The sequence below is a fragment of the Macrosteles quadrilineatus genome, unplaced genomic scaffold, assembly GCF_028750875.1.
Source record: "Macrosteles quadrilineatus isolate MER2022 unplaced genomic scaffold, UCM_ALF_1.0 Scaffold_9__3_contigs__length_116548681, whole genome shotgun sequence".
Classification (NCBI taxonomy): domain Eukaryota; kingdom Metazoa; phylum Arthropoda; class Insecta; order Hemiptera; family Cicadellidae; genus Macrosteles; species Macrosteles quadrilineatus.
In genome coordinates this window covers 96,460,177-96,748,534 of record NW_026542602.1, presented here as the reverse complement: position 1 = coordinate 96,748,534, position 288,358 = coordinate 96,460,177, and the positions used below count along the sequence as shown (strand labels likewise).

Here is a 288,358-nt window from a genome sequence, read left to right as displayed (position 1 = left end):
TATAAGTGAAAAATGTAAGCTGGTAATAAAGAAAGATGTTTTATAAATAATATGAATGTACTGGTGATCTGTATATTCATCTTTTTCTTGTCCTTAACTATAAATTAAAAGTCCACTCAGCAGTCGCATCGTACGATGTAGTTCTTTCCATGCGTTGCGAAATGCTAAATTTGCCGTCCTCTTCAACCCAAGTTATCTACTGAACCACTGATTGTAAAAAATTCAAAGAAATATATTTTACGCATCACACTTTTGGCTACAACTTTGCCACAGACAAAACCTCTCTAACCCAAAACAAACAAAAATCTCGCATGCTAACTTTTTCATGTTAGAAATCACGATTTAAAACTATTTCACCATACATATCAATTTTTATTAATTAGATCGGTAAATAGTTTAAAGTTCCAACAAAATAGTCATTGAGTAGGACTAACCAAGAAGCTCTGTGCTAATTTTCAAAATCTTAGCACAACTTTAAGTACACCAAAACACGAAATTATTGAAGTCATGCGTCGAGAGGACTATCGTTGTTTTTAACAGATTATACTTTTGACCTTCCGGCACTGTTGACTCAGCGAAACTGAACTTATATTTTATCTTATTTCGTTTTATTAAAACTGCTGTTGCATTAGGTCAAATTCCCAATAAGTCAATTGCTTTAACATAGACTATGTTTTTAGCCCGGACTGTACTATTTGACTTACTGGGATTTTTGATCTACAGACACTGCAAACATTGTAGTTTTTGACCTAGTGGCACAGGTATAAATTATTTGACCTTCCGGGACTGTTGACTTTCTGCAACGCGTCCAAAATTACCATGTTATTCTTATGGAGAATAAATAAACTGTTGTAGTTTGCTTGTATTTTTTTATATTTTTATCAAATTTGGCAATTGTGTTTATTTCATACTGAGCTATCGATATTTTGATAAAAACACCCCTCAATATCTTCCCCGTAGCAGCAAACCTAAGTACTTACTAAAATTAATATTATTTAAATAAGAAATAAATCTGACAATTTGTATGGAATATTTTAGTAAAAATCAAGCCGGGTAAATGGAAATTCGCTAAGTCTACAGGTTTGCTGTGGTGGGGGTATTTTATAATATATTGTGACCATGCAGAAATTGAACATTTCATGCAGTCGGTGTTCATGAAAATGCAATGTCATGTAAATAGACTTGATTGCCACTACAGGTCCAACAGGTCTGAAAAATACATTATTTATTCGTCAGTGTATACTTTACCGAGTGATGGACTTATGAGCAAATTCAAATACAATTTATGTTTTGAAAACTTTCTACTGTATCTCCAATTAGATTCATATGCATTACGTAATGTGGAGTGTTTGTATTTTTAACAGGTTAATTTACTGTGAATTTAATCGTTGGAAAAGATTCATAATCGAATTTATGGCACTACTTTTCATCTTCCTCTTTGATTAGGATATGTAGGATATGTTAGATATGTTATATACAATGGTTTTTCCTTTCTCATTGTCTTTATCTTAACAATCGTCATCTACTTCGTCTTAGTCGTCTTTAGGGTTTTAATCATGATGAACAAGAACAGACTGGAAATAATACAAATTGAACCCTGTTCCCAACAACGCGAGATATTGGTGTGTGACCAAATTTAAACTAAAATGGTATCAGCAAACTAACTTAATGCTTTCTCCCATTAGCTCGTCAACAACCTTTATGGGTAAGTGTGGGAGTAACTATGATATTTTATAGGTAGAATGTTTAAAAAATTGCAATAACTTTCAAACTGTAATTTTAACAGTATTAGGAGCTCTAGCATTTCTTTAGAGTTAAAAGGTCCATAACATACTATATTTTAAACATAGTCGTTTGAGCCGTTGAGCCAAAAGACCTGAAGGTACCCATGTAAAACATGTAGATATGGATTAATACCCACATGCCAATTTCATAAAAAAAACAATTGGAGCATAGGTGTGGTCTGTAGCTCTGTACACATCCATACACACACAGACATCACTTAGAAAACCACTGGTTTTGGGTTCAAGAGTGGACCCAAAACGTACATTTACACCCAAAACTTAAACTGGAAAATTTTTGCAATAACAATACTTTCTCCATATCCTATACACAGGGGGAGAAATTAACAATTGTATTGCCAATTATCAATAAACTAACAACTTAAGTTTAGATTCGCGAGGCTAAAAATTATTACATTTTGTGAAGTTTATGGCGCATCATTATTGTCAAATATTTTGAGAGTCACTCATCAAGTGTTGTCAAATCTTCACTCATATAAAACAGACACACTTGAAGTGCTTTTCAGAAGTCGTTTATGAAAAGTCAGGACATTTATGAAGAGACATTTCCATTCCTATGTTCACTTCACAAACTCAAATGACGAGATTTGAAACTTTTAACTCCCGCTGAAACATGTTTAGTCAAAAGTTTTCGCATCAACAATCTAATATGTGATGCGAAAACACTCCAACATGTGGTTTTATATACAATTTGAATATTTACTTCACTTGGATGGGACACGATGGGGCTTATAGATTATTTTCCCTGCCTAAAGTTAAATGACTTTTAAAATCCGAGTTGTAAATAATCTTTTATTAATAACTTAGGCACTCTACTAGTACGTTTGAAAATAATATTATGATTTTAAAGATGGTGATGTTCGTGAACACATATTGCAATTTTCTTGCAAATTTATTATCTATTGCAACGTTTTGCTTATTTACCAAATTATAATTTCACATTTTCTGTGCACGAACACGATTAAATTTGTTTCATGCCATGTTTCTTGGTAGTTTAATACTATATGTATATTGAATAATACAGAGTGTCCAGGAACTCTCTACCAAAATTTAGATCATTGTTCCTGAGTAAGAAACGTATCTAAATACCATATTTAAATCGTCCGGAAGTCCTCATTTACTCACACAGCCACCATTATGTTTGTTTTTTTTACATGTGCATTTTTTCTAAAGAATGGTTAAACATGAAATTGAAACTTTGCACAAACGTTTATGACAACTGGACAAAGCTACTAAAAAAATATGACAATTTTTCAAATTCATAAAACAAAATGGCGGCCATTTAAAATTATGTTTCTTAAATAACTCAAAAACCGTTGATTTTACAACACTTTTACATGGATAACTTTTTTAAGGTGAATTTATTACAAATCGATTGATATCTTATTTTTAAGATTGGAAAAATATTAACTGAAATATGACAGCTTTAGTGATATGTGACAGCTGGAGGTTTATAATAGTATATTTCGTACCTAGGGCCGAAAATGAGGTTTTGCCGGCTCGAGATAGTTTTTAAGTTCGAGACGAAGTCGAGAACTTAAATCGATCGAGAGCTGCAAAACCATTTCGGTCCGTGGTACGAACTATTTTTCACCACACTTTACCCTATTAACACTATTCACCACTATACTAATGGACACTGATAGTCATCACAACTACAACTTTAAGGTTATGTGAAGAAATAATTTGAGGAATCAGCAAAAATAAAAATAAATAGTTGCTAGGCAACGGTGACAATAACACAATTCTATTGCAATGCTATGGATTTTGATTGTGTATTTAAAATGCATTCATGTTTTAAGTAAGTTAGTGGACAGCTGATTTTGCGGCCCCGGCCTGTAAAAACCTGCTCGGTCCCCAAATTACGATGACAGCTGGCATGGCCAGCAAAACGTAACTTTCAGCCACCAATTAACGTATGTAATACAGCCAAAAACATCGAAAAAAACTGTTGACTTGACTTGTGTTTTGAACTCATGTTCACAAAGATTCTTCCTCCTTCAATATTGTTCACACGTTGTTTGAGCTTGTTTTTATTAAACTGGAGCCATACGAGTTCATTATAATTCATACACTTTTTAAAATGAGGTTATTAATGTTATTTCTACCATACAGCAAATAAATAGGCTTATATGAAAGTATTTTTATTTTATAATTTCGAAAAAAACAAGTACAATATATTTGAAATAAGAAGTAGACGCCTTTAAGAAGAGCTCAATGACGGTAGCCAATACTACAGGGTGTATTATATATATATCCATAAGTTTTAATGTACTGGCAAAATGAAGTCAATGTTATCAGGCTATTGTTTAAGCAAAACAAACAAAAATGTTTTATTTGACTATAAAAAGTTAAAGTATCGTAATTCAAAACAATGAGCTCTATGTCTTTGTTTTGAAAGAAGGCTAAAGTTGGTAAAGGTAGTTAAGAACTTATCCGGGTAAAACGAGCATTACAGTTTAAACAAATAATATTAAACCATTAAGAAGGTTTGTCTGGTTAATAATTAAACTATTATACGATTCGTTTATAGTATTAAAGCACAATATTAATATAGGCCGCATTTTATTAAAATGTGACAATGATTTAGTCCATTTAATATAACTATATTGTACGTTGCAATAGTTTAATGATCTTAATTACAGAGAAATTAAATATTAACCTCGCAAATGGAGTATCTATACCTGAACAAGTATATAGCCTACCTTGTAATATTCCATACTGTCAAAAACTTGATACCATTTACACAATATTACTATATTGTTTACTGTTCCTTTTTTTTCATTTACAGTATTGTTTATAGACATGACGCATTTACTAATGATTAAATGACCCCAGAACCTATTATATATGTCTTAATCACCGCTAATGTATTTGCTTCACCTACTAACCAGGTTTATAACTATTAACAGACTGTAAATATTTGTTCATTAAAGGGATAGTTTTCTGTTAAATTGGTTTGGTTAGCTAATTAATTAAACTCACCTTTTGTTTTAATGCTACAGTTGTTGATTGAAAGTCAGCATTATTAATATAGCTAGAAAGTTAAACACAAAACTGACAATTTTGGACAATGGGAATGGCGTTAATGGGTTTTTTGTAAAAATTTGGTTTTCTAATTTACTACCCACAAAACATAGAATTTCCCAAAATCTTCTCAACCCGTATTTAGAGATTACGAGGTGTTAGCCCGTCCTAAGTACGGGAATTCAGTAGTCAGTTAAAACTGTGTACAATTCAGATCAGCTAATTTACACAAATAAAGGCAAAGTTTCTTACAGTTTTAATGTGAAAAATCATCTTGTAAACAAATGTTGTGTGACCAAATATGTTTTTATTCCATCATAGGCCTATACGATATGCATTTTAAATCCGATAATTTTACAATAAAACAGCAATTCTGCAATTTTTACGATGTGAAAAGCGTTGAAGTGAGATTTGCAGCCGATTCGCACACACGCACACTGATTATAAGTATGGTAGAGAGAGTAATAGTCAATTGAGAAGTGTATAGACCTTGTCAACGATACCACCTTCCATAGCATACCTGCCTCTTCCATAATTATTATCACCAAAATACAGCTACTATACACAATTTCCAGTAGGTCTGAATAGAAACGACCTAAAATAAAACGATAATATCCAATAAAATCCACAGTACACATAATTTAACTTTGATGTCCTAACATTAAAACTAATCGTCACACCTATCCTTTATATAAATTTCACTGCATTAATTGCCAAATAAATAAGTGTAAACAAAGAAAAGTAAAAACAATAATAGTTTGTTTTGAAACAGCTGTTTGGTTCAAATAACATTCATTTGAAAAAAAAGAACTGGCCACATGTAGCAGGAATATAAAAAGTAAACACGCTAGTAAAGCTAATGACGTAATTGTCAATGTTTATTATCCATACCGTTATCAGTTCTATCCTTGATAATTACCCACCCTCATTGAATAAACGTACATCGTAATTTCCCATATTAGTTAATTTAAACTACAATATATTCATAGTTGAAATAAAAGTTATATTTTCACGTTTGGGGGCGCTGATATAGGCGCCCCTAAAACGTAACCACAACTGAACACGATTTCATAAAAGGATGGGTTGTATAATTGCAGTATCCTAGGTCAATGTTGACGTTGTGTTCAATCTATGTCATCCATCTGTTTATCTTTGTAAAAAACCCGGCTGAGGTTGTGGCGGTAATTTAAAATCGTGATTCCTGATTATTCTTGATCAACTTTTTATGACATAAATATTTCCGGGCCTAATCCAAACAAAGTTAAAGCAGACAAACATTAATTGTAAACAAAAAGCTACCATGAAGAATTAAAACATGTAAACATTGTTATTTTTCTAATCTTTCCTTGAAAAGTGGAGCAGTAAAATAATTTGCATTTATCCTTTTTTATTAAGACTCGTGTACAGAGCCTCGATTTGTACTGTGGTTTAATTAACTTTGGTCTAAACTATTTTAAACTGTGGTCTAATTATCTCTACTAATCTTACTTATTTCCTATAATCAATGACAAAATAAGAGTAAATAAAATAACTTCATAGTTCCATAGTTTATATTTAACCAGCTGTTAGTTAAAACAAATTATATTGCTCTAAAACAAATCGAAGATTACAAAGATTCTTAAAAAAATAATTTGAACATCCTAGTATTTTACTATGTATAATTTAATTAATCTGTCATCCTCTTACAGAAGAATTGAACGTATCAATGATTTGCATTACACATAGTATAAATAAGTCAACCCTAAGTATGTCTTTACATTTTTATCCAAATGCTGAATTTGTGACACAAAAGCTGAATGTTTACAGCTGTTATGTTAAGCAAATTATTTTATGCAAAAAGCTAGTTTAGAATCTTAGCGTCGGCTGCTAGACTTTTTAAAAATTAAAACTTAATTTCTAAAAAACTGGGACCCTAAACTAAAATTATGGCTTCGACATTCCCTAGTTTTCAAAATTATCTTTCTTTCAACACAAAAATCATGAAAATCCGTCGAGTGGTTGATTCAGAATCGTGAAATAAAAAAACACTGTTTCGTTTTAATATTATAGATAAAAAAATTATTTACTATTTTTATTTGTTTACGGAAAATTTAAATATTGAACATTTAAAATTAACATCTTTTTCTTATAGATAACTAGAAGAGTACCCGTCCTTCGTACGGGGTTGGCAAATAAGTATAAAATAAGTATACTCCATCTTTGCGTTTGCAATGTGATCTAGAAGACAGGGTTTGAGAAAATTTGATTCCTCAAATTTACGGTATGATATAGTATTACACATCTACCATAGCCATAATGTTCTACCACTGTGAAGTACACAATAGAGAAAGGGAGATTGTTAAAAAAATCTTAAAATATCGCAAATTATTCATGAAACTAAAAACATAAACATAACTGTAAACAATCCTACTTTGACAGTTCTCATTGCGTATCGCAGTTTTTTGTTGATGCTTAGTTCAAATTAGCTGTTTTCATAAATAATGAAAAAATAATAGTGCTGCGCCTAAATGTGAATTGCCTAAAATAATTCCATTGTTGGTAAATCTGATAAATTTTTAATGCTTTTGCATATCATAGAACCAACTCTTTTAGTTGATACAGCTTGCTAAATTCTTTAACTCCCTTTAAATATGAATAGTCATAAGGTTAACATGGTGATCTGCAGAGCCACTGGGGCGGAGCCCGAATGGATTTTTGAAATAAGAATATGCCTATATTTTAATCGGGAATTTGAGCTATCATCATGCCAAATTTCAGCCCAATCCGACCAGTATTTTTCGCGTTTACTTGTCACAAACGTACATACATACATACATCCAAACTTTCTCATTTATAATATTAGTAGGATTAATGTGAAAGTTTGATATGTTAAGCTAACTTAGAATTTAGAGGATCGTGATTTATTCTTTGTTTGATTTTGCGTATATTATATAATATTTCTGTTTTATTGCAACTGTAGATTGTTTTCAAATATATTTGAATTCGTTAAAAACGACCTCTACAGTGCACCAGACAGAACTAACAATAAAATTGTCTGTCAGCTGGTCCATAAGTATGAGACATCTAGTAAGAGAGTGCGTTTTATCCATGATAATTCTTAGTTTTCAGGCCAATTATATTTTTAAAATTTCTAAAAATACTTTTATATGCCTACATAACATAATGTTCATAAGCATAAAATCGTCGATTCAATGTCAAAAATAATTCTATTGAAACACACACAGCTAGTTTATACATAAGCAAAATTTAAATCACATGGGAAATCTCACAAGGGAATGGAAGTTTCAAGGTAACGTTTATGTTTTATTTTTCATTTAAATTTTTTGTGTGAAAATAACAGGGAGTACAGAGCGTCAGAGATTAGATTACTGCACCAAAAGAAATTGGATGCAACATTCATGCAAGAACAATCATGCAAAACGTTGCCGACGTCCGACGCTTGAATGATTAATAGGACTCCCTGCAATATGATGATGATAAACTAACCCACAACACAATGGTAATGTTCCTCACTGATAAAAATGGCTTAAATTTTATTATAGACCTGCAACTATTTTAATTAGTTTCATCTTTCAGAAACTATACAAGGAAATCTTATGAAGCATTTAAGTCCCCAGTCTAATATTTCGGTGATGATTAACAATTCAACAAAGTCAAAAAGGGTGAATAAACATAACAACCAACAACATTTTTGACACTACTACAATCAAGGGTGAACATAGACCATATTTAAATGTAATTCACTGCCAATCCACACATATTCTTTAAAATATCTGACGTCCCAAAAAAGTACAACATCACTACGATTATTTAAATATAACATACACTGCTTTAAAATATAGCCTATCTCTGGTAAAAGGTTCCTAAATTGACCCTTTATGTCACAAAGCGCTGCGTAGGGGTTCTAATCTATCTCCGGTAAATCTTATTTGTTATAAAGCAGTAAATAGGAAGCTGAAAAAGAGGGCAATTTTCAAACCTTTTTATGTTTTGATAGCTATCATCAAATGGAATTTCAGTTGCCTTTAAATAAAAACCTTTAAGAATACAACTTCATGGGAACATGCCATATAAGTATGAAAAATGTACCAGATGATAAAGTGTTTAACTCCTTACCTCTCATTTTGGATACTGTAAACAGAATTCTCGCCCTATTTAAAAATGTTGTTACAAATTTATGAGTCTGCTAATTACGTTTAAACGTACTGATATCAACGAAGTAATTCTTATCATATTCTACGGTAGATTTTTCAACAGCTCCCTTTATTACTTTGTTATAAAACAACAAATCAATCAGCGATATAAAAATATAATAGTTTTATGTTATAATATAAATCAATCCATTTTAAACGTAAAAAATCTTAACAATATTGAACTGTATTCTTAAAAAGCTTTCAAATTCTCCAAATCCGGCAGATGTATATGTGCAAGTTTTACACACCTGTACCCATACGTATTTAAACATATTTACCTAATTTACTGCAATGCCTAAACATATGGTTTTCTCAAAACGTAATTGAAATATATGACTAATATTATATGCAGGCATCCCTCCTGGTCGGGAAATAGGTTGGGGACCACTGCCTTGTGGTTGGAGGGGGAACTCCAAAGGCTATGGGAGAAAACCCAAACAGAAAAACCCGCAGTCCAAAGCGGTTAGGAGGCAGCCCTATAATACAGTGTTATGCCCCAACCGAGGTGGCTGACGACCAAAGTAAGGACAATTTTTAAGGACAGTTGAGTGCTACAATTAAAAAGATCAAAAAGAGAGACATAGTTTTCTTGATGGGAGACTTCAACGCAAAGTTAGGAAGTGAAAATGCCGGAAGAGAGTTAGTCATGGGTAGGCATGGAGTTGGAGTCATGAATGTAAATGGAGAGCGTTTTGCAGAGCTATGTACAGACTTTGATTTGATAATAGGAGGGACTTGTTTCCCGCATAAAACGTGTCACAAGGTTTCATGGGTTTCTCCTGACCATCATACGGAGAACCAAATTGATCACTTTGCCATAAGCCGAAAATGGAGACGTTCACTTATGGATGTGAGAAACAAGCGTGGAGCTGATGTGGGGAGCGATCACCTTTTCACGATTGCGACTATTTGTCTCAAGATCTCTGCAATAAAAGTGGGAAAGCTGAGTGGTAGAAGTAGGCGTTATAACACAAACAAATTGAAGAATCTCGAAGGTAAGGAAAGTTTTTCTGTGGAATTGAGGAATAGATTCCAGGAGCTGCAAATACCAGAAGAAGAAGCATACCAGAAGCATTAAAGCAGCTGTTGAAGAAACTTGTGAGGGATTCCTAGGATACCAGGATTTTGGGCGGAAGGAATGGATAACAGAGGAGTCTTGGTCCCTTATAAAGGAAAGGAGGCTGTGTAAAACTGTTGTTAACAATAGCCGCACGAGAGGTCAAAAAGCTGAAGCCTTGGAACGCTACAATGAGGTCAATCAAAGAGTGAAAAGAAGACTGAGGCGTGACAAGAGGGATTTTATCAACAGATTGGCAACAGAAGCTCAAACTGCGGCCGACTGTGGTAATTCCAGAGAGCTATACAGAATCACAAAACAACTAGCAGGCAAACATTTTAGACGTGACAAGCCAATCAAAGATAAAAAGGGAAACATCCTGACCTCAGAACAAGAACAATTCAGGCGATGGTGTGAACATTTCCAGGAAGTGTTGAATGTGACAGGGAATTTAGAGGTAAATAGAAATGAGGGAGCTGAACACCACTTACACAATGAAAGACCCGATCCCAGAATATCAGAAGCACCACCAGGCTTGGATGAAATTGAGGAAGTGGTAGGAGAATTGAAATCCGGTAAGGCTCCTGGCATTGATAATATTCCTGCAGAAGCCTTGAAAGCTGATCCAGGCCTAACAGCTCGTATTCTACATCCTCTTTTAGTAACTATTTGGAAAACAGAAAGGATTCCAGAGGAGTGGAGTAAAGGAGTACTGGTAAAACTACCAAAGAAGGGTGATCTCTCCAACTGTAACAATTGGAGGGGCATAACTTTGCTTCCTGTTTGTAGCAAAATTCTTGCTAGAATTATCTTAAATAGAATTAAAATTCCTGTCAATGAAAAAATCAGGAAAGAACAAGTGGGATTCCGGCAAAATAAATCGACCATCGACCACATAAATACCCTGCGGATAATACTCGAGCAGTTTGCCGAACACCAAGCAGCATTGTATTTAGTATTCGTCGATTTTGAGAAAGCCTTCGACTCAATTAACAGACAAAGCATTTGGAAGGCAATGAAATCTTTTGGTATACCTCCAAAGATTATTAGACTGGTAAAAGCCATGTATGAAGAGTTTTCATGCCAGGTAGTGCACAATAAGTCTTTGTCGGATCCAATAAAAACCAATTCAGGAGTCAAGCAGGGATGCCTATTATCACCTATCCTCTTTCTTATGGTCCTTGATCTCGTTATGAGGGAAGCGATGAATCGAAACAGAGGAATCCAGTGGGGAATTAATTCAAGGCTGGAAGATCTGGATTGCAGACGATCTATGCATCATGGCCCAAAGTTTCAGAGATATTGAAACTAAGCTGAACGATTTAAAAGTGGAAGCGCAACAGGTGGGCTTAAAGATAAATGCAAGGAAAACCACGGAAATGAGGTTGAATAACCGGAATAACACCCCCCTTAGAACTGGAGAGGAAGAGGTAGAAAGAACCAATGAGTTCTGCTATCTGGGTAGCTTGGTGGCCAGGGACGGAGGAGCTGACCAGGACATAACAAACAGGCTCAACAAAGCAAAGGCGGCATTCGCCCAGCTGAGACCAGTTTGGAGGAGCTCCGAGATTAGAAGGAAAACAAAGCTCCGAATCTTCAACTCGAATGTCAAATCTGTCCTTCTCTATGGTTGTGAGACGTGGAAAATAACAGCTGTTGCCACAAGGAAACTCCAAACCTTCCTCAACAAATGCCTTAGAACCATACTAAATATATGGTGGCCCGATGTAATTTCCAATGAAGATTTGTGGACTAGAACCCAGCAAGAGCCTATTATAAGGCAGCTGAAAAGAAGAAAGTGGAGGTGGATCGGGCATATCCTACGACAATCTCAGGATACAGTGGCGAGACAGGCCTTGGACTGGAACCCCCAAGGAAGCAGAAGACGAGGGAGACCAAGAACCACTTGGAGACGGACGGTGGAGAGAGAGTTGGAGGTAGTGATGTGCGATACGTATCGTATCGTATCGGAATATCGCGATACGCGAGGGACGATACGATATTTCGATACGATATTTGACAAACGATACGTATCGTATCGCCTAAAACGATATTTGTATTTATATCGGCACATAGAGCGATACGATTCATGTCAAAACGATATTTTTAAGCTTTTTTTGCACAGGCCAAACAAACTGCAAAATATGTACTCTGTGGATGTGTAGTTTGAAATAGGAGTTTTTGACGTCTGTATTTTTGGTTTTTACTTTATAATGTACCAGTCCCATCCCAATCCAGTCCATTTCCACTAGCGTTCTATCTAGCACTAGAAGTGCAGAGTGTAGGAACTGTCTGTGGCAATTACATTAATGTATCTGCAATCCTAAAATGCTATGGGAACGATAGGAAAACAGGTCCAAGACGTAGGGACATAGACTAAGCAACACAAGGGGAGTGTTGATTTAACTAAGGGAGTATGATTTATCTATGGTAGGGAGTTGTGAAGGAAGTAGTAAAGGCGAGCAGTGTGGAGTAAGGGAATGGATTAATGTATCTGCAATACTAAGACTGTTTTCAGAGTAAACTAATGATTTTCCCCCCAGGTACTTATATAAATTTGCCGTTTCTATGTTAGGTAGGGGAGGGGGAAAACGATACGATACGTATCGTTTTTCGATATTTTTGACGATACGATTCGCGTATCGCGATACAGACGCCCGATTCAATACGGCGATACGATATTTTTTTCCGATACGTATCGTATCGCTGTATCGCGATACGCGTCCGTATCGCCCATCACTAGTTGGAGGGACAAGGCACGACATGGGCTAGAGCAAAGGAACTGGCAAACCATAGAGACCGCTGGAGAGTGTTCGTCGAGGCCCTATGCTCCCCCTAGGAGCTCAAGGAAATAAGTCAAGTAAGTCAAGTTATGTTTTGATAGCTATCATCAAATGGAATTTCAGTTGCCTTTAAATAAAAACCTTTAAGAATACAACTTCATAGGAACATGCCATATAAGTATGAAAAATGTACCAAGATGATAAAGTGTGTAACTGCATACCTCTCATTTTGGATACTGTAAACAGAATTCTCGCCCTATTTAAAAATGTTGTTACAAATTTATGAGTCTGCTAATTACGTTTAAACGTACTGATATCAACGAAGTAATTCTTATCATATTCTACGGTAGATTTTTCAAAAGCTCCCTTTATTACTTTGTTATAAAACAACAAATCAATCAGCGATATAAAAATATAATAGTTTTATGTTATAATATAAATCAATCCATTTTAAACGTAAAAAATCTTAACAATATTGAACTGTATACTTAAAAAGCTTTCAAATTCTCCAAATCCGGCAGATGGATGTGCAAGTTCTTTACACCTGTACCCATACGTACGTAAACATATTCACCTAATTTACTGCAACTAGGGGAAACCCGTCGAAATCGACGGTTACTTTCAAGGCTTACGTTAATTCATCTAACTGCGATGAATTGGGTGAAATATACATATTTTGAGCATTTAACATTGTTTAAAAAGTATTAAGTGTAAAAATGATAACAATATTGCGTTAGTTGCCAAATTTGGTTGTTCATTCAATGATTAAAATATTTCCTATCCTGTACGTCATCGGAGTTATTATTAGTATGTTATATGGTATCTCTTCCTTTGGTAGAACCTTTAAATAGTATTTAAATCGTATTGGTGGATCTTGTGGTTTAACACTTCCGCGACTTCATCAGTGTTTGAGAAAAAATATCTGTTTGTTGAGAAGACTGGTTCTAACTTCAAAGGGAGGTATATCCGTTACAGTGTAAGTTTGGTTTTCCTTCGTCACGTAGCGTAAGTTCATATCGTACTTCTGTGCCAATGAATGCACCCTCTAGCATGGTTTTGAGAAATTGACTGTGGGGTTACTGATAAAGCTGGAATTCCTTGACATGGGGGATGTCAGTTAGTTGTCTCGGCCTTATCAATAACATAAAGTTGTCAAAATAATCTCTCTACGGAAAGTTAGGTGTAGTGGAATACATGAAGTAAAGTTGGCTTTTATTCTTGAACTGTTAGGGGCCTCCTAGTTCATATGGTCTTGGCGGCTTCATTGGCAATAAATAATGCAAATGACATAGCAATGGAACATTTCCAAAAAGCAAAAATACTGTAAAATGGCTGTTAAAATACTTTAATCCCTTAATACGTTTTTTTTATGGCGACCGTTCATAGTAGGTATTTTAAGCCAAGTATGAATGGAGATGAGTGTAGGATGAGTGGCACGATCTTGTAGTCTTGTTAGTGACTAAGGCCGACATTCCTTAGATACAGCTGTTAATTAATAGCCCTTATAGTTAAATTGGAACCAATTTTTTTTGTATTGGTATTTATGAATTGGTATAATTATCAGGATAGCACTGCGGGTAGTCGTAGTACTCACTCGTGTGGACGTTAATCCACACCAGGGAGTATCGCATCCACAGTGCATTCCTATAAATATCCATAATTCGTGACCTCCTAGTAGCTGGATTACAGGACGACGCCACCCGTCCCAGTCAAAGGATGATGTGATCTAGTTTAAAAGGAATATGACCTTTCTGTCATGACAGTAGCTGCTTAAATAGTATTTTTCTCTTTGTACCATATTTTACAGCCAAAATGTCGTGTTATTTTCAATAATGTTACTAATTCAGTGTGCCAAAGTCCGTAATATAGGCAGGTGCAAATAATTTGTCAAGATAGGTACCATTTTAGGCAATGTTTCTAAGTTTGGATTTTATTAGACACAATAAGAGTAGATATTTCTACATAAATATTTGATATTATGTAGAATAATATGATAAAATGTAGGCAAAAGTTGCGAAAAATAAACACACCAACCCGTACAATAGATATAAGATAGTTCAATAAGAAATAATTTAAGAATTGCTGTGATAAAAGGATTTTCCACTGATTTCGTAATGGAACGTTATATTGCAAAACATGGCATGATAAAGAAGAAAATCAATTTTAAAATCAGAAAATAACATTGCAAATACAGTACTTATTTAGTAGAATTCAACTCCCAATAAAAAGTGTTGTTTGAAATACAATTTAAAAATGAACAGCTGTTTCATTAAAATTATTATTCTCATGGCCAAAATGTAAACAACTTTGTGGAGGGATCTTTAAAGGCTTCTGGGGCAGAGTCCTAAGGGATTTTGCTTAGTTTTTCTTTTGATAACTCATCTACAGACCAAGACCTTTCTTTGGACACCTCTACCAAGTTTCTACGCCCAACCGTTCTCTCAAATTAGTGGGGACAAAGTTCCCAATCAAATATTTCGATTCCCCCATGTTAATCTTATGGGAGAAACTCCAACTTTGATGGCCTGTGGGGCAAAGCCTGAGGATTTTTACTACATGAATTGGTGAAAGGGGGCGTCTGCACAAAAAAATACTTTATTTTGACACGTCGTTTGTAAAAATCCGTCCATTATTAACGGAGGAGTAGTGTTTTCTAGAAATCCCCTTCACGTATTATATATAAGGATGCCTAAACATATGGTTTTCTCAAAACGTAATTGAAATATATGACATATATGCAAATCTCAAATACTTCACATAATTCGTATAAGCTATTAAAAATATGTAATATGGTGTATCGTGATGTCCTAAAATGACATAATGCATCAATAGTTAAAAAAGTCCTTAACAAAAAAGATATTACAACATACATTATACTTAACATCATTCTTCATGATCACAGAGTTAAGCCAACATTATTGATAGTGCGAAACAACAAACAGGTCCATAACTTACTGTATTGTCCGGCATTAGGTCTAAACTGTAGTTACTTTGTGTCAAAACAACCATTGTCCTTAAATGTATGTCCTTAATTTTATGTATGACATGTGAGTGATGTAACTTCAACAAACTGTTACATAAAATAAGATGGGTTCGGTAACACTCTATCAACTATATTATTCAATTATAGATGATAATTTACTTACGTATGTTTGCAACTATGCCAGAAGGTGTAATTTTCATGCTGTACCTACATGTTTCGAGCCGTCACAGCTCACCTTCAGCAACATTTGTAATGTTTATTTATGTGTGTAGTTATAGTATTTCTAGGGGACCATAGCAGCAATTGCTGCTTTTAGTTATGTATACAATTGAAATTAAATACACACTTTTACACATTTTTGTCGTGGTATTTCCCTAACATGATACATATCAACACTGCGTTACCATTCTAACCAAAAAACAGAACACTAAAATCAATAAACATACAAATACGCAATGTTTACATCAGCTGGTATATTTAAAACAGCTTAGAAACACGGTATGTATCTGAGTAGGCACTGACATAGATCAAACATACGGAGTATGTTTTACATACGGAGTATGTATGTACTCCGTATGTTTTATCTATGGTACTGAATACTTACTTTAAAACTTGGCTCTTTCATGAGTTAAAATGTTCGTCCTAAAACCGGTGGTAGAACCAAGGCTGAAAATTGTGGGATATTTATCCTTGCTGTTGAGATAAAGCTCTGCTGCTCTGCACCAATTCGCCCTGATTTATTTCACGTGTTTATAGCAAGGTTTGTTATAAGAGCAGGTTTTGTATAATAAAACAGTTTAAGTACTACCTAGGCAAAAAATTAATGTTACATAGTGAACTGTGTGATGAAAAACAGGCAAATAAAAATATAATGAGAATTTTACAATAAATCACAATTTGAGTAAAACGGTTGTCTCAGTAATTTTTTTAAGATGGAATAATCTAACCATGGCAAGACATACACCCGGGACCAATTCACTTTTTCATTTTCTTGTCTACCGAGGCCTAAAATAAATAAGCTAGTTTTAGTCTACCTCGAAGGTTCCCAGTACCAACGTGCTTTCCCCTATCCGCCACCTGGGGAGACGCAGACGCCCGATGGGTAACTCCAGCTTAAATCTTTGACTATGAATACAACCTTAAATCGAACGAAGACTACTTTATTGTTTTATGATTTATTTTTCTTGATTCAAACTTTGTAATCCAAATGCAAACTGAACTCGTGCTATAATAGATCCAGAGTGCAAGGAATTCATAAGTAATAAGTATTAACTTCTTTAGAGTGACTTAAGTATACAGTTGCCATTGTTCTAGACTGTTCTATTTATTTTCACCGTGTACTTGAAAATTTATTTTTACAGTATTAGCTTTTTGTTGGTTACAAAGAAATTTACAATATAATGTTTCAAGATTTTTAAATTGTTAATATTTTTACTTTGTTTATAGTCTAAATTTGTATTCAAGGTTTGATTTTTAATGGGATTTATTCTATTATATTATTATATTATATTATGGGAGTTTATAGTTTTTTATAGTAATTATAGAATGTACAAATATTAGTGTTCCTTTTAGCGAATTTCCCATATAGGGAATAAGCTATTACTGTAGTACTCATGGTAAGACCTGGACGCGGGACCGATTTTTTTTTTATTTTGAGGTCCCTAGAGGCCAAAAACACCATCCGTTCGAATTCATATATATATATATATTTATATATATATATTTCTATATATATATATATATATATATATGTGTGTGTGTGTCCGTTAGCGCGATAACTCGAGCAAAAATGATCCGATTTTGATGAAATTTGGTACAAACGTGTAAACCTACGTTTATTCGAACGCGTTCGCGATCCAGCATAATCGGACCATGGGAACAGGGGTTTATGGTTTTATGGGGTAAAAATGTGTTTTCCCATTTTTTACCCTAAAAACAAAAAATGTTGCAATTTATTTCTAAACCATTTTGTAGAGCTTAAAAAAAGAAATAATTTAGTATATTGAAGCGCTGTTGTATGCCTAACGGTCACGGAGAAAATTCAAAAATAGTTTAATTTTAAATTCCCATGTTATTCTTATGGAGAAAATAAAAATGTTTGTAGTTTACTTGTTTATGGATATATATTGATAAAATTTGGCAAATTTATTTATTTCATCCCATACTATTCACGTATGGTCAAAAACACTTTTTACCTCCCCCGTAGCAGCAAACCTAAGCACTTGTTAAATTTAATGTTATTTAAATAGGGAATAAATATGTCTTATTTATTGAAATATTTGAGTAAAAATGTAATCAGACAAGTTGAAATTCGCTTAGTCTGCAGGTTTGCTGCGGCGGGGGTATTACTTTCTCCCCCTATACATATTATATGGGGACAGTATTGGTTTCGTCAAAGTTTTCAAGTTTGAGTTTTGGGTAGATTTTATCCGTTTTGGATCCCCCAGAACCCAAAAAGTTGTTTTCGAAGTGATGTTTGTAAGAGTGTGTGTGAATATGTACAGAGTTATACAGACCACACCTGCGGTCCGATTTTGATGAAATTTGGAATGTGGCTAATAATCCATGGTATCTAAAGAGGTTTTTGTCTTTTTTATTTTGATTTATATTGGTGATTTTCTCATTAAACAACGGAAAATTGCTCTAACAATTTAATTATGGTATGTTATGTGTGTGTTTGTTATGTTATGTTAATTTAGTTATGTTATGTTATCTGATGTATTATGTTATCACTCTTTTAATCCTAAACAAACAAAATTGTATAACCTCCATTGCTGTAAAAGTTACGATTAAAATGTTTTTCAACTTGTGTGATTTTCCTCGTAAAATATTACAGTTACTTCCATCGCTTACCCTTGACAAGATGTGAGAAATTATATGTTGAAAATATTAAATTTTAAATAATATGTGCTATAATATGTATTCATTTTGTGTTATGGTTATTATCAGTTAAATTTTAATTACTTTTACTTACAAGGTTGTGTTGTCAGTTAAATTTAATAACTTTCTACTACGAACTAAGCATAACTGATGTGTCCTGATGTCCTAATCATGAGAGCCAAACCCAACTGTCATATTTCAGTAGATAGTGATTAATTATATTGCATGGCCGAACTATACTTTGGTTGTTTACAGGAAACAAAATAAGTGACTTATGTGGGCTGTTATAACAATTCCGGTTAGGTTAATCTATTTACAGAAATAAGCCCATGAAACTAATGAATGTTGTTTACATCATTAGTACCCAAGCAATAATTTATGATTATGCAATTTCCTGTTATGCTGTTATTTATTCCATTATTCTGAAAATTATTTGATTCCACCATTAATACATTATATCATAGACTAAGCAACACAAGTATGTTTTATCTATACAGCCTTAACATAAATAAAGCTATAATTTAGCTATAATTTATTTAGTAGCAAATGCACCATGGTTAAAAAATTGTGTTAAAAAAATATATATTTTTAAGATCATATTTCCCATTTGGTCTTCCAAGTTAACAAGAAGCAACAAATTAATGTTAATGTTAATGAATAGGTTTATTAACCTAGGATTAACTGTCTCAAACAAATATAATCTTAGAAAAGTAAATGGTATTGCAGTATTCGGTTTTCTCGGAATCAAACCCTATACAAAGTGCATAGATTCCCTCGTTAATTTTATGTCGTTAGAGATCACTATCTCTATTATCAAAAGAATTTGTGCAGCAAATTGACCCTTTTATTTTTCCTACAGTTACCTAACAATGTACATGTTCTCTTACTGATTTGAGAAAGCAAAGTGGCCAATTCGCTCATCAGTGAGACAATGTTAACATTGTCTCACTCTAATTACTTTGTCTCACTCCAGATTTGCAGCATGAAGGCACAAAATAGTGAGCGCGTAACATGCAGGCAACGTCGTATGCGCGCGAAATACGTTGGCAGCACTGGCTGTAAATCAGCTGGTCAGCTGTTGTACTGTTGTATTTGTCACTTCACATTAAATTTTATATATTAAAAGTTCACTTCTGTGTAAAAATAGGTTATGTTTCTTGTTTCTTCACCAATTTATTTGTTTTATGGTAACTGTAGGAAAAGTATAATGTGCAACTCAACTTCAAAGTACAATTGCCTCACTCGAGAAACCATTCCTCACTCGCCTACGGCTCGTGAGTAAGGATTTCTCTCGAGTGAGTCAATTGCTCACTTTTCTCACTAGTTGCACAAATAACTATTTATATGCATATCTAAATATATAAAAGGCAAAGCCCTCACTGACTCACTCACTCATCACTAATTCTCCCAATTCCCATTTACCTAGGAGGCTGAAATTTGGTACACCGATTCTTTGGGCATTAAATAGGAAAACTAAGTAGTTTTTATTCTGATCGGGCTTTCGGGCTCCTCCCCAGTGGCTCTGGCGTTTCCCATGTTAACCTTATATTATGATTCTTCATATTTAAAAGCAATTAATCTATCTATCTTCTATAATATTAAAACGAAACAGTGTTTTTTTTATTTTACGATTCTGAATCAACCACTCGACGGATTTTCATGATTTTTGTGTTGAAGGAAAGATAATTTTGAAAACTAGGGAATGTCGAAGCCATAATTTTAGTTTTGGGTCCCAGTTTTTTAGAAATTGAGTTTAAATTTTTTTTAAAGTCTAGCAGCCGACGCTAAGATTCTAAACTAGCTTTTGGCATAATATAATTTGTTTAACATAACAGCTGTAAACATTCAGCTTTTGTGTCACAAATTCAGAATTTGGATAAACATGTAAAGACATACTTAGGGTTGACTTATTTATACTATGTGTAATGCTAATCATTGATACGTTCAATTCTTCTGTAGGAGTATGACAGATTAATTAAATATACATAGTAAGATACTAGGGTGTTTAAATTATTTTTTAAAGCAATCTTTGTAATCTTCGATTTGTTTAAGAGCAATATAATTTGTTTTAACCAACAGCTGGTTAGTTATAAAAACGCCCTATAGAACTATGAGGTTATTTACTCTGATTTTGTCATTGATTATAGGAAATAAGTAAGATTAGTAGACCACCGAGATAAGTATCACCATCGATGTGTACAAGTCGAGGCTCTGTACACGAGTTAAATAAAAAAGATATGCAAATTATTTTACTGCTCAACTTTTTTGGAAAGGGTAGGAAAATCACAATTTTTACATGTTTTAATTAATCTTGGCAGCTTTTTGTTTACAATCAATGTTTTTGAATGCTTGAACTTTGTTTGGATTAGGCCCGGAAATATTGATGTCATAAAGATGGAGATCAAGAATCCTCAGGAATACGATTTTAATTTACCACCACAACCTCAGACGGGTGTTATCCAAAGATATACAGATGAATGACACAGATTGAACACAACGCCATCATTGACCTAGGATACTGCAATTAGACTAACCATCCTTTTATGAAATCTAAAAAAGTTGTTTGGCGTGTGTTTAGTTGTGGTTACGTTTGGAGGCGCTGAATATTTTATAGTTTAAATAAATGAATATGGGGAATTACGATGTACATTGATTCAATGAGGGTGGTTTAATTATCAAGGATATTGGAACTGATAACGGAATGGATAATAAACATAGACAATCAATTACGTCACTAGCTCTACTAGCGTTTTTACTTTTTAAATTCCTTCAACATGTGACCAGTTCTTTTGTTCAAATGAATATTATTTTTGACTCAGCTGTTTACAAAACAAACTAATATGTTGTTGTGTTTACTTTTATTTGTTTGCACTTATTTATTTAGCAATTTTTATTTTTTTTATCAGTATTTATTTTTCAATTTGTTCAAATATGAGAACAATAAGTAAAACACATATCAAAACAATGTCAGGAAGCAAGCACCTGTTCATCAACAAGTCTTGCCAAAAATTGGATCAATAATTTAAATATTTACAGAAATCTGTAGCTTAGGTCCAGCACATGCACAACACTTTTTAACCTGGTAATGCACTGACTATTGTCCAGCAGATTAACAGCAAGACTGTTCGGATGATATTCTAATTTTTCTTGATAACTTTTGCTAAGGTCTGTAATTTCTTCTTTCACTGATTTAATTTTGAAGTCATTCCTACGGTAATTGTTGTGTTGGATACGAACCAGGGTGCGCCAATAATTCTTCTCAGTGCCTTAGCCTGAAATCGTTCAAGAATTTCGATGTTGGATTTGCTCGAGGTCCCCCAAAGTTGAATTCCGTATGTCCAAATTGGTTTGATCATAACTTTGTACAGTAAAATTTTGTTAGCCAATGATAATTTTGAATTCGTACCTAGTAGCCAGTTGAGTTTACGAAGTTTTAATTCCATTTGCTGTCTCTTGCACCAGATATGAGATTTCCAATTTAATTTTTTGTCAAGAGTTAGACCTAAATATTTTACACTGTCTGCCTCCGTTAAGGCTACATTATTAATGGCTACTGGAGGATTGTACCCTGTTCTCAGAGTAAAAACAATATTTTTGGACTTGTTTTCGTTGACTTTTATCCTCCACTTTTTAAGCCAATATTGGAGCTCAGTCAAGGCAGCTTGTAGATTTATGTAAGCGACTTGAGGGTCCACATGACTCGACAACAGTGCGGTGTCATCAGCAAACGTAGCAACTGTGACGTTGGGGACAGAGTAAAAACAATATTTTTGGACTTGTTTTCGTTGACTTTTATCCTCCACTTTTTAAGCCAATATTGGAGCTCAGTCAAGGCAGCTTGTAGATTTATGTAAGCGACTTGAGGGTCCACATGACTCGACAACAGTGCGGTGTCATCAGCAAACGTAGCAACTGTGACGTTGGGGACCATAGGGATGTCTGCTGTATATATCAAATAGAGCAAGGGACCAAGAACACTCCTTTATAAGTATTGTAACAATAAACACATAATTTTAAACGTAAATTGTTTCGAAATAAGGCGAAGAAAAGTTTTATTTGGGTGTGGGTTCAATTAACAATGGTGATAGTTCTCAGCAATTGCAGTTCCCTGACACATTTCGTGAAATGTTAAATGACATAGGATAAGTCTTAAACTTGTTGCCTACATCATGCTAATTCTAAGTTAAAATCGACGAAACTCGTCAGTAAATTATTGGACTGTATAACATTAGCCTTCAGTAAAAAATATAAAAATATAATTAGGATTGAGTCAAGACACAAGTAATAAAGAAAACTGGCAAGGAAAATCATTTACAACGATAACGTTAAAACTTTCAAAGCCATCGTTCCTCCATGGACAAAGCTTTTTAGGTGCGATAGTGCAAGGATTTTCATAGGCTAACAGATAATTATAAACAGTAAAAATGTAATCATCACAACCAATGCAATTTTCAAAACAAAATTTATTTTGTTATACTTATTTATTTTACAGGATTCCATTGAAAGTCAGTGACTCTAGATGCAATTAGACTTCTAACAATTTTATGATTTTTGTGCATTTTAAACATTTACAAAACAGTATTGTGTCATTTATATCATTTTAGTTTAACCGAACCAAGTAATTTCAACAACACAGTCATAGCAAAATGTGGTGGTTCAACTTTAAATATAGGTTGTTTATTTTCATCCAAATAATCAGTGTATTTCAATTCGTGAATGACCTCAAATCCCAAAGATTTTAAAAGCTTTGTAGAATAAATTCCTGTGGTATCCCCTTTCAAAATTCTGAAACCATTCTTCTTTGCCATGTCTTCTGAAATACGAATCAACTGTTTGCCTAAGCCCATTTTGCGATAGTTGGAGTCCGTAGACAAGACATTAACATCTAATATTTTGTCAACATCGTATTTTTCAAATAGATGCAAAGGCTCGTTAACTTTATAAAACAGAGTGGCAAGACGTTTAAACTTATCACAGGATACTGTATCGATAAATCTCTTCTTTTCTTCAACCGCGTCTGGTAAGAAGAGACAATTCAGACAGACAGCCGCTATAGTATTTGATGCTTTGTGTACCGCCATCGGTGATAGGTTGTCTTTCAGAACAGAGGAAATCATCGTGTCCAAGTCTTTGTGAGGTTCGCCTTTCTTGAATATGTTTAGACATTTGTTAAGAGGTTCGTCAACATAGAAGTTATTTCTCAGATGAACAATGACATCTTGGTATCGTTCTTCAGGTATTGGAGAAACAAAAGAAAACTCTTTATTGTGAGCGGACATTAGTCTGACCAAAAATGGTTTGAATAAATTGATTTTAGTTTGGAACATAGCTTGAAACTAAATGCCAAATAATATTGAATATTTACAAACATCATATGGGACGAGGTTGTCGAACTGTGATCAGATGTTGATTTAAATAAAGACTTAAAAAAGCCTATTCACTTACCGGTTTAGGAAATTATCAATAACATGTCTCATGGACGAGTAATATATCTTTTTATAATACACCCCACAAAGAATCCACGGCTTCTGGTTGTGCTTAGACTATTAGGCATACTGTACTAAGAAAGATATAGTATTATCTGCAGTAGTCTCTCGAACTAGTGCACAGCTGTACATTGTCCCTTGGAGAGATATCTTCGACCACCTAGCCTCGGTGTAGGTGACTATATGTCTACAGTAGTCTCTCAAACTAGTGTACAGCTGTACATTGTGGCACGTCCCTTGGAGAGTTATCTTCGACCACCTAGTGAATCTTAACAGCTGTTTCAATTAAACAAGTTGGTTCTGTTCTATGATGTTTAATAGCATTAAAGTTACAAGGATTACCAACAGGGTGGAGCACTACTATTTTTACTTTCTCCCCCTATACCATAGTATATGAAGAAAGTATTGTTTTCGTCAAAATTTTCGAGTTTGAGTTTTGAGTGGATATATTCGTTTTGGGTCCCCCTGGACCCAAAAAAGTGGTTTTCGAAGTGATGTCTGTGTGTGTGTGTGTGTGTGTGTGTGTGTGTGGGTGTGTGTGTGTCTGTGAGTTTGTATGGGTGCATGAACGAGGTCCTGATGCCAGCCATACAAGCACGAACGAGGTCTCACCACACAAACGAGGTCTCGCACTCGGGACCTCGGTTGTATCTGGCATGATTTTCGTTAAATATGGACCTAAAATATGTATATTTCGATGTTTTTTTCCAAATCGGGAAGGGACCTCAATAGTGACAATTTGACTACAGAGTGTGTCGGAGTGCTTGTGGTAGTTCAGAGTGCGCCGTCCAGATCGCTCTGAAACTCGCGCAAGCACTCATTTTACAGCTACGCTAATGAATGTCATTACCGAGGTCCTGCGACCGTGCACGGCGAGACTAGCGACTCTGCTGCGATAGAGGCATATCCGTCCGTCATATAAGTTATTATTCCTATGTTAACTGGTTTATCTTCTTTTTTATGAATATAATGCGGCTTCATTGGCGACGAATATTGCAAATGACAAAGCAATGCTGCATTTCCAAAAAGCAAATACAGTAAATTGTTAGGCTACGTAATCCGTTAATAGTGACATTTACATGCATTGTTGTTAATCAACGTATCTTAGGGGGAATGAGGATATCTAGTTCAAATGGAACACGAACTTCATAACACCTTTATGGCACGTTATGAAGTACTTTTTGGGCATAACCGCCACTTGGTGTACATCCCCAAAATGGTGGATTTCGGGGGAAACTCAAAAATTTTAAATTATAAGCCCCATCGAGTGACCCCTAATTTTGAAGGTCCTGGTAAAAGAAAACTAACAACGCAAAGTAGAGGTTTCTATCTCAATACAGGAATCAGAAAAAACTTAAATAAAACATACTGAAATAACTGAAATAACAATTTTATATTCAATTGGCTGCCATATTTTACTGTGTTTAGATAGAGACCTCTAATTTGCGTTTTTAGTTTTATTTTATTATGACCTTCAAAATGGTCACTCGATGTGGCTTAACATTTAAAAATTTTGAGTTTCCCCTAAAATCCCCCATTTTGGGTTTGGGAACCAAGTGGCTATTAGGCTTAAAAAGTACTTCATAACATGCCAAAAAGTTGTGTAGAGTTTAGTTTTCCCATTGTGAGCCGTTACAAACTTTACAGGGGGTCTCCAGACTTGGAAAGCTGTAAGTTAAATTTAATTTTTTGATAATTTGAATTGGCTGTAATTTTTTACTGGATTAAATAGAGACATTTAATTTGCGTTGTTCGTTTTCTTTTACCAGGACCTTCAAAATGAGGGGTCACTCGATGGGTCTTTGTATTTGAATTTTTTTAGTTTCCCCCTCAATCCCCCATTTTGGGGATGTACACCAAGTGGTGGTTGTGCCCAAAAAGTACTTCATAACATGCCATAAAGGTGTGCCGAGTTTAGTTTTTCTAGTATGGGCCGTTAAAAAAAATAACAGGGGGTCTCCACACTTTTTACTAACCCTGTTATATAGGGTCTATTGCATTCACTCCAAGATCATTCACTCCAAAAATTATTTTTACAATTTATTTTCCTGTTCGTTCACTCCAATGTTCATTCGATCCAAAGGGTACAGTCAGTTCCAGAAGTAGACGGGCCTGTGCAAAATACAAATTTTAAAGTGTACTGTACATTGGATCGAATGCACATTGGAGTGAACGAGCAGTATTATTGAAATATGCAATCATAGTAAACTGTTGCATTCACTCCAAGATCGTTCGCTCCAAAAGTGATGGATGTTGCGTTCCCCAATCTGCAGGCTCGCGGCGCATTTACTGTCTGATAGTGGAATCAGACTGACGTATATAAAAATGAAACGAATCTTGACCGAAGAAAAAATCATCAGCGGTACGTTCAAAGGATATATAATCTTAATCCAATCCAAAGAATACCGATGATTTAATCTGAACCACCCTTGGAATTTAAGTGACTACAATTTCCTTTGGTTCTTGTTTTTTAAATTACGATTAATAAGGCACAATGGCATCTCTGAGTATCACAGGTTTAATTTTAGGAAATGTATGATTTTCACACAAAGTACAAATAATAACACATTTAATTATTGTCAATTGGTATCCCTATTGTTGTTATTTATCATAGTAAAAAGATTATCATTTAAATTACTGTAATAGTAGTTAAGTGCAGCAACGCGCGCTGGGTAACTGCTACTACAGTTTTAATATTAACAACTATTTTAGAATAAGATAGTGTAACATAACCATATACTCATAATGTAAACAACTCTTTTCTTTACACTATTAAGGCCTCTGGGGCATTAGCTCATTTCTCTTTTGTTGGCTCATCTACAAACCAACCTTTCTTTGGAGATACAAAAACCAAGTTACTACACCCAACCGTTCTCTCAAATTAGTTGAGACAAGGAAAACTAGTTTCCAATTAGATTAGGAAAATACATATGATATTGTATGATGGCAATATCTATATTCTTGGAAATATAGATGCTATATATTTGCATTACAAAACTACGCAATTATTTATGGTAAGTAATGCACAATGTGCTACTGGAAAATAGGTCGACAATGAATGGTGCACTTATCTTTACTAGCACTAATTTTGAGATTATGGCCTTAGTTTGTAAATGCACAATGTTAAAATAGGCTCAAAATAAAGTTATAAAAAGTTCTCATAACTGAAGAATTGATCAATATTTTCAAAAACGGATTGCAACATCGTATTAAGGGTAGGTAAGGATGTTGTTTGGAACGGTGGGTCACAACCCTACCTTTTCATTTGATAAAATAACTTTGTATCCAATATGGCGGATCCGAGATGGCGACCAAAAATTTTAACCCAGTCAAAATGAAGTACTTACTACTCTACAATGATCTGACGTGGTCCGGAGTTGATATCTTTAGAAATGTAGAAAAAGTTGGGGGGAACTCATTTAAAACTCGCCCTGTATAAAACCAGGGATAACGCTACCTATAATAATTAAGACTTTTGTTACGTTATAGAATGTGGATTATTTTACTGTGAAACTTTTCAAATTTGTGTATTTTTAACGTTTAACATGAAATAACCACAGTGACTAAAGGCCTAATTAACGATTGAAGATTAAATGGAAAACTTCTGCTTTGTTTTTAATTCAAAACATATGTTCTAGATTTATTCATCACTTTCTTTATTTTAAATTTAAGACTAGGTGAACCCGTGCGAATTCGCACGAATAATAAATTAGGATATTATAGCAACGTCGTTAGAAGTTGCGTCGTTGTATCGGCGTTGGTCTTGAGCTCGATCGTAGGCTATATGCAATATGCATGCTAAGGTCTTTTTGCTTAGGAGTATTTTGCAGGACGGAGCTCATCATGCTGAAAACTTGTGCGTATGGATTAATATTAACCAAATTTTGAGTCAAAATGTGCATGAGTTCAGTGCTGAAAGAGCCATTAGCTTTGTTTAGCATTCTTTCTTGAACAGTGGTTTCGACGTCCGTAGATATAAACTTGGGCATATGTGGGATGCTCCCCTTCTGACAGTTGAAAGGTGCCAATTGATTGATAAATTGAATAGGTTCGTACAGGAAATTGTTAATTAAGTAAGTACTATAACAAGTTCCAATTGGAGGAAAATAATATTTTTTGGAGATTTAAACAGGTACTGTCTGTTGCTCGCAAAAAATTAAGAATCAGCCGATGATTAAGCCAAATTTGATAGAATTTCAATCGCACCTTTAACAGGAATACCACCACATAAACTTACACTAGTTATAATTTTTTTTTATGTTGATCAGAAAAAATTTAGGGTTAAGCTTGGTCAATAGGATGCTTTTTTACTCTGCCCTAATGTGTTTAAGCCTTAACAAAAGGAGTATACACTTAAATATTAACTGGGTAGGGATACACACCTTTATTTGCCTTTTCATATTTGACGAAGACAATTTCCAAAATTCCAGTCAGGGAAGTCTTTTTTATCACCATTAACAACAAGACCAAAGCTACCTAAATAAACCAGCATATTAATTCACAAACAATCATATGTTTGCTGCCTTTAGTAGAGTTAAAACGGTTAAACCTAAGTAGTGATTCGATTGATTTAATGAAAAAAAAAAAAAACATCAACAAAGGCAAACAAAGACAAACAACTCTTTTTTACACAAAAGATATGGCGTACATCGATATCTATTATGACACATAGATAATATATTTCTTAGTTTGTTTAAATATTAGAATAATTTTTTCATATTATTATCTTTTTAGGGACTTATGTCCCTATACAAGCCACTAGTTAATATTATATTACACAACGCGTGCCGGGTAACTACTAGTCTTATATATGTATAATAGGAGGGTCTTTATCTTTTTACGATGTTTACAACTGATCAGCTTTACAAGTACCTAAAGCTGACGATGGTGTTTTAACGCCGACTTTTGTCCAAATTTGACACAGTTTAAAAACGTTAGATTAAAGACGTGGCCTGGGTGTAAACTTGAACTTGGTTTTTGTTCTAGAGCTCAGAAGTCAACATTTTGAACATAGATGTAATATGATCTTAACCCATATTTTTTATTCAATTATTTTCTCTTTGATTTTAGTTCGATTATTAAAAGTCTTGACATATGTAATATTCGAAATCACAACGATCATGCTCTTATTTTATACACCATAGCCTTGGACATAGTTGACGTTGAACCTAGTGTTATTGTTTGGAGGAAATTATCAGAGGTGCAGATAAGAAACAGACAGAACGCATCTGTTGGTTAACAGATCAGAGGATTCACGTCCTTATGCCACGAACTGAGTAGAAGCTGTAAATGTTGTTAGAAAGAAATACAGATGGTTCGTACAGGCAATACATATTATTTGGAGATTATAACCAGGTAGGCGTACCTACTGCCTGTTGCTCCAAGGAAAAAAAGGCTGAAATAATATGTAGCCTTATATGCGTAGTAAAGGGAGAATCTATAACAGTAAACCCTAGAGGTAGCTTCCGTTTCTTTACGATTCACTTACCAAAAATATGTACCTATACCAATGCTGATGAAAAGTTTTTTTTTTCGTGATTGGTTTCGTTAACACGATAATGGAACCCTAACCAGTGGCAACAGAGTCCTACGTAGTGTCGGCCCGTCCTACGTACGGGAATCGAGTAGTCCATTAAAAATGTATGTAGTTACATATATCAATATTTCTATTCCTAATTCAAGCATAGTTTAAGCAGCTCAAAATGTATTTTAAAGAAAAAGCTGATAAGATAAATTAAAACATCTGATCATTGTATTTTCCCAACCTTTCCTAAAAAACTTTAGTAGCAAAAGAAATTTTCATAAGCTTTTTTTAAAGCTCGTGAGCATCGATTCGTATAGCAATGGTTATAGAATCTTACTTATTTCCTATAATCAATGACAAAACCACAATGACATTCCTTACTTATCAAAATTATATTTATTTAAACACAAAAATCGTGAAATTCCGTCAAGTAATTCATTCAGAATCACCCTGTCACGTTTTAATATATGACGAGGTGTTAGCCCGTCTTACTTACGGTAATCGAGTAGTCATTTAAAACTGCGTATAATTCAGAACAGCTAGTTTACACGTAATGACTAGATGATGATGATTTCATTTAAATGTAATTTAATATTTTTATTTAACAACCTATACGATGAAGAAAACGTCCAATAATTTGAAGATTCCCACAAAAAATTAACAATGATATGAGCCGAAGTGCGACTATTTTTGTAGGAAACATGGACTTAACTTTGTGATGACTGCAAAGAATGTTATTGCATGTTATAAAATGTTATTGCATATTATAGAAAAATTACTTTCGCCTATTGGGTCTGATGATGATTGGAGTGTCCAATCGAAATCTATCACCGCTTACCATCCTTTTTGTATATTAACCTTCTTGTGAGTAACAGTATTTAAGCGTAAATATATGAGTTAAGTGTTTTAAGACGTTTCTTTTATTTACTTCCCGTAAATTTAATAACACGAACAATGCTGATCAAGAAGTTATTTCTACTATATTCAATAGCATTAACAAGTTATAAGGTTTACCAACAGTAAATCTAAAGTATTACTTCAGTAAAGAATTACTTCACTAATTCTTTTTGCACTAATAACAACAGCTTATTTGAACCAAGCACCAACACAAAGCTGTGTTAACTTTACCTTTTCTATGTTTGGGTGCAGTGGTAGAATATTATGTTAGATGTGCTATACTATATTAAAAGAACCAAATTTACTTAAACCGTATCCTCTCCCATTGCTAACGCAAAGCCTGAGTATAACTGCAATTACTATTTTATACGCCAACTCCGTACGAAGACGGGTACTCGGGTGGTACCAAATATTTTTCATCATTTTAGTGATTTTATAACGTTAACTAATATTTCCGTCATATCGTAGTTGGAAAACGGCGATTGCTGGAAAGCTTCGCACGTAAACTAGCCAGACCTAGTAGTAGTGGGCATGAAGACGATTATTGGACAAACTAAAAAAAAAGAATCTAAAAACTCTAAAAATGTATCTAAAAAACGTGAAACATCTCGGTTATACACTAAGTGAAACCCGTCGAAATCGACGGTTACTGTCAAGGCTTACGGTACGTCCAGAGTGCGCGCCGATTCAGATTCAGATTCAGATTACGATTTTCGGCGGCAACAATAGCACATGCATTTAAATGGATGTGTCCATCCATAGTGGCCGCCGGTTTCCGAGCCGCTGCGCAGGCACCTGCTTACCGGAATGAATTCTTCATTCGGGTTTCAGATTCAGATTCAGATTCTCTTACGCATACTATTTAGTTATATAAATTATACTATTTAGTTAAAGAAATTATGTTTTATAGTAAAATATTTATTTTTTTCATTCTTACTTTTAGGGTTATCACTAAACGGTCTTCAGGATTTTTTTTATGTAGGTTATGCCAGTTTCTTACAAAACTATGTCTAATTTTAATAATACGTTTCAGTGGTTCCCACTCAACGCAATATAGAAAGAAGCTATATAATTTCTAGCTATAGGAAAAGAGATACAGGGTGGCTGAAAAGTAACTTGCACCCCCACTTAACTTTTCAAGCATTTGAGATATTTGAAATCTGTTTGCGGCGACCTTCTTAGATATGAAGGGCTACAATAATTATGGTAAATTTACTAGTATTTAGTATAAGTAGCGGGGGTAGGGGGTAGCTCAAAATTTTCAAATGGCAAGTATAGTCGAGTTTGGTATCATTTTACAGGTCTTGACGAAACATAAACATTGACATAAAGAAAACCAAAATCGGCTCCCTAATAACAAAGTGGCGCCCTAAAACGTTTTAAATCCAAATAACCATGAGGGTGGCAAAAAATTAACTTGCACCCTCTTTAACTTTGTTACTATTTATTTGAGATATTTGAAATCGGTTTGCGGCAACTTGTTTGGATATGAAGGGCTACAATAATCATGGTCAGTGTTGAAAATTTTGCCCATAGGGGTAGTGGGGGTAGGGGGTAGCTCAAAATTTTCAAATAGCAAGTATAGTCGAGTTTGGTATCAATTTACAGGTCTTGACGAAACATAACAAATAACATAAAGAAAATTGAAATCGGACAATTAATAACAAAATGGTAGCTAAAAATGATTGAGACGATGGTTATTTAAAGTAATTTTGAACTGCCATTTTGTTAATAATTGTCCGATTCTGATTTTCTTTATGTTAATTGTTATGTTTTGTCAAGACCTACAAAATGATACCAAAGTCGACGATACTTGCTATTTGAAAATTTTGATTTTGAAAATTTTTGTACAGGAAAGTAACAGCTACGTCTCCTTCAAAACTAATCCCCTGTGTCTATTGTAATCAATTCTACACTAGGAAAATCTTATTTAGGCACAAGAAAATATGTGAAGGAAGAAATAAAACAAATGCTCCTGTTGGAAGGGTGATAAATACGGCACAGTATATGTTACCTACATCCTCAGTAGCCGACTACAGAATACTATTAAGAAGATCAATTATTGCAGGCATGAGAGATGGGCCGGAAAAACATGAAATAGAGAATGATGACACTATAATGCAGTTCGGAGCGGAAATGTTTGAAAAGCTCGTTAGTATGCCTGGCAAGGAAAACCACATCCGCAACAAACTTAGAGAGCTAGGAAGATTTATGGTTTGCGTAAAAAAAAGGAAACCCTTGATAAAGAACTTATCTGAACTCTTGAAGCCAGAAGAATTTAACACAGTTGTTGATGCCACAATGGAGTTGGCTGGCTTTGATTGTAGCACTAACCAATTCCAAATTCCAACATTGGCTAAAAAAATTGGTGAGTCAATTCAAAAATGCGTCGCGATAGAGAGAAAGATCGCCATAATTAGCAGAAATGAAATTAGAAGGAAGGACATCGATGATTTCATGTCAGTATTCGACGTAGATTGGGGAACGAGAATCACGTCTAAAGCTTTAAATACGCTATATACAGCCAAATTCAACAATTCAGATCCACTACCTGATGCTGAAGACACTAAAAAGTTATCGAGTTTTATTATTTCTGAGAAGAAACGTTGTTTGGATGCTATAGAGAGAGATGTCAACTCCGATACTTACACGCAACTGTTAAAAATTACTTTGGCCTGTGTTATAGTATTCAACAAAAAACGAGTAGGTGATGCGCACAACCTAGGAGTGACCGCGTATATAACAGGAACGAGAAGTTGCGAAACCAACGATAATATAGTACAACATCTAAAAGATTCTGAAAAACATTTGATTGGTAAGTTAACCAGGATTGAGACCAGAGGAAAGCGAGGGAAGAAGGTGGCGATTTTGCTAACGCCAGAACTGAAGAAAATGATGGATATTTTATTGCACGAAAGAACGCGTGTTGGGGTAATCGCAGACAACAAACATTTCTTCGCAATACCAGGAACGTACAACTCACATTATAGAGGATCTGACATTATAAGAGATGTAAGGACAAAGGCTAAACTGAAGTATCCCCTCAGGATAACAGGAACGAATTTAAGAAAAGAGGCTGCTACAATAGCAGCTGCAAGCGGTCTCAGCGAAGCTGAAGTGGACATTCTGGCAACATTCTTAGGTCACGACAAGTCTACTCATAGAAAATATTACAGGCTACCGGAAGAAACTCTTCAAAAGGCTAAAGTTGGACACTTTCTTCTAAATATCATGGAAAATCCCGAAAACAATGTGGGGAGACCTTTAATTAATCGTGAGCAAACAAGTGAAGTAGAAAACGCTCAAAATTCGTCCGAAAACAGTATGGCCCTTGATGACCCCGTGACTGGGACCCATGGTTATGAACCAACAGACATTGACGAACCCATCCCACCGACATACATAAAACCGAAAAAATGTCCAAAACCAAGGCAACTATGGACGGAAAGTCAAAAAGAATTATTAAAAAAAGCCATGCAAAAGCATTTCTTATTGGGAACTTTACCCGGAAAGATTGAATGTGAACAGTTCTTAAAAAAGAATAAAACTCTTTCAGAAAGGAATTGGAGGGACATAAAGTATTTTGTAAAAAATCATTTAAAACGGTAGTTAATTGTTAGCAACTTATTTTGAAATAGTAAAGCTACTTTGGTTTATATTGTCATGTAGTATACCACATTATTGTAATGTGGCTTTAATTGTCCGTGATTTTTATTATACTATTTTAAATGTCTTTTTTAAACTCGAGGACTTAAAGTTCGAAGTTGTGTATCTTCGAAGTTGAACAAAGTTATGTTGAGTATTCAAGATGGATACTTATTGTTTGACAGTAAGACCACTTTGTTCTAAATCGAAGATATTTCATTATACTTAAACATTATATATACATATGCATTGTCTTAACTTTATATTGTTCTTTTCGCTCAATTTTTTTATTATAAATTTCATCGTGGTCATTATCACTAAACATTAAACCAAATTTTGATGTGTTGCATAGTTTTCTTATTGCTCAGTGTGTTGCAGTATTAGGTACAGTATAGGCCTAATATACCCCGCCACTTTACGTTTAATCTGTACGAGGATGTCGTTATTATACAAATGTAAATTGGTGGATTGACATTAAAACACGATATAAATATATTTAATAAATAAAAAAATACAGTATTAACAGATTATTTAACTTGATATTATTATGGTTAATACCTGCTAAACGCCATGCAAAGCTACTGAAAATTGATGCAGTTTGATGTTAATTGGGTTTCTGTAGTAAGTTAACGTTTATTTAACACATAATTTAATATACTGCACTACTTGTTCGTTTTATAATTACTATGTATGAGAATATTTGTGTGGTAAAAAAATACAAATTTGATTTTACAAACTAAATTTATTTACTTATCCATCAATCCTACCAATTCCAAATGCACTGTTTCTGTTCATAAATACTGTACTAAATTTAAAAGTTTTAGTTTTTGAATAGTGTTTATGTCTAGAAATACTTTTCATTATACAGTAACATGACAGTACTAATAAATAAACACTAGTTATGTAATTTCATAAAAACAAACCCATATGAATAACATAAATGTTTATGTAGTTGCCTTTAGGCCTATACTCTGTTTGACAATCTGCTTAAAGATGAGTGGAGCTTGTATTATTTTAGGATGTTTCGGTCTTCATTCAATGAACTTTTATAAATCGTTTAGGATTGGAATCGAAAATGTTCGGACTTTGTGTTCAAAAATCATATCAAATGACGTAATTCAGGCCAGATCCGATTAAGAGACAAAATACAGACGAGGCAGTTTTGTTGCCAAGTATGAAGACTAGTTTTCTACCGTAAATATAAAATAAAATTTTCATTAGACTTTAATTAACCATAGTGTGGTGATATCACATTTGATAAAAAAAAAATAGTATTACTAATAATGTATGGCAATTTATCATTTGGGTAAGAAGCTTGCGTGATAGTTTCAATTCTCACAAACTGCTTGGTAAATAGTTTTTAGTGGTGAAGGTCCTTACTTACGCTTTTATTGGCTATTACATTATGTCCGTAAAATTCGTCCATAAACATTACAAAATTTCTAAGTCAAAATAAGTAAAGAAGCAACCGTATGGTGTGTCCAAAAATGCATACTAACCTAAATATACAACATTTGGTATATTTTACAACATAATCTCCATTTCAAAAATTACTATACTGTTGTAGTTCAAACTTGGCATGAGCTTTCACTGAGTTTAGGCATTTTGTATAAGAAAAATCATCTAAAAACAATATTAAAATGAGGTGATTACTGTCCAGGCGGTTGTTACAACAAATATCCAAACCGATATAACACAAATCAAGCAGAAATATAATCCATGTATCTAGGAACGTCATGGGCATATTCCATTCACTTCCCTGGGTTCCACTACGCTTGAGCGCCATGGAGTTCAAAGATCTGAGGTGAGATTTTGAAAATTTAATACTGTATTGATTGGTCTCCATGGCATATGAGAAAAATCCAAATGTTTATGTTTGCATTAACATTAAATGAAATCAAAGAGAACTGTTGAATACTTACTTTAAAATGTTATAGAGCTGATCTATAACAATTAAAATATAATATTGTACACAACTATGTGGAAGGGTTGGCTTCATTTTTCAATTTTTTTTATTGGCTATAGAAATAAGTAAGATTCAATAGTTGTTGCTGTATATACCTAGACTAAGTCTCAAAATATATTAACTAATTTAAATTTCACTCTATTATTTATTAATAAGTACCTGGGGACCAAGCTTTGCTCAGGGAACTTGATTAGTATACTCTGAGAGTGTTCTTTGTTCAATATAATCTGACCTGAAAATATTGTTTTGCAGTCTATTTAACTTCTGTTAAAATAATATCGTTGACTGAAATAATAGGAAAAAGTTTTTTTTTTATTTGTTTGAAGCCCATAAACTGCTAAACTATAGAAAATGTCCAGTAAGGGTTATGTTATGATTTTACACCTCGGTCACTCACCCTTGTCAGCGGACGTCGCTCGGGTCCCGTCAGCTGCGCTCGAGACTACAGGAGTTGGTGATGGAGCTCGCTCAGGTCGAGTCGACTATGTTCGGCAAAGCTCGGTAGGGTTGAATTAGCACAGGGTGAAGGCATTTTCACGTTGTCCTAAAGAGGGTGGATTTACAAGCGATAAACTGGCACTTTCTCCACGTCTATGGTATATGTGTCAAATTTCAGCTCGAAAACTCTCTGACGTCTATGAATCTTCCATATTAGAATAACTCTATTCCACTTTTCGCGTAATTAAATGACGGAGGACCACAAACTGTACTCACTGCGAATGTACACAGACGCATTGAATGAAATTAATGGAACCAGTTGTGAAATGAACTTGGGTTGTCAGAGCTGAATTATAACGCTACACATAGAGAAAAACACTTGTTGCGAGTGTGTTAATCCAACATTGTAGAATAATAAATTATAATACCACTAATACTTTTAATTTAACTAGGAATTTATTAATGCGATGAATAAATTATTGCTGAATCGAAACTGACTATGTGACCTAAAACTAACTAAAGAAATAGAAGGGGTCTGCCTCACACGTCCTATTAAGAGAATGCTATGCTAAAAACTAGTGTTACTCGACCAACACGACAATGAGTACTGATCTATCCCCCAGACTGGGTCCTAGATAACGACTCTAAAGGCAGTTGGAAAGGGTTAGTTTATGTGACCGTATTTGTTCCTTACGCAGAAGGACGGTCTCACTGTTTTTTATAAGCCCGTAGCAGAACGAATGGGTGGTTGATGCGATCGTAAACAACTCTAAATGCTTGACAATATTTGAAATTTGGATAACGTATCTATCTTTTAACAGCATAAATATAAATATACACAATAGATTAAATACATGCAATTACTCTCTCCAACAACACTGTTTATTGAATTACTAGTGGATTATAGGGAGATAAGTCCCTAAAAAGCTCAAATATAAAACAACTTATTGCAACATATTGAACAGAGTACTTTATTGAAGACTTGTTAATCCACCGATCGATTGATTTTCACGATACAGTGTAAGCATATCATGGAGGTATCTAATAATTAAGAGTAATATATAACTAGAGGTCGTCCAGTAGTCGAAAACTCAATAAAAATATGTAATGGACATACTTCTCTATTTTCCCCCATGCTGTAAATAAAACATGTGATTGTAAAATCTTTCATTTGCTGTTTACGTTTCGTTGTTATTTCGTCACCAGCATGGCAGCACATTGGGCCCATGTTTATTTTTAGCGAATTTCCCTATAGGGAAGTAGCTATTAACGTAGGTGGCACGGTAAGAACTAGACCCGGGACCGATTTACTTTTTCATTTTGATGTCCCCAGAGGCCAAAAACACTATTCGTTCAAATTTTTATATATGTATATATATATATATATATATATATATATATAGACTTATATATATATATATATATATATATATATACGTCCGTGAACGCGATAACTTGAGTAATTTTTGTCCGATTTTGATGAAATTTGGTTTAAAGGTGTAAAGCGGGATAAACTTGAATGAGTTCGCGAACCAGCACGATCGGACCATGGGAACGGGGCTTTACGGGGGGTTTTATGGGGTAAAAATTGGTTTTTCTCACTTTTGACCCTCAAAACACAAAATTTCCCAATTTCTCTTTAGACCTTTTTAAAGAGCTTAAAAAAACAAATAATTTAGTATATAAAAGTATTTTTGTTCGATTATTAGTAACGGAGAAAATTAAAAAAATTGTAAATTTAAAATTCCCATGTTATTCTTATGGAGAATATTGTCAAATGTTGTAGTTTGCTTGTTTATGAATATATTTTGATCAAACTTGGCAAATTTATTTATTTTGTACTAAGCTATCAATATTTTACTCAAAAACACACTTTATTAGTTTCCTTGTAGCAGCAAACCTAGGTACTCGTTAAACCTAATGTTATTAAAATATATTTAACTGAAAATCAATTCAGACAAATGGAAATTCGCTTAGTCGGCAGGTTTGCTGCGGCGGGGGTATTTATTTTTTAATTAATTTTAATGCTTATTTTTGGCTTGTTTTAATTTATAAAAGTATCCTGTAAAATATCTTTCATAACATCTTTCTTTTTCGTCTACAGGAAAATATTTTTCAAACAGTATGCATAGATTTTCCCTGTGATGCACAATTTTTTTAAAAGAAACATGCTTGCCTATATACACAGTGGATTAAAAGTAACTTGCACCCACCCCCTTAACTTTTGAACCTTTTGAGATATTTGAAATCTGTTTAAGGCAACCTTCTTAGAAATGAGAGGCTACAATAATAGTGGTTGATTATGAAAATTTTGCCCTTATGGGCAACGGGGGTAGCTCAAAATTTTCAAAAAAACAAGTATAGTCGAGTTTGGTATCATTTTACAGGTCTTAAAAAAAACAATTGACATAAAGAAAACCAAAATTGGCCCACTAATAACAAAATGGTACCCTTAGACAATCGAAATCATAAGGGTGGCTGACAATTAACTTGCACCCCTCTTATTTTTTTAACTATTTGAGAAATTTGAAATTGGTTTGCGGCAACCTGTTTGGATATAAAAGACTACAATAATGATGGTTAATTTAAAACATTTTCCCTTAGGAGTAGTGGGGGTTGGGGGTAGCAAGAAAATAGAACTCGGACCATGAATAACGAAATGGCAGCTAAAAATGATTAAGACAATGGTTATTAAAGGTAATTTTTAACTGCAATTTTGTTTTTAGTGGTCCGATTTCTATTTCGTTTATTTTAATTGATTAGTTTTGTCAAGACCGGTAAATTGATATCAAACTCGACCATACTCATACTCATACCCATACTCGATCATACTTCATATTTGAACATTTTTACTTACACCCTACCCCCACTACCCCTAAGGGCAAAATATTAAAATTTACCATTATTACTGTAGCCCCTCATATCTAAACAGGTTCTTGCAAACCGATTTCAAATATCTCAAATAGTTGAAAAGTTAAAAAGTGGTCAAGTTAATTTTAAACCACCCTCATGGTTATTTGGATTTGAACAGCTTTAGGGCACCATTAGTGGGCCGATTTTGGTTTTCTTTATGTCAATTATTTGGTTCATCAAGACCTATAAAATGATACCAAACTCAACTATACTTGCCATTTGAAAATTTTAAGCTACCCATTATCCCCGCTACCTCTAAAGGCAAAAATTTCAAAATTGACCATAATTATTGTAGCCCTTTATATCTAGGAAGGTTGCCGCAAATCGATTTCAAATATCTCAAATGGTTGAAGAGTTAAGGGGGAGGGGGTGCAAGTTACTTTTCAGCCACCCTGTGTAGAATAGCAACCTGCGTCACTTCGTGACTTCAAATTCCGTGATATATTTTATACATAGCGGATAAGGATTATGTCTCATCATATCCCTATTATTTGCATTGTGAGCCCTATTATTTTCATTTCGTGCACGATCCCTTCGAGACATCTTAGAAAAGTTTGAAATACTAACAAAAATAAAAAATGCTATGAAAACACAACATATAACGTAAGTACGTTGTACGTTGTAAGTACGTAAGTATGTTGTGTTTTCATAGCATTTTTTATTTTTATTTTATTTTTTTTATTTTTTTATTTTTTTTATTTTTTTATTTTTTTAATTCAATTTATTTTTATTATTTTTTTATTTTATTCTTTACATTTTATGCAACCAACATTACGACATTTACAATTTATACAAATGACATTACAACATTTCACTTGACTTCACTTAAACATCGCCAACTACAGATAACCCCATTTTCGTATGGATGTAAAAAAATTGTATCATGGCTATCTGTGTTGATTGAAAAAGTTCAGATGATTGAAAACAGAATTAAGCAGAAACTATGCACTTTTAAAAGCCTTTAAAACGATGGGATTAGGCGGGATATCATCCAAACCCACAAAAGGTACATCTAGAGGATAAGAGCTTTAAATTGATTCCTAATATGTCTATAAAAAATATTAAGGGGTCGATTTGCTGCACACAAAAATCCAACAAATTATTTTAATAATATAGATACGAAGGGTACATTAGAAACTGGAGATTACTTCATATTTGGGTACAAAAATATACTAACATAGTTTTAAGCTCTGGTATGGTCAAAAGGTTTTATTTCAAAAATGTTGTGGGATATTGGATGTGTTGAAATCTAGATGTGTGTTTAAGACCTCGCTACGAAGGAAAATTATGCGGGACCTCGAAAGTGATGTTAGTTTTAATTTGTGTTTAGGACCTCGTTGGTTAGGGAAATAATGCGGGACCTCGAAAGTGTTGATATGATGTTTTGTGCTTAGGACCTCGATTTTGAGGAAAATAGTGCGGGACCTCGGAGGTGTTGTTACTTTTAATTTGTGTTTAAGACCTCGTTGGTTAGGGAAATAATGCGGGACCTCGAATGTGTTGATATGATGTTTTGTGCTTAGGACCTCGTTTTTGAGGGAAATGATGCGGGACCTCGGAGGTGTTATTACTTTTAATTTGTGTTTAGGACCTCGTTGGTGAGGGAAATAATGCGGGACCTCGGATATGTTGATATCTTGATTTGTGCATAGGACCTCGTTTTTTAGGGAAATGATGCGGGACCTCGGAGGTGTTGTTACTTTTAATTTGTGTTTAGGGCCTCGTTGGTGAGGGAAATAATGCGGTACCTCGGAGGTGTTGTTACTTTTAATTTGTGCTTAGGACCTCGTTTTTGAGGGAAATAATGCGGGACCTCGGAGGTGTTATTACTTTTAATTTGTGTTTAGGGCCTCGTTGGTGAGGGAAATAATGCGGGACCTCGGAGGTGTTGTTAGTTAAAATTTGTGTTAAACACCTCGTTACGAAGGAAAACTGTGCGGGACCTTGGATATGTTGATATCTTAATTTGTGCTTAGGACCTCATCTTGGAGGGAAATAATGTGGGACCTAGGAATTTTGGACATCTTCGTTTGTGCTTAGGATGTTTTGGGGGGAAATAACGAGATACCTTGGAGTTGTTGGCAAACGATGAATTTCCGGTCATAGGTTCATTTTAATATTTTGCTTGTGTTAGCTGCTGAGTTATATCTAAAAGTATTGAAGATTATGTAGGAAACACCAGATACACAGTTTACAGTATAAATAATGTAAGGTAAAAGAGTCGGTGCACAATAATAGTACGGATGACAATAATAATTATGAATAAATAATACATATAATAGCAATAAACAGTTTTATATGTAATAAAAGCAAAACGACACACTCATATTTGTCACATATCCTTCGACACACTGTTGTTGTCGAAGGAACCGAAGCTCCCCAACGAATACCCGGTAGGTACCTAATCGCTCATACCCGGGTCCCATGGCATAGGCCGGAGCTTATGCACCAACCCTGAACACACCATGGGGTGGATGACTTCAAGCTCACCATCAAGCCCCCGTTACCTCCCCTTTCGGGGCTAGACTTCCCCGTTTTTCACCTCCCAGGAAGTGGCTACTTCCAGAGCCGAGGATATGCCTTACAAAATATCAGTCGGACACATCAGGCAGGGCAAAGAACCACAAGAACCAAAGAACCACAGCCACAGGCAGATGATAGACCGAAGTCAACCTGGATGGAGGAATATCACTGGGGACTCTCTCTTTGGGTACAACCCAAAGATGCTGGCTTGCCCAGTCGTCCATAACTGTGGCCAACCTGAAATGCCGGTTCTGACACCGGACACTGGGGGGGACACACTCATATAACAGAAATCCTAAACTTAATTCAGAAGTCCTCGTTTATGCTAACTGGGCCCAAAGTGGTTAGGTCCTCGATTATGCTTATTAGGGCCAAAGTGTTTAGGACCTCGTTTTCGTGCATTGGACTGACATTTTTAAAGTCATCGATAAAATTTAAAAAAATGCATAAACGTACTATATTATGCATCTTAAGTTATACTAAAGCGTTTACAAAAAATTAAATATATTATTTTTAATGTAATAAGGATTTTTGTTAGAAGTCCCCCATCATGATGATTGGGCTCGAGTACCTCGGTTGTGATGGTTCCGCCGCACTTAGTACAATCGAGGTCCTCTTACAAACATGTGTGTGTCTGGATGTGTACAGAGCTAGGGACTACACCTGTGGTCCAATTTCAATGAAATTTGGTATGTAGGTTCTAATATATGGTATCTCCAGGCGTTTTTTTCATTTTTTTTAAATTTTGATTTTTAATGGGGATTTTCCCATAAAAACCCATAAAAAACTGGAAAAATCGGATTTTCTCAGAAATGGCCCGAACGATTTTGATAAAAATTTAGTATGTTGTAGCCCTTCAAATTCTGAACAAAATGGTACAAATCCCATTTCTGTAAAAATTACGGTTCAAAAGTTATAGTAAATTATGTTATTTTCCCATAAAACCCCCATAAAATAACAACAAATAGGATTTTAGACAAAAATCCGGTTTTGATTTAACAGAGTATGTTATGATCCTTACATTTTGATAGTTTTTGTAATTTTTTAGAAAATTATTTTTTTAATGGGGATTTTCCCATAAAACCCCATAAAAAACTGGAAAAATAGGATTTTCTCAAAAATGGGCCGAACGATTTTGATAAAAATTTAGTATGTTATAGTCCTACTAATATTATAAATGAGAAAGTTTGGATGGATGGATGTATGGATGTATGGATGTATGTTTGTGACAAGTGAACGCGAAAAATACTGGTCGGATTGGGCTGAAATTTGGCATGATGATAGCTCACATTCCCGATTAACATATAGGCATATTCTTATTTCAAAAATCCTTTTGGGCTCCGCCCCAGTGGCTCTGGAGTTTCCCATGTTAACCTTATGAGAAATGGAATTATTGAATCTTAACAGCTGTTTCAATTAAACAAGTTGGTTCTGTTCTATGATGTTCAATAGCATTAAAGTTACAAGGATTACCAACAGGGTGCAGCACTATTATTTCTTTTACATTTATGACAACAGCTAATTTGCATCCAAAAGGTGAGTGAGCGTAGCGAACGAACTTCAACCTGGAGGCGAGTTACGGGGCATTTGCACTTCTGCTAGTGCTAATCGCCACTCGCCACACGCCGGTGATCAGTTTGTTGTTGTTGTGTGTGTTGTTACATTGTGGCCAGTTTGTGTATTGTAAAGAAGGAAATGAATCTCTGTTGCCAAATACCTCAGAGTTATTTGAAGTTTAGTTTTTGGCGTTATAGCCTCTCTCATAACAGTAAAATTTTTCTTAATCAGTGGAGTGATTAGTTCCAACAGTTCTTCAAACTTTAAAGCATTCATTCTCAAAAACTTAAAGTACTCTGTAGGGTCTTCCAATGCCAGTTCTCTTAAAAGAGTATTGGACGCACCAAGATGTTCTCGCCTCCTAATCCACTTTCGAACCCACACAGATCGTCCCTTTTTATTGAGCGGAGCGAAGCGAAGCGAGCGAAGCTCTTATACTACACTCCTGCTTTTGTTTTACAAATACTCCTCCTGAACGGCTGAAGCGATCTGCACCAAATTTAGAACAATCATAGTATTCAACCATGGGAAGGTATAAATCTGAAATGGTAGAAATCGGACCACAGAGGGTTTCTCTACATTAATTTAAACTTTTGGAAATTTAACATGGGCCTTATGGGTTAATTGGTGTCCATGACATTATTTGCGAGATAACAATAAAAAGGTAAACAAGAGTCGCAACATGTGTTAGTCAAGGAATCATCTAAATAGCACATTAGAAATATTGTACAGAGAAAAGGGAATATCAACCGGATTAATATCATTGAGCATAATTTACTACAAAATGAATAACCAATAATATTATGGTCGCCGGAATAAAGCCGATGCACCATTGATTTAAATACGGTAATCCACATAGCCATTCTATTTATATGAACCAAATATAGGCCTACAATTGAGTTTGGATACTGCAAACTGCAAGTAGACATTCCATTGTTGTGATCCAGACGTACCATTGACTTTGGATCCTGCAAATAAGCCATCGATCTCTATAGGCACTCCTTACGTGAACCAAATGTACTACCATAGACTAACCAACACAAGGGAGTATGTTTTATCTATGGTACTACTGAGTTTAGATACTGCAAGTAAACAATTCATTTACGTTAACCAAATGAGCCATTGAGTTTCTTTACTGCAAGTACACAATTCGTTTACGTGAACCCAAGTATCATTGAGTTTGAATACATTCCATTTAAGTTAACCAGAACCAGAAGTAAGGCGACCATTGACTTTGGATACTGCTAATAGGAATCTTATTTATGTGGACCAAATGGACCATTGACTTTGGATACTGCAAGAAGATTTCTCATTTATATGAATCAAATGAACCATTGCTTTGGATCCTGCAAGTAGATAATTCATTTATGTGAACCAAATGTACCATTGAGTTTGGATACTGCAAGTAAATTATTCGTTTACGAGAACCCGACGTATCATTGACTTTGGATACTGAAAGTAGATTTCTCATTTATGTGAGTCAAATGAAGCATTGCTTTGGATCCTGCAAATAGACATTCCATTTAAGTGAACCAGGCGTACCATTGGCAAATAGGCATTTTATTTAAGCGAACCAAATGTATCATTGATATTGGATACTGCAAGTAGACATTTAAGAGAACCAGATGAAACATTGACTTTGGTTCCTGCAAGTATACAATTCATTTACTTGAAACAGACTTAAAATTGACTTTGAATACTTCAAATAGACATTCCGTTTTTGTGAAGCAGATATAACATTGACATTGGATACTGCAAGTATTTAATTTCATTTACGAGGAACAGATGTAGTATTGACTTTAGAAAAGTATTGGATTAACACGCTAGCTCCGCTCAATATTGCAAGCAGACAACTGCATTGTACACCTAGTTAAGTTCATGTTCACACAATTCTTGTACACCAATTCTTAAAATTTGTCTCAAAACATTTCGATTTAAGGGAACAGAAGACATTTTGTGCTAAACTGAAATGACTATTGCGACCAATGAACACTTCACTTCTACATGACTAGCGCTAATAATAAGCGCTAGTAACTAGCCACGTGTAGATGGGAATTTTCGCGCTAGTGTGCCCAGCTAGTGCTAGCAGCGAATACTAGCTGCTAGTAAACTAGCTACGTGTACACGGGGCTTTAGCGTAGCGAACGAGCTAACCTGAAGGCAAGTGAGCGCAGCGAACGAGCTCCAACCTAAAGGTGAGTGAGCGTAGCGAACGAGCTCCAACCTAAAGGTGAGTGAGCGTAGCGAACGAGCTCCAACCTAAAGGTGAGTGAGCGTAGCGAACAAACTTCAACCAGGACGTGATTGAGCCATGCGAACGAGATAATCTTTAAAATTAAGAAGTTAAACGGGGCAAAGCCCGCGGGTTACAGCTAGTACTTTATATTCTAAACAAAATTGTACAAATCCCATTTCTGTAAAAATTACGGTTTAAAAGTTATAGTGAATTATGTTTTTTTCCCATAAAAATCCCCATAAAATAACGAAAAATCGGATTTTCCCAAAATTGGCTAGAACGATTTTGATAACAATTTAGTATGTTATAGTCCTTTAAATTCTGAAGAAAATTGTACAAATCCGATTTCCGTATATTTACTCTCACCGATTACTCATGAGAAAGGTTGTTGACAATCTTATGGGAGAAAGTATGTGTCAGAATGCTGATACCGTTTATTTTATATTTATGACAACAGCTAATTTGAAACCAAAAGGTGAGTGAGCGTAGCGGACGAACTTCAACCAGGATCTTGAAAATGAACAAGCATTTGACATAAAAACACATTAGGACAGGACGACGTCTGTCGGTCCAGCTAGTTGGGTATAAATTTAAAGCTCTTATCCTCTAGATGTGCATTTTGCTGATTTGGATGATATCTTGTGAAAACCCTTCGTTAGGCTTTTAAAATTTCAGAGGTTATTGTGCTAAATTCTGTTGTCAATCATCTTAGCTTTTTCAAGTTTACATTTTGTTTACATCAAAACGGATGGGCATGAGACAATATTTTGTTTACATTCATACGAAAATGGGATTATCTGTAGTTGGTGATGTTTTAGTGAATTCAAGTAAAATTTTGTAATGATAGTTTATTTGTATAGAATGTAAAGAAGGAAATTTACATTAGACTCTTTGTTATCATAGTGTTACGTTAGTATTTGTAATTTTTCTAAGATGCCTCGAAGAGATCGTACACGCAATGAAAAATAATAAGGCACACAATGCAAATAATTGGGATATGATGAGAAATAATAGTTTTCACCCTCATCAACTACATATCTTACTAATATTATAAATTTGAAAGTTTGTGAGTTTGTGTGTATGTTTGTGTGTGTGTTTGTGTGTGTGTTGCTCAATCACGCATAAACTACTGGACGGATTGGGCTGAAATTTGGCATGATCATAGCTCACATTCCCGATTAACATTAAAGCATATTCTTATCTCAAAAATCCTTTCGGGCTCCGCCCCAGTGGCTCTGTAGTTCCCCATGTTAACCTTATGATTTTTCATATTTAAAAGGAATTAATGAATCTTAACAGCTGTTTCAATTAAACAAGTTGGTTCTGTTCTATGATGTTCAATAGCATTAAAGCATGATTAAAGTTACAAGGATTACCAACAGGGTGCAGCACAATCATTTTTTTTTAATTTATGACAACAGCTAATTTCCAACCAAAAGGTGAGTGAGCGTAGCGAACGAACTTCAACCTGGAGGCGAGTTAGCGTAGCGAACGAGCTAACCTGAAGGCAAGTGAGCGCAGCGAACGAGCTCCAACCTAAAGGTGAGTGAGCGTAGTGAACGAACTTAAACCAGGACGTGAATGAGCCATGCGAATACTTGTGAAGTTTAATGGGGCAAAGCCCGCGGGTACAGCTAGTATAAAATATATTACTGATTTTGAAGTCACAAAATGACGCTGACTGCTAGTATATAGATAGCTACAGAGTTTTGAATCTCAGTCATATTTTAGTTCAGTGTTTTAATTTCTTTTCAAACCCATTAAGTAATATAAAGAGGCTCTAATGGATCTTTTGTGAGAGCAATTTCGGAGTCCAAGTGTTTAAGTCATTAACATATTGAATAACAATGCCAAAGAAAATCGTTTAAGGAATTTTATTACAGCTCTGTGAAAACAGTCGTTATGGATGTTAATAATAATGATAATCAAATTTTCAAACGCTGTTTCATATACTTGGAATTGTGGAATTGTTACGTTTCTCGTTTAAATTTTAACCACGATTACTACAAGGGGACCCTTGCGCAAATTCTGCAGTTGAAAAGGGTCCAAAAGTTGTTTCCGAGGCAAAACTAATCCAGCATAATACTTATTTACCTTTTCAAGATTGTTTGTTTGGAACAGTTATTAGGTGACTAGAGCTACTAATTTACAATATTTTTTTTCTTTTGATCTACACTTTAATGAGTGATTTACCTACCTCAATCAGGCCACAGTTGTAAAAAAAATAACCTTAAGATAGATTTTTATAAACTGTTTAGTCTCTTGTTAACAATCTGACTGTGGTTAGACATTCAACTGAAGGAACATCAGTTAAATTTCAATAATTCACATTTGATCCGTTATAAAGAAAGTTGGTCAGCATAACTGGATTTTGTAGCGGGCTCTAGAAATAAATTAAACGTGAGGGGCCAAAATACTATTCGCAGGTTCTCTGAAAGCTATAATAAAGCTTATATTATAAAAGCACATAAGCTTTAAAAAGGCACTATAACCGTAAAAATCGGTTAAGTAGGACGGCTGAAAAAGGAAAGTTACAGGGAAACCCCATAGATATATAGATTTTTTATAAAAAAAATATTACTGATTCCCAATTGTATATTATAAAACATTTGTTGTTTATTGCATTTGTTCCAGGTTTTGTGCACATTTAAACTACTGTACTTATTTTAAAATTAGAATTGCCATGTCATTTAAACAACTCCATATCATTGTGAAAGATTTAATTACGTACAGCAATAATAAAAGTGGGATTCTTTTAGTTAATCCCATACTTGTAGTTGTTTTCTTTTTATTGGTCAGTGTGGTTAGGTTTGATTTGATTATCTTAAAAGGCTACATATTGTTAAATTTTGGTTTTCGGGAGAAGACTACACAGTTAACTTCACTAAAGGACTGGCCGTTATCTCGGATTCATTTTAGTACTCAATCTTTGGGGTATTGGGGTAAACCAAAGGACCCAGGATTCAACAGCTTCTTTAAGCTTCTAGTTCTAGACCGTGTTTATGTTCACTTAACTACATCCTACACAACAATTTACAGACATGTCTACTCAAAAAATCATTCTGTGAGTCTTAAAAAAAGAATTTAGGAAATTAAAAGATCCAACAATTTCAGATGTCACGGCTGATTTATTCAGTCAGACTCCTCGGAAGAGTGAGTGTAGGTGTGAGTGTTAGTCACAGTGGGTTTATCAGAGCCTCCGTGAGTGGAAGTGGTAGTGGTAACCTTCTTGCCACTCCCATCATGTACTGTGGCGGAGTGGACGTGTGAGTGGGAGTGGGATTGTTGAGAGTAGGATGTCTTCTGTCCAACAGTGGGAGCGTAGGGAGCAGCGTCCTCTTCCGAAGAGGAGGAGGAGGAGGAGGAGGAGTCAGAACCAGCCTTGAAGGATTGCTTCATCCCCTTGAAGGGTTTGTGGGGTTTGTGGGCCACAGCCACGGTAGCTAGAGCAACGAGCAGGCACAGCTGTAAAATAGAGAACGTTTATCTGGTGAAACTGTCAAAGGCGTTGAATTTCAATGTTTTCATGTAATTTTCAGTATTTTTATTTAAATTCTGTATACAACATTCACTAACTGTTTTGATGTATCATTTCTGGTCACTGAAGGGCAAACAACAATTCAAAGGCCCAAAGGGCCAAAGGAGGGGAGGGACTATACTCTGGTAACAAAATTTAAGCTGTTGTAGGGGAAGCAATTCCATCCCCTACCCTCAAAACAACAGCTGGACAGCTGTTAATAAGTTCAAACCGTCAATCAGCTGTAACATACTTTATGAAAAAAGTGGTGGGGAACCCAGAAAAACATCCCCTCAAACGCCTAAATTTCGTCAACAAACTATAGCATAAACATTCTAGACCGACACACCATACTGAATCAAGTTACTTTTTTGCACAAAAAAATTAAAATAAGTGCACTTTTATACAGACCAAAAGCTATGAATTGTATCAAAAAATAATAAAAAGTTGTTTCATATCCATTTTTCTTAAATGATACTACTTTCTACATTCCAGATGTTGAATAAGCATGCTTAAGATATTTTACCCGTATTGATTGGTTTTTATTCTTTTACCTAACCCGCCATGTTAAACTTCCCTATCCCAAGCGTGATGTATATAACTTTGTTACTTCTCGAGTGATGTAAAGTTGAAAAAAACTCACTCGGTGATGTAATGAAACCCATTTAAATAACATTGAGTGCTTAACTTAAAAAAAATACCTCTATGGAGCCAACGACGTTCAACGCTAGAAATCAGCTGTGCGCTTGAATTTTATTATGTTTTGAAGAATTTTCCTAACCTAGCTTTTGTTTGTAAATGAACGTTACTATTAGAAGATGAGTGAAATGGATAATGAAAAATATTGTTCGTAACCTCCTGTATATTGTCGGGTCAGGTAAAATCTTGTACGTTACACGTTACGCAAGAGCGTGTTTACATCACTTCGGTAAATTATGCAACTCGCTTCCGCTCGTTGCACAACATTCACCTGCGTGATGTAAAAACGCTCTTACTACACTTGTAAGGTAAATAGCTATTACTATTGCAATACCAGACTTCTTAGGCGTTTTGGCTAAGACTAAAAGTTATTCAAAATCTTGAAACCTTGAAATAGAACCAAACTGGTAGATTTTTAGAGGTAACTTGATAACTTGTTTATTTTACCTGTGAAGGTTTGCAAAGGTCCACTCCACCAAGAGAGAGAGAGATATATATAAATCAATGTCTATAATGTATTTACACATATTACATAGGCTACCTAAACCTACTTATAAAACTTTTTTTTCTTTTAAAGGTTTATATAAGTGAACTCTACCATAGACTACTCTACATATAAAAAAACACTTACAGAACATATGATTGAAAGCTAAGTATACTGGTAAGCAGAACTGTCTAGAGATTGTGGAATTTCTTTCTTTATCAAACTATTTGCAGAAAATTACTTTTTGTCTTCTTTAATCATAATATAGCAAAAAAAAATAGAATAAGATGGGAACCTCCATGTTACTAAACAACACACAATAGCCAGTGAAGTTTGTCACAGTAATTGAATCTAACCCTAGGTAGGTAGCTAACTTACCACTTACAGCTAATGACAAAATTATACTTACACAGATGAAGTGTTTCATTTTGAAAGTTGGAGTGGATATCTTGGGCTCTCATTAGGTTTATATACCTTGGTAGGCGCAGGTGGTTGTGTTGGTAGACCTGTCGTCTACTTGACATTAGTGTTTGTTAAGTTGGCAATGTCTTGACACTAAGTCAACATTTCAACCAGCTGATTCCCAGAATCAATCATTCATGTCCATGAGATGTCATTGGGGTTTGTATGAGTATTTAGCAATGGAAGAATATAGCACTAACTGAATGTCATTGGTGTCATAGGTTTACACTTTAAAGTAATTTTCACTTTTAGATTATTATGGTAAAATTAATTTGCTCTAGACTAAAAAGAGTACAAATTTGTTTATATTAATTAAATTCATGGTTAAATTTTAAAACTTTATGTGAAGGAAGGCAGTAATATTTCAAATCTTATTGGTTACTCTGTGGTGTGCAATATGAAACTCCTCTTTAAAAAATTGATGGAATAGTATCTTCTGAATAAACAAAAAAAATAATAAATTATCAAAGCCCTGTAAACTGTGCATCAAAACTTAATTGTTTTTGTTAGCACTTCCTAAACAGCTGTATGACATTTTTACTAACTGGGGACCATTTCATAATAAAGTACAAACTAATATTATTAGTAAATCAGCTGATCGCCCAATGCAAATCTTATGGAAATTACAAGTTACAAGTTGTAACTTGTAACTTGTAGTTTATTATGAAATGGGCCCCAGCTGTCAAGGTTTAGTGAGATTTGTGTCAATGGAATCCAGATTGATGAGGGTTATTAGATATTGAATGAATTTCCGAATTTAATTGTCAGCCATATTAATAATAATAATAACTATTGGTACAAAAAGTAGATTATACCAGTCAAAATGTTACTATTAGAGTTATTAGTTGAGATGGGTACTCCACCTAGGTGCAGTATTTTAACCCAAATAATGAGTGTAGAATGTAATGAGATGATCTGTGTAGCTTTGTTACTGGCTAGGATCAGCTGTTTCATTAGAATTCATTGTCCTACTTCTGGATATTGCTTTATATTAATTAAATTATTTTGTTACCTTACAATATCCTGTTTAGTGTTGGTAGACAAACTACATGTTTCGTGGCGACTGCCTCATCCTCAGGTTTATCCTCTTCTCAATTATGTTATTTAATTTATTCCAACTTTGTATATTATGTTGTTATACCTTGATATTATGTTGTACTTATTTATTTGCATTCACTCTTACTGTAATATTGTGAATTAAATTATGGCCTTCCGTCGTCAAGGCCACATTATGACGTTTGACGACAGACATGTTTCATTAGCCAGGATCATTAATTGTGAGTTATATTTTGCAAAAAAGAAATAATTTCTATATATGATGATTACCATAGCAGTAACCTACAAGAGAGTTTGTGACAGCAGGTAAATCAATGTGATTCCATATTCAAGAAATAATTCCTATCAAGGCTTAACTTGTCGTTAAGCCAAACACTTGTCCAACATTTTTTTTATGAATGACTTTTTAAATTTTTGTCCTTGGTTTTACAATATACAATACAACTATTTTGTGAAAAAATATACTATTTGAACTGGCAATCACACCAAATGCTTACAATTATTATAAAGCATAGGTATTATAATTTTGAATCCACACAGAGAAGGGATAAACTACTGAGCATTTCAAAAAAAGGTATGTACTTAAATACAACAATAGTATTTTTTTTTTGCAAATCTGAAAAGAAAATTTATCTACTACTGTAGACATTTTCATGTACTGCTCAAATGAAATTATAAATTATAAAAAAATTAATAAACAAATTAACCAGGGATTAAACTCACAGTAAAATCATCCTTATCTGCCAAAGCTTTGAACAGTGGCATGCATGCTATGATAAAGGATTTTCATCCATTTGTGCGTTATCATGTCAAAAGCTGGAAATAGCCTTTGTGCTCAAAACTGTTGACAGAACCAGCGTTGTATGAAATAAGGTAAAATAAACATTGACAGGACGTGTTATCTCATCAGCCCAACGTTTGTTAACAAAGGATTTGTGTAGTAGCTGGTACAAGGTAGATTAATTATTTCCCATCAAATTTTCGATAGTAAATTTGAATTTGCTGTACATCACATCACTTCCCTGTATTATCTTATATATGAAGAAGATACTAGGGCAGTGCAGGCTCATTTATGATAAAATAAAGGTTTGTGCTTTTTAAGACAATAACACCCCTATAGGTTTATAGGCTAGCCTATATTATAAATAAATAAATATGTCTTTATTAGGCATTTCTCTGGTACACCAGCTTTTCGTGATACACAACTTTCGTCACTATACTAGACCTTATTCTAATATTTGGCCATTAGACTTAGACACTAAGACAATAATTAACATTTTTTTTAACACATCTTATAGGGTTTTTCTTTAAATGTTTTGATAGATGCAACAACCTTCAGGCCATCGGGTAGCCCATTGTACAATGGAAGGTCCAAATATGAGAAGCTCTTCCACTCAAGCTCAAGAGAAACTCTTGGGAGGTGAAGCCTCCCACCATGACATGTCCTGCGCTGGGAAACCTCATTGGATCGTGAAGAGAAAGCCTCTCGTGTATTGAAATTATGGTTTTTAGAGAAAAATTGGGAAATTTTATGTTTTGGGCTGAAAAAGAGAAAAAACAAATTCCCCCGATCCCCCCATACATCCCCGTTCCCATGGTCCAATCATATGCTGGTTTGCGAACTCGTTGGAATAAAAGTAGGTTTACACGTTTGTACCAAATTTGATCGAAATCAGATTTACGTATATAAAACGTATATAAACGTATTCACCCCTTGCTTTGCTGGATACGTTCCACGCACCGCCTATGTGGATGGGCAAATGCAAGGTTAAAAGAGAAGAGGCCACCAACCTCTTAAAAAAAAAACACCCGCCCAGGCATATACCGAGGCAGGAAACTCCAAACTACCTTCAACCAACCACAATCAAAATAGTTGTCTATATGCTATGCCTCAACTGTTAAACGGCCTCAACTCGCTCACGGCCACCTCGAGTGACAACGTGTGTCAAGTAGGGTGTTGTAACAGCTGTTTTGTTTGGAGGCAGCTAATGGTATTTGTGTGTTTTTTTTTTAAGAGCATGAAAGTTTGGTGACTGGGCTATTGATTGACTCCACTTTAAATGTACAGAAATATATTTTAAATGTATTTTGTTTTAGATTTCTATTCTATATGTTTAATTTTCAATCTTTTAATAAATTTATGATCATAAATTTAATTTTAAATTATTAGTACTCGAATTAATGAGCTGGTGTCCGTTTGCCATGTTATCTTTATGGGACGTCTGGCGCTAAATAACACTTGCGACGTTGCCAATTCTAGCAGGCCGCGGCCTGGAGTTAAAGGTGGCTGTGCCGGACTCCGCTGTGTTTCCATCACGTCGCGTTGTCCGATCGATCCAACCACGATAATGGCAACCGTTTGCTTAAAAAATGTATTGTAAATATAGACTATAGTGTTTTAGTGATAATAAGATGACTTAATTAAGAAGACCCCTGAAGATGCCAAATAAGGTGGAGAAATTCATCAGCTACGGTAACACAGACATCTTACCTACTCAAAAACTATAGGCTACAACAGCCAACAGCAAAGTTAATCATTCAAGTTCATCAAACTGAAATGGAAAATGAATATTACAACGCACCACGAAACACTTTGCAGCATTCCTAGTCTCTAAAAAAAATGTTTTGTAATTTAACCACGGCCATATTTAATTCCAGGCCACCCTGGACTGGAGTTAAAGGTGGCCAGGCATGAACTCTCACACCGGCTCTTACTCCCACGTCGTACACTGTCCGCCAATCGAATGTGAATAAAAAGTGTAATTTCGCGTAAACAATATAACAACAGTGCAAATATAAGAAGTATTTTTCTAGTACTGTAATCGTGATAAGAATTATGAACTGATGGCACACAAGTGATGCACATCGAGCTTTGTACGTTTCATTATAAAAGATATTACAGTAGCATAGCATGCATCGCCTTTCATCCATAGTCCGTAGAAAATATATTGGAAAGAAGAAGAAAATGATAATAAAGTGTTGTTTTGTATTCTGTGTACTGACTGTTTGACTGTGTATTGTCAATTGTCATTGTCATGTCAAATACTGGAAAACAACATAATGTATAACCTATAAACTTTTCTATTTCTTATTAGACCTATTTTAAAATGATTAAACAAAATGACTTGTATTATGTATCAAACTATTAACTAACTAAGATAGTGTAGTCGATCCCTGGAGGATTAAAAAATATACCTCGTCGAAATCCACGAAAATGTTTAAATTTGGGTTTGCTTCAGAATGTCACGATGCACAACAAAGTCTTGATTTAAAAAAAGGTAAAGTCCCTACTTGCTATTTCATATTTGTTATACTTTATATTTGATTTATAGATATCCTCAAACTATCAGTGGTATTTACGTTAGGACTATGTGCTTAAATCAATATAACTTGTTAACTTAGGCTCAGGCCTATATTATAAATTGTAACTTAAAACTAAGTTCATTAACCTCCACCAGAATCGTAATAGCCTACTGCTAACTTCATCACAAGAAAGCCTAGTAGTAGTTCTCGAGGTTTTAAAAGTACTCCCGATCAAGGTTAACCTAACCTAACTAACCAAACGATATATCAAATGAAACAATCGATATTTTCATTCGAATGAGCGTAGGACCTAAAGTAAAGTGCAGGCGTTTCTCCTCTTACCTCCGTTTAAATGCCCAGAGCAACTGAAATCAGACCACTGTTGTACAATTCTAAACAGATTTTATTCTAGATTACCTTTAGAGCCTGCTAAATGATATTCTGGTTCCCACAAGACCGTTCAGCAGTAAAATCTCCTGATTGTTGGGTGTGGCCAAAAAAAAGGTAGTACTGTACCCACAAAAGTGTGCTCTTTTCCTGCAACCCATTCAAATTGTTCAGTACGATCCACCAGTGACCTACTAACCTAAAGTTTGAGACACGCCTCAGCCTAACCTATTTGAAACAAAATTAAATGAAATGATATTTATTTGTCTGTAGACATTATATAACTGCATGAGACACAGTCAAATTATATAAATACATGCTGGTAGAAGCACAAGTCAAGTTCAGTCAACTAATAGTAAACAATTAGTGTACCGGTACAAGGTTTTAGGACACCTAAACTTACACATCATGCAAATTTGATATCATTAGGGAACTGCACATAAGTTTACCACCATCTGAAGGCAGAACCATAAGCATTTAGGTTATGCCTTCACAACCAATGAGGTCTACCAGCCCTTACTAGTGATGTGCGTATCGATTTAAATATGGATACAAGGACTGGAAAATATCGATACACGGAAGCGTATCGATACACCTAAGAACCAATATCGTATTGTTTATTAATATAACTCTAATTTTTAAGGTAAGTTACTATCCTCCCAAATGTAGTATAGTGGAAATTTGATATTTTACCCTACCATCCTCAAAAACACTGATAGGCCTAAAACATGTATTTTCAGCTGTTTTGCAAATAACCTCAAAACTAGAGCCATCATTAGGCCTAATGGAAGTGGCACTCTCATTGTGCATATTTTTACTATTAAATGTGTCAGTCGGCCTACCCACCACCATTATAGTACGTTTTCTATATTAAGTATCCATGTGCAAAAACTAGGGGAAAAAATAACAAAATCTGTTTTCAGATTTTGAGGGCTTACCGGAAGTTAGAGGTTATGTAAGTAACGTAGTATTTTGTCTCCCAGCTTGTACATTCGAGATATTTGCATTTATTTCTAAAAATTTGAAATAACAAATACGATACGATATTTGATCCAATACGGGTAAACATGGATACATGAAGATACGATACGATAAACGTATCGATACATCCCGCTCCGATACGATACATTTGTCGATACACATCCCGTTCCGATACATATTGATACGCCGTATCGATTCATTGACCTGTATCGAACATCACTAGCCCTTACAGCCTGAGCAAACTGTTAAAAAGTAAAATACAGTAGCCCTGATCTTACTATCCTACCAGTCTTCAATTACGGTACAGTAGCCTATAAATCATACATAGGCCTATCAGTTTTGAAACCAAACCACCAATATTAATGTTTCTATTTCACTTCCTCTTCCCATTGCAAAGCACGGGTAGAACAGCTAATTAAAATATTAAAATCAAGAAACTAACAGCGTACGGTACCACTTGGGTAAAGGTTCTCGGGTAAGGTCGTACTAGACCTAGGGTGCGGCCTCGGTCTACTAGGCATACTGGCCTTCAAGTTGGGTGCGGAGTCAGTTGTATTTCAGGATTATGTAAGTGAAATTTTCTTGCCTTCTAGCAGTAGGTAACCTTTTTTTGGCTTTGTAAAATTTTAAAATTGAGATGCCACAAAGATAGGTAGGCTACTTTTTAACTTTTCAACCCCGTTACAGCAGTAGTGCGCCATACTAACATGTGAGCGCTAAAATACAAGTCCCGTGCTACCTTCCCATGCAATATTTTTGTGGGGAACGCCTAGTCATACCCCTGCCCCGCTCATTGCCAGTACGGTAGGCCTAATTACTGTACTGTCACCAAGATTACAGTAACTGTGTTTGTATAAAGTTCTTTTACTATATGCTTAGTCACTGATCGTATTTTTAATACCATTGTCAATGGAATGCAGAATTAATTTTAGTGTATGGTGATGTTTTTCCTGAGTTTCCAGGTACCTATCCAAATTTCAGCATAGTACTAAATTCGAAACTACGATTCGGTTAATCAAATTTAAAAACTGTTGTTCTAGAGGAAAGCAGTGAAATCAGTTTAGACTGGGTTCCAGCGAATGAAGTTTTTTTGAAAAATGCTATTTCCATCGACATCCTCCAACCAAATGACGTTGAGAAAGTTAAGATTGGCTCAGAAGTATTGTCATGCATTAAGGGAACTACAGTCTCCTCTGTAATAAATAGTACAAAGTTTGATGTGGAAGAAAATATTTGTCTTGCTGAAAGAAATCATTCTGATCTGATTCCATCAAAGTATGAAGGTAGTCTACTCGATCGGTTTAGTAGGTTGAATTCTTGAGTGTTTATAGAATAATCCATTGTGGCTAATAATTATTCATGATTTTATATATATTTTTTAATAGGCTACCTCAAAACAGGGAATAAATTATGATTATTGATGTTTATTCTGTGGAAACAGACCACATTCCTCCATCGAATGGAGTCTCCAGTGCTCACCAGTAAATGGGTTATCAATTATTGCCTGATTGCCAAAGTAATCCATGGTCGGTTTAAATGATTTAGTTAACGACTACCATTTTCAAACCATATCAGGCAATGGAGCTTAGTACATAGAACTTCACAAAGAATCAGTGTATGTAAGACTAACATTTTCAAACCATATCAGGCGAGTAGCATGGTACGGTACGTACAACTTCACAAAGAATCAGTTTATTTGTAAGACTAAAATTTTCAAACCATATCAGGTGAGTAGCTTAGTACGTAGGCCTACAACTTCACAAAGAATCAGTGTATTTTTACACAGTTTTTATTTCTTTTGTTTTTCAGATGTTTGTTTCTGAGATATGCATTTTAGTCAGAGATAAGTTATTAAGGTTAAAAATTTTGTTGATAACTGATTCTGTATGCTTCATAACAATAATCGCTCTTCTTTCATTTGTCAGTTGTAATACGACTTAACTCATCAAAACTATACTTTTTTTAATACACATTTTTTCTTCTCAAGGTGGTCTAAAGCTGTGGGAATGTACTCATGATGTAGCTGGACTATTACATCAGTCAGAAGTCTCGGGTAAGGTCGTACTAGACCTAGGGTGCGGCCTCGGTCTACTAGGCATACTGGCCCTCAAGCTGGGTGCGAAGTCAGTTGTATTTCAGGATTATGTAAGTGAAGTTAATTTTTCTTGCCTTCTAGCAGTAACCTTGTTTTGCCTTTGTGATATTTGAAATTGAGATGCCACAAAGATAGGTAGGCTACTTTTTAACTTTTCAACTCTTGTTACAGGCGAAGCTTTCCATTTTTCAAAACAAAAAAGGTAACATTGAAACATTTTCTTGGCTCAGTAATTTTCACTTCCATTTGGGATGCGTAACACACTATATTTAAACTTTACATCAGATAAATTGGTGTAAATAACGGCATTTAAGTGTCTAGGACGTTTGCTGTAGGGCAACTAAACTAGTTTAGGAGATAGTAAAGAAAATACTGCTGCTGATGGGCGTGACTAAACTTAAGATGAGAGTTTGAGTCTAGACATAACTTCGGTCCAATCATGTTGTGTCCTGCCTATCAGCAGTATTAAGCTATGTTATTTGTTATGTTCTCGTTTATTGTCACCAAAATGTTTTTTTTTTTAACTACTGTTTAAAAGTATCATAATATATATTACAAAACTGAACAGAGCCCACAATACGACCTAAATTTCATAAGTTTTTCTAGAATGCAGATGTTCTCCGGTGTGTAACAATCGCCAATGTCCTACTGAATGCAGACGACTCACAGCAGTCTCGGTGTAGTTTCTTTTCCGGTGATTGGGCTTCGTTTGCAGACCTGTCACCTGTTTGCAACCTAATCGTCACCTCAGAGACTATCTACAATCCTGCCAACTACACAAAACTGCATGAAACCATCAAACGGTTACTGAAACCAGACGGAATGGCGTATCCTTTGTTTTATCGATTTTGCTAAGCAATGTTTTATTATTATTATTTAAAGAGCAACGTAGAATTTATTGGAAACTTTATCCACAGAAAAGTCAGGTACAGAGGAAATATTCAATGGTACACCTAAGTGGTGTCTAGCATTAGTCGTTGGTGTTTAGGACAAAATCCAACATTGTCCCCCCTCACTCTCAGATACTACAACGCTCATGGTGAAGGAAGACCATGTGCCCTGTCTGATAGGAATTATCGCACAGTGATCGCCACTTGGGCTCTTACTTGCTTGTCACAACATACTAGAGCTGAAATTGCACACGTGTTCGTCCCATAAGCAAGTTGTCTCTGTACCTTACTCCTCTATGGTTTAAGTGGAAGGACTTTTATTCTTCCTCCATTTAGTTGAACAGTACTTAAAAAAGTTACTAGAAACACACCACATTGTCACTAAAACAACTAGGAAAGTAAAATAACCAGTACTACAAGCCAGCGTCACATTGTGACTTCAAAATCTGTGATATATTTCAATTAGTTTACAATTTTCTGTTGTTCTGAGTTAAGTTGAAAATCGTCTATTTAATAATGAACTTATCACTGATCTCTTCAAAGCATCTTAGAAAAATTATAATCAATAAACTAATGAAACATACTGTGAAACACAAATTCCTATAAAAACACAAAATCTAACGTAAGCCATTTTCTTATTTACATTTATACAAATAACATTACAATATTTTACTTGAATTCACTAAAACATCACCAACTGATAACCCCATTTTTGTATGGATTTAAAAATAGTTGTATCATGTTCATCTGTTTTTATGTAAATAAATGTAAACTTGAAAAAGTTCAGATGATTGACAACAGAATTCAGCACAAACTGAAATTTTAAAAGCCTATAGGACGAAGGCTTTCACGGGATATCCAAACCCAAAAAAGGCGCATCTAGAGGATAAGAGCTTTAAATTGGTACCCAATATGCCTATACCTATAAAAATAAATATTTACGGGTTAATTGCCAGATACAATAATCCAACAAATTTAATAATATCTTTCATAATATAGATAATTCCAAATTCACCAAAAAATTTGGCAAAATAAAATACTTTCCTTAACTGTGTAGTTTGATTGGGGCCAAATCATACTACTTCGGAGTTGGTGGAAGTATAAAGCAATTTGAGAAACTAGTTAAAGAGAAGAACGTCTTTGAAGTTGAAACTGTTTGGAAGTGCTCACAAGGTTTGTCTTTGTTTACAGAAAGCCAAGACATCAACATAACAATATGCAAAATCAAAGTTAACTCTTGAGGTTTAGGGATTATTCTTTTAATTAACTTTGCCAATTTTTATTATGTTTTCCCTTAAGAACAACAAATTTTAGTTCTTAAGAAGCATGTTTTTAATTAAAAAAAAACTAGTGGCAAAATGCTTTGACATGAGATGCAACTCACAATGAATACACCCAACCTTCCATCCAAGCCGTTTATTTTAGCTGGGCTTCTCCCATTAAACTCTGACACAGAAGTGTTAACTCCTCAGAGTTATACACCAGACCTGACCGAGACGATTGATTAGATTAATTAGTCTGTCACACTAAAAATCACGTAAATCATACCCAAGCCTAGTTCTAAGGCTTGAATCCCAGGTTTCAGTAAGTCAGATAAAGATTTCAGATTTTTGTTAAGATGCTTGTATGTATTTTTAGGCCTAGTTAGAACGTTTGGTTATTTTCTTTCTAATTAAAAGTTGAACTTTTATTGAGATGACTTGAGAAATTGTCAATTTTTCTGATGCATTATTTTGTTGCAGGAGTCCAAAGGGAGATACTGAAACTAACATTTAAAAATGGGAAGTCGTAGTCTTCGAAAAAATAACTTGAAAAAGAGACTCAGTTTTGCTAATGGACCTGAAAACTGCAAGTGCTGTAATTTTTAGAGTGCAAGTTCTTACTAAAAATGTTAATTATAGCATCCCACCAATGCAAACTAATCGGGACCTTGAATAACCAATCTGTTCATTTTAGCTGGAAATTTAAGAAAAATCATAGCATAACTAAGACTATATTTAAACGACTGTAAGTTGAAATAATATTTCAATATATTCAGTGGCGTAGGGACAGTGAAGTGAGTGAAGCAGTTGCTCCAGGGCGGCAAACACTAGGTGGCGGGAGAGGCGACAGGCTAGGATTTTTTTTTTTACTATGTTGTTGTCAAGCGTGGTAGGGGCGGAAGGAAGGTGAATGGTAGTTTTAACTATTGCCACAACGAGCGCTGTGTGCTGTGATCTGTCAACATAATTATTACAAGATCACTGATTAGTCAAATAAGTGTATACTGTAGTGATTCGTGAGGTTAAGTTTATTGTGCCCCGCGAGCCGGTATTCGAGTTGTTGGCTTATACCACTGTTGTTTAGTGCTAATAATGAACTATGGATTCGGTTAAAAATATGTCTACAAAGTTTGCGGGTGGTGAGGAGGTAAGTTTTGAACAGAGTTGAGTTAAAGCTGCTAGGCCGGCCAAACCCCGATTTAGTTTGTACTGTTCAATTATGCCTTGGATAATGCCCGAACGGGCATTAGCTTCTAACCAAGTGCTTAGACGTCACCAACATCAAAATGTCATTTGTAAATTTGCGTCCTTTGCTCAGTTCCTTCTGTTTACGTGCGTGTTTACACGCGTGTTTACGTGGTAAAGTTACCCTTTCTTGGGGAGATTTCTAAGTAAGGATAAGTTCCTTCCAATGAACTTTATTTAAATTCATGCTTTTGTTTTCAAATACCCTAATCAAATAGGTTAAATATAATAAACGCAATAAAAATATTAATCTATGTTTTAAAAATTATTATGTTCAATTGTATAAAAACGCTAGTTTACAGTTATTATTTTTTAATCCCCCCCCCCCCCCCCATGGCGGGTATACCATAAATCCCAGATCCCCCAGTACAGGGGGACGGTTTGGGCCATCCTAGCTCCAGGGCGCTCCAAACCTGGATACGCCACTGAATATATTATATTGCTCCTACGATCAAGACAACACCGTGATTATTTCTCGCTATCATGCTCTTACTACATGATGGCCTGAATAGAGAACCTATGGGACTCTATTAACAAATGGTAATCAGTCTATTGGGGATTATTCAAATTTCCCATAAAAATCCTTTGTTTTTAAATACTTCTTAGTTTGTTTTGTTTCTTAAATTGTTAAGGCTATGTAATTCAGATTCAACTCTTCTTGGTTTAGGGGGCACAAAAACATATCATACATGTTTAAGCCATCAGTTTTAAGTTGTGTGGCCATTTTCTGGTGTTCCTAGAAATTTAATTTGCTCTAGTAAGCCAGCCTAACTAGTAAGTCAATAGAATTTTCCAAAAAATACATCAGTTTGTAATATTTGATGTAAATAATTATTTAGTTTTATAAAAATTGTATAGGACTTAATAAAAGTTTGTTTTATTGCCATTACTGTACAACAGTTCAATCCAGCCCTAAAATATTTCTTCTTTTGTGTTATAATTTTTATACCAGCACTGAAAAATTATTTTGAACTCATGGCCATGGTTGATTTGCTCTAGAGGCATGTGCGCATGGGCAATTGCTGACACGTCTTCTGAGACAATAAAATCGGCAAACAGCGTGGCAGTCTCAGTTTGACAAAGTTAATGAAGCACTTTTTCTGTGGTTCTCCCAAGAAAGGGAAAGGGGAACCCCTTTGAGTGGACCTATTGTTCAAGAAAAGGTAATACAGTTGAACACCCTGTTCCTTCACGGACAGTACCAGTTGGTTTGACCGGTGGAAAAAACGCCACAATATTCGGCAACTTACTGTCACCGGTGAACAACTTACCTCAGATTAGGCTGCGGTGCAGTAATACCTTGCTTTATTTCATAATTTAATAAGTGAAGGAAATTATTCCCCCTAAGATATTTCTTAAGTAAGGCCTAAATTTGAGACCTTTTCCTCTGAATCAGAAAGTCGTGCTAATGGGTTTAAGATGTGTAAGGGCCAAGTAACCATAATGGCTTGTTCCAATGCTGCTGGTAATCATAAGCTTCCTTTCATGATGATAGGCAAAGCTGCTATGCCTCAAGCCTTCAAACATATTAACATGAAGTCATTTACAGTGTATTATAGGAACCAGAAGAGAGGCTGGATGGACGGGAAACTGTTTAAAGAATGGCTCCATGACCAATTCGTACCATTTGTTTAACGATTTAGCCAAGAAAATGACATCCCCCCATGTGCCATTCTTTTGATAGATAATGCGCCGTCCCACCCAGTTGTCGACAAACTTGCATGTGGCGAAATAAAGGCTGCCTTTTTACCACCAAATGTGACGTCTTTACTGCAACCAATGGACCAGGGAGTTTTGCAGGCACTGAAGCTAAAGTAATTGCAAACATTTTTTAAAGTCCTTAATTGAAGATGATGCATTTCCCTTGGTTTAAAAATTAAACAGACAAACGTAAAGGATGTTGTGTATTGGGCCGCTGAATCTTGGGAAAATGTGACAGCTGGAGCTAAAAGAAAATCGTGAAAAAAGTTATGGACATCTTAAGATTTAGAAGAAACCCCTACCGAAAATGACTCAGTTAACTTGTTACCAATGATTGAAAACATTCCTGGTTGTGAAAATACGTTCCAAGAGGACGTGGATGAATAGATGGCGGCGGACGGCAATAGTGCAGAGAATCTGACTAACAATGACATAATAGCAGCACTGACGCAAGATCATGTTCAGGGTGTTGAGGGGGAGGGTAGTGATTACGAGCCAGTGGGCAGGGGAGGAGAGGAGAAAGTGACACACAATGACCTGCAGTGCTTGACCTTGAACAACAGTCTACTGCTAGGCCTGCAGATGTGATGTTCATGAGAAAATGGCAGAACTACGGGGCGAAAAACAGACTGACAAAACTACAACAAATGACGATGCAGGATTTCATGTCTAATAACAAGTAGGCCTAACCTAAGTTCATTTTTCAGTACAGTGTGCAATATTTCTTACAAAATATTTCTTTGTTTTATAGGTTTTTTTATTGTTTTGTAAATTTAATCTTTGCTAATAAACAAACCTCCCATTGCCTTTTGTATAGTGCAAATTTATTGAAAAATAATTTCGGGAACGTTTTCGGATTAAGCGGACGTTTGGATTAACCGTGTTAGGATTACCGGGACTAGAGTGTATGTGTCAGATTGCTGATATTGTTTATTTATTTTTATTTTTAGGCTTTTGATAGTAACATGCTGTATACAATCAGAGTAAATTATAATTTTTGTGCTTTCACTGTGACCACAGTAAGCTTTTTTTACATTTACAGGTATAAAAATAATTTCACCAGGTTAAATAAATGTAGTTTTAAAAAAATCAAAGGAAATTAGTAGATACATACAATTACAAAACATGCTTTCTATATTAAATTGTATGACAAAAACAATATTTGTGTATGTGACATAATTTTACGACATCTTAAGCCATAAACTGTTCCAACTTATAAGGGAAACTTGTGTTGGAAGACCTGAGTTTATGGAAGACTAGATGACTCTAAAATTGCATGATTCAAGGAGCGAGCCGTTCATAGACCCAACCGTTCTCCCCTACATGTGTCAACCGACCGTCTGCTTTCTCTCCCGATTTACAACGTCGAAACCGAATACGATCGTGAATCCGGTTGCTCTGCCCTTGCCAAAACTCTATTGTTTCTGGCTCCAATATGTATCCACCCCTGCAACAGAGATACAAGTCTCTAGTTTATTCCAAGCACTATCTTCACTTCAAAATGTTAAGACTGACGACTATGTAGAAATTAAGTGCTACATTTAACTAAGAATATACACAACGATGAAGATTTCCCATCCCCATTTTAAACTTGCAGGTACAGCAGAGTATCGATTATCCCAAGCCCAATCATATAACTCATCAGTTAACCAAGAAGTGGCTGATCAGATCATGGCTCAAAAACGACCATTACTAAATGGCTGGAGCAAGTCAATCTAATGGGTCAAAGCTGACAAAACATACCAATGAGGTGGTCGAGGAACCTCCTTATTCGCGTACAGTTGCTCTAACTCTGCCTCCTTCTCGGTGAGTGTTGCTCGACTCTCTATCACTGAGCTCTGGTTGCTACAGGCAGTGCCAATCTGACTAGCCCGAGGCCTGGAGTGGAAGTATTGGTCAGAATCTGCCTCTGGCACCCTTCGCACTTTGCCTTCAATCCTCACCTTTTAACAAAGAAGATAAGATCTTTTTTGACGTAGACAGTAAAATTGAAGTGAATCGGAATATTTGTAATGGATTGGATGATGGACCTAAAAAGATTAAACAAAAATTTAAGGTAAACACCAATGAAGATGTGAAAATATATGGTAGTCAAACAAAATACAAACAGGATAGGAAGAAGTTGTTTGATTTTGAGATCAAATACCTTATGGCATATATTGCCTTAAGTGGCGTTTTGAACAAAAATATTTTTTAAGTAATTTTTCATCCAATCTACATGTTGATGGTACAACATTTTAAAATGAGCTTCGTAACAGTGGACACACTAATTACAACAACCCGAGGTTTTAAAGTCAATGGTAAAATAAATAAAATCTATAATAGTTAAAATAATGTTTTGTCTGCAAAATATAACTGTAAACGTCTGTGACAGAGACTATGGACAGGCAACAAAAAAAGTAAGTAATAGAATGTAGCCTACTTCTTCTCAGTAATATCGTCAGTATCAATATATTAGGTTATGAACTGATATCCTTACCGATCTATGGAGGGGCTCCCAGTAAAATGTTATTGCTGCATTAGGGTTCTCCTCCTGGAATTATAAAGTTGACTCAATATGAAACTCCAACAAAATAAGTTAATATATTGAGTTTAAATACTATGAATGGTGGCAAAATAAATGTAAGTAACACAACCATGATCAATTGTTTGTGTAGCGAAGTGGTTACGGTCCTATTGTTGGCAGACCCCGATGCCATTTTAATCATTGGGTTATCGATTAATGATGATATCCAACAAAAATATAGGACACGTTAACAAGTACAACACATACAATAACATCATTAAGGTTTGGAACATTCCCTTACAGAAAACGTGGATAAACACCAAAAACCAACTCATTTATTTGACTCATTCAAGTATTTCACCCTAAAATTACTAAATGAAAAGATATCAAGTAGCATAATAATTCAAACATAAAAATTATTAGCCTAATGTTTGTTAAAACTTAAAAGACAGTAATCCAAGGGAGTTTATAAGCAACAGACAATAGTTTGGACACTCCAACCATCATCATTCCCAATAGGCAAACGACAATGGGCAGCCACTTTTCCAGACGCATCCCATAACCTAACATCTAAATATTTGGTTTTGAAATAACATGTTGCTTTGAAATGCTTTTCAATGTTACTAAGTATACAAGGGAAAAAAATATCCTAGCCTACTAAGTAAGAGAATTAAACATGATAGGCAAAATTGGATTGGATTTTTTCTAAGCCTATTTGCAAAATAGAAGGAATAGAAAAATTATTACAGTCCTTACCAAATCATGGGCTTTCCTGCTGTTATAATTTGTATAAAACTTGAACCCTTCCGTTCCAAAGCCCTTCAGCAACAAGAAGCGAGCAGATGGTTTACCATCCCTAAAACAACAGAAGGTAGGTAAACCTAAAAACAGCAATACAGGGTGTTTGCAAAAGAATGCCGGGATTTTGAATGGTAAATACTTGGGAACTATTTAGTTTTGTTTCCCGTGTAGCAAGGCAGGAAACTTTGACCTTGGATGCACAAAACAGGTGCGCAGTGGTAGGCCGCTATTATGACAACACGCTTGACACCAGTCGCCAGTACGACATTTACGGCACAACAGAAGGCACAGAGTGTAATCTGTGGTTCTCAGAGTTTATATCGATTGCTAAATTAAACTAAATGTAAATCTACTAAAGAAATATGATGCTGGTTTAATGAGTTTCGTGGCAGAGACGTAGGAATTAGCTAACTCAGGAACTCGCTAACTCGGTCGTGTGTTGGAACTGGCTAACTCTGGAACTGGTTAACCGTCTCAGTCAGGAATTGGCTAACTCCGGAACCCGCTAACTCGATTTTGTCTCGCGGCGAAATTCGCTAACTCTGGAAGTCGCTAACCCGGCAGCGCCCACTGCACGGAGCGTTGCCAACATTGTACGACGAAATAATCGTACACTGCCGTATTTCAAAATTTCAGTATCAATGAAGATACAGTAAATGTTATTTTTTTTGCTATACATTCTACTTTTAACAGCTAACTAGCCCAAAGTAATTAAAATGTAATTTTAAAAAAATCATGAAAAGGTGTTTTTATTTAACTGTACAACGGCCAATTAAATGAAATGAAATGTCTTTATTGCCTTTAACATGATATAACATGCATTGCAATCGTCAAAATAACTTAAATAATAATATAACTTTGTGATTTTGATCTTAATGCCATAAGTATTATAAGAAAATAATATGAAAACATTGAACATTCAGTTTAGTTGGTACCTACTAAACAATTAAACCTCTACGAAATTAAGCCAAAATACACGGAAGTTCTGAAACACCGATTAGAAAGATAAGAAGAAAATAAATTAATTTCTTTGCCTTTAATACCAATTTTTTTAAATTTACCAATGAGGATGTCGTGATCAACGCAATCAAACGCCCGGGACAGGTCACAGAGAACACCAGCTGCTCTCTGAGATCCATCCAGAGCCCGTGTGATGCAGTTAACCATTCTTGCCATTGATGTTTGACAACTGTGCCCTTTTCGGAAACCAAATTGAGTATTGTTTAAGATGTTATTACTTTCTAAAAAAGATCTTAATTGAATATCAATAGCTTTTTCAAATATTTTGGAAAAACATGGAAGTAATGCGATAGGACGATAATTGTCTAGGTTGTTTTTGTCGTTTTTCTTAAATAATGGTCTAATTTCAGAATATTTTAATTTATCAGGAAAAATTCCCTGCTCCAGAGACTGGTTTATGAGCTTGCACAAAGGTTCTTGGATAACGTCTATTACATGTTTAATAACAAATAACGGAATTTCATCCCACCCTGAAGCCTTGGATGGTTTCAAAGAAAACACTATCTTTCTTACATCAGATATGCTTAATTTATTAAATGTAAACATATTATTTTGCTCACTGACCATGAAACTCATTGCCTTTTTTCCATCTGGATTAGATTGATACGACGGCGCTGAAGGGCCACCAACTATAAAAAAAAATATTTTTCTTAATCTCTGAGAAAAAACTTAGAATTCTGAGTTTAAAGTCAGAATATAACAAGTGGGCGTTCCACTCTGAGATTAAAGTCAGAATTCAACTAGTGGGCGTTCCCCTCTGAGATTAAAGTCAGAATTTAACAAGTGGGCGTTCCTCTCGGTGAAAGGAGTTATAATTCTGAGATTAAAGTCAGAATTGAATTGTGGGCGTTCATCTCTGAGATTAACGTAAGAATGCGGCCACCAATGCGGCCGTGCTACTATACTCTACTATACTCTTCTCACGGCCACCTTTAACTCCAGGGGCCCATTTCATAATAAACTACAAGTTACAAGTTACAACTTGTAACTTGTAATTTCCATTAGATTTGCATTGGGCGATCAGCTGATTTACTAATAATATTAGTTTGTACTTTATTATGTAATGGTCCCCAGGCCGCGGCCTGGTAGAATTGGCAACGTTGCAAGTAGAAGAACACAGTAGAATAGACAACAGAAATGATATTTATATTATTTCTTTTGTCTAAGATAGTAGGGATGATAGCATCGATATGCTGATAATATCGTTGCAATAAGAGAGGAACGCCAACAGTTCAATTCTGACTTAAGAGTTGAATGCCCACTAGTTATATTCTGAATTTTTTCCCAGAGAGGAACGCCCACAATTCAATTCTGACTTTAATCTCAGAATTCTAACTCCTTTCACAGAGAGGAATGCCCACTTGTTAAATTCTGACTTTAATCTCAGAGGGAAACGCCCACTAGTTGAATTCTGACTTTAATCTCAGAGTGGAACGCCCACATGTTATATTCTGACTTTAAACTCAGAATTCTAAGTTTTTTCTCAGAGATTAAGAAAAATATTTTTTTATAGTTGGTGGCCCTTCAGCGCCGTCGTAGATTGAACCTTATTTTTTACATTCAGAAAATTCTCATTAAAACTATTAGCCAATTCTTTTTTTATTTTGTAACTATTCTGTTGGGATGTATTCTCAATTTGATATGGAATTTCATTTTCCTTTTTATTTACGCCCATCTCCTTGTTTAGTACAGCCCAAGTGGCTTTAGTTATATTCGATGATTTTTTAATATAATTTTCATTTGACAGTTTTTTAGAAAGGGTAGTGACTTTTTTGAAAATTTTTTTATATGTCTTAAAATAGTTGATAAAGTCTTGGTTTTTGTTCCACTTTGATTCTTCGTGCAACAAACATTTATTCCCTGCCGAAATTTTTATTCCATTTGTAACCTAATTTTTGCGTTCACTTTTTTTATTTGTGGATTTAAATAGTTTTAAAGGGAATGCATTATTGAAATTCAACAAAACATTTGAAAGAAAACTATTGTAGTTAATGTTAACGTCAAGAGAGGGGTCAAATTGCCATAATGATGATTGTAAATTGTTCCCGAAATTTTCCATGTTATCACATGAAAAAAATCTTCTGAAAATGGATTTAGACTTAGTTAAATTTTTTGTGTTGATTTCACCCAGGCATAATAATAACAACACACCATTCACCTAGCCATTCACCTGTTGTGTTCAGTAGGCATTCACCTGGCCGGCTAAAAACAAGCGATGACATAGAAAAAAAAGAGAATCTGGCAATTCTGCATCAGAAGCCCAAAAAAACCATTGTCCGGCGAAGTCTTAAGTTGAATATACCGTACCTAAATCGACACTTCATGATCTTATCTTTAAAAGATAGTCTTTGTGCCTATAAAGATTCAGTTAAGACATCAGATAAACCCACCGATCGCTAAGCGTTACAGACTTTGCCAGTTTTACACTCAATCTGAGTTTTACTAAATTATTCTGAATTGTATCCAAGTATTAGAAAACATTTTTTTCTTTTCCCTTCAATTTGATGTTTAAATCGTTAAATTTATCTTCAATAGTCCCCAAGCAACGACCGTTTAAAATTCCGGCATTCTTTTATAAACACCCTGTGTTTCTAGTAAAAGAACAAATCCTTATTTAGGCCTATAGCATTTATTGTTTTTATCCAGATTAGAAATTACTACCATGGATTACAGAAGTATTACCTATTTTAAATAAAAATATCTTAAAGTTTAGTTTGCGCATAACATATAGAACATAGGACTAAAAGAGTTGAATTTTCCACTCTTGAATTAGACTCTCTTGAGTTGAATTACACTAACTTTGATGCAGTCGCTAGGCACATAGAGTTAGCCTCTGCAATCCCAGGAGTTTTGGCAGCTTCGTCGAACCAGATTTTGAACTGCTTTATAGGATCGATAGACTGTAGATCAGTTTCAAGGAATGTATTTTCTTTACCATGATACTTTGTACGCATGCCTGCAACAAAATTAAAAATTGTTATGAAAGTTATTTCTTAAGGGGAGTCGCTACTGAAACTAGTGATTTTTAATAAAATACTTTTAAAAATTATCATATATACTTTTTTAAGTTCATTTAGTCTTAGAAAAAGATTTACTGCCGTTAAAGTAAAAAAAAAAAAATTTACATACTTTTTGGAGTTTTTTAAGTTTTTTGGCGGGAAAAAATGGGGTTTTTTAAATCTCTTATAACTATTTAACTACTGAACCAATTTTATTGTTCGATATCTTATTTTAAAGAGCAAGGAAAGCACATACTTTCTGTGCATACTCATGTTATTTTCTCAATTAGTTTATAAGTTATGGCTTCAAAAATAAGTTTTTGAAAAATTTATAGGTTATAAATTTTTATAAATTTTTTTTCATGTACTTTTATTTACCCAATTACAATATCCATGCACAGAAAGTTGATTTATAGTACAAACAATGTGTGGTAAAAATTTCATTCATATAGCTGCAATAGTTAAAAAGTTATAAGAACTTATATATAAAAAAAAACAAAATTTTAAAGTCGCGGAAAACAGCGGTTGAAGTTTATACGTTGGTTTATACTAGGCCTAGTTGAAGCCCCAAAAGAGGTGTGCGCGCTTCACTTCAAATATTTTTTTCACAGTGAAAAAAATATATATTATACCAAATGTTATGTTTTTCTGAAACCTTACAATCCATAGAACAAGATAAAAAAATAATAAAAAAAATCAAGTTTTTTACAAAATTGGTAGTTTTTCAGTAGCGACTCCCCTTAAGTACAATTAAGTTATTATTCATAATGCTATATGAGTTGGCTTTTAAGAGTCCTTGGAGGCTAGCGGCCATCTTGGATAATTTCAAATAGCTGATGACAAGTTATTTACTGTCCAAAAATATTTTTCAAACACCAACGTGATTATAATTAAAATATTAGTATAGTGTGAGATTAATGTTCTTTGTAGTTTTGAACTGTTCTCCAAGGGAGTCCATGGAAGCAAACGGCCATCTTGGATTTGCCCCCATAAGAGCAATGTTAATTTTCTTAATTTCAAACAGCGTCGAAGAGTTATTTACCATCTCATAATATTTTTCAAACACCAGAGTGTTAGTAATTTAAATATCTAGTATACTGTAAGATTAGACATTTTCTTTGTAGTTCTTTAAATGTTTTACTCTTAAGTTCAGAGTTAACTTAAGTTAGTATATATCAGTCATGAATTCCCAACTTAAATTTGACAATGAATCAATTATTTGAGGTGGTTGGATATTTTAATTTTCAAGAATAAATTATTACAGATACGCATCCGGTAACCGGACGTGGATTAGGCGTCCGGCAGTGACGTCAACGGGTTGTGGGGGCCCGGAACGCCATTACCACAACGATACGATGTACAACCATCGGTGTTCGTTGTGTGGTGTGGTGGATAGCCTGATGTGAAAGAAGTCCCTGGTTTGAATCCCATCGGTAACTTTATCTTTTTGTCAAAGATTTTGCTTTGAATGTACTGTAATTTCTTCTTACTACATCTTTTGTTAGAATTTTTGGCATTTATAATTGTATTTTATGAACAGAATTTAACCTTCATTCGATTTTTTAATTATCAGCTAAGTTAAGTAGTTTGGTTGGTTAGGTTAGGTTATGACAGTAACTGCCGGACGTGTATCCTCTGCGTAAATTAGGCTATAACACAAGATGTTTATGTACCTAACTTAAATTTTAAACCTACAAATGTCTGCAACAGAATGTGAAAGTTTCAATAATCAAAGACAATGTTTAAGCAGGCCTACCTAAACCAGTTCCTCACTAGCATGATTTTTGATTGAAAGCCCAATGACAAAAATGAGCCAATGACAAAAATGGCATCTGGGTCCAGGATCGATCTCGCTTGGAATCAAACCAGCAACTATCAGGTTCGAGGGGGAGTATTAATAAGTTAATTCTAACCACTCGGGTCCACAGACAAATTCTTTGACAAGTGTAGCCTAAATACAAATTATGGTCCATAACGTACTAGGATTAGTCCAATGACTTATTTAAGGATAGAAGTTGAAGGCATAACTTGGAAATAAATTAAGTTGAATCAAAAGACATGATTTAGCCCCCCGAGCTGAATTGATAGTAAATTAAGTTGGTTAATCAAATATACCCCTACCACCTACCTTGAATATTAATTTCATTTTCACTGCCCATATTGATAGACGATAAAAATCGACTAAATTGAAAATTTGTTTGGCAAAAATTTGAGCTGATATGTCTGAATACAAGTCTACTCATTCGGTTGTATAGGCCTACTACAGTAACTCTTCTTAGGGTACAGTTCATGAGACTTAACTTAGATAAGCACTTCAATATAAGGATTGTTAAGTTGATTGCATAACTGTTAATGGCCTTAGTAGTCTAAAGCCTGTATTTAATACCTATACTTAGTTGTTTATAACAGTAACACAATTTACTATTGATGGGTTAGTTTTTGCCAAGCAGATTTCATAAGTAGAAGGAAAATGCGATGCAACTCTCTCTAATTAAGTTAATTCAACTTAATTCTTCATTCACTAACTAATTTCGACTAAGATTACGAATAAGAATAATTTTATTCAAAATACCATCAGGCCAATCACTTAAGATAAATAATGTAAACAAACAAACACACTAACCAAACAAAAACAAAATTTACAAAATGTGAATGTGACACTACCACTGCAGCAAAAAAACCAGGCTGAAGATAGCTGACGTTCCATCTGACGGCCTGTTTTTTTGCCCATTTGATTTATGACAGGCCGAGTGGTAACTGGATGGAATTCAAAATATAGTAGACCTCCCTCCATGTGGATACCTTTGGAAATGTAGCTTGCTATTTTATATTTTGATTAAAATAAACATTATTAATTTCATCGGTTAGACCACGTTGTATGTATGTATCTGTAAAACTGATGTACGTTTTCGTGTTAAATATGTACCGGTAAATTGTTTAGGACTACTTCACTTCTACATAATAATTCAGATATTATTATTTATATTAGAAACTTATGGGAGAAAGTATGTGTCAGAATGCTGATACCGTTTATTATTTATATTAGAAATGATGAAATACATTTGGTATTCAAAAGAATCCAGGTCCCAGGTAGAGTAGGGAGTAGAAATTGCAATTCGCCCTAAGCCTAAGTGGAATGTAAAGATTCAAAACATCCAACTCGAGATGCATACCACTTAGGTGAACGCTGAACTCCCAAAACATATGAGTAAGAATTTACCTGGAAAGGTGGATGGCCTTATTGAAATTCACCCAGAACTGAAAATTAGCTTGAACTTAAATTATAAACGTACACCTCCCAACTAACTAAAATATTATTTAGCATTCTTAATTTTGGTATTTTAAGTCGATACGGGTATTGTTTTTGGCTACCAGTAAATAAGTAAAAAAAAAATGTATTACAATTATTATTGTATGTAAATTACATTATGATTATTATTACATTATGTGTGTCATTATTATTATATGTAAAAAAATGTATGTATTAAATAACAAACAATGGTACCAATATGTGACTATCACAATATTATAGATATCAGTGTTTACTACTGATATATATTATCAAAACTCTTGACACTTTCCAGAAAGTTGATTTATCAAGCGTTGAAAATTAGGTTTTGACTCGTGATCCGACATGTGCGGGTCTCGGGATCTGCGAGTTAAAAAGTTGTCATATTCGATTAGTTATTACGCAAGAACAAACAATGGTACCAATATGTGACTATCACACAATTATAGATATCAGTGTTTACTACTGATACATATTATCAAAACTCTTGACACTTTTCAGAAAGTTGATTTATGAAGCGATGAAAATTAGGTTTTGGCTCGTGATCCGACGTGTGCGGGTCTCGGGATCTGCGAGTTAAAGTTGTCATTTTCGATTTGTTATTACGTAAGAACAAACAATGGTACCAATATGTGACTATCACACAATTATAGACATCAGTGTTTAATACTGTTATATGTAATCAAAACTCTTGACACTTTCCAGGAAGTTGATTTATCAAGCGTTGAAAATAGGTTTTAGCCGGCGATACGGCATGTGCGGGTTTTGGGATCTGCGAGTTAAAAAGTTGTCATTTTCGATTTGTTATTACGTAAGAACAAACAATGGTACCAATATGTGACTATCACACAATTGTAGATATCAGTGTTTAATACTGTTATATATAATCAAAACTCTTGACACTTTCCAGAAAGTTGATTTATCAAGCGTTGAAAATAGGTTTTAGCCGGCGATACGGCATGTGCGGGTTTTGGGATCTGCGAGTTAAAAAGTTGTCATTTCCGATTTGTTATTACGTAAGAACAAACAATGGTACCAATATGTGACTATCACACAATTGTAGATATCAGTGTTTAATACTGTTATATATAATCAAAACTCTTGACACTTTCCAGAAAGTTGATTTATCAAGCGTTGAAAATAGGTTTTAGCCGGCGATACTGCATGTGCGGGTTTTGGGATCTGCGAGTTAAAAAGTTCTCATTTTCGATTTGTTATTACGTAAGAACAAACAATGGTACCAATATGTGACTATCACACAATTGTAGATATCAGTGTTTACTACTGATATATATAATCAAAACTCTTGACACTTTCCAGAAAGTTGATTTTTCAAGCGTTGAAAATTAGGTTTTGACTCGTGATCCGACATGTGCGGGTCTCGGGATCTGCGAGTTAAAAAGTTGTCATTTCCGATTTGTTATTACGTAAGAACAAACAATGGTACCAATATGTGACTATCACACAATTGGAGATATCAGTATTTACTACTGATATATATTATCAAAACTCTTGACACTTTCCAGAAAATTGATTTGTCAAGCGTCGAAAATTAGGTTTTGGCTCGTGATCCGACATGTGCGGGTTTTGGGATCTGCGAGTTAAAAAGTTGTCATTTTCGATTTGTTATTACGTAAGAACAAACAATGGTACCAATATGTGACTATCACACAATTGTAGATATCAGTGTTTACTACTGATATATATTATCAAAACTCTTGACACTTTCCAGAAAATTGATTTGTCAAGCGTCGAAAATTAGGTTTTGGCTCGTGATCCGACATGTGCGGGTCTCGGGATCTGCGAGTTAAAAAGTTGTCATTTTCGATTTGTTATTACGTAAGAACAAACAATGGTACCAATATGTGACTATCACACAATTGTAGATATCAGTGTTTACTACTGATATATATTATCAGAACTCTTGACACTTTCCAGAAAATTGATTTGTCAAGCGTTGAAAAGCGTTGACTTGTAGTATCCAAACCCAATGGTACATGTAAATGAATAGTCTACTTGCAGTGTCCTCAATAAATCAATGGTCCATTTATTTTGTTCACATAAATAAAATGCCTAATTGCAGTATCCGAAGTCAATGGTAGGCTTAGGCCTACTTCTGCTTCACTTAGCCTATATGGGATGTCTATGAGCAGTATTCAAAGTCAATGATACTGTTAAAGATGTAATTTATTCATATTATAATGTCCATAATAGTTATGTTAGAAAAGAACATATGATGTTTCCTTGGCAACAGAGTTTTTTTGTTTGTTATATTTTGATGAAGTAAGATGTATACACAAATCTAAGTTTTTCATTCTATCAGTTTTACTATTAAATTAACTTAATTTTTGATCCACAAGACGACTTGTTATTTTAGACGATATTTCCAACATGGTAGCAGAGCGTGGTTGGTTAAATTAATTGAGAAGAAGTTAATAGAATAGTGAATGATGAGTAATGAAAAACAGATTGAAAAATTAAGAGGGACTGAGAATTTCACAACATGGAAAATAGTCATGAAGGTAATCTTAGAATGTGAAGGAGTTTATGGAATTGTTAGTGGAGAATTCGGAAAACCAACAGCAGGTACACCAAATTATGACAAAAAATTGGTAAATTGGTCAAAAAATGATGCAAAAGCCAGAAAATATATTGTTTTATCCCTTGAGACGAATCCTCTACTTAGAGTAAGCAATTGCTCTACAGGAAAAGAGATGTGGGAGAAACTTGTCCACATTTATGATGTCAAGTCAACTGAAAATATTGACATATTGAGAAATAAGTTCCATAACATTTCTTGGGAACCTACCCTTGGAATGAATGGTCATCTGGAAAAGTTTGACAAAATTCAAAACCAATTAACAATATACGGTAAGCCTATTAATGAAGACGATTTGTGTGCTCGACTCCTTCAAACTCTACCAAAGGAATATGATCACATATATGTGACTTGGCACGACTCACCAAGGGAGGTGAAGACATGGGACATTCTACAGAAGAAATGTCTCAACTTTGAATTACGTCTAAAGGACAGAGACGAGATGGATGTAGCAGTAGCCATGGTTTCCAAAATAAAAGTAAGTTCTAAACAGCCAAAATATATGGGAGCCAAAAATGCCAAAAAGGGAGACTTGCAAAAATTAGGAGCGATAAAATGTTTTTCATGTGGCAAAAATGGTCATCTATCTAAAAACTGTAGAACAGGTGTAATTTGTTTTAAGTGTCACACAAAAGGACATAAATCAAATGAATGTACCCCCCGTGAGATACAAAATGCTGCAATGATGACTCGATCAAATCTAGAGGTAGGCCTAATTGATAAGTCATTTTTCAGTGAATGTGACAACTGGCTTGTTGACAGTGGTGCTTCTCACCATGTGACAAACCGCAGGGACTGGTTCGCCACTTACAAACCATTTGATACTCCTAAAAAGATGGACAGTGCTCGCCAAGGTGTTCATATTCAGGCCTTGGGGTCAGGAAAAATAGACGTTATGGTTTTTGATGGTAAACAGTGGACTTACAGGTATTTCGATGATGTTTGGTACTGTCCTGATGTTGCTTGTAACTTATTCTCAGTGAGGAAAGCAGGTGAAAAAGGCATTCACCAGACTGTGAAAAACAATGGTAAGTCATGGGTGTTTTCTCAAAATGGAACAATCATTGCTTTGGCTATATTTAATACAGCTAATCAATTGTATAATATGGTTGTTAAGGTCATTCCACCAAAAGAATCATGTTTTATTTTGAAGAAAATAAACAATAACGATGATAAACACTACTTTAACATTGAAGAGAGTAGCAATGATATCGAGCATGATCCCCTTGACAGTAGGCAATCAATTCTAAATGATGAGACCAGAAATCAGCTTGTTGACAGTAATCAGGACAATATATTCCATGAAGATGAGCAAGATATTGTGTATCCAGGAACCAATGATACTGATGAGCAAGACATGTTGTGTCCTAGTGATGATAACGCTATTCCAGGTGATATATTACAAGAGGAGACTTATAACCTGAGAAAACGTGATGGAATAAAAATACCTATGAGATATAGAGATTATTCTGTCATGTGTGTCAGTGACAGAGATAAAAATGAGCTTTTAGCTTCTGCAATACTTACAAACGAAGTACCGGAAAATTATGATGAAGCAATTAGATCTGAGCATGTTGTCGATTGGAAATCCGCTATGGATGAAGAAATAGATTCATTAATAAAAAATAAAACTTATGATTTGGTTGATCAACCAAAAGGAAGAAAAGTCATCGATAATCGCTGGGTATTTGCACTGAAAACAAATTCTGAGAACGAGATCATTCGTTACAAGGCGCGTTTGGTCGCAAAAGGATTTACTCAGCGTCCTGGTATTGTTTATGGTGACACTTTCAGCCCTGTAGCTCGGTTTAAGACGATGCGAACTATGTTAGGCTATTCAGTTCAGTACAGTCTTGCTATCAAACAGTTTGATGTTAAAACAGCATTTTTGAATGGCAATCTTGATGAGACTATTTGGAAGAGTAAGCTTCAACGGTGTGTTTCCCAATCTTCAATGGAAGCAAAATATGTTGCCGCTAGCGAGACCTGTAAATCCCTTCGTCTTGTGAAAGAGATTGGCGCAATTGAAGAAAAGTCTATTCCTATACTACATGTGGACAATCAAAGTGTGATTAAACTTATGAACAATCCAATGTTCCACGATCGCTCTAAACATATTGAGACGAGATACCATTATGTTCGACAGTTGGTCTCTGGGAAACAGATCACTGTCAGATACATTCCAACAGAAGAACAAACCGCTGATATTTTAACAAAGGGCTTATCATCATTGAAACATGTTAAAATGAAAACTTTCATTGGGATGGTGGCCTCTTAACTAAAACTTATTTTTCTAAAATGTATTATGGACATTACGGGGGTGTGTTAAAGATGTAATTTATTCATATTATAATGTCCATAATAGTTATGTTAGAAAAGAACATATGATGTTTCCTTGGCAACAGAGTTTTTTTGTTTGTTATATTTTGATGAAGTAAGATGTATACACAAATCTAAGTTTTTCATTCTATCAGTTTTACTATTAAATTAACTTAATTTTTGATCCACAAGACGACTTGTTATTTTAGACGATATTTCCAACAGATACGTCGGGTTCAAGTCAACGAATTGTGTTATATTTGGTTCACATTAGTGGAATTCCTATTTGTAGACTGCAAATAGGAATTGAACATATTCCAATCAGATAGATATTCAAAGTCTACATTAATTGCACGTCTTGCTCACATAAAATGCTGTAAGTTATTTACAGATTCCAAACGCAATATGGTGCATCAGCCTAATTCCGGCAACCCTTATTATTGGTTTAAGTCCTGTGGTCCGAATATTACCATTTCAGATTTATACCTTCCCATATGGTTGGTTACATGACTGTGCCAAATTTCGTGCAGATCGCTTAAGCCTGTCAGGTGGAGCCTGACCTGTATTTGTAAAACAAAGGCAGTGAGTGTAGTATAAGAGCTTCGCTTCACTCCGCTCAATAATTTCGATACTGCAAATGAATCATGGTAGGCCTAAGCAAAACCTGTATTATTAAAAGGCAATAACGATTATCATTATATCTATATAATTAATACGCTACATGAAACTTTGTCGGTTGAACTCCTCCGCCATTTCTTAACCGATTTTATCCATTGACGTCTCATTGGAAAGAGCGTCTCGCGTAGATTTGCAAACTGGTCTTACATTTTTGAAAAAGTCCCTTGGGTTCTGCCCCAGTGGCTTTGAAAGTTCCCATGTTATCCTTATGAAGAACATAGTTGTTTACATTTTGATCAGCTGTATAATTTAATTGCTGTTATTTATTTTTCAATTCAATGAAACGCATTTAGTACATTTGTTTACTATTTGAGTTTGTGTAAACATAACCCCCAAGACGGATTGTGTTAGTATGGTTTTATCTTAAATTTGTGTATTTATGGTTGTTTTGTGACTCTATGACGGATCGTGTTAGCACGATTCTAATTTATATTTGTGCATTTATCGTTGTTTTGTGTACCTATAATTTGTTTATTTGTTGTTTTTTTTTTCTTTTAAACGCCTCCGACGCGGCGAAAACGAAACATAGACAGGAGGCGTAATTGTGATAACGACCGCAGCTACAAATCAGTGGCGCGTATTAGGCTTAACTCCAGCACCTGACCCCGGACAATCTCAACTATTAGGTTACAAATGCGCCCTAACACTACCCCAAAACGACTTTCCGTTCTCAATTAGCCCTCTATCAATGACCTGTGTTGCCTGTATAGCGAGGCATTTAGAGAAGGAGAAACCCGGCCGGAATGCTTTAGGTTTATCAATAATGAAGATAAAAATTGTCTGAGTTACACACCGGTAATCTTTGAGTTGACTCTTTTAAACTCATTGTAAATATGACTGTTATTCGTTTTGAAATAACTCCTGTAACACATTGCAATTGCTCGAATTCGAGCAACATGTACGCTAGTTATTATTACCTCATGTATGTAGAATTTGCTTTTCTTTATTTTATTTCAATGTCTTCTTTCTTCATTATTAAAAAAAGAATAATTTATTTGTACAGAAGACTTATTTGCATTTAACATTCATAAAACTCACCAATTCAATTACCTCAATAACTGTTTACCAGTATTATTGTTGTGAAGGATTGGGGTTAGCCTCACTTAGTATAGGCCTATAATTTAGGTCTAGTTTTATTTTAGCAGTTAAAAGTAAGAAATTGTCGTCAACCACTTTCAAAATTTCCCTATTGTGCAATAAAATTTATCAATACGACTATTTTATTGTCTAAGTTACACCATTTAGTCTTAAACCTTACCTGTAAACCACGTGGTTGTGATTTCATTTCGTAAAACGATTTTGTATTTTTAGCTACAAGTACATTTTTTACAAAGTTTCTTGCAAATCAAGGGCGGTGTGATTTTTGTTGGTATAATTATGTTGTAGTGTTTTTTTAATGACCTCGTTTTATCTTCTCCTTCTCCAAGCAACATAAACTTAGGCCTAATTAGTTAACTATTCATTGTTGTTAAAAAGAACAGAACCATTTTACAATTAAATATAAACGGCATGGAGTTTAATCACTCAATATAGAACTGATTGTTAATCATTTCGTATTACATACAATATACTATAATTTGCTCTTTAGTATTATCCGATTTTTTCTTTTGTACTGTATTTATCATGTGGTAGATTTGTTGACTAATGTTGAGGCTCTTGTTTACTTTGTTTACTCGCAAATAATGTCATGGCGACCAATTAACCCATAAGGCCCATGTTAAATTTCCAAAAGTTTGCATCCATGTAGGGAAAAGTCCTATGGTCCGATTTGTACCATTTCAGATTTATACCTTCCCATGGTTGGTCACTATGACTGTGTTAAATTTCATGCAGATCGCTTCAGCCGTTCAGGAGGAGTATTTGTAATAAAAAAGCAGGAGTGTAGTATAAGAGCTTCGCTCGCTTCGCTCGCTTCGCTCGCTCCGCTCAAATATATATCTGTAGTAAACACTGATATCTACAATTGTGTGATAGTCACATATTGGTACCATTGTTTGTTCTTACGTAATAACAAATCGGAAATGACAACTTTTTAACTCGCAGATCCCGAGACCCGCACATGTCGGATCACGAGCCAAAACCTAATTTTCAACGCTTGACAAATCAATTTTCTGGAAAGTGTCAAGAGTTCTGATAATATATATCAGTAGTAAACACTGATATCTACAATTGTGTGATTGTCACATATTGGTACCATTGTTTGTTCTTACGTAATAACAAATCGAAAATGACAACTTTTTAACTCGCAGATCCCGAGACCCGCACATGTCGGATCACGAGCCAAAACCTAATTTTCGACGCTTGACAAATCAATTTTCTGGAAAGTGTCAAGAGTTTTGATAATATATATTAGTAGTAAACACTGATACGGTATATCTAATTGTGTGATAGTCACATATCAACAAATCGAAATTGATAGATTTAAAAGTGTAAAATGGTAAAGTGAAAGCAGCTAGTCCAGTTGATCTGGCATTAGAATGTTTCACGAAACTCCGAAGTCTTGTACATTAAAATTAAGTGTTTGTCTATGACTTATGTACTGAATAGGCTAGTTATTAATAACTTTTCCAATAAGTCTGTTTAAGTTATTGTAAGACTAACATTTTTCGGGTCAATATTATCACCAGTCTACTCACACTAAGACTGAACCATGGACAGAACCAGGACCAAGCACTGGTCTGTTGTAAGTTGAAGCGAGTGTTCCTATTGTTCCCTCCTGACAGTTTTATGACCTAGCATTCGTCAGATGCTCGACAGCTAACTTCAGCCTGGTAGCAAAAAAATACTTTAAGGGAAGCAGACGACTGCAGAAAACGTTTTAATAATTCCAGAGTTACCAACATAAACATTTGTAATACTACCACGATTCGGGGTTATGTGAAATAGCACAGACCAGAAATAGGCTACATTTTATTTGCAACACTATTGTTACCATGTCAGATGTCACGTTTAAATAATTCCTTACAAATAGTGATTAGGACGCTATAGGGCGTAATTTAGCCCAAGGATGAATGTAGAATGGAGTGAGAAGTCTAAGGAGCTTCGTTTTATGTATACATTTAAAGCTAGTTATACAATAATAGTTGAGTGGATGACAATGAATCAGTTGTTCTAATCAATCAATCTTATCATTGAGTTAAAGAACCAGCTGATTTTAGTCATTGTCAAAGCTGTCAACTCATCGTTCACTCGTCTTCTTAAAAAAGATGGTGATACACTTGCTAGTGTTGCCACTTTTAGGATAATTACTTAATACTTCTTTTTTAGGGTAATTTACTTGTCTAAAGGTAAAGTTTAGGGTGATGGCAAATTTAGGGTAATTTTATGGTAAAATCACAAGCTATCAAAACAGTGAAAATTCAACAAACAACTTATTTCCATATTGATTGAACTTCTAGTTGCGAATTATGCTGGGTTATTGATTTTATTCGATTCTACAACAGGTTATGGAACAACCTCTTGTTATACTATTGTTTACTTCTTGCTATTTTTAGCGAATGTCTTTATAGGGAAGTAGTTATTACCGTAGGTCTCATGGTAAGACCTAGGCCCGGGACCGATTTACTTTTTTTCATTTTGATGTCCTTGGAGGTCAAAAACACTACTGTACGAGTTAAAATTTGTATGTATATGTGTATATATATATACATACATTACATTATATTATGTTTCTATATTGGACTGACACACGGCCACCTTTAACTACTGGCCGCGGCCTGGTAGAATTGGCAACGTTGCAAGTGGTGTTGTTTAGTTTAATGACAGTGACAGACGTCCTATAAGATAACATGGCAGACAGGTGACATTGGCTCATTAATTCGCACTTTATTGATTTAAATTTAAATTTATGAATATAAATTTGTTAAAATTTTGAAAATAAAACTTACATACAGAATTGAAAACCGAAACAATATGAATTTAAAATCTATATCTGTACATTTTAAGCGGAGTCAATATTGCCATAGTCCAGTAATCGATCTTTCTTAAATACACACCATTAGCTGCTTCGGCTGCTTCCAAACAAAACAGCTGTTACAGCACCACTTACGACGTTGCCACTTCGAAGGCCGCGGCCTGGAGTTAAAGGCGGCCGTTTGGCTGGCAGACCTATCAGCTGACAGATGTTTTAAATAATTTTATTTACTTTGGTTACTAAGAAGAGATAAATAAACAATAAGAATAAGATAAGGCTTCCCAAGAAATACCCCCGCCGCAGCAATCCTGCAGACTAAGCAAATTTCCATTTGCCTGATTGGATTTATACTAAAATATCTCCTTAAAAATATCACTTTCCTTATTTAAATAGAATCAGTTTAACACATACTTAGGTTTGCTGCAACAGGGAGGGTAAAAGTGTTTTTTTATGTAAAATGTTAATAGTTAGTAAGAAATAAAAACATTTTCCAAATTTGGGCAAAATATCTTAATAAACAAGCAAACTACAACAGTTTACTTATTCTCCATAAGAATAACATAGGAATTTTAAATTTACAATTTTTTGGAATTTTCTCCGTAACCATTAGGTGCATTATAACGCTTCAATATATACTAAATTATTTGTTTTTTTAAGCTCTACAAAATAGTTTGAAAAGAAATTGCGAAATTGTATGTATTTTGAGTCAAAAATGGGAAAAATGGGGCTCGCGAACTCGTTCAAATAAACGTAGGTTTACACGTTTGTACCAAATTTCATCAAAATCGGATTGTTTTTGCTCGAGTTATCGCGCTAACGGACACATATAAATATATATACATACAGGGTTAGTAAAAAGTGTGGAGACCCCCTGTTATTTTTTTAACGGCCCATACTAGAAAAACTAAACTTGGCACACCTTTATGACACGTTATGAAGTACTTTTTGGGTATAACCGTCACTTGGTGTACATCCCCAAAATGGGGGATTTTGGGAGAAACTCGAAAATTTCAAACACAATGACCCATCGAGTGACCCCTCATTTTGAAGGTCCTGGTAAAAGAAAACCAAATACGCAAATTAGAGGTCTCTATCTCAGTTCAGTAAAAAAAGGCAGCCAATATATATATACAGGGTGAATTTTAAATGAGTTCCCCCCCTACTTTTTTCTACATTTCTCAAGATATCAACTTCGGACCACGTCAGATCATTGTAGTGTAGTAAGTACTTCATTTTGACTGGGTAAACATTTTTGGCCGCCATCTTGGATCCGCCATATTGGATACAAAATTTTTTTTCAAATGTAAAGGTAGGGTTGTGACCCATTGTTTCAAATTAGAATTTTACGCTGATTACAATGCCGCAATTAGTTAAAAAAAATCTTGATTCGTTCTTAAGTTATGAGGACTTTTTATAACTGTATTTTTAGCCCATTTTAACATTGTGCATTTAAAAACTAAGACCATAATCTCAAAATTGTGCTAGATAAAGATAAGTATACACCACCATTCATTGTTGACCTATTATCACTTGATTATGACGGATGTATTTTTTTCGGCCGCCATCTTGGATTTGCCATTTTGAAATGTGACAAATTAATTTAAATATGAAGGTGGTGTTGTGACCCATCATTTTAGACTACTTTTTTATGCTGAATTCAATGCCGCAATCCGTTTTGCATTTTCATATTTGTTTTTTGAAATATTGGAAATTTAAGTAAGATAATTTTAATATTTCATCAAGAAAGCCTTAGAGACAAAAACGGATTGCGGCATTGAGTTCAGCATAAAAAAGTAGTTCAAAATGATGGGTCACAGCACCACCTTCATATTTAAATTAATTTGTCACATTTCAAAATGGCAGATCCAAGATGGCGGCCGAAAAAAATACATCCGTCATAATCAAGTGATAATAGGTCAACAATGAATGGTGGTGTATACTTATCTTTATCTAGCACTATTTTGAGATTATGGTCTTAGTTTTTAAATGCACAATGTAAAATGGGCTAAAAATACAGTTATAAAAAAGTCCTCATAACTTAAGAACGAATCAAGATTTTTTTAAACTAATTGCGGCATTGTAATCAGCGTAAAATTCTAATTTGAAACAATGGGTCACAACCCTACCTTTACATTTGAAAAAAAAATTTTGTATCCAATATGGCGGATCCAAGATGGCGGCCAAAAATGTTTACCCTGTCAAAATGAAGTACTTACTACACTACAATGATCTGACGTGGTCCGAAGTTGATATCTTAAGAAATGTAGAAAAAAGTAGGGGAGGAACTCATTTAAAATTCACCCTGTATATGAATTTGAACGGATGGTGTTTTTGGCCTCTAGGGACCTCAAAACAAAAAAAAATCGGTCCCGGGTCCAGGTCTTACCATGAGTACTACGGTAATAGCTTATTCCCTATATTGGAAATTCGCTAAAAGTGGTTCAATTTAATTGCACCGAACGATTGATTGTTATTTACCTTTAAAAAGTATGTTAAATTAAAAACAATCATACTTAGTGGAAATCTTTAGACCTTATTTCAGGTATTCCTCCTGATATAAATTAAGTCTCTTAATTAATTATACGAGGTTCTTTTCACTAAAAATTGGTGACCCCGACGTGATTTGATTTCGAAAGATTATTCAATCGTTAATCACTATTGTTATTCAATTAAGTAAATCAAAAACATATCATATGGAACTCGACGAAGAAGTATTGACAAGACTAAAACTGTTGGAAATCCTAAAAATATATCTTATTGTTTATTTATCTCTTCTTAGTAACCAAATTAAATAAAACTAGTGCCTGTTGCTCAAAATCGAGCAATTGTCAAGTACCGGTATTTTACAGAAGTTATTCTAAAACTACAGTAATAACAGTCATAATTTTCGATGAGTTTAAAAGACCCGACTATAAATGCTTATGTAACTAATTGAAATACTCACGCTATTAATAGCGCTTTGAAATAATAAACGCTTCTTGTAAAAATAGTTTAGCATTTTTTGGACCGGGCCTTATTTCTTTCATGTATTTATTTCATATGACTTTAGGTAGGTTTACTTTACCACTGTGACAACATGATGTGTATATTCTTCATGTTTTTTTTTACTTCCAAAATAAGTTGCTTAGCATAACTGGCAAAAATAATTACTCATCTCTCCAAGTGATTGTGTACGTGGATTCCTTACTGTGAGACCAGGCCTCTCCTCTGCTCTTCTCATGCGTATAAGATTTCCTATTAATTGTCTCCTCCTACTGTTTTCAATATTTTTCCTTTAAACTCAAGAAATTGTCTGTTCTTCCAACAAAACTGATTGACTATTTAGATTTGTCTTTATAACCTCCTAAATATTACAAACATCAATATTTACTCCCAAAAAGCTGATGGTGAGTTTCTTTTTATATACAGCTGCTTTTGTTTTTTTGTTTTTAAATTGACCTTTGTTAAGAGTAAGAGTTTTTAAATTCTAAAACCTGTATGCAAAACTACGAATTGAGAAGAATTATTTGACACCTCAAACGTTAAAATCGGTCCAGAAATAGCGGAGGGGTTTTGTTCACAAAAACAGCCCTCACGTATTAATATAAGAGACTAGCTGTAACCCGCGGGCTTTGCCCCGTTTAACTTCTTAATTTTTATTTTCCGATACAGAGTGTGCCAAAAACTGAGGGTCACTAGTTCGAATCTCGGAATTTTCATATGTCATGTTATACATCATTTTAAAGGTATTTAATATACAAACATTTTAGCGAAAATATAAATGAATTATCTTTTTTCGTTTCAAAATGGCAGAAGTTTATTTGGAAAAAAATCAATATGTTTTTAATACTCTGTGTTTCCTATACCAATGCATTTAGCCCTTCTCTGGTTGAATTTTCTTACTCGTTATGAAATTAGCTTTACTGTGATTTGTTACAATAACGGGTTTTTAAAATAATAAAAATTCCAAAAAGAATTGATTTTAGAAAATTTGCCATTTTGAAACGAAAAAAGATACTGTAATTCATTTCTGTGTTTTCACCAAAATGTTTGTATACTAAATACCTTTAAAATGATGTATAACATGACATATGTTTACTTTTGAAAATTCCCGAGATTCGAATTAGTGACCCTCAGTTTTTGGCACATCCTGTATCGGAAAAAGTTGAAAATATTTTTACGTTATTCATTGGGGTCGATTTAGCGGGAAATAATTTCATTTTATAATCAAATTATTCCATAATCAATTTGAGACAGCTTCCATGGGACACTCATCCGTATATGTGTGTCCATGACGACGATAACTTGAGTAATTTTTATCCGATTTTGATAAAATTTTGTTTGAAAGTGTAAGGCGGGATTAACTTGAATGAATTCGGGAACCAGCATGATCGGACCATGGGAACGGGGTTTAACGGGGTTTTATGGGGTAAAAATGGGGTTTTCTTGTTTTTTACCATTAAAACAAAAGAATTATCAGTTTTTCTCCAGACCTTTTTAAAGAGTTTAAAAAACAAATAGATTAGCATATCAAAGTGTTTTTACACGGTTATTGGTTACGGAGAAAATTAAAAAATTGTTCTTTTAAAAATCCCATGTTATTCTTATGGAGAATATTGAAAAATGTTGTAGTTGGCTTGTTTATGGATATATTTTGATCAAACTTGGAACTTTGGCAGATTTATTTATTTTATACTAAGCTATTAATATTTTAATAAAAAACACACTTTATTAGTTTCCCTGTAGCAGCAAACCTAGGTACTCGTTAAACATAAATGTTCATTATCAATCAATCAATCAATCAATTTAATCTATTAATTTAAAACCAATCCAGGCAAATGTAAATTCGCTCAGTCGGCAGGTTTGCTACAGTGGGAGTATTTTTATCATGATGTTGGGGTGAATAATTACACTTAGGATTATTTTACTGATTGTGTAAATAAGATTGTGTACTGTCCAAAAAAGAGTAGTCACAATAAACCGATACAAATGATAAAAATGATGATAGTTTCGGTTGGTTCGATATTTTTCATATTATACAATGGTTGAATATAGATCAACGATCAATGTTTTGCTCTTATTTTGGGTTGTCTTCTATTCATTTTTACAAGTTATAGCTTAGTCTAGGGCTACAACCTACAACCAAAGGATTACCCTGTACTTGAAAGATTATTTTCAAACAGAGTCTAAATAACTTGAATTTAATACTATTGCAGCATGCAGACCTGATCCTGAACAGTGGATTTATTTGCTCTCAAATTTGTTTGTTGCCAGTGTTAAGTGTTAAAACATTTTCGAGGCACTATAGCGAATGTACAAAATTTGGCCATGCGCTTTTAAGATTGAGTAATAATTAACGTATATTAAATTGATATTGAAACATTATTTAGTGTTTACCCTCTTATGTAATTTTCATATTATATTGTTGTTTAGCAAAAAACATAAATATTAACATTTAGGGTAACTCAAACTAGATTTAGGGTAATTTTAGCCCGCCATTAGGGTAAAATTGCAACAACATGGTGGCAACAATGTGACACACACCCTGCCTGGGGTGTTGGCCATAAAATCCAACCTAGGATAGGATGGTAAATAAATCCATGCTTAGTATATTTAATTTACTTAAATATAATGATAAACTTGTTGCTGGATGTAATCAATTGTATTGTGCTTTTGGGTCATTCCAAAAACAAAAGAAACATCATCTTCCAATCTTCTAAAGAAGTTCGTGGAAATGGGAAAAGCCTTTCCACCATGACGTTTCATATTGTGGGTAATCTCATTTTTTTTTGGGAGGGTTGGGAAAATTCATTTACAACCATAGGTGGCGGGCCTGTAGTGTAGGACTCCCAACAGGTTTGAGACCCAAAGAGTACCCACGAAAAACCTCCTCTACTCTTAGGACAGTAGCCTGTGCCTGGAAACACTTGTCGCATTTCATCAGAACTGGTCGAGTTTGCCTACGCCCGAAGGGCTTACTCCGTGTCTAGCCGTTCATTTCTTACACAATCTAGACTGCGATCCAATCTAGATTGTCCTTTTTAACTTGAAGGATATTCCGGACAAAATGCAACCAGCAGTCCCAGTTTTCCTCATCCTCCAGCAAGGTCTCACAAATAAATTCAACTAACAGCACCCCAAGATGTTGAATGGCCTCCTGGCAGCACATATTTCATCGTAGACAGCGGAAGAAAGTATGTTCCACGTCGTCGGGAATCCTCAGGCAGTAAATACAGTCAGGTGAATTGGTTTTGGCCATTAAGTACAGGTATGACTGAAAATAGCCATGACCTGACAAGAACTGCGTGAGATAGTAGTCGATCTCACCGTGCCGTTGTTCCATTTATGGTTGGACCTGTCTGATGAGTCTGTGCGGGAGCGCTCTTCCGTTCTTGCAGTGACCTTGCTGATGTAGCCTTGTCTATGGTAGCTTGCCTTCCTATCCACTGCCAACAGTTTGACAGGGGTAACTCCAGTAATCGCCAAAACAGGCGGTTTGGACAACACTCGGTACGCGGAAGCGACCCTGAGTGCCACCTGACGCTGCACTGGTGCGAGCCTCAACTTAATTGTACGCTTCCTTGTTGAACACCTCTGCCCACACCTCAAAGCCGTAGAGTAGCACAGACTGGACTGCAAACATTATGGTTGGACCGACGACGCCCGACATTGGCCATTAGCTTACTAAAAACGGCAACATTTCTAGCAGCCTTGTCTGCTGTATGAAAGATCTGGTTCCTCCAGCTCATCTTGTTGTCCACCATGACACCAAGGTACTGGACAGTTCGAACAGTAGTGGCAGTTCGCGTGGTTTGGACAACTAAATTCCCCACTCGTAGCAGGACGATGGCTTCAATCGTTTACTTGAACCTCAATAACAAGACCCGCGATAACAAGACACCCTTGATTATGTGGGTCATTTTCAAATCTCCTTGAAATTATTTTACCCCTAATCACATGTTATTGCAAACATCGATAAGAAGTCAATCTTAATAACAAGCCTTCTTTTATAATCCCTATGAGAGTCTTGTTATCAAGGTCCTACTATGGAATGGTAAACTTTCATGAAATCGCAGCAACGTGCAACAGGTATGCTAGTAATGATTATAAAAACATCCGTTTTAAAGAACAACTATGGACAGCAAAAGCATTTCTAAATGTATCATATATTTTGCACTTATTTTGAAATTATTTATTGTATCACAATGCTTTTAAAAGGAATACAATGAGTGACATATCACTTGTTATTAAAGTTACTATTGTATTATCAATCAACAAACAAGTTAAGCAACCAGTACTATTTTTAAATAATTCCAGGTCGAAATACACACCAGTTCCCTTATTAATTGTAAATATAAATTCTTACCTTCAATATTTACTTCCAATTGATCACCCATTACTACAGCTAAATAATGAAGTAACAGGCCTGCCCAAACTGACATAAATACAAACTGCTATCAACAAAGTCTAACTTTATCACTGCCACAATCTTAAGTTGTATTAGGTTTATTTATGTGAGGTTGGTGGATAACATATTATCATTGTTTGTAAACATCTGACTTAATGACTAATGAAGTGTAAACAGTAAGATCCCATTACGTATTATTATTATGACACTTAAAAACTGCTTCTTGCTAGCATTGTAATATTATTCAATTTTCTCTGGTTAAACCACTTGTTGATTCTTTTTTATTTAAACAGCAGCATTCTCTTTAAAAAGTGAAACCTATTATGGACTTAACAGCCAATGGCTGGACTATAATATGCTCTGGGCCACAGATACTAGAAAAGACCTGGTATGGATCATAAACATAAACTAATGACGTTTTTGGCCCTAAAAAAAACATCATTTAATATTGCTCAAATAGAACTGCCAAAACATGTTAATGCTATTAGTATAGGATTTGGGCCAACAAAGTAATTTATTTATGTTTATGATCCATACAGGTATTTTTCTAGTATTCGTGCTCTGGGCTAATGCATCCATCAGTTTGGTAAACAGCTTAATTATATTAACATTTCGTTTTCAAGTTTAATTTAAAGTGAAATATTAATAGTTAAAAGTTATAAACCAAAAATGGCACTTAAAGTTGTCTAGTCTGATTTAGGATCCCACAAATATTCTGTGATCCTTCAAAATAACTTTTTTAACACCATCCTAACTAAGCTCTCAATAAAACAATTAGAGGGTTGGGGTACTAAAATACACATTTATTTCTCGTAGACAAACTTAATACATCAAAAAAATATTCTAAATAACAGATAAGTGAAACATTTCCTTAAAAATTGCTGTTCAGTTACAAAATGCCAAACAGAATAGGAGACGAAATAACATTTTTTATAACAAATAGCAAAATGTAAAGTATTTTACCCCTAAAATAACAGTAGACTAAAACTATTCCATATAATGTTCTATTTATTTTTATATTTTTTTTTAGTAACAGAAATTGACAGATTATTTGACTCCATTTAACACTATTCTCTCTTTAAGGGCTAAAAATATTTGTTTATCATCATAAATAAAACAATGACTTTGTTATTTTACATAAGTATGTTTTTTGGGTTGGTACCAATCTTTAATTTCTGGAGTTACGGAACCAAACAAGAATCTTATACAATTTGTATACTCATCCAATTCTGAAACATGATGTTGAAATATGATATATATTCTTACAAATCTGTTTTTTTTTTAATCTCAAGTTTAAATTCCTGTTTTCACATCACAATATTTGTATGTTTCTTAGCTCGCAAGTAATATTTTTACAGCCATCACTCTATTTAACAATTTTTCTGTGTTACCAGAAGACTGATAACTTTTGCCTTTCTTCTTTTTGATTTCTTTAAGTGGTGTGGGTGAAACCTCTTCCAAGCCATTTTCAGCCTAAATGTAGTCAGCAAGAGCATCATCATAAGTATTTGCTGAAAGTGTTGTCTTGTGTTTCTTTTTGTGTTTTCTATTTTCTGAACTTTCATTAAGTTCACCATAAGTCTCTCCTGATTTCTTTGCACTGGTTCTATCATTACAAACCTCAATCAAATCATTGCAAATTTCAATCATGCCACAATCGCCATTTATATCAAGTAATTTCTTTTTCTTATGTTTCTTTCCACGTTTCCTTTTTTCTGCACTTTCCTCATTTTCAATACTAACACCTTCTGTGCTTTCCTGTCTTGTTTCAGCTCTAAAATTGTCTTCAACAATGTGACTAACTTGACTTAAATCACTATTTTCTTTGGTGTATTTTTTCTTGTGTTTCTTTTTGGGTCTCCTTTCTTCAACATTTTCATTACTTTCAACACACTTTTCATCCCTAATTTTTTTATTGGGTTCAACTATGCAAACATCGTATGAACTAACTTTACCATCAACATTTTCTAAGGAATGTTTTTCTTTGCGTTTCTTTTTTGAAAATTCTATTTCATTGTTTTCGTCAATAGCAGATGAGATGTCTACAATTTTTTTGCAACCTGCTTGAAAAGAGGGTTTATCAGAAATCCCACAAAAAGTTTTTTCATCTTCATAATTTAATGATTGTGTCTTTTTACTTTTTTCTTTGTGAGACTGTGTATCTTGACTTTTCTGAATTTCAGGAGTTACAACATCAATAACAGCTTTTGAATGTTTCTGTCTTTTGCTTGATGTACTATCTTTTTCAAAACCACCTTTAACGTTGTTAACATAAAGATCAGCAAGGTTAAGTTTATTGTCACTACTTCTATGACCACTTATTTCTGGGGTTTCTTTTTTTACTTTTTCTTTTGTATTTTTTTGAGACGCTGTGTTCTCAGTCATTTCATTTTTATTTTTATTCATATCATTCTTTTCCGTGACCTTAGTTTTATCTACTTCACCAAGTTTATTTAATCCTTTAGTTCTTGACAATATGCTCAAATCTTTGTCATCACTACAATTTTCTCCAGATTTACTTTTCATTTTCATCAGCTTCGCTCGCTTATGCCTTAGTTTGGCTTTAGATACTTTAATGGTTGATTTGCTGTCACAATGTGAGTTACTATTGGCACTATTTTGTATTGAATTTATTTTATTTGTGTTCTCCTTACTGCTAGATTTATCGTTCTTTGATTTAATGGTAGTCTGTTTATTCTTCGGTTTGATGACTTTTTTCTTTATCTTTAACATTTTCTTTCTAGCACGTTTCTTTTCTGAAACACTCATCTTTTTAACTTTGAGTTTAGCCTCTTCTGAATTGCCAGTGTTTAGAATAGCTTTATCTCCTTCATTTATTTTTTCTTGACTATGTTCAACTTTTGATTTTTTAGGAGATGGTGCATTGATACTATCATACTTATAACCTGACTTTTCTTCAAAACCTTTTCTTTTCTCTCCTCTAAATGTATTTTCTACTTTATCGCTTCTAAATGTATTGACATCAACATGGTTTTTCCTTCGTTCAAACACTGTAATAAAAAACCCATTTGTTTGGTCAACTTCAGGCTGACAATATATACATTTATCCCCAAACTGAAATTCTTTTGATCCAAAGTTTTTCCATCCAGGAAGTTGTTTTCGTGCTGATACAACTTCAAAATTGTCATTGCAGCTTTGCAAAACTTCTTGAACAACGTTTTCATTTTCTTCAACGTTAAGAGAACACGTTGAGTAGACAACTCGTTTAGCTGCAGGAAACCTGAAATGCAAAGCTGTAGTCAATATCAGAAATTCGCGATTGAAGGTATTATATAAAAAAGCTTTAAAACTAATGTAATTTTGTTAATTGGTGTTAACATATAGATTGGAGAATACGATGCTCCAAATCTTACAAGTATTTAGAGTTTTGTATAACATGCCAGTACGTATTTCCCAAGGATGTACAATATATTATATATAAAAAACTCAAGACAAAATAGGGTTTCATTTTTGGTACACTTCTTACATATAATAAATTAATGTTTCTGCTATTAACCACTCTAATGCAATAGGAAATTTTAGGAAATTATCTCATTATTGAGCACCTAGCTATCGAGGTTTTAGTAATGGTAAAGTTAAAAACACTGTAATAGTCTACCACGATTGCAGAAATATCCTTGATTACATAATGCGGTTACGTTCTTCTTCCAACATCACAACCTTGAAAAAAGAGAACTAATCGAACACTGTTAATGAATGGGTGCTCCTGCTCAGCTATAGGCTATTGCTGATTATACAACATTTCCCAGTTCCATACACAATTCACATACTTCGCCTGGTAATCAAATTTCAAGTACCCTTCCTGATTTTCCAGTTGGCTGGATCCCTAGGTTAGTATTTCAGAACACATAGCTTTGTTTTAAATTTTAAAACAGTGCCTTTTTCCATACAGAACACATGTGGTTCAGATCAGCAGGACTATGGTGTATTTATTGTAGAACATTTTTATTTGCATGCAAAATAATACACAAAGCATTTCTCAACAAGTATAGCTACATAAATTTGTAATGGTTGTATTGTAATGTATTGCTAAGTAGCTTTACACTACAATAAATGCCATAGATAGAGATCTGACTTTTTTCCTAAGTCAAGTTCAATTGCATGGGTTGATGAATAATAAGTGGGACAAACATTTTTAGGTAATGCTGAACCTAAAATTTACCTGTTGAAAAACAGTTTTTTGCCAACAGATTTATTTGTATTCATCACCTGGTTAAAGCAAATCGTAGCAATGTAATTTGAAATCCAGCCAGTTTCTCCAGTCTAGTCTTCTCGTCAAGTCGTGCTTTTAGGTTTGTTGAGGGCTGTCTCAATCTAACTCCTATGAATAAACAAAAACTATTTAGACACATATTTAGCTGTTTCAAAACCCTGCAGACTAAGCAAATTTTCTTTGCCTGAAAAAAGTTGTGGGAAGTTTGTGTGGGGCCCCAGCAACACAACACTATCCCTGCACTACTCACCCATGCCTCAAGCTGATACGAGACACATTCCTCAAACTATGGCTGTCAGGTTAGTAGTCTTATAAAAAAAAAAGTTTTAGAGTAAACTACATTTTAAAATCTAGATTTGAAATACCCCAGCCACAGCAAACCTGATGACAAAGTGAATCATATGCTTGATTTGGTTTTCACTCAAGTAATTCTCAATGGACAGAATTTCATGGACTTTCGAATAATATATATTTCAGTGAATCATGTTTTAAGACTGCGACTATTGTAGTAGCTCTGCCACTTCACAAACACGTAATAATTTATTGATTTGTTTTTGTTGTTGTGAGATCATATGTTATTATATTGAAATGTTTTTTACACCATATGATAGGAAATTTCTTCCTTATTGCAGTGGTACTAACGGGACGGTTTGTTTTTTTTTAGACAAAAAATATCCCTTGTTATGATTTTTTTAAAACATACCGTGTTTGGTAGTTTTGTGACGCGTATATGGTAAAACTGACTGATCGAAATTTTTGTTCACTTCAGTGCTCAATTAAAGTGATCCCTTTGTGGGTTAAAGTTCACTTATGTAACAAAGTGCAAGTTTAGAATCTTATCTTTCTAACAGTATAAACATTCTTCCCTTTTACAATAGTTTTAAATTATTTATTTGAAGTTAACCTGAACTCCAAAACCCTCCTTCCTTGCAAAACGCGACTTATAGTCGCTGCCAATACAGAAACCACCTACCGCGACTATTATAGTCACGCTGGCATTTGGAGAGTTAAGCATAGACAACTTAACTTCCAAAGCTGACAGCGAACCATAACCTCTAAACTTTAACAGCGATTATCATTTAGTAGCTACAGCCTCAATTATACATACCCGAGCCAGTGCATGATGGGTCCACCAAAATGTACTCCACATGTTTGTACTTATCAACGTCCAGTTGTGTTACATCTTTTAGAATAGTTGTGACATTGTCAGCCCCGCTGTGTTCAATCATCTTTTCCAAGGAATAGTATCGTTTTTCATCTCTCTCCACTGCATAGACCTTCCTGAAAATTAGTCGAAAGTTTAGATGACAGAATAGACTAACAGTTTTAAGATCCTGAGTAAAAACTGAGATATTTTTTTGTTAACAATTTGATTTACATTTTCAACCCTGTCTTTGTTTAAAATATAATATAATGGAATTGAAGTCGTTTCTGTCTATAAGTATGTTTATCTGTTTGTTCAGTGTTAATACAATTGGACCAATTGGACTGAAATATTACACGAATATAGATCATAAAAATTGTCAATCATATGCTTCAAATCCTCTCTGCCTAAGCTTTGTGAACATCTAAAGTTGATTAGGAGCCTTTTGAAGGAACACCAGCGCTGTTTACATCCTCCATTTGCCAATTTTTTTTTAAAAGTAACTATACTACCACACGGCTGAACATTACATAGAATTGTATAATAGCCTCCTCAAATACAAGTCCGTAGCATGGGTGTGTGGAAACATTGCACTGGTCAGTCTGTTGCCATGGTAATAGCAATAAGACAAGTGTGCAATATTATAAGCGTCTAGGCAGCCAGTGCAACTCACAGGATCGTGCATCAGATCGGAAAACCCCCCACCACCGCTCCATGCCAATGGCGTGACGTCAACCATTACCGCAACGATACGTAGCAGAGGTATGAGCTTTGGTGGTGATAATGGATAGCGTGTCGGGCTGATAAACAGAAGGTACCGGGTTCGAATCCAACTGGCAGCACTAACTTTTTGTCAACAATTTTTTCATATCAGCAAGTTTGGTTGGTTTGGTTAGGCACAGTTTAATTTTATAATTAAAAAATTATAAAATTGAATTTCAGACATTTATAATTTTATTTTTAGGACAGAACTATTTTTTCGATTAGTAAACCTTCATTCGAGTTTTTCATTATCAGCAAGTTTGGTTAGTTTGGTTAGGTTATGACAGTTTAATTGTATTTAATTTAAATTTAACCTACAAACGATACGTTTTGACAGCGATAGTGATAGAGATAACAATTTTCCGCGAAAAGTTAGGCTATGCTGATGCGCCGGTATAATTCGGAAGCGTACGACATGGTGCGATGGTGGGGGGTGTTCTGATCCACAATCCTCGGAGTTGCACTGACTGCCTAGACGCTTGTTGCAATATTTTAAATATTGAACAGATGCTCCATTATAAATTAGGTTTTGTCACTTTTGTCTCACTGCGGCCTTGTATTAGAAGAGGTCAAGGTTTTATTACATCGAGTTCTGTTTCTATGACCAAAGATGGGTGTGTTTGGGAGATTTAAAGATTTTTATTATTCATTTTTGCTTCCCCAAATCACAACAAAAGCCTGGGTAAAGAAACTATAGGTCGGCCGGTTAGAAAGCGTCGTCCTCGTAGCATTGGTGCGAGAGAGATACCGACCTGTGGGAGTGAGACAGACTATGGCTCTTCCCCCACTCCGCTGCCGCCCCACCCCCAACCTTTTATAAATATTAACAGCAATTAAGTTATACAGCTGATCAAAATGTAAACAATTACGTTCCTCATAACTTGAGAAAAATAGGTCCTGCAAAAATACTGTATAGCCGAAATCGCATCAATATTTGAGCATCATGAAATGTTATTATATCATTGTGTAAGCAGTTCCATTTGATAACACAGGATTCCAACTCCCACGACACCGGGGCGGCGCTGTGTCGGTGTCGTATCGTGCATAGTGAAAACGGCCATTGGCGGAGAGGGGAACATACCCTCCCTCGCCGTTACCTCCCCTACATGCGCTAAAAATTTCGCGCAAGTCGTTTTCTAACCGGCCGACCTATAGTAGACCATAAAGAAATTATTTAGATAAATATAAGTCAGCTGGTGTTAGCAAGTACATTCTAATAGGCGTATTTCACTGCTCTGAACTAAACATTGTTGTGAACATAAAGAACATAATTTTCGCAAGGTTATTGTAGATATTACCTGAATTATTTTTGTCACATTTTACTACTAAGTCATTAACTTGCAAATAAATAACAACATACAGTAGAAGTGTATTTTCTAGTATAACTAATGTTGAATACAGAAAGTATACCAGCCTACCCAGAGGAAGAGTAGGAAGCCAGCTGAATAGTCTTGAGTCCCGGAGCTGCACACATGTCCAAAACATGGCTGTCCCTCTGCGGTGACAACAGCAACGGTGCCAGACAACTTGCCTGGGGACATAAATTGATGAGAAAAAGATGAACGAGATACTACTTTTAGAACAGCAAAACTGATTTGCAGCTGCTTAGCCAAAGAAAAGTATAACAGCAACTTAGAATGTTTTGTACAGCAGATCCGAAACATTTTAAAGCCATTATCCTTACCACTCGGTTGGGGTGGGATACGGCTAGTGGTACTAGTGATTAGTGAAAAACATGTGTTTTGTTTGAATCAAAATGTTTTTCAATGTCCACGTAGTGGTGATACTTGTGTTAAACTTTGTAACTAAAACAAATCCGAGCAGATGGGAAGAAGTTGCCTTGACTGTTATTGAGTCTTTACGCAGAGAAACAACATTTGCAGCAACACAAAAAACGTATTAATGAACAAAATTACTATCAATATAGACCAGCTGTGGAAATTTTTTTTATTTAAGAGTCTTCCGTAGTGGAAGCCATGTTGGATTTCTTCCCCATAAGAACAATGTTAAACATTACATCATTTGTGGACACGTAACGGCGTTATTTGTTAAGATATAGCTTTGAAATTTATAATTTGTATTTTTAACATAATAGACTCGTGACTGAGGTTTTTGAATTTCGAAAATCCATTTTCATTTCCTTTCAATAATTAGCTTAATTTTAAGCTAATTAATAATCAATTATTCATTATAAAAATTAAAAATTGTGAAATAAAAAACGTCAATCTCTAGAGGATTGCAATTCCTTAAATTTAACTCCTTATCCATAATTATATGACAATTTGCTGATGAGATATTTGGACCCAAAGTTAACATTGTTCTTATGGGGAAGAAATCCAACATGGCTTCCACTACGGAAGACTCTTAACATCATTGTCAAGTCACTCACAGAGTAAAATACTTACTGACAAAATTCAATTTTCTTTTCTAAGGTTTGATACTGAGAATTAAATGAATATTCAATTCAATTCTGTAAAACAGTAACACACACTTCGGTACATATTTTAAGCTAAATCAATGAAGGGCAAGAAGTATCGAATGATGTAAAATATTCAGTGTTGCCTTGTTACTGAGTAAGACCAGCTGTTTCTTAGGCAGGATCATTTAATAAAGACCAATGATCAGGAGGACAGCTGGGTCCAGTTTTCAACCAATATGAGTCCTTGGAGCCTTTACATTATAACTCGTAAAACAATTACACAGGTAGAAAGAAAATTTCTAATCCCATAGTGCACTAGATATTATTTAAGTTACAATCAAAACAAATGTAAGAAATCCCAATCACATGTTTTATTTACAGTGTGGGGTGAAAAATAGAGAAGTCTGTACATAATTGGATTTTTTTGCTAGAAGCGGTAAGGTCTGGTGGAATATGTTTGAAGATAAACCTTTTTAGTGTGATAATGTGTTCATACGTGTCAAACTTGATTTAACGTGAGGTTAAATCAAAACAAACAATAATAATATATTCGTAATATATATCGTAATATATATGGCGTAATATATTCTTTTAATTGACAATAGTTAAGTATACTTACTTTAATAAAATCACTTGGTCATTAGAGAATTTTACTGTGAAATATGAAATGAAATGAAAATCCATCTTTATTGAGGCGAACTTAGGACCTCATGGTCCTTTCTTGCAGTTAACCTCTACACAGTTAAATAGAGATGTGATTCCTAATTCCAAATCAGCTAATGAATTAATTGTTATGTAATTATTGTCTTCAAATTAAGTGATGGTTGCTTTAAATATAATTAATTTAACGTGAGCAAATATTAAAATATTGAATCTTCTTGCAAAGTTAATGTCGATCATTATATTAATAGAAATAATGCAGTTGCTGTGACTGGGATGCACACGATAAACTGATGGAGCATAATGATGATTTACGTTTAGTTTGGAAATATCATAAGATCCAGACCCACCTTTTAAGGGTTTTATAGTTAGGGATCAGAATTATATACTGTCGAGATGACGAGATAAACCTTTATAGACTAATATTTAGAGTTTTGACCCATTTAAATTATAATTAACAGCTAAATTCTATTGCTAATAATTCACTTATGCAATCTGATAAATTTACCAGGTATCAAACAGGAAAACGTTATACGATAGCCCAAGTTAACAAGACTCGAGTTTGGTTTATAAAATGCAGTAGGTAGCCTAAATACTGAATGTTTTCTTATAAATCAGACGATGACATCTACTAAATTAATTAATTTAATGTTAAACGAACATTCTTCCTCGTAAGTAATACAACATTGTCCCTAATTGACAACTTGCCAGTTTGTTTGTTTTGATTTAACCTCAAAATTTGATATGTGAACATTTTTGCACATGATCACACTCACTACAGCCAAAAGGTTCATCCATCCTTAAAGATATTCCAACATAACTTAACCGCTTCTAGCTAAAAAAATCCAACTGCAGGCCTACATATTTTTGGTTGAATTTTCGACCACTGGACGACCTCTAGTTGTATGAATGGAATGGATCGTTTTATTTTAGACAAACTAGGTTTAAATAAATTAAATAAAAAGAATTGTTTTCAGCCTAAGGATGACAAATCTACTAAAAGAGTGTAGGCCTATGTTTAATCTATGGTATCACGTACTGTTATGGAGTTCATGTTTTGGGGCCTGAAATTGGAATCAATGGACACGTTTTTTTGCAGGAATGCTCTGTGGGTTGGATTGTTTTGTTTCAGTCCCACAAGCATGAGCATTTGCTAAAAGCATAAAATTGCCAAAGTGTTTAAGACGGCATTTTGTTAAGGCTAACCAAGACAATTCTTAAAAAAAACTTGCATTGATAACATTCCTAGTGGAGTGGTGTTCAAGCAATTAACTAACATAGGCCTACAGGCATGATATAGTTTTTAATAAAGGTTTGTAGGAAAGAAACTGTGACCAGAATAGGGGGCGGAAAAATTATTTGGGCCTAGGGGCGCCAAAATGCTAAATCCGGCCCTAAGCAAAGTTTTGCTGCACATCTGCACATGAGAGAAATGTTTACTCGAGTGCAGCAAACAGGCAGTTTGCACTCGTGTTACACATTATATATTTTCCTACAGTTACTATAAATCATATAAATAATTAGTCTTTCAAGCAATGTACAACTTTTTTTTAGGTTATATTAAATCCAAACATTGAACGGAAACTTAACTTTTACATAGGAATGGAATGTCTATAGTTCTATCTATAGTCAAAGATATCACCTTACCTTATCCATGAGGATAATTGAGCCATTGCAGTACAGTTCGTAGTCCTGGAACTCTGTTCCGGGAGGAAAAGCCAGAACTTCAGGTAGATGAAAGTCTTGTATAAACCCTGCACTATTGGGCTCCAAAGATCTCAGCTGATCTAAGTAATCCTCATAACTGTTAGCCGGCTTCAGTTTCTCCCAACCATCTTCTTGGAATTTCTCAATCACAGAGTTTACATTGTCCTTGATTAAATTTATCTTGACAAACCTCACTAAAATAATACAAAATTCTTGAATTTTTTATTTCACAGTTAGGTTTTTCAGATTGATAATATATTTTAAGTTCAACTTCAAAATAATTACAGATAGCCTACACAAAAAGATCAAATGGATTTATCTTTAGACTAACATACATCAGTTGGTCAATCAAGCTCAGAAACTTCTTGAATTGAATATTGTTTCATTAAATTTATATCCTTCAATTTGTTAACCATCAGAATAACAAGGAAAATAAAATTTAAAAATGCCCATCACAATTTGGTATCTATATATTTATACGCAAGCAGTTTTCTTTTCACAGTCATAACTCGATAACGGCTTGACGGATTTTAACGTTTGAGGTGTCAAATTAAAGGTATTTTCACGTAGATGTGCAAATACGTCAGAATATAAAAAATGGCATCAATTAAGTACAGTTAAGGGATAAAGTTTCGGAACGGTGGCGCTATCTGTTGACATTAGATCAAATTCAATTCCCTATGTTTACAACTACCGGTACCATAGACTAACCAACACAAGGTTTTAAATGACTTTAATAACTGGAAACAAATTGTAAACAAAACACGACCTCTACATAAACCGTACAGAACTAACAATAAAATTGTCTTCAGCTGTTGCATAAGGATGAGAAATCTACTTGGGGGAGTATGTTTTATCATAGACAAAAATAATTAAATATAGACCGTCAGCTGTGCTGCGGTTACCATAGGTTCTGGCGCACACCGCTGGGATCGCCACGGTAGTTACAGCAAGACAGCTGGTTCTGACAGAGTGAACCAAGTGCCTGTCCAGATGGTGTCTTCAAGCGAGAATTAAGTCCGTGATGATGAGATTGATGATGAATTACTTAGTATTTCTGATTTGTTTTCGGAATCTGGCAGTGAATATGCTCCTTCTTTGCTGTTTACAGTGAAGTCTAAGTTATATTGTCAATTATCGTTTATTTTATAACAGTAAAAAGATGTAACTTAGTTCACTCGTTTTCTAATCAAGGTAACCTGCTATCAGCCAAAGTGAACCAAGTTACTTTAAATTTGTTTTCAGTTTTATTTAGGGTTACAACAATATTGAGTATTCACAATTTTTATTTACACTATCTAAGGCATATTAGGTCCTAATATAAGCAACCAGCGTCACTCCCACTAATTGGGGCCGAGTTATTCATATTGCCTTATGAACTCTATACCTTCCAAGTGAACAAAGTCAATCAACCAGAGTGAACAAAGTAGCTAAAATAAATAAAATGGTTCAACCACAATGAACTAAGTGTTTGCATTGTTAAAATTATATCTATTACAAAAGTTATTAAAAGAGGGAATTTTATGTTAATGAGCTCTAATACCAAGAAAAGTTCACATATTTTTAAAACGTTTTTATCAGCTCGCTTTCTTGTCCGGTACAAATTTTGAAATCAATTTTATATTAACTTCCCGACGAGCTAGAGACTTGAAACATAGCTCCGAAGGATGACAATGCAATATTATATCATTTAATTTTCATATTTGCCTTGGACTACGCCCCATGGGCTTGTTTTTATTAGCTCGCTTTCCTACAAATTTTGATATCAATTTTAAACGAAGTTCCCGATGAGCTAGAGACTTGAAACTTGAAACATAGCTCACAAATGGATGACAATGCAATATCGTATAATTTAATTTTCATATTTCCCTTGGGCTACGCCCGTTTGGCTTCCGAATTTTCCATGTTTACATTTTAATAGAATGTAAACATATAAATTAATTTAAGTCAGCTGTAAATACTTAAATTTGACAGTTAGAAGAGCAGAGGTTAAGAGGTACAGGTTCTGCTCCCGAGATATTGTAAAAATATAAAACAATCATTTCAAAGTAAAGGTAAAACATCTGATTACAGATAATAAGGTTTTGGGTTTTGGTTATGTATTAAGAGGCTATATAAAATAGATTTAACATATTTACACATTAAAGACTAAAACTAGATAATAATTTATAAATAAAAATACTTTTTAAAAATGCCACGTTTTTAAACGCATTAAAAAGTATAAAATAATTTATAAAATGTTGAGAGAATAAATACTTGTAAGATTTAAAACGAAAAACGTGGGGCGCATGCTGATTTACAATTAACTTCACCTATTGAACTATTATGATCAATTGCAAGCGCCCCACGTTTTTCGTTTGCAATCTTACAAGTATTTATTCTCTCAACATTTTATAAATTATTTTTTACTTTTTAATGCGTTTAAAAACGTGGCATTTTTAAAAAGTATTTTTATTTATAAATTTTATGTGGTATGGTTTAAATGAACTAAAGTTGAATTTTTTTTTAATCCAAACTTTAACCTCATTTTCTCAAAACATTGAAAATGTCACTTATTTCACTATGGTTTCACATGGACCATTTAAAGTTAGTAGATAAAAAGGAATCCAACTTCATACTATTGTGTGACAAAAAAACCAATTTTACTTAATATTGATGTGACATAAAATTGAGGCTATTTGCCCAAATTCATTGGTTTGGGCATGTTTGCCTGCAGCTCATTACACAATTTGACAGAAAACAATAAGATAAATTAAATATCCACAAGACTTTTACTAACTTTGATTAATGGAACATAAAGGATTTATCTCGAGTGAGGCAATTCATTAGTTGCACAAATAACTATAAAACAGATGGTTCTAACTATTAATCAGTCCCTTTCATAAAATTTATAGGTTTACTGGGTTCCCCCACTACCTTTTTACTTTTTTTGTAGTATATGTCAGCTGATCAGCTGGCATCTGTTATTTCAATGTTTGGGTGACATAGAGGGGATGAAATCGCTTCCCCTCAAACTGCCTATTAAGGTTTTTGAACTGTTGTTTTTTAACTATTTCTATTTGCAGTGTTTACCTTATTTTCTTTATTCTTTTATTTAGCATAAAACAATATTTAATAGAGAAATGTTATTTATTTTCTTATTTACATGGGCCAAAATGTATTTATATTTTGATTACTAATAATCACTATACTCACAACTTCTAAGAGAGGTTATATTTTCGTATATAGCCTCTCATTGCCACTAACAGTGGTACAACGACTCATTGTACCAATCACTAATAGTCCAGCATCTATAAGGGGTTGAGTATGCACTGAAAGTGTAACTCTTTTTGACTTTTGATTGTTGTTGGGGGCATCTTGGAGATGACAAAAACCGATGTTGTCGCCCTCCCAGCAGGTGCACAACTTGGGGGGGGAGGGGGGAAGGTGCTCTGAGACGCGTTCTATAAAATCGCTTATATCTCGTGAACTAGACACGATAGAAACAAGCTCTAAACGGCATTGTATTACCAACTTCATCTGCTTTAAAAATGTATCTTGGAAAAGTCCCGTATCTATAATATTAGTTGAGTTATTTAACAATTTATTTAAAAATTTGAATAAAAACCCCTAAATAACGTTAAACTATCCATTAAAACCCCTTTAAAACAACAAACAGTAAAGTTTTTCATCGTGCATAATACGTTGAACACGCTAAAGTTACTTTATATGGTAATTATATCGAAATATTACAAGGTTATGCGAGGTTTCCGATGAAGCGGCACGGTGACGCCGCTGCACGGCAGAATTCAACGTGTAGTACAGACTTGTAAAAATTGGGTATGTACAGAAAGTGTAATGCATTTTGACTTTTGATTGTTGTTGGGGGCATCTTGGAGATGACAAAACCCGATGTTGTCGCCATTCCAGCAGGTGCATAACTTGGGGGGGGAGTGGGGGGAAGTAGCGCTGAGGCGCGTTTTAGAACATCGCTCATACCTCGTGAACTAGACACAATAGAAACATGTTTTAAACGGCATTGTATTACAAACCGCATCCGCTTTAAATATTCTACAATGAAAAATCCCATATCAATGATACTAATTGTATTATTAACAATTTAATAAAAATTACAAATTTAAAGTCAAAATACCGTTTATCTACCTATATAACTCTCATAAAACAATGAATAGTACTGTGTTTGGAGTGCATTCTATGTTCAACACACGAATTACAAAAAATTAAGTTTACTGTACTTTCCTTAAAATAATATGTACGGAGTTCTCGAGTTAGCGAGAAAATAATAAGCGTATAATAAGCTGTTTTAACACTAGGCTATTTTAAATATAAAAATTTAAACAAAAATCTAGGTACAACTACCAAAGAAAATGCTTCAGTTTAAAATGTATACGGTTTTTAGCGAATTTCCCATATAGGGAATAAGCTATTACCGTAGTACTCATGGTAAGACCTGGACCCGGGACCGATTTATTTTTTCGTTTTGAGGTCCCTAGAGGCCAAAAACACCATCCGTTCAAATTCATATATATATATATTTATATATATATATATATATGTGGCCGTCAGCACGATAATTCGAGCAAAAACGATCCGATTTTGATGAAATTTGGTTCAAACGTGTAAACCTACATTTATTCGATCGAGTTCGCGAACCAGCATGATCGGACTATGGGAACGGGGGTTTATGGGGGGTTTTATGGGGTAAAAATAGGTTTTTCCCATTTTTGACCCTAAAATCACAAAAATTTACAATTTATTTCCAAACCATTTTGTAGAGCTTAAAAAAACAAATAATTTAGTATATTGAAGCGTTATTGTGCGTGTTGTATTAAGTCTGTTCTTTTAGTCATATGATTTATTTGTGTTTAAATATCTTTTGTTGACAGATGATTTTTGGTAAACATGTTTTTGTAAACATTGGTTTAGTTTGAAATAGAGTTTGTTGAAACAAGATGTGTGTTTAATATTCTTGGATTAGAAATAGAACATGGTGGCAGCTTAGTGGATTTTTATCGAACTGAAAGTCTAAAACCACGCATAATGTCAAGTAAGGGCAGAAAAAAACGAAATACTCGGAGGCAAAGGTATGAGGACAACAGTGAGGACGACGCCCAAAGTGAACTCAACTACGTTTCAGAAAGGGACTCTTGAAAGACTAAAGATGAGTCACCAGGATTTGCATTGGGACATACAAACCGAGAAAATAATGCAGTTATGTGTACTACTACTCCGATGATCAATATCACGTTACCAACTCCGGAAACGTTCTCTTTTACTCCGAATGAGTGGCATTCCTGGAGGAATCGCTTTCAAAGGTACAGACGGGGTTGCGGTCTGGATAGCACTTCTGACGCTCGGCAAATCGATGTACTTTTGTTTACAATGGGTAGTAGAAGTGAAGATATTTTCGATTCGTTTTCACCAAAACCTAATACTTATGACGAGGCTCTTCGGGCCTTTGATGAATACTTTGTGCCAAGACGGAATTTAATTTATGAGAGATCAAAATTTTTGAGACACAAGCAAGGGAGTGATCCATCTGAAAAATTTATAACAGATTTGCATGGCCTTGCGAAAACGTGTGCATGGGGTGAGCTAAACGATGAGATGATGCTTCTCGTCCTCATTATTGGTATGAAAGATGAAGCTCTAAGTGATAGACTCCAGCTGGACTCTCAATTGACTCTGGAGAAAGCATTTAATACCTTGCGCCAACATGAGGAGCTAGAACGCCAAAAACGTGAACTCGCCTAAGATACTAATGTTTTTTTGGTAAATAAAACGTCAGTTCAAGTCAGTAAACCGAATCGGACTGAAGGAGTTTGTGACCAGAAATACATCGAGGATGCAGAAACTACAAAGAAGTGCAGGAAATGTGGTTATAATTGGCACGGATCACTGTCCGAATGTCCTGCTAGGAAAGCCAAATGTGACAAATGTTCCGAGGTTGGAAATTTTTTTCGATGCTGTCCCTTCCGTGAAAAGTGGATGAGAAAAAACAAAAACGTCGTTAAAGAAATCGAACAGCAAGTTTCAGACTGTGGAGATCTACAGGTTCCTGAGATTTTCATTGGGAATATAGAAAACAATGACAGAGCCTGGGCCCAGGAGGTAAAAGCAAGCTGTGGAAACCAAGTGTTAGGGCTTATAAAATTTAAACTTGACACAGCTGCTGATGTAACCATGATTCCAGTAGGAGTTCTTGGTGATTTTATTAAGACTCTGCCTCTAGGAAAGTGCAAATCCCCTGTGTTCAGTGCAAAGAAGAAAGAACGAATCAATATTTTGGGAACTTTAAGGCTGAAGCTTGAACATAAGGGTGTATCGGTTTATGATCATGCGTATATTTCCGAGGAGATCACTGTTCCACTTCTTAGCAGACGTTCCTGTGAAGAGCTGAACCTGGTGAAGAGGATCTTTTCTGTAGATTCATCAGATATTGACTGGGTTACTAAGTACCCTAATTTATTTCAAGGATTAGGAAGTATGAAAGGAGAGTACAAGATAGAAATGAAGGAGAATGCAGTTCCTTATGCTATATCTACCCCCAGGGTTGTACCAATACCTTTAAAAAGCAAGGTGAAAGAGCAGTTAGACGATATGCTTGAGAAAGGAGTGATTGTCCCAGTTGAACACGCGACTGATTGGTGCGCACCAATGGTAGTTTGCGCAAAAAAGAGAGGTGGTGTTACGATCTGCGTGGACCTATCCAAACTCAACAGCAGTGTGAAACGTCGGTTTTATCCTATTCCAAAGATTGAACTTTCATTGTCCGAGATCGCGGGAGCCAAGTACTTCAGCAAGATCGATGCGAATTCCGGTTTCTGGCAACTGAACCTTGCAGATGAGTCACAAGATTACACAACATTTATCACCCCTTTCGGGAGGTATAAATTCTGTAAGTTACCTTTTGGAATTACATCCGTCCATGAAGAGTTTCAGCGCCGTATGTCAAAAGCTTTAGAAAGGGCAAAGAACTGTTTAGTGCACATTGATGGCTGTTTGATATGGGGAACAACGAAAGAGGAACACGACGAGTGTCTTAGAGCCGTACTAGAGAGAGTGCAAGCTAATGGAATCACTTTGAATAAGCAGAAGTCTGAGTTCTGCAAGAAGACTGTGACATTTTTGGGGATTGTGCTGTCTAAGGAAGGAATCAAGCCTGATCCAAGCAAGGTAAAAGCAGTTGTGGACTTATCAGCCCCAAATAATGCTAATGAAGTCCAGAGATTCATGGACATGATCACTTTTCTGGCTAAATTTATTCCGAACTGCAGTGAGATTTTAGAGCCAATTACGAGCTTGTTAAAGACTAAAAACGATTTCTTTTGGGGACCAACTCAGGAAAAAGCTTTTGTCACAGTTAAACAGATTTTATCATCAGAGCCATGTTTGACTGTTTACGATCCGGAAAAGCCCTCGATTCTTTCTTGTGATGCTTCAAAAAAAGGTCTTGGAGCGGTTTTATTACAAGTTGAAGGAGAAAACAAGAAACCTGTGGCATATATATCTCGGACTCTAACGCCTGCTGAAGAAAACTACAGTAACATTGAGAGAGAAGCGCTTGCGTGCACATGGGCAAGTGACCGTTTAAAATGTTTCCTGATGGGTAAAATGTACACAATTGAGAGCGACCACAAACCGCTTGTCTCAATTTTCAAAAGACAAAATTTGGACGAGCTCTCACCGAGGCTACAGCGATTCCGAATGCGTATGATGAGATATGATTATCGCATGACCTGGGCCCCAGGAAAAGACCTTGCCATAGCAGATCTGCTATCGAGAAGTCCTATTCCAGCTAATGAAGATGGCGAATTGACAGAAGAAGTGGAAGCTTTCGTCCATGAAATCAGTCTGATTAGTATAAACACTACAGACGAAAATGTGACGAAAGTACTTCACTCACAAATGAGGGATCCAATATGTGCACAACTTAAGTTAAAGATTTTGGACGAATGGCATGGAAAATCAAGTTTACCTAATGAGATTCAAGAATACTTTAACGTGAAAGACGAGTTAAGTTGTATTGATGGGTTATTGCTTCGAGGAACTCGGATGATAATACCTCAAGAACTACGAGCGGAAATGCTCGAGAGGCTTCACAGTGGACACTTGGGAATCACAAAAACAAGGAAACGTGCTTTGGGAACCATGTGGTGGCCTGGAATCTCTCAAGAAATAGAAAGAAAAATCAAATCGTGTCCAGTGTGTATTCAGAACTCAACTAAACACAGTGAACCATTGATTCCAGAACTTATGTTTGGAAGGAAAATAAGAGACAATCTTCCATCTACTTTGGTTGGAAATCCTGTGGAAAATAAAGACTTTTTTCAGAGGGAGAATAAGTACCAGTCGAAGTATAAAATGCAATTTGATAAAAAAAATGGAGCGAGTGGTTTAAGTGAATTAGAAGCTGGAAGCATGGTATGGATCACAGATTTACGTAGACATGGTAAAATAGTCAAGAAATTGAACGAACCACGTTCCTACCTTGTGGACACTGACAAGAGAACCATTCGGCGAAACCGGAAGTTCTTAGTTCCTGCACCATACTACGGAGAAGATTGTATTCTTTCAAACTGTCCATCTACGGTCCTTAATTGTCCACCTAACTCACGTGATCGTCCAGGCGCTGGCACAGTTACCCGTTACGGAAGGTCCATCAAGATACCGAGGCGGTACTGAGCTTCATGAAGATGTAGACATCTTGAGGCGGGATGTTGTATTAAGTCTGTTCTTTTAGTCATATGATTTATTTGTGTTTAAATATCTTTTGTTGACAGATGATTTTTGGTAAACATGTTTTTGTAAACATTGGTTTAGTTTGAAATAGAGTTTGTTGAAACAAGATGTGTGTTTAATATTCTTGGATTAGAAATAGAACAGTGCGCCTAATGGTTACAGAGAAAATTCCAAAAAATTTTAAATTTAAAATCCCCATGTTATTCTTATGGAGAATAAGTCAACTGTTGTAGTTTACTTGTTTATGAACATATTTTGATCGAATTTGGAAAATACATTTATTTCTTACTAAACTATTAACATTAAAAAAACACCTTTTTACCCTCCCTGTTGCAGCAAACCTAAGTACTCGTTAAACTAATTCTATTTAAATAGGGAATAAATATGATATTTTTAAGGAGGCATTTTAATGTGAAATCCTATAAGGCTAATGGAAATTCGCTTAGTCTGCAGGTTTGCTGCGGCGGGGGTATTATTAAAAGAATATTAAAATAGACTTGGAAATGCTGTACTGTACAGCATTCCCAAGTCTATTTTAATATTCTTTTAATAAAAACCGTATACATTTCAAACTGAAGCATTTTCTTTGGTAATGCACTCCAAACACAGTACTATTCATTGTTTTATGAGAGTTATATAGGTAGATAAACGGCATTTTTACTTTAAATTTGTAATTTCTAATAAAATGTTAAATAACTCAATTATTATCATTGGTATGGGATTTTTCATTGTAAAATAATTAAAGCGGATGAGGTTTGTAATACAAAGCCGTTTAAAACATGTTTCTATCGTGTCTAGTTCACGAGATATGAGCGATGTTCTAGAACGCGCCTCAGCGCTAATCCCCCCCCCCCCCCTAAGTTGTGCACCTGCTGGAATGGCGACAACATCGGTTTTTACACTTTCGGTACATACCCAATTTTTACAAGTCTGTACTACACGTTGATTTCTGCCGTGCAGTGGCGTCATCCGCGTCACCATGCCGCTTCATCGGAAACCTCGCATAACCTTGATATATTTCGATATAATTACCATATAAAGTCACTTTAGCGTGTTAAACATATTATGCACGATGAAAAACTGTACTGTTTGTCGTTTTAAAGGGGTTTTAATGGATAGTTTAACGTTATTTAGGGGTTTTTATTCAAATTTTTAAATAAATTGTTAAATAACTCAACTAATATTATAGATACGGGACTTTTCCAAGATACATTTTTAAAGCAGATGAAGTTGGTAATACAATGCCGTTTAGAGCTTGTTTCTATCGTGTCTAGTTCACGAGATATAAGCGATTTTATAGAACGCGTCTCAGAGCACCTTCCCCCCTCCCCCCCCCCAAGTTGTGCACCTGCTGGGAGGGCGACAACATCGGTTTTTGTCATCTCCAAGATGCCCCCAACAACAATCAAAAGTCAAAAAGAGTTACACTTTCAGTGCATACTCAACCCCTTATAGATGCTGGACTATTAGTGATTGGTACAATGAGTCGTTGTACCACTGTTAGTGGCAATGAGAGGCTATATACGAAAATATAACCTCTCTTAGAAGTTGTGAGTATAGTGATTATTAGTAATCAAAATATAAATACATTTTGGCCCATGTAAATAAGAAAATAAATAACATTTCTCTATTAAATATTGTTTTATGCTAAATAAAAGAATAAAGAAAATAAGGTAAACACTGCAAATAGAAATAGTTAAAAAACAACAGTTCAAAAAACTTAATAGGCAGTTTGAGGGGAAGCGATTTCATCCCCTCTATGTCACCCAAACATTGAAATAACAGATGCCAGCTGATCAGCTGACATATACTACAAAAAAAGTAAAAAGGTAGTGGGGGAACCCAGTAAACCTATAAATTTAATTCTGCTGGGAGGGCGACAACATCGGTTTTTGTCATCTCCAAGATGCCCCCAACAACAATCAAAAGTCAAAAAGAGTTACACTTTCAGTGCATACTCAACCCCCTATAGATTCTGGACTATAATTGCACCAATCGTTAACGATTAAATTGGTAAATATCTGATTAGTTGATGTTCGAAGCATTACAATTTTACTTCTTCTCTCTCAATTCTTGAACCTCATTGGTCCGTTACCCATGTTGTTAAGTAAAACTATGCTGTTATGTAAGAAAACAATGCTGTTATTTGAAACTTTTCAATTTTAATAAACGGGCTGAAACGGCTACTTTAAAAAACGGTCGTAGGTAAAATAATTAAAGATAATGTAGTTTAACTTAATTTAGTGTTGGTATAAAAATTAAGTGCCAATCGAACAGAATGTTATTTTATTGTTCTTAAAGTGTAATTTTAACTGAACGGTGAATGTATAGAGTGTTTTTGTAAGTACAGTAAAGCACTTTTTCATTCATTCATTCTTTCATAGTACGTTAAAAAATTTAATACAATGTATAGCTTTTTAAAATAAAAATATCTATAATCAGATAATGTCTCACTATTCTGCCTTGTGTACAGCCATTATACTGTCTCTGACAATTGTATCAATAAGATTAAAAACCAGTGCTTGCCAGAACATTAAAAATGAAAGAAATATATTTCATAAATTACAAAAGTGGGCGAAACATCTGGGTTTTGCACATACAGTAGAACCTCTTTAATCCGAACCCCTGTAATCCGAACGTCCACTAATCCGAACGCCTCATTGCTGTACTCTACACAGAACAGTAGACTACTGTAGTAGATTTTTATTGTAGGCCTATACTGTATTTATTGATATATATGCACCGTAATTATTTCAATTGTAATGTACAGTACTGTTTATTCCCTATGTTTACTACTGTATTAAATAGACACTGTATTTTGCTTTATAAAGCATTTTCACGTTTCCCTAGCTATTGTTATGTAAAAACAACAATATGTTCTGTAACCCGAACTATTCAATAGTCCGAACTACCCCCGGTCTTAATTAGTTTGGATTAAAGAGGTTCTACTGTATTGTAAATATTGATTTGACGAATCTCTCACCGGAAGATTGTGAATTTAGTGACATTATGGCTTCTTAAGCCTACGAATGAAGTTAGTAGGCCTAATATTTAAATCAATTTAGTTTGTAGTTAATAATTCCCTAAATCACACTCATATAAGATGTGTTGCAGTAAACCCTCATTAATCTAGATCATTTTGGGTTTCAAGACGCCCGGATTAATCAAAAAGACATTTGATTATGAACAAAGGCATACATATTCCAGGACCGTTTGTCAGCTCTTGTACATAATGAAACACCTTTTGCAGAAAAGTTTAAGTTGCATAATGTTTTGCAAAAAGCTTAATAATGCACCCGATTGTAAAAATACCAACAGCAGTTGTGTAAAAAATATTTTAAATTATAACAGAGTACTGTAGTTTACTACGGAATGGAACATTTCTAACTTAGCTGTATGAAATGTTTATAAACCGCTGACAATTGGGTGTTCTGATTTTAACAGTCTCTATTAACAGGGTCTACGTTTAAGAGGTGGTTTACTGAAGTGAAATTACTTATTCTTATTAAGATATAAAAGTAAAGAGGTAAAAAAAAATTGTTTATACAACAATAGAGCTTTTATTTGTTTTAATACTGTTATTTTTTACCATCTCTAAATGTTTTTATGATCAACAAAAAGTGAAAATGATTATCACCATCTCCATCTGTCTCCACACCTTTGAACTAGTCCCGGCTAATATTTAGAAATCCAAGTTCACTAGATAATGTAGGTAATATTTTATTCACTATCACTATATAAATGGTTGATTTGATTATTTACAAAGTCCCAAGTTATTCTTGTTTGAGGTTAAGATCGCTCCGTTTCATCCTTGGTGGTACAGGAGGGGGTTGATCCGGTTGATCCTCTTCTGACTCATGGTAAGCTTTATAAGCGTACATTCCGATAATGAGATTGACTGCTAGAACACTGGCAATCACTGACCACACAATGTTAGTAAACCCTTCCACATTGAAATAGTCTCTCAGAATGTAATACGTCCCGAAGTACGATAGGAAAGGGAATGAAAACATTGCCATACTGTACAAAAAGAAGTACAAGATAACGTTCGATTGAGTCATTATCGTTGCAGCTATCACAGTCTTTGGAATGATGTAAAATGAGTGGCAAACGAGTAAAATAAAATCACTTATGTGATTAAAAAATTATCTGATGTTCGTTGTTATAAATTAACGTTTCGCTCAGAAGCAGTCTCGATATTCATCCATCCAAAGGTGTGACAGTCTGCAACAAACGAGATCACTTAGTCAGAAACTTTAAAAAGTATAACGTACCTTTAGCATGACTTATTTCATCACTGTTGTTTCCAAGAGATGCGTTAGCTTGCTTTTTTGATAGTATTTGCTTTAAACGCTCTTCATTTTGAATTACAGTTTGTATTGTGTTATTATCAGAGTTTAGAAGAGACGTTTCACCAAATAGGAGCTCTGATATGGCTATTCTGACTCGCCATATGTCGAGGCGATGATGTTCTACCAAAATATTTGATTCCTTTATTAGACTTTCTATAACATCCCAGTTTTGAAGAGCTTTGATAACTATGGCATATAATTTCTTAATGTTCTGAAATTATAAATGAAGAATGGTAATGTAAAAAATTATAAACAAGTAGGGTTGTAGTATCATTAAAACATTAATTAAGGCCCATTTTGCTTGGAGCGACTGTAGCGATAGTCGCTCAGCTAATATCGTTGTTGCGGCGGCCGTTTTGCTTAGAGCGATTGGTTTTCAACCCCCGCATGATTTTTCATAGTTGAATACCAGCACTCACAATAGTGAAGTCATGAGTGCTTGATGCAACCTTTTAAAGTAAAGTAACTGTATAACCAAAACAGTACAATCGTAACAGTACATGAATAAAAAAATTATGTGAACAAACAAAACAGTAAATTATGGTTATTTTAAACCCATAAACGAATATTGTTAATGTGCTTACTGAGTGAACTGCACTGTTTTGAGGTTCTGCGCATGTGTCGGTGTGCATCAGTCGCGGCACGATTATCGCAAGACTGGTACCCAGGGCAGTAGTCCACGACTATAGCAGGCGACACTTGCGACAGTCGCTCTAAGCAAAACAGGACAACGCAAACTCTGTCAGAGCAGTGCCCAGCTACTATCGCGGAGCGATTATCTCTAGGCTACGCGACTATTGCTGTAAGCGCTCCAAGCAAAATAGGTCTTTAACTAACAACACTGGGTAAAATTTGAAAAGAGGAAAAGTAACTCACAGACTAAAACCCTTAATCTCTGGCAGTTTCCAAGATCCCTCAGCCATTGATTACACCTTTGATAACAGTGTGTCACACTGATTACTAACTCGTAAGTCCAACATTTAGAAGTATGTTTAAATTTGTTCCTTCAACTTCATTTTTATTTTTGTTTACAACATTTATACAGTAACTTCTTGTTTTTAACATTTCAGACATTTTTAAAATCTTATAATTGCCTAGTATTTTTGTGTTCCAGTTTCCTCACCATGGGGCAAGTGGAGGTCCCCTCATACCTGAATTATAATATATTGCATTGAGAAGAGTGAAAGGCAAAAGTGGGTAAATAGAGAAATTGTCTGTAATTCTGAGACGTTTTCAATTATAAAAATATCTTTATCTGTTTTTAAGTTACAAACTTTTTTGTAGACCTTTGCGGAAAAATTCGTAAAATGTAAAGAAACGTAAAATTGCAAAATCTTAGTTACCGGTAATTCAATTCAATTCAATTTATTTACACGGTAACACCATTTTACCAATATAATACTTATACAATAATTTTTACAATAATAGGAAATTATGACAAAAAATAGTAGGTACTATTGTGTGTGGTTGTAGTATAACTCTCTGGGCACATGATTCACTTGAAAAAAATAGTTTTTTAATATACCTGTACCGATACTATCATTTTTTTAATCCAGCACGTATTGTTATGGTCAGTTAGCGAAAAAACCCGTCTTCTCAGCTTCTAGAACTGTTACTAGTATTCCACTTGCCCCCCCGGCAAAGTTTTTGGGGCAAGTGTAACCACGGTTGGAAAATCTAAGTCGTAATAAATTTGAAGTATACTCTGAATATATTTGCAAACAATAGTTAGTACACAAAATATTGTTGAATTTACTTTAAAAATGTAAATATAAAAAATTTTCAAAATTTGACCATTGAATTTAGGCTAGGCCTACATCAAAATGTTGTACCGTATGTAGCCTAACTTTTTTTTATCAAAAAAGTACATTTTTTCATATGCTATTTACCTTTTAAAGGTTAAAACCTTAAAACAAGGTCCAGAAAACACAACATGATGGCAATTACCTGTGTAGGCCTACTATATGTATTATATGTATCCAATCTGAAAGAGAAAAAAAAAAAGCAGAAACTTTTATTATTAGTAGATTGATAAGCTGCGGTTACACTTTCCCCCTGGTTCAACTTCACGATGTGGTTGAAGGCCACTTCACCCTTGTCTTTTTTTAAGTTACCTATTGTTTTTAAAAAGATGATTTGTACAGTCCAACCTCGGTATAAAGAATGTGAAGGGACCGAACTGAATATTCGTTATTGCAAGGATTTCGTTAAAACGAGGTTCGTTCTGGATGGGTTTGCAGGAATTTCGCTCAGTCAAACTTCAGAAACAAGATCTCGATCATCAGTTCTCGGTGAATGAAATCAGTTGTAACGTGCACAGCAGAAATATGTGGGGATGTGAAAAACTGTGCAGACGATTGTTGCGCAAGCGTTGACGTCATCTTAGGCTACCATTTTATATTCATCAAGAAACTGTGATTTTTCAAAAACAATAATGTGGGGGAGTTTGTTTTATCGAGGGAAAGACCCAGACAATTTGTTAAGTAGGTTAAATTCCCTATGTAGAGGTTCTGACAATGATAAATTCGTTATACTGAGGTGTCTTATTTTAGCCGAGATCATCAAAAATTTGTTTAATCAAGGTTGTTGATAGGGCCTATAGTTTGTTCGTTATGTAGAGGTAAAATATACATTGAGTCTTATGGAGTGTTCTAGGGGATAAAAAAAATGTTAGCATAGGCTATATCAAGTAAATTGTTACATGAAGGTTCGTTATATCAAGGCTAGACTGTAGTTATGGTACAAAAGATTTTAAAATTACAAGTAGCCTGCTAATATTAGGCTACCTGAGAAATGTAAGCTCTAAATTGAACTAATGCTAAAACCTGGTTCCACTTCGCCCTAATGTTTTTCTCTAAGTTAGGCCTATCTACTCCCAAACCCAGACTTTTTTATTTCTTACATTATCTCCTAATTTCTCGCAAAGTTGCTAGAAATACGCAAGACACACGTCTTGAAGTCTCTCGCCTAGTTCCTTCAGACAAAATGTTTTACAGCACAAATAACTTATTACTTACGGTAGGTTACCACAAAAAATGGCTGCACTTTACTTTACGTCCTACACTCATTCGAATGAAAATATCGATCGCTATATCGATAAGTTATATCGTTTGGTTAGTTAGGTAACCTAACCTAACTAACCAAACGATATATCAAAAGACACAATCGAATAATCAATATTTTCATTCGAACGAGTGTAAGACGTAAAGTGCAGCTCAAAAAAGAATTACTAGCCTCAACATCTCGCCATGTGTGAACTCAGTTTATACTTAACTAGCGAGTGGTAGCCTACCTGCGACTAATGGTAGCCGTGACTAAGTCGCAGCGAGTTAGTCGCCATGTATGAACTGTGAACTAGCCTTATAGGCCTACAGTAGTGTAGTGGGATCTACTGGGCTAGGTACTACTGTACAGTACTAGAGATCTATACAAAAACAGTCCAATAACTTTATGTTAAACAAGACGTACACATGGTGGATGGGGTTGTATATACTTACACTGAACTGGAATTTTTTGTCGTTATACAGTAGGTCTTTAACACTTCTATCTTCCTCTGAGACCTGTCTTAGAATAGAAGCTGCGTCTTTCAATAATCTAGGAAATTGAAGAAGCATTTTCAAAACTGAACACACATTTTAAAACAGACACCAGGTTAATAATAGGTTTGATTTTCTCTGAAGCTAAACTGTAGAATAAAATAATTCTACACAAAGTATGTTTTTATACAGAGAGGTTAGGATTGCTTGCTAGCAGTAGCACGATAGCGATGCGATAGGTTTGGGTTGGGTCTGGTCGATAGCGATGCGAACATGCGATAGGTTTGGGTTGGGTCTGGTCCTAAATCTAATGGGTATTTACTCAGGGGAGGTATAGAGGAGCCTACGATGACAGCTGTGGGCTTCTTATTAGCTGAGGGAACACCATTTACCGTAACAATACGAAGTCAGACCCAATATAATGTACTCCTACTTAGGTCCGGTGGGGCACACGGGAGGGACTAAGGACTAAGGCTAACATATCTTGTAGTTTCAGCGTTCGCCGCTAGGCGCTAGAACTGCTAAGTTGAAAAAATTTAAATTAATTTTTTTTTAATTTTTAGTTATAAAATATTGTTTTAAAATTATAAAATAAATTTGTATTTTTAAAATTAAACTGTCATAACATAACCTAACTAACCAGACTTGCTGATAATATAAAAACTATATAAGATAAAATTCTAATTAATGATTACTTATAATTTTTTATTAATTATAAAATTAATTTTAAAATTTAGTATTATAAAATTAAACTGTCATAACCTAACCTAACCAACCAAACTTGCTGATATGAAAAATTGTTTGACAAAAATTTAGAGCTGCCAGCGGGATTCGAACCCGGGACCTTTTGAACACCGACCCGAAACGCTACCAACTATGCCAAGAACGCCGTTGAAATCACATTGTTTCGTTACGGTAATCGTGTCGCCTCAAGAGAAGACATTAGCCACTAGAGATATGACGTCACTACACCTTTAGCCTTAGTCCCTCCCGTGTGCCCATTCCTACTTAGGTCTAGGTCTGACCTCACTCAATTTGTGCACTCAATCCTTGCTCAGTGCTCAGTCTCGGTCTCCTCTGCTTCTGCTTATGTGTTCTTGTGTTGTGAAATGTGAATCTATTCTGATTCTTTCTTGGTTATTTTTTAGCAGGCTCAACAACAACAAGTCAAGTAAAAACTTCAAGACATGTAGCTGGTATCTGCATGGGAGCTCCCGAGCTCCCATGCAGATATTTATTTGGTATTATATATAAATATATACTGTTATTATTTATATATATATATTTGGTTACAGTCAATATACATTGCTATATGAAAAAGCCTGAACATAAAAAAAATAGTCTACATTAAAATTTATCCATCCAGTTATGTTTCATTTTCACTTTTCTGCCTACTTCTCTGCTTCCGAGTGCTTCCTATCTCATCTCATCCTGTCCTGATTCCCTGATTCTCATTCCCTAATCCTTATTCCCTAGTCGCATCGGTCCTTTCGGTCGTTTCGTCCGTCGGTCGAATGAATCGTCCCGACTCCCGATCGTCCGTCGGTCTCGGTCCGTCCATTCCATGGTCCATCATTTTATTTTTGTTATTGATTGCGTGAGCGTGAGTTGAGCAGTGGGTGGGAAATGCAGCTGTAGTTTGGGGGTTAAATGTAAAGTTAATTTTAACAGTTGAATTTAATTAATTGGCTCAAAATCACTTGCATTTTATTAAATATCTAAAGAATATACTCTAAGGAAAACTATGATAGCAATCTCTACGCTCGGAGGTAAAATAAGCTCAAACATATTTGTGACAGATAGCCTATAATTTGATTTGTGAAACTCAGTGGCCTAGTTTTGTTTGTTAGTTATCCAGACCATAGTTACACCTTCTTTTATATGGGTCAGTTTATTTTTAACTGAACTCTCCAGTCTAAAAAAATATCTAAATACGAATGGACTTGGAAATACAAATCTATGCCAAGTCTAAAGTGTTTTGCTTAGGCTATTAGGCCTCAGAGTAGTTTATCATGTCCTTAACACTTAATGATTTTGAAGTATGGTAACTTTAACTTTTTAAGTAAGTCAAAGGAACTTTTTAAAGTTTAACTAAAGTTTAACTATTAAACTTAATAAGTCAAACAATGAATAAACTTTGAATGAAACAATTGAATAATAAATATTTTTGTTCGGTTGTTTTTGACAACAGATACGGAAGTGTACCCATCATATCCCCATGTCACCAGTTTTTATGTCAACATTTTCGTAGGTTGATGTGAGCCACCGACATATTGCACTAATCTAAATAAGGGCCTAAGTTAGTCTAGACCTACTTATTTCTGTCGAATGCACACACTTTTTACCAAGTTAAACTGTCTTAAGTTACCGGTATAGCCTAGCAACTAGGCCTAAGTTAACTGTTGACTCCATCAACTTGGTCAGCAACAATAAATAAGTTTAAGGTAGAGAATAGGCTATCATTTTTAATTCTAGCACATTCTTTAACTGGCTCGCACAGTAAATTATGTTCTTTCAAAAAATTGATGTAAGCTGGTCCATATAAATGGGATGTCTACTTCAGTATCCAATAGTCAATTAATTAAGCTTAAACCACATAGTTATTGCTTTGCCTCTGTGGGTCAAAGTTCATACGATACCGGTTAAGACTATGGAAGGAAAAAGTGGATCTTTTAAGTTCAGCTAACAAGAAAAAATATTTATCTATCTGCGTAGAATAAGAGTTAAGTTCCTAGGAAATTAAAACTAAGTGCACCTCCTAAAGTAAATGCTCAATAAGTTAATGGATCCACCTGTCCTCTATCATTCATCGGCTGCACTTTAGTTTAAACGTCCTACATTTAAGTACTCACATAGGCATACTTTATGTTTTGTTAAGGTTAGTTTAAGATATGTCTGATCTTTTTTTACAGAGGGCCAAGCTTATAATTTTATTTGGAAAATCACAAAATATTACAACATTTATAAATAGCCTAACTTGCTGCAAAAGCCAGGAAAATTTGGCTTGTCTGCAGCTCATAGAAAAAAACTGGTTCTTGATAACAATCTACTTTGTCCCTTGGTCAGTACACCTTTAAACCAAATTTCATCAAAATCGGACCAAAATTACCCAAGTTATCGCGTTTACGGACATATATAAATATATATATATATATACGTCTAGGCCTATAACATATATAAATTATAGGCCTAATGGTAATGGTTTTATAAATTATACATATATAAAAATTTGAAAGAATTGTGTTTTTGGCTTCTGGGGACGTCAAAATGAAAAAGTAAATTGGGTCCCGGGCCTAGGTCTTACCGTGCTACCTACGGTAATTTTTTACGGTAGCTATTTAGCTACTTCCCTATAGGGAAATTCGCTAAAAAGATATAAGATAAAAATCTAATAAAGGATTACTTACTAACTGAAAAAATAGTTCTGTTCATAAATTAAAATTATAAATGCCTCAAATTCTAACAAAAGGTGTATAGTTTAGAAGTAATCACATTCTAAGCAAAATCTTTGACAAAAAGTTAGTGTCACCGGTGAGATTTGATCTGGTTACCTCATGGACATCAGCCGAGTACTCTATCCACTACACCTCAAACACCAATGGCTGCACTTTGTATCGTTGCGATAATGGTGTCCCCTAAAGAGAAGAGAGTGACGTCACGCCCCCCACTCCTTCGCAAAAGAGGTTCTCATTGGTTTTTGACCAGGACCCCGAGACACTAGTACATATTCACACCCTTCTCTATTTCCCCCCTACGCTATAAATAAAACATGTGATTGTAATTTCTTCCATTTGTTTTGATACTCTGTTTATATTTTGTTGTTATTTCGTCACTAGCATGACAACCCATAAGGCCCATGTTATTTTTTTTATTTCAGTTTAATTTTTGTGTTTATTTTTGAGCCTATAAGGGATTCTGCACATCTACAGGAAAATATATTTCCAACAGTATGATGCGTAGTTTATCCCTGCGATGCACACAAGCTGAGAAAAGAAGTTTTAAAGAAACACGCTTGCCTAATAATATATAGCCTAGATTACCTACAATACCTTCACCTATTTTTACTTGTCTTAAATTTTGCACTATGCTATATCCATTTTGATTTTAAAACAATTAAAATTTCAGACACAGTCACATGTTACATTAACTTCAGTGAATTCAATTATGTCCAAAAATGCAAAACATTCATAAAAATAAACCAAAAACTAATCCCAATTTGTTATTATTGGCCTAATGTTAAGATGCAAAATTTCTATACCCGACTCATAGGCTATTGTCCTTCAAAATATGAGTTTTTAAATGCTTGTTAATTCAAAAAAACGTGTGCTCTATGTTTTTCACTATCAAAAATTCCCATATTATTTATAGGCCTAAATCAGGTTTAAGAACTAATATGTGTGAAGTACAACCAATTTTTACTTTATTTTACTTAATTGAGTCATTACTTCTATAACTAAAACAGAAAACTTAACTTGTTTCACTCTTTCTCACTCTAACTGCTCCATATTTATACCAGATAAACTTGTATCCTAGTTGTTTTCACTTCTTCTTTGCCGCAGTAAGTTTCTGTAGCAAGGTGATACATTCTCACTTGCATAATAAAATATTATAAATGTGAAAGTTTGTGTGTTTGTTTGAAGTTCAATCACGCATTAACTACTGGACGGATTGGGCTGAAATTTGGCATGATGATAGCTCACATTCTCGATTAACATATAGGCATATTCTTATCTCAAAAATCCTTTCGGGCTCCGCCCCAGTGGCTCTGTAGTTCCCCATGTTAACCTTAAGAGTATTCATCATATTTAAAGGGATTTAAAGAATTTAGTCAGCTGTTTCAACTAAAAAAAGTTGGTCCTATGATATGAAAAGGATTAAAAAGTTATAATATTTACCAACAGGGTGCAGCACTATAATTTTTTTGCATTTATGAAAAAAGCTAATTTGAACTAAGCAGCAACAACAACTTTTATACACAATGAGAACTGTCATAGTAGTCTTGTTTACAGTTGTTTATGTTTTTACTGTAAATTTAAAGAATCAAATTTTATCAAACTGTGTTCTACCTCATTGCAAACGCAAAGCTTGAGTATAACTGTAATAAGCATTTTATACTTATATGCCAACCCCGTACGAAGGACGGGTACTCTGCTAGTGTATATATATATTTAAAACGCAAGTGACAGTGGGATTGCATCGCAGCTGGAACAGTGTATTGTGTACCCTCATTTACAGGTCCTCATTCTCTGTCAAATCCTAGGTCCTTTGTGAACCATGAGATGATTTTGACTATGGTGACCCTGTTCTTCCCTTTGATCTCCAGTCGATAGGCCAAGGGATCTCATGTGCAGACCTTGTAGGGCTGGGCAAATAAATATCACGTGGAAGGTTGGCTCCTCAGTCCTCCTCCTCTCCACATTTCCTAGATAAGAGGCTTTCAACTTAAATTCCCATCTTGCGTAGATGTCCGCGGAATACCCAATGGCTGATGAAGCAAACCACCTTCCGCATGATCTTCCTATTCAGCCCAAGAGCATCTGCCACTATCGCATCTGTGTCTGATCTTGGTCGGTTACAAAGCTATTAAATCTAACATTGCCTTCTCGACTTGTCTAGGCCTACCCTTTATTAATTAAACTTAGGCTTAAACTACACACCCAAAAGAGTTGGCATCATGTAGGATAAAAAATGAGTTGAAAATTGATAAGAACAAGATTTTTATCATATTTTGAGGTTTTGATTTTTTGTTTATCGAGTTATTAATACAGTATTGAAATGCTGTTTTATTTTCTAGATCCCTGCGGGATGATCCCTGTAATTGAGAGGATTTACCCCAAAGCCTCGGAGTTGTCTGAGATTCTCAATTACAACCCTTGTCCCGAATGTGGAGAAGTGTTTCACAATCCCCCCAATCTAGAAATGCATCTGTCAAAGTATCATGGACGAGAGAGCGCACGGCCCCCGCCACCCCCCTGCCCAGTCATCCGCCAGTACTACTGTCCAGTGGTGGGCTGCAAGTACAGTGGACACTTCAACCAAGAACTGGGCATCAAGTACTTCACACAGCACAAGTATTTGAAACAGGTCAGTTTACAATCTTACTAGGCCTATTAAGGCATAAGTTAACATATAGGTTAGGTTTGTATTAAGTTGTAATGTAGATAGGCTACTGTATTATTTGCATTAGGCATAGCTTTAAGTTTTAGTTAAGCTCCATTTCTTGGTTGTAAAAGTTTTTTAAACCTCCGATGCTCTAAATATCACCTTGGCACATCAGTTAATTTTTGATACACCTGGGCCCTTCTAATCCGATCCTCATTAATGCAAACTTTGGCTAACCCTAAACTCCTGTTTTGTTAAATAAATTAAAATCAAAACTAGGCCTTTGGTTCTGAAATAATCAATGTGACCGCCCAACTGGGAATTGTAGGCAAATGTTGATAACTGGCAAAATATCTGTTAATTGTACAAGAATTTTTTTTGGAACCTAAAAATGTTGAACAATCACCAGTTAGTTATGCTGGGGGCGTCCTTTTATTATTGATATTATATTGTTTTTCTTAAGATTGTTGTGAAATAAGAAGTTTGTGATTGCAGGAGATATTGATGCATATGTTACTGGGATAGCAATAGATGATCTTGCGGATCACTCCGTTGATTGGTGAAGACGATCACAGTGTCATTGAGATTGTGTAAAATGCCGTTAATAAGTAACTTAGTGATCGCTGGACCAATTAAGACTCACTAAGGCCGTTTTCAGCCATAAAAATAAGACAACATAATATCATTGACTATTAGATATTGAAGTTGTATTAATAGTCAAAGATAACATCAATTTTAGAATTGTGTGGTGTTCCCAGTTTCAAGAACAATTGATTAATTATGTAGTTTACCTTTTGTTTGCCAGGTTCTTGAAGAATGTTAGTACCGGTAGTATGTTTTAATGTTTATGTAAATACAAACTCTGCTCCTGATGATGCCATACATGTGATGAAATGTACATTGGGCGTCACATCAACATTCTTCAAGTACCTGGCAAACATAATGTAAACCTACATAAATGATTTTAAGATTAACGGAACAACAGGCCTAGTGTAGTACAGTAGACCCTCTCTAATCCGGCACTGCACCACTCCGGCACTCCAGTAATCCGGCGTCTTTTGACGGGAGGTCTTCCGCGATCGCGGCAAAATTCTGATTATCTCCCGCGGCCATGTAGACATCATAATTCTCTCACGTGGTCATGAATACGTCATCGTCGTCTTGCGCGATCGCGGCAAATTCATGAACATCGCCAGCAGACGTATAAACGTTATCATCGCCTCCCGCGGTCACGGAAACGTCATCGTCGTCAAGCACGATCGCGGCAAAATCACGAACATCGCCAGCGGACGTATAGACGTTGTAATGACTCAAAATTCAATGTTTATAATTATAGTCCTTATTTTATTTTCAAACTCAATCTTGTTATATTTTCAATATTTATCCATGTCCATTTTTAATATTATTAAAACCATATTGTCTCAACATATATATAATTTACTATCAAAATTTATTCATTGGCTTATCCAAAATTATTATTCAAAAACAAATCCTCCAATCAGAACACCATCCATCTGGGTTCAAGATTATTAATAAAATTCAACCATGTTTTTATTTATGTGAACCCCATAACTTGATATGATTTACAACAATGAAAAGGAGAGTGCAGTTTAGCTATTCAAGAAGAGCACATAGAAACTATATTAGTTGTGAAATAAATTATGAAAATATAAAGTAAAGTATTGGCAAAATATCCAAATTAAGTTAACCGAAGAAAGAAGAATTTAAGCCTTTAAACTAAGAAGAAAATTATTATTACAGAAGATTGGTGAGAACATTCCATTTATTAACTCAGACTAACTTATAGACTCCTCAAGCATCCATTTGGACCCTATTTACCTCCATTAATTAAAATCAAAATCCTTCCTATTTAATTTATTGTTTTTGAAAGATTATTAAATTTATAATTTACCATACTCATTGAAAATTTAAATTGGAAATCTTTTGATTCGGCCAGCACGAATCCCCACCCCTGAACAATTTTTTTGTAACCCTATATTAATCATTTAACTTATGTACCATTAAACCTCATGCTTTAAAACCTCTGTCCTCAAATTATTATTGTTTAAGATAAGATTAGAATACAAACCATATTAAGGGTTTATTTCAATGGCGCCCAACGTAATAGGCTTGAATCAAAAGATTTCATAATCGTATGTTGAGACAATCTAAAATAGGCTAATAAATACCAATAGGCTAATAGGCTACTTACGTATGTTAGGCCTACTCTTAAGAAGTTAGGTAGGATTAAGAATCCCGATTTCCCACAACTTATGTCCCACCAATATTAGGTACTAACTAAACGACTTGTAATTCTAAAAATAAATAGGCTACTATAAGGTAAAACAGATTTATTTCATGTCGTAAAGCTTAGGCCTAGCTCATTATTGTTATAACGATACCCAACTTGTCCTATAATATCCCTGTTCCCTTACATTGTCGTAAACAAAATGGCTAACAACGATAACGATAATCACTATAATTTGAGACAACCAAGACGTTATCCTGCATTATTATTTCAACAACACGAATCAGACGAATCGTCAAATCTGTCAACAGAAGAAATGGAAAACCTAACCTATGTAGAAGGCCAAGATGAATCTAACACCGGTTCGGGTTCGGAACGTTTCAATCCTAGTGGACCCAGTGTCGAAGATTTGAACCGGAACGAGAGCGACCAATCAGAATCAACGGACCGGGCCGAGATTATTGAAGTACACCAAAGACCCGCAGCCAATCAAAGCACACATTCACAGTCAGCTGATATTAGAACCACATCGACACACGGAATCATCCGAGGGTTAACGAAGACGCCCGAAGCAAGTTTCCAGCTGTTAGAGACCGAGTCTCCGACCATTGAAAACCGTCCCAATGACGTAATACCAACGTTCACACACGCAACTTCTCAACCACCTGAAGTTAAAGCTACGCAAACTACTGAACAACCGGATTTGAACAAAATATTTAATTTTCTAGAACAGTTTAACACTAAACTTGATCAAACCAACACACAACTAAACCAAAAATTAGATCAGACCCGAATAGAGCTAAACCGTGAGATAAAATCATGTCAAAAAATTCTAACAGAACAAATAAATGACATTAGAACAACACAAAGTGAATTTCGCCAGGAATTAAATGTCCTAAAAGCTAACCAACAGTCCCAAAATCAAGAAAACAAAGAATTTCAATTTCAAATCACAAATCAAATTGACGAATCAAAAATAAATATCCAGACATTTGTAACTAATAACTTGGAACAACAAGAACAAAAGTTAGAACAAAATATGAAAGCATTAGTGCTACAAACAAAAACCGACAGTGAAAATATTGCTAAATATTATGCACAATCCATCCACAATGAAATTGTTCCTAAATTACACATACAAAATAATCTTATCCAAGAACAACAAAACGAAATTAAAACTATTACTGAAACTCTAAACAAAGTGAAGTACAGTCACTAAAACTGAAACATCATTCACCAATCCGGAACGACAATCCTATTCAAATCATATGTTCGGGATCTGACCCAATGGAAAGACAAATCCCTAAATTCAATGGAAGAACTATAAATCCAAATGAATATCTACAAAAACTTAAACGGTTCTACGCTAAAAGGATAGAAAGAAATCCTAATAACGACCCTGTTGAAATTCTGAAAGATCTGCTCGACGTCAGTTTTGAAGGACCAGCGTCCAGATGGCTTCAACTGGTTAAGGCAGACATTAACAGTTGGGAAAGATTCTCCGAAGAATTCACCATGAAATACTGGAGCCGTGAAGTACAAAGAGGAGTACGTAGCAAGATTGAAGCCGAACATTACAAACCTAATGGAACGCTCAACAGAACTGAATATTTTACTGAGAGAGTCCTATTGCTACAGTCTATTACACCACAAATGACTGAAGAGGAAATAGTGATCCTGTTAAGCGAACGATTTGATCAACTCATCCAAGATAGCATTCAAGTACAGAACGTGACAACAATTCGAGCATTCGAAAGACTTCTGCAAAAAGAAGATATCCGAGATGGACCCAAAAGGAGCAAACCTGCGAACTACCATAATATGGATCACCGACCAAATAGTCCTACACATCGTAACAAGACTCCACCATATAGCTCTGATATTAACCATCGAGCCTATCAACCAAAAACATCATCTTATGCTATACGGACACCACACCAAGAACATCAAGAACCTAGAGAACACCAATATCAGCCATACAACCGTTTCAGACATGATCCTCGCAAAAACTACAATCAAAACCACAGACAGCATCCTTATACCAATACGCTCACTGATCAAAACCGATACCACCAAAGGCCTAATCAATACTATTACAATAACAGCAAACCATATCCTACAAATGAGCAAAAACAAGTATGTGCCATGATAAGTCAAGACAGTCCACATGACACAGCAACACAACAAAGATCTCCAACAAATTTCAACCCCTCATACACCAGCCAGGGAAACGACCCGTCGCTGTAGATGTAAGCCGAGGACCATCAACTACCAACATCATAACAACTACAGCGATATCAACAGCAAATATCCTCGAAAATAATTCTTTAAATAACCCTAACAATTTTTCGATAAATAATATAATGTGTGATCAAGATTTTTTATTAAATGAACCCACTGAAAATAATAAATTTCCTGTATCCAAACCAGTTAAATGCCCTGAAATAGATATTAGAATCAATAATCTCCCAACAAAAGCATTAATCGATACTGGTTCTACAATAACATGTATTTCCGAACAATGTTTCAAAGAGAATCAAAAAATAATTCAACCATTTGAAGAACTTCCTTTGTCTAATACGACAATAACTACAGCTACTGGTGAAAAATCAAAACGTGTTGCAAGAATCATTTATGCCCCTGTAACCATTGAACATCAGACCATCTGGCTTCAATTTCTTATCATACCTAATTTAATTAAACCTGTGATATTTGGTATGGACACATTAACAGAACTCCAACTAAAGATAGATTCTAATGAAAATAAATTAAGCTTAACAATTAATGATACTGATATTAATCTAAAATGTGATATGAGTATTAAAATGGGACAAGTATGTCAAATAGATATAGGCAATTGCCAAAGGCCATATGATGACTATTATAACAATGGAGAAGACCATTTTACAGTGTATGAAGAATATCGCTTACCCAGGAAAGAACACAACGAGGACACCGATCTGACAGATGAAATGATTAATAAGTCATTGATGGAGAATGACTATACCAATGGGGAACAAAAGAGAAAATTAAGCAATTTATTGCTTAAATATAAACAAGTGTTTTCAGAAAGACCAGGTTGTTGTACAAAATATACTCATGAATTGAAAGTTAATAATCCACATAATTTTAAATCAACTGTTTATCCAGTACCTCAACAGTATCAAACTGCCGTAGAACAGGAAATAAATCGGATGGAGCAAATTAAAGTAATAGAACGAAGTAAGAGTACATTCATTAACCCAATCATCCCAGTAATAAAGAAAACAGGGGAAATAAGATTGTGTCTGGACGCACGTAAAGCAAACAACATAATCGTACCGGATTACGAGTGTAACCGCAGTGTAAATGAAATATTAAGTAAATGCCGTAATGCTAAATTTATCAGTAGTATTGACCTTACTGCATCTTACTGGCAGATACCTTTATCGCTTGAATCTCGTCAGTATACCGCTTTCCAATTCCGTGGTAAAACATACCAGTATACTGTTACACCATTTGGAATTTCAACATCACAAGCAGCCTTAGTAAGGGCATTAGACCAAGTTTTCGATGCAGCCGTAGAAGACTTCACTGCAATCTACATAGATGATATATGTATCATTTCATCAGATTTTGAAACACACCTTATACATTTAGAATACATTTTTGAGAAGTTACAATCAGCTAACATGACCATTAACTTCAACAAATCTCAGTTTTGCAGAGAATCAGTACCATTCCTCGGGTACACACTGACAAAAGAAGGACTTGTAATGGATCAAAGCAAGGTAGACCCCATCTTAAAATTCCCTACACCAAAGAACAGAACACAACTTAAATCATTCCTTGGTTGTATTAATTATTACAATAAATTTCTCGATAAATTCTCCTCTACAATTCAACCTTTATTGCGACTAACTTCCAAAAAGAATAAGTTTATCTGGACACCTGCAGATGACATTACCTTTAATGAAATCAAACGACTTTTCCTGCAAACCAGTGTATTAAATCATCCTGACCCAGCCAAAGAATTCTACTTACAGACTGATGCCTCAGACATCGCCATCGGAGGTCACCTGTATCAAATCAAAGAGAACGGAGATAAAGCTGCCATCATGTTTATGTCCAGAACGCTACAGCCTGCAGAGCAACGGTTTACTACCACAGAAAAAGAATTATTGGCTATAATTCATTGTCTACAGAAATCTCGATACATTATATTAGGTACCAAATTGAAAGTCATAACTGATAATCATGCCCTTACTTTCTTAAAAACTTGTAAACTCCTCAACAACCGCCTTGCTAGATGGATTCTAGCTATCCAAGAATATAATTTCACAATAATCCACTGCAAGGGCACGGAAAATATAACGGCCGATACTCTTAGCCGGATTCCACCAAACCAACAAACTGATTCATGTAATATAACAAATGAATTAACTATCCACTACATAGAAAGAACTACGGACCCACAACTTCGTGAAGACCTTCAAAATCTACCCCAGCTACAGCAAGAAGATCTCCAATTACAGACAATCATTGAAACAATTCATGATAATCCAGATACCACAACAGCACAAAAGCTACAGAGAAATTTTAAAATTCATAATGACATTCTTTATCAACGCTTGGGCAATAAATGGTTAATCAGAGTACCTACAATCATGATACCACACCTTATATGGGAATGTCATTTACATTACCTACATTGTGGAGCCAAAAAATGTCTTCAGCTACTACAGGAAACTTTTGTTTTCAAGAATATGAACAGAACCATTCGGAAGTATTTATCAACATGCGATACTTGTCAAAGATGTAAAATCAGCAACAAACACATGACTGCGATCGCCAAAGGGATCACATGTCGCAGTAAGAATGATCAACTTGCTATCGATATCATCGGCCCTTTTCCTACAAGTGTTGGAAATGTAAAATACCTACTCATAATCATTGATATATTCACAAAATTCATTAAACTTTACCCAATGCAGAGAGCCACTACTAAAATCATACTCAACAAACTATTTAATATACATATTCCTGAACATGGAAAGCCCCGCTGTATACAAACTGATAATGGCACACAATTCAAAAGTCATGAATGGACCTCAAGATTAGAGAAAGAGAACATCACACCTATATACAACCCTGTCTATTACCCCTGTTTCAATTTAGCAGAAAGACCAATAAGAGAAATCAAAAGATGTCTAAGGACATACTGTTCTAAACAACAACAAAAATGGGTAAAATATATACCAGAGATAAACCAATGTTTAAATGAAATTCACCATGAATCCACTGGATTTACTCCCAATGAGTTGCAGTATGGTATTAAGGACATTAGATTTTGGGAAGAATACCTACATCACCCAATCAACAATGACATGCCTTATGAACAAAAATTATTGATGGCAGAAAGAAAACTAAGTGAAACCCGAAGAAAACGTTCCAACCGATTAAACAAAAATAGACAACCACAGTCTCTAAACATCAACAACAAAGTACTCATAAAATCTCATCCCTTATCCAGAGCTATTTATGGTGAGACAGCCAAATTGTTTGAAGTGTACCAAGGCCCTTTTGTCATCAGAGAAATACTTGGACCATCAACATACCACATAAGTGATCTCTACAATGATAAATTATATGGACCCTATCATATATCCTCCATGAAGAAATACATGGAACCGATCTACACACCACAACCGAAGATAGAAGATAAACTGTAATGTGTGCTTAACCCTATAAACATTGCTGTTAAAGGGAAGAATTTTAAATCATACCCACACAAGCAGTGAGTGAACAAGCCAATTTCTCCAGTTACCTCTGTCCCAATAGTTAAACTATAGTCATAATCACAAATTTAATGTATTTAGTTATAAGAGGTTATCATCAAGCAATCACAAACAACTATTCATTTAATGTACTCCATGGTACCTATAAGAATCATACATCTCTTATATGTCTCATGTTCATTTCATATTTCAACATTTGTTCATCACTCCATTCATTTATTATGTAAAAAATAAAAAAAAATTGTTTTAACCACTTAAATTAATGTTATGTTTTTTAATGTTTGTAGAAGATAGGAGGGGATAGTAATCATTTTGCTATTTTAGAATTATTTTATTGTTATGTTCATTCCCACTGAAATTTGTTCTAGTTAAACCTTAATGTTAAGTTTGTTAGATTTTTGTTTCAACTCAATTTCATCTCAATATTTGTTATTTGCTGTATAATGTTAAATATATTTTTCGTCATTTAGCGAAAATATGTCATTAAAAATTTAATTACATATTTTCTGAGGGGATATTGTAATGACTCAAAATTCAATGTTTATAATTATAGTCCTTATTTTATTTTCAAACTCAATCTTGTTATATTTTCAATATTTATCCATGTCCATTTTTAATATTATTAAAACCATATTGTCTCAACATATATATAATTTACTATCAAAATTTATTCATTGGCTTATCCAAAATTATTATTCAAAAACAAATCCTCCAATCAGAACACCATCCATCTGGGTTCAAGATTATTAATAAAATTCAACCATGTTTTTATTTATGTGAACCCCATAACTTGATATGATTTACAACAATGAAAAGGAGAGTGCAGTTTAGCTATTCAAGAAGAGCACATAGAAACTATATTAGTTGTGAAATAAATTATGAAAATATAAAGTAAAGTATTGGCAAAATATCCAAATTAAGTTAACCGAAGAAAGAAGAATTTAAGCCTTTAAACTAAGAAGAAAATTATTATTACAGAAGATTGGTGAGAACATTCCATTTATTAACTCAGACTAACTTATAGACTCCTCAAGCATCCATTTGGACCCTATTTACCTCCATTAATTAAAATCAAAATCCTTCCTATTTAATTTATTGTTTTTGAAAGATTATTAAATTTATAATTTACCATACTCATTGAAAATTTAAATTGGAAATCTTTTGATTCGGCCAGCACGAATCCCCACCCCTGAACAATTTTTTTGTAACCCTATATTAATCATTTAACTTATGTACCATTAAACCTCATGCTTTAAAACCTCTGTCCTCAAATTATTATTGTTTAAGATAAGATTAGAATACAAACCATATTAAGGGTTTATTTCAACGTTATCATCGCCTCCCGTGGTCACGGAAACATCACCGTCGTCAAGCACAATCGCGGCAAAATCATGAACATCTCCCGCGGTCATGTAGACATTATTGTTGCTATAATATTCTATCACTACAGAGTTAAAAGAACCGCACATAGAAATATGACACGACTAACCTGTAGATAACGTAGAACTGAGGCCGGTTCAGAGACATCAGCTGTGATCACACTCGCCACAACTAAAAATTGGTGATTCTTCACTTGACCAGATAAAAATTAAAAACCTGGTAGGCCAAACTCAACAGTACTTTAAATAAAACTTGGCCTAACAATTATTGGCAACTCAAAAATCAATAACTTCATAAAAAATAACTAAAAATTCTTCTGCGCCTTATTTCTGCTAAGGCCTACAAATCAAGCCGCGCAGGCTTCCTCACAGTCCTGTCAGAACGTCTTAGTTGTGGCGGACTGCACTGCACAACGGGAGGCTGAAGTTCTGCCACTGGTGGTTCATCTGACGTGGACTTCTTCTGCGGCGATTGTTTCTCCGGAGAGGCTGGTTTTTCATTTACATTCCTCTTATTGGGTGTTGCTGGTGTGAAGCAACTCCGGATGGGTGGAACAGTAGGCTCCTCTTCTTGAAGGGAATATTCCCGGGCTCGTAGATGGTCAGCATGACAAACCCGTGTGCGACCCAGCGATGAAACAATGTAAGTTACTGGACTACGCTTTTGTAAAATCTTCCCTGGCACCCAAGATACCTTTTCATTCCTTACTGTTCGAACCAATACCAATTCTCCTTCCTCAAAACTTCGGAACTTTCCTCTACTCCTATCCGCATACTTCTTCTGTCGATGTATCGTCTCTTGCAAGTTAGGCTTGAGTAAGGTTAACTTCGTCCTAGGCTTCCAATTCAGGAACATTTCAGCTGGTGTGAGCCCCGTTACAGAGCAAGGGGTGTTACGATACGAAATCAAGAAATTGTCCAACTTGTGCTGTAAAGTAATGGAACCTGTGGCACTCTCTCCCAAAACTTGTCGAAGTAGATTTTTCTTGACAATTTGAACACTGCGCTCAGCAGAACCATTGGAAGCAGGATGGTAGGGTGGTGTTAACGTAAATTTAACTCCATTCTTAGCCAAAAACTCTCTAAATTCTGAACTAGTAAAGGTAGCTTGGTTATCAGAAACTAGCTCTTCAGGTAACCCATAAGAAGCAAACAGGGTTCGAAGACGGGAAACTGTACTGGAAGTGGTAGTAGAATTCATCAAAAATACCTCGATCCACCGAGAATAAGTATCTACTAGTACAAGCATTTGTTGTCTAGAAGTAGGCTCCTCAGCAAAGTCAATATGTACACGCTGCCACCTCCTTGTGGACTTAGGCCACTGCTGCAATGGAACCTTCACAGACGAGTTCCGAGAACTCTGACAGATATGACATGATCTAACCATACTCTCAATCGCTGGTTCAAGACCAGGCCACCAAACGTAGCTTCTTGCGAGCATTTTCATTCTTACAATTCCAGGATGTTGGTCATGTAACAACCGAAGCACATTGTCTCTAAGTTTATCAGGAATTACAACTCGAGAACCCCATAATACACAATTAGCCTCAATGGACAACTCATCCTTCCTCTTTAAATAAGGAGTCAACTTAGGGTCTTTTACATCTCTCCAGCCATGCCACAAAAAATCACGGACTCTAGATAAAAGTGGATCTCTGCAAGTAAATCTCGCTACATCTACAGAAGTAAGTGGATTTTCACTCACCAATTGGCAGTTGAATACCTCCAAACATTCCTCCACATGGGCGACACGGTTAGCTTCCAATTCCAGGGATTCATCCATGGGTAGGGGTAATCTTGACAATGCATCCGCATGTGATACCTCAGATCCTTTTCGATATCGAACTTCAAAGTTGTAGGTTGATAATATCAATGCCCATCGTTGCAACCGTGCTGCGGCAAGAATAGGTATTCCTTTCTTAGAACCAAATATGGCTGTTAATGGTTGATGGTCTGTCTGCAAAATAACATTCATCCTGCCATAAATATATTTGTGGAACTTTTTTGCACCAAAAACCAATGCAAGAGCTTCTCGGTGTAATTGAGAATAATTTTTCTCACTAGAACTCAAAGACTTGGAGGCAAAGGCAATAGGCCTTTCCTCACCATCGATAATATGAGACAAAACAGCCCCAACTCCTCTAGGGCTTGCGTCACAAGTTAGCACTAACGGCTTATTAACATCATAGTGAACCAGTATGTGCGAATCACATACCCAAGTTTTACTCAACTGAAAAACATCAGAACATTGTTTAGTCCATTTCCAGGACACATCTTTCTTAATCAAATCATAAAAGCAACTCAACTTGGCAGACAGATTAGGTATGAAACGGCCATAATAATTTATTAGGCCTATGTAGGCACGCAGCTCATCTTTGTTAGTAGGCTCCGGTGCATTCCGGATGGCATCAAGAATACCCACTTGCGGGCTAATTCCTTCCGCTGACAGGCGGTAACCCAAATACTCCACCTGGGACTGTAAAAAATTACATTTGGATTCATTAACTTTGACCTCATAGTCACTTAGACGCTGTAGTACCAGTTCCAGACGAGAGTACGCTTCTTGGCGTGAAGAACCTCCTACGATGACATCATCCAGGTATGCTACCGTACGGCTCAAACCTGACAAAATCTTGTCCATGGCAGCCTGAAACAAAGCGGGGGCCGAAGACAGTCCAAATGGCAAACGCCGGAGTCGAAACAACCCTTTGTGAGTTGTTAGCGTCAATAACTCTTGAGACGATTCCGCAACAGGCATCTGTAGGTACGCAGACTGCAAGTCCAACACTGAAAAGAACTGACATCCCGACAGTGCCGCAAATATATCATCAGGTTGAGGCAAAGGGTAATGCTCATGTTGAATTACCTGATTCAAGGTAACCTTGAAATCACCACATAACCTAACTCCCTGCTGTTTAGGTATGACTACCAATGGTGTGCCCCACTCCGAACTAGTCACAGGTTAGGCTACACTGTCATCCACCATCTTCTGTAACTCTTCTTCAACCTTATGGCGTAACGAAAAAGGCACTGGCCTAAATTTACAAAATTTCGGAGTCGACCCCTCTCTCAATACTATGTGAGCTTTCACATTTTTAATTTCACCTATTTTACCTTTAAATACAGACAAATATTTATTTTTCAAGAGATCAACATCTTTAGGCACTTGGACCTTGGTTAGGCTAGGTTCTGCCAAAACATCATGGTCTCGAGAACTAGGCCTAGACTGTGTACAGAGCTTATGAGTCTGGACTGCATTAGGCTTACTTGAAAAAATAGAGTTCCAGTTCAAAACTATTTTTTGCAACCAATTTCTACCTAAAAGCAACGGTGCATTGGCTTTATCTACATCCACTACTGTCATAGGCAACATGTAGCTTGTCTGTTCATAAACCACATTAACATCTACTTGGCCTACTACCTTAACTTCATCACCAGAATAGGCACGTAATTTTACATTACTACGAGTCAATTGTAATTGAGAAAAATGTTTTTCATACACTTCAAATGGACATACTGTGATAGCAGATCCTGTATCAATCTCCATGTCTAAGTCTACATTTTCTATGGCTACTCTTACCTTGTAACAAGAGTTAGGGTCAGTTAGGCCTAGCCCAATATTGTACAAATTTAGCTCTTCACATTCCTCACTAGGGCTTTCATCAGACATCTGATGCACTTTATATTTACCTCCAGTAGTTTTACTACCTCTATCCTTAGCCTTGCATGCCTTTCCTAGGTGACCCACTTTTGAACATATATGACATTTATATTTATCATATGGGCAATAGTTAGCCTTATGGTCGGTCTTCAAGCACCTGTAACACTTAAAAAATTTCGTAGCACCTTCACTTTCTTTCATTTTACTACCCCTAGGCCACGTGGTTTTCCTAACATGAAACTTGTTCACATCCTGAAAAGTTTCCTGTTTGCTGAGAAACATGTTTGTAAAGTGTGCTTGTCTGCCTGTTCAAACGTGAGCGCCAACGCCAAAGTTTTATCAAAATCTTTTTCCTCCGACAATAACTTTTGCCGAATTTGTTCATTGGAAATTCCCGAGATTAGCCTATCTCTTAAAGCGTCCTTTAGGAATGTTCCAAATTGACAAGAAACCAAAAGATGTTTTATCGCAACCACAAAATCTGAGATGCTTTCACCCGACCTCTGCGAGCGGGAATTGAACAAATAACGCTCTACCACTATTAAACGTTTGGGTGAAAAATGTTGTTCCAGTACTTTAACGAGTTTATCAAAATCTAATTCGTCCACTTTTTCAGGGGAAACTACATCCCGTAACACTGCGAGCACTTTAGGACCTAACACGGTGATTAGAACAGAAACCTTGCTCGTGGCCTTGACATCATTCGCAATAAAATAACGTTTCAAACGCAACAAATATGACGAAATATCTTCTTCACTGGGATTAAACTCTCCCATTCGTCCCACTCTCGACATTTTCACCGACTACGACTGCGACAGTATAATATTCTATCACTACAGAGTTAAAAGAACCGCACATAGAAATATGACACGACTAACCTGTAGATAACGTAGAACTGAGGCCGGTTCAGAGACATCAGCTGTGACGTCATTGTGTTGGCAGTGCAGCCACACACACAAACTAAATAGCACTACTTTCTGCTAGTGCATATAACTTTAAAATATATCACAGTTGCCTTCCACGGCCACAGCAAATATGTTATCATCTCCCACGGCCGTGTAAACATCATTATGTCTACTCCCGCGGTCACGGAAACGTCATCGTCGACTTGCGCGATCGCGGCAAAATCATGAACATCTCCCGCGGTCACGAAAACGTCATTGTCGTCATGCGCGATGGCGGCAATTTTACGATTATCTCCCGCGGACGTGTAGACGTTATCATCGCCTCCCGCGAATACGTAATTGTCATGCCCGATCGCGGCAATAGCGGTTTCCGATCACGTGAACTTCGGAGACGTGTTTTAATTGCATTTTAAGTGTTTTTAATGATAACATTCCAGTAATCCGGCAGTATGGTGGTCCTATATCTGCCGGATTACTGAGAGTCTACTGTACTAGGAGCCCTATCCACCTACTGCTCTACAATAATTTGAAAGTTTATTGAATCTATTCTAGGAAGAAAACCATAATATATTATACCGTTTTGAGTGGCAAATTTTTCTAGCCTGTTGATTTTTATCTGCCCTAACTAGTTTAAAATAAAATACCCCTGCCGCAGCAAACCTGCACACTAAGTGAATTTCCATTTGCCTGATTAAATTTACACTAAAATGTCTCCTTAAAAATATCACATTTATTCCCTATTTAAATATAATTAGTTTAACGAGTACTTAGGTAGGTCTAATTCAAAAAAAGGGATAAATCAAACTCAGTTTACTAACATATTTTTGTATAATTTTTTTACATTTAACTTGTCACTTCAATAAGGTGACAAATTCGATGACAAATCTATGGAAAATATTTTACAGTTGGCTTTGTTCTATGAACCTTCACTTGCAGGGCTGGACTGGGACCTCTAAAAGGGGCCCTTCACTTAAAGGTTAATCGGGTGGTGCCAGCTCCCTGTGGGGTTTGGGAGGTACCCCCAAGGTCTGGAGGCTCTCCCCTGTAAAATGTTTTTGAGCTATCTTTCACCAGGAAATTGTATGATTTACTTGTGTGCTGAATTTTTAGCCTATAGGTTTTGTTAGTTCCATTACAAATTGTTCAAACCAAACAGAGGAGAGTGATTTTACCATTCTTTGCTATATCCTCACCCCACTACTCTCGGCACTCGGTGAGATGGAAGGGTATTCAGTGTTTGTGACCTTGAGTGGTGGTGCAGAGAAATGTTATACACCTGTTACAGTGTTATTCCAATCACTTACGACATTATCTTGTGTTGTAGTTGAATATCTTATATAAAGTACGCATTTATATTAAACATTTACTAGTTAGGCCTTTTACACAATTTAGAAAAAAAATCTAAATTGTTAGGTTTTTAATTTACTGAAATACTTTTTAGAAAATATGTACCTGAGCCCTACATGCGCACCCGGCGAGCCAGTCCGGGCCTGCTCACTTGTAACTTAACTTGATATAACACCATTATGCAACTTAACAATCAGTCATAAAATTCAACTGTAGGGTATCTTCTTTTGCAGCATTATATAAAAGTTCACATGGAGAAAAAATTTGTGTGCGACCAGTGCGGTAAGGGGTTTGCTACGCTGCAGCTGAGACGACGACACCTGGAAGAGTGTGGGGTTAAGTTTGTGTGCTCGTGCGGGGCCGAATACAACACTATTGCTGCGCTACTCACCCACGCCTCGCGCAAACGACATACGTTCATCAAATCATGGTCGGCTGTCAGGTTGGTACCCTTAATTTACTAGTTTTTATGGAAAAGTATTTTAGGGTTATCTATTGATTTATGTTCTAAAATCGAAAATACCCCAGCCGCAGCAAACTTGCAGACTAAGTGAATCACCATGTACCTGATCATGGTATTACCACTAAAATATTTCCTTGGGAGCGACATGGTCTAGTGGTTAGACCGCGGGACTTCAGTCCCTGGTTCAAATTCCTCCAAATCACCAATGGATTTTATCTAAGTGATAATGCCGCAACCCCTAGGTCTAGCCTGAAGTATTCTAAAAAAAAGTAATCAAAAAATATAATGATAGCTTCATATAAATTATATACATTTGCCAAGTTTCATCCAAAAATATTCATAAACAAGCAAATTGCAAAAGCCTTATTCTCACAGAATATGCAATGACATGATTACAGACCAAGTAAGCTTGCATAACAAAGAAAAAAAAACTAATGCAAACAACGACGCTTGTTGTTTAGTCAATTGAAAGATAAAATATCCCTAAAATATTTTATCTTATAAAATAAGACTGTAGATTAGTTACAAGTATGAAACCATTTTAAAACTGTTTTACGGCAGTAGGCAATGGCCTACAATTAAATGTACCTACACAAAAATACTAATATAAAAATGGTTTATTTTACCTTTTTGCGTCGAACGATCCGTGTGTAGTTAGTACAACTACAGCTGTTTCATACCACTTGAATACATCATCAGGTTGTTGGTAGAACGTTAGATAAAACAGCATTCATTCATAGATGAACTTGTCGAAATAATTATGTCTATATACACATAATACACGAAAAACATTTAAATGACACGAATTTACGAACTTGGCCAAGTAACGAACACACGAGACAGGCGCCGATGTTGCGTCATGACTGCTGTCGTGTGTCCAAGCATCAGCTGTTACCCCTCCCCCCCAACTCCTTTAACAGGACCAGTTTTGTTTTGGTTTAAATGAATGGCAGTATTGTAGATGATTAGATCTGAATGAAATTTGTTCGTTCAATATATGGTCAGGGTGTTTTTTGGATGCCTTGTATAACAAAGAAAAAAAAACTACAAGGCATCCAAAGAACACCCTGACCATATATTGAACGAACAAATTTCATATACACTATATACACATAATACACGAAAAACATTTAAATGACACGAATTTACGAACTTGGCCAAGTAACGAACACACGAGACAGGCGCCGATGTTGCGTCATGACTGCTGTCGTGTGTCCAAGCATCAGCTGTTACCCCTCCCCCCCAACTCCTTTATCAGGACCAGTTTTGTTTTGGTTTAAATGAATGGCAGTATTGTAGATGATATTAGATCTGAATGAAATTTGTTCGTTCAATATATGGTCAGGGTGTTCTTTGGATGCCTTGTATAACAAAGAAAAAAAAACTACAATGCATCCAAAGAACACCCTGACCATATATTGAACAAACAAATTTCATTCAGATCTAATATTATCTACAATACTGCGATTCATTTAAACCAAAACAAAACTGGTCCTGATAAAGGAGTCGGGGGGGAGGGGTAACAGCTGATGCTTGGACACACGACAGCAGTCATGACGCAACATCGGCGCCTGTCTCGTGTGTTCGTTACTTGGCCAAGTTCGTAAATTCGTGTCATTTAAATGTTTTTCGTGTATTATGTGTATATAGACATATTTATTTCGACAAGTTCATCTATGAATGAATGCTGTTTTATCTAACGTTCTACCAACAACCTGATGATGTACCCTAGTGGTATGAAACAGCTGTAGTTGTACTAACTACACACGGATCGTTCGACGCATAAAGGTAAAATAAACCATTTTTATATTGCAATTTACGATCCAGAGGCTAACCCATCATGAAAAAAAAAACAAAAATACTGACTGAGTTAGAGGTGAAATTTAACAGCCATTATAAAACTATTATTTTCATGATAAATTAGGTTTGGAATCTCAAAATAATTATTACGCTAGTAATAAATTAAAACTTAAAAATAAGCTAAAATACTGACTCAACGAGTTCTTGACTTGACTTGAGTACAACAATTAGTTGTTCTTACTAATGACACATTTTTCTGACAGGACTCGCAAGACCGAAAAAAATGATAATCTAGGACCTGTAGCAGCGGCTAAGCCTAGCGCGATACTGCCAAAGTGCGACTCAATGGTGGCCACGGCAGCAGTAGCCCTTGGTGGGGTCGTCCTTTCGAGTCACAAAAGTGTCGACATTGCAGTGCAGACGGAGCCTACCTCCCAACGGAGACGGAGGAACACCTCTCGGCAAACACAGGTCAGTCTGTCATCTGCCGCTTGAATATTGATAGTTTATAGGGTCACTGTTTGTTATAGCTATCATTATACAAAATTTGATGGTTTTATGTTTGTGGTAACATTAGTAGTATTTTTTTTTTTTTTTTTTTTTTTGAAAATTGTAATGTAAAAATGCACGGTGTGGGTTTGTGTTTGGAATAGGACCAATATTTTATTCCTTGTGTGTTGTTACTTATCAATCTTTTACTAGCCTTGTGTTATTAAGATTTTTTTTTTTCGTTTTGAGGTCCCTAGAGGCCAAAAACACCATCCGTTCAAATTCATATAGGTACTTCAGTATTAAACGGAGGCCACATTTTGTCAGCGCGCTGCGGCGGTTATGTTAGGTTGGATTATCGTAAATATTATGTGTGTAGGACTTTCCTCGCTTCGTTATGAATCGAACGATACTTTCTATTATGATAACCCAACCTAACATAACCGCCGCAGCGCGCTGACAAAATGTGGCCTCCGTTTAATACTGAAGTACCTTCATATATATATATATATATATATATATAGGTATTTATATATTTAATTTTTATATTTATATATATGTGTCCGTTAGCACCATAACTAGAGCAAAAATGATTTTGATGAAATTTGGTATAAACGTGTAAACCTACATTTATTCGAACGAGTTCGCGAACCAGCATGATCGGACTATGGGAACGGGGGTTTACGGGGGGTTTTATGGGGTAAAAATAGGTTTTTCCCATTTTTTACCCAAAAAAACATAACATTTTGCAATTTCTTTCCAAACCATTTTGTAGAGCTTAAAAAAAGAGTATATTGAAGCGTTATTATGCGCCTAATATGGTTACGGAGAAAATGAAAAAAAAAATGTAAATTTAAAATTGCCATGTTATTCTTATGGAGAACAAGTAAACTGTGTTGTAGTTTGCTTGTTTATGAACATATTTTGATCACATGTGGAAAATGTTTTTATTTGTTACCTACTAACTATTAACATTTTACAAAAAAAAACCGTTTTACCCTCCCTGTTGCAGCAAACCTAAGTACTTGTTAAACTAATTCTATTTAAATAGGAAATAAATGTTATATTTTTAAGTAGATATTTTAGTGTAGATCCAATCAGGCAAATTGAAATTCGCTTAGTCTGCAGGTTTGCTGCGGCGGGGGTATTTTATACTGTTATGGTACAATAAGAAATACATTATATTAACTGACATAATATTTTCACAGACGGGTGAAAAAAGAACAAGAATATCATCGCAAACGCAGACAGTGGGAGATGTGAAGAAGAACATGAATCGCCGAAGGAAGAAAAGTATGGAAACTCAAACTAAGGTATCAGAGCCCACCTCTACTGTGACGAGCGAGGAGTCATTTGCTGTCAAAGACATCGGCCTGTGGCTCTGTTCAGGAACACAGACCTCTGCCATGTTTGATAGCTCAGAACCCCTGCCTACCCTGAGCGGTAATCTGTTTGACGAGACTGAGAACATCACCAACACAGACAAGTCCAGCTACTTCGACATAGACACCAATTCCACCGACAGGCTGTTCTCGTCAATTATCAAAAATGAAGACGACAGCAAATCCTGCAGTATCGAAACACAAACGGAGTTTTCTATAGAGTCTCTGTTTGAAAATTTCACTGATATTTCAAACATTGAAACGCAAACTCACGAGTTGTGGGATACCTGTACACAAACTTGCGACGACATTCTACTCGGGTTCTCGGATATTGAGACGCAGACCGATGTGTACGGTGATCGCCACTAGTTATTAGACTTAGTTACCACCAAGTTACCATTCACTTGTCTAGTTGTAGTTTCGTGATCTGCACAACATTCTTTGTTAGTTTTAATCGATAACTTGTTGTATTTAACAGTTCTCAAACATATAATCCTGGGTGGATGATGTAATCACTATAAGTAAATCAAGTAACAGGATTCATGGTTTTTACTATACAGGCCTGTCTGAAAATAACTTGTCCCTACCATGCAAGCTTTATGCATTGATTAATTTTTAATAGATGTTCAATGTTTTGTTATTAATTATTGTTAACGCCTAGTCAGTTAATTCTTCGTTGGAAGTTAGTTTTTGGTGAAGGTAAGTTTAAGTGATATAAGAGATTATTGCAGAAAATTTTTAACACGATTAATATAAAAAGTAGTCAAGTTTACAAGTGTTGGCGCTTATTATTCCTGTTTCGGGTTTTCGCTGTGGTGGAATAATATAGTTGATGTAGCAAACTGTTAATTTTCTAGGCAATCTAAACTTATTTTTGATCTTGGTGCTATAAGTAGTTACATAATTGTTAGATGTGTATTTGTAGAAGTATTCTACTGGTAGTTCTTGTCAGTAAGTAGTTGTTAGTGTTGCATGTAGTAACTCCTTTGTTTGAAATTTATTGTTGGTGATGGTGAGTTAATGTTGTTCAAAGGTTTATTGTGGACATTTACCATCACGATGGTAAACAAACAATACAAAACGTTTCGAGATCTGGAATCTGATCCCGTCCTCAGGTGAAAAAACCTATCTTACACATTACAACTTACAATTAACAATACACAAACGCCCAACTTAAGTTGGAATACACTAGAGAGAGTAGCAGTAAAAAAATATGCACTGTATAGCAGTCAAGTGATGATAATCTAGATAGTCTCTGTAGTGTATTCCAACTTTGGTTGGGCGTTTGTGTATTTTAGTTGTAATGTGTTACTTAGTAAAGTTTTTTCACCTGTGGACGGGATCAGATTCCAGATCCCGAAATGTTGTGTATTGTTTTTTACCATCGTGATGGAAAATGTCCACAATAAACCTTTGTACAACATGTAGTAACTATTATTTTACATGGACTGAATAGGCTATTCGTACAAGATAAAATGTAATTGATTCATATGTAATTAACACCGAGTTGCATCATTATATTGTGCTGTATCATGTAAAGGATTTTTAGAATTCTGTATAGTAACTAACTTATTTGTCGCTCTACTAAGGTATTTTCAAAGAAGTATTACAATGTTATTTAGTCTACTTTAAAATTTCCTCCTAAGAAGCTTAGTGATAAACACATTTAATAAACCTATTCTATTATAGATGAAATACACAGTTAACAAAATTTACTTCACTTGTTGGTTGCAGCTAGTATTCACATTGCGATAGAAATTCATCTATTTGTGACGGAAAATGGATTGGAGAAGTATCTGTAAGTAGGCCTAATTGAAATTAATATTCCAATTGTTCATTTTTATGGAAATAGTTATTTGTGTAACTAGTGTGCGAAGAGACACTTTGCTGCACATGAGAGAAATGTGTGGAAAGTTTCTCGAGTGCAGCAAAGGCACTTTGCCCGCGGTTACACATTATATTTTTCCTACAGTTCCTATAAAGCATATGAATAATTAGTCTTTCAAATACTAAACAACACGTTTTAGGATAGATAAAATCCAAGCGTTAGAACGAAATGGGAAACAATGCACCAGCTGATCGTAGTCTTAATATCTTTAAGTGTTGTCGACTTATTTTCAAGCGTACACATAATGCGTGCCTAACAAAAGCACACTGTTTTGCGTTGTTTGGTTGGAACACTGGAGTGCCGAAAAAGAAATGAGTGCGGCCAAAGTAAGTAAATGCAGCGATTAGCTACTTCGCGTACTATAATCAGTGCAAGGAAGCCTGCTTTATCTGGTAACTGTGGGAAAATAAAGTTTATTTTGTTTTTTTCATCACCTTATTTGATTTAATTTAATTTCTTACTACAATAAAAATGTTAGTTTTAATATGATTTACATTTCCTCGGTCCTTCTTAGAAGAGGCAAACTTGTGCTTCAAGTGTTTCAACTGATATATAGTGTCATAGCTACATAATCTATTTTCAGTGAATTTCCCTATATGGAAGTAGCTATTACCGTAGGTCTCCTGGTAATTTTTTTTATCTCAGTTAAACCGTACACAAAATAGTAAAAATACTCTCGTAGTTTGAACTACTCCTTGCCTCTGCCAGTATTTTTATTTTGTTACTTTGAATTTTGATGCATAATGTGTTTTTATATATTTATTTTGTTTATTAAAATTATGAAATTTACTGAAATAGAACAAACCTCTCTGGTGAAAGTTTACAAATAATGAAGCAAAATACTTTTTTAAGGCAAAAAAATAGCATTCTAGCGGCTTGGTGATATAGGAATATATATTATTACAATTCAATTTTGCCAAGATCGCATAATTTTACAGTTGTAGATAGTAAATTATTACTGTAATGTTGTAAATATTTCAGATAAAAATTGTATACATAAAATCTTCTATAGCCATTTCTCAAATAATTTACTTCAGTGAAAGTAATAAAATAAGCTAAGCTTAATTTAAAATGTTATTTTTTACATTAATCTTTTACTTCTCGGCCAGTTCTAGTCCTCGCCACCCTAACTTTTGAGGCAGCCCAAGGACGCACACCGTATATCTAGTGCGGCCTTGGGCTGCCTCAAGTTAGGGTGGCGAGGACTACCCCATTTGCTTATACTTTTCACAGCTTAAAATATTATGTGCCTAATATAAGTTTGTACTTACTTTGTAAGATCATTTACAATATTCAATTCTGGATCTCATAATATTTAAGATGAATCTACTATTTTTATAGTTTATATTTATTTATTTTGTAAGTTATTTAGTGTCTATTAGTTTATATATATACAGTATATAATACTTTTTTCTGCTGGTGTTTTGTCTAAGAAAACTCAAGGTCTAATGTAGATTTAGTGTTAAAAACCATCAGTTTATCTGTGGTAAATATTAATAAAAAAATAATGTTTTTTTTATGTTATGTCAGATCACACATTATTATTTACAGTTTAGCAATTTTAGAAATGAATTAATGAGAAAAAAATGTATTAAGAACATTTTTGAGGTTTTGCTAACTTAGGCTATCTGAAGAAAAATATCTTAAAAATATAGCCTAACCAAAGGATTAATTAAGTACAACCATAAATAAAACATACTCCCTTAGTAGATTTCTCATCCTAATGGAACAGATGAAGACAATTTTATTGTTAGTTCTGTACGGTTTATGTTAGAGGTCGTGTTTTGTTTACAATTTGTTTCCCGTTAATACAGTCATCTAAAACCTCGTTTAACCAAATAATACGATCTAATCATAAACAATAAATTGTCCCCTAGTTATTTAACCAAACAGTAAAGCACAAATCAAGAAATTAACCCTAAAATAATATAAACAAAATTTCGTCGACACTAGCGCCCAGTGTGGCGTACATGAACTAGACATGAAAAACGAGCTTCAAAATTTACAATGGGATGAGAAGTCTACTTGTGTTGGTTAGTCTATGGTACAACTAACCATGAAGTGTGTTTGGTCCAAATCACACATTAGATAAACTGATTGTTTTATTGTTCTAAGTTGTTGTGTTCATATTTATAAATACAAATAGTTATATAGTTTAATTTTAGCAAATTTCCCATATAGGGAATATGGTATTACCGTAGGGCTATTGGTAAGACCTAGAGCCGGGACCGATTGAATTTTTTTGTTGTGAGGTCTACAGAGGCCAAAAACACCCTCTGTTCAAATTCACACACACACACATATATATGTGTGTCCATTAACGTGATAACTCAAGCAAAATTGTTTATATTTTGATGAAATTTGGTACAAACATGTATCATTTGTTTACATACAAACATTTGTTTGAACGAGTCCGTGAACCAGCATGATCAATCATGCAATGGCTAACAGGGACTAACACTATACGGGGTTTTATGAGGTAAAAATTGTTTTTCCCATTTTTAACCCTCAAAACTTAAGATTTTGCAATTTCTTTCTAAGCCATTTACTAGAGCTTAAAAAAGAAATAACTTAGTATATTACAGCGTTGTAGTTTTCCTACAGAGATAATTCAAAAAATCTATATCTATAAAAGAGGAACTATGTATGTATAAGCATTATAACTATGTATGTACCTTATTTATGGACTCCGAAACCACTTGACAGATTGTTATGAAACTTTCAGGCATTATTATGCATTATTCTAGGATGGTTTGTGTGAATTTTGGGGCATATCCGTCAAAAGGGCTCCGCCCCAGAGGGTTTTAATTGGGCCAATGTCAAATTGTAAATTAAAAATGTCCATGTTATTCTTATGGAGGATAAATGAAATGTTGTAGTTTGCTTGTTTATGGATATATTGTTGTCAAATTTAGCAATTTTGTTTATTTCCTACTAAGCTATCAACATTTCAATAAGAAAACACACTTCATTATCTTCCCTGTAGCAGCAAACCTAAGTACTCATTAAAATTAATGTTATTTAAATAGGAAATAAATCTGACAATTTTAAAAGAATATTTTAGTAGAAATCCGGTAGGTAAATGGAAGGTTTGCTGCGGCAGGGGTATTTGTTATAACTGCAGCCGAAAGTGGGAAAATACTACTGCAGGTTTTTGAGATTTGACTTCAGTGTATATTTTTGGGGATTTTCAACTGAATGTGCCATTCAAGCAGACATTATAATGTTACTTATTTTTTTGTAAGTTTCCCTCTACTCAGACTTTGAGATACCGAGTGTATAAAAATTTGTAATGTATGGTAAAACTAAAACTTCAAGAAATGCTCTACAAACAGCTTTTATTTTAAATCATCGGATGTTTGAATTACCAAGAGTAGACTGTACCCTTAAAAAAACAAAATGCGATTTTAAAAGCTGTACCATTGTGGAACAAAACATAATTATTAATTCTTCATGAATTTAAATACTACCTATCAATTTACTAGATAGCATTGTACAGTATAACTGAACTATCAATATAAATACAACTTATCTATCTACATTTACCATTGACTATTGGGTACTGAAGTAGTTGTATTAATAGTAAAAGATTGTACTTAAAATATTTTTCTTCTTTCCTTTCTAACACGATAACTACTCTTCTAATCACATAAAAATTAGATTAACGTGAATTCATTGTACTTAGACGTATAGACATATTTTATGTTGTATTCTCGTTAATACACCAAAGTTCTGCTAATTTGAACGTCCGGACAATCCAAACCACCTGTTGGGGAGAAAAGATTTCTGTATTTCAATTAAAACAAACTAATGTGTTCTGAAATATGAACCAGGATCTTCACCCAACTGGAGAACTGGAGACTGAGAAAACCAGGAATTGTTGTGTTGAATTTTGTTTGGACTTTGTTTTAACGATCGCCAACACATGGTAGCATCAATGTGTCCGTTCATCAATGACATTCTGTTTGGTCTCGTTTAAAGCTGCCATGTTCTAAGAAGAATATTATAAGAAGTGATCAGTGATCATAGGTCCATGATTGCGGGAAACGATCACAATGTTTTCTTGACGCAGGAGACGATCACGATGTTGTAATCCCAGGAGCAATATAAGAGCATTTAACAAAAGAGTGCTACATAAAAATACATAGTTTTGAGTTGTTGTGTAATTTTACAGCTAATGCAAATAGGGTCCCGTCCCAGTTTGTTCAGATTAGCTGGACTCTGCTGTATTTAACACGTCAAAGGTGTTTAATGTATATTGTATTGTATAATTATTGGTAATTGTTGATACATATTTTTTCTTCAGATCATTGTCATATCAGCTGATTTGATTTCCATTTCTGTGCCAACTTTACCGCTCATAAACTCCGTCCTATCCAGCTGTTCCTGATTCAATAAATGGATAACAATATTTTCAAATTGTAGTTATTTATGCCATAATATATCCTATTTAAATTCTTCAGGTTATCAATGACTTATTTAACTGGTTTTATATTTGTAACTTATCCAGACAAGTAAATAAGGTTTCGTAATTGATTTTCGAGATTTGGGTTTTAGCGAATTTCCCTATAGGGAATAAGCTATTTAAGTTTTGGATTATAGGTTCAACATTTTTGCTTTCAACCACCACCAACCTACTGCATTGAAAATACTTGACAATGTATGCAACAAAATAGCTCATTGACTTGTCTGGGTATGTAGCTAGGCCCATGCCTCGACTACAATGCTCCTGGTTCGATTCAAGGCGATATTGATTCTTGACTCTAATACCACTTATTCAGGCCAGTTAGTTTCTCAGCCAGCTAAAAACATGCAACAGTAGATATTATTTATGAAAAATGAGTTTTGTTTTATAGAGAAGCCCATTTGTCAATTTGAGAGTATCATTTATTTTTGTTAACTTCAAAAATAAAATAACTTTAGATAAATCATAAAACGCTGAATTTTACAGTATAAATAACCCCTTACACCCATTTAAGACGTATGTTCAATTGATTTTAGTTTCCAACTGAATGTTTATTTAAATGCATAGCATCCATTGGTGGCAAGGGGGTGGGATTAGAGCGTCTTTTAGCCTTCCCAGATTTTCTAGGTGTATAATAATATTATTTTATACCCAACTAGCTAAGTCAAAGTCAAAGATTTTTATTGTCTTTAAAAACATGTGTGCAATTGACAAAGTCACAAGCATATAATGTATGTAAATAGCCTATTCTAAGTAAACGGTACATTGAAAAATAGAAAATTTATAGATAAAAACAATAACAAAATATAAAAACACCAGGGAATGACATACCAAACGATTAATATAAAATCTGAACAATACCCCCGCCGCAGCAAACCTGCAGACTAAGCGAATTTCCGTTTGCCTGATTTGATTTTCAAATAAATCTATTCAAATAACATTAGGTTTAACGAGCACCTAGGTTTGCTGCCTACAGGGTAATAAAGTGTGTTTTTTAGTAAAATATTAATAGCTTAGTAGTATAAAATAAATAGATTGGGCAAGTTGATACAAATATATGCATAAACAAGCAAATTACAACAGTTTACTTATTCTCCATAAGAATAACATGGGAATTTTTAATTTACAATTTTCTCCGTAACCAATAACCATACAAAAACACTTCAATATGCTGAATTATTTGTTTTTTTAAGCTCTTCAAAATGGTTTTAAAGGAAATTTGGGAAATTTTATGTTTTGAGGGTCAAAAATGTGAAAAACCAATTTTTACCCCATAAAACCCCGTTCCCATGGTCCGATCATGCTGGTTCGCGAACTCGTTCGAATAAACGTAGGTTTACACGTTTGTACCAAATTTCATCGAAATCGGATAATTTTTGCTCGAGTTATCGTGCTGACGGACACACATCTAATATATAAAATTCTCGTGTCACAGTGTTTGTCTGCAAACTCCTCCGGAACGACTTCACCGATCGTTATGAAATTTGGTGTGTAAATTCTGTAGGTATGCGAATCGGACGTAAACTATTTCCCGTTTCGAAATTCTTAAAAGGGCTCCGCCCCAGTGGCTCTGGAGTTTCCCATGTTAACCTTATGAGAAATGGAATTAATGAATCTTAACAGCTGTTTCAATTAAACAAGTTGGCTCTGTTCTATGATGTTCAATAGCATTAAAGTTACAAGGATTACCAACAGGGTGCAGCACTATTATTTCTTTTACATTTATGACAACAGCTAATTTGCAACCAAAAGGTGAGTGAGCGTAGCGAACGAACTTCAACCTGGAGGCGAGTTAGCGTAGCGAACGAGCTAACCTGAAGGCAAGTGAGCGCAGCGAACGAGTTCCAACCTAAAGGTGAGTGAGCGTAGCGAACGAGCTCCAACCCAAAGGTGAGTGAGCGTAGCGAACGAACTTCAACCTGGAGGCGAGTTAGCGTAGCGAACGAGCTAACCTGAAGGCAAGTGAGCGCAGCGAACGAGCTCCAACCTAAAGGTGAGTGAGCGTAGCGAACGAGCTCCAACCCAAAGGTGAGTGAGCGTAGCGAACGAACTTCAACCTGGAGGCGAGTTAGCGTAGTGAACGAGCTAACCTGAAGGCAAGTGAGCGCAGCGAACGAGCTCCAACCTAAAGGTGAGTGAGCGTAGCGAACGAGCTCCAACCCAAAGTTGAGTGAGCGTAGCGAACGAACTTCAACCAGGACGTGATTGAGCGATGCGAACGAGATCATCTTGAAAATGAAACGTAACGGTACTTTCTTTCCATCATGTGTCTTAGGGGAAACCTATAACTTAGGCGATACGAAGTTCGCCGGGTCAGCTAGTATATATATATGAATTTGAACGGATGGTGTTTTTGGCTTCTAGGGACATCAAAATGGAAAAGTAAATCGGTCCCGGGACTAAGTCTTACCATGAGACCTTCGGTAATAGCTTATTCCCTATAGGGAAATTCGCTAAAAAGTGCTAATGTCACAAGCTAAAAATTCATCAACAGTATAAAAAATATGTTCTCTTAACCATATTTTTATCTTATTTTCAAACTGTTTTGAAGTTATATTCCACATGTTTTCTGGCAGTTTATTAAATAATTTAATTTTCATATAAACATGACTGTTTCTTGTTTTTTCCAACCGTACAGAGATTAAGTTAAGAAGATAGTTTTTCCTCGTTTGATAGTAATGTATTTCTTTTCTAACAGACAATTTACAAATAGAATTCTTAACATCCATCAGGCAGCAGTAAATGTACAAATTTGGAAGAGTCATTATTTTAAGCTCTTTGAATAAAGGAACACATGACTCCCTATCTGAAACATTTGACTCTTACAGCTCTTTTTTGCCACTTAAAAGCCTCTAATGCATTACACGAGTTGCCCCATAAAGTTATGCCATACTTTAAGTGAGAATGAAAAATAGCATAATAGGCAGTTATCAGCATGTTTTTGGTTACACAATTTTTCAACTTTCTAAGAAGGTGAATTACTAGACAGTTTTCTACACAACTGCTCGACATGAGTTTCCCAACTTAACCTACTATCAAGATAAATACCTAACAACTTAACAGGTTTCACATCTTTATAAATAGAAAAGTCCAAAGAAAAGATCATTTTTTCAGTCTTTTTCCCATTAACAATTAAAAGATTAGAATGAAACCATTCCATTGCTACTTCTAAGGCTTGGTTCTCAGTTCTTATTAGATCATCTAGGTGTTTTTTACTGTTAAGAAGTGTGGTATCATCTGCATATAACACTGTGGTACAAGGAATATTTTAAGCAAAATCGTTCACAGCAATAATAAACAAAAGAGGTCCAAGGACTGATCCCTGAGGCAAGCCCATTAATATCGTTCTAAAGCCAGACTTATCACTGCCCTGTACCACCATTTGTTCTCTACGACTCAAGTATGATTTAAATAAATTAAGTTCTTTACCTCTGAAAAAACGTTCTTTAATACAGGATTCAAAAACTTGATATTGGTCGGTAACTAGATGGGCTCAACTTTTCATCCTTTTTATAGACTGGTATCACTTTTGTTACTTTTAGCACTTGCGGATATATACCCTGATCCAAGATCATATTAAACAGTAAAGTCAACGGTGTCACTATCACCTGACATATTTCCTTTAGAACTCTATTTTATAAACCATAGTAATCTCCACTACATGATGAACTTAAGCTAGTAACAACTTTAGTCACATCTTTACCTTCAATCGTTCGCCAAACTAGATATTTATTCAAATCTCTTTTCCTTTCAAGGACAAAATTATTCACTAATTCTACTGCCTTGTCATGGGATTTATTCTTATCACTAACAACATTTATACTACTTAAAATATTAACAAAATAGTCATTAAAAGTATCTGAATCAATTAATAAATTTTCTTGCTTAGTGACCTTACAATTTGACTCAGTTTTTATTAAAGCCCATGCAGCTTTACATTTATTTGAGGAATTAAAAATGTACTTTTCATTTGTAACTTTTTTGCAATAGTTAACTTTGTGTTTGTACCTTTTTTTTACATCTATATTCTTGTTTGAAGATATTTTTATTTTCTGTGCCCAAGCTATTTTTATATCTATCATAAAAAGCATTTACATACACTTTAAAGCTCTTCAATTCTGGTGTTTACCATTTTAAGTCAGGCTTTTTTCTAGTTTTCACTTTAACTTCCTTAACTCTACAGCATTCATTATATGAATTTACTACATACTACATAACTGCGTCCAGTCAATTTGTGACAATTTACTTTTTAAATTGAAAAGTGCTTCAGGTGTCAGTTCTCTGACTTTCTTAGTCAAAACATTGTTAGGCATCAAACTTTCCACAGACATTTCTTTAAATTAAGCATATACCCCGGCATGATCCGATAAATGAGGTTCTATTACACAACAAATTGTTTTCTTTCTATCAAAATTACTTACAATATTATCTATGCATTCCCCCCCCCCCCCCCCTAGTCGGTTCCTAATTCAACCAATACATGTCAAAGGATCGCAATTAATTCAAAAATGATTCTCTTTCATGTGATTTTGACAAAATGTTTATATTAAAATCAGCTGAAATAATATGCTTCGACCCAGAAATTTTTCCACATAAGTGTAACAAAAACGATTCAAATAGATTAAAAAACATACTAATATTAGAATCAGGAGTTCTATACAAAGTGGAAACAACTACATTATAATTTGGTAACAAAATGGCAGTAACTTCAAAAATGCTCTCACAATAGAATTTTTTCACATCTATAGCTTGAACCTCAATCCCATGCTTTACAAAAATAACACTTCCACCCCCTCTATTCAGTGAGTTATCCCTAGCACAAAAATTACCCAAGTTGTACCCAGCAGGCATATACAAACGGGATTCTTCTTCAAACAACCAGTGCTCATTTATCGTTAAAATATCACATCTTAAACTACTTAAAAAAATATCTATTAAATTTAACTTATTTCTCATTGACCGGACATTACAGTGATATATACTAAAGTTTGTTGGTGAGAGTTCTATGGTTGACGGTCTAGTGTTGGTGGTGAGTCGTTTCCCAACAAAGACTCGGTGCCAGGTGGGAGAGGTTGTTCTTCATTTGGACTCGCTGGATGATTTTCCGTCTTCCTTGCCGTCACAGCCTCAGATATCTTTTCAGAGAGCCATTTTTTCCTGGTTATTTCTGGTTAAGGTGAAGACCCTGACGTGTGTGCGAATGTCTTCCAGCATTGCTCGCTTCCACCAAGATGACATTGCTGTATTTTTCACTAAGTTCTTTTAATCGCTGGTTAGTTTTTCTTACTTCTTTGTTAACACAAGACCAGTGCGGTAAGTCATACCTGTTAGGCAAATCCAGTAACAATACTCTTGTCTGTTTAACTGTGTCCAGTGTCGAAGTAATGCCATCAATAACTTCATCTGCTTCGTTACTCGCAACATCATTAGTGCCACAGAGTAATACTAAGGCATCATCTTTGTTGAGACTAGCTTCCTCAATATTCCTCTTATCTAGTACCTGTTTTGTTCTTCCACCTGGTTTAACATAGCCTATTGCTTCATACTCATGTTGTGATTTGTTGATGTTCCAAGCTAAATCTCTGCCATGGCTATCAGCACAGATCAGCATTTTCTTAATTTTTGTTTCACACTTATCAGTTTGTACATTATGTATTGCAGCAATTGTGACGTCAGGCGTTTCCTCCTCATCAATACTTAAAACTTCAAAACGGTTTTGTATAAAACTGGGTTTCATGTTTTTAGTCTGTTTATCAGAATTTACCCTAGACAAGTTATTTCCCTTAACAGCCATAGCAAAGGATTTGTTTTTATTTTTTTCAGAACTCCATCTACTGTTTGTTTTATCCCCAGAAACAGGGGTGCAGTATGTAAGAGGGCGGCTATGTTGCAGATCCACTGCATTGGATCTCAAAGCTCGCAGTCTGTTAGAGTCGTTTTTAGTTTCAACACTTAATAGTTCTATCTTTCTTTCTAGCATTATTATAGTTTCCTCTTTTTTTATTAACATAGTTTCAAGCTGAAAGTTATGGCTCTTTAGCTGTTTTGCTATTATGTTAGCCTCGCTTAAATCCTCATTTAGTGTTTTAATGATCGCATTCTGTGTTTCAAGTTCCTGTGTTAAATCTTTATTAATGTCTGTAACTTCCCTTTCGAGTCCCAGTGTAACATCAAGAGAGACACATTTTTCACAGATCCATTTTTTATTTGATTTAGCCAGATTTTGAAAATCTTCCTCAGAAAGTGAAGTGCACTTTAAATGGTACCACTGTGAACATAATCCCCGACATAACACTGCTTTACTGGACTTACCGACATTTTTCATACATTCTTTACATGGATACTTAGTAGCTTTAGTTCTGATTTTTATTTTTAAACCTGATGAATATTTTCAATACTGTTAGTTGTATTTTATTGCTGCAGTAAATCTAGAGTAAAATGCAAATCTTAAAGTAATCAGTTGTCAGAAACCAAATTAATTAACAATTTAAACTAAATTTACCAAATATCAGTGTCCCAAATATCAATTCCAGTCTAGGAAGTAAAGATTGTTGGTAAACAAACTGATAATCATTTATAGTGGTCCCAAGGACCACCAGCTTGTTATCTATAGTCCAGAGGTCAGGACTCCTTATCTCTGTCCAGTTAATTATGATACAGGAAATATACCTGTAGTTCAAGGTAATAGTTATTTGTGCAACTAGTGAGAAAAGTGAGCAATTGACTCACTCGAGAGAAATCCTTACTCACGAGCCGTAGGCGAGTGAGGAATGGTTTCTCGAGTGAGGCAATTGTACTTTGAACTCGAGTTGCACATTATACTTTTCCTACAGTTACCAGAAAATAAATAAATTTTTTAATAAACATAACCTATTTTTACACAGAAGTGAACTTTTAATATAACATTTAACGTGAAGTGACAAATACAACTGTTGTACATACTGTTGTACAACAGTACAACAGCTGACCAGCTGATTTACAGCCAGTGCTGCCAACGTATTTCGCGCGCATACGACGTTGCCTGCATGTTACGCGCTCACTATTTAGTGCCTTCACGTTGCAAATCTGGAGTGAGACAAAGTAATTAGAGTGAGACAATGTTAACATTGTCTCACTGATGAGCGAATTGGCCACTTTGCTTTCTCAAATCAGTGAGAGAACATGTACATGGTTAGGTAACTGTAGGAAAAATATTTTGTAAAACCCTTATTATCTCTTTGAATTTTTTGATATAGTAATGTCTACTCACATACTTTTACACCTGATAGAAAACTTAACACTTTGGTATAAATCACAACTCAAACAAGCTGAAAAACACCACTATTTTTATGCAAAAATAAGAGAGCACACTTTTTAGCTGTTCAGTCACTCAGTCCTCCCCCACCAACCAATTAAAACTTATGACAAGATTATATAGTTTTCATTAATAATCATTGATATTAGTTATTAGTCCCTTGATAATTTGAGCTGGCTGATTCTCTCCATCAAAAAAATCATGGTCTTAAATATTAGTATAATTTAGTTTCATATTAAAGAACAGTATAACATAGAACTATTCTATATCGTACTGAACAAATATAAATAATTAGTACTGTTCCTATTATACGATTATTGCACCAAACGCCCCTTATTACCAGAAGACTGGCAAGTGATGACAAAAACGCAGAACTCAAATAAACACATCTTGCCAAACTTTCCCGACAAAGCGTCTGGCTGTCTACAAATAACTAAAGTTCACTCTACTCTAGCTTTACTTATGGTACTTTATGGTCTCTCGACAGTCCGACCTTTTGATAAATCAGGGCAACCAGCTGCCCGTTTAAGCTGGGATTTCAAGGAACCATATTGACTATTGGATACTGAAGTTGTATTAATAGTCAAAGGCGATACCAAGTTATAAACAGACAAAATTACCACAGAGAAAAAAAACTGTTGATTTTAAATATGTATTTGTTTTCACCAGCTTCTACTAATAAGGCATCAATTTTGAAAATGAGAGGCATAATTTGTCAGATATTCTTTATTAAAAATAGTTTTTATTCTTGTGCTGTGTATGGAACAGTATTAGCTTCTATAACTGTTTAAAATTTAACTAAACTTACTAATTTAATTGCAATTTGTAAATCACTCCTGCATTAAAAAATTAAATTAAAGGAAAGATTTTTACTCATGCCTTTTACACTATACAGCTAAAATGTGGAAAATATTTAACACTGAAATAGCGTTTTATATAGTAATAAATATGAACCAAGGTAGTGCTCACCAACTCTTTAGGATTTCAACAATAAAATTATTTTTTATCAAACCCATAGCAAAAGATTCAGAGTGATTTCTGATATCAATTAAGTTGCTTGCATTTTTATAATCAAAACTTTTCAACAGTTTTTTCATTCAATTTGATCTTCGGGGTGGTTTTCGAGTTCGTCTGGTGAGTAAAAGTTTTTAATACATTTTATCTACAGTTCAAGTTTGCCCCCTTCATTTAAAGTATCAACTACATTATTACTGTCTTGTCCTTGGCGTGTTACACTTGCTTGTATTTTCCTTGACCATGGGAGTGTTTCCTAAGGTTTGGTAAGGTTATTTTATGATCAAATACTTTAATTTGAGCAAGGTTTGCTTGCTGGCTTGTGTATATATATTTGAATATTCTTGTTTGAGTGAATAGAGTGTGATTAAGTAGTAAATATATTGGTTTGTCTACTTAAGAATGTAGTTGTAAGTAGGTACCTTTTTTCTTAAAATTAACAATTCAGAAACTTTCATTACCAAACAAATAAAATCACATACAAACAAAAAGACAAATCATAGCCATTTAATATACATCACATTAGCTACACTCCCTGTACATTAGGGTTCTGTTTTCTTTTCTGGATGGTGAGATATGTAGTTAACGTAATTTATGTTGCTGTCAATAGAAACTATCTCTTGTTGATCCTTAATTTACTTGGTTTAGAATTAAGTTACTGTGTCATATTAAAAAGCAGTTATAATTAACAGTTGCTTTATGTCTCAGTGCTGCCTTTTCCAAGCCTTGTGATTACTCTGGGATTAATTTGCTTAGTTGCATGATGCAATATTTGATTTTGTCTTTTCTCCGGTGCTCCACCTTCTTTATTTTTTCTACTTACCACAGCCAGCTAACCTTAGTGGACGGTACTTATAGTAATATTCTGGACGTTTGTGATCAAATTATTTAGAAAATTCACCGTCCCAGGGTGTTTGTTGTTAATGTAACACCATTACTATTTCCCATTTTCTTCCATATATTTACTATACACTAGCTGTGCGACTGCAACATCTTCGAGGGACATTCCTAAAAACACAATAAATATAAACATTTGACTAAAAAAAACTGGCAGTACGATGTAAGGTATTGATGTGTTAACAACAGACATTAAAACGATTTAAAATGTCTCTTAAGGCTGAATGGATACACAACTAATATACTCGGGAAAAAGAGTTTCAGGCAGTTGACAGCATACAAAAAAAGTGTGAAACATTATTAAGTTTATTTGAGCCTACAATGGAGGTTCTTCAGTATGAAGCTATACGAGAACCATTAAAAAACTGATGTTTGAACTGTCATAAACAGTCTTGCCAACATCACTTAGTAATTAATTATAGTGCTATACTTCATTCACAATATTTAGGCGGTTTCAGGGGAAGTTCCCCCACCACTTTTGTTGTATTTATTATATGTTGCATAATTAGCTGTTGAGCTATTATTTTAAAGGTAAGGGTCAAGTGGAGGGGATAGGTTTCCTCCCCTAAAACCGCCTGAATATTGAGAACGAAGTATAAAAATATTAAAACTGGCCTATATACATAAATTAAATAAACATGCACACACAACAGTCTTAATTTTAATGCATAGATTGAGTCTAACTAAAACAGAGACGCATTTCCTCTTGACTTTTTTTAATTTATTCTGAAATGGTGACCATACGAATGTAGGTATTTTAAACCAAGTATGAATGAGGATGAGTGGCACAAACTTGCTGTAGTCTTGTTAATGACAAAGACCGACATATTCCTTAGTCACAGCTGTTAATTAATAGCCTAAGCAGCCAATGGCAACTAAGGGACCTACAGTTTATAGTGGAATCCAAACCACATTTTACCCTTGTAATTAACAAATTGGTTTAATTATCACGGATAGTACCACAGATAGTTGTACTACACAGTAGTGCGAACGTGCATACTGGAGTAATCCACACCAGGGAGTAACGCATCCACAGTACATGCCTGTAAATATCCATAATTCTCACAAGTAAAAAGTCCAAAGAGCACATTATGCAAAAATAAATAACTAAAACTGTAGCCTACAACATGCGGAGGAGAAAATGTAAAATTTTACCAAACAGGCAAAAAAAAAGCAAAACTTAAAAACCACACACATAATAGGTTATACCTCAAAGGTTAGGCGGTGTCCAAGAGTGAGTAAACAAATATCAAACTAATTCACATGTAAGAAAAGAGCTATTCCGTTGAATAAGTCAAACACATACCCATAGAATGGAAAACTGTAAAACGTGTATCCGGAAGGGAAGTGACATTGCGGATCACTTCTCCGACCTCACATTGCAGTTTGACTCCACTAGACGTGAGCTCTCTCAGTTCATGCAAGGCTCCAGGCATATTGTCTACAACCACAGCCGAGAGGTTGTAGACATCCCTGGATACTTCGCAGTGATGGTTCACTCCAAAACCTACAGCTGTAACAGGCCAAGATTTGTGTTAGGTAACCATTGAGTATAAATGTACTAGAGACTAGAATACATACCACATTAGTAACTTTGACTTTAGACAGGCTATACTACCATTATTATCATTATCAATTGAGATGGGGACGCCACATAGGTGTGTATTGTTACCCAAATATGAGTGAAAGTGGAGTGAGATGGTATGTGTAAATTACAGACTAAGATGAGCTGTTTTGTTTCCCAGTACCATTTTGAAGCCCAATGATCAAGGACAGCTGGGTCCAGTTTCGAACCATCAAAAAAGCTACACACTTTCCTCAGGATCAAACCAGCGACCTTTTGATTACTAGGCGAGCACTACTGTAAAGTAACATTCCATTAGCCAGTTTTACAGCATAAAAGATCCGTATCAAATACTTCCAACGTCAACAAATGTAAATCTGGATAACATTGTACAATCTGACAAAAAGATTTTTGTCAAGAGAATAAAATGCCTTTACAAGTGAAGTACTACAGGCAAGATTTTGTGTACAAGTGTGTAAATTGTCTGGTGGAACCAAACTGGAAATTGTTGAATGTGTATACAGCATTGAGCAATACTACATCACAGCCGGTATATAGTAAAGTTGGTACAAAATTCCTCACCATTGATGTGAGCGCCGATTTGTAGATCACCTTCATGGATGATTGGCTCCTTAGCGTAAGTGGCTGTAACAATCACATCAGCTCCTCGGACGCAATCCTCGTTGCTCTTGTAAGGCTTGGCCCACGGACCGAGCTCGTTACAAAGTTTCTCGGCTCTCTCATAAGTTCTGTTCCACACCCTAACCTGTAAACAGAACATTGCAATCTACTGTGATCCGATCCTGGGAAAAGCACAGGAAAAACAACCAGTTTATATGATTAATCTAAAAAAATTAAATACAATTAATTCCAAACCGTACAATAATTGAAATGATTACAAATGGATACAATAACTGCTATCTATGTAAAAAAAATAAAGGATATGTCTTTGTTATTACCTCTGAGAATTTGAAATAATGCTGCATAGCTAGTGCATGGATCCTGCCTTGGACCCCTGCTCCGAGAATGGCTAAAACATTTTTCTGTCCTCGGTGGAGATGTTTGGTAGAGACCACGGACGCTGCTGCCGTCCGCCAACCGGTAATCTCGCCTCCTTCCATAATCTAATGCAGGAAAATCATTAGCTTTTGTTTCAAATTAAGAATTCCTGTTTTTATCAGCCATGATGTTAACACAGAAAATATTGCACTACCCTACAACCCAAAACCTCTTACTCAACTTAATATGTGAGGGTGTACGTGTAAATGTCGTGGGAGGGTAACAGTGGACTGTTTACACCAGTTGATGGTTTATTTAAGATAAAACTGATACATTATAGTGAGTGAGACCATGGTGAAAGTAAATAAGGTGTGCTATTCAGCCGGACGAGTTTGAGACCGTTCTGCGCATCGCGATGTGACGTCACCTTGGGGGCAAACCGCTTCGCGCGCGTATATAGCTCAGCGTGACACTGCTCTATAAACATCAACATTTTGAACTGTTAGAATTGAGGAAAAATTATGAAACTTGACATGGACATCAACTATAAGTGGACGATGTGTGTTGTGAAAAAATAGTTTGTAATTGTTAAAAACTTTAAGCGTGAAATCACTCTTTATACTTGGCCTTTCTTAAAACTAAACATGTAAAAGTTAGTCGGCTACCAAATCACGTACTATTTGGTTAGAAGCATTTGACCAGCGGGAAAGTTTTAGATAAAGATCCAAATTTAACTTTCCTTCAAACTATGTACCGTTAGAGGCGTTATTTCCTGAGATATGCTAAGTTATATGAGCGCGTGATTGGAGCGCGTGCTGCGAGTCGAGTCAGTTGCCAAGTATTAATCACACATTGCCATCCAACAAGTAATGTAGTTTCATGAATGAATATAGTATTAGTGATATTTTTATTCCTGTATTTATATTTTTATGTGAAAGATTGTTGTTCTGTTGACTTCAGTGTGTTTTTCCCCGTTTGAATATGGGTTATTTCGTAATAGTTCACAGAGAATATATAATATTGTCTTCTCTGTGAATATGGTTAACGATGCCTAATTGCATTTAAAGCATTGCAAATCGTTATTGATTAGCTAAAACCAAAGTTTGCAAATAGTGGTTTAAATAATAAATTATCTTTAACGCAAAGGAATGTATTTAACATAGTATATAAAATAAAATGTACTCTGTTAAAAAATAAGTTGGTGATTAAACATTGTATTTATAATCAGGTTAAAATATAAAATTAAAATTGATATTCCAGTTTAACCCTTAGAGTGCCAGGCGAGAAATAAAAGTAACGCTCAAAAAATGCCGATGATTTTTCCCGAAGGTCGCGCTAAAAATGCCGAGCGCGATCTGGCGATTTTTAGGTTAAAATTTCGTAAAAATCGAATTTTCGATATTTCGACCAACGAAAATCGATGTATCGCATCTAGTAACTTTCGACTCAATGTTAATATATGGGTTAAAAGAATCCGAGTATCCATTCGGTTGTTATGACAACTGTTCGATCATTACGAAACGTCCGGTCAGCCGGACGTTGGCACTTTTAGCTCGTTCTAAAAACGTCCGGTCGGCCGGACGTCGGCACTTTTGGCTCGTTTTAAAAACGTCCGGTTCCCCGGACGTTGGCACTCAAAGGGTTAACTCGACTGCTAGGATCCTATATCACTGGGGTTGTTATCTATGTCACAACTTTGGCTCGGATGCGGGGGTGTGTGCGGGGGTGTGTGCGGGGGTGTGTGCGGGGGATGATCACGTGTTGTTTTTTTTGTTTTCGTTTCTGTGTTCACCGCGAGTTGCAGTAGATGTCAGTTTTCCATAGGGCACGCATCTTTCTACAAAAATGCCCCATTGTGCAGTGTATCAAAATCAAACAAATCAACAGGAGGCTAAGATAATGCAATTTTGCTAGTGGCGAAAAAAGAAAATTTCTAAAGAAACTTAAAAAAGTTTAGAAAAATCTAGAGGTGATGAAATGTTTAATTTTTTACATGTTTACTTTCAGGTCGTAAATATTTTTATAAGATTGCAAAATGTATTAAACTATGTTTTTGGTTAAGGAAATGTTATTCATTTTCGATCCTACAAATTTTATGGCAACTGTTATCAAAGAGAGTTAATTTGTACAAAAACAAAGATGTTGCAACGCATTTTAATGTAAAACTTATTATATCTGTCACATGTTAATATTACATATTTCATTGAAAATGTAGAATACAAAGTATATCCTTATAACATGTAGCTACAGTGTTTTGGATAATAAATGCGTGGCCTTATTTTCCAATAAACGGTAGCATCAGCTGAGCACGCGCTCCGTTGCCGCTTGATATAATTCTTCGTAGCTAAAAAAGTAATTATTTTATCGAAATCCAACCAATACTACAGTTAGATTAGAACCTTTTCCTAAAACTTTCCCGCAGGTCTGATAAACCTGACCAAATAATACGTGATTTGGTAGCCGACTAACTTTTTTTGTGTTAGTAGGCCTATGAAAAAGTTTGAAGTTTGATCGGTGGTTGAATGGTTTTTATTTTAAATAAATTAATAAAATTTAAATCATAAGCATCCTATGTTAATAGTCCAAGACTATGCAAAGTTTCAGGAATTTTTATCGGTTCTTACTATTAAAAATTACAATTTTATTAGAGCAGCGTCACTGCTCGATATGGTCGCGAGGCTGTTTGCCCCCAAGGTGACGTCACGATACCCCTCCCCGCACCGCCAGCAGCCGGCTACGATGCGCAGTAGCACACCTTATTTACTTCCACCATGAGTGAGACAACAATTTGAAAGAAGGTAAACTAATGTGAAGAAAAAAATACAGAATATAAAGCTTACCATCTTAACTTTACCAGTCTCAGCATCTAAAAGCAGCACAGTTCCAAATATTGATGGGAGGCCTTTTTCTGCATTTTTTCTAAATGAAGACACAACTTTACACCCCAGTGTGTTCAATTTCCCACTGAAAGACGGCATACACAATAGTGCCCTGTAAAAAGTAACGTAGTATATGCTAACTTAAGTACTGTGTAGGTAAAACAAGACTATGGTTTATGAAATAATATTCAACTGATTCAAATAGAGCTGTTTCATTGTCAGTAGTAGTTTAAAAAATTAACACTCTCATCACACACTCAGCGATATTTTTAAAACTAAATGAGAGGTTAAAAAGTTATGGCAGTCTGGGTTAGTGGAGGGGGAAACTTGAATGGGATGCCAAACTATATAGGCTATGCAATGAAAAATATTTCGTTCTCCTGCACCATGCAGAATTTGGAGGACATATACCCTGTGCTTGATTTGTAAAAAATGATGTGCCGGAACTGTAACCTATTTAATGTGATTAAGTTAGTTCCTATTTATGCCAATATTTTTTATCTTTCCCAAAGAGAGTACCAGAAAGCTGCTCCGTTCCGCTGCATTCAAACTCTGTCAAAGAGCGCACTTAGTGTTGTGATTTTGTTTGGGTAGGGAAACAGTGCAAATCAAGCACTGCATATACCATTACACTTAACAAACTATACCATTTACCTAGCCTAGCCTATGTATTTTCACATATTTCTATAAGTGGGCCAAGAATAAGAAAGAGCAGTTTGTGAGGGAGGGGGGGGGGCTCAGTTAAAACTTATTATGCCACTGGAGCAACCTTAAAAACTCATTTCCTTACCCCTCTCTTGGTGGTATAGGCATTATAAGACGAGCTGGCTGAATGGTTTCAGTTTCATCTTTGTGTGAAATATCACTGAGAACATTTTCAATAGTTGGAATTAGGTCATCCCAGGAGAGGTATTTTAACACATTGGATTCATTGAGATACACAGGTTGATCTGTATCGCCCATTTCTTGAACAATGTTGAACAGGTGAACTATTAATTATCAATTATTTACGACACACGCACGCACACTAAAATAACTAGGTTATGTTTGTATTGACTTTCTTTGTTGTGACAGATGGAGTTGACAAGTAGTATAATGTTGGTGAATCAAATCAACAGGTGGTTGACTGTTTGACAGGACAGACAACAGTGGTATCAGCTGACTTGGACTTCACTTATTTCCCATAATCCCATAACTGAATCCACTATATTCTTTCACGTTTCACTTTGGCAATCGCAATGGAAAATGGAAGTTTGGCTCTGATTGGAACTACTGAAATTGAATTGAACCAAAAACCAAACAAATTTAATCTACGTTTCTTCCGTATTCTGTATTGTTGTCTTCGTGTGTCTCTCTCCACTCCACTCCAGTACTACTACACTGAGCTATAAGAATTAATATTAACTTAACTACTAACTTACACTGTGTGTGTACTGTAGTACTGTAGTTGTCATCATGATGTTAAATGTTAGAAGCAGTGAAATGAAGACAAGTTGAGGAAATAGCGTTTTATAAATTTTAACTATTGTGTACTTTTATAGGGGTTTAGCATTTAAAAGTGTATACCTTCTGCGAATGTTTAATTTAATTTTACTGTATTTAGGGTTAAGAGTTAAGAAGCGAGCGTTTAAGTGCATAACCTCAAAGTGAAATATAAAATTCTGCCTAGCAGTCTATAAACTTTGTCAAAATTGAATGGGTGGTATCTAAGTTCTGAATTACCTAGTTTTAAGAATTATTGGATGATTCTTTATTGTTCATCAGTTCACTGAAATAAATAAGTTAAACTTACATCATGGCTGAAGGAAAAAACAGTGGGCTAGAAAGTGGTGCTATTGTTGTAAAAGCTAAACCAGAAAGAAAAGTCTTTAGACCCATTAAAACTGTAACAAAAATTCCCGAGGAAATCTTAAAATACGCTGAACTCAATGCAGCTATAAAGCTATTACCCTCAAACTACAACTTTGAAATTCAAAAAACAATTTGGAGGATCAAACAGAACAAATGCAAACGAGTCGCACTTCAGATGCCAGAGGGCTTATTAATGTTTGCAATTACAATCAGTGATATAATTGAAAAGTTTACCGCTGCAGATACTGTTATCATGGGAGATGTAACTTACGGTGCCTGCTGTGTTGACGACTTTACAGCCAAAGCTCTTGGTGCTGATTTACTTGTTCATTATGGTCATAGCTGTTTGATCCCAGTTGACCGAACCACAGGGATTACCTTTCTATACATATTTGTTGATATAAAAATCGATTCTCTCCATTTTATTGAGACAATCAAAGCCAACTTTTCTAATGACACAAAACTAGGCTTTGTTAGCACAATACAGTTTGTAGCTACTCTACAAGCTACTGCAAATGATTTAAGGAAAGACGGCTATTCAATTACAATTCCCCAGAGTAGGCCTTTGTCTCCTGGTGAAATCCTGGGCTGCACGGCTCCTACGCTTGTGGATGTGGATTGCTTAGTATATTTGGGTGATGGAAGATTCCACTTAGAAGCTGCTATGATAGCCAATCCAGACATCAAATTTTTCAGGTAGGCCTACCCTAAAGTACTAAAACTAGGCCTAAGTTTACCTAATAGAATATTTACAGAATGTTCAGGAATTATTTTGAAGAGGCATAGACTACAGCTTGGTCAACATTTATTTTTGGTTGAATAGCTATCAACCAATTAATGAGTTGGTTCATTATAACCTAAACTTTAACTTCCTAATCTAACCTAACTTTAAAACCCTTAATACAGTCACGATTTCTGCATCTCCAAATTGACCCAATCCCCAATTAATTTGGATAATCAAAGTTCTGTATTAAAACACTATTACTGTAGGCTATTCTGTCTGACTGACTCTAGTAAAAAGTGTGTATAATTCTGTGTCCAAAATCTATGTCCCCTTCATTCTCTAAATGGATATATACCAGTTTTATAAAATCTGTTCAGTAAAGTTTGACAATCTGATTTAAATCGCCTTCATACGGAATCGTGACTTTACATCTTCAACTAGTGGTTAGCGTCTCGAACTTCAGTGTGGGAGGAACAGGTTAGATTTTCGGCACATCCACAAAACTTTAAAAATGGGTTTGGATCATTTTCCCTTTAAAAGTGTTTACATCATACTACACAAAAACAGGTACTTTTCTTCCATCCGTATTGATAGGCTGTAGGCCTAAAGTTGCCTTAACACGGTACTTTTACCGTGCACTTAGTCACTGATGAAATACAGCTAACTGCAACGGCCCATTTTATATTCTGTAATATGAAAATATTATAATTTATGTTATGTTTAAATAAATTGTGTTATGCATTTAAAATGTATTAATTATTCTGTGTATTATGATGTAAAGTATTGTATGTTACTCGCCCAGTAAGCTTTAATGTACTCGCACGAAAATCCCACGGTAAAACATTCTTACCAGGCTAGTAATGTAATATTGACTTAATTCAAAATGCCACTGTCGTAGATACAAGCAAAAAAATAAAATAAAAATTATAGATGAGTTTAGATTAGATGTAGGGCTTAAGGTGAAAGCTATGCTAGTTTTAGGATTTTCTGGAAGTAGGCCTACAAATAAAATGTTGATTTAACTCAATTAATTTCTATCACAGTAATACGATCACCTCAAACTTAGGAGGCTCACACAGTGTGTCCAGCAAGATAAATGCACATTTAAATTATTTGTAGGCTATATGTTTTATTAATCTTTACGTATATACCTAATTAGGACTACATCAATTTATAGTAAAGATGTAATTGAAAATGTTATTAAATACTTGATACTTGAATCCTGCATCTTTGACAGATCTAGTCTGATAGATTGTGTCACAATTTATCAATGAAATCAAATCACTTAATTTCGCTAAAATTGTGTTGTTCCAGATATGATCCCTATGAGAAAGTGTTGACAATAGAGTCTTACGATCACGAGGCAATGAGGAATAATAGAGAGTCGGCAATACAAAGAGCAAGTGCTGAAGGCTGTTTTGGTTTGATTCTGGGAACCTTGGGGCGGCAAGGAAGTACAAAGGTTTTAACAACTCTCAAGGTAGGTCGGAATATCAGCTCATTTATACAGTAGAACCTCTCTTTACCGAAATAAAGCGGGGGAGGTATTTTCGGATTTAACCAACATTTTGGTTAAACAGAAAGGATATTTTAAACTTTAGTTTTAAATGTGATGAGAATAAAACATTAACTACCGGTATGCTACAACCTTCACATGCATGTTTCCAATTTTGGAATATATTTTGTCTCATTACCAAGAGAAACCTTTCTTTTCTTTCTTAACCCTTAAGCACGCGCACTAATTTTTTTCTTCTTTTTTTTCTCTTGGACCCCCAAATAAAAATGGTTATTTGGTTATTGGTTATATACAAAAAAACATTTTGATATTTACCTCTTTAAACTTAAGACGTAATGGTAATATCTATATTCATTTTCTCATATTGTTACGTAAATTTTAAAATCCTACCATATCCTTTAATTAATTTGAAAATAATAGTTTGAACCCTTAACTTGTTTCATGATGAAACATAATCGTGTTGTTAAAGAGGGGGAAATCGTAGTTAACCAAGTTTTTATTGCAAACCAATATTATTTTTATTTTACAAAAGTGTAATATTTGTAAAAAACCATGGAACCAGTAAATATTTCATGAATTTTCATTTCCCAGTTTGTAGAAAATATTGAACAAAATATAAAAAAATTAAATTTTTCTTTGATAATGTGTTTTTCCTTATAACTCCTCATCCATTGGTTGGTTTAGAAGTCCTTTTAAACAAACTTCACAAATATTTTGTTCACTGGCACATTGGTTTTTTTAAGGTTTTACATTTAATTTCGTCTTGACATATTTTTGTCCAAGGCAGACAGTGCACCCCGCCTTTGCACTGCGAGGTTAGATCAGTGGACTCCATGGTTGGACATTTTCATCCAATTGGTTTACAGATAGACTACAACGTTTTTTGACAAAATTTCAATACTATCAAAAGTATAAATAAAAGTTTATAAAGTTATTAATACTAATTATGATAATAAAACTGAGACACTACTTACGACGCGGACGGGGGTATACTAGACCCCCCAATAGAAAATGTATTATACATTTTTTTTAATTATTAACTAAGTACGGGTCATACACATTCTTTTTCAGAGACTTAGTTGTCCGCAGAATTTTTTGGGTCACTGGAATTTTATCCCCCTGGAATTTTACCCCCTGGGCAAAGCTGACATCACTATGACGTAGTAACCTGAGCGCTCTCAAGTTTTTTCGCGGGCGGAATTTTGCCCCCACAGATTTGGGAATCTAATGAAAATAGACAGAGCGTTATAAATTAGATTAGCAATGAAAACCGGAATTTTACATCCTGTCCATGTAACTAGCGTTTAGGCAACTGTAGATGTGCGGCCCGGATTTTTATCCGCCGGAATTTTACTCACTAAGCAGATACAGAAATTAGTGAGAATAATTAATTTTCTTATTTCAGTTTTGATTGAATAGTAAACATCTTACTTTTAGGTAGCCTATCTTAATTAATTTGTAACCTCAACTAAATAAACAGGTTTCGCTTTTTAATTGTGAGTAGGCCTATGATAAATCGTTAGAGAAATATTTGAAACAATTAATCATCATTTATATGGGCTACTAAGTTTGTTTGGATACATAATAACCAACAGTTGGCCCCAAAAACCGAACTCCAAACTAGAATCTCAAAATTAAAACGCAAAACCTGTTTTATTAGTTAAAGTTACTAATAATAAGATAGGCTACTTAATAATAAAATATTTACTATCAAATTAAAACTGAAAGAATAAAATTAATTATTCTCACTATTTTCTATATCAAGCTAGGAAGTAAAATTCCGGGGGTAAAAATCCAGGCTGTAGCCTATATTTTTAGCTGACCTCATGAAGGGGATAAAATTCCGGCCCGTACATTCTAGGTGTTATAATTTGACGTGTTCTGATTAAATTCATAAGCGTGAAATATTTGTTTAATTCAACCTTTAATTTATTGAACTGATGTGCAGCTCAAAAGTTCGCGGCCAGAGTTTTACCCCCTAGGTTGTGACGTCAATTTTGCTCGGGGTAAAATTCCGCTACCCCCATTTTTTTACCACTAGACTATTAACACTTTTGTCTTTCCCGTACTTATTTTGTATCATGTGAATCATTTTATTGTCCTTATTGATGTGAAAACACACTTGTGATTTCAGGACAGACTTGAAACAGCCTCAAAGAAATCTGTGATAATCCTTCTCTCTGAGATATTCCCGAGTAAACTAGAGCTGTTCGGAGACGTGGGAGCATTCATACAAGTGGCTTGTCCACGGTTGTCTATAGACTGGGGCACAGCGTTCCCCAAACCTCTACTCACACCATACGAGGCAGCAGTGGCCTTAGGTAACATACAGTGGAACACCAAATACCCCATGGACTTCTACGCTTCCAACAGCCTTGGACCTTGGACTCCGAACCATAAGCCAGAGGGTTGTTGTGGCAAAGGCTGTAGTAAGGATAAATAAAGCATTTGTAAATTTGTATTCCCAGGAAAATTTTGATGATTCTTTCATTTAATTTACACCAAGATCTCTTGGTCGGAGTAATCGCATGAGTACCTTGGATAATTGAAAGCCAAGGATAGGAAAATCACGAATCAGGAAAACAATAAATACTGATCAAACAGGTAACATACTCATACATAACAATTTATGGAATTGCAGTCAAACGGACAATTGCTGAATCAGTGAACAAATTTATGAACAGAAACATAAAGGATGGACAGTATTAACAGGTTTGGTTGTTTGTGTTATTGTCTAATATTCTCAGCCTATTTTCTACCTGCCTACACAACACGGAATACCCAATAGGCAAGCAGGTTGTCATCATAACTTACCATTTTGAATTGAAACTACAGCACTAAATGTAATCTTTCAAAAGCGGAGGAATTAAACAAAACAAAAATGTGTATATAGATTTTATATTCAATAAAACAAATTTTAAATACATAAAAAATGGGAATAACAATATTGCTCTACTTACTAACCTACATAACAACGGTAATATTGAGCATAAAATATCTTTTTATGGGGGATTTATACGATACTTCTCTTAAGGTGAATCAATGTTCCAATACAACCTTGTTGATAATAAATATTTTATGACGGACTATACATTGGTTATAAAAAAAAGGAGACTAGGCCTACAAGAAAAAAAACTATTAGTTTTTGTTTCTAATTCATTCACAAATTTAAATCCCCCATAAAAACAAACAAGATATAACTGGATTGTATGATAGAATTACTGATGAAAGATTGTTGAATGTTACATTTCCAAAGAGCCTTTAGATTTTAAATTATTCATTTAGACAGTTTTTTTTTGTTTTGTTTGTCAAGCAGGTTCCTCTTATGAACAAGATATCAAATTATTACTTCATGATTTAAAAGCCCCCAAATATAATAATATATCTAATCTGCTACTCATAACCATACCGTAAACAATGTATTTAAAATGTAAATAAAATATAATTAATTAATTCTGCTTTAGAGGAAGTTACTTGTCCAAAAGTACAACACACACCAAAGTACAGGGTGTTTCAAAAAGGACTAAAGGACTTTACAACTTTCATAGCTTGTAGAGGAAACCATACAAACTCTGTCCAGTTTTGGTGCCAAAATTAACTGTAATAATTCAAGCTCTTTACCCCAAGACCAACAAGGCTCAAAAAGTATTAATTGTATTTCAAACAACCCATCATCACAATTCAGAACCAATATATATCAATATCTCTTAACTTAATGATTCGATAGTCACATTAGTAACTACAAAAAAGGCAACTAGAATTGGGTAACAATATTGTACGCATTTTGAATACTAAACCTATTTAGGTATAAGTTTGGAGACTATGTACAAATAAACAATATAAATATAAAAGTGAATACACAATACAATAAAATTGTCTTACATTTGCCAAACATTTCTGGTTTAGATCAGTCAAAAGATTATTGAGGACCATTTCCATGCTAAAATAATGGACATAGTAGAATCACCACTGACAGCAGGAGTTGATCGCCCGCTGGTGTAAATTAATGATTTTTGTCGAATACACCAACTTTTTAACCAAGTGAAACTTATTGTAAAACATAACATTGTAAGTTATAGCACATTAAGGTCACATCTAATACCTCAGAAACAAAAAAATAAGGAGAAAATAATATTTTACATGATAGCACCCTGTGTGAGTTGATTATTCAATTATATTTTTTAATTAAAAAACCCGTGCAATTGTGATTGATAGTTTAGTGGACAGGGTTGATTCATTTGAAATATTTTGTGTCTTTTGCTGGCTTTTTTAATCTATACTTATTTAATACGCAAGCAGGATTTTTGTGACAATTACTCCTCCGAAACTACTGAACCGATTGTCATGTTTTTGGTGCAATTGGAAAGAGCGTAGCGTGAAATTGTGCAGGAAACTTTCTCTTTAGGGAAATAATGAGAGATTGAGGCCCTGGAGCCCTTTCAAGTCTCGTATTTCTCACAGACCGGGGGTTTCGGTTAACATCAGCCTATGTGGGGTTTCGGTATTAGTGTTAAATAACCTAAACTTTTATCAACAACTTACAGAAGAGTTTCTGATTTGGCATGAAAATAATTTAAAAGAGCTAAGAAGTAGATTAGGCCTCTAGATGGTTTTATAACCATGCTCAATTTTCATTCAGTAAAAAAAATTAATTATCAGTAAACACTTGAAAAATTATCTTTATCTTACAGTAGAGCTGTTTTCACAATCAGTTTACAGGTTAAAACAGTTGCTGCATGTCTAATATGAAATAAAAGAGAGGAGATTCTACTTTAAAAGATAAATTCAATATGAGACTCACAATGCTTAAAAGCTATCAACAGTTCAATTCATCAAAGAATGTAGTCCAATTACTGGTATTATACTCCTAGATGATTCCTTTCTATTTTTTTAAAAATACTATTTCAATATATTTAACTGCAACAATTTTTTTTAGAATACCAACTTTGGTTATATTTTTCAAAAATTATAATTGGAATCATTAGTATTCATGATAAGTACTTTGGTAGACTTATAATTAATCTCTCAACGGTAATACAACAAATAAAACCCCAACTAACATACCTAGTCCTTTAAACTGAACACACTTAGTTTCTGCATAACAATCTCTGAAAAATCCATCAAAAGATTGATTTTCATTTTCTTTAACGAGGATAAATCTACCTAACAATACTTTATTTACACAGTATATTTTTGTAGTATTGAAAAGAAAATAGTCGATTTTATAGTACTGTAATATCACAGGTAAAAACCATACACATGCAATAATATCCCATCACTAGTATCCAAAGTGATTCTTGTCAACACCAGCTCAAGTCCAACAGTCGTTGCAAAAGAATTAGGAATTAGTGAGGATTTAAAAGACTTTGGTCCATGTAATGAACGATATTTTTTTGTCATACTGCACCAGTTTTTGAGGCAAACTAACTCTCAAAATGGGTGTTTTGCTATAATAAAGTTATAGCTGATAGCATTTCACAGAAAGTTAAATGCAAAAGGTAGGCTACTCCTCTAATGAAATGTAAAATTGTAGTAAACTCGAATCAATTTTAATAATAATACAATAGTAATAGTATACTTATTAAAATTGGAACTATTTTTTTTTAATCAGCGGACCAGTTTATAAGGCCAAAAAATGTACAGCTGAAGCCCTCGAATCTCGATTCTTTTTTGCCTTAAATATAAAAGAGATATAACTTAAGCCCGCAATGCATGTATTAAAAGAACTTTTTTTCTCTGCAGCATGACAAAAACTATATTTTTCACTTAAAATCTAAAAAATATAAGGATCATTCAGTACTTTATGTATAATTGATAAAAATTATTCCAGATAAATAATATATAGCCTACATACTAACCTACATTAAAAAATAAAATATGTTTCGTTTTGTGATTAATCAGATATTTTTGTTGTTGTAAAGCCTATAAGAAATCAGATCCTTAAGTCTAAAATACTACGATTAGTACCACAACTGTAATAGACATTTACAACAATTTGGTCGAGCTGTTCTACTTAAGCCATATACCTCTCTCTAGAAAAGTGATATTATGGTTCTTCTCTTTACTGATCAATATCTGAAAAAGCAAAGAGAGTAAGTATTTATATATATTGATAATATATTGACAATATATTGATTCAACAACAAAATTTTGACATCAAAATAGAATAGAAGAATGAAATAGAACAGAAAGGAAACACTTGGGAGCAGTCTCAGTACTTCGCTTTTGACTCTGGAATGATTTAAATCAATGAGGGGTTTTATGTAGAAGAGACTGTCTTATATAAGACAGATACAAAAAGTTTCTGCATGCAAGTACTGATATCATAGCCGTAGACTTTTCTACTATATTTAGACACATTGTTATCAACCCTAGTCTTTAAGTTGCAATCCTCCAATTATATTTCATAATTACTAATTTTATTAAAAATAAATTTTCTACACTTTAAGATTAGATTTGTAACATTTTAATTATATATTTTTATAACAACACCAGGCAACAAAACCACATACATTTGAATTATATTGGTAATGGCCAGACTACATCACTCAGCAAGTAAAATATTTAATAAACTGCCAGAAGACATATTAAGACATGAAGACAAGAAGACATATGAAGGAATGCATTTCACGGCGTCCAAAATAGTTTTTGAGCTGTTTCTCGACGTCCAAATCTCACTGTGTCCAAAAGTACAGTAACTGTAATAAACTTAGTGTTTCTATAAGCTCTGGATGTCATGAGATTGGTCGTCGTGAAACAGCGCACATTAAACTCTTAAAAAAGTAGCAATTGCACCACATCCAATAGGGCAGAGCTGTCCCACGACGTCCAGAGCGCCTGCACACTGTGAATTCTGTTTTACCGTCTGTAGATTTAGTAACTAAACCTAACCGAACCTATTTAACGTTGCTCTATATGCAGCAGCTCTGGACGTTGTGCAACTGGCCGCAGTTTTGAACATGGTGCTACTCTAAGTTATGAAGAGTGTAAAATGCGCTGTTGCACGACGACCAATCCCATGACGTCCAAAGCTTGTAGAAAGACTATGTTTTTTGCAGTTACTGTACTTTTGGACATGATGAAATTTGGACCTCGTGCAACAGTCGAATAGTTGTATTGGACTTTGTGAGACAGCTCAAAAACTATATTTTGGACGTTGTGGCACTGACTTATATCTTTGACTATTAATACAACAATTCCAATAGTCAATGCTTATATCTTTGGACGTCGTGAGTGCTCCCATAGGAAGCTGCCAAGATAAAAACATTTTCAAGAAAAGGCTCAAGAACTACTGAATAGAAAAGGCCTACTACAAATTAGAAGAATAAGAAAAACTAGGCCGTATAACTGAATAAGATCTTTAACAACCACGGCTGGAAAGCTACTAGTGGCATCATCACAAGTATACAAGTAAGTAAATTTATTAAATAAAAAACCATTCCATTATCATGATGTCATGGGGCTACAAACCAAATAGTTTGAATTTAATAATAATAATAGTGAAAAAGCTAGTCACCTTTTTATAGATTGAACCGGCAACCTTCTGATGTTCTGAATGTTCACTCAAGCTATTTGGTACTTTGGTATTATCCGGAGGCCAACTCTTATACAGTGCGCTGCGGCGGTTATCTAGGACTTTCTTCGTTTCGTTATGAATCAAACGATACTATATGAGTCATCACTCAGGAAACTGACCCATAGAAGCGCCGTGACAGGTATTGCACACGCTCTGGTCAACGACCTGACTTGGCCTAATTGGAGAGGATTTGGTGGGCGAAAGTAAGACTCATCTGGGATCCTTTGATTCATAACGAAACCAGGAAAGTCCTACAGACATATTTATGACAACCAACCTGACATAACCGCCGCAGCACGCTGTATACCTACTTGGCGAAGTACATGTGACAGCTAGCGGCGGCGACGCATTCAACTCGATCCTCACCGACATCGCTGCATTCTGGGAGGCAGAACTCAAAGGCCGCTAATCGTAATCATATCAATTAAAGTATATGTTCTATTCGATTATGTTGTTACTTTTGGTTTCCAGTAAAAAGATCCCTGTGAAATAAGTGGCCTCGGGATAGTACCAAAATTTAATGTAATTTTTAATGAATATTGTTTTATCAAATTATTGTAAAATAATTTATTTGATTGATAACATTTAAATCGCTAAGACTACTAATATTTACCTCAAGACGATCTATAAATACTCCATCTAGTATTCTTACGCGTAAGTCGAGCACACACTGAAATAAAAACAAAAAATTGTTAAGACTCAAGATCACCTGAAGAATGCAGAAATGTTATGTTCTATATTGTTTGATGTAAACTAAGCTACAATTTAAATTTATTGAAATATGTGTAGTTATTAAACAAAAATCATGTCAAAAAAGAGATTATTTTAAAGAAACCATCAAAAAATAAACTAATTTGTTTCAAAACTACTTCAAAATGTCTTTAATGTGGGTACTACTGGTTAGTGGAAACGTAACAGGCAAGCCTGTAAACAAGGCAATTCAGAAAAGAAAAACATTTACAGAGTAAAAGCAAGGCTTACAAGTGACTGGAGAATGTCCAAAGGGTCAAATATTTGATCATCCAGTAATTGATTAAATTGTTATTTTAACAGATAACAGAATTCCAAACATCAGTGTAAAAATAGCTGATATACCAAACATTGCTTCAGAATTCAAATATTGTAATTTTTTAGTAGCCTACAAACAATTGTTAAGAATACAGTAATCTTTAAACAGGTAATTTTTATTTTTAAGGCTCTCATACTGTAGTGTATAATACATACTGTAGAGGCTGGAGTTTAATTGAAAAACTAAATCAACATTATTTAATAATGGTTATTGACTTATTAAGTTTTGTTCAAGGAAAGGCTCTAGGCCAGGATCTTGAATTGTAGAATAAGGAGTAATAAGGAGAATAGCAACTGGCTTACCTTTAAGAACTGTAGGTAGGCTATGAACATACAGAATAGACACTGAAAAATCCCCCAGGGGAGGAAATATTATGTGTCCATCCAGTGTTTCTTCTGAATGTTCTATGGCCTACCTACACTTAAGCTAGCTGATATCCTCCTTATTGACTTATTAACTTAGTCCAACTTGAAATAAATTTCCATCTATGAAGGGGAGTTCACTTTCTTTTTTGAGAAAAGGTTACCAGCCTCTTTTAACCTTGCATTCGGCCATCCACGTTGGTTTCAGGAACCTATCAAGAAAATCAAAGGGGTGAGCCGGGCTTAGTAAAATAATGGATGATCCAATAAATATTAGGGGCGGTACCAGATTACTGACCAAAGACATCGCTATCTAGGTTTCTCAGTTTTTCGTGCTACAGACTGAGCTAAACTCATCTTTCAGTAACAGTCTGTCAAGCTACCCATTGAGCCACCAACTCATCCTTTATTTGCAATTAATTTGAATGGATGAAAGGGAGGAAAGATTTATCATTTTCAATTCTAAGCATCTCTACAGTTTAGAGAACCATCCCGGTTATTCATAAACATAACAGCCTGTTTCTTAATTTTGAATTTCCATCTTTGTTATCTTTGCTTTTAAGGTCACACCACATATTTAGTAATTTAAGTTGAATTTGGGAGAAGAATGAATGTAGAGAAGTAGTGAAAAATTATTTGTATAGCTTTAATTACTAAGACCAGCTATTTCATTTTCTAGGATTCATTTATCAAAAACCCAATAATCAAGGATAGCTAGGCTCAATTTTGAACCATAAAAACTGGCTTTCCTTAGAACCAACCGGCAACCTTTAGATTTTAAAGTGAGCACTATAACAACTTACATACTAATTTGTATGGATTATCACTACCTACGTATGGGATATCAGATCTAAGGTTTTTAGGTATTGCGCAACAGGTAGGCCAACTCACAGGTTTTGTCGTGTACGCTGAGGGGCCGAGCTGTGACACTCTCTATTGCGCTAATCCACGAGTCGCGGTCCGGCGCAGTGTTGGCCGACAGGTTATACCAGCGCTCGGGCGTGCGCAGCGTGAACGAGAATCCTTGGTCTCGCGCACCCGGCTGTACACCCACCCGCACACTGTAGCCGTCTAGCATGTGACCCAGGAATATCTCACCTTTGGGATGTGCGTCCTGAAATATGTGATGATTATAGTCAAGCAGTATACAATGGAACCTTAATAATAAGTCACAATTGATAGTAGGTGTGGAGTTCATAAAGGGTCAACCGTTTTAATTCATACTTGGTGAGATCGGCGATTTTTCCTGCTATTTTTAACAGTTGCTACGAAAATATCGTAGGTCACATAAAAAAAATGAGAAGAAAAGTAGTGGGAATTCCAAGAATATTACACTAGTGTTGCATATAAATGAGCTTGCTTCATCTTGAAAAGACCCTAAGTATAATAATGTAATGTCTCAGGCTACTTAGATAAAACCGGACATCGGTAATGTGGTTAAATATTACTGTACTCTAAATAGTTTTTTGCACTAAAAAAAGGTACGAGATCTGGAATTTCTTTAACCCTTTGAAAATTCTCTACTTTGAAATGTACTTAAATGTGGGCAAAATTCTTAAGAGATATAAGTTATAAATACAAATTTTGTCTTTTGCTTTAAATAGGAAAACAAACCGTGTCATATCTAAAAATAGTCAAACGAAGACCCCTGTTTCTTTTAAAAATAATTAAATAAATTTAGGTATAAAATTTACTTGAATTCTACTGTGATATTCAGGCATTTTTAGAACAATACGTTTTGCCTACTGTACCAGACATGATATCTAAACTAAATTTGTTATCTTACTAATATTATAAATGTGAAAGTTTGTGTGTTTGTTTGTTTGTTTGTGTGTTTGAAGTTCAATCACGCATTAATTACTGGATGGATTGGGCTCAAATTTGGCATGATGATAGCTCACATTCCTGAATAAAATATAGGAATATTTTTATCTCAAAAATCCTTTCGGGCTCCGCCCCAGTGGCTCTAGCGAGTTTCCCATGTTAACCTTATGAGTACTCATATTTAAATGGAATTAAAGAATTTAGTCAGCTGTTTCAACTAAAAAGGTTGGTTCTATGATATGCAAAGGCATTAAAAGTTATAAGATTTACCAACAGGATGCAGCACTATTATTTTTTTTCATTTATGAAAACAGCTAATTTGAACTAAGCAGCAACAAAAAACTGTGATACACAATGAGAACTGTCTGTTTACAGTTATGTTTATGTTTTTAATTTCACGAATAATTTGTGATATTTTGTGAATCTTTAATAATTTAGTTTTTTCTATTGTTTGGGTGAAGTGGTAGAACATATGGTAGATGTGTAATAATATAGTATACCGTAAATTTAAAGAAGCGATTTTATCATACTTTGTCCTCCCTCATTGCTTAGCTAAGCTTGAGTATAACTGTACTAAGCATTTTATACTTATATGCCACTCTCGTACGAAGGACGGGTACTCTGCTAGTAAATTGTATAAATACAACATTAAAACAAGTCCCTTTTAACTGACTAATGGCAAATAAAGCCAAAGATAAATATTGCCTTTGTTTCTGTATTAACTTACTATTAATCAATATATTGACACATGCCTTTATCTGTTATTGCTATGCAGACCAATCTTTAACTTATTTCAGTGTATTAAGTCAATTCTGAACAATTGTAGGCCTACTTAATCAAAGAAATCTGAATGATCCGCAAAAATAAAATGTCCAGTGGATGGCAAAAGGGAAATGGAAAGCAAAAGCCAAGTCGCTGTTTTATGGTTTAAAATAGCTAGAGTAACCTGAAAAAATTCCAGATAAAATTTACAGTCCAAAAGCTTTTAAATGAATAATAAAATGTCATGTTACAAAACACTGATAATTTGTACTCGTATAGGACTAGTTTAAAGAGTCAATCAGAAGATAGAAAAAGTGTTTTTAAGTAGTTCACTATCAACACCAACAACATTTTGCTATTCGCAATTAAGTAAGATTACTTCTAAAACGCATCATGTCAGACAATCCTCAACATGTACTGCAATGTAAGGGAATTGGATGTTGTGCGGTACCCGGTAGTGTCAAATTTTATTTGCTACACATATTTTGGCCGTTCTTTAACTCCACCATCGTCAGGCTTGTAAAAGGATCTACGAGGGTTGTTTTTTTTTTTTCAACCTCCGATAGGCTTTGAACAAAAGACAAGTTCATATAAAACATTAAATTTATTACCAAAAGTTTGGTCCATTTATGGTTACTTTTTGACATAATCACCAAAGAGATTGAGACATTTGCTATATCTGTGCACCAGCTTTTTAATACCCTCTTCAAGAAAAGTGGCCGCCAGTACATTCAAAAAACAAATTTCTAGGAATTCAGTAAACAAAGCAATAATGGTGAATCTGTGGTTTATTTAACCATCCTGTCAAACTGTTGAACCAAGTCATCTGAAACGACAGTAATGAGCTGGTTCAACAAGTTGGCAGAATGGTTAAATAAACCACAGATTCACCATTATTGATTTATTTACTGAATTTCTAGAAATTTTAAAGTCCTTTTTTATTTTTTCTTGATTTTTTAGTTTTTGTGACATTTTTTTGTTTTTTGAATTTTTTTTGTTTTTTGAATGTACTGGCGGCCACTTTTTTTGAAGAGGGTATTAAGAAGCTGGTGCACAGATATAGCAAATGTCTCAATCTCTTTGGTGATTACGTCAAAAAGTAACCATAAATGGACCAAACTTTTGGTAATAAATTAAATGTTTTATATGAACTTGTCTTTTGTTCATAGCATATCGGAGGTTGAAAAAAAACAACCCTCGTACTTCTGGAGGTGTCATCAGAATACGTTACAAACATTTAACACAAAAAGATTACAGATAGGCCTATCAATTCACGTGTGTACATTGCCACAGGCAGGACTGGAGATGAACTGAATCAGGTGGCAGGTTATGACGGACCGACGTGATCTCTGGATTGTCGCCTATAGTTTCTATAAGTGAATTTTTTGTTTTTTCATTAAGCCTAGGCGCAGGCCCCATATTTTAGATCCCATTCCAATTAGTATTTTCGTTCGTTTTCGCATTTTAGTTAGAATCGACTAGTTCTTTGTCAGTGCGTCGCTGATACCGTGTTGTCGTGCGACATAGTGGTGATCAGTATTCGGTGTGTCAACACCAGACGTACACCAGGTTGTACTCGTGTCGTGTGTTGTAGATCAACGCAATAGTATCTCCCGAATGCTGAAAAGTAGTAGTGAGCGACAGCGACAGTTTGGCGTGAGAACCCTTGACGTCTCAAGCTGTCCTAGCAAACGGAGGTAAGTTTGGGCTAGGTTACTCTAACCGGAACTAAACACCTCACAATGTACTTAAAAGATCTCACTAAGCTGGCTTTTAATTTATTGGATTGATTGTTTTGTTGACTGTACAAGGTCAATGTAAATGAATTAATCTTAGGCCTACTTGATGACTCAAATCTATTCGAGTGAAGAAAAGACAAATAAACCAAATTAAAAATCAGATAAACATTTGGTTTTTGGATCTAAGTGATTCATACCCATTTGCTGGCTTGGGTGAATCTAAATCAACAACTTAGTAAATCTTCGATATAACCAGTGACTTGACTTAAGATAATCAAATTAGACTCAACATGAAATCAAGAGAATGTTGACGTTTGTTTGACATTTGTTGACAGTGGTTTAGATAAATATTGAGTAGGAACACTGACTCAGAGACTTTATTTTATGATGTCACATAGACTAACACTGAAAGCAAAGCCACATATTTCATCTCATAACTTGGACTTACAATACAAGTAATGAAGAATAAGAACAATGTCAAAAATATTTTATCATGCGTGAAACATGTATTTTATTTGTGTTTGTGTTTCGGTGCTAAGGGCATTCGTTAAAGATTTGAAAGGAAACAGTCCAAACCCTGGTCTTGTTACTATTGAATATATATATAAAAAAATACTCCTTTACAAACTAATTGAGCCTTAAGATCAACTATAAGAAAATTTTAAGGAGGGATGGATTACACACACAGAGTGGATTACGAAAAACACTTCACAATTCGTGGCATTTTCAATTAACACAGACATTTTAAACTGTCACAGTAACTCAACGGAGTACAGCAGAAACCTCTTACTAGCACATCTAGATGCCGACTGAGCTGCATAATGAACTAACACCAAGATGGTCGCGCTAGCCCCGCCCCTAGCGGATACAGACAAAAACGTAATCTACTTTCTGGATAGCCCTCGTATTATTATTTTTGTATTTAACCAGTCTGTCATAAATCAATAGGTATTTAAAAATGTTAAAAAATCAGGTTAAAATGTGGCACGTGCATTTCTCGTTATGTATGAGAAGGGAAATCCTGTCACGATCTCGTCTCAAAATTTTATGGGAAATAAAGAATCAAACTAAAAATCCAATCTCGTCCAACCCTAATTTTAAGAAATGTTATGTTAGGTATTTTTGAGGACAAATTTTATTTATTTATCAGACCAGTTTAAATAATGCTGTCTTTGCTATCTTTTTATGTCATTGTTTCATTTTTTCATTGGCCATTATGAATTGAAATTCCCTAGAGCTATTAGAATTAAATATGCATTGGGGCTATGAGACCTTTCCTACTTAACTCACCAATTTGTCTTCATGATACATGAGTTTCCGGCCGTCGAGTGTGAACCACCGTTTCCTGTAGGAATCTGTTATCCTCGGTCCAGTCTTCCATAACCACCCTTCCTTGATGAAGTCTTGTGTCAGCAACCCTACAAGCTGAAACATGACGTAATGCAATGGAAGATATACTAGACGAGCTATGTTAAAGACCTGTGGTCAGATTGTTTTATTACTGGGAGGTTTTCATTTAAACACTGAGCGGTCTTGCACCCAGTAGACCACCTGAGGTAGAGAAAGGGGTCAGTCAGCTGAGCAGGGTGCCCAAAGGTCAAGTGAGTACTGGTCTAAAGGTTAGGCCCTTTCCGTAGAAATGTTTGAGATAAAGTTTTGGTTAAAAGGGGTATACAGTCAAAGAGTTTATTTGGTTCTCGATTTTTTTAGTTAGAGCTCATTGTTTAGGTTTTCAATAATAAAGAAGCTGTGTAGCAATGTAACTCGTTTGGGGATATTTGAATTTTAGCGTGAGCTAACTGCAGGACGCTACCAGTACTACTAGTCTTATTCAAATTGTATTTTGTGTATTACATGCATTGTATGTCTGTTATATTGTGCAATCTGTCATTCAGATGACTAGACACAGGCCAAAATCCACTCAAATCTTCATGAAGGTGTGATTCTCCTAGACTCAAAATTAATTAATATTGGTGCTCAGATAGTATGGCTACATAGAGTAATGAGAAATTATTTGCTCATACATCATCTTCATGTGCTCCAGGAAAGGCTACTTGTAACTGCTGCAGTTTGAAGTAGCGAATTGCCTGATACCAGTGTATGATGGTTTGCAGGTCGTCGTGGTAGATGAAGATATGCCGTGTCGTACCATCGCGCAGATATGTCAGCTGTAGCCCAGTGCGCAGCAAAATCAGCTGTAGACCATTGCGCTCTGACCATCTGTCCGAGATAAACGACACGTTTAGATCACCCAGTCGGATCACTACCTTTGGCTCCTTGTTCTGAAACAACGATTAACAATTAAAACATCGAAGAAGTATATTCTCTGTGATGCAGCATGTGCTGGTCAGTGTCTTACCAGATCACAAATTAGATTATAGCATAACCTAAATATACTCTCTTTTAGATTTGCCATTCTTATAGACCTGATGTAATACAATTTTTAGGTTAGTTCTGTTCAGTTAATGTTTAGTGTATTTTGTTATTTACTACTGTATTTGCTTTGAAATTGTTTAACTAAATCAAAGATTCTATTTAGAAAAAAAAAAATTGCTTGTCCTCTAGTATCCTCTCCAAACAGCAAAGAGAAATCACAAAAAAATTTTAAGTCAACATCAACACAATCTAAGCATCAACAACATTAAACCAATGTGTTCCAGATTTTACAAATAGAAAATAAATTGAGAAGCCTACAAGGACTATTCAATACTTATTTTTCATAGGTGTTAAATTAAACTAAAAATTGACTGTAGTAACTTAAATAGACTACTCCTACATTGGTAAACTTGCTGCTTCTACCACTTTTACAATACGTTGTAGTGTGTAGGTCTAATAAATATATTTTGGAACCAAGATTATCAAAGTATGAATAAACATCTTAATATTAATCGTTTTAAATAAATGAGCTACAGATACAAAAAGAAAAATTTTCACTGCTATAACTTAAGATTTTATGTAGGCCTATTACAGGCACACCTATAGCAAATAGTGAGCTTGTCTCAAGTTAAAAGCTGCTGTGTGGGGAAAAGTGGCTGATTCACACCCAAAACACTTGGAAATACTATGAAAGTTTCTTTGAGTTGGAAATAGAGTGCTCGATTTGCGGCGGAACGGCGCTCCAGTAGCCTACTTCTCAATTATTTGATGAGGGTGCATCGGTGGGAGGGGGGGGGTCATAATTCCTGGTAGGTTAAAGTTCCAGCGCCCATTTTTTACAAATCGAGCACTGTGTAAATACAAATTAACTATAAAAATAGTTACTTCCCTATACGGAAATACGCTAAAAACGAACGACCAAAGGAACAGTGGAATTAACAGATTGTTACCTCTTTTACATAGTACCTCAGGGTGTCATCTTCCAGCACAAACTTGCGAGGCCGACATGCATCGTCCTCTTTTCCCTTCTTCATCAGATAACCCTCCAGATTGCCACACATGTAGCTCGGCCGTTGATCGTTGCTCATGAACTCTCCTCTTTGGTATTTGGCACAAATCCAGTCTTCCAGCAGTGGCCTGGGTAGTTTCCAAATAACATTTAATGCAATTTAGCAGATAAGTCTCATGTGTTTGGTTTAAAAGTTTGTACCTCAGGATATTAAACCTCAGGATGTACCTCAGGACCTGTGATAAGTCTGTAACTTTGCATCTAAATCTGTAAATTATTTCTATATAGTCTATTTTTATTTTCTTCAGGACTAAGCAAGAGACAGACCCTCGTCACCCATTACACGGCCACCAACCTGCAGAGCGACGGCTTCGGTCCAGAAAGAACTCTCAAGCAATCGGGTGGCAAGGTGGGAGGCCATGTTGAGTAACCCTCACATACCAGCCAGGGAGGAACTGGCTCCTGGTGGAGGCCTTCATTACACGGTGTGGAAGACCCTAAATCGAATCAGGATCGAGGTACCAAAATGCAAGACAAACATGAAGAAATGGGGTCTCTTACCAGACGAAGAGAACATCTTGTGCGCGTATGGTGCTGTTCAGGATCCTGGCCATCTGCTGATATGTTAACGCCTAGACCAGTCTTGCACATTAGATGATCTTTTACAAGCGAATGACAAAGCCATTTCGGTAGTTAATTTTTGGAACAGCGAAGTCTGATTTCCGGACACGGAAAGTAAGTAAGTGTTTTCTTCAACTTTGTTAATTGAATTATTCATTTGTTAATTGTTTATAGTATATTGTGATTGTTAACCATGTAGTTAAAAGGAATTTGTACAACAGACTGATACTCAAGTTACCTATGATTATTTAGACAATGAAGATTGAAATTTGATGTTCTGATCCACTGACAATGTCAATGCATGTAAATGTCCATGATAATAAATGATTTGATTTGATTTGAGTTGATTGTTCCACTCAAGCTGAATTTAAATTTATAATAACAAATTAGTACCTGGGAGTTGAGGAACCTACGTTTGTGGTAAAACCAAATATTAAGTTAAGAAATTATTCCGGCCTTAAAAAAGAATTTAGGTTAGAGTTAAGTGTAATGGTTTGATAAATGACAAATCTGCCATTGTATGTTTTATTATCCTACTCCAGGAACACAAAAAAAGTTTTAAAAATCTGTCTCCATTGTTTTGGATTCTAATAACGCCAATCACCAAAAACTTAAGCCATGTGACAGTGATTCACCGATCTAGTCCTAGCCTGAATTATTTGTAAAATGGTTCCGGACTATGGCGAGGACATTAAAAACTGCCCTTGGTCAAAAACATAAAACTGTATATTTTGTGACTAATAGACTTACTGAGGATCTCCATCAAAAGGCCGTCTGTACCAAGCCGGTACTCTAGATTCATACTTCATTTTGGCAACATTGTTTCCAACCTCTCGCATTCGTTCTATCTCACTATCTTCCCATATTTCCAGCTTAACATGTTTTACTTTGGAAATGTGAGCTCCCAGACCTTGATGAATTCTTGAGCAGCGTTTACAAATAAATATTCCTACATTGTACGATGCCCACTCTGGTTCTGGAACAGAAAATATTTTGCAATCGCATGTCATTCAACTGAATAAACCCTAACGTACTTTAATTTGAGAACTACAGAGATTTTGTATATTAAAAACAATATAATATCAATACCTTAAGGATATAGGCCTGCCTAGAGTCTGACATCTTACTTTCCTCTTCATTGCCACTGTTCTTAACACTGGTGTTAAGGGGTCAAAGATGCCGACCAGGTTAGGTTAGGTCTAAATTAGGGTGGGTTAGGGTTAGACCGTAAGTTAGACCAAGTAGGCCTTTTTTTTTTTGTTAAGTTATTAAATGGATGGTCAGTAAAAAAATGTTAGAGATGATTTAGTCTAGAATGTGTTTTTTTAACTAATTAAGTTTTGTTTTTATTGATGATGGGAGATAATTATAAGAGGCGTTATCAAAGAATAATTATGGGAGATAATGCATAAAATTGTTCAATAAGTTGAATGAATCGGCAAGGACCAGCTCACTTAAACACTTCATGTTAAAACAAGGTAACTGCTTGGCTTTTAGACAATCCCTTATACAATGTATTTTTCCTTGGTCCTCTGCACCTTGGTTATTTAGTCATAGAAAACTAGGGGATTGTCATCTTAATTTTTCATTGTAGTGTGCTCTTTGAAGAACTCATCTAATTTGTAGTAGCCTACTAACTAGATAAAACCCGTCGAAATCGACGGTTACTTTCAAGGCTTGAGCTAATTTATCTAACTGTAATAAATAGAGTAAAATTTTACAGATTTTGAGCATTTTGCATTGTTTAATGAGTAAACTAGGTGGCGTTCGCAGAGGCATCCACAAAATTGAGCGGAGTCATCAAGGGTTTATATTATATTGTTTTGGTCATACTGCAGTAATACCAGTCGTTTTTAATGCATGCGTTGCGGGTCTAAAGTAGCACTTTTACTCTTTAGGAAGTAAAAATGGTTTTTATCCTCTATGGAGTAAAAATCACCAGTTGTCAGCTCGTAAACAATTGCATGTATCGAAATATGTATCGATTCGTGCTTCGTAATTATTTTAACCTACAGTCTACAGTCTCTTCCCATAGCGTTTTAGCATTGCAGATACATCCATTCCCACACTCAACACGCTCACCTTTACTACTTCCTTCACCACCCCCTACGTCGTGGACCTATTTCCCTCTCTTCCCATAGCATTTTAGGATTGCAGATACATTAATGTAATTGCCAAAGACAGTTCCCACACTCTGCATTGCAAGTCTTACTACTTCCTTCACCATTTCCTACGTCATAGACTTGTTTCCTTCCCTTCTCATAGCATTTTTGGATCAAAGATACATAAATCTAACTGCCACAGACGGTTTTCACACTATGCTCATACTTTACTACTTTCTAAGCCATTTCCTACATCGTGGACCTGTTTTCATCACTTTCCATAGCAAGTTAGTATTTTAGATACCGGTACGTTAATATAATTTCCACAAACATTCCCCACACTCCGCACTGCTAGCCTTTACTACTTCTTTTACCATTTTCTATGTCGTGGGGATGCTTCCATCCCTTCTCATAGCATTTCAGCATTGCAGATACATTAATCTAACTGCTACAAACGGTTTCCAGTTCCCACACTCCACACTGCTCACCTTACTACTGACTTCACCACTTCATACGTCGATGACCTGATTCCCTCTCTTCCCATAGAATTTTAAGATTGTAGATACCTTAATCTAATCGTCATAAACAGACCCCACACTCCGGACAGCTCGCCTTTACTACTTCCTTCACCACTTCCTACGTCACGGAACCATTTCCCTCCCTTCCTATAGCATTTTATAATTGCGGATACCTTAATCTAATCGACATAAACAGTATCCACACTCCAGACTGCTCACCTTTACTACTTCCTTCACCACTTCATACGTCGCGGACCTGTTTTCCTCCCTTCCCATAGAATTTTAGGAATGGAGATACCTTAATCTAATCATCATAAACAGTTCCCACACTCCGGAACGCTCGCCTTTACTACTTCCTTCACCACTTCCTACGTCACGGACCCATTTCCCTCCCTTCCCATAGCATTTTATAATTGCGGATACCTTAATCTAATCGACATAAACAGTATCCACACTCCAGACTGCTCACCTTTACTACTTCCTTCACCACTTCATACGTCGCGGACCTGTTTTCCTCCCTTCCCATAGAATTTTAGGAATGGAGATACCTTAATCTAATCATCATAAACAGTTTCCACACTCCAGACTGCTTGCCTTTACTACTTCCTTCACCACTTCCTACGTCGCGGACCTGTTTCCCTCCCTTCCCATAGCATCATAGGATTGCAAATACCTTAATCTAATCGTTATAAACAGTTACCACACTCCGGACTGCTCGCCTTTACTACTTCCTTCACCACTTCCTACCTCACGGACCTGTTTCCCTCCCTTCCCATAGCATCATAGGATTGCAAATACCTTATAATATATTGGTCGTAAGCAGTTCCCACACTCCGGACGGCTCGCCTATACTACTTCCTTCATCACTTCCAACGTCACGGACCTGTTTCCCTCCCTTCCCATGGCATAATAGGATTGCAAATACCTTAATATAATGGTCATAAGCAGTTCCCACACGCTGGACAGCTTGCCTTGACTACTTCCTTCATCACTTCCTACGTCGCGGACCCGTTTTCCTCCCTTCCCTTATAATTTTTGGAATGCAGATACCTCAATCTAATCGTCATAAACAGTTTCCACACTCCAGACTGCTCACCTTTAGTAAATCCTTTAGCACTTCCTACGTCACGGACCTCAAGCTAGTGTCGTCATTTGATTATATTTATGATTCCTACCGTTTCTGTTCTAATATCTGTGGAATAATGCTGTCAATTATTTCTTTATCTACTGCATTCAAAAGTCAACAGCTGATCATATGTCTTTGTTTATGTGTCAAATACTGCTTCCATAAGTATTACATTGAAACTTTGAGACCCAGTGGGGCGGATTCCTGAGAGTTATTTTTAACGCCTTATAGATGTTGGCACTCACCGATATGGTCTTTATCACTATCCAAAATTTGAAAACGATTGATTCAGCCGTCTAGGAGGAGTTTGCGTATTACGAAATGCATAAAAGTCGACGTATAAGAGCTTCGCTCGCTCCGCTCAAAAAGTGTAAATCAATAATGACTATTGCGTTAGTTACAAAATATTTCCCATACCGCACGTCATCGGAGTTATTATAACTATGTTATATAAAAGGCTATTTGGCATTGGACATTGTAAGCTGAATCAGTGGTAAGCTCAGTTATTGACATGAGATCATCAACGTTGGAATGAACACTCAAAAATTGGTGTCATCCGCAAACATTAAGGTGGCCCTTTTATATTGGCAGATAGGTCATTATTGATAACTATAAAAGAAGTTGACCAATAATTGAGCCCTGTGGCACACCTGAGCAAACAAGCAGCTTGACACCCCTTTAGAATGTATTTATTTCATTGATACCCTGCCTCCTGCATCAACGAATTGAGATCTCTCTCTTTCAGATATGAATAAAAAAAACTTAAGCTGGATACCGCGGATGCCATAGTAAGTTACTCCAGCTTGGTGATGAGTGTGTTGTTGTGATCAATCAAAGTTCAACATAGGCCTATGGTTGTTGCTCGTACCATTTAGGCCTAGTCTAATATGTGAGGGTAGACCTATACCCTGAACCCGCAGCTGCACTGTGGTAATAATTAGGCCTAGTTGTATGGTTAAGATAATCAGTGTGTAGTGTGCTTAAAATTTAAAAATATCAATGTTTGTTTTTTATTTGTGTGTTTTGAAGACTTTCTGACGACCTACTTAAGAGCGATTACCCAGGTCTTATGGATTGACACTGACACAATAAATGTGTCGAAACCGGTCGCCATTCAGGCGACTAAGGATTACCTTGGCAACCAGAAACCTCTTTTTTAGTATAACTCAATTGCTAAGTAAATCTGAAAGGCAACACCTCAACAATGAAATCTATTCTTACATATGAAATTATATGGGTCCCTTTTTTTCATAGACGCAATTAATGATCTTCCATGTAACATTCCTATTGACTAGGTGTTAAATGCAGACAACACTACAATTTTTAATTCTGATTAAACTCAAACAAAGCTCTCAGAAGCACTTATTTTTAAGCAGAAAACAGTGTTTTAAACTGGTTTTCTGCAAATAAACTCATCTGTAACCAATCCAAAACCCATTAAATTGAATTCTCACTCTCTTCAAGACAGTTAGACCACTCAGTTAAACTTCTTGGCATTCACCTTGATAGTAGTAAATTAAATTGGAAATCTCACATCACAAATCTAAGCAAAAAAATCTCGAGGGTGTCATTTTTATTCTGGAAATTAAATGCCTCTTGTCAGCATTGAATATCTTAAACTAACCTATTTTGGGCTGTTTTAGTCTCATATTCAATATGGAATTCTAAGATGGGGCCATTCCCCCTTGTTCATGGGCTTCTACTAATACAAAAGGAAGTCATCCGCACAATGTTGGGGCCTGACCCTGCGGAGCACTGCATACCACTTTTCATCAGACTACACATAAGTTATGAACAATCGTAAATTTATACATCTACTCCGTTCTTACATACACAAAAGCTAATTTAAATGAATTTTCCACGAGGCAGGACTACCATTCACACTTCACACGAAGGAAAGAACAGCTGGACACATCTCATCACAGACTGACCATCACAGGTAATCATATAGGTAATGAAATTACGTATGTAGGGTTGACTTATTTATACTCCTATGTGTAATGCTAATCATAGATATTCGGTAAGAGGATGACAGATTATTTGAATTGACATAGTCAAATACTAGATAATCTAATTTATTTTTTTAGCAGTCTTTAAAACCTCTAGTTAGTTTTAGTGCATATAATAATAACATATAAGTGAATATTTAACTTAAGTTAATTTGTTAGCTGGTTGAATATCAAAATATTCCATATTCTATAGAGCTATGAGGTTAGTTTATTTAATCTGTGATTTTGTCATTGATTAGGCCTATAGGAAATAAGTAGGCCTAAGATTCTTTAACCATTGCTGTATACAAATCGAAGCTCAAGAGCTTTTAAAAGAAAGCTTATGAAAATTTTTTTACACCTAACCTAAGTTACTCAAATTATTTAGGAAAGGTTGGGAAATAACAATTATCACAAGTTTAAATTTGTCTTGGCAGCATTTCTTTACAATAAATTTTGAACTGCTTAAACTAGCCTATGCTTGAATTAGGAAAAGAAATATTGTTAACTATATACGGTACAGTTTTAATAGACTCGATTCCCGTACGTAGGACGGGCCGACAGCTCATTCCTTAAAATTATAACTTATTGAAAGAAATTTTACAACAAGCTGTCTGAGCCTATCAAGGCAGCCAGCCTTTCTCTTTCCACTTTAAAATAAAAATTGTTTAATTAGCTCATGGCAAACCCGTTTTAAAACCTACTTAGTAGGCCTAAGTTAAGTTAGGTTAACCTTACCTAACCAAACGATGTATCGAATTATAGATATTTTAATTCGAATGAGTGTAGGACCTAAAGTAAAGTGCAGCCCTATTCTTATTCCTCTTCTGAAATAACACTTAGAGCCTAGGTCCTATCACAAATTAGGCCTAGAATTTTGCTAGGCCCCTTAACTTAGGCCTACTTTGGCTACATTTTTAGCCTACCTAGTAGAACCATGTAGAACTTTAAACCTCAGATGAAATTTAGTAAGATGGGTTATCACCTAAAGGCAATCAGTCAGGCCAACTAATCATATTTTTTTATGGGTAGGCCTACTTTTTAATTTATATGAGAACTAAACTAGGCCAGGTGGCAAGGCCAATGTTTATGGTCAACGATATGTCTGTAAAAATAGGCTAAACAATATGATTATGATTGTTTTCATGCATTAATCAAATTTTATCATGAATATACTTACTTTTGCAATTACAATCAGCACAAATATCATTACCAGGTCTCTTTAGGAGTTCTAATATTGCTCTCCCATTCGTATTATGGTCCATCTTTAACTTTGTTTATTTATTAACTAAACCAAACCCTAAACCTAAACTAAACTAACATTTTAGCGATTTTAGTTATTGGAAGTGAAGTGAAGTAAGGAAGGAAACTGGAATAGTGGAAAGTGGAATGAAAATAATGGAAAACGGAATTCTCTTTTATTTTTATTTTTATTAGTTATGTTTATTTGATTTAGATTCGTTGGTCGGTAACGTGTCTTCCCATGGAGCTGCGAGACAAGAAAACTTGATATGGATTGGTCATTGGTCATTACTGTATTCCTTCGCCTATTCCCCTGTTTCAACATTTTGTTACCACGATCATAGATAAAACAATATACTCCTCTATGTTCATACTCCTCCTTGAGGAGTATGTTTTATCTACGCTACCACGACAACAATTAATTCTAAAGAGTGCTCCTCAAACAAATGCATAATTCAGATTTAGTTATGTAACTTGTGATGAAGTCCTATCGGCAATTAGGAAAATGAAAAACTCAAAAACAAAAGATATTTATGACATTTCTCACTGGTTCATCAAAGAGGGACCTCCTCCTGTGTGTTTTCCCCTCTCACAGTATGCATAAATGCCTGTCTTCAGGAAGGACACTTAAATTTTTAAAATTGTCAAAGATATGTCCGATTTTCAAAAAGGGGGATAAAGCTAGTCCTCAGAGTTATCGGCCTATCAGTCTGGTACCGACTTTGGCTAAGGTAGTCGAACATGTGATCTATAACCAGGTGAGAATTTTTTTTTGTATCATGCTCTGTTCAACGAACAACAATTTGGTTTCAGGACTGGACGCTCTACTACGGGGGCCATCGATGCCATGGTCCGCGTGACAGTCTTCAATTGTTTTGAAAGTCGAGAGGCTGCTTGGGCCACTTTTATTGACCTAAGCAAGGCCTTTGATTGTGTTGGCCATGGCATCCTCTTCCAAAAGCTGGAGTATTATGGTATCCGTGGTGCGAGCCTCAGCCTATTCAGGACATACCTTGCTGATCGAAGACAGGCAGTTTACATAGGCAATACCTGGTCCTCTGTCCTATCCACTAACTGTGGAGTACCTCATGGCTCAGTATTGGGTCCTCTCCTGTTTCTCATTGCCATCAACGACCTGCCCTTCAGCCTCAACTGTGATGCATATTTGTATGTAGACGATACCACCATTCTAAGTAAGGGTGCAGATGTAACGCAGCTTGTACCGGTAGCTGCAGTGGAAAGTAGCCTAAGTTTGACCTCTGAATAGTTTGCAGCAAATAAATTCCTTGTCAACGAGGACAAAACACAGTCTATGCTATTTAGCTTGCGGCCTACACCTCAAATGGAGGAAACTATCAAAAACCTCATGACAATGTCATACAAAATGCAGAAGAAGAAAAGAAAAGAAAGTATATTTTCAGCCTGTGAGAGCCGGAATGCCTCTTTCACTCCTTTGATAACATTAGTCTGCGGAATCCTAGGCAAAGATTTTCAAACACTAATAAGAGCACACTAGCTGAAAAATGGGTTAAGCCTGGTAGTTAATTGGATCAGAACGAGACTATGACTTGCTCAATTTTAAGGGCAACAAGTATGTGCCTGAGAAGATCTCGAAAAAAATGGAGATCTGCTCGAGAATTTGAAGATGGAGCAGGCATCCAACATATTTATTGAAAGAATCAAAATTTTTTGTAATATCTGTAAATTTAGATTTATTTGTCTTGTAATTATCTATTAAATCTTATGTCTTATATAAAATAATCAAATGTTAAGATTCTTGGAGTAATTAATTGTTGATCCCCAACTAGCTTGGAACTCCCAGGTACAACATATATGCACAAGACTAAGTAGGCTTACTTTTTCATTTAGAAAATTAAGGAACCTTCTGCCTCTAAATCATCTCAAAAATGTTTATTTTGCACTTGTCCAGTCAGTTCTAAGCTACGGGATAATCCTTTGGGGAAATAGTTACCACATCAATGATTTTCTTGTTGCCCAAAAAGAGATTATTAGAACTATATTCAACAAAGATCAAAATGAACATTGTAAACCATTTTTTATTAACTTTAATGCTTTGACTGTGATAAACCTTTAAATATTTATAATGTATTGTTATCTAGTTTTAAGTTGCATGAAACCTTTGCTCTAAAGGGGTGATTTTCATTGCTTTGACACTAGGGAAAGAGAAAACCTTGACATTCCTTTTACAAGACTGGAAAAGATTAAAAGAAGCCATATTATTATGGGTAGAAAGTTGTGGAACAAACTATCGCCAAGAATAATTCAACTCCCTTACAATAGTTTTAAGAATGCAATTTATGAATGGCTTGTCAGAAACCCCCTGTATAAGATTGATCATAAAATAACAGTTACCTTGTTCAATATCCTTTGGCCAAAGGATATTGAACAAGGTAACTGTTATTTTATCTCATTTAAAATGACATTTAAAATGGTTTGACGAGGAATGAAGATTTGGATGCCTGTTGGCATTTTACAATATTTAGATTTTGGTCTAAACATTATTTTTGATAACTTGTATGAATTATTTAAATATATCTTCGATGTAAGCTTTCCTACCTTAACCTGCAAGAATAGAAATGAACCTAGCTCTTCTTGGATTGGTAATGAGGTTGTACTTGAGTCTCCTTTTGCAAATGTATTGGGAGACAAGCCCAAAGGGCTGTTCGGAAGATGTTTAGATGGCCTACAATTGGGCCGAACGGAAGCATTCGTCTCTTATTACTCAGACAAAAAGTCTTATTTTGGTAATAGAATTCTAAACTCAAAAAATACTAGTAAGGAGGCTGTGATCCGTGCAATTTGTGATGAAGATTATGAAACACATACTAACTTAAGCTCGAAATTGATGATATTGTTGTGACAAACCCCCAAACCATTGTAAATCACATTTGTGAGTTCTTTTTTTAGGAAATTTCTAGATTGGCAAATGGCCATTGTGCTCCTGAGATCCCTGATGATAGTAGCCACGGCCGCCTTTAACTCAGGCCGCGGCCTTCAAAGTGGCAACGCCGCAAGTGGTGTTGTAACAGCTGTTTTGTTTAGAAGCATCTAATGTTACTGTATTTGTGTATTTACGAAAGATTGGTTACTGGACTATGACAATAGTGACTCCGCTTTAAATGTACAGATATATATTTTTAATTCATATTGTTTCGGTTTTCAATTCTGTGTGTTTTATTTTCAATATTTTAATACATTTATGTTCATAAATTTAAATTTAAATCAATAAAGTGCGAATTAATGAGATGATGTCACCTGTCTGGTCTGCCATGTTATCTAATGGTACGTCTGTCACTATACAACACCACTTGTGAGATTGCAAATTCTACCAGTCCGCGGCCTGTGGTTAAAAGTGGCCTGTAGTAGCACACAAAAGTAATTACAGCATTTATTTACTTTTGCCGTTGCCGTTTGCCGCACTCATTTTTTGCTATACTCCAGTACTCCAACTTAACACCACAAAACCACGTAACCGAAGTCCGAATTCCGAAACCAGTAACCCCAGAACCACATATAGATAAGGAATAGAAATGAAGCATGGCCGCCTTTAACTCCAGGCTACGGCCTTCGAAGTGACAGCTGTTTAGATTTAAATCAATAAAATGTGAATTAATGAGTTGATGTGACCTGTCTGTCATGTTATCTTGTGGGACGTCTGACACTAAGCAACCCTACTTACTTGCGACGCGCCGTTGCCAATTCTACCAGGCCGCGGCCTGGAGTTAAGGGAGTTAAAGGTGGCCGTGACTGGAGGGTGGGGAGTACGAACGCCACGAAATCGTCGAAATCGCTCCTATGAAACCGAATGAGTATGACCAGTATGACGTCAAGGAGCGTCCCGTCAATGGTCCCGTGAACCTTTTTAATTTTAAGAATCGGACCCATCAACAGGCAATCAATCACACATTACTAAAAATAGTGAAATTGGCTTTGAAACAAGAAAACATGTATATTGTATATAACATCAAATTACTCAAATATAACTGTATATAAATATCATTTTTTTTATTCATAACATTGTTTCGTGAAACAGATTTAATTTAATCCATCATGTTCATTATCTTAAATTATGTCATCATGAGTCACTACACTAATCCACTAATGACATCACCCACACTCAAACTCAACTTCAGTTAGTCTAGTCATCGTAGTAAAAGTCATGTGATGTGAGTCATCGAGTCATGTGACGGTGACGGTGACGGTCAGTCGGTCAACTGTCAAGAGTGTCAAGTTTGTTTTGTTTAGTTTTCACAGTTTTCAATTCAACCATGGTCGCAATCACAAATTAAAGGAAGTTATTAAGCCTCTGATTTAGTGATAAAACTCAATAGACTATTTACTTTTGATCTATAAATCAATTGATTATTGGTGTGAACCTGGCAATAACTCCAGCCATAAGTAGTGCGCGCGCCCGAAAAAATCTATTGCTGGCCGCTTTGCGGCAAAATACGTCCGCGATGCATATTACCGATTATGCCAACAGATAGAGGACACTTTAACGGACACGACAGTATCAATATTATGTACCTGGGGAGTAGTATAAGGGGGGTAAAATCGGCAAAAAGTAGTGCGCGCGCTACAAAAAATCTATTGCTGGCCGTATTACGGCAAAATACGTCCGCGATGCATATTACCGATTATGCCAACAGATAGAGGACACTTTAACGGACACGACAGTATCAATATTATGTACCTGGGGAGTAGTATAAGGGGGGTAAAATCGGCAAAAAGTAGTGCGCGCGCTACAAAAAATCTATTGCTGGCCGCTTTGCGGCAAAATACGTCCGCGATGCGTATTACCGATGATGCCAACAGATAGAGGACACTTTAACGGACACGACAGTATCAACATTATGTACCTGGGGAGTAGGTTAAGGGGGGTAAAATGAGCAATAAGTAGTGCGCGCACCACCAAAAATCTATTGCTGGCCGTATTACGGCAAAATACGTCCGCGATGCATATTACCGATTATGCCAACAGATAGAGGACACTTTAACGGACACGGCAGTATCATTATTATGTACCTGGGAAGTAGTATAAGGGGGGTAAAATCGGCAAAAAGTAGTGCGCGCGCTACAAAAAATCTATTGCTGGCCGTATTGCGGCAAAATACGTCCGCGATGCATATTACCGATTATGCCAACAGATAGAGGACACTCTAACGGACACGACAGTATCAACATTATGTACCTGGGGAGTAGGTTAAGGGGGGTAAAATGAGCAATAAGTAGTGCGCGCACCACCAAAAATCTATTGCTGGCCGTATTACGGCAAAATACGTCCGCGATGCATATTACCGATTATGCCAACAGATAGAGGACACTTTAACGGACACGACAGTATCAACATTATGTACCTGGGGAGTAGTATAAGGGGGGTAAAATCGGCAAAAAGTAGTGCGCGCACTACAAAAAATCTATTGCTGGCCGTATTGCGGCAAAATACGTCCGCGATGCATATTACCGATGATGCCAACAGATAGAGGACACTTTAACGGACACGACAGTATCAACATTATGTATCTGGGGAGTAGTATAAGGGGGGTAAAATCGGCAAAAAGTAGCGCGCGCGCTACAAAAAATCTATTGCTGGCCGTATTGCGGCAAAATACGTCCGCGATGCATATTACCGATGATGCCAACAGATAGAGGACACTCTAACGGACACGACAGTATCAATATTATGTACCTGGGGAGTAGGTTAAGGGGGGTAAAATGAGCAATAAGTAGTGCGCGCACCACCAAAAATCTATTGCTGGCCGTATTACGGCAAAAGCCAGCAATAGATTTTTTGTAGCGCGCGCACTACTTTTTGCCGATTTTACCCCCCTTATACTACTCCCCATATACATAATGTTGATACTGTCGTGTCCGTTAAAGTTTCCTCTATCTGTTGGCATAATCGGTAATATGCATCGCGGACGTATTTTGCCGCAATACGGCCAGCAATAGATTTTTTGTAGCGCGCGCACTACTTTTTGCCGATTTTACCCCCCTTATACTACTCCCCAGGTATATAATGTTGATACTGTCGTGTCCGTTAAAGTGTCCTCTATCTGTTGGCATCATCAGTAATATGCATCGCGGACGTATTTTGCCGCAATACGGCCAGCAATAGATTTTTTGTAGCGCGCGCACTACTTTTTGCCGATTTTACCCCCCTTATACTACTCCCCAGGTACATAATGTTGATACTGTCGTGTCCGTTAAAGTGTCCTCTATCTGTTGGCATCATCGGTAATATGCATCGCGGACGTATTTTGCCGCAATACGGCCAGCAATAGATTTTTTGTAGCGCGCGCACTACTTTTTGCCGATTTTACCCCCCTTATACTACTCCCCAGGTACATAATGTTGATACTGTCGTGTCCGTTAAAGTGTCCTCTATCTGTTGGCATCATCGGTAATATGCATCGCGGACGTATTTTGCCGCAATGCGGCCAGCAATAGATTTTTTGTAGCGCGCGCACTACTTTTTGCCGATTTTACCCCCCTTATACTACTCCCCAGGTACATAATGTTGATACTGTCGTGTCCGTTAAAGTGTCCTCTATCTGTTGGCATCATCGGTAATATGCATCGCGGACGTATTTTGCCGCAATACGGCCAGCAATAGATTTTTTGTAGCGCGCGCACTACTTTTTGCCGATTTTACCCCCCTTATACTACTCCCCAGGTACATAATGTTGATACTGTCGTGTCCGTTAAAGTGTCCTCTATCTGTTGGCATCATTGGTAATATGCATCGCGGACGTATTTTGCCGCAATACGGCCAGCAATAGATTTTTTGTAGCGCGCGCACTACTTTTTGCCGATTTTACCCCCCTTATACTACTCCCCAGGTACATAATGTTGATACTGTCGTGTCCGTTAAAGTGTCCTCTATCTGTTGGCATCATCGGTAATATGCATCGCGGACGTATTTTGCCGCAATACGGCCAGCAATAGATTTTTTGTAGCGCGCGCACTACTTTTTGCCGATTTTACCCCCCTTATACTACTCCCCAGGTACATAATGTTGATACTGTCGTGTCCGCTAAAGTGTCGTCTATCTGTTGGCATCATCGGTAATATGCATCGCGGACGTATTTTGCCGCAATACGGCCAGCAATAGATTTTTTGTAGCGCGCGCACTACTTTTTGCCGATTTTACCCCCCTTATACTACTCCCCAGGTACATAATGTTGATACTGTCGTGTCCGTTAAAGTGTCCTCTATCTGTTGGCATCATCGGTAATATGCATCGCGGACGTATTTTGCCGCAATACGGCCAGCAATAGATTTTTTGTAGCGCGCGCACTACTTTTTGCCGATTTTACCCCCCTTATACTACTCCCCAGGTACATAATGTTGATACTGTCGTGTCCGTTAAAGTGTCCTCTATCTGTTGGCATCATCGGTAATATACATCGCGGACGTATTTTGCCGCAATACGGCCAGCAATAGATTTTTTGTAGCGCGCGCACTACTTTTTGCCGATTTTACCCCCCTTATACTACTCCCCAGGTACATAATGTTGATACTGTCGTGTCCGTTAAAGTGTCCTCTATCTGTTGGCATCATCGGTAATATACATCGCGGACGTATTTTGCCGCAATACGGCCAGCAATAGATTTTTTGTAGCGCGCGCACTACTTTTTGCCGATTTTACCCCCCTTATACTACTCCCCAGGTACATAATGTTGATACTGTCGTGTCCGTTAAAGTGTCCTCTATCTGTTGGCATCATCGGTAATATGCATCGCGGACGTATTTTGCCGCAAAACGGCCAGCAATAGATTTTTTGTGGCGCGCGCACTACTTATTGCCAAGTTATTGCCAGGTTCACACAAGTCAATTGATTGACCAGCAGTACTTAATTTGGCTTACTTTTTACTTTTAATAGTTGGTGTTTGAGGATTTGGTTTTATCCTTGACCTAGGCAGGCTGGCTAGGCTACTGAATGGACCGAATGGAACAGCAAAGGAAGGACAGGACGAGGACAGTTTGTTGAAAGAGGACTCCTTGACTTGATAATAACATAACCTCAAAATCATAGCCTAATTGTACATTTTTGTTTTTCATTAGTAAGTTAGCTTTTGGAAATTTTAAATTAGGCTAGGCTATATGTCTCTAATACAAGTAGAGACGCATGGACTATTATCTAACTCTCTGAAGAGTCATTGTAATGTAAAATAATTTAATTGTGTTTCTGTAGGCTAGTGTAAGAGAAGCCTGAAATCAGCCTATCCAGCTGACAAAAGTTTTAATTTAATAAAATGATCATATTTTTTTATGATTAAGGTCTGCTCTTATTATAAGAAATAGGCTAATAAACTGAAAATAATAATGCATTCTAACATGTATCTTCTACCTCCAAAAGAGAGGGATGTTGATCAAACAAACTTAAGCCTATGTGAAGTTATATTGAAGAAGCATTTTTACCTGTATTGCTTGATATCAATTTCAATACTTATTTTTCTGCTCTCACCACACACTGTGATCTATCAAGAAATGGATGACCAGTTTATTGAAAACAATAGAGATCTATCAGACTTTAATGTTGATTTTCCAATCCTTATTCAACTTGAACGCTCCAACGACACACTTCAAACAATCAATATTTCAACTCAAGAGCAACCAAAAAAATCAAAAAGGCCTACTGAAAACCTATCTGAAATTAAACACACCCATTCTGATGCTCAATGTAACGCATTTAAAGACAGTGAAAAATTTGACTGTTTTCCACAAGAAAATGCCAATGAAGAATTGTGTAAAAGTAGAGGGTGTTGTTGGAGTCCAGTCAATTCGACATCAAAGGAAGAACAAGGAGTGCCATATTGCTACTACCCATCAAAGTTCAGGAGCTACAGATATGTAAACATATATCCAACAGACCTTGGAGCTACGGCATATTTGGCAAATGTTGTGAATTCTACATACCCAGATAATATCCAAATGGTTAGGATAGACTTTAATTATCTTGATGAAAACATCCTTCAAGTCAAGGTAAGCACGTGCCCTGAAACAATTTGAGTGAAGTTTTGAAAAACTAGCTTAAAAGTTAATACTTACTTTTGTTGGTTACTTACTGATCATGTGTTTGGTTTTGTGGTACACTGTAGGCCTAACTTAATTCGATTTTAGCACAATATATAGGCTATTAAAGAAATACCAACGGAATGTTTTCGAGCACTAAGATGTTCAACAGTGTAGCCTATAGAGGGAAGGCTTTTGGATCCTCAAGATCAATATTAATCCTTCTGTAAGCTAACAACAAAACAAACCCAATAGAACATCTTTGGATTTTGGTCAATAGTCAATCCTTATTTTCACTCTACAAAATTCAGCAAAGCTGACGTAAAGTACAGTACCGGTACGGTAGGCCTACTAAAACTTAAAACAAAACTTAAGACTAAAAAGACCACTTTATAAAATTACTAAAATTAAGTCAGAACACATAATTTATAAAAGAGTTAACGTAATATGCCCTTATCGATTAACAATTTAGAGACTTTTTTTTGTGCGAATTTTGAGGAGAACTCGTTATTTCCCTATTTATTGAACAATTAAGTTCCCTATCCTTTAGTTCCTTGTTCAAAATGGGTAGCCAAAGTGGCCTGATTTCAACCGATGACTGACTGATTGGTTGGTCTGCTAATTTAATGTATGAGGCTTCAATGAGTTTACGTTTGAAAAAATGAGGTTTCTTACAGACAATTTTTGCCTCTTCAAAATTCATACGATGATTTTCGGACCAGCAATGATGAGCGATCTTAGATTTTTCCACTAGCCTAGAAACCTTTTTTTAAGGCGCGTTTACACGATGCAAATTGCCAGGCAGGTAGCCTGCTCCAGGTAAACTGCCGCAGGTAACTGGCGTCGTGTGAACGCAACCTGCTTCAAAAATGAGGCAATTTGCCCGTCATTCCGCCAGCCAGGTAGGTTGCCTGAAACAGTAGACTGAAGAAGGTAACCTGCCCCCCCCACCACCTCAAATCTGACCTGCCATCTGCAGTGGCGTCGTGTAGACGGTACATTGACAGGCAGCTTGTAGGTTAGGTGCCGGTGTCCCGTGTGTCACAACGCTGTTGTTTGTGTGTATAGGCTATTTTGAATACAGTTATATTTGTTGCAGTTTATTTGTTGTATAAGATGGCACCTCGTTGGACCGATGACATGAACATTAAATTTGTTTTATTGTACCAAGATCATGAATGTTTATGGAACCAGTTCCATGAGTTGTACAAAAACAAATATTCCCGCGAGTCTGCACTGCAGAACATAGTGATAGCAATGAACATTGAAGGTTTTGGTGTGGCCGAAGCTAAGAATAAAATAAAAGCCTTGAGGGCTACTTACCAGTCAGAAGTAACTAAAGTGAAACAAAGCGAAAAATCGGGCTCTGGTTCAGGCGATATATATGCGCCAACATTAAAATGGTTCAATATTATGAAGGAGATCATGATTAAAGGAACACTGAAGAGGAAAACTACAAGCAATTTGGTAAGTACTTTTACTTAGGTCTACAATTTACAATTTAGGTTTACAATTTACAAGTTATATATACATCGACTGACTGACACAATATTGTTTTCTGGTCCCCATATAGTGTCTATATAGAACTTAACTTAACTTGGTCTGAAATATCCAACTATAGATTCAGTTTAAATTTTATGGAAACATGTAGTGTAATAATAATAATATAACTTTCACAAAAGCATGTACTCTAGTCGTGAAATGATGTATTATTATGTATTAAATTAATGTACCATCTTCACATGCATGTTGGATGATTAATTAATCATCTTGTTTTGCCATTCGACAGCACCCTCATTAAGAAAGTAGTGTTTGTACATCTCACGTTTTTGTTTCGCCTTTTTGGTTTGTTGTTGGGGGCCTACACGAGAAACGCTTGTAAGACCTGCAGTTTCTTCTCGCCAAGAGCCCTCAATAACTTGTCCTAGATTGAAGTCATCGTAGTCTACAGAACCTCTAACAAAATATGTGTGTGCTGATTGTTTCCTCAAGTAGTTATGGAGAGCACAAGCAGCTAAAACTACTTTGTCAATAGTTTCGGGTTGCAAAGGAAGAGGTTTCCCAAACACTCTAAATCTGCTAACCAATATACCAAAAGCATTTTCAACAATGCGACGGGCGCGGGAAAGTCTGTAGTTGAAAACCTTTTCTTCGAACGAAAGCAAAGATCCCGGATACGGTTTCATCAGGAACTCTTTTAACGGAAATGCGTCATCTCCGACAATAACACCGTCCGGTGGAAGAAGCCCATTTTGCAAAGCTTCGAGTAGAGAACTTTGGCCAAACACCCTGCCGTCAGATGCAGAGCCGTTACTTCCAACTTCAACGTATGTGAAATTGTAGTCGTGATCTACTAAAGCCATAAGAATGATGCTGTGCGACTTTTTATAGTTGAAAAATGTGCTGCCACAGTTTTCAGGTGCTCTTATGTTTATGTGCTTTCCATCTATGGCACCGTAGCAGCCTGGGAAATTCCATCTGTTCCTGAAACCATTTTCTATGTGTTTCCATTCTTCCACAGTTGTAGGCGCCTGTAACAGATATATGAATTTAGTATGCCTATATTAATTTAAAATAACAATAAAAATAACAATACTGTTTACACTAATCGTTTATTTCAGGAGTCGCCAATAATTCCATGCAAGAAACAAGCTATGAACGAAACAACAATAAATGAAGACCAAGATTCTACAACTATAGACGCAACGCTAGATATCGGAGAAGAAGAGGATTTAGAAGAATCACTCATTGACAATGTTACAAATGAAGAACCTCTAGAAGTTTCAAGTGCCAAAGTAAATCAACCGCCACTGGATAAGCAACAGGACGTTATCCCTAAAAAGGTTCGGAACCGGTCCAAAATACAGCAAATTGCTGCTACCGCCCGAGAATTAAAGCAACTCAGCCAAAACATTTCAAAATCAGATAACAACAAGCCTTCTGTAGATAATGAATTCGATGTATTCGGAAAGCATGTTGCTTCTCAATTGAAGCAGTTGACAGCTGAACATGCTATAACCGCTATTGGAGAGATTAACACAATATTAACAAATAAGCGTCTTGCCTCTTTACTGGGAGTAGCCGTAGCTCCCAACACAAATGAATCGTCACAAACTTCTCCAATATACATAATTACAGAAAATGTAGGGAATTACTCCCAAGAAGGGGGAATTCCCTGCACAAGCTCTAACGAAGATGCAAGTACTTAATGTTGTAACTGTCTGGTTGAAGGACATCATTACAACCAAGATTCCAGTAATTCTTTTTCTAATTTTGAAATATTGTCAACCCTCTGTTTGGAAGTTAAGATTAATGAACTGATATATTTTTACGGACAACATATCAGTAGTTCATTGGTTCATTCATTACTTTCAAATACTCTTACTTCTATGTTTGAAAGTTATATTCATTTGTATATTTGTAACTTTTTTGTTCAACATGTTTAACGATGTAAAAATTAAAATGTGTGTGTTAATAAAGTTCTTTGGAGTTTTGTATTTTTAATATATTATTTGAACTTACCTTCATGTAATCTTTAAGAACGAAGTGAATAGCTTCGCAGACCTCAGGAATCAACTTCGAAATAGAAGCCTTTGAAACACGAAAGAAATGTTGTAGGCTTCTGTAGCTGTTTCCAGTAGCAAGGTAACATAGTGTAATTTCTAATTTAAGTTTAGATGACAGTGCTGATCTCATTATGGTATCTTGTTTTGTAATAAGAGGTTCAATAAGTGTTAACAATTTGTCAAAGCTTACTGGTGACATTCGCAAGCATGCTCTGTATTCGGCTGGATCCTCTGCACGAAATTCAGTGAGTAATTGCGCGGACGCACCGAGACTATCTCTTCTCCTTAACCAGTCTCGAATCCATAATTTTTTTCTCCCCAACTCATCAATAAGTATTGTGCAAGACTCTTGGATAAATTCTTGGGTTAAATCCTGCACCATTGACCTTAATTCATCTTGAGATATCACAGAGGAAGCGCACTCAGCCATTTCGGAAGTACTATTGTTACCAGGCAAGCTGCAAGGCAGCTTACTTGCCCCGTGTAAACAGATTTTGCAGGCAGCTAACCTGCGGCAGGTTACCTGGAGCAGGCTACCTGCCTGGCAATTTGCATCGTGTAAACGCGCCTTTAGTGTTTTCTCTGTGTTCTTTGATTCTAACGTTCAACTGTCTTTTTGTCTCGCCATAGTAAGGCCTGGAACAATCATTGCAATTATAGAGTATATTGATTTTATATTATTTTATATTGAATTTTATAGATTAGCCTATAGTGTTTTGTGATTGGTTATTATTTGCATGTTGTATCATGACTTGACTGCTATACAGTGCATATTTTTGACTGCTACCTTCTGTAGTGTATTCCAACTTAGGTTGGGCATTTGTGTATTGTTAGTTGTAATTAAGTTTTTTTACCTGAGGACGGGATCAGATTCCAGATCCCGAAACGTTGTGTATTGCTTTTTACAATCGTGATGGCAAATGTCCGCAATAAACCTTTGAACAACATGTCTCAAACTGTTATAAATATCAATTTAAATATGTGTGTGTGTGTGTCCTTGGGTAACAATGGACCCCAAATTCATAACTTTTTTCTTTCAGATCTACGATGCAAATCAAACAAGATTTGAGAGTCCATTGCCGAAATTATCCTTGACTGGCAGACGACTGGCAAAGAATACTTCCTATTATGTGAACATTGACAAAGACAAATTGGGCTTCAATGTCATCAGAAAAAGCACCAATCAGTCTCTGTGAGTCCGCTTTATTCCTAGTTTAGCTCTAAAATCAGTAAAAACAAATAGGTTACCGATAAGGAAAATAAGTAAAACTTACCGGTAGTAACTAATTACTGGGTATAATCTTTGAATACAACATTAATGCAATTGAGAATCCAATAGTCAATAGTATAATGTATCATATGGAATTATTGTATGGGGTAATGATACCAGGGTAAAAAAATGTTACCTAATTGAACAAAAGCACACTATTAAAGTCATAGCAAATGTTGACATGAGGACCCACAGTAAGCCATTGTTTTGAAAGTTTAATACTCACTGTACCTGCAGTGTATATTTTAGAGTGTCTGTTGTTTCTTAAAAGAAATTTACATACTACGGTATATCTACAACAAATAACTAAGTTATTTAACTAGAAACTAACTGTAACTCACTTAGAATTTCCCAGTGTAATTTAAAAATTACTTTGAATTGTTTTGTTCAAATCAAATGGGCAAAAAACTGTAGGCTATAATTCTCTACCTTCTCATTAGAAATCTTTAGAATTGATCTGTTTTAAGAGGAACGTTAAGCATCTTTTGTTTAGCTTTAAAAGTCCATATGACATAAACCAGTTTTTTTTCATGTTAATGACCATTTAACTACATTTAACTTAGTAGGCCTATGCCTATGCTTATCTTTGGAATGTTTTATAGTTAGGCTATATTTATTTATAACTTGTTGACACTGCTACCTATACATTATAAAATGTTCTGGCAATAAAGATTTGATTTAATTTGATTTTATTTGTTATAAATCACAGGCAAATAAATGAGTAATTTTGAGGTATTTACTCAGGAGAGGTATAGAAGAACCATCCATGAAACCTCTCCCCATGATTTGTATGTTTTGTGAACTCAAGTGGTCAATTTATCTTCTTTACTGTATCAATATCATTTTTTTTAGACAGCACGAAGATTTATATCCTTTTATGACTTTTAACATTTTAGATTCAATGCGGAGGACATGGGAGGGTTTATTTTTGCCAATCAGCTGCTACAGTTGTCAGCACAGTTGCCAACCCACCGTATCTACGGGCTTGGACAACAACGCAACGAGTTTCTTCTCGACACTAACTGGCGAGTCATCACACTCTTCAACAGGGACCAAGAGCCAATTGATAAGGTGAGGAAGACAATGATTAGCTTAAAGATAAGGTAACAATCTTGATTAGAATGTTAATTTTCAATGTACAGTGCAACTTGGGTACCCTAGTACGTACAAACACTAAAGGACCAGTGAGAAAAATTTGAACAGTTCAAAAACTCGATTTGGGTAAGATTGGTTATAAATGGTTTGCAAATTTTTTTTATTTTTCCTCTGAAGACAAAAACTGGTTTTGGGTTAATGAAATACAAATTTTAAGAATTCCAAAACCAGATGGTAAAGCAATAACTAATTAAAAATGAGAACGTAATAGATTCTTAAAGACATTTCCACAAAAAGTTGTTTTGTGCGTGCTTAAATCATCTGATTTTGTACATTTTGTAACTTATTTCCACTTGATTGCCAAATATTTTGTTTATTTGTTTTAGTCTAACCTCTATGGAACTCATCCGTTTTATTTAGCTGTCGAAGACGGAGGGTTGGCACATGGTGTTTTTCTGCTCAACACAAATGCAATGGGTATTTATTTTCATAGTTTTTGTTTTCTGATGACCTAGGGTATCATAAAAAGCGTATACGTAGTATAGTATTTTCCATTAATTACTAGGGTTGTTTGTAAATTAAGGTCTCTGTAGATTAAGATAATAATGGAATATGAGAGTACCTATTGTTGAACAGCTTAAGATCACTTTGGTAGTTAAAGACAATAATTGGCAGTTAGGACAATGTTGAAGGGCCTAAGAAAATGGTCGATAGTTTAAGACAATATTGTTTTCAGACATTATCCTCCAGCCTGCTCCCGCTATCACATACCGCACTATTGGAGGTGTCCTGGATTTCTTCTTCTTCCTCGGCCCCACTCCAGCAGATGTTATTAGTCAATACACCGGTTTGATTGGACGGCCGTTCATGCCACCGTATTGGAGTCTTGGCTTTCATCTTTGCAGGTAACAATCACTACCCCTTCTATCCTTACTGAATTTTCGACTGATTTATTGTTCGAAGTTGCCAATGCGTTGTGAGTGAATGGTTGTAAATCTTTGAATTAACTGGGTAGTAAGGTGTATATGCGTTAAAATACATTTTTATTTAAATAGGAGTAGTATCTTATGCATCTAATTTAGCATAAAAACAAATAATAAAATGAACTTAACAATAAAATAAATAATATGGATGCTGTTCAAAGGTTTATTGCGGACATTTTCCATCACGAATGTAAAAAAAAAAAAAAACAATACACAACGTTTCGGGATCTGAAATCTGATCCCGTCCTCAGGTGAAAAAAACTTAACTAACACATTACAACTAACAATACACAAACGCCCAACCTAAGTTGGAATACATGACTGCTTATACAGTGCATGTTTTTTGACTGCTACCTTCTGTAGTGTATTCCAACTTAGGTTGGGCGTTTGTGTATTGTTAGTTGTAATGTGTTAGTTAAGTTTTTTTCACCTGAGGACGGGATCAGATTTCAGATCCCGAAACGTTGTGTATTGTTTTTTTTTTTTTTACATTCGTGATGGAAAATGTCCGCAATAAACCTTTGAACAACATTAACTCACCATCACCAACAATGAACTTCAAACAAAGAATATGGATGCATTGGAAGTTACCTTACAAAAACAATATATACCTACATTTGTAGTTTTGTAAATTGGTTTGCTTAAAGAATAGGCCTAGTGTATTTGACAAAAAATTAGCTTATCAGACAGGCCAAAATTATGTTTTGACCCTCGCTAAGACTTGTTAAAAAAATCAAGTGATTTAGTACTTTGTTTCGGAACCATTCCTTGAATTTTACCCCAAAATTTTTGATTCACCAACATCAAGAGTACTGATTCAATGAAGGTTACCGATTTATCAGTGTTGATGAATTTAAGTAGGCCTATCTTATTATAGCTGTAAGCTGTCAGTATCTTACAGGAAACAGGAAACTTGATACTGACTCACCAACTGACCAGTGACAGTGGGACTTTGCATACTCTAAAGTAAAATCAACAACTATTTCCTAACTGCCTTTATAACACATCATCCACTAGGACCTACTATTTTAATAAAAAAGTTAACAAATTTATTTGCTTGGCTTAAACATGTTTTTTGCTTCCATCTTAATTGCACAACGTACATTGGCAATTGCCAACAACTCTGGGCTAAAATCACATTGTAAACAATAAAATAGGTACAAAAATCGTAACTTATATTTTTTTTAGAGAGTGTAAAAATAATTATTTTTGCTCTATACTCTTTTATAACTGTTTATTTTGTAAATGAGCAAATAAATTAATCTAGAATAGAATCTCAAAACCTTTTTCAAAATTTGATGGTTTTGAGATTTGAATTTTGGTTTCCGCACATTACAAGTTACTTATGAAAAGAAATTTAAACATGAGTGCCTTTTGAACAACTATGAGATCAGCAAACATTTTAAATTTATTGTTAATCTCCATTTCTGAACAATATGTAGAAAACAACTTCATTATTAAATGGTTTAATACCTGTCCGTCAGTGATCCTACTGTCTTCTAAAAGGTGGTCAGTTTTAAGATTAAAATCTTATCTTCAGGGTATTTTAATGTAATTTAAAGTGAAGTTGATGACATGAATAGCCCACAGAGAAGTAAGATAATAAGGGCGGAAATATACTTTTGACAAGCAAGGAAGAGCTTGAACGGCGAGCACTGTGCAGAAATTCCTATCACACAGGGCCTTCCTCTACCGTGAGTGTACATGATGACAAGGGGGCGGAAGGGGTCATTGCGCTAGACAGCACTTAAGCGTACCATTTACTCTGTATCTTACTTCTCTGTGAATATCCTGACAGAGAAGATTATTTTAATCTCATAACCAGTTGTCTTTTAAACAACAGTAGGATCACTGATGGACAGGTTAATTAAACCATTTAACTCTAAAAGTTATCCTGGGCCAATAAGCACCACTTTGTTATTCAAACCAATATATTTTTTTTTTATTAATGTCACCTTTTTATTAATAGATTTGGATACAAGTCCTTGAGTGAAACAATGGAAGTTTGGAACAGGACCAGAAACGCCGGGATTCCTTTGGTATGTATCTTTTACTCACCCAACTGTAAACCAAAGCTTGATAGGAAAGATTATCATCAAATATTTAGGGTAATTTATCTGTTAAATGAAAACATGGGATATACTTAATGGTGGTGGTGAGTCAATGCTCAGTCAGTAGCAACGAACTGTCAACCAAGGCGGTGACATCTTGCATTTGCATACCAGTACCACCAAAATCAATCAGTACAGTTAATTTTCATTCTGTTTCGTCAAAATCAAATTTAAATCAAATTTCCAGGACCTCTCTTTCGGAAAGATAAAATATTGGCATTAGGAAACATAATATTCATAAACAAGTTTGACTTAATTGAAATGTTTCTTTTACTTTCTACCCCTATACATAGTATATGGAGAAAGTATTGTTTTCGTAAAAAAATTTTGAGTTTGAGTTTTAAGTGGATATATTCATATTGGGACCCCCTTAACAATAAAAGTGGTTTTGGTTTTTGAAGTGATGTCTGTCCGTGTGTGTGTGTCTGTATGTCTGTATGTGTGGATGTGTACAGAGCTACATACCACAACTATCGTCCGATTTTTATGAAATTTGGTTTGTAGCACGAATACTAGAAAAGACCGGGTATGGATAATAAACAAACATAAACAATTGACGTTTTGGCCGAAAAGTAAAAAAAAAACCATAAAATAACAGAAATTTTTTTATTGAAAATGGCCAAAACGATTTTGATAAAAATTTAGCATGTTGTAGCCCTTTAAATTGTAAACAAAATGGTGGAACTCCATTTCCTGTAAGAATTAAGGTTCAAAAGTTATTGTAACTTATGTTATTTTCCCATAAAAACCCATGAAAAACGGAAAAATGGATTTTAAAAAAATAGTTCTGATTGTAATTTGTCTGGTTATGGTCTTTATAATTCTAAACAAAATAGTGCATCTCCCCATTCCTTTAAAAATTACAGTTCAAAGTTAATGCAACATTTGTGATTGTTCCTATTAAATATCATAATTAGGCGGACTCTCATCGCTTCACCGTGATAAAGGTTTTGACAAGCTAATGGGAGAAAGTATGTGTCAGATTGCTGATGCCAACCATTTATTTTTCCTAATACATGTAAACATTTTTTTGAGAGTGGATAGGAGGGGGGATCATAATTCCAGGTAGCTTACAGTTCGGCACCTCATTTTTTTACAAATCGAGCAATGGAAAACCCATATAGGCTAATGCATTTTGGGAATTTAATATATGAATTCAACCACTATAAATAAGTTCAGCTTTACTAACTAGTCACCTTGAAAAATTATACAATAGCCTATAACAAAACAATAAATATAGTTCATCACATAGGACAAATATTTCTTCAAGTTCTCAGTTTCCTAGTTAAACTTGAGTTTGGGTCGAAAAGTGTCACTTTTGGCTCTAGTAATGAAATTAAGCTCTCTTTTTAAAATGTTCTTCTTGAGTGCTTCAAATCTGTTTTGTCTAAATTTAGTAATTTAACAGAACGTTTCTTTCTCAGCTAACTTGTAACTGTAATGTTGAAGGACACCCAATGGAACGACATAGACTACATGGTTCGGCGCAATGACTTCACATACGACCCTGTAGCTTATAAGGGACTGCCGCAGTTTGTTGACTTACTGCATAAGGTGAGGCTTTTACAAAAAGTGTAGAAGTTATTTTTGTAATTTCAGTAGTTTTACAGATTCACTCATATCAGCTAGATAACAAATTATATGTTCCTGTGACACCAGACGTACTCTTAGGAATCTGAAATTTGGATTAAATACTACCGAAGAAAAAGATAAATTGAATTGAATAAAAATTACCATACTTTACCTTACCTCCTTGGCCACTCAAACCTAAGAAGGTTTTTGGCCTCATCAACAAGTTGTCTACACTGCTGCCAGTTTGCCGCTGAGTCCATTCGGTGTAGATCCCTCTGTACTTGTTCTCTCCATCGGAACTTTGGTCTTCCCAATAGTCAAGTGCCTTGTGGTTGTCTATTTGAGACCCTTATGTAAGCTATCTCCTTTTCTTCTTTCCACATGACCTGCCCATCCTAATCTTCTACTCTTTACTGTTGCCACAATGTCAGGATCTTTATACCATTCTCGGAGCTTATGGTTTTTTCTTATCCTCCACACACCATCTTCATTTTTATTGGTCCAAAAATCTTCCTTAATATTTTATTTTCTAATGATGATAAAATTAGTATGACAAAATCAGTTTTCTTGCCAACTATCTCTAACCTAACAAATTTGTTATTGAGGCCTTGGAGATTTTACAAACTAACCCGTAAGTAAAGGGGACAAGTAGTTTACTAATAAACAAGGATTACTTGACAGACTATTACTTCAGGTAATATCAACTTTTTTTTGCCCCAGGTCCTTGATCCCAGGTAAACTTGAATTATATTTGTTTTTACTGGGGAGGGATTTTTGGGAAAAACTAAATTTCCAATCATTGGTACGGGATTAATTCAGGATTTTCTGAGGTTAGGATTTGTTTTGGACTGTCAGCGATTTTAAATTTTTCGAATGACAATGACGACGCCTTCCTGATCACGGCTTAAGTTGATGGTATGGTGAGTGATGAAGATGTCTCCACCCTTTCAGGATATGTTCTCGGTGGCGTTTTAATCTCTGAATGTTCCTTAGTTAAATTGCACCATATATGTAATTTTTGCTCAGGTAACAGCATTTTCTTACCTAGGTACCCATTATTGGTTTTTATAGATCCATGCCATAGAGACTGCAAATTGGTTTCTTTTGCAATCATTACCATCTGCAAGAATGTTTAATCAAGATTGTTAAAACAACACCTTTTTACTCAGAGGAAAAATATTTTAGGGGAGGAATCCCATCCCATCCTGAACTAAAAAAAAATACAATGCCATCTATCTTTAGTTAACACTACTACTGTATTTATATATTTACACATGTCACTGATATTGTGGTCTGGTCAAATGAGTAACAGGAAGACGGACACCTGGCAAAGTCATGTGAGGGTAGGTCTTTCTTCCTCCATTTCATTTCTTGGACTGGGGGTGTTGGAATTTGGAGCGTTCGACAGTTATGAGTAGGGACTGGAAAAACAAACCCACAAACAAAACGCAACTCACAATAATTTGATTCCCTCACCAGTTCTATCATTATCAAATGAATCCACACTATTGAACTGACAATGCTGCAAACACAACAACAAATTGGCAACACCAAAAGATCAAAGCATTCACCCGGACATAAACTGTTGTCACGTTACCCGCTCGACCCGACTGCAATATCACTGACATGACATGTTGAATATACAATAGTGTTAGTGATACGATGATAGCTTAAGAAGACCCCCTGAAGATGACACACAAGATGGTGAAATGTACATGGTAAAATACAAACTACTAGCTCAAGTAGGCAGGCAAATAAAGGTAATAACTAATATAAAACTATTTTCTATCCATTTATTACAGTTATCAAAAGGCTAATCTAACATGGAAATAAAATTATGTTTGCATCCGGTGTGTATCCCTAATGACACATCATAATCTTACTTTATTTCTTTGTTATGTATTATCTTTTAGCCTAATTTTCTGTTGATCTAACTAACTTATCTGTTTGCAGGAGGGCATGCACTACATGATAATAACTGACCCTGGAGTCAGTGCGGGTGAACCATCTGGAACTTATCCACCTTATGATGAAGGGTTGAAAGATGGAGTCTTCATAATGGATCCCTCGGAAGATAAACCATTCATAACAAAGGTAAACCATCTGCTCGGTAGTTGAGGTTTGCTCTGGGACCTTTAAAGTATTTAAGCTTTTAACTGTTTTAGCATCAGTTATGTGTCTTTTAAGAGTTCTACAGTCGAAGCAACAATTACTATTCAAGTTTTAACTGTCGAAGCAATTATTACTTATTTTGACAATACCATCCATTAAGTATTAAAAACACTTAAACTATCCATCTGACAAATAACTTGTTTATGACAACCTCAATTTCATCACCCTGTGAAATGATACCGAGGTTTTTCACAAATGCTCGGCTCGGTCAAAAATCTCAGTTCTCACACCTCTTGTTTTAAATGTACAAGATCCATCTGAATTTGATACAACTGAATTTGAATTTGTAATACTCTTGTTATATTGAAATTTAATACTTTAAGGTATGCTTTTCAATTTAGGAAAAATCTATCTAGTAAACTAACTTAAATCAATGTTGGAATTAAAGTAGAGTCAGTACCTACTAATAAAAAAACCCAACAATTTCAATATATTTTTGCTTTTTACAGGTGTGGAACGACAAAGCCACTGTTTTTCCAGACTTCTTCAATCCAAAGACTGATGCTTATTGGACCCGTCAGATCAAGCAGCTTCATGACAAGTTTGCTTTTGATGGTCTTTGGATTGTAAGTAATCATATCCTACCATATTATATTCATTTAGAGTATTTCAGGGCTGTGCGAATCCAGAAATTTTGGATCGAATCCGAATCCGAATCATAGCTGTACAGATTTTATCGAATTCGGATCGAATCCGAAAATATTTTAATTAATCCCGAGTCGAATCTGGGTCGAATCCGAATCTCAAATTTACAGCCATTATCGAACCTGGATCGAATCCGAATCTGAAATTTAAAGCTGTTATCGAATCCGAATATTTAAACCTGTTCAGAGTCGAATCCAAATCCGAGGAAAGTCAGCAGTACCAATTTTCACATTTTTAGACCACATTTTCATTTAATATTTTAAAGTGTAATGGATTAAATAATACTAAACATCAAACGTTTTACTTCATTTTTTCAAGCATATTTCCATTTTCAAGCATTTTATTTCTTTAGGACATGAACGAACCCTCAACAGAGTGGAATGGAGGCAAAGACGGATGTCTAGCTAACCCTCTAGACAACCCTCCATACCTGCCCCGAGTGCAGGGTGGACAATTGTATTCCAGAACAGTGTGCATGAGCGCCAGACATTACAGTGCAAAACACTACGATGTGCACAACATTTTTGCAACACAAGAAAGTATTTTAACTGTCAGGTCAGTGAGCTTATTTGTTAAATATTTCTAAGTCAGTACTACGACTTAAATCGTCACCACTTTTGTGTTATTAGTGATTTTTTGGGGTAGAGTAGGTGATGGGTGAGGGCTGTAGGAAGGATGGTGCAGGGTCAATTTCTGTACCTTTCTAAAAACTGTGTTTTAGTTACACAAGCAAAAGTTTAAGCAAAACTAGGATGTGAGCGAGTGTTGATTCGAGGCGCCGTCAGCTGACCTACTTGGCTATTGTAATATGCTAGTAGCACTGGCTCTGCCAGCCATGGCGGTTTTTGGACCGAAAATGGTTCGTGTCCACCTGTTCTGACGCCATTTTTAATCAAATCTTGAAATTTGGCACCCTAATTTTAAAAACTTCAGCACACAATTCCCAATATTGTACTTTTTGCACATTTAGGATTAAAAAGGAATATTACTGAAACTAACATTATGTTTTACAGACATATCAATTAACAGGGCTGGGACGAACATTTTGTTTTTAAATACATCAATTAAAACATGGAAATTTAAAAAAATGCGTTTTTAGCTTTTTTCAGGGTTGATGAAGATCTTTAGCGCTTGTATTGCAAATAAGGTAGGCTATAGTAGGAACAATTTGGTGAGTAATTTACAGGATTTTTTGAGTTAAGAACGACGGAAACCAAGAGCAATGTGGTGAGTTTGAGTTTTGGTCCTAATACTTATCAGGACAGTTTGTTCTTGTACCTTGCTTCGAATGAAAACATTTCACTCACAGGTCTCAGGCCAATCAGGGATAAAATGTCAAATGAAATAACTTGATCAACTAAACCCCTCTTGTTGATGAATTGTTTTAAAGTTTTTACTTTCATACTATTGCTGGTTTTCAAACTTACATTTATGTTGTAGGGCTTTAAAAACAGTAAGAAAGAAGAGAGCATTTGTCATATCTCGGGCATCGTACCCTAGCCAGGGTCATTTTACAGGAGTATGGACAGGAGACATCAGTTCTACTTGGGATGATATGGCTCACTCTATACCAGGTATTAACACATAGGCTCTCTAGTTGTATATTATACTAGCTATCCTGACAGACGTCGTCCTGTCCAAATGTGGTTTTATGTCAATGCTCGTTCATTTTCAAGATGAGCTCGTTCGCATATGGCTCAATCAGGTCCTGGTTAAAGTTAGTTTGCTACGCTTACTCACCTTTAGGTTGGAGCTCAAAAAAATAATGAAGTTTTTTTTCTTTTAATTTGAAAGTTGTTGTTGTGTTGAAGGAATGTTTAACATGAAATAAGCACATCGACTAAGTAATAAACGATTCAAGAATAAATGGAAAACATATGCTTTGTTTTGATTTTAAAACATATGTTAAAGATTTATTCTACACCTTTTTTGAAAATTTACTAACTTTTATATTTGAGATTTATTGTGTTTAGGCTAATCAATATTTTGTATAAAGTGGAATAACCTCAATGGCCACTTTTAGAAAACAACTTGGGAATAAAGATGAAATGGGTTTGTACAGGTTGTTCATTAGGTAAATACTATGAAAAGGGCGGAAAAACTATATTGTTTGGAGGAGATTTTAACCAGGTACTACCTGTTGCTCCAAGCCAAAAAGGTTAAAATAATATAGCCTAGCATGCACGACAGTAAAGGGAGCATCCATATATAACAGTAAAACCTAGAGGTAGTTTTCGTTTCTTAAAACTAAAACTAACCAAAAATATGCATGTAGAAGATGCTGATGAAAAATAATTTCCTGATTGGTTTTGATAACTGGATGATGGAAACCTAACCATTCGCAAAATAGTTAGTAATCAGGCGTTGATTATGACCTTTTTTGATAAAAATATGTAAAGTCAATCGCACCTTTAGTAGGAATACCACCACATAAACTTACACTAGGCTAATAGTAGTTTTTTTTAAATGTTGATCAGAAAAAAATCTAGGGTTAAGTTTGGTAAATGGGATGCCTTTACTTTACACTAATGTTGTTAAACCTTTACAAAATGAACATAAACTTAGAAATAATAACTGGGTTGGGGTGCTAAATTAGCGGTTTTGACCAAGAACTAAGCTTATCTCAACACACCTTTATTTGCCTTTTCACATTTGACAAAGAAAATTTCCAATATTTAAATCAGGGAAGCTTTTTTATCATCACTAACCAAAAGACCAAAGCTACCTTACCAAATTAAGCTACAAGTATGGCTGTGTCCGCAAATGTGTTATGGTTTTTTGCAGGCTAGCTTTAAGGTTTCAGATAGATAAGTATAGTTGTGTTTAGTTTTAATTTTTTACCATCACTAATTTTGTATTGTACATTATTTTGTATTATTAATATATAGAAAACGAAAACAGTTCGTTTAGGTGGATTAAACAAGTTAAAAAATTTATTGTTTGGATATAGGGTCATTTGAAAACGGAAAGAGTTACCTCACCTGAAACGTAGTGTAGTTCAAAATACTAATGATTGGAATATTCCAATTATTTTACCTTACCTACCTACCCTGGCTCAAGTAACAGATTCTGTGACCAATTGCAGACATCCTGAGCTTCAGTCTGTTTGGAATTCCCATGTCCGGGGCTGACATTTGTGGATTCAACCAGAACACTACTGTGGCTCTGTGTAAAGCATGGAGCCAACTTGGGGCCTTCTATCCGTTCTCCCGCAATCACAACTCAATTGAGAACTTCGTAAGTCAAACCGTTCTTAAATTATTATTTAGATAATATTCTATTTAATGGACTAATCAATCTACTCAGCATTAATTTAATGTGCTGGGTAGCTGAGTGGTCAATTTACTCCTCTACTTGTTGGAAGGTTGCCGGTTCTTCGGAAAAGTCAATACTCAATAGCTTTTTAACTTTAGTTAAAAATTGTGAGTGTTCCAAGTCCAAAGAACAAATTAATTAACTTGACCCAGCCGTTCTTAATATATTTACCGGTTTATTTCACTCGATTGTATACAACAGTAATGGCGTTTTGACTCAAAACATAACACTAAAACTCTCACTTGTTGTTTACTAATATTTTTGTTTTCCAAAACAGGTTAGGTAACCAAAGAAACTAAAAATACATGCTTTAAAACTTAACAGATAGACAGAAAAAATTATTGACTTGACATGTTCGATCCCTCTGAATAATGTAGAACTAGTGAAAAAAGTCCAGGATGGAACAGTTCCATCAAGGAATGTCGGTGCGCATTAGCGGCGGGATTATAATGATCCATCCGCCAGTGGTTTAAGAAAATAAGGCTTAGCGTCCCTAGAAATGTAAATGAGATACGGTACAGGAGGTTTTAATTTTTAATTAAATCAGTCTCCTTTTTCAGCTCACCTTAAAATCTATCTCTACACTATTTTTTAGTGAATTTTATTGTGCCACTTGTTGTTATTGTATTGTTATTTTGTTGTCAGGACCAGGACCCAGTAGCACTAGGCCCTGAAGTGGTAGATGCCGCAAAGAAAGCCCTTCTCACTAGATATTTCTTCCTGCCATATCTCTACACATTGTTTTGGCATGCTCATAATGAGGGTGAAACTGTTGCCCGCCCCATGCTTGTTGAGTAAGTTGCAAAATAATATGGCTGAAGTCACAATAAATTCTGAATATGGATGTGTATGCATAATTGTACGAGGTTTTGTCGAGTATATTGTACTTAGAGTGCGGTGGTGGGAGGGGTTCGTGGTGGGCATAGTTCTGCTCTACACAAGACGCCATTTCACTAACTTACTATGGAACAGTGGGACTTTGTTTGATTCGTACAACAGACGGCTGGAATAATAACAGAATAATAACAATTTAGGTTGTTTTTACTTTTGAAACTCATTGATGAAAATGTTAAACAAAACGGAAACTTCCTTTAAGAAGTTTTGGATGCTTTCATATTCAAATTTAGGTTTAGAATATTATTATTTCTTATAAATAACCAAGAAGCTTTAATTCATTTGGCTATAAGTGACACAGTAAAATGCAATAAGGACAGTAAAAACGTGTATCTAATAAGTTAGTGAAAACAATTTAAGTTGTTAGAAAACAAATATCAATGCAAGATCAATGTATTATAATTGTCTGCTGACCAAATTTTTATCACATTGTTGATGTAGCAGTTTCCTTTGTTATTTTCAGATTCCCCAAAGATGAGAAAACGTACAACCTCCATAGTCAGTTTCTGTGGGGATCAGGCCTTTTGATAGCTCCAATGCTTTCAGAGGTTAGTTCATCAATATGCCATCACTGTTGATTAGTGATATGTGCTAAACAGTTTATTTTGAATTAATTATGAGGTTGAGGCAAGACAACACTAAATAAACAGGCCGTAAGGCTCCTCTGGCATGACGTCATCATAGGCGACGGCAATGACGTAATGTTATTTTTTTAGTTATATTTTTGTTTTCTAAGAAAAGATTAAAACAAGCAGCTGATCACAAACGGCAAAAATTACGTCATTGCCGTAACCTACAATTATGTCATGCCTGAGGAGCATTACGGCCTGTTTAATTAGTGTTGCCTTGGTTGAGGGTAGGTCTAGTTGCAAGTTGTAGAACGAGGGACAATCAAATCAATCTTTATTGTTACAAGTAATTCAGTAGCATTTATATCACGGAAAAAAAATATCACATGGCTTCTGCCTCTGCGTGATAAGAGCAGCATCTAAGAGCATTAAAAAATACCCCACCGCAGCAAACCTGCAGACTAAGTAAATTTATATTTGCCTGGTTGGATTTACTCAAATATTTCCTTAAAGTTGTCAGATTTGCTCACTATATTTAAATAACATTAAGTTTAATGAGTAGGTTTGCTGCTACAGTGAAGCTAATAAAGTATGTTTTCCTACAGTCACCCGACAAAGTTGGCTTCCTTGTACTGTTTATAGTACAGAAAGCTGCTAATTGCTGCATATTTATTTTTTGTCGTACGGTTTATACTTTGGCGCACATCAGGATTCCAACGAAACAACACAAAACAGCGTGGTTCTATTATGCACGTATTCCGTGTACGCTTGGAAATAGGTTTGGCAACACTTAAAGATAATAATACAGGGTGCGGCAGAAAGAACTCCCCTATTAGGAAAGCTAATAAAAACAAAACCAAGTAAGATATGACATTTTTATTGCTATTAACCAAAAACACACATTATGCCATTAAAAAAAATATAAAATTATAGTGCTTTAAATAAAATGTTGTTTTAATAATCGATAATTTAAAATTATCGTGTTTTAAATAAAATGCCATTTAAATGGCGGCCTCCAGTGTTAACACATTGGTTCAAACGTTCCCGGTAGTTGTCCATTACCTTCCGGGTCATGTCGGGTGAGATGGCTGCAACTTCATGCCTTATTATTTCCTTCAGGGCTTCCAAACTTTGAGGGCGATGTTCGTATACCTTAGACTTTAGATAGCCCCACAAAAAAAGTCACACGGGCTCAAGTCTGGCGATTGCAGTGGCCATCCGATGTCACCGCGCATTGAAATGACATGGCCAGGAAACATTTCCTTGACCAATGTCAATGATTGACGGGACGTGTGTGAAGTAGCACCATCCTGCTGGAACCATACATTGGCCCGAACAGGAAAGATAACAGCGAGTTTTGGCTGCAAAAAAGTACGGAGCATCGCACAATAACGCTCGCTGTTCACAGTCACAGTCGCGCCATTTTCTTCAAAAAAGTACGGCCCAATTATAGCCCTCAAAGTTTGGAAGCCCTGAAGGAAAGAATAAGGCATGAAGTTGCAGCCATCTCACCCGACATGACCCGAAAGTTAATGGACAACTACCGGGAACGTTTGAACCAATGTGTTAACACTGGAGTCCGCCATTTAAATGACATTTTATTTAAAACACGATAATTTTAAATTATCGATTATTAAAACGACATTTTATTTAAAGCACTAAAATTTTATATTTTTTAAAATGGTTCAATGTGTGTTTTTGGTTAATAGCAATAAAAATGTCATATCTTACTTGGTTTTGTTTTTATTAGCTTTCCTAATAGGGGAGTTCTTTCTGTCGCACCCTGTATTATGAGCAGCTGATTGACTATTACAACTATGATTTAACCTGTCATTTCATGTTTATAGTTTCGGTATTTCTGAACTTTCTGGACTTTTCTTTCAAACGTTTTTAAAACATTCCTACGATCTTAATAAACAAAAAAATACCTTTAAAGCATTTTTTTAGGCGCGGAAACCACTTCAAATTACAAAAACATACGGAACTATATTATCATGTCGCGGAGCACATTTCTTGCCGAGGAAAAATAGCGGAGTGATACGGACCGGGTACTACTTTCTCTAGGGCACCTATTTGTGTTGCCAGCTGAACCTAAAAACGTGTTGTATAGTGTTTGAAAGACTAATTATTTATATGCTTTATAGTGACTGTAGGAAAAATATAATGTGTAACAGGAGTGCAAAAGGCCTTTGCTGCACTCGAGATCATTCATATTCATCATTCGAGATTCATTTTTAAATATTGCTCTCGTGTGCAGCAAAGTGCCACTTTGCCCACTAGTTACACAAATAACTATTTATTAGTAAAATGTTGACAGCTTATTATGAAATAACAAAATTTTCCAATTTTGATAAAAACATGTTCATTAACAAGCAAATGACAACAGTTTACTCTATTATTTTTCAGAGTTATATGGGAATTTTAAATTTAATATATTTTTTTTAATTTTCTCTATAAATATTTACTGTACAATAACTCTTCAGTATTCTAAATTATTTAGCTAAGTTATTGTGCTAAAGGACACATATAAAAATATATTAATTTTAATGGATGGTGTTTTTGGACTTTGGGAACCTCAAAACAAGAAAGTAAAGCAGTCCCAGATCTAGTTCTAGAATGAGACCTGTGGTAATCTCTTAATCTCTGTATGGGAAATTTGCTTAAAGAGTGAGGTCTCTCATTCAAGCACACGTCCTCTGTATTGTACAACTCCGTCAAGAAAATGCCATGAGATATTAATTCAATGTCGTTTCTTGTTGCTTTTGGGCTTAATTTAATTTAAGATTCATCTCCAATTAACTTGTTTACTGATTTAAACACATCTCTTATAAATAAAAAAAATATTCCTTGGTTACAGTTCATTTTGGTTCATGTTCACAAGTTTATTGTGAACATTTTCCTTCTCAATTAGTAAAAACAAAACTAGTTTTTACGTTTCGGAATCTGAAATCTGATCCTATCATCAGGTAAGATAGCACAGCACCCAAACTAAAACTAGCTTTTGCTGGGTTTCTGTACTAATCTCATTATGTTTTAGTTTAGGTATTTCCTCACCTGGGGTCGGAATCAGATTCCTGATGTCAAAACAAGATATCTTGCTTTACCCTAATCATGATAGATATATTACTGTTGTTCACACTGCAAGACTCAAGTTTAGGGTTGTTGTAGGAAAAGGGATATGCCACAGCTTATTTGCCGGCTGGCCGCTGGTACAACTTTTACTCCTTCAAGCAGATTGTAAGCAAGGGAAGCACATATTTGCTAGACACACCTAGCGATTCCCTCCCACTTCTACTAAGGGGTGGAAGAATAATTCCCGGCCAGAAGCCCAACACTACCACCACAACCAGGTAGTTATTTTCCTTCGTTTTAGCAGCCTGTGTAGAACTTTTTATTTTTGTCTGTGTCAATCATGTTTTTGGACAGAATTTACCAGTGGTTTTGCTAATACTGTGAAGCCCTTCACTGGGTAGGAGTCTCAGCAAAGTGTCTGGTAGTAATTGATTGGCAGCGGTTAACACAAAACTAAATTGAGAGGTTAGTTAGGCTACCTAGACACCAGAGTCCTGCTAATCTGAACTACAGTAATTGAAACCGGACCCTATTCATATTAATTACCAAATTTGTTCAGATTAGCCAGATATGAGGTTAAATTTGATGACAAATCGAAATAATGTATTTTAATAGCTCTGAAGTTTTATTAAATACTAGAGGTTGTCCAGTGGTCGAAAACTCAACCAAAAATATGTAATGTACTATCTTCTCTATTTTTACCCCACGCTGTAAATAAAACATGTGATTGGAAACACTTCTATTTGTTTTGATTTTCTGTTTATATTTAATCATCAGCATAGAAATCCATAAGGCCCATGTTAATTTTTTTATTATTTTTAAACTCATTTTTAGTGCTTATTTATGAGCTTTTTTTTATTCATAAATATATTCTGCACATCTACAGGATATTTTTTTAATAGTATGCGTAGATTTTCCCTACGATGCACACGGGCTGGGAAAAAATGTTTTAAAGAAACATGCTTGCCTATTAATATATTGATATTGCTTCTGCCATCATAATATTTTCCCCTGCAATCAGAGCAACATTGTGATCACTTACCGTGATCGTGGAAATATCTGTTTTCATAGACTGTTATTGCAGAAAAACCTGTGACCATTTCCCGCAGTCAACTTGTGTTTATGACTAGGATGACTTCAAAAGTAAAGCAACAGGACGCCATTTACAGATGGATACTCGGTTGATGCTAAATTACAAATAAATATGTTTGTCTATTGTTGATAGTTCCAAATTCGACGTACTATTCACAGACTTATTGCCAGTTATTTTAAATTCACATACTATTGTTGGTTTTCTAAGTTTCCCAGTTGGCTGGACTCCCTGGTCAGTATTGCAGAACACATAGCTTTATTTTTAGTTCAAATACAGTGTATTTTTTCCCACAGGTGGTTTGGATTAGTCTTAATTAGTACTCTGGTACTGGTGCATTTATTCAGTTTTAGATCAACATATTTGATTGAATTTTACCCACCTTAAATTCTACTTGAAATATTTTCTACTTCAGAGAACTAAGGAACATTCAAACCTGAAAATTTGTTTAGTTACTTCAGTAAACATAAATATTCAAACTGAAACTTATAGTATACAAATAAAATAAAATCAAAATCTCTTTTATTTCGTTTAAAATAATCATTATTTACAGTTATTACAAAATATATACAAAAATATTTTATCAGCTTCCCAGTTTATTCCTTTGGTTGCCAGAAACAAGTTTTGATTGTCAGCCCTAAAAAATTAATTACATTTCAGATTTTCTTTGTGGTTGTGGAATATTAGCAGCTTAGTGAACAGAGCTTACCTCATTTTCAGAAGTTTATTGTAAGAAGGTTTTATGGTAAATACAGTCCAAAATGGATCCGATCTATTCTTGTGAGTTTTTATAATTGATTCATTCAATAGAAGGTAGATTCCAGTTAGTAACTATTTTACATTTATCTTTATATACCTAAAATGACTCTCTATGGTATGTCTGCCTTGTTCTGTAATTCACTTAACATAGATAAAAGCACCATAAACAGACCTTCCAACTCTCCCACATTATCTCCCACTCCCGCTCTCCCGCTTTCGGTAGAAAAACTCCCGCATATCTGATACAATACAAATTTACATACAAAACAGGGAAATCTTTTGGAAAATCGGGAATTTTTTGCAATGTGTGATGGAGAGTGATTTGGACGAGCAACTAAGTATAGTGGATCTTTCAAATACAAAACAAGATATAAAAATGAATGGACCGTTCAATGTCCCTTTAACTTTCCTAGTGTGCTATTTGCTATTTTCAATAACTTTTGTACGTTTTTGGATGATATGAAATGGAAAAAAATTAATATTTAAAACTATTTATACATTAGTAAAAAATGGTTAAACCCCTGTTTTTTAGGCTTAAATTTTCAAAATGTTTCTGGGGAAGGACCCCCACACCCTCCTGCAGCGGGGGGGGGTCACTTCTGCCTGAAATTCCTCCGAAGTTGACAGGTCTGCCATAAAGAACTGCTGTTATGTGTTTTCTATGGGTTTCAGCCGACTCAACCCCATGGCTCTACTAGTGTCTTTATGTGATCATAACATGGCTCATGGTGACCTATACTGGGATGATGGGGATTCTTATGGTAAATATTGATACTTCCCAAAGTGTTAGGTTATGTATTATAGTAGATCTTGCATTATAACTGTTTGCCAAGTTTATTGTCTGGAAACTCTGAATCTGGGGTGCTTGATTATTTGTGACCATCACAACCAAGTAAAAAATATAATACAATTTCATACTTATGCCAGACTTGTAGATTTGTGTCTTGGAGAATTTTAGCCTATTTGTATCCATCCAATTGGTATATTTAAAGAGATATTTTGGTATTATGTAATAATAAATAATCATAATATTTTAGTTTAGTTTTTAGAAGTTGGTTTATTTTTTGTTTTAACTTTGTTTTATTTTCACTGGCAACTTAGGGCAATTTCTTTAGGTTTAAACTCAGACTCTGTGGGACCTAGGCTGGGTCAATCTAACTCTTGTTTGTTTCAGGTTCTCTTGTGTAGCCCTGTAGGTAAACAGTGTGAGGCTACTTAGTTTATCTACTCATTTTATTGCATTTTTTGTAGTTTAAAGCCCACAGAGTCACGTCACAATTTACAAGTAGTGTTGTGTCTAGTAACACTTTATTTTGTACTGAGCTCTGATTAACTGAGAATACCAAGTCCTAAGACTATTCTAAATCACTATCGACTTCTGGGAAATCCCAGCACCCCGACTCGTGCAATTCCTGGGACTTTATCGATTGTTTAGGTGGCAAAATTCCCTGCACTACCATTCGAGTTTTCGCCAGCAGGAAATTTGCGTTACAATTACAAGTGGTTTCAAGCCAGCACTATGAACAGTGCAAAAACTCTACCGTTTCATTTGCATATGGTTGAATAGGTAGGGCGTTGAACATTTTATGTTTTTGACAGTCCACATTTAAACATGTTGGGACTGTGTTTTTCATCCGGCGCAAATAGCGCAAATTCGTGCTAAGTTTGCCACCTAACAAATTCATGACGGAGTTAAATTTTGGATTAATAAATTACGCTAAATTAAGGTTTACAATACCTGTGCTACTGGGTTACAATACTGTTTACAATACTGTTTACCTGTGCTATTTTCAAACAATCTTGTCCAGTTAGTGCAACTACAGCTGTTTCGCTCTCAATATAAGTACAAGTACATCAGGTCCAAAAATGTCAAACAACATCAACTTGGATGGATAGGGAAACTTGACGTTGTGACCTTTACTACACAAGAGGTACTATAAATCTGAACTTTTCTTAACAAATGTATTTATCAAGGATGTAAAATAGAGCACAAGGACCTTGGTTCCAAGGATTATATTTGTACACAGGCTTAACTGGATGGGAAATAGTCCACTAAAAAATAAAACACTAGACACATTAAATCAACCTTTCTTGGTGAGAATAATTTCAAAACTGTTAATTTGTGTGTATAGGTTAAATTGTTGTTTCTTGGTCTTCAGTGGGCTCTTTTCCACTCAGGTAAGCTTGCTATGGTATTCAAATAAATGTAATTAGTTGCTAGTATTTTACTGTTACACAAACACCATCCATTGCTGAACAGTTTGTAAAGTTCTAATTTTCCCAGATTTTGAAACCGGAACGTACAACTTCCTCACCTTTAAGGCGACGGGTTTGAATGTAAGCAGCACAGTCGAGCATTGGAGCTATAAGACGAGGCTGGTACTGGGAGAAGTGGACGTGTTGGGTGTTCCAAGCGATGTGAGAAAAGTTATAGTCAACAGTAAGCCTGCCAACTTCACTTTCGACAAGGTCATAAAGGTATGGTAAATTTAACATTTGAAATCCACCAATATTGATAAATTTAAATATATGAAGGTTAACATACCTGTACCGTGTCCATCCTCAGTCTTTTTGAAGGACACTCAAGGATTAAGCGACCCTTCTTTCAGTAATTTTTTACAAAATGCCACTGGCATTGACACTAACAAAATTAATTGTCTGTGCTATTTTGTTAGTTGTATTACAGCCCGTGACATCTAGGCTGACACTTGACTGATCACTACTAGTATCTAGTTCAAAAATATTATATGCCATCATGCGTGTTGTGTCAACTGTCCTCGCGACCCTCCTGAAGGCGTACGTGAAACACGGAAGTCAACCCCGTGAGTCAGCAGAAATGTTTGCAGTCAGATCTTTTCCTTACTTCCACTCGCCTACACTGCCTGCGCTAGGCCAAGTGCCAGCTTATTTGTCAAGAGCTGTACAGTGTGGTATTATTTTGTGCCGTGTTTATAGTCTTGCATTTTTATTGTTACAGTTTCTACTTATACAAGATCTGTCCCTAGATATGAGTCAGCCGTTCACTATCTCCTGGTCTTAACCTTCTGTTTAATATTAAATACAGATAATGCTTTCTTTGTATTGTAAATCAATGTTTTTATTTACACTTGATAATAGATCTAAGTAATTTGTAAATTGACACTTACCTTTTTGTGGAATTAAAAATAGTATTTGATTAATATTTTGAAATGCCTCTAAAATGTTTGACGTGAAAATTGTAAACTTTTGTAGCAGCTAACTGCTTTGATAGATTTATTTTGGGACTATAAAGAAAAACATACGATATTAAAGCTAGAATGCATTTCTAACATTTCGGCTTTATTTTAAATACATCTTAATAAGTATAATAACATGCATTAAATATTCACAAGTTATCTATAATGTTATATTTATCATGTTTTTTTTGTTTTGTTTTTTTTCCTGGGATGCTAGGCACAAGCCTGGGATATTTATCATGTTAAGTCTACTGAAAATAAACCCAGAATATAAATAGATATAAAATATATATTTTTGTAATTTGACTATTAACTAGTATAGACTATTTTATTGCAATAAAAATATTTGTATTTATATTACTTTGTAAATATGTATTGTATTATGTAATCCAGAACATTGCGCACAAGGAAAAAAAATTAATTCACCACTCTTGTTTACATTACAATTTAGGACAATTAGGAAAGTGGTTTTATGGTTGTACAAACTTTTTTTATCGATTGTGTTAAAAATATCCATAGGTAGTAATTCTTCAAGCTAATTTGAACTTGCAATAACTTACAATCAAACAAACGTTTAACCATGAAATTTTGTCCTAAACATATTTTATAGCTAAATATTCTAGTCATTGTTTTGCATTTAAGGGGAAACTTGGCATAAAATGATTTTATAAGAAGCAAAGAACTGAAAGCTACGGAAATCACTGATACAATACGCAATGTCAATGTCAGTGTTCCAGTCATACAGGGATATGAAGTATTTGTTTACCATATATTGTATCAATAGCTAAAGCTTGTGTTTTGTTCAGAATTTGTTAAAATAACAGTTAACACCTTGAAACCGTCTAAACATACATGTTTGTCAAGGACTGTTAAAATGCACTACAAATAAATAATCCTAAATTAAAACTTAATCTGGAATAAGTACTGAAACATTCTTCAATGTATTTTTCCTAATAAAAAGCTATTTTTAGATATCTATATTAAAGGATTTCACATTTTCATATTCATTGCACAAACAATTTTTCAATTCATTTTTTATTTTTATTAAAAATGAAACTAGAAGTTAAGAAATAGTAAATACTTATTTTTATAATTTGCCATTTATGTTTAAAGTAATGCCATGTGGCCTATGTATAAATTATCTTTCATTATTGAAAATAATAAGACTGTGAAAATAAACTTTAATTGTGATATGACAAACTTATTTGATTTTTAACACCCATACCTTACTTACACTTAACTATATTACACCCTAATCTGCCACCTATGAGACAGGGACCATTGTCGTATCGGAACAGTGAAAAGGTCAAATTATCCAGGGAGCATATCAAATGACCAAAGTGCTGATTTTGTACCTGTGTGTGCGGGTGATGTTCAGTAGTTTGTTGCAATCGCCAAAGACGATGATTTTTCCATGATTGCTTTTGTCATGGATGACGATGATAATGTTCACGTGATCGTGGATGAGAATAATAATGATTCTGTTACCGCAAAAGATTTAGATTTGGCCACAATAGCTGAGGATGACAACAACATTTCCGTGGCTGCGGGGAGATAAACAAGATTTTTGTCGCAATTATGGGGGACAATGATGATGTCAGCTGAACTTCTGAAACTGCAATAGAAGTGTAGGTATTAAAAAGCTGAAGACAAAAAATAAGTATCTTTTATTTTGTTACCATCCTTCCAGAGGACAACCTTCTGTAAGTGGCATACAAGTTATTGTTTTAGATCACTTCCAGAACAAACAAAAATTCTCTTCACAATATAAACACCTAATTTACATAAGTCATATCTATAACTCAACTTTCTTCTTCATCGCATCTGTAACTCTGAACATAGGACCATGGCCGGGGACGATGTAGTTGGCCAATCTCAATACTTTGTTTCTATTCTCTTCTTGTCTTTCTGGACTTTGACTTCCTGCAACTGTCCGCCATAGTTCAGGATCTTCCAAATCTTCCTCCCGTTCAAACAAATCACCTGACACAAATAATTGCATTTGTAAATCTAAATTACTTTTACAAAATCCTAAGCCATGGTATAGAGATCTAATTTTGATGTTAGACAAATACTAAAATCAAAGGTATCAACCACGAATACTAGATCAGTCACGGTATGGATCGTAAATATAAACAAATGATATTAGTGGCCCGAAAGCAAACATTATTAATAACATTGCTTAAATTGAACTGTCTAAATCATATGTTAACGTTATTGGTACAGTCATAGACAAAAAGAATTAAATATAGACTGACAGCAGTGCTGCAATTAGCATAAGTTCTGGCGTCCACCACCAGGAGTACCGTGTATTTACATAGCAAGTGCGCCTTAACTACACGGCACTCATAGGCATAGACAAATAGAATTCAATATAGACCGACAGCAGTGCTGCGGTTAGCATAAGTTCTGGTGTTGCGTATTATGTGCGCCTTAACTACATGGCACTCCTGGTGGTGGACGCCAGAACTTATGCTAATCGCAGCACTACTGTGAACACTTAATACCGAGGGAAACAGACAAACCCCGCCTAAAAAACTGAATACACTTAATACAGAGGGAAACAGACAAACCCCGCCTAAAAAACTGAATACACCGAAACAGACAAACCCCGCCTAAAAAACTGAATACACCTAATACAGAGGGAAACAGATAAACCCCGCCTAAAAAACTGATTGAAAACAACAATCAATTCCACACTGGACCTGGGCCAAACAGCCTCTCTTATTCCACTCAGTGACGATGAAGATGCTGAATCCACCAAAACAAGAGCACATCCAGGGAAATTCATTAGGAGTAAATCTGTGAACACAAACAGCGGCAGAGTATCTATGATTACAGAGGAAGACCATCGTAGCCTCGAAGGACAAAAGATTTTTGCATTTCCACCAGAAGATACCCCGCTGATAAGCACACAATTAATGACAGATGAGGATCTACAGCACACATGCCGCATCCACCTTATTGACACACAACACCCAACATCATGTGAATACAAAACACTGCCACCGAGCACTAAATGAGCACTAAAATTAGCACTAAATCGTGACACCATTTTCAACTGATTTGCTCAATGTGGTGGGGCGGATGACGTCATCACTGGCGGCAGTTTTTCCTCATTTACTTGAAGTTAGCCCCGCCAACAGTTTTTATAATTTTTTGGTGTGTTATTGTAGAGCACAATTTTTTTTATATATACCTTGGAGAAGCACAAATTCAGCACTAAATTATGGATATGTTTATATAATTTGTGCTCATTATGGTGGGGCCAACTTCACGCGAGTACTTTGTTAATGACTACAAAGATGAGCTGCTTTAATTATCAGGATCGTTTATTTATTAATTGCTCAATGCACAGCTGGATCGAGTTTTGAACCAACAAAAAGCTTCTGACTTTTTCAGTAACCTTCTGATTATTGGTAATTGTCCTGAGTAGAGTTAACATGAACATTTTGATTTATTAGGCGAGCATTATCCACCCAGCTCTTGTTAAATTCTGTTAAATACTACAATGAAAAGTCAAGTAGTGATGTAGAGTAGAATCAAACTATACATTTAAAAGTAATTCACCACCCACCTACAACCGCAACAGTTCCTTGGTTCTTTGTATTGACGACAACTGAGACATCATCATGAGTATGGCCTGGAGTAGGGATAATTGAAATGTCTTTGTCAATCACATATGGCTTTCCTATAACCAAATTAAAACTAAATTACAGGGTTCATAATAGCTGATTAGGTTTTGATTTTGAATAATCAAAAACGCTCCTGGTATACGTGAAAGGAGTAGTTTTAATGTGTACTATTTGTACCAATGTGAAAGGTTTATCCCACAAAATAGGGATGAAAAGAAATGAGTGATCAACATAAACGCCCTCTAGGCTTGTCAGTCATCAAACTTCAAACTTGCTTAGGATTTTACAATTGTAAGAGAAGTCTAATTGCAGCATCCAAAGTCAAGCAGGTCATCAAAAGTGAAGTAAGATCAAATGCATCTTCTGACAGACTTTAAGATCAGTAGGTTACTTACAATTTTTACACTTGATACATTTTTCAATTATTGTTTATTATATTAAAATAGAGAAAGATGGAGGGTCGTTGTTGGTGTGGCCAAATAACTTGTTAGATACGCATGGCCATGGGATTAAGAGTAAGTACATTTTTGCATTTTAAATGTAAAATCATGTCTTATTTACAATGAAGTTTTAATTGTTACAATGTACATTTTAGAGCAAACCTACCTTCATCAAATGGATGTATTGTGTATTTGTGTTTATAACTGATGCTGAATCCCACGATATGTTTAGCTTTCAGGAAGAGGTTGTTGTTGCCGGTGTGGTCGGAGTGGCTATGTGTGCTGATTACGTAGTCAATCTGATTCACGTTCACTCCGTGTTTGCCTAAGGCTGAAATAGAAAATTATTTTTATCCATGCTTAATGAGGCAAATTAATCTAAACAAAGAAATCATCTGTTAACTTAGTGTGAAGGTGATTTGTTAGTAATCTATTAAGCAAATAAGTGGATACAAGGAGACTTAAGTTACTCTTCTGTTTCAAGTTCATAAACTTTTGACGACCACACCTCAATTTTCTGTTATAGCGACCACACATGGATTTTATACAGCTGAATTTGTAAAGAACAATGTTTAATCATGAGGATTGTCCGTTAACAGCAATAAGACTCCCTTCCCACTTGAACCAGGCTAAGGTTATGCGGACTCTTACCTCGTAGCTATTCTCTGTCCTGTGCATCGCGATGTGTTCAACTAGTGACTAAATAATGTGTATTAGCCTACGTTTTTTGTCTAGGGGTTCATTTTGTGAATTGCTAACATGAGTGATTGTATTTGAATTTGGCAAAATTAAGATAATTTTTTTTCTATAGATTAAGAAATAAAATCTATAGAAAAAAACTGATTGAAGTAAAAACTGTTTTATAATAGCAAGATTAAGAAATCCAAACATATAGTTAAAACTACTTGGGATATTATAAACTCAGAAACCATGAAAAGTTAAGTTAATTGCACAAATAACATATATGTAGTAAATGGAAACAAAAGAGTTGCAGATCCTCTTGAAATTAATAATTTGTGATGTGGAAATTTATTAAATCTGAATTCCTTATTAAATTCCTAATCACTTGGTGAGAGTCCCATGCATCTACGATTTTTTTTTAAGTTATAGAGCTTTGAAAGTTTATGGAAAAGGGAAATTTTGGGAAAATCTTTAAAAAATTTCAAGTTCATATGTACAGTTTTTTTTTTTTTTTTTTTTTTTTTTTTTAAGAAACTATTTTGATATCAAAAGAAAGCTTATAATGTCCTCTTTGGAAAGAATACCAATTTTTGTCTAAACTCATGGTAGTTTTCATTTCAATAATTGTTTTATCGAAGCATGTCATAAACGTTTTAGAAAAGGGACCTCTTGTTATGTTATTTCTCCATAACACAAAAAAGTGTGTTAATCAATTAAACTCTTTAAGTGTGTAGCCTGTTTCTCCATAAAACTCTTGTCGGGACCGCAAAATTGGTGAGATATTTTGTTCTCTATAGACTGAACTTTGTTGTAAAGTGAATATTAGAAATGGGACCTCTTGTCATTATGGCGAAATAACGTTGAGCAAAATTTCTCAGACCGTGCAGAGGCTAACAAAATTATTTTTTTCGACCTTTTGCATCTTCGATTTGATATTTTAACCGATACTGTCTTGTTCTATGACAAAAGAAGTAAACAAATCAATAAAAAACCGAATTTTAATATTTTTAACCTTAACCAAAACTGCCAAACACTAAAGTACTCATAACTTACTTATTTCTTAACTAAATTGACTCAAACTTTCAGGGGACCTTTATGGGTATTAAAACCAGCTAAATTTAACTTGTTTGGCAAGGACAAGGAAACAGAATTGAATTTAAAAACATTTGACTGGGTAACACAAACTGAAAATTTTACAAGACAAAACAAGCACCATTTTTAGGGGAGACAAAACAAACAATAGCTACGAAAAGGTAGTAGCCTAATACATTTACATTAAGGTTATTTTTGGTCATATCAACCGCACTGAAAATTTTGCATCGCCGACAAGAGGTCCCTTTTTGCTTTCCACATCATATTTATTAAATTCTTATTTTATCAATGTTGTGATGGACAGGCCTATTAATGTGTCCCCTTCTTGTAGCCAAGAGACATCCAGAGATATCCCTGAACAACTAGCTCCAACCGGCTCAATCTGTGTCAATATTCAAAATATATTCTATTTTAGTGACACTAATAAAGATGAAATTGAAAAAATTATAAATTCTTTTAAAAATAAACTATCCTCCAGCCATGACGGGATTACAATATCAGCCGTAAAATTTGTAAGACAGCAGCTTAGTAAAATTCTCTCACATTTAATCAACTCCTCTTTTGTTAGAGGCATCTTTCCAGACAATTTAAGAATTGCTAAAGTAATTCCAATTCCTAAATCTAATGAGGCTACAGATACAGTCCACTCTTGGTAATTCAAACACTTGATAATTCAAAACTTTCGATAATTCAAAATGAAGGCTCAGTCCCTAGAGAATCTCTCAATATTTCAAATTTTTACCATGCATTTTGATACACTCGGTATTTCAAAGTCCAAATAGAGGGCAGGTCAATTTGTAACACGCAGTAATTCGAAGTTTCGTCGGAAAAACACTCTATAATTCGAAGTAACTCAGTAATTCGAAGTTTCGTTGGTTAACACTCTATAATTCGAAGTCATGCTGTAATTCGAAGTTTCGTCGAAAAAACACTCTATAAATCAAAGTCAAGCAGTAATTCGAAGTTGGCAAAACACTCTATAATTTGAAGTGATCTCTTCCTGTTATAACAGGAAACTATACAGTACAGTACATCCTGTTCCCATGGTAGGCTAGTGTTGGACGTTTTGATTATCAATTATCAATTATTTTAGATGGGGACGCCACTATGTGCGTATTTTAACCCAAATATGAGTGAAGGATGAGTGTAGGATGAGTGGCGCGATCTTGTAGTCTTGTTAGTGACTAAGGCCGACATGTTCCTTAGACACAGCTGTTAATTAATAGCCCATACAGCTAATGGCAACTAAGGGACCTACAGTTTATAGTGGAATCCGAACCACATTTTTGATGTTTGTTTAGTTAGAACAGTAGTCTGAGTTAGTTCGCTGACTTGTTTTTCTAAGTTGGCAATCCGATCTCTAGATTGCGCGACATCTCCTTGAGCACAAACGTAGTTGTCGACAGCTGATAGTTCAGCTGTTGGCCAAATATATAGCGCTAAATAACAGATTTCTTTGCAACTACAGTAACTGAAAAATAAGCCGTTGATTGTTTAAAAGTGTACTAAAATACGGTATGATGTTTTATTGCAACGTGCTGTACCTTTGTATGTATTAAACAAATTAACTGTCTGTAATTCGAATGGTTTATTTTTCTCCCGATAAATCGAACTCTTGATATTTCAAAACTCTTGATAATTCAAATTTATATGCTTGGCCCACCAATTTCGAATTATCAAGAGTCTACTGTATTGGTATAGTTTGCCGCTTAGGCAGCATTGGTTTAGCATTAGCGTGCAGGTCGTTTTCTAAGCGGCCGAACTATAATTACCGATCAATATCTTTGCTATCACCAATGTCTAAAATTTATGAGAAAATTGTTTCTAATCAATTAACTGCCTTCATGAAGAAAATTCAATCCAGATTCAATCAACCAATGGAAATAATAGAAGCCGTAAGTTTCCTTGGCCTTACATTGGACAGTAACTTGTCTTGGGACCAACATTGTAAACTTGTTTTAAATCAAATAAATTCCGGACTTTGTGCGATTATAAAAATGTCAAAACTATGTAGTACCTATTGAGGTTTTAAACATTATTTTATTTTTCCCACATTCAATCCCATATATCTTATGGCATATGTGTATAAGGAGCCACCTCAAATTCGAATCTAAACCAAATTTTGACAATACAGAAGCAATCAATCAGAGCTATGTTAAAAATGAACAACAATGATTCTGCAAAAGAACACTTTAAAAATTTAAGGATCCTCACTGTTTATGGTTTGTATGTTCTTGACTGTATTATGTTTGTAAAAAAAATTCAATCCACCAATTAAAGAAAACAATCAAAACTGCAATACACGTAACAAAAATAGCTTTTTAATTGGAAAACGTAAAATAGAGCTCTTCTAAAAAAAGACTGTCAATGCAGTACATGAATTTTTTAAATTTATTCTTTTGAAAATTAAAACAGAACAAAAACTCAACATTTAAAAAAATAGTCTCAAGGAATATTTAACGGCTTATACTCTTTAGATGAATTGAAAATGGCTTTATCATAGTTTTAATTTATTTGACGCTATTCATGTACAACCATGTGAAAATGTATTCATACTCATGTATTCATATGAAAATGTATACTATGAATACAGATTCTTGACTATGACTATGAATACTTTCTAAAGGTAATGTACTCTACTCACAAGTAATGTATACCAAGTGTTATAGAGGTATTTTACCCCCCAGACTCCCCGTTAGGATGGTGTCCTGGTTGTGCCCCCCCCCCCCTAAATATATGGGTCCCGTGACACCCCTAGATCTAAGTCAGTACACAGATAATCTCACTACTCATCCTTCACTCACATTTGGGTTAAAATACGCACCAAGGTGGCGTCCTCATCTCAATTGATAGTTGATAGGTAGTTGTATCGATTATAGTGAAGCTTTTAGCAAAGTTAGTGACTGTTACGGAAATCTAAAGATTGGGAGAATGGACACAAAATGCACTTGTACTCTTTTGTTTTGAGAAAGCACTTTTCTATAAATGTACAACCAGACCGAGTTTAAAAATACCATTATCCTTCATTTGAAATGTTTAATTATCTTAATTTATTGTCCGTTCTTTTAAAATTGAGGTGTTGTCCGTATAGCAGAAAAGTACCGACTTTTATCAAATGAAAATAGATATAGCCACAAAATATAACTTTAGTGAATTGGCTTTAATATAGGCTAAATTACACATGGGTTTAAATTTTCTGTGCCTGAATTTGTAGTCTTATAAGAGAACAGACTTGAAAAATAGGGGTAATGCCAAAGATGCTAAATTAAGTAGAATCTTAACTGTTTTATAACACCAAAGAATTGTTATTTATATTTTACTCTAACATTCAATCTACTTTTTTGTTGGTCTTTGTAAGTCTTCGCTAATAAACATCTACCTACCAGTAACAATGACATCTTTATCCCATGGAGTCATGGTGTCCACTATCAGATTGAGCCTTCCTTTAATCAGAGTACAGGTGCCGTTAGCTTCCATTTCAGATTCACTCACTATTTTTGAGTAACCATCATAAAGAACATGAACTGTATAAGGTGACTCATTGACTCCGTTTTCTGACTGCCCAACATTCATCTTTTATCACAAGGCTGAAAACGCAAGACAATATAAATTGAACACAACAAAGTAGCAATCAATAATAAGATTGTGTCGGATACAAAAATTTTGCCACCTAACCAAAAACAAAACTTCTATTGGGCTGTCGATTGTTATAATTTGTAATAAAATGGAGTCAGATAGCAAAGTTCAATCATGTTGATAAGTTCTTGTTACTTTATTATTCACTTGAAAGCTTGTGCTGACGATGTACTCGATTTTACACTGACTGCGGAAGACGTTCATGATTTCATCGCACTAGGGAAGATGTTATCAAGTTTGCCATGACAGCAGATGTTCTTGATTTTACCGTGACTGCAATAGATGTATACGGGTTTGCCGAGATCGTGGATTATGTTCAAGATTTTACTGAGACTGCGGAATATGTTCTCAATCTTGCCGTGACCACTGGAGGTGTTCTCAATTTTTCCCTTATCTTGTAAGATGTTAATGATTTTGCCATGACAACTGTAGATATTATCTATGTTTCCATGCCTGCAGAAGGTGTTATCGGTCTTACCGTGACCACGGAATACGTTCCCGATCTTACCATGACCTGGGAAGATGTTCTTTATTTTGCCCCGACCATGGAAGATGTTTTTGATCTTGCCATGACCGCGGAAGACGTTCTTGATCTTGCTTTGACCTCGGGGGTGTTTACGATTTCGCCATGCCCACGGATGATGATCGCAATTTCACCGTGACTGCAGAGTATAGCATGTTTTCCCAGTGCGAGTACAAAATTCCCACATAGTTCCTGATTCAATACATTTACGCAAACTTCCCAGGATTCTCAGTATGTATGGTCACCCTGGTAGGGTCTCAAAGTAATGTTTTTATGTTAAAAAACAAAATGGCAGATATCTGGTTTACAAAGTGATTTTGGAAAAATGTTATTCTTGATTTTCTCTTTATTTTGACCAATAGAACCATTTCCCGGATTTTGGCTGTTTACTTACGGGACACCCTGTACATGCATTGATATTTTATTAAATAGTGTTTTTGGCCTCTGGTGGAATAAGTTATAAACGAAAAAAGTAAGTAAAAGCGGTCCCGGGTCTAGGTCTTATCATGAGAGCTATGAATGGTAAGAGCTTACATATAGCCTACGGTGATTAAGAACTAAGTCCATTTGATGTGTGTTTATTATAAGTCTACTTAATAATTGTCTACTTATTAGTTAGTATGAATTCAATAAACCAGTTTTTTTATAATGTTTTAATTTTCTAAATAAGGGAAATTCGAAAAAACCTAAGCCTACTTCTTAGTTCATTTTCAAAAAAAACTTACCATCAAATTCCAACAATGTAATTATTTTTACGGAATAGGTATAGGCCTAACACTTGTAAATAAATAGCAACATTAAAAATTAGACAAAAATACAACTAGCCAGCGTAATGTATTCCGGATTTCAGTTCCATCCCACCTTGTCTGTAGTACAGTACTACAGTCTTTCAGTGTCAGTGCTGTAGCTGTATTTATTTATTTACACATTTACAGTCAAAGTTAAATATAGGTTATGTTTATACGATGCAGACGATACTTAAACTTTTTCTTTAAGTTTGCTTGACAGTAGGCTTGATTAGACGCCATGTAGCCTTATAACTTGGTATTTAGTTGGCTTTATGTTATATATTTTATCGCATTGGTTCTGTTTTATCTTCTGTAAAATAAAGTAATGTTACTTGGTTTTCCATATTTTCTTAGTGGTGAAATATATTCTACTTTATCCTTGGTAAGAAATTTTAATTCATTTACTTTTCACATTGGATGATGTAATTTAAAAATTATCTAAAATAAACAGGTTACCTACTTATTTCTCAATTCGTAGGTAATGACATAGACTATCTATGGTAATGACAATGGAAGGAAAGAAAATAAGTTTAAACTATTATTAACTTCCTTAACTTTTTGCTATATGCATTGACTTTATATCTACACATAGTCTGTCATGAAATCGAAAATAATATAGGTAGATAATATATTGTAATTGTTGAGGGACAGGAAGTGGGGCTTGTATAGTTAAGCGGAAGTGTATATTAGTGATTTTGTGTGGGTAGGCTGGAAGTGTTGACAAACAGTACATGCCTACAACAATGACATGGTGTTAAAGCCGCATATTATTATGTAACAGTTAGTACTGCATCAATTGTTCACATCTACCAAACTGTATTCTTACGTTTACCTCTTGTAAAAATGCCACTGGCATAGGAAAAATACCTCCGCAGCAAACCTGCAGACTAAGAAAATTTCCATTTGCCTGATTTAATTTTCAATTAAATATATTTCAATAATATTGGGTTTAACAAGTTAACGAGTACCTAGGTTTGCTGCTACAGGAAGGGTGATTAAGCGTGTTTTAGTAAAATATTATTAGCTTAGTATAAAATAAATAGATTTGCCAAGTTTGATCAAAATATAAAAATATGAATATAAATAAAAAATATAATATAGTCAAAATATAAATAAGCACACTACAACAGTTTACTTATTCTCCATAAGAATAAACATGGTAATTTTAAATTTATAATGTTATCTGTGACCAATAAGCCGAACAAAAACACTTCAATATACTAAATTACTTTTTAAGTTTGTTCAAAATAGTTAAGAGAGAGAAATTGGGAAATTTTGTTTTGAGGGTCCAAAACAATTTTTACCCCATAAAACCCCGTTCGCATGGTCGGATCATGCTGATTCGCAAACTTGTAGAATAATAAACGTAGGTTTTCACGTTTGTACAAAACTTCATCGAAATCGGGTCGTTTTTGTGATAACTCGAGCAAAATATATGTGCTTTGCTATAAGTGCTTTACAAACATATATATAGGGCCATGGTCGTATTAAGAATCAATGAGGCCCCCGGCAGCTCTCACAGGAAAAATTCAGATTTTTGAAGGTTGGAACCTTCAATGCCTTGAGGAATATGTTTTATCTATGTTGGAACTTGGGGGGTTTAGAAATACACATATTGTACTTCAACACGATGGATTGACCTTTTGTTTCCAACAATCCGATCGGCTAAAAAACCTAGGAGACTAGCTAATAAATGAGTCTCTAATTTTATCTAGTAAAAATATTAGGGCTTAAGGTCGGGGCCAGACATTTTTTATTTCTTTCAGGTTGAGTAAACATATTGACCTTATTGCATCGAATCAAAATCAGGTAATTTATGGAAATAAAGTAAATATTTTTAAAATACATATAACAATTAATAATTAATAGTATATTATACTACAATTGGTTTTTACAAAATCTTTAATCGTGACCAAATTGAAAGCATCTTCTGCGGTCACAGAGGGATCATGAACATCTTCTTCGTTCACAGCAAAATAGGGAACATCATGTGCGATGGCGGAGACATCATCTTTGTCTCCCTCGATCATGACGAAATCGTGAAAATCTTCCGAGTTTGAGGGACATGATACACAGACACTTCCAGGGGCAATATAATGCTGGACCGCAGAGAAGTATTTTTTCCTAACGGCGGTTGCCAAGGCCTCAAATTTTTTTCTTGATTCAAATACTGTAATGGTGGATGGTTAAGATTATGTTGGACACATTAAGATAGTTGTATGTGGATTAAGATCACCATTTCATTGAAAAAGTACCTATAATTTTAAATATTTTTAAAAATTTAGCTATAAATGATTTATAAAAAAAAAAATTAAAATAAATTTATTTCACTGATAATCTGTTTTGCCGCGTTCACGGGAGACGTTGATGAAATCCGCGTGTCCACAAACGATCTTTACTATTTCGCCGTTAATGTAGGAGTTGTCAATATTCATCCGCGATCACTAAGATGTCCAGTATTTTATCATGACTGCAGAGTTGTAGATCATGTCACGCAAACTTTTAACTGTTGGTAAGTCGGTAGCATCACGGACTTAGGGCTCAAGGCAGCAATATCATGGGTTCGGATCCTGGTCACTGCCACTACTTTTTACCAATACAGCTCACCCTTGTACCATTCTTGCACGTTATCCTGTATTGGCTCACCCCTTGCTTTGCTGAATACTTTCCATGCAAAGGTCCATAGCCTGTGGACGGGCAAATGCAAGGTTAAGAGAGACCGCCAACCTCTTTATTAAAATACCCCCGCCGCAGCAAACCTGCAGACTAAGCGAATTTCCATTTGCCTGATGGGATTTACACTAAAATGTCTACTTAAAAGTATAACATTTATTTCCTATTAAAATAGAATTAGTTTAACGAGTACTTAGGTTTGCTGCATCAGGGAGGGCAAAACTGTCTTTTTTTTTATGTTGATAGTTAGTAAGAAATAAAAACATTTTCCAAATTTGATCAAAATATGTTCATAAACAAGCAAACTACAACAGTTTACTTATTCTCCATAAGAATAACATGAGAATTTTAAATTTAAATTTTTCAGAATTTTCTCCGTAACCATTAGGCGCATAATAATGCTTCAATATACTCAATTATTTTTTTTTTTAAGCTCTACAAAATGGTTTGGAAATAAATTGCAAAATTTTATATTTTTTGGGTAAAAAATGGGAAAAATCTATTTTTACCCCATAAAACCCCCGTTCCCATAGTCCGAACATGCTGGTTCAAATGAATGTAGGTTTACACGTTTATGCCAAATTTCATCAAAATTGGATAATTTTTGCTCGAGTTATCGTGCTAACGGACACATATATACTATATATATATACTAGCAGAATACCCGTCCTTCGTACGGGGTTTGCAAATAAGTATAAAATGCTTATTGCAGTTATACTCATGCTTTGTGTTAACAATGGAAGAGGACACGGTTTGAGAAAATTTGGTTCTTTTAATTTACGGAAGCTATAGTATAACACATATACCATAGCAATAATGTTCTACCATTATACCTAAACAATAAAAAAGTAAATTATTGAATATCCGCACAATATGAAAACATTATTTATAAATTAAAAACATAAAGTTAACTGTAAGCAATCCTACTTTAACAGTTCTCATTGTGCATCACAGCCTTTTGTTGCGGCTTGGTTCAAATGAGCTATGTTGTCATGAATGAAAAATCAAATAATAGTGCTGCAACCTGTCGGTGAACCTTATGACTTTTAAGAATATTGAATATCATAGAACAAATTGTGTAATTGAAACAGCTGACAAAATCCTTTAATCCCTTTTAAATATGAATACTAATAAGGTTAAAATGGGGAACTGCGGAGTTACTGGGGCGGAGCCCAAAAGGATTTTTGAGATAAGAATATCCCTATATGTTAATCGGGAATGTGAGCTATCATCATGCCAAATTTCAGCCCAATCCGACCAGTATTTTTCGTGTTTACTTGTCACAAACATACATATCGCCTAAGTTATAGGTTTCCCCTAAGACAGACCGATGGAAAGAAAGTACCGTTACGTTTAATTTTCAAGATGATCTCGTTCGCATCGCTCAATCACGTCCTGGTTGAAGTTCGTTCGCTACGCTCACTCACCTTTGGGTTGGAGCTCGTTCGCTGCGCTCACTTGCCTTCAGGTTGGAGCTCGTTCGCTGCGCTCACTTGCCTTCAGGTTAGCTCGTTCGCTACGCTAACTCGCCTCCAGGTTGAAGTTCGTTCGCTACGCTCACTCACCTTTTGGTTGCAAATTAGCTGTTGTCATAAATGTAAAAGAAATAATAGTGCTGCACCCTGTTGGTAATCCTTGTAACTTTAATGCTATTGAACATCATAGAACAGAACCAACTTGTTTAATTGAAACAGCTGTTAAGATTCATTAATTCCATTTCTCATAAGGTTAACATGGGAAACTGCAGAGCCACTGGGGCGGAGCCCTTTTAAGAATTTCGAAACGGGAAATAGTTTACGTCCGATTCGCATACCTACAGAATTTACACACCAAATTTCATAACGATCGGTGAAGTCGTTCCGGAGGAGTTTGCAGACAAACACTGTGACACGAGAATTTTATATATTAGATTAGTAGGATATGAATTTGAACGGATGGTGTTTTTGGCCTCTAGGGACCTCAAAACGGAAAAAAAATCAGTCCCGCGTCCAGGTCTTACCATGAGTACTACGGTAACAATTCCCTATATGGGAAATTTGCTAAAAACCTTATTAAATGTATAAATGTTACCACGGTCTTTTATGTGATATTACAAAAAGAATCTATATATATAATACTTGAAGCCGTTTTTTCTTTAAAAGTATTTTTTTTATACAAGTTTTTTTAAAAATAGTTTTAATTTATAATATCTAAAAAAACTTCTAGTCTATAATTTAAATTTATCTAATCAACACTTTTTTACATCTTCAAAAACATCATCTCTATTCTTATCTATATATTAATAGGCAAGCATGCTTCTTTAAAAACTTTCTACTCAGCTCGTGTGCATAGTGCCAAACTGTTAGAAAAATATTCTCCCGTGCAGAACCCCTTTACAATTTAAAATAGGCTAAAACTTAGCACAAAAAATTAATTTAATAAAATTAACATGGAGCTTACGGGTTATACTTTTTAATGAAATGGTTGCCATGCTGGTGACGAAATAAACAAGTGTTTGAATTCAATCTCGCTTTTTGGTAAATAATTAGAATAAACAGTATAGATTTGATCTGGCTGATCAGAAACTAGCTATATAAAACAAAACAATTCTGTGTACCATTTTCTCAATATAACAATTTTTTTTTAATGACTCATTAACTCACGCCAAAATTAAATAAATACAGTATGTCATACAGGTACAAAAAATGCAAAACCATTTTAAAAAAGTTACTAGACTTCTATTAAGAACTTCTTTATTAATAAAAATCTGTTTGTTTCAGAGGTAAATCAGACACATAATATTATAAATACAGTACTAGTGTTTAATAATAAAACACACATTCTAGTAGTTCTCTCCGTAGTCAGGATAGTTGTTTTCTTCGTAATCATCTCTATCATGGTAGTTCTGCGGCGGTCGCTGTCTAGGGGGGGGAGGTGGTGGGCCTCGTGGCGGAAACGGTGGTCGCCCAAACGGAGGCCCACCTCGAGGAGGAGGAGGTCTCCAGCCAGGCGGGGGGCGATTGCCTGTAAAATATAAACTTGACCAGGTGTTCAAATAAAATGTCATGGCTGTAAAGTATGGGTTATAGAAATATTATCAAACACGTAAAATTATGTTTTATGACTTTAAAATATTGGTAAATGGTTTTTAGCGAATTTCCTCTGGAGAATAAGCTATTACCGCAAGTCTCATGGTAATACCTGGCCCTGGGACAATTTATTTTTTGTTTTTATGTCCCCAGAAGACAAAAAATACATTCTGTTTTAATTCACATATAAAAGTCCATTAGCATAATAACTCAAGTAAAAATCATCAGATTCCAATGGAGTTTGGTACAAGTGTGAGTTGAAAAACGCAGGCGAGGAGCACAGGAGCCGTATGTGACCAGCAAACGCTGCAGCAACCTAGCGGTGGACGCCAGAACTTATAAAACCGCAGCACAGCTGACGCTCTATATTTATTCTATTTGTCTATGCTATCATATAGTTTGGTGTAAATTAATTCATTGAAAATTATAACTGAACCGTTCCATTTCCCAAACCACATAAATAAAACCGTGAAATAATTCTGGTTAATTTGTCATTTTAATAGCTTGAGACTTATTATTAGACATTTATATCCTGTTGTAGAGGGTGATAGCCAGGAAGTCTTGTGAGTATTACGAATCCATAAATTCTGAAGAAAACCTGCATTTATATTTAATTTGCAACACAAATGAAATTTTTCATTTAGACACACTAATTAGGCCCTAGAAAACTATGTAGGTTAGGGATTTTGTATTATATTTGTCCAGTAAATTACCGAACATACATCGTCTATTATTTCCTTAATAATTTAAAGTCAAGTGGTTGATTCAGAATCATCAAATAAAAACCCCCTGCTTGTTTTATATATAAAATATTGTTTTATAACTAGTCAGCGGTCACAAACTGAATCCTGCCCTGCTCAACTTCAGTGAATAACCAGTCAAGTAATTTAATTTAATACTTTACTATGTATAACATATGACCTATAACAACCATTTCTTAAAGTTTAGACACATTTTTGTGTTGTTCTACGTAGCGTATTAAAGTAAGGTTGATGTAATGTATGCCATTCAATAGCACTCTCACTCTGCTGGAATTAGGTGTAGTGCAATTATTGGGGTCGCAGAGACATTGCCTTAAACAATCCCAGCAAAATCATAATAAACATAATTCGTAATTACGATGAAATTCAGAACGATCCTAGCAATTCCGTGAAATTCTGAACATCTACCATGAATGCAGCAGAAAATGTCAACATCTCCTGCGACTGGGTTGAAATTAAGAACCTCTTCTGTGATTATGACGAAATTGTGAACATCTTTTGAATATCTCACTTTTGTGAATCTCTCGGACCAACTATTGGCCTGTAAAATTTTGGAGACCTGCAGACTCCTATGATATGTTTAAGTCTGGTAATTGAGTTACCTGAAAAATTAAACTTTTGATTTTAAATAAACTGAAAAATATTTAAGAGGCTGGTATTATATAGTTTTTAAAGTTAATTAGTCTATTTCTAGTTCGAATATCTTATTCTTACAACCTACCATGAGGAGGTGGAGGCGGAGGGTAGCGGCCGCCTTGGTTCTGCATATGTGGTGGGGGCCCTTGCTGCTGCCAGGGCGGAGGTGGCATCATGCGGGGTGGTGGAGGCATGCCTCCCTGGTTCATCATATTGGGTGGCATGTTGGGTGGGCCTTGCATGCCATGTGGGCCTTGCATATTGGGAGGCATCTGTCCCATGGGACCCTGCATATTTGGGGGCATGTTTGGAGGCATGGGGGGCATTTGCATACCCTGCATGTTTTGCATGTTGGGTGGTCCAGGTGGCATGTTCATGTTGGGTGGACCCAGCCCAGGTGGGGGCATGGGTGGGCGGGGCATGCCCTGAGGCGGCATGATGTTGGAAGGAGCAGACGAGGTAGGAGGTAATGGAGGAAGTGGCGGGGGTGGAGGGTTTTGCTGGTTCATCATGTTTCCCATGGGTGGAGGCATCTGAGACATGTTCATCGGAGGAGGTTGCTGAGGAGGAAGTGGAGGAGGCGGTAGATTCATAGGAGGAGGAATCGATCCTGGTGGAGGAACTGGGGGTGGTGGCGGAGGGTTGAATCCCACAGGAGGTGGAGGAGGTCCCAAACCCAACCCCATGACATTCACAGGAGGTGGTGGGGGTGGAATGGGGGCTGTAGGTGGTGCGTCTGCAAACAGCTGATGAGGTCGGTCGGCCTGTGATAGAGGGTTCTGAGCTGCCAACAACCTCTCCGCAGCTGATCCGTGTCTCTCTCCCTTGGCGTCCTTCTTGTATGCATATGACACAGATACCGGACGATTGCAGAGATATTGGCCGTTCATTGCGTCTATTGCAGCATCTGATGCATCAAAACTTGCGTAGTTGATAAAAGCAAATCCCTTTGAGTTACCAGTTTCTGGATCTCTCATAATCTGTAAAAAGTTAATATTTTGATAAACATTAAAAAACATATTTTTAATATTGTAGCCTTTACCTTTCATCTACCTATTCCTAAATGTTAAACAAATATTCATCAAGCATCATTCCCTACTTAAATTTTAAACATTGAATGGCCAGAAATGTAAGTTCAATATGCAATTTAAATTAAAAAGAATCCATCTTCCATTTTCTGTCTGTGTGCCCAATTTTAGGTAGGCCTAATAAGGAAAAATTATTTTAATGCCTTAAGTTTGGAAAAAATTGATTTTGATAAATATCCAAAAGGCAGAGATTGGCCAGTTTCTTAAGGGAAGCCTGACAATATAGATAGGCACTGGTATAATTTGATTTTTAATTTTCATAATTTAAAAAGTGCCTATAAATTTCTATGAATTTTCTATCCTTTAAAATTTTACTTGCTGTTTTTATGTTTTAAAGTTCAATAAACTGAGATCAGGGTATTGTTTGTTATTGTAGTAGTTTTTTTGTTATTTCTCTAAGAAATTATGGTATTATTTTGATTATTTGTTATTATTATACCATTTTCAGGAGTAAATGTAGTCAATTGATAATGTAAACTCTTACCTTAGCAATCCTTAATGTGGTTATTGGATATTAATTTCGAACCCGTAGGTCCATCTTCAGTCGGAAGTCTAGGGAGACCAAATACTTATAATAGGATCCACCCGATAGGTTTCGTAGGAAGTATGTTGACATTTAACACGATACAAATTACAGATGACATGAATAATGTACAAAGGTACAAAGGTAAAACTGTAATTTGTATCGTGTTAAATGTCAACATACTTCCTACGAAACCTATCGGGTGGATCCTATTATAAGTATTTGGTCTCCCTAGACTTCCGACTGAAGATGGACTTACAGGTTCGAAATTAATATCGGATAACCACAATAAGGATTGCTAAGGTAAGAGTTTACATTATCAATTGAGTAAATGTAGCTTTGTAAATGTTGTTGTTTCATGTATTTTATGTTGCTAACCTGGCCTATGGCCCTCCTGCCAATACCTTAAGTGTTTTGTGTGTACAGATACCCCGTGTGGTACCTCAGAATGTAAAAACAAACTTAACACGTAGAGTGCGGCAGTTCCCGATCGGGTACGTTTTTGCTCTAGCGTCGGCCGAAAGCTGACCTATACCACGTTAGCGTGTAGTCTGTGACTTGCATTTTGTTGTGGTGTAGGTTGGTAGTAAATTTCCCCGTAAAATCCCCGTCTGGCAATCTCAAAAATCTACTTTTTGTCCCGTCTTTTTCCCTCCATTTGGCAATACAATTCCAATGGGACCGGCTACGTTCCAAGCAGTGCTGCTATCTGTGGGTGTTTAGCGAACTACGTCATTGTAAAGCAGGGCATCCTCGCACGTTATTTGCTATTCGTCAGACCAAAATTGGAAAGCCAATCACACGCGGCAATCGGGTTTGTTCGACGCTGAGGGCTGCGCCGCACTGGGGATACGACCGCCATTTGACGTGCCGCAGCAAACGTGTTAAAGCAACAATAAAGCACGTCCCCTTCTCACTTTCTCAAGCGATTATTTTCCTTAAGTAGCTACAAAAATATAATGGTTCTAAATCTCATGGCACTTATGTTTGTATTACTACTTTGAAATTATGTATTTTATGTAACCATTGTAAGAATAGCATAATACAGATTATTTTACTGAAATGGTTATCTGAAAAATTACAAAAATGTATATATGAGACATTTTTAATGGCCAAGTAGTCAAATTTAATGCTAACACAATTTACCTTCGGCGTTTGTAAGATGACACCAAAGGCTGAAAATGTGTCGTACAGCAATTTTTCATCAACTTCTGCATCCAAATTTCCAATGAATATGTTGGCCCCAACGTCTAGGTTCTTTTGATGTGCTGAAGCCTGTAAAAGAGACAAAAGATGAGATCAACTTTTTGGACCTAACCACGTTCAACTGTGGTAGTAGTGAAATTTAGTAGGCCTACATTCATCAGAATTGTTCATTTCACTATTTTTTTCACTGTCAAACAATTGAAGAATCATACTTTTAGATAATTCATAGTTTAGAAAACGAGTGAATTAAAGTTGCCTTCTTGAATTGTAGGCATACGATAAATAAAACCATTACTTCAACACCAATCTTGCACACTTGGAGTTATCAAAAGGTTTGGTTATTACAAAAACCACAGACCAACTGCAATAGCCTGTTTATTTATTTTTATTTTGGATCTAAACTACAAACTCTAGTACAAGTTTCAGTTTAAAATACATAAATACCCCTACTGCAGCAAACCTGCAGACTAAGCAAATTTCCATTTGCCTGACTGGATTCTCACTTGATTTATTTAATCATTCACTAACAGCATCCAGCATTTTACATTATTAGGTTACATGAACTTAAATTCCTTAAATATGTTGGATACATTAAACGGTATAAAATTTCTTTAATAGGCCTAATTACTTTTTTTAATCTACAAGGGAAAACCAAAATTACATAAAACAGATGTATGAGAATTGAAGAGTGACAAATGGTGTCAGCTTATCAATATGTAGAGTTTGTATCAAAACGCAAACATTGGAAGGCTTTCACTCTATAGTAGACTCCCTCTTATCCGGACACCTTTAAACCGGACATTGGTTTTACTGGACTACACTCGGTGGAAATGACATCTCTTTAACCGGAAGTCAGTTAAATCAGCACATCGGTTTAACCGGACCATAAGTTATTGGCAGGAAGTGGGCGGTACTGAAACGACTGTTCTCGTGGGAAAGATATACCTACTATGCTCTCCTAAATTAAGTCAAATACTGTACAGTATGCGTTCCATTTTAACGAGTTTTTGGGGACGTCAGTTTAACCGGAAAAACCGTTATCCAAACTGGTATCGGTCGGTAGGAGCACAGAAAACATACTAGGCTACTATAACCCAGAATGCCGACCACATGGTAAAAAGCGTTAAGTACTTTGAGAGAGCTTTGCCTGTCAATTCGTAGGCAGCGCCACCAGCGTTGCTATGCTGAGTGCATTGCAACGCTGGTGGCGCTGCCTACGAACTGACAGGCAAAGCTCTCTCAAATTATTTAACGCTTTTTACCATGCGGTTGGCATTCTGGGTTATAGTAGTATGTTTTCTGTGGTAGGAGTCAGGGTAAGAGGGAGTCTACTCTATGTGTTTGAGAAAACCAATAATTAGCCTACTGGACTTCTAGGATACTGTCTACTTTTTTCATATTCACTTAAGATTATGCTTTGTTCCTTTCAATTACATTAAGGATAGCCTATACATAGTAATAACAGAATAAAAAATCCAACCTTGTTAACTCTGATGGGCTTCCCGTACAGCTTTATCATGTTCATTATCTTGATTGCATAATCCGCATCATCTTCTCCCATGAACTCCACAAAACCATAGCCTTGGTGCATCTGAGTGACACGGTCCTTTGGCATGTGAACGTTAACTAAAACAAATACATAACAATAACACTACAAAAACCTAACATAACCAATTTAACAAAGGAGCCTACTGTACCAACATTTTAAATTCAGTATTGAAGTAGGCCTAAGTTAGTAGAATAATGGGTAAAAAACCATTTTTAGCCTACAAACATTGCTAATCTTGAGAATAAAAAACCCTAACCTTTCTTACATGGCAAGTAATGCTGTTTAGGGATGACAGTAATTAAGCTGTTTCAAGGTACAGGGTGACACAGAGGTTGTCGCACGTGGTAGGAAGATTGAGGTTATGTCATAACCTTCAGTGAGGGTTGCCATTTTTTTGAAATTTGAAATGGCTTAGTGGACATTAGACCATCACGTTTTTGCATACGATACTTTTGTCCATAATGGTAAATCCGTCGTCAAAACCCAGCTGAGATTTCGTCGACATTTTAATATTGAACGCCATGGAACAATAAACGCCAAGCCGAAATACGCTATTAAGAATGACTGTTCGGTAACAAATGGCAAATGTTTAAATCACTATGTACAGTATTAAAACCATTTTATTCCTTTTAACTACTGTGTACTACGTATATAAAAATTGTTCGGTTCCTTTGTGTCACCCTGTATTAAGGAGATTTTAAGTAGCCTCTTATAAATGACTATACAACTGACTGAAACAATTCATGACAACAATTTTAAATAACTTCTTGATCAGCATTGTACGTGTTATTAAATTGACGGAAAGTAAATAAAAGAAAGTCTTATAACACTTAAAACATATATTTATGCTTATACTGTTATTCACAAGATGGTAAATATACAAAACAGATGGTAAGTGGTGATCGATTTTGATTGGACACTCCAATCATCATCAGACCCAATAGGCGAATGACGTTACCGTATGTTATGTTATGACGTTATGTCATTCGCCTTAACAGTATAAGCGTAAATATATGTTTTAAGTGTTATAAGACGTTTCATTCATTTACTTTCCGTAACAATTTTAAATTTGTAAAGTGGTTTTATAAGTTTAAGTTTAGGCTATTTGTTTGGTTTTCACCCCATTTGGAATTCAATTTTTAAATGTTTTTTGTAAGGGAGTGGTCAAACCTTTTTCTTGTTAATATCTAATGTCCACCTTATATTAGTTAATATGATTAATTGACAGCTTAGTAACAATGGCACCTGTGTTCAGAAACTAGGCCATCTCATTTGGAATCAAACCAGTGACTTTCAGATTTGAATGCAAGATTAATGACCACTGGGGAGGTACCGGTAAACAGACAATTAAATTTTATAATAAATAGCTTACTAAGAAAAAACTTTTTTTTTTAAGAAAATGCTAAACTGTACACTACATAATAGCTGCCTATTCTTTCAAAGCCACACTGTTGTATTACGAGGTCTTAACTTATCACATTTAAGGCAATTTAATTGAAAATATATATTTTCATTGAAAAGATAAAGTTTAACTTACCTTAGGGGCCTATATTTTTATGTAATTAGATAGAATTTACTAGAATTAGAATTGAATTGACTTTGCACTTTAAGTTCAACATACAATCCCATCCTTCAAGCAATATCCATTACTAATGATCGACAGTTAAAGTACCCTATTACTTACCAACTGGTCCAGCCTGTACAAACAATTCCCACATAAGAGTTTCCGACACTTTGTCGTCCAGTCCTCCAACATAGATTGTTGCATCTGAAAAGAGCAAATTGCTTGAATAATAATGGGCAAACCTATTCATGACTGCAGTTTTAATAGCTTTCTGTAAAGCGATAAAAATAGAGACAAAAACGTGTTCATGCGCTGAAAAGCACACAAGATTTTATTTCGCTGTATAATTCTTGCATTGCTTAGTTTAAATTTTGTTTGTATACCTTTTTTAAGTTATCAACTTCTTAACTTCTTAAGTTCAGTTCTTAACTTATTTAAGTTAACTGTTTTTTTAAGTAAGATGTATTTGGCCATCTGTGACATTGAAGTTTTTTCCATACCGGTAGGTCGAACTGAAACTGAATTTTTACTTATAAGTTAGGCAGCTATTCATTCTACTGAAAGGGTAGTGAAATATCAAATCCAAAAATACCAAGGACTAGACTAACTTAAGTTAGGCACTACCGCATAGACTTAGACAGGAGAAGAGTGAGAGTAAGAAAAACTGTCTACATTGTGGAGGTACTTGTTATAAATTAAATGCGGCAAAACATCAATTCATTTGTAATAAATTTCAAACGGAAAGTAAATAAAAGAAACGTCTTATAACACTTAAAACATATATTTACGCTTATACTGTTACTCACAAGATGGTAAATATACAAAATAGATGGTAAGTGGTGATCGATTTCGATTGGACACTCCAATCATCATCAGACCCAATAGGCGAATGACAAGAATCTTGAATGGCATCCCTACTTATACCCCTACAAATCTGTACACCAACATACCTGTATCTGAAACTGTAGATCTTGTTAAATGTAGGCTTTTACAGAATAGTTTAGACAACGAATATGTCAATCAGATTGTAAAATTGCTTGTGACTGTTTTGAAACAAAACTATTTCAGATTTAACAATATAGATTTTACGAACAAACAGATAGTTTAGCTATGGGAAGTCCACTTTCGGCAATTTTGTCAGAAATATTTTTACAGCATCAGGAAAATGAAATGTTACAGAATTTAAGAAAGAATCATGATGTAAAACTGTATGTTAGATATGTAGACGACATTCTTGTTATCTTCAGACAATCCCAGGAGCAAGAGCATGAAACGATGATGCAGACACTTAACAGCCACCATCCAAACCTCACCTTTACCAACGAGTTTGAAGATAACGAAAAGATCAACTTCCTGCACCTCACATTAGAGAGAAAAGACAGCAAGATCGAGTTTGACATCTACAGTAAACCTACGCAAATGGACACTACAATAAACAGCAAGTCTATCCATCCGACAATCCACAAGACCGCAGCCTTTAGATCCTCGATGTACCGAGCCTATAAGATCCCACTTAGCCAAGCCAATAGGAAGAAAGAACTGGACACCATTAAGAAGATCGCTCAAGTTAATGGATTTCGAACCAAGACAATAGAGGACATCGCAAGAAAGACGAGGAGAAAAATCAATAGACAGAATACACTACGCAGCAGAACAACATTAGAAGAGATAAAAGAGGAAAACACCAGATATGTCACATTTAGCTACACAGGGACTACAACACAAAGGACTGCTAACAGATGCAAGAAATACGGAGTTTCAATAGCCTACAGGACTCAGAACACCTTGAGTAAAATACTGCTTCCAAAAATAGAAGATTGTAACAAATTAGACGCTTCCGGCATCTATAAAATCAATTGTAACGATTGTGATAGCTTCTACATTGGACAGACTGTGAACTTCGTTAACCGCTTCAAGGACCACACATCTGCGTGGAGGAACAACAAGCTGGAGAGATGAAATGTCGCACAACACCTGTTACAAAATGGCCACTCAATAGGAAAAATGGAGGATAGTTTATGTAGCCTATTTTAAAGAATTGTAGGAAAGGATATGTGATGAATGCTTGGGAAGAATTGTATATTTATAAGGAAATACCCCCGCCGCAGCAAACCTGCCGACTAAGCGAATTTCCATTTGTCTGAATTGATTCTCAATAAAATTTATTTAAATAACATTTTAGGTTTAATGAATACCTAGGTTTGCTGCTACAAGGAAAATAATAAAGTGTGTATTTTAGTAAAATATTAATAGCTTAGTATAAAATAAATAAATTTGCCAAGTTTGATCAAAATATATCACCAAAACAAGCAAAATACGACAGTTTACAATATTCTCCATAAGAATAACATGGGAATTTTAAATTTACAATTTTTTGAATTTTCTCCGTTACCAATAACCGCACAAAAACACTTTGATATACTAAATTATTTGTTTTTTTAAACTCTTTAAAAAGGTCTAGAGAGAAATTGGGAAATTTTGTGTTTTGAGGGTCAAAAATGAGAAAAACCATTTTTTACCCCATAAAACCTCCCGTAAAACCCCGTTGCCATGGTCCGATCATGCTGGTTCGCGAACTCATTTAAGTTTATCCCGCCTTACACCGTTAAGCCAAATTTCATCAAAATCGGACAAAAATTACTCAAGTTATCGCGTTCACGGACGTATATATATATATAAATCTATATATATATATATATATATATATACAAATATATAAATTTGAACGAATGGTGTTTTTGGCCTCTGGGGACATCAAAATGAAAAAGTAAATCGGTCCCGGGCCTAAGTCTTACCATGCCACCTACGGTAATAGCTACTTCCCTATAGGGAAATTCGCTAAAATGTAAAAATAGAAATAAGTTGATTACTTTAATGAACAAGTAAATTTCGATTCCAGTTGTACATATAAAAATGTATTGGCCGGTGCTTCCGGTAGCCAATAGGGTATAAGTAGGGACGCAAATCAAGATTCTTGTCATTCGCCTATTGGGTCTGATGATGATTGGAGTGTCCAATCGAAATCGATCACCACTTACCATCTATTTTGTATATTTTACCGTCTTGTGAGTAACAGTATTAAGCGTAAATATATGTTTTAAGTGTTATAAGACGTTTCTTTTATTTACTTTCCGTAAATTTAATAACACGTACAATGCTGATCAAGAAGTTATTTAAATTTCAAAGGCAGCACTCATGCTCCAGTGCAACTTAATCAATTAAGTTAATTAAGAACAAAATTTTGTTTTAAATGTGAAAGAGAAAATGTGTAAGAGAGTCTGCCAATCTAGAACGTCGAAATAGTAGGCCTAGCTAAATTTAGCTAAGGGGGAAAGCAGACAAAAAATTCAAAATGAAAAAACATCAATTAAGTAGGCCTAGTTAGCCCTGAAATTATCGATTTTATTGAGACTATTTTATCAATAGGCTAGCATTGGCCTACATATATGGTTGATAGCTTACTAATGTTACATTGATGGTTAACAACAATGGGTTGACCTATCGGTGCTCATTTATTTATTAAAAATACGGAAATTATATAGATGAGGGTGACCAAGAGTTCTATAGTAGGCCTAATTTATAGGCTATATCATAAGAAACTAGATTTTTACCTGAAAATTGGTGCAAAGATTTTTCTGCTGCCACAAAAACTGAATTAACTACGATTTTTTTTGAATTTTATTACTTCAGTTCTTATTTAGACATGTGAGGTTGGTAGGTTGGGTGTTATGCGGATTTGTGACTGTTAAGTGTTTTTAAGTTAGGTTAGATTAGGAAGGTAAAGTTTAGGTTATTATGATTCGAGTTGTTGATGTATATTATATCCAGACTGTTTTTGCACTTAGTAAAAAGTACTACAAACACGATAAATAACAATTTCAAAAATGCGCCAGCATTTTTGAAATTGTTATTTATCGTGTTTTTAACCTAAACTAAACTAAACTAAACTAAATATAACCTAAACTTTACCTTCCCTAATCTAACCTACCTTCATAGGACTTAATATAGTCACGAATCCACATAACATCCAACCTACCAACCTCACATGTCTTTTTCAACTTATAAAACAAATTTTAAACTGTCCGACAAGTTTGGTTGGGTTAGAATAGTGTCAATTTGTTGTTTATTCATTTTATTATTCCTTCTTCAATTTTCATAACCCAGTCCCCAAATCCAGATTAAATATGTCCGACCTAGAGGTGTTTATTAATGTTAATTAATTTTAATCAAATAATACATAAGTTGTTGCCTGCTTAAATTAGCGTAATTATATTTCTAAGTGTGGGTTGTGAGTGTAATATTTACATTAAAATGGCATATAATCAATCAATAAATGTGAATTGTGCTATTAACTTCTGTTTTACAGTGTAAACATTGTAGTGCAGATTCAATGTACCTAATAAAACATTAAAATAAACTTCAAAAAATCGTAGTAAATTCAGTTTTTGTGGCAGAAGAAATGTTTTTGCACCATTATTTTCAGGTAAAAATCTAGTTTCTAATGATATATAAATTTCTATAGAACTCTTGGTCACCCTCATCTATATAATTACCAAAAATACTTAGGCCTAGGCCTAAGTTAGGCTATTAAGCTCGAAGCTTCTTGAAAACTCGACTTGACAACAAATTCACTAAACTTGCACACTCCCTAGCCATATTCCTTTTGTATGTAACTGTAAAATGGCAAAGGCCGTGAAGATAATAATAATTAAATAAATAGTAGGGCCTAAGCTTACTTTAATCTTGGTTTGTGAACTTAAATAAAAACATAACCTCTATTGATGCGATAAACAATCCAGTACCTAGCCTATGAAAAGAGATAATAATGGAAAACTTTTTTATGCACTAAACATGTAACGATTCGCTCGTTATTTTCTTAACGAATTATGGTTTATGATTGATTGTCTAACAATTACGATTAATATTTACCTTGATTTCGTTCAGCAATAGGACCGGCCGCCATTTTTGGCGTTTCGTTTATATTATATTATATTGGGAGAATCGAATACAGAATCGAATAGTATTCGAATACAGCCCGAGTATTCGTAGATTCGAATACTTCAGATTCGTACGAATACTTTTTTGTGAATACTCTTGACCACTGAGCTATAATTCTAACTGGAGGTAGCACTGAATGTCAAAGATGCGTGTCGCCAGCCGCCATGTTTGCGTGAGGTGTGAGTTATAAAGAAGCCATGTTATTGGATGAAAAAACTCACTGCATACAGACCTAGTTATAGAATCCATGTCATTGGTTAAAAAAACTCACTGCTATACCAACCTAACAAAATCAGCGACTCGCTCTTGACAGACTTCTGCCATGGCAGTGCTACCTCCAGTTATAATTTTAGCTCAGTGCTCTTGACCTCAGATTTTGCAGGATTTCTTGAATCTAGAAAGCGAATTCGGGGGATTCAAAAATGTATTCAACACTTTTTCAACTACTGAATTCCCTTTTGAATATCTTACGAATCCGTAGCATTCGTAAGAGTATTTAATGTTTTTACTGCAGCATTTGTTTTCATCTATTCGTTATAATTTTACCATTAGCCCTATAATTTACATAAGATTATTATTAATCGTTAACATTTAGAATATATTGGATATTTAAAATACAAGGTTACTACTGGTAGAGGGCAATTGAATAGAATTTATTATAACTACAACCGATTTATATAGTTACATGGCAAAATAACATGCATATCTGATGTAAATTATCCATACAAATGAATAAGACATATTATTAAAGATATTAATTAGTTCCTAATAGAAAATAATACATTAATAAGACTGTAACTGACCATGAAATAATTATCAAGTCAAAACAAATGTACCTTTTAAAAATCATATAATTTAAAATTACATTGAATAAATTATAATAATGAATTAATTACTGTAAAACGAAATAACAGTGGCCAAAAGAACGGTTGCATTATGAAAAAAGAATTACACACTCATTTTCCATGCTTTGCATACTCAAAGGTGTTCGAATACAAGTATTCGTAAAAGTATTCGAATACAGGGGAGGCTACGAATTCACTGTATTCGATTCTTTAAAGTATTCGATTCTCCCATCACTAAGTTCCAGTGTTCTAGTAAGTTGTGTTGTTTTTTTTTCCTCTAGTTTGCTTAGCAGGCTTCGGTTTAATAGACCAGGCAGCCTCGATGTACACTGAGTTGTGGTTGCTTCCAATTCATCCTGCAATTAAGGTTATTTGTTAGTTTACAGACATTTGTTATTGAACATAAATGTGCACAATCAATGTTACATGTAAATTTGTTCTAGTTTTGTTATTGTACCTAATTATGTATTAAAGATAGGATTATCTAAAGGTTCAAGGGATTCTTTAGGATGGTAGAGATAGGTGATCTTCTTTGCCAGGGGCCCATCAGGCATACCTAACTACCCAGAAAAGGGGAGGAGGGCCACGGATTAAGAAACCCAAGAATGGACAACATAAATGTGATTCTTTGGTGTTTGTGTTTCTTTGTTATTTTAGATTGCTTTTCCTATTTCCTTCAAATAATTGTTCATTTCCTTGTAAATATGATCATTTACAGATTTCAGGGCTTCCTGTAGGTTGTTTCTATATTTTCTATATGTTTCTTTAAGATGTTTATCTCTGAAATAATTATAATTTGGGCAGTCCCAGAATAGATGCTGTAATGATTCATCTTCTCCTTGAGTGCATTTCAAGCAAAGTGGGGTAAAGTACATGTTCTTAGAATGGAGATACTTATTCACTCTAGCATGGCCTAATCTAAGTTTGCATACATTAGTTATTTCCATCCTATTGAGTTTTGATTGTGTGAACCATGGTTTTGTAGGTAATCTTTCCTGTACATTTTTATGCCATAGCCCTTTAGGGGATTGTAAAATTACATCATTGTAGTATTCTCTATGGACTTTCTTTCTGAATTTCTTGAAGTCTGAGAAGGGAGTGTGTATGTCTACAACATCACCATCACTAATAGCTTCTCTTGCTAATCTGTCAGCTATTTCATTGTTAGCAATGTCTGAATGTCCTGGAACCCAATGAAGTGCATAGAACTTCTGGCTTTTGTCTAATTCAGATAGTATTTTGTTGACAACTTCATTTGAATGCTTAAGACCTTTGACAGAATTTATTGCAGATTGTGAATCTGAAAAAATAACAATGTTTTCTTCATTTTTGAGAAAGTTTTCACAAAATGTGATGCCTTTGTATATATAGCGTATAGTTCTGCGCTATGATTAGTCATATACTCTGGCAACTTATATTTTAGGCCCAGTTTTATTTTGGGAATATATAAAGCGGCTCCAGTTCCAAGGTTAGTTCTTGAGCCATCTGTAAAAATTTGGATGTAGTTCTTGTAAGTAGTATGTGCCATTGTTAAATGTTGCTGTTTCAACATACAAATATTGATGTTTTTCTTTTTCTCTCCAATTTCTCCATTTTCAATGTAACAGTTTATTTTGTCATCCAGCATAACTAATGGCTTGCTTAGGCTATAGATGTCTATGTTTTCAGAGATATAGAAGATGTTGGGTATCATGTTTATTATTAAGTCAGTAGCTTCAACATATAGTGGGTTTTTTTTTGCGAACCCCACATGGTAGATTAACAACCATAGTGTGCAAATACATTATGTGGTGAAACGCTGGATGGTCGTAACCAGTCAGTATTTTGTATGTTAATCTTTCTGTTAACATTTTCCTTCTAATGCTTAGAGGGATTGATGCAGTCTCAGAGTTGAGGGCTATGATTGGAGTAGTTTTGTATGCTTTAATTGCGATTCTCTGAGCCTGGTTTTGAATTAAGTCAAACTTATTTAATGTATTTGTAGCGACATGTCCAAATAGAAAGCTTGCATATTCAATCTTAGGCCTAATTAGACCTTCATAAATTTGTAAGATGAGGGATGGATGAGCTCCTTTATCCCCACAGGCCAATATTTTCAATATATTCAAGTCCTTGTAACACTGTGTCTGTACATGTGCTATATGATGTTTAAATGTAAGTTTTGTGTCAAGAATAATTCCCAGTAGTGTTATTTGATCTGCAACAGGGATAGGATAGCCTTGTAAAAAGAGGGTGATTTTCTCATAGAGTATTTTTCTACTATTCGAGAAACAGATGGTTTTGCACTTGTTGGGATTGAATTCCAAATTGAGTTTATTAGTGAATATTTCCAATTCTTTTAATGCTCCCTGGACCTTATTTGTTGCAGTCTCGATAGATTTGTCAGCACTGTACAGAACAATATCATCTGCATACTGTAAGGATTTAACCTCTTCGGGTAAGTTAAAGTTTATATCGGATATGTACAGTGCAAATAGGATGGGACTAAGGACGCTACCTTGCGGCAATCTTGTGCAGGTACTTCTCCTGTCTGAAAATCCATCTAGTTTGTGACAGACTGTTCTGTCCACTAGCCACTTATGGAGGTGGTTGATGAAGTGAGGTGGGGTTGAAGCTCTAGTTCAGTCAGTTCAGTTCCTATCCTATCCTCAGTCTCCTCCTGTTGACATATCAACTTAGTTTCACAGAGGGTGACATAAGTTTTATACCATGCAACTCTGAACACAGCTCTTTACTAGAGTTCCAATAGAGGTTTTCAATGGTTCCAAAGCAACAAGCTTCTTCTAAACAAACTGCAATAAAACAAAAATGCTCCAATTCCATATTAACAGCTCAAAAAAGCTTCCGCTGATTGTTTTGCTTGGTGACGAAGAGATCTCTTCTTGCAACAATGCTAAGTTTCTTGGTTGGCCTGGTAGAATTGGCAACGTCGCAAGTAGGGTTGTTTAGTGTCATACGTCCTATAAGATGACAGACAGGTGACATCAGCTCATTAATTCGCACTAAATTGATTTAAATTTATGAACATAAATTTATTAAAATATTGGAAATAAAATCAAATAAAAAAGGGTACTATAGTGTATTATTTATTAATATGGAAATAAAATATAAAGAATTGAAAACCAAAACAATATGAATTGAAAATCTATATCTGTACATTTAGAGCGGAGTCAATATTATAAAATATTGGAAATAAACACACATAATTGAAGACCAAAACAATATGAATTGAAAATCCATATCTGTACATTTGGAGCAGAGTCAATATTTTTATAGTCCAGTATCCAAGCTTTCGTAAATACACAAATAACTGATTAACTATACTGACGCAAGGAGGAAAGTGTAATCTTTTCTCAAGATTCTTCTCATCCGTATTCCACCTGAGCAACATACCGCAGCCAACATATGACTTTGGGTTGAATCAGTCAATAAACTGCTGTAACTTTTTCAGCCATATAAACGTGCAAAGTAAGTTGGAGGCACTTGATCCAAACGAGGGTGCTGGACCGGATGACATTCCACCTGCTGTACTCAAATACTGTGCTCCTGTTCTTGCCCCTCACCTTCATATTTACTTCACAAAACTACTCCAAGTGGGAGTTTTTGCTTCGTCTTTGAAGAAAAGTTATGTTGTCCCCATCATATTCATATCTGGCTGCAAAAACAACGTACAAAATTACAGACCTCTATTACCATTCAGCCTGCCTTATCCAAGATTTGCGAAAGTCTCATTCTTGATTCCTTAAGTTTTCAGCTCAGCAAACACATTGTTACCGAGCAGCATGGTTTCATGCAAAATCGCTCCTCCAGTACCAACCTCCTTATCTTTCAAAATGCCGTAATGACCGCGTTTACTGAACACTTTCAACAAGATTGCGTTTATCTGGACTTCAGTAAGGCCTTCGACAGAATTGACCATCTTGCTAAACTATTTTGACCATGTGACCATTTTGCTAATTGCAAAACTAGAAGGATATGGCATGTGGCTCACTACTATGCTGGATGAAAAGTTACCTTACAGGTCGCATCCTCATTGTTAAATGTGACGGATGCCTGTCTCCCCCTTTCTCAGTCACTTCGGGAGTGCCTCAAGGCTCTCACCTTGGCCCGCTGCTGTTCAACCTGTTCGTCAATGACATCTGCAATTCGATTACAACAAAGTTCCTTCTGTTTGCTGATGACATAAAAATTTTCAACAAAATCACTTTGACAGATAACATAGAAGAACTCCAACTCTCGCTCAACAACATTAGCAACTGGTGTAAATTGAATGCTGGAACTCAACGTCTCGAAATGTGTGGTCATGTTCTTCAGTCGAAGTAGCGTGTGGTGCATGAGTATGTTTATTGCATCGATGGCAGCAGTCTTGATGTGGTCCAGAGAATCAAGGATCTTGATGTGATAAACAACTCCATCCCTTTGCCCACTTGAACATTTGGTGGGATACTTCTAGAGTATCCTCTCTGCTGGGTTTTATCTACCGCTCTTTGAGACCCCTTAAATCCCCCTTGACATTAGTCACCCTGTACAAGTCACTAGCACGGCCAATTTTAGAATACTGCTCCGTCATTTGGTCTCCATATCAAGTAAGTTGGCCACATGGACATCCTAAACAGAATCCTCAGAAATCAGATATGCACGCCAAACTATTATATATAAACAAATACAGTACTTAATATACTTAAATACTTTCTTATAAATGGTGACCATACAAAGTAGGTATTTTAAGCCAAGTATGAATGGAGATGAGAGTAGGATGAGTGGCGCGATCTTGTAGTCTTGTTAGTGACTAAGGCCGACATTCCTTAGACACAGCTGTTAATTAATAGCCCATACAGCTAATGGCAACTACGGGACCTACAGTTTATGGTGGAATCCGAACCACATTTTTGCCTTGGTATGTACGAATTGGTCATCTAATTATCAGGATAGTACTGCCATAGATAAAACCATAGACTAACCAACACTAAGGGAGTATGTTTTATCTATGATAAAACATACTCCTGTATGTTTTATCTATGGTACTGCGGATAGTCGTAGTACTCACTAGTGCGGACGTTAATCCACACCAGGGAGTATCGCATCCACAGTGCATGACTATAAATATCCACAATTCTCTGTCAGTTTCAAGTAAAAAATGCGTAATAGATCTATGAGGGGTACACTTCCATATCAGTTGGCACAAACAACCAAATGAGTAATATTGATCATTCGATTGTTTAATTCGATATATCGTTTGGTTAGTTAGGTTGACCTTACCTTACTAACCAAACGATATTCTGTATAGTAAAAAAAATACTATACCTCAACCTCGCCATTAAACATTCAGGTTGGAAATTTTGTCCTGTCCTTACGGAACACTGAGTATGTATGCGCTACCAACTTATGAATAATTGTTTAGGCCTACGAACCCAAGAGATGGGCAATTGGTCTATTGACCGTATGGTCCAGCGAGCAGCACATAGCGTTGAGAAGACACATTGGAAAAGGGATTTGAGCATAAACCGTAAACCTCTGTTACAATCGCCCACTGCAGTTGTCACTTTACATTTTACACAACCACCATTGAAGTGCCGTCAATGAGTTGAAACCTTTTATGTAAGCTATTAGAAACGCTTATGTAAAAAAATGTAAGTTTCCCAGCCATATACAACACTGATTCAAGGTCTTTTTTTCCCGGTTATCAAAACTCGAGAAAAATTGTATACACAACGAATCTCTATTTACATTTACGGTTACCCTGCACATTATTTCGGACTGTTGCTCAGGAGGTCTCCAGTTCGAAACCAGCCGGGGTCACTATCTTTTTGCCAAAGATTTTGCTTTGAATGCGTCTACTTCTTAACTGTACATCTTTTGTTAGAATTTGATGCATTTATAATTTTATATAAGAACAGGACTTTTTTTTAATAGTAAACCTTTATTAGATGTTTATCTTAAATCTTTTTTTATTATCAGCAAGTTTGGTTGGTTAGGTTAGGTTATGACAGTTTAATTTTATAATACTAAATTTTAAAATTAATCTTATAATAAAAAAAGTAAACATTCATTTTATTTTTATCTTATATATTTGTTATATTATCAGCAAGTTTGGTTGGTTAGGTTAGGTTATGACCTAGTTTTATAATTAAAAATTTATTTTATAATTAAAAAGTTAATTTTATAACTAAAAATTATAAAATTAATTTCAATTTCTTCAACTTAGCGGTTCTAGCGGCGAACGCTGACACTACAAGATATGTTAGCCATTGTCCCTCCCGTGTGCCCCACCGCAGCTAGAGAAAAATAATCTTGATACGAACAGCTGTTCGCTATTTCAGAGATGATTACGTGATAAACATTTAGAGAAAAATTGACAGAAATCGCACAAAATTGGGTTTTTAACCCTTAATTTGACAGCGTGCCATTATTGGCACATGAGGATTCAAAAAAATGTCACGTTCGCCTGTTAACTTTTTAATTCCAACAAACGGCGTCCAAAGGTTCTTTGCCTATTGCTATTATGGTTTAGTGCACTATAGTGGATATTTTGGAAATTACTATCACTTTAGACCAACATATAGAAAAGGAAGTATGGAGGCTTAGTGTATAAGGTTAGTAAATTACTTCTTATTTCAATATTTTAGGCTGTTTACTTATATATCTAAGTGATTTGCACAGATTAAAGATGAGAAAACATATCCCAGGTCAGTAATTAGCTTAAATATGAATATTGATTTTTTTATAAACTAAGCAATTTGAGTGTGACAAAAATGGCACATCGCCAAAGAACCAGGGAACAATGAAAGTTTTTGGGTGTGCCAAAAATGGCACATTACCAAAGATGCAGTTATTTTTTTTTTAGTTTATTGAGCGCACCTAAAGTGGCACACTGTTTATAAAACAGTGAAAGGTATTTATATTTGTAAATGTATGTCTCTTATTTCCACAAATTGTAAAATAAAAATGTTTTTGTGAGGAAATATTTTTCACTAGGCTGTTTAGAAAAGACTTTGGCTTTACAAAAATTCCCAACCATCCATGGCAACAAATATCTACCAAAAAGAGTTTTATTTCCTGCTGAAAGTGAATCTTCTTATATGAAAGTTGATTGTGCATTCCGAAAAAGACTTTAGTACTTACAAATATTTGATCACCGTATCGACATTTCGTGGAATAACGCATTGCTGCCACGTTGAAAATAATAAAACTGAAAACCAGCGAGACAATATGTCACTAAAAAATTTTAGTTATGGGATTTTTGAATTGCTAACCAAAGAAAGGAGTAAAAGACAAGTTCTAAAAGACAAGGATTTACTTTTTCTCACACCAGCTGCTCTGATGTATGTTGAAGATGTACGCTTTGATGGTGTTGGACACTACCCTTTCTTTGTATACATCAAGAGGTCGATGCAGATTTTGCAAAAATAAGAAATCGTCAATAGAGTGTTCAAAGTGCAATGCGAGGCTGTAACTGAAAGAAAATAGCTATTGTTTTGTAGGGTTTCACCAAAAGTAGATGATGACGTTTCTTGATGGACATACTCTAATGAAATTTCAAACGATTTTCCTGATGGGCTAATCAATAATGAAATATATTGATTCCTAATGAAATATCAATAAATTATATAATAATGTATTTTCTATGGTAGGTTTTACATGTGTATACATTTTAGTTCATTTTTTATAATGAAGTTTATACCATTTCATATTGGTTTGATAACTTTTGAGGAGAAATTGATTTTTTTTATCTTACATATAATTGTAGTTATACAATTTTGATATTCAATATGTGATAATGTCGACTTATTCAAACCCTAAAGTTTATTTTTAAGTGCTATACAGATAAACTTGTTATATTTAATTCTACATAAGATTCCTAGAGAAATCTCCGCATCTTTGGCAAAGTGCCAAAAATGGCACACATGAAAAAATTGTGAAAAATTCTTATAAGAATTTTAAAATTATTTTTTTGAAGTTCCTTTGGACCCTTTTGATTGAAATATTGCAAGGAAAAAGTAGTTTTCAAAAAAATATTTGTTTGCCAAATTAAGGGTTAAATGTCCGTAATTTAATTTACAAAGTAGGGAGGCCATATTTAAAAGCCAAAGACACTCTCGCCAATCCAGTGAATACATTAAAATGATTCGGATCTTAATAGGTAGGCCTACCCTCGTTTTTCAGGAGAAGGCCGCGTAAAATGGCTCTTGGGCCGTGACAGACGGAAGACAGACAGAAATTGAGATGAGACTTGCTTCGGCTTCTTTAATGTATAAAACGTAAAAATAACCTAAACATTTATGATTTTGAGCAATGTACAGACAAAACTCAAATTTTATTTATATAGATTGTTACCTAAAGTTATAGTCTGTTATTCGGTGTTATTCGCTGAGCATGTTACATTACCTAGTCAATTCAACTTTCACTCTTCAATTGTTATTACAACTGTATGTCATTTCCATTGAACAAGTTTTTCATATTTTCATCTTTGCGTATCACTGATGTATCTGTAGCCTGCAACATTTATCAGCATGTAATAAGCATCTTGTCACATGTATCACTATGTAAAATGATTTTAAGAATGGTGTTTGCCGTAAAAATAAACTAGGGTTGCTTTCAGAGAGGTGAAAGCCAGTTGAGCGGAACAAACGTGATTTGATATTTGTATAAGTAACTAAATGTAAAAAGGTCAATAGATTTATTTACTAATGCTGGTTTTAAAGATTAAAATTATAATAACTCAAATTTACCTCTTCGAGAAGTGTATTATGGTAGTTTTGATCAGGAAAATATTACAGTAGTTGGAATCTGATATTAACATCCAAAAAGTAAAGTATAAAAATGAGAAAGGTAATTTAACATTCAAATGCAACTGTAGCCTACAACAAAAAAACATTGGGCTAAATTTTTCACCCTTACAATCGGTTAAAGTATTTAAGTATAAAAAAAACAGTAACTATAAAAAAACGAGTATTTAAGTATAACAACAGGAGGGGAAATTTGACATTTAAATTCAACCGTGCAACATAAAATGGCTGAAATGTAGGCCTAAACATAAGTAATAAGTAAACATCGCATTCAGCTGATTTAAGTGAAAACAGAATAATATAATAAGTAGGGAAGACATGCCTTAAATATACAATGCAGATAATATAATTAGAAATTAGTAGCCTACTTCTGAACAGGCCTAGACAATTATCCATACCGTGGTTAAAAGTGTACTTCTATAAGCCCAGGTTTACTTATCAACGGTTGTAACTGGACGTATGTATAGTCCGTGGCTTGGCAATCAAATAACAGTATTTGTATAGGATGGGCTACTGTTATCAACATTTGAAATAACTGAATTGTTACCAAATTACTGTTTCACAAAATGCAGATTCCATTTTCAGCCGAGCCATTAAAATGAGGATTTGCCGAACAATTATTAATATTACAGAATAGTATATAATGATATACAACTTTTCACATTCCATAATTATATGTTAGTTTTGCTATGGTCAAAGGTACAAATCCAAATGTTCTCTTTTCTTTTGGTCAGTATGTAATAATTTGCTAGAATCATTGACTTTATATAAAGTCAAAGCTAGAATACTGTAGATGGTTTGTTAAGGGATGGTCTTCAAAAGTTCCAAAATCGGAAGATCCAAAGAATATATTGCCGATCGGAAGTTCCAAAATCGAAAGATCCAACGTTTATATTGCCGATCGGATCTTCCAAAATCGGAATTTCCAAAGGTTATTTAGCGGGTCGGAAGATCCAAAATCAAAAGATCCAAAGAAAATATTGCCGATCGGAAGTTCCAAAATCGTAAGATCCAAAAGTACAGTCATAACTAGAAGTACAAATTTATTTCTTAAAGTAAACTTATGAAATAGGCTGTCCTTTTCACTTTGGATCTTGCGATCGTATGTCGGGTCGGAATTTCCAAAACGCTACTAGTCAGATCGGAACATCCAAAATGCTAGAACTGTTGCGTCTCTCAGATTGAAGGCGATGAACGCCGTAACCAGCCGCGTTGCTAATGTCAGGGGAAAAGTTTAGACACTCGAGTTTAGATCTGTATAGAAAAGTAACCAAACTACTTATTTGGTGTGTGTATTTTTTGTCCAAAAACCATTTCAACATCATATTTAAGACGTATATTCAGACAATGTTTAAAAACAAAATTTTAATTCGCTCTATGTTAGATAAATATTGTCACATAAAATAGCCATTAAGTATAACGGAGTTTTTAATTAATTTTAGTTTTGTTCTAATTTATATCACGTAAAGGCAATTACTAAAATGCTGTTTGTATTTTATCAATGGAGTATCAAAATGCCCTTTGAAGCACTCTTTGTATAGTTTTACAATTCTCTTAGCGTATGTATTGGCCTTAAATATATGCTATGATAATTTTTTTTACATCTCCTTTTTTAAATTTAACCATCATGACAACAATATTATCAAACATAGATGGAATGAAATACTCCTAATAGAAGAGTTAATCTTCTGAGAATACTCTCAGTAGGGTAACATTTAATTTTTTGCTATTAGAACATAGAATTAAGTATTATGGAACAAATAGGTAGTTTACTTTGTGGTTTATACTGTGTTTATCTGAAGTAACTTATCTTTTTATAAAGTAAAATATGTATCTAGATAACAGCGCAATTTGTTTAGGAAATCTTAATTTTCCTCATACAGTTTCTAACTCCCGTATTTGTCAAATACTGCTTGCCTCACTGTGGTATATATAGATTGCCTCTAACAAGGCACCATAATTGCAGACGGCGTATATCGGTTGATGCCATGTTGATGTATGTAACTAAATCATAATTCCTGAATTTAAAATCTGAGATCGAAAGACTTAATGCTAGACTTTAAAGACTTTATGATTGAAAGATACCAATTCAATACAAGTCTTGAATTAACTCAATAATTCACTAACTCTTGACTCTAACTCTTGTTTGTGTCTGATACTAAATACATTAAAAAGTAGTATGCAAATTATTTGATTTGCATTTTATATTTATATGAAATTTTTTATATACTCAACAAATTTTTACCCTTCGTTCATTTGGGGTCTGAGGCATATCCCTAATCATTTCATGGCTTTTGTTTGATCAATGTCAATGTAAGGGTTATTAATTACTTAGCAAGTACCTTCGGCTTCACCTGCGATGGTATAACCATAAATATCATATAGCATAAGAAATGCTTTATGATATTTTTTTTTTTACGTAATTAAGTAAATTTGTTTGTGTAATCTTTTTGGATTTAGTTAATTCTTTAATTATGTTACGGTAATAATAATAATTATCCGTAATGGTTGTGCCAATGATGATGAGTAAGATATCATTATTGTGTACTGCCTCCCGTAAAATTAAAATACTCCCGCGTCAGTGAACCTGCAGAGAAAACAATTTTCCATTTACCTTGCTTCAACAATTCTACTAAATTCTTCCCTAGTAATTGTAAGAAATATTTCCTATATGAATATTATTAATTTCAATGAGTACCTAGGTTTGCTGTTACAGGGGGGAGATAATTTGGTGTGTATGTTATTGATAGCTTGGTATGAAGTAAACCAATTTGCCCAATCTGTTTCTCTAAGGTGTAGTTATTTCATAGGCTGTATCGTATATTTCAAATTAGTAAATCCTGTGTTGAATTAAAATACAGATGTAGAAGAAACTTATGATATAAAGAAGAAGTGCTCAAATGTAATCATAGGTTGATGTAGACCTTAATTGTCTTTGTTTGTAAAATACAATGTTGCAAATCCAAACTCTAACGGACAATCGAGTCGGGCGGAGCACGAAATGAGTTTTGAGATAAAAATATGCCTATATTTTAATCGGGAAAGTGAGCTATCAGCATGCCAAATTTCAACCTAATCCGACCAGTGAGTGATTGAACCCCAATAAGAAAAACAAACACACAAACTTTCACAATGTATTATGTTGTTAGTATGGTAACACTTTCTTAATGTATTTTTGTCTATGTTTTGATAACTAGCTGTTGTACCCGTGCTTTTTAACGGCAATAGGACGGGAAATAAATACCTTTTGATCTATAAATGCATTTTATTAAATGTTAACACATCAGCCAATGTTTTGGCCTATTGATTCGTCGGAAAAGAACATACCATATTGCTGATGGATGTCAGGTGCTCAATAATATTACTCTTTGTTGAACAGACATTGGTCTTATAAATATCACCATTGACTACATATACCTACCTGTAGGTATATATATAGTCAATGATATCACGCATTTTAAGTTATTTACACATATAAAGACCAAAAACTATGTCGTATAAGTCAATTCTCATATCTTCAACGATGAAGCGATAGTTTGCAGAACAATAAGTATTTTCAAATAACATGACTTAAAATTGTTACAACAAAACCTTTTACTTAGGTACACAAATTGAATCTCCAACAAAACTTGATTAGACGCAAATGTTTGATATACAGTTGAACATTTTACATTTTTTGATAAAACACATTCTTTGTAAGGAAAAAATTAAATTTCACTTGAATTAGGTTACAGCAGACATTCGCTAGTTGTGGGGAAAACTAAATATAATTTAACGTTACAATTTCAATTTAATTTCAAATTAATTTGAAACTACCTGTTTGTTACAACAACCGGAAACAACTTCAAATATTTAGCGTTGGTTACTAGTACACTATTACAACTTAATAGTTCAGCTCAAATAAACCACGACAAATTCATTATCTTTTCATTTTTCAAATGATTTATTCTGGATTCTCTTACGGAGTAAACAAAAATTGTCATAAGCTATAAAAATAAGTTATTATTTGTTTAAGACGTTTGCCAGATAATTTAGTATTGTTATTGTCAAGGTTAATACTTAAACCATCTTTTAAAAATAATAATAAACACGTTATTTTACTTTTGAAAATAAATAGTAAACAATACCAACACTAGCCCTGCATGCCTTCAAAATCCCATATATACATGTATGTATGAATGCGTGTGTATTTAAGTGTGTGTACTTGAAAATACTAATACAAAAATATTAATTAAAATATCAATTAACAAAACAAATAACCATTAACGTTGCTGGTGACGACGTGTGTTTACGCCTTCAATCTGAGAGACGCAACAGTTCTAGCATTTTGGATGTTCCGATCTGACTAGTAGCGTTTTGGAAATTCCGACCCGGCATATGATCACAAGTTCCAAAGTGAAAAGGACAGTCTATTTCATAAGTTTACTTTAAGAAATAAATTTGTACTTCTAGTTATGACTGTACTTTTGGATCTTACGATTTTGGAACTTCCGATCGGCAATATTTTCTTAGGATCTTTTGATTTTGGATCTTCCGACCCGCTAAATAACCTTTGGAAATTCCGATTTTGGAAGATCCGATCGGCAATATAAACGTTGGATCTTACGATTTTGGAACTTCCGATCGGCAATATATTCTTTGGATCTTCCGATTTTGGAACTTTTGAAATACTCCCTTGTTAAGTTAAGACCATATGCAAGCAATTTTGAAATCGTTTCCCCGTTTAACCTTAACCAACTATTCCATTCCAAAAGTTATAAAATTATATGGTGCAACACAAATAAACAACCCGATCGCCTACCTATAACCTACACTATACCTTCCTAATCTAACCTTACTTCAAAACACTTAATGTAGTCACGAATACTCATAAACCCCGACCTACCTCCCCACATGCCTAAATCAGTGTTCAATCTGCGTTTTATCAATAAGTGTAATAACTTACTGTACCGTCGATGTAATTCAACATAATATAACCTATGAGGTATTATCGGATTAAATACCGATTTCGATGCGGTTCGATATATCGCTTATTAAATCCTGATTTCTAACATTGGCTGTTTCTAATCAGCTGGCAACACAAATAGGTTCCCAAGAAAGTAGTCACCGGTCCGTATCCCTCCGCTCCTTGTTTATGCTCCGCGCATTGAGAAAGTAGTTCAGTATATTTTCTCGATTTTCAGTGAATTCCGTGCCTTAAAAAAATGTTTTAACGGCATTTTCTTGTTTATTAAAATCATAGGAATGGTTTAAAATCGTTTAAAAGAAAAGTATAGAAAGTTCAGAAATACCTTATGATTCTCTTGTTTACATTTTTATTGTAAACAAAAAAAACTGTCATAGCTACTTTAGTCCCATAAGCCCAATGTTAAAAATTTTAAATTTTAAGTTCGTTTTAAATTGCATTAGCATTATCTAATTGAAATTTGTTTGTTTACAAACCATCTCATTATTAGTCTAAGTAGTCTTGTTAAGTTTGGCTGAAATGTGTTCAGCCGTTATTGAGTGATGGTGTTATATTGTTTGCATTGAAGTTGATCCCAACAATGGGAGTACAATAAATGTTATGGGCATAAAAGTAAAAAATTGAGTCATTAGAAACCAAAGATCCACATTAATTGTAGGTAACATTTGTAAGTTTATTTGTTGTGAAAAATTAACTACAGCTTTACTATACTTCCACAGTCTACCACTGTAGGCCTACCGTTACTGTAGTTTTGTGAAGGTTCACTTTAGTTATCGAACACAAATGATTCTACATACTGTACAGTCTTCAGCACCTTCCAGTACTAATTCCTGTGTAACACTTATTTTTCTGTTTACTGTTTGGATCCTTCACAGTTCAAAGAGACTTATAACGAAATATCACACTCTTTACAATATCAACAAATTACTGGGCTGCGTATTCTTCATTAAATTTACCTTTACACGAACCCTCTTCTACAATACTTTCATTTTTTTATTTTATACCTACATGGCAGGACAATAAGAGCAAGTAAATTTGCATTTAGACAATTAGACTTCTAATAAATGTTTTTAAATTGTAGAAAATAATATACCTTAAACAAAGATAAATGAATATTAAACTAAAAGATAGTAACGGGTGACTAATCCTTGCTGAGTTTGGTTAATTACATTTAATTTTTAAAGAAATATACTACACAGACATGTTTTATTACAATACAAATATAATTCTATTAAATACCATAGAAATTTCATCGCAGAACTAATAACAACTTGAATAAGGTATGCAATTAAAAAAGGAATATTTAAGATCCTACTCCAGTTTTTTTTAAACATTTATCATGCAAAATACGATTATTTTTATAGGTAAGGGGCATAATTTATCTCTCGGTACCGGTACCACACTAGACTTTTCGTTGATTAGTTGAAGCCGAAAACTGGTAAGTCCTATTGGAGCATAAATCTTTTACTGGAAAGATTATTATAATGAAATAATTAATTTAAATAATTATGTAACTAATTAGACCTGTCCATATTTTGTTTCAACTATAAAAAATAGTGTTTACAATTTGTACAATCTACCATTAAATACGGGTAAAACATTGAGTTGACGCCTGTGCACTCAAACGACACCAACTGGAAACACATTTATTGAAAATAATTGTTGTGCATTTGATAACAATATATCACTATTATTTAAACAAATTAAATGCTAAATTGATTCGTTTACGATAGCATACTTTTAATAAGCGGATTTAAAACAATTGCTTTATTTACACAATATTCGTCAATTAATAATCTGAGCCCTATCTATAATTACAGTGCCTTGTGATTCAGAACGCAACCCATATACATCACAGTTACGCAAACAGTATTTGAATAGTAAAGGGAGTTAATGTACAAATGTTGGTCAGTCGAACGCACGGGAATCGAGTAGTCAATTTTTTAAACAGTTTAATTCAGAACAGCTATTTACACATATAAAGACCAAAAACTATGTCGTATAAGTCAATTCTCATATCTTCAACGATGAAGCGATAGTTTGCAGAACAATAAGTATTTTCAAATAACATGACTTAAAATTGTTACAACAAAACCTTTTACTTAGGTACACAAATTGAATCTCCAACAAAACTTGATTAGACGCAAATGTTTGATATACAGTTGAACATTTTACATTTTTTGATAAAACACATTCTTTGTAAGGAAAAAATTAAATTTCACTTGAATTAGGTTACAGCAGACATTCGCTAGTTGTGGGGAAAACTAAATATAATTTAACGTTACAATTTCAATTTAATTTCAAATTAATTTGAAACTACCTGTTTGTTACAACAACCGGAAACAACTTCAAATATTTAGCGTTGGTTACTAGTACACTATTACAACTTAATAGTTCAGCTCAAATAAACCACGACAAATTCATTATCTTTTCATTTTTCAAATGATTTATTCTGGATTCTCTTACGGAGTAAACAAAAATTGTCATAAGCTATAAAAATAAGTTATTATTTGTTTAAGACGTTTGCCAGATAATTTAGTATTGTTATTGTCAAGGTTAATACTTAAACCATCTTTTAAAAATAATAATAAACACGTTATTTTACTTTTGAAAATAAATAGTAAACAATACCAACACTAGCCCTGCATGCCTTCAAAATCCCATATATACATGTATGTATGAATGCGTGTGTATTTAAGTGTGTGTACTTGAAAATACTAATACAAAAATATTAATTAAAATATCAATTAACAAAACAAATAACCATTAACGTTGCTGGTGACGACGTGTGTTTACGCCTTCAATCTGAGAGACGCAACAGTTCTAGCATTTTGGATGTTCCGATCTGACTAGTAGCGTTTTGGAAATTCCGACCCGGCATATGATCACAAGTTCCAAAGTGAAAAGGACAGTCTATTTCATAAGTTTACTTTAAGAAATAAATTTGTACTTCTAGTTATGACTGTACTTTTGGATCTTACGATTTTGGAACTTCCGATCGGCAATATTTTCTTAGGATCTTTTGATTTTGGATCTTCCGACCCGCTAAATAACCTTTGGAAATTCCGATTTTGGAAGATCCGATCGGCAATATAAACGTTGGATCTTACGATTTTGGAACTTCCGATCGGCAATATATTCTTTGGATCTTCCGATTTTGGAACTTTTGAAATACTCCCTTGTTAAGTTAAGACCATATGCAAGCAATTTTGAAATCGTTTCCCCGTTTAACCTTAACCAACTATTCCATTCCAAAAGTTATAAAATTATATGGTGCAACACAAATAAACAACCCGATCGCCTACCTATAACCTACACTATACCTTCCTAATCTAACCTTACTTCAAAACACTTAATGTAGTCACGAATACTCATAAACCCCGACCTACCTCCCCACATGCCTAAATCAGTGTTCAATCTGCGTTTTATCAATAAGTGTAATAACTTACTGTACCGTCGATGTAATTCAACATAATATAACCTATGAGGTATTATCGGATTAAATACCGATTTCGATGCGGTTCGATATATCGCTTATTAAATCCTGATTTCTAACATTGGCTGTTTCTAATCAGCTGGCAACACAAATAGGTTCCCAAGAAAGTAGTCACCGGTCCGTATCCCTCCGCTCCTTGTTTATGCTCCGCGCATTGAGAAAGTAGTTCAGTATATTTTCTCGATTTTCAGTGAATTCCGTGCCTTAAAAAAATGTTTTAACGGCATTTTCTTGTTTATTAAAATCATAGGAATGGTTTAAAATCGTTTAAAAGAAAAGTATAGAAAGTTCAGAAATACCTTATGATTCTCTTGTTTACATTTTTATTGTAAACAAAAAAAACTGTCATAGCTACTTTAGTCCCATAAGCCCAATGTTAAAAATTTTAAATTTTAAGTTCGTTTTAAATTGCATTAGCATTATCTAATTGAAATTTGTTTGTTTACAAACCATCTCATTATTAGTCTAAGTAGTCTTGTTAAGTTTGGCTGAAATGTGTTCAGCCGTTATTGAGTGATGGTGTTATATTGTTTGCATTGAAGTTGATCCCAACAATGGGAGTACAATAAATGTTATGGGCATAAAAGTAAAAAATTGAGTCATTAGAAACCAAAGATCCACATTAATTGTAGGTAACATTTGTAAGTTTATTTGTTGTGAAAAATTAACTACAGCTTTACTATACTTCCACAGTCTACCACTGTAGGCCTACCGTTACTGTAGTTTTGTGAAGGTTCACTTTAGTTATCGAACACAAATGATTCTACATACTGTACAGTCTTCAGCACCTTCCAGTACTAATTCCTGTGTAACACTTATTTTTCTGTTTACTGTTTGGATCCTTCACAGTTCAAAGAGACTTATAACGAAATATCACACTCTTTACAATATCAACAAATTACTGGGCTGCGTATTCTTCATTAAATTTACCTTTACACGAACCCTCTTCTACAATACTTTCATTTTTTTATTTTATACCTACATGGCAGGACAATAAGAGCAAGTAAATTTGCATTTAGACAATTAGACTTCTAATAAATGTTTTTAAATTGTAGAAAATAATATACCTTAAACAAAGATAAATGAATATTAAACTAAAAGATAGTAACGGGTGACTAATCCTTGCTGAGTTTGGTTAATTACATTTAATTTTTAAAGAAATATACTACACAGACATGTTTTATTACAATACAAATATAATTCTATTAAATACCATAGAAATTTCATCGCAGAACTAATAACAACTTGAATAAGGTATGCAATTAAAAAAGGAATATTTAAGATCCTACTCCAGTTTTTTTTAAACATTTATCATGCAAAATACGATTATTTTTATAGGTAAGGGGCATAATTTATCTCTCGGTACCGGTACCACACTAGACTTTTCGTTGATTAGTTGAAGCCGAAAACTGGTAAGTCCTATTGGAGCATAAATCTTTTACTGGAAAGATTATTATAATGAAATAATTAATTTAAATAATTATGTAACTAATTAGACCTGTCCATATTTTGTTTCAACTATAAAAAATAGTGTTTACAATTTGTACAATCTACCATTAAATACGGGTAAAACATTGAGTTGACGCCTGTGCACTCAAACGACACCAACTGGAAACACATTTATTGAAAATAATTGTTGTGCATTTGATAACAATATATCACTATTATTTAAACAAATTAAATGCTAAATTGATTCGTTTACGATAGCATACTTTTAATAAGCGGATTTAAAACAATTGCTTTATTTACACAATATTCGTCAATTAATAATCTGAGCCCTATCTATAATTACAGTGCCTTGTGATTCAGAACGCAACCCATATACATCACAGTTACGCAAACAGTATTTGAATAGTAAAGGGAGTTAATGTACAAATGTTGGTCAGTCGAACGCACGGGAATCGAGTAGTCAATTTTTTAAACAGTTTAATTCAGAACAGCTATTTACACATATAAAGACCAAAAACTATGTCGTATAAGTCAATTCTCATATCTTCAACGATGAAGCGATAGTTTGCAGAACAATAAGTATTTTCAAATAACATGACTTAAAATTGTTACAACAAAACCTTTTACTTAGGTACACAAATTGAATCTCCAACAACACTTGATTAGACGCAAATGTTTGATATACAGTTGAACATTTTACATTTTTTGATAAAACACATTCTTTGTAAGGAAAAAATTAAATTTCACTTGAATTAGGTTACAGCAGACATTCGCTAGTTGTGGGGAAAACTAAATATAATTTAACGTTACAATTTCAATTTAATTTCAAATTAATTTGAAACTACCTGTTTGTTACAACAACCGGAAACAACTTCAAATATTTAGCGTTGGTTACTAGTACACTATTACAACTTAATAGTTCAGCTCAAATAAACCACGACAAATTCATTATCTTTTCATTTTTCAAATGATTTATTCTGGATTCTCTTACGGAGTAAACAAAAATTGTCATAAGCTATAAAAATAAGTTATTATTTGTTTAAGACGTTTGCCAGATAATTTAGTATTGTTATTGTCAAGGTTAATACTTAAACCATCTTTTAAAAATAATAATAAACACGTTATTTTACTTTTGAAAATAAATAGTAAACAATACCAACACTAGCCCTGCATGCCTTCAAAATCCCATATATACATGTATGTATGAATGCGTGTGTATTTAAGTGTGTGTACTTGAAAATACTAATACAAAAATATTAATTAAAATATCAATTAACAAAACAAATAACCATTAACGTTGCTGGTGACGACGTGTGTTTACGCCTTCAATCTGAGAGACGCAACAGTTCTAGCATTTTGGATGTTCCGATCTGACTAGTAGCGTTTTGGAAATTCCGACCCGGCATATGATCACAAGTTCCAAAGTGAAAAGGACAGTCTATTTCATAAGTTTACTTTAAGAAATAAATTTGTACTTCTAGTTATGACTGTACTTTTGGATCTTACGATTTTGGAACTTCCGATCGGCAATATTTTCTTAGGATCTTTTGATTTTGGATCTTCCGACCCGCTAAATAACCTTTGGAAATTCCGATTTTGGAAGATCCGATCGGCAATATAAACGTTGGATCTTACGATTTTGGAACTTCCGATCGGCAATATATTCTTTGGATCTTCCGATTTTGGAACTTTTGAAATACTCCCTTGTTAAGTTAAGACCATATGCAAGCAATTTTGAAATCGTTTCCCCGTTTAACCTTAACCAACTATTCCATTCCAAAAGTTATAAAATTATATGGTGCAACACAAATAAACAACCCGATCGCCTACCTATAACCTACACTATACCTTCCTAATCTAACCTTACTTCAAAACACTTAATGTAGTCACGAATACTCATAAACCCCGACCTACCTCCCCACATGCCTAAATCAGTGTTCAATCTGCGTTTTATCAATAAGTGTAATAACTTACTGTACCGTCGATGTAATTCAACATAATATAACCTATGAGGTATTATCGGATTAAATACCGATTTCGATGCGGTTCGATATATCGCTTATTAAATCCTGATTTCTAACATTGGCTGTTTCTAATCAGCTGGCAACACAAATAGGTTCCCAAGAAAGTAGTCACCGGTCCGTATCCCTCCGCTCCTTGTTTATGCTCCGCGCATTGAGAAAGTAGTTCAGTATATTTTCTCGATTTTCAGTGAATTCCGTGCCTTAAAAAAATGTTTTAACGGCATTTTCTTGTTTATTAAAATCATAGGAATGGTTTAAAATCGTTTAAAAGAAAAGTATAGAAAGTTCAGAAATACCTTATGATTCTCTTGTTTACATTTTTATTGTAAACAAAAAAAACTGTCATAGCTACTTTAGTCCCATAAGCCCAATGTTAAAAATTTTAAATTTTAAGTTCGTTTTAAATTGCATTAGCATTATCTAATTGAAATTTGTTTGTTTACAAACCATCTCATTATTAGTCTAAGTAGTCTTGTTAAGTTTGGCTGAAATGTGTTCAGCCGTTATTGAGTGATGGTGTTATATTGTTTGCATTGAAGTTGATCCCAACAATGGGAGTACAATAAATGTTATGGGCATAAAAGTAAAAAATTGAGTCATTAGAAACCAAAGATCCACATTAATTGTAGGTAACATTTGTAAGTTTATTTGTTGTGAAAAATTAACTACAGCTTTACTATACTTCCACAGTCTACCACTGTAGGCCTACCGTTACTGTAGTTTTGTGAAGGTTCACTTTAGTTATCGAACACAAATGATTCTACATACTGTACAGTCTTCAGCACCTTCCAGTACTAATTCCTGTGTAACACTTATTTTTCTGTTTACTGTTTGGATCCTTCACAGTTCAAAGAGACTTATAACGAAATATCACACTCTTTACAATATCAACAAATTACTGGGCTGCGTATTCTTCATTAAATTTACCTTTACACGAACCCTCTTCTACAATACTTTCATTTTTTTATTTTATACCTACATGGCAGGACAATAAGAGCAAGTAAATTTGCATTTAGACAATTAGACTTCTAATAAATGTTTTTAAATTGTAGAAAATAATATACCTTAAACAAAGATAAATGAATATTAAACTAAAAGATAGTAACGGGTGACTAATCCTTGCTGAGTTTGGTTAATTACATTTAATTTTTAAAGAAATATACTACACAGACATGTTTTATTACAATACAAATATAATTCTATTAAATACCATAGAAATTTCATCGCAGAACTAATAACAACTTGAATAAGGTATGCAATTAAAAAAGGAATATTTAAGATCCTACTCCAGTTTTTTTTAAACATTTATCATGCAAAATACGATTATTTTTATAGGTAAGGGGCATAATTTATCTCTCGGTACCGGTACCACACTAGACTTTTCGTTGATTAGTTGAAGCCGAAAACTGGTAAGTCCTATTGGAGCATAAATCTTTTACTGGAAAGATTATTATAATGAAATAATTAATTTAAATAATTATGTAACTAATTAGACCTGTCCATATTTTGTTTCAACTATAAAAAATAGTGTTTACAATTTGTACAATCTACCATTAAATACGGGTAAAACATTGAGTTGACGCCTGTGCACTCAAACGACACCAACTGGAAACACATTTATTGAAAATAATTGTTGTGCATTTGATAACAATATATCACTATTATTTAAACAAATTAAATGCTAAATTGATTCGTTTACGATAGCATACTTTTAATAAGCGGATTTAAAACAATTGCTTTATTTACACAATATTCGTCAATTAATAATCTGAGCCCTATCTATAATTACAGTGCCTTGTGATTCAGAACGCAACCCATATACATCACAGTTACGCAAACAGTATTTGAATAGTAAAGGGAGTTAATGTACAAATGTTGGTCAGTCGAACGCACGGGAATCGAGTAGTCAATTTTTTAAACAGTTTAATTCAGAACAGCTATTTACACATATAAAGACCAAAAACTATGTCGTATAAGTCAATTCTCATATCTTCAACGATGAAGCGATAGTTTGCAGAACAATAAGTATTTTCAAATAACATGACTTAAAATTGTTACAACAAAACCTTTTACTTAGGTACACAAATTGAATCTCCAACAAAACTTGATTAGACGCAAATGTTTGATATACAGTTGAACATTTTACATTTTTTGATAAAACACATTCTTTGTAAGGAAAAAATTAAATTTCACTTGAATTAGGTTACAGCAGACATTCGCTAGTTGTGGGGAAAACTAAATATAATTTAACGTTACAATTTCAATTTAATTTCAAATTAATTTGAAACTACCTGTTTGTTACAACAACCGGAAACAACTTCAAATATTTAGCGTTGGTTACTAGTACACTATTACAACTTAATAGTTCAGCTCAAATAAACCACGACAAATTCATTATCTTTTCATTTTTCAAATGATTTATTCTGGATTCTCTTACGGAGTAAACAAAAATTGTCATAAGCTATAAAAATAAGTTATTATTTGTTTAAGACGTTTGCCAGATAATTTAGTATTGTTATTGTCAAGGTTAATACTTAAACCATCTTTTAAAAATAATAATAAACACGTTATTTTACTTTTGAAAATAAATAGTAAACAATACCAACACTAGCCCTGCATGCCTTCAAAATCCCATATATACATGTATGTATGAATGCGTGTGTATTTAAGTGTGTGTACTTGAAAATACTAATACAAAAATATTAATTAAAATATCAATTAACAAAACAAATAACCATTAACGTTGCTGGTGACGACGTGTGTTTACGCCTTCAATCTGAGAGACGCAACAGTTCTAGCATTTTGGATGTTCCGATCTGACTAGTAGCGTTTTGGAAATTCCGACCCGGCATATGATCACAAGTTCCAAAGTGAAAAGGACAGTCTATTTCATAAGTTTACTTTAAGAAATAAATTTGTACTTCTAGTTATGACTGTACTTTTGGATCTTACGATTTTGGAACTTCCGATCGGCAATATTTTCTTAGGATCTTTTGATTTTGGATCTTCCGACCCGCTAAATAACCTTTGGAAATTCCGATTTTGGAAGATCCGATCGGCAATATAAACGTTGGATCTTACGATTTTGGAACTTCCGATCGGCAATATATTCTTTGGATCTTCCGATTTTGGAACTTTTGAAATACTCCCTTGTTAAGTTAAGACCATATGCAAGCAATTTTGAAATCGTTTCCCCGTTTAACCTTAACCAACTATTCCATTCCAAAAGTTATAAAATTATATGGTGCAACACAAATAAACAACCCGATCGCCTACCTATAACCTACACTATACCTTCCTAATCTAACCTTACTTCAAAACACTTAATGTAGTCACGAATACTCATAAACCCCGACCTACCTCCCCACATGCCTAAATCAGTGTTCAATCTGCGTTTTATCAATAAGTGTAATAACTTACTGTACCGTCGATGTAATTCAACATAATATAACCTATGAGGTATTATCGGATTAAATACCGATTTCGATGCGGTTCGATATATCGCTTATTAAATCCTGATTTCTAACATTGGCTGTTTCTAATCAGCTGGCAACACAAATAGGTTCCCAAGAAAGTAGTCACCGGTCCGTATCCCTCCGCTCCTTGTTTATGCTCCGCGCATTGAGAAAGTAGTTCAGTATATTTTCTCGATTTTCAGTGAATTCCGTGCCTTAAAAAAATGTTTTAACGGCATTTTCTTGTTTATTAAAATCATAGGAATGGTTTAAAATCGTTTAAAAGAAAAGTATAGAAAGTTCAGAAATACCTTATGATTCTCTTGTTTACATTTTTATTGTAAACAAAAAAAACTGTCATAGCTACTTTAGTCCCATAAGCCCAATGTTAAAAATTTTAAATTTTAAGTTCGTTTTAAATTGCATTAGCATTATCTAATTGAAATTTGTTTGTTTACAAACCATCTCATTATTAGTCTAAGTAGTCTTGTTAAGTTTGGCTGAAATGTGTTCAGCCGTTATTGAGTGATGGTGTTATATTGTTTGCATTGAAGTTGATCCCAACAATGGGAGTACAATAAATGTTATGGGCATAAAAGTAAAAAATTGAGTCATTAGAAACCAAAGATCCACATTAATTGTAGGTAACATTTGTAAGTTTATTTGTTGTGAAAAATTAACTACAGCTTTACTATACTTCCACAGTCTACCACTGTAGGCCTACCGTTACTGTAGTTTTGTGAAGGTTCACTTTAGTTATCGAACACAAATGATTCTACATACTGTACAGTCTTCAGCACCTTCCAGTACTAATTCCTGTGTAACACTTATTTTTCTGTTTACTGTTTGGATCCTTCACAGTTCAAAGAGACTTATAACGAAATATCACACTCTTTACAATATCAACAAATTACTGGGCTGCGTATTCTTCATTAAATTTACCTTTACACGAACCCTCTTCTACAATACTTTCATTTTTTTATTTTATACCTACATGGCAGGACAATAAGAGCAAGTAAATTTGCATTTAGACAATTAGACTTCTAATAAATGTTTTTAAATTGTAGAAAATAATATACCTTAAACAAAGATAAATGAATATTAAACTAAAAGATAGTAACGGGTGACTAATCCTTGCTGAGTTTGGTTAATTACATTTAATTTTTAAAGAAATATACTACACAGACATGTTTTATTACAATACAAATATAATTCTATTAAATACCATAGAAATTTCATCGCAGAACTAATAACAACTTGAATAAGGTATGCAATTAAAAAAGGGAATATTTAAGATCCTACTCCAGTTTTTTTTAAACATTTATCATGCAAAATACGATTATTTTTATAGGTAAGGGGCATAATTTATCTCTCGGTACCGGTACCACACTAGACTTTTCGTTGATTAGTTGAAGCCGAAAAACTGGTAAGTCCTATTGGAGCATAAATCTTTTACTGGAAAGATTATTATAATGAAATAATTAATTTAAATAATTATGTAACTATTAGACCTGTCCATATTTTGTTTCAACTATAAAAAAATAGTGTTTACAATTTGTACAATCTACCATTAAATACGGGTAAAACATTGAGTTGACGCCTGTGCACTCAAACGACACCAACTGGAAACACATTTATTGAAAATAATTGTTGTGCATTTGATAACAATATATCACTATTATTTAAACAAATTAAATGCTAAATTGATTCGTTTACGATAGCATACTTTTAATAAGCGGATTTAAAACAATTGCTTTATTTACACAATATTCGTCAATTAATAATCTGAGCCCTATCTATAATTACAGTGCCTTGTGATTCAGAACGCAACCCATATACATCACAGTTACGCAAACAGTATTTGAATAGTAAAGGAGTTAATGTACAAATGTTGGTCAGTCGAACGCACGGGAATCGAGTAGTCATTTTTTAAACAGTTTAATCAGAACAGCTATTTACACATATAAAGACCAAAAACTATGTCGTATAAGTCAATTCTCATATCTTCAACGATGAAGCGATAGTTTGCAGAACAATAAGTATTTTCAAATAACATGACTTAAAATTGTTACAACAAAACCTTTTACTTAGGTACACAAATTGAATCTCCAACAAACTTGATTAGACGCAAATGTTTGATATACAGTTGAACATTTTACATTTTTTGATAAAACACATTCTTTGTAAGGAAAAAATTAAATTTCACTTGAATTAGGTTACAGCAGACTTCGCTAGTTGTGGGAAAACTAAATATAATTTAACGTTACAATTTCAATTTAATTTCAAATTAATTTGAAACTACCTGTTTGTTACAACAACCGGAAACAACTTCAAATATTTAGCGTTGGTTACTAGTACACTATTACAACTTAATAGTCAGCTCAAATAAACCACGACAAATTCATTATCTTTCATTTTTCAAATGATTTATTCTGGATTCTCTTAAGGAGTAAACAAAAATTGTCATAAGCTATAAAAATAAGTTATTTTTGTTTAAGACGTTTGCCAGATAATTTAGTATTGTTATTGTCAAGGTTAATACTTAATCCATCTTTTAAAAATATATAATAAACACGTTATTTTACTTTTGAAAATAAATAGTAAACAATACCAACACTAGCCTCGCATGCTCTCAAAATCCCATATATACATGTATGTATGAATGCGTGTGTATTTAAGTGTGTGTACTTGAAATACTAATACAAAATATTAATTAAAATATCAATTAACAAACAAATAACATTAACGTTGCTGGTGACGACGTGTGTTTACGCTTCAATCTGAGAGACGCAACAGGTCTCGATTATGATGTTCGAGTCTGACGATAGCGTTTTGGAAATTCCGTACCGGCATGATGATCACAAGTTCAAAGTGAAAAGGACAGTCTATTTACATAAGTTTACTTTAAGAAATAAATTTGTACTTCTAGTTATGACTGTACTTTTGGATAACGTACATTTTGGAACTTTCCGATCGGCAATATTTAGTAATCTTTGAGTGATCACCCTTTCGAGATATGATCTCCGACCCGCTAAATAACCTTTGGAAATTCCGATTTTGGAAGATCCGATCGGCAATATAAACGTTGGATCTTACGATTTTGGAACTTCCGATCGGCAATATATTCTTTGGATCTTCCGATTTGGAACTTTTGAAATACTCCCTTGTTAAGTTAAGACCATATGCAAGCAATTTTGAAATCGTTTCCCCGTTTAACCTTAACCAACTATTCCATTCCAAAAGTTATAAAATTATATGGTGCAACACAAATAAACAACCCGATCGCCTACCTATAACCTACACTATACCTTCCTAATCTAACCTTACTTCAAAACACTTAATGTAGTCACGAATACTCATAAACCCCGACCTACCTCCCCACATGCCTAAATCAGTGTTCAATCTGCGTTTTATCAATAAGTGTAATAACTTACTGTACCGTCGATGTAATTCAACATAATATAACCTATGAGGTATTATCGGATTAAATACCGATTTCGATGCGGTTCGATATATCGCTTATTAAATCCTGATTTCTAACATTGGCTGTTTCTAATCAGCTGGCAACACAAATAGGTTCCCAAGAAAGTAGTCACCGGTCCGTATCCCTCCGCTCCTTGTTTATGCTCCGCGCATTGAGAAAGTAGTTCAGTATATTTTCTCGATTTTCAGTGAATTCCGTGCCTTAAAAAAATGTTTTAACGGCATTTTCTTGTTTATTAAAATCATAGGAATGGTTTAAAATCGTTTAAAAGAAAAGTATAGAAAGTTCAGAAATACCTTATGATTCTCTTGTTTACATTTTTATTGTAAACAAAAAAAACTGTCATAGCTACTTTAGTCCCATAAGCCCAATGTTAAAAATTTTAAATTTTAAGTTCGTTTTAAATTGCATTAGCATTATCTAATTGAAATTTGTTTGTTTACAAACCATCTCATTATTAGTCTAAGTAGTCTTGTTAAGTTTGGCTGAAATGTGTTCAGCCGTTATTGAGTGATGGTGTTATATTGTTTGCATTGAAGTTGATCCCAACAATGGGAGTACAATAAATGTTATGGGCATAAAAGTAAAAAATTGAGTCATTAGAAACCAAAGATCCACATTAATTGTAGGTAACATTTGTAAGTTTATTTGTTGTGAAAAATTAACTACAGCTTTACTATACTTCCACAGTCTACCACTGTAGGCCTACCGTTACTGTAGTTTTGTGAAGGTTCACTTTAGTTATCGAACACAAATGATTCTACATACTGTACAGTCTTCAGCACCTTCCAGTACTAATTCCTGTGTAACACTTATTTTTCTGTTTACTGTTTGGATCCTTCACAGTTCAAAGAGACTTATAACGAAATATCACACTCTTTACAATATCAACAAATTACTGGGCTGCGTATTCTTCATTAAATTTACCTTTACACGAACCCTCTTCTACAATACTTTCATTTTTTTATTTTATACCTACATGGCAGGACAATAAGAGCAAGTAAATTTGCATTTAGACAATTAGACTTCTAATAAATGTTTTTAAATTGTAGAAAATAATATACCTTAAACAAAGATAAATGAATATTAAACTAAAAGATAGTAACGGGTGACTAATCCTTGCTGAGTTTGGTTAATTACATTTAATTTTTAAAGAAATATACTACACAGACATGTTTTATTACAATACAAATATAATTCTATTAAATACCATAGAAATTTCATCGCAGAACTAATAACAACTTGAATAAGGTATGCAATTAAAAAAGGAATATTTAAGATCCTACTCCAGTTTTTTTTAAACATTTATCATGCAAAATACGATTATTTTTATAGGTAAGGGGCATAATTTATCTCTCGGTACCGGTACCACACTAGACTTTTCGTTGATTAGTTGAAGCCGAAAACTGGTAAGTCCTATTGGAGCATAAATCTTTTACTGGAAAGATTATTATAATGAAATAATTAATTTAAATAATTATGTAACTAATTAGACCTGTCCATATTTTGTTTCAACTATAAAAAATAGTGTTTACAATTTGTACAATCTACCATTAAATACGGGTAAAACATTGAGTTGACGCCTGTGCACTCAAACGACACCAACTG

General features: G+C 34.9%; 11 protein-coding genes across 17 annotated transcripts; 4 read left to right on the top strand and 7 right to left on the bottom strand.

Annotated features, from left to right (window-relative positions):
• Positions 1 to 49,018: 49,018 nt before the first annotated feature.
• Positions 49,019 to 51,110, bottom strand: LOC129004051 (uncharacterized). Its single transcript, XM_054432431.1, has 2 exons — positions 51,020 to 51,110; positions 49,019 to 49,375 (listed from the first exon to the last, which is right to left on the bottom strand). Exons 1-2 carry the CDS (start codon positions 51,035 to 51,037, stop codon positions 49,043 to 49,045), a joined length of 351 nt encoding a protein of 116 aa, XP_054288406.1. The 5' UTR covers positions 51,038 to 51,110; the 3' UTR covers positions 49,019 to 49,042.
• A 4,055-nt stretch (positions 51,111 to 55,165) lies between these two features.
• LOC129004047 (histidine protein methyltransferase 1 homolog) lies at positions 55,166 to 62,587 on the top strand. Of its 2 annotated transcripts, XM_054432422.1 has the most exons (6): positions 55,166 to 55,406; positions 57,840 to 58,082; positions 58,787 to 58,944; positions 59,501 to 59,721; positions 60,842 to 60,957; positions 61,527 to 62,587. In XM_054432422.1, exons 1-6 carry the CDS (start codon positions 55,343 to 55,345, stop codon positions 61,574 to 61,576), a joined length of 852 nt encoding a protein of 283 aa, XP_054288397.1. In that variant the 5' UTR covers positions 55,166 to 55,342; the 3' UTR covers positions 61,577 to 62,587. The 2 variants fall into 2 exon arrangements, with proteins under 2 accessions (XP_054288397.1, XP_054288398.1); XM_054432423.1 differs by lacking the exon at positions 57,840 to 58,082.
• Positions 62,588 to 65,056: 2,469 nt separating this feature from the next.
• On the bottom strand, positions 65,057 to 91,520 carry LOC129004048 (pyridoxine-5'-phosphate oxidase-like). Of its 3 annotated transcripts, none has more exons than XM_054432425.1 (6): positions 91,462 to 91,520; positions 71,119 to 71,275; positions 67,255 to 67,354; positions 66,472 to 66,525; positions 65,736 to 65,935; positions 65,057 to 65,439 (listed from the first exon to the last, which is right to left on the bottom strand). In XM_054432425.1, the coding sequence occupies exons 1-6, from the start codon at positions 91,490 to 91,492 to the stop codon at positions 65,274 to 65,276; spliced, it is 708 nt and encodes a 235-aa protein (XP_054288400.1). In that variant the 5' UTR covers positions 91,493 to 91,520; the 3' UTR covers positions 65,057 to 65,273. The 3 variants fall into 3 exon arrangements, with proteins under 3 accessions (XP_054288400.1, XP_054288401.1, XP_054288399.1); XM_054432426.1 differs by lacking the exon at positions 91,462 to 91,520 and adding an exon at positions 73,942 to 73,990; XM_054432424.1 differs by lacking the exon at positions 91,462 to 91,520 and adding an exon at positions 73,447 to 73,934.
• A 517-nt stretch (positions 91,521 to 92,037) lies between these two features.
• Positions 92,038 to 119,378, bottom strand: LOC129004042 (putative methyltransferase NSUN7). Of its 2 annotated transcripts, XM_054432415.1 has the most exons (7): positions 119,021 to 119,378; positions 115,446 to 115,734; positions 102,370 to 102,623; positions 99,062 to 99,174; positions 96,846 to 97,018; positions 95,734 to 95,845; positions 92,038 to 94,744 (listed from the first exon to the last, which is right to left on the bottom strand). In XM_054432415.1, the coding sequence occupies exons 1-7, from the start codon at positions 119,135 to 119,137 to the stop codon at positions 92,977 to 92,979; spliced, it is 2,826 nt and encodes a 941-aa protein (XP_054288390.1). In that variant the 5' UTR covers positions 119,138 to 119,378; the 3' UTR covers positions 92,038 to 92,976. The 2 variants fall into 2 exon arrangements, 1 of the variants encoding a protein (XP_054288390.1); XR_008491671.1 differs by lacking the exons at positions 92,038 to 94,744; positions 95,734 to 95,845; positions 96,846 to 97,018; ... (1 more) ...; positions 102,370 to 102,623; positions 115,446 to 115,734 and adding an exon at positions 114,726 to 115,395 and having other exon boundaries at positions 119,021 to 119,149.
• A 1,308-nt stretch (positions 119,379 to 120,686) lies between these two features.
• On the top strand, positions 120,687 to 146,984 carry LOC129004043 (uncharacterized). Its single transcript, XM_054432417.1, has 5 exons — positions 120,687 to 120,828; positions 124,854 to 125,143; positions 140,712 to 140,920; positions 143,005 to 143,212; positions 144,439 to 146,984. Exons 1-5 carry the CDS (start codon positions 120,804 to 120,806, stop codon positions 144,979 to 144,981), a joined length of 1,275 nt encoding a protein of 424 aa, XP_054288392.1. The 5' UTR covers positions 120,687 to 120,803; the 3' UTR covers positions 144,982 to 146,984.
• A 12,778-nt stretch (positions 146,985 to 159,762) lies between these two features.
• On the bottom strand, positions 159,763 to 166,936 carry LOC129004046 (ketimine reductase mu-crystallin-like). Its single transcript, XM_054432421.1, has 6 exons — positions 166,403 to 166,936; positions 165,574 to 165,724; positions 162,694 to 162,858; positions 162,317 to 162,500; positions 161,477 to 161,683; positions 159,763 to 160,281 (listed from the first exon to the last, which is right to left on the bottom strand). Exons 1-6 carry the CDS (start codon positions 166,573 to 166,575, stop codon positions 160,211 to 160,213), a joined length of 951 nt encoding a protein of 316 aa, XP_054288396.1. The 5' UTR covers positions 166,576 to 166,936; the 3' UTR covers positions 159,763 to 160,210.
• A 115-nt stretch (positions 166,937 to 167,051) lies between these two features.
• On the top strand, positions 167,052 to 172,164 carry LOC129004044 (2-(3-amino-3-carboxypropyl)histidine synthase subunit 1-like). Its single transcript, XM_054432418.1, has 3 exons — positions 167,052 to 168,159; positions 169,502 to 169,667; positions 171,838 to 172,164. Exons 1-3 carry the CDS (start codon positions 167,408 to 167,410, stop codon positions 172,144 to 172,146), a joined length of 1,227 nt encoding a protein of 408 aa, XP_054288393.1. The 5' UTR covers positions 167,052 to 167,407; the 3' UTR covers positions 172,147 to 172,164.
• Positions 172,165 to 172,585: 421 nt separating this feature from the next.
• On the bottom strand, positions 172,586 to 194,074 carry LOC129004045 (arf-GAP with dual PH domain-containing protein 1-like). 2 transcript variants are annotated; one of them, XM_054432419.1, is made up of 8 exons: positions 193,956 to 194,074; positions 187,792 to 188,017; positions 186,362 to 186,548; positions 185,060 to 185,317; positions 184,326 to 184,460; positions 179,602 to 179,824; positions 177,893 to 177,949; positions 172,586 to 175,778 (listed from the first exon to the last, which is right to left on the bottom strand). In XM_054432419.1, exons 1-7 carry the CDS (start codon positions 194,038 to 194,040, stop codon positions 177,894 to 177,896), a joined length of 1,170 nt encoding a protein of 389 aa, XP_054288394.1. In that variant the 5' UTR covers positions 194,041 to 194,074; the 3' UTR covers positions 172,586 to 175,778; position 177,893. The 2 variants fall into 2 exon arrangements, with proteins under 2 accessions (XP_054288394.1, XP_054288395.1); XM_054432420.1 differs by lacking the exon at positions 172,586 to 175,778 and adding an exon at positions 178,889 to 178,922 and having other exon boundaries at positions 177,902 to 177,949.
• A 7,739-nt stretch (positions 194,075 to 201,813) lies between these two features.
• Positions 201,814 to 230,547, top strand: LOC129004041 (lysosomal alpha-glucosidase-like). Its single transcript, XM_054432414.1, has 18 exons — positions 201,814 to 203,026; positions 207,663 to 207,814; positions 208,789 to 208,963; positions 209,374 to 209,464; positions 209,724 to 209,892; positions 211,940 to 212,009; positions 213,531 to 213,635; positions 215,607 to 215,747; positions 216,275 to 216,391; positions 216,823 to 217,025; positions 217,911 to 218,044; positions 219,556 to 219,707; positions 220,431 to 220,579; positions 221,143 to 221,227; positions 224,417 to 224,598; positions 226,842 to 226,930; positions 228,454 to 228,647; positions 229,147 to 230,547. Exons 1-18 carry the CDS (start codon positions 202,367 to 202,369, stop codon positions 229,207 to 229,209), a joined length of 2,931 nt encoding a protein of 976 aa, XP_054288389.1. The 5' UTR covers positions 201,814 to 202,366; the 3' UTR covers positions 229,210 to 230,547.
• Positions 230,548 to 231,033: 486 nt separating this feature from the next.
• Positions 231,034 to 240,303, bottom strand: LOC129004050 (metallo-beta-lactamase domain-containing protein 1-like). Of its 2 annotated transcripts, XM_054432427.1 has the most exons (5): positions 240,117 to 240,303; positions 238,616 to 238,819; positions 233,626 to 233,790; positions 232,962 to 233,075; positions 231,034 to 231,367 (listed from the first exon to the last, which is right to left on the bottom strand). In XM_054432427.1, exons 2-5 carry the CDS (start codon positions 238,803 to 238,805, stop codon positions 231,180 to 231,182), a joined length of 657 nt encoding a protein of 218 aa, XP_054288402.1. In that variant the 5' UTR covers positions 238,806 to 238,819; positions 240,117 to 240,303; the 3' UTR covers positions 231,034 to 231,179. The 2 variants fall into 2 exon arrangements, with proteins under 2 accessions (XP_054288402.1, XP_054288403.1); XM_054432428.1 differs by lacking the exon at positions 232,962 to 233,075 and having other exon boundaries at positions 240,117 to 240,301.
• A 5,244-nt stretch (positions 240,304 to 245,547) lies between these two features.
• Positions 245,548 to 258,210, bottom strand: LOC129002791 (splicing factor 3B subunit 4-like). Its single transcript, XM_054430846.1, has 6 exons — positions 258,177 to 258,210; positions 253,368 to 253,451; positions 251,615 to 251,760; positions 250,075 to 250,203; positions 247,403 to 248,297; positions 245,548 to 245,855 (listed from the first exon to the last, which is right to left on the bottom strand). Exons 1-6 carry the CDS (start codon positions 258,208 to 258,210, stop codon positions 245,674 to 245,676), a joined length of 1,470 nt encoding a protein of 489 aa, XP_054286821.1. The 3' UTR covers positions 245,548 to 245,673.
• Positions 258,211 to 288,358: the final 30,148 nt, after the last annotated feature.

What these genes read in the sequence shown, in the direction of transcription:
- LOC129004047 (XM_054432422.1), top strand. Translation starts at nt 55,343, where the DNA reads ATGTTTAAATTTGGGTTTGCTTCAGAATGTCACGATGCACAACAAAGT. An exon ending in CAGTTGTATTTCAGGATTAT is followed by an intron (nt 58,945 to 59,500) that starts GTAAGTGAAGTT and finishes AAGTTTTTCTAG; the next exon opens with AATGCAGATGTTCTCCGGTG. An exon ending in TGTTTGGAAGTGCTCACAAG is followed by an intron (nt 60,958 to 61,526) that starts GTTTGTCTTTGT and finishes ATTTTGTTGCAG; the next exon opens with GAGTCCAAAGGGAGATACTG.
- LOC129004048 (XM_054432424.1), bottom strand. Translation starts at nt 73,609, where the DNA reads ATGAACTGTACCCTAAGAAGAGTTACTGTAGTAGGCCTATACAACCGA. An exon ending in GCAGGAAAGCCCATGATTTG is followed by an intron (nt 66,526 to 67,254) that starts GTAAGGACTGTA and finishes TTATAATTCCAG; the next exon opens with GAGGAGAACCCTAATGCAGC. An exon ending in GTTCCTCGACCACCTCATTG is followed by an intron (nt 65,440 to 65,735) that starts GTATGTTTTGTC and finishes TCTCTGTTGCAG; the next exon opens with GGGTGGATACATATTGGAGC.
- LOC129004042 (XM_054432415.1), bottom strand. Translation starts at nt 119,137, where the DNA reads ATGCTTCTTCAATTTCCTAGATTATTGAAAGACGCAGCTTCTATTCTA. An exon ending in GCTTCCTACTCTTCCTCTGG is followed by an intron (nt 97,019 to 99,061) that starts GTAGGCTGGTAT and finishes ACTAATTTTCAG; the next exon opens with GAAGGTCTATGCAGTGGAGA. An exon ending in CTACGATTTGCTTTAACCAG is followed by an intron (nt 94,745 to 95,733) that starts GTGATGAATACA and finishes TTTGCATTTCAG; the next exon opens with GTTTCCTGCAGCTAAACGAG.
- LOC129004043 (XM_054432417.1), top strand. Translation starts at nt 120,804, where the DNA reads ATGATAGCAATCTCTACGCTCGGAG. An exon ending in AGCAATCTCTACGCTCGGAG is followed by an intron (nt 120,829 to 124,853) that starts GTAAAATAAGCT and finishes TTTATTTTCTAG; the next exon opens with ATCCCTGCGGGATGATCCCT. An exon ending in ACACCTCTCGGCAAACACAG is followed by an intron (nt 143,213 to 144,438) that starts GTCAGTCTGTCA and finishes ATATTTTCACAG; the next exon opens with ACGGGTGAAAAAAGAACAAG.
- LOC129004046 (XM_054432421.1), bottom strand. Translation starts at nt 166,575, where the DNA reads ATGGGCGATACAGATCAACCTGTGTATCTCAATGAATCCAATGTGTTA. An exon ending in CCTATACCACCAAGAGAGGG is followed by an intron (nt 165,725 to 166,402) that starts GTAAGGAAATGA and finishes TACTTTTTACAG; the next exon opens with GGCACTATTGTGTATGCCGT. An exon ending in AATCGGCGCTCACATCAATG is followed by an intron (nt 161,684 to 162,316) that starts GTGAGGAATTTT and finishes GGCCTGTTACAG; the next exon opens with CTGTAGGTTTTGGAGTGAAC.
- LOC129004044 (XM_054432418.1), top strand. Translation starts at nt 167,408, where the DNA reads ATGGCTGAAGGAAAAAACAGTGGGCTAGAAAGTGGTGCTATTGTTGTA. An exon ending in CCAGACATCAAATTTTTCAG is followed by an intron (nt 168,160 to 169,501) that starts GTAGGCCTACCC and finishes GTGTTGTTCCAG; the next exon opens with ATATGATCCCTATGAGAAAG. An exon ending in AGGTTTTAACAACTCTCAAG is followed by an intron (nt 169,668 to 171,837) that starts GTAGGTCGGAAT and finishes TTGTGATTTCAG; the next exon opens with GACAGACTTGAAACAGCCTC.
- LOC129004045 (XM_054432419.1), bottom strand. Translation starts at nt 194,040, where the DNA reads ATGGACCATAATACGAATGGGAGAGCAATATTAGAACTCCTAAAGAGA. An exon ending in TGAGGTACTATGTAAAAGAG is followed by an intron (nt 185,318 to 186,361) that starts GTAACAATCTGT and finishes TCGTTGTTTCAG; the next exon opens with AACAAGGAGCCAAAGGTAGT. An exon ending in CAGCGTACACGACAAAACCT is followed by an intron (nt 177,950 to 179,601) that starts GTGAGTTGGCCT and finishes TTTTTATTTCAG; the next exon opens with TGTGTGCTCGACTTACGCGT.
- LOC129004041 (XM_054432414.1), top strand. Translation starts at nt 202,367, where the DNA reads ATGCATTCTAACATGTATCTTCTACCTCCAAAAGAGAGGGATGTTGAT. An exon ending in TATGGCTCACTCTATACCAG is followed by an intron (nt 218,045 to 219,555) that starts GTATTAACACAT and finishes GACCAATTGCAG; the next exon opens with ACATCCTGAGCTTCAGTCTG. An exon ending in TAGCTCCAATGCTTTCAGAG is followed by an intron (nt 221,228 to 224,416) that starts GTTAGTTCATCA and finishes GGGTTGTTGTAG; the next exon opens with GAAAAGGGATATGCCACAGC.
- LOC129004050 (XM_054432427.1), bottom strand. Translation starts at nt 238,805, where the DNA reads ATGAATGTTGGGCAGTCAGAAAACGGAGTCAATGAGTCACCTTATACA. An exon ending in TAAAGATGTCATTGTTACTG is followed by an intron (nt 233,791 to 238,615) that starts GTAGGTAGATGT and finishes TTTCTATTTCAG; the next exon opens with CCTTAGGCAAACACGGAGTG. An exon ending in AATACATCCATTTGATGAAG is followed by an intron (nt 233,076 to 233,625) that starts GTAGGTTTGCTC and finishes ATTTGGTTATAG; the next exon opens with GAAAGCCATATGTGATTGAC.
- LOC129002791 (XM_054430846.1), bottom strand. Translation starts at nt 258,210, where the DNA reads ATGGCGGCCGGTCCTATTGCTGAACGAAATCAAG. An exon ending in TATTGCTGAACGAAATCAAG is followed by an intron (nt 253,452 to 258,176) that starts GTAAATATTAAT and finishes TGCTCTTTTCAG; the next exon opens with ATGCAACAATCTATGTTGGA. An exon ending in TCCGCCTCCACCTCCTCATG is followed by an intron (nt 245,856 to 247,402) that starts GTAGGTTGTAAG and finishes TATATTTTACAG; the next exon opens with GCAATCGCCCCCCGCCTGGC.